General features: G+C 40.7%; 5 protein-coding genes across 6 annotated transcripts in view; 4 read left to right on the top strand and 1 right to left on the bottom strand.

Annotated features, from left to right (window-relative positions):
* The window catches only part of LOC114503584 (fibrinogen alpha chain), a 7,237-nt gene extending 4,168 nt beyond the window's left edge, over positions 1-3,069 (top strand). The window contains exons 4-6 of the mRNA XM_036031923.1: positions 915-1,060; positions 1,643-2,045; positions 2,163-3,069. Coding sequence (XP_035887816.1) covers positions 915-1,060; positions 1,643-2,045; positions 2,163-2,845 — 1,232 coding nt within the window. The 3' untranslated portion in view covers positions 2,846-3,069. The remainder of the gene's footprint in view (positions 1-914; positions 1,061-1,642; positions 2,046-2,162) is intronic.
* A 489-nt stretch (positions 3,070-3,558) lies between these two features.
* Positions 3,559-4,446, top strand: LOC118501942 (fibrinogen alpha chain-like). Its single transcript, XM_036031925.1, has one exon. It carries the CDS (start codon positions 3,679-3,681, stop codon positions 4,243-4,245), a length of 567 nt encoding a protein of 188 aa, XP_035887818.1. The 5' UTR covers positions 3,559-3,678; the 3' UTR covers positions 4,246-4,446.
* An 8,229-nt stretch (positions 4,447-12,675) lies between these two features.
* On the bottom strand, positions 12,676-20,471 carry FGB (fibrinogen beta chain). The gene is made up of 10 exons (XM_036031924.1): positions 20,328-20,471; positions 20,075-20,098; positions 19,382-19,384; positions 17,617-17,805; positions 16,935-17,118; positions 15,776-16,003; positions 15,138-15,251; positions 14,421-14,546; positions 13,933-14,218; positions 12,676-13,340 (listed from the first exon to the last, which is right to left on the bottom strand). Exons 1-10 carry the CDS (start codon positions 20,394-20,396, stop codon positions 13,109-13,111), a joined length of 1,455 nt encoding a protein of 484 aa, XP_035887817.1. The 5' UTR covers positions 20,397-20,471; the 3' UTR covers positions 12,676-13,108.
* A 7,472-nt stretch (positions 20,472-27,943) lies between these two features.
* On the top strand, positions 27,944-44,589 carry PLRG1 (pleiotropic regulator 1). 2 transcript variants are annotated; one of them, XM_028520206.2, is made up of 16 exons: positions 27,944-28,074; positions 29,442-29,548; positions 29,803-29,878; positions 30,560-30,702; positions 31,624-31,677; positions 32,769-32,862; positions 33,072-33,138; positions 34,732-34,833; positions 36,637-36,729; positions 38,425-38,574; positions 38,664-38,765; positions 39,321-39,423; positions 40,500-40,608; positions 41,661-41,800; positions 42,297-42,490; positions 43,044-44,589. In XM_028520206.2, exons 4-16 carry the CDS (start codon positions 30,573-30,575, stop codon positions 43,101-43,103), a joined length of 1,398 nt encoding a protein of 465 aa, XP_028376007.1. In that variant the 5' UTR covers positions 27,944-28,074; positions 29,442-29,548; positions 29,803-29,878; positions 30,560-30,572; the 3' UTR covers positions 43,104-44,589. The 2 variants fall into 2 exon arrangements, with proteins under 2 accessions (XP_028376007.1, XP_028376006.1); XM_028520205.2 differs by lacking the exon at positions 29,803-29,878.
* Positions 44,590-74,933: 30,344 nt separating this feature from the next.
* Positions 74,934-261,343, top strand: DCHS2 (dachsous cadherin-related 2). The gene is made up of 20 exons (XM_028521730.2): positions 74,934-77,398; positions 162,775-162,966; positions 173,980-174,211; positions 187,146-187,382; positions 188,519-189,535; positions 191,597-191,784; positions 193,122-193,221; positions 198,621-198,778; positions 199,882-200,725; positions 202,952-203,191; positions 211,990-212,124; positions 212,334-212,543; positions 216,171-217,028; positions 231,108-231,221; positions 240,151-240,362; positions 242,364-242,515; positions 250,415-250,545; positions 252,638-252,924; positions 253,835-253,967; positions 256,218-261,343. The coding sequence occupies exons 1-20, from the start codon at positions 75,401-75,403 to the stop codon at positions 258,839-258,841; spliced, it is 10,062 nt and encodes a 3,353-aa protein (XP_028377531.1). The 5' UTR covers positions 74,934-75,400; the 3' UTR covers positions 258,842-261,343.
* Positions 261,344-288,358: the final 27,015 nt, after the last annotated feature.

Below are 288,358 nucleotides of genomic sequence, written 5' to 3'. Positions count from 1 at the left end.
AGTTTAGAGCCACTAATGGCTAGTATGCTAAGGATTCTAATGAATGAAGTAGAGAACGTGACTATGCAAGAACATGGGCAATCATAAGCAGAGAAATGGAAATCCTAAGAAAGAACTAAAATTAAATGTCCAAGGTTAAAAATAATAAAACAGAAGTGAAGAATGCCTGTGACAGGCTCATTACTGGACTGGACATGGCTGAGGAAAGAATCTCTGAGTAAGATGATATACTAATAGAATCCTCAAGAACTTATGCATTCATCCTTCTACTAGTACAAACCCATAGGATGTACAACAGCAAGAGTGAACTGTAAGGTAAACTATGAATTCTGGGTGATTATGATGATCAATGAAGGCTCATCCTTGGTTTAAAAAAAGTGCCATTCCGATGAGTGATGATAACAAGAGAGACTATGTATGTTAGAGGCCGTGGGTATGTGGGAAATCTCTGTACCTTCTCAATTTTCTTGGAAACTTAAAACTGTTCTGAAAATGAATTGATAAACACACATACACACAAAGAAAAAACACAGAAAATTATGAAAACAAAAACCAGGCACATGTTTGAATCCCCTGAGTAAGGATATGATGAAATAATTGGAATGTGATAAAAACCAATTTTTTATCTCTTAATTACACCTTTAAAATTCCAAAGAGATTTTTTTTCTTCTGCAATTATTTGGATTACTAATTGCTAGCAGGACACCTCAACTGGCATCCATGATGACAACAGGGCTTAACAGTGTCCAAAAATCAAACGCCTAAGAGACTCGCAACTCACAAAGTTAATATCCAGAGAACAAACTATTATGAAAATAAAACAGGGAATATTTTTAAGTAGATTTCCTTCTTTTATTGGTTATTACAAGCAGATCATGCAGCAGCTACTTTAATATCCGTATTTTCTATTTCAGACAATGATAACACATTCAACCAAGTGTCACAGGACCTGAGAAGCAGGCTTGAAGTTCTGAAGCGCAAAGTCACAGAACAAGTACAGCATATCCAGCTTCTGCAGAAAAATGTCAAGGCTCAGTTGATAGATATGAAACGACTGGAGGTAAGGATGTGGCTCTATCACTGAATTTCCTTATTTTTGAATAGCAGGGAAGAGCAAGACAAGGGTCATTGGCTGGACTGCCTACTACATGTAGAGCAAAGTGTTATATATCTCTTATCTACCTACAAAGTGGGTATTATTCCCCCACTCTACAGATGTAGAAAAAAGCTCAGTGATACTAAATAAAATTCCCCAGGGCACACAAAGAGTAAATTTCAAAATTAAATATTTAGTCCCTGCTTGTCTTATTCAAATTCCTGATACTGCCAAGCCTCTGAGCCCTCAGCCTCACTGAAGATCACTTCATTAGTGTTGCCTTTCAGAGGGAACAGCAATTTGCTCTTGATCTGTTCTAAGATGAATCCAAATAGTTCCTATTGCTTCTCCTGGCCAGCCTTACAATACCCAGCATCTCTTCCACTGAGGATACTACATAAATGGAAAATAAAATTTTGGTTGGTAGATTTCCAAGTCAAAGAAATGAAAACAGTTTCCAAGAAATAAATTAAGTACTAAGAACTCAATAGATATCTTATATTTGCTTATATCTACCTTTTTTCTTCTCTCTCCTCCTCTGTCTAGGTGGACATTGATATTAAGATCCGATCTTGCCAAGGGTCCTGCAGTAGGTCTGTAACGCGTGGGATAGATCTACAGGACTATGAAGAGCAGCAGAAACAACTTGAACAGATCTTTGCCAAAGACTTACTTCCCTCTAAATATAGGCAGCACTTACCAGTGTTAAAGATGAGCCCGGCTTTAGATTTCTTTCCCAGAGAGTTCAAGAGTCAGCTTCAGACAGCCCCTCCAGAGTGGAGGACACTCTCAGAAATGCAGCAGATGAAAATGGTGTTACAGAGGTCTGGAACAGACGGCAATCCCCGAGGAGACTCTGCATCTTATGGAACAGGACTAGCCCCTGAAAGCACCAGGAATCCTGAACCTGCTAGTACAGGAAATAGGAAACCTGGCAGTTCCAGACCTAGTGGTGCTGGCACTTGGGAATCTGGCAGTTCCAGACCTGGTGGTACTGGCACTTGGGAATCTGGCAGTTCCAGACCTGGTGGTACTGGCACTTGGGAATCTGGCAGTTCCAGACCTGGTGGTACTGGCAGTTGGGACCATGCAAGTCTTGGGACTGGAAGTTTTAGGCCAGATAGCTCAGGGCATGGGAACACCAGGCCTACGAACGCAGACTGGGGCACATTTGAAGAGGATTTGGGAAGTATAAGCACAGGGTCAAGGAAAGAGCACTACCACACAGGTAAACTGGTCACTTCTGACGGAGGAAAAGAACTTCTGATTAGTAATGAGAAGGCCAACACTGGTGGCCCAACCCCCGGTCGTCGTTTTTCATGCTCCAAAACCGTCACTAAGACTGTTATAGGTGCTGATGGACACAAAAAAGTGACCGAAGAAGTGGTAAACTCTGAAGATGGTTCTGACTGTGGGGATGCAATCGATTTAGGCTCATACAGTCTTTCTGGCACGGGTGGCCTAGATGACTTCCGTAAGAGGTTCTCTGAGCACGCTGATTTCTTTGACATGGGCTCAACTGAAAAATTACTCTCGTTACCTGCACACGGAGAATCGGAGACTAAGACCCACGCTATGGGCTCAGCATCCGACTTTATAGCCGACTTAGGGGAATCCAGGTCTCACCATGTCAAAAAAACTTCTCTTGACGTCAGAGGAACTCGTACTACCACGAGAGGCCGTAGTAAAACTCGCCCAGCCAGAGGTATCCGCACTTCTCCTTTGGGGAAGCCTTCCCTGACCCTGTAGACTAAGTTACTTATTTTTACAATGTGCTCCCATAGCACTTTGCACTTCTTTCCTAGCCTTCTCTCATGCTTTATTAAAATTACACCTTTTATTTGTTTGTTTTTCATGCTGGACTATAAGTTCCACAGGGGCAGGGACTTTGTCTATCACGTTCACCTCTGTATCCCCACATACCTAATAGTGAAGAGGGTCACCACTCAATAAATGCTTGTTAAATGAATGAATCCCACTGAAACTCGATTTTGAGTTTGTTGAACCAATTTTTTTACTATTCAAAATGTGCGTTGTTGGAATCATATATGTAGAGTGGCTCTCACTTGAAATGTAGATCAAGTTAAAAACAAGTTATATTAGTGCTAAATGATGCTTAGTTATATTTTCTGGTTACTTGCTATTAATCAGTACATGCAAGTAAAATTCCAAATCCATTGAAGAAATCTCCTTTGCGATGTGTAGGTATAAATGCCACTCATTGGCTTGTGATTCATTCCAGTGTAAGTGTATTTTTTCTCCATAGAGGGAAGGAAGGAAGAAAGGAGGAAAGGAAGGAAGGAAAGAGGGAAGGAAAAAAGGGAAGGGTAGGTAGGAAAAGGAAGCCAATATCTTGCCTTCGTTTTAGTCTGGGCCATTCCTATCGTTGTAAAGGTAAATGAGAGTAACTTCTTCCAACCAGCTTAATTTTTTTTTTAGACTGTGATGATGTCCTCCAAACACATCCTTCAGGTGCCCAAAGTGGCCTTTTCAATATCAAGCTACCAGGATCCAGTAAGATTTTTTCAGTTTATTGCGATCAAGAGACCGGTTTGGGAGGATGGCTTTTGATCCAGCAAAGAATGGATGGATCACTGAATTTTAACCGGACGTGGCAAGACTACAAGAGAGGTTTCGGCAGCCTGAATGACAAGGGAGAAGGAGAATTCTGGCTAGGCAATGAATACCTCCACTTACTAACCCTGGAAGGCTCTGTCCTTCGGGTTGAATTAGAGGACTGGTCTGGGGACTGGGCATTTGCAGAGTATCACTTGAGGGTAGGCTCTGAGGCAGAAGGCTACGTTCTGCAGGTCTCCTCCTATGAGGGCACAGCGGGCGACGCTCTGATTGAGGGTTCTATAGAGGAAGGCACCGAGTATACTTCTCACGCTGGCATGCAGTTCAGCACCTTTGACAGGGATGCAGACCAGTGGGAAGAGAACTGTGCAGAAGTCTACGGCGGAGGCTGGTGGTACAACAACTGCCAGGCGGCCAATCTCAATGGCATCTATTACCCTGGGGGCTTCTATGACCCCAGGAACAACAGTCCTTATGAGATTGAGAATGGGGTGGTCTGGCTGCCCTTCAGAGGAGCCGATTACTCCCTCAGGGCTGTCCGCATGAAAATCAGGCCCCTGGTGGCCCAGTAAGCTGACAGAGTGGAAATGAGAGAACTCCGTTTTGTTTAGTGAAGTGGAGAAAAAATAAGGAAGATAAAGGAGTCAAGATTCTCTACAACCTAAAAATTCCCGGGTGCTATTTTATTATTTTTTTGTACTGTAGCTAAATGTAACCGAGACATATTAGTGCTTAAAAAAAATAAAGTTATATGATTTTTTAAACCTTTAAAATAACTCTGTGAGTTTTAAAATTTCTATAAGGATACAGCAAGGGGCATTCAGTACATCAGAAAGAGGAAGTCAGATGAAAGCTCCTCTCTGCCACCCTTAAGGGTGTTGTTTGCAGTACTCTTCCCATACCATTCAAAGTCATAGGGACATGGTCAAGTATAAAAGTCACTTTGGCCCGTGTGCCTCAGTTGGCTCGACTGTCGTTCTGTAACCAAAAGGTTGTGGGTTTAATTCCTGGCCAGGGCACATAGCTAGGTTGTGGGTCTAATCCCTCTGCTGGGTGTGTATGCGATCCCCAATGTTTCTCTCTCTCCCCTTCCTCTCTCTCTAAAACAGTGGAAAAAAATGTCCTCTAGTAAGGATTAAGGGAAAGGTTATCTCATATTTCATTGGAATGACTTAAAACCAATCAATGTTTTAAATTGCAAAGCACTAAATTTAACAATGGGTGGCTTTTGTACAAGAATTCCCAAAGTCACTTTATCTCTTCTGCTGGCAAGCAAATCCAGGAAGGCAGGGCATGCACTCCATCAGAACAGAAATAGAATCTATTCATAATGAAGACCACAATGCACGCTAAATATTTTTTCCAGAGTCTAACCAATTTCTTTCCAAAAAAATACTTGGAAAAATGCACTTAAATTTTTTAAAATATTTGTAAGTATTCCAAAACCAGATAGCATTTACTCATTGGTAAATAATTTTCATAGCATTTATTTTACTTTATTTTCCCACCAGTCATAACATATAGTCTGTGATACATTAGGTGTTAGTAAAGTAAAACTTTTGTTTGAAAGCACCTCCATACAACTCATAAATTCAACATATTTTGATCTAAGTTGCATCTCTGATCTTGGTGGCCTCAGCTCCTGCTCCCAATTCTTAATTCATATTTTATCCTAGTGAATACTACTTGTCATGCATTCTTAAAAATGTATTAAAATATCCCAAGCACATTGGGATCCCAGTGCATTGCACTCAACTGCGTAGTTTCTATCCCAATATAACTGCATTCACTCTCCTTGTAAGGGAAGGAAAGAGACGGAGGGAGAAACGGCGTGATGGATCAGGGAGGGAGGCAGGCAGGAAAACAAAGAAGGAAGGAAGGGGCTAGGGCTAGGGACCAGAGCCTGGGGAGCAGAAAAGTGAGCATAAAAACTCACAAGTGAGTCACATGTGAAGTCTCAGTATCCTTGCTTTTCCTTATGTGCAAATAAAAATCCTTGCTACAAATAAGTGATACATCTCCAAATCATTGGATACTTGCATAAGAACTTCTTCTGAATTAAAAAAAAGCTTCATTTATTTTAGGCAATGAAGTTCCATATTATCTCTCTGCCCACCGTGTAGTCACTCACACATATACCTCCTCAGAATTTTATTTGTAGGAAGAATTTTATTTTCTACAATATCACACTATTAGGGACAGAATCAGGTCCCCAAAATGAAAGTGACTCTGAGTGTGAAGGGTCATTTATTTCTCACTTACTTTGAAGGCTTAGAGTTCATTAGCAAAGAGTAAGCAACTTCTTTAAATTTAATAAACAACACCCAATATTAGTACAATCATGAAATTAGACATACAGTTTAATTGTGACAAAAGACACCAAATATCTCTTTCCCACTTTACCTTACCTTTAACCTGTTGCTCTATTTCCTTTGTTCCTGAAATTAAATATTAAGTCAACTTCTCTGATGATCATTTACATGGAAACCCACTTTAAGGTGGTTTTCACTCTCTTGAAATTGTTCTCCTTAAAGTCAACAATAACTTTGTAGTTCTAGAGTTAATTTCCTACATTCAAGACTCTTCTTACTTGGCCTTTTTAAAACATCTGCTACTAGTGTCCCTATCCTTCTCTTCAATCTGTATTTTTCTCATTTCTGGTATATCATTCCTAACCATGTCACTTTCCTTAGTCTTTTTAACTGGCCACTTCTTTCTTAGACCACTCCTTAAATGGAGCCATTTCTCACTACAATAATATCAGTACTCATTTTTGTCAGTGAGCATTAGGTTTGACTCATGTGGCTTAAGGAAAATGGACCCTTATTTTCTGTCCACAGAAATGCCTACAGGAACATGTCCCCGTAGTGTCTTCAGGAAACCATCATCCTGATAAATGGCTTCCATCCTCAGGTTTACCTCATGGTTTAAACACTATGTCCTCTGGAAATCTGGAAGAATGAGGAAAGAGAGAAGTAAAAACAAGTGCCTTCTCTCTTTGAAGGAAATTTCGTGGATGTTCTGTATGGCACTTCTTCTAGCATCTCATTAGCCACAGCTTGGTCACACAGACATACCTAGCCACAGGAGAGGCTGAGACACCTAACTGTTAGCTTAGATACAGGCTATCCCACTCAAAATTAGGATTCTGTTACTAAGGAGGAGACAGAGAACAGATGTTGGGTAAGCAATTAGCAGCTTGGCCAGACTATCTTTCCTCTCCTTATGTGTACATTTTCTCCTTGGTTAATTTGACAATCACCATAGTTTCAATTAATCCATAGGTTGATGATAGCTGAATCGAAAACTTCAGTCCTGACATCAGATCCATTATTTCCACTAATACTGAACACTTCCGGTTAGACGTGTAATTTCTCATTAATTTAAGATTAAACCAATAACCTTTCATCAAAGCCTATTGCATCTTCTCTATTTTTTCTCCTAGTCAGAAGCATCATTAACCTTGCAGTTTTGTAATTTGGAAAATTTGGGCTCCTTCTCAGCTTCTCTATTAAAATTCCTGTAACCAATCTCTTCCCAAACCATCTTTTACTCTAGAGTTGGTCATTCTAACAGCATTTGTGTATTCTTATGCAATCCTGTGTTATTTTTTTTTTCTGATTTAGGCTGTTCAATAGTCTCTTAACCTCTTGCTTTACCACTCTTCTTTTGTTCATCCTCCACAGTTACCTTTTCAAAAATAAGCCAAATCATGGCTTCATCTTGTTTAAGACATTATCTTAAGGTCGAGTTAAAGCAGAATGGAAGAGCAAACAAAACAGACACGTAGCTACAGAGAACAAACTGATGGTTGTCAGAAGGGAGGGGGTTGGGTGTCGAGTCAGAAAAAGTAAAGGGGAATAAGATGTACACACTTTCAGGATTCTTTGGTTATTTTCCCAGAAGTGGAATTTCTGGGTCAAAAAGGAATCTTATTTTTAATTTTTTGAGGAAACCCCATACTGTTTTCCATAGTGTTTGCAACAACTGGCCTTCCGACCAGGAGTGCACTAGGATTCCTTTTCTTCACATCCTCTCCAGCATTTGTCGTTTGTTGATTTATTGATGGTAGCCATTCTGACAGGTGTAAGGTCATATCTTATTGTGGTTTTAGTTTGCATTTCTCTGATAATTAGTGATGTTGAGCATTTTTTTTCATATGTCTATGGGCCATCTGGATGTCCTCTTTGGAGAAGTGTCTATTCAATTCCTTTGCCCTTTTTAAGCCATTTTTTAATTGGATTGTTTATTTGTATTTTACATTTACTTAAACATGAGACTATTATATATAGCATTTAATTTTAATTATTTTTCCCCACTGGTATTACTGATCTAATTATACTCTATCATGGTTTCCTTTTATAACCAACAAAATACATTTCCACTTTAGTTAGCTGATATGAGGGGCATGGCTGGTGAATTAGAACAACACAAGTTCACTAATGTCTAATCATGTCTAGAAAAGCCTGAAAGAAAATGACACCATATTAATATAGGTACACGCAGGTTACAAAAATCATAAACTAAACATTAGTTATACTTGAATGAAGTAATGCAACATTTACGGTATACTGAAACAACTTGAGAAGAAGCAACACCTGGATTTTGGTAGCCATGAATATTATACAGGTTGCTTGTAGATAATGCAATTTACACAGAAACCATTTTGGAAATATCATATTTTATTTATTGATTGATGCATTTATTGATTAACCCACATCTTATTTTTAATTGAATCCCAAGTGGTTATGGGGAATAATAATTAATGGGGGAAGGAAGGCAAGGGCTTTAAACATCATAGATGGTAAGGAATTTGCATAGTAATTCAAATGAAGTCTTATACAAGAGCTAGACAGTATGTCTTCCATTTCCACATTGTAAAAGCAATACTTTGAAACCACAGAGACAAGAACATTTAAGTTTGAACTGATTAAACAGTAGTCAGCTATTAAACAGTGGTCTCCCTGTTCATCAGCTCAGGGGTGAAGGTGGCTACATGTGGATTGCAACAGAGCACTCTAGAAAATATTTGCTAAATCCACCTTGGACTCTATCTACAATAGGTCAGTGACCTCAAGGTCTCATGCCTACATAAGCCATTGCAAAACTGCATTGAAAGTATATCCTTTGGAGAGATAAAGCAGATGTTGCAAACAGCTGGTGAATCTAGGTGAAGGACATCAAGGTATTCATTAAACCATTCTTGTCATTTCTCTGTAAGACTGAAACTGCTGAAAATACAAAGTTGTTGGAAAACCATACTTTAGTCCATATACAAAACAAAAAACATGTCACCTATTGGTCACATCTTGGTTGCCAAAAGGAGAGAAAGAGCACAGTGGCTAATACTGGTACCAGTTGAGACTTGTCGCATAAGCATATGATTCTCCCAGTCTAATCACTTAGGAAATAAAATACTTGAATACACAGAAGGCAATATCATGTTTCTGATTGCTACCTTACATACAAAAAAGGAACAGTTAAGAATTTATATAAAAGATGATTATGCTAATAGAAAGCTGAGGAAAGAATATAAAAGATAATTCTCAAAAGACAAATGATCATTAAACATTTTAAAATCTCTAACTTGCACTAGTAATTAAAGATATGAAAATTAAGTTACCAATATTTTAATTATAAAATTCAGAATTAGTGAGGGAGAAAAAATAAAAAATACCTGTAGTTCTGCATATACCAAGTGTTGTGAATTGATACAATTTTTGATACAACTCTGGAGAGTTATTTAGGTATATATAAAATATATATATTACATATATATTATATATATATATATATATATATATTTGGCCTTTAGAATGCTAAAACCTGTTATTTTCTTTAGAAATTCTGCTTCTAGGAATTTATTCTAGAAGGAAATAGATAGTACTGTATATTATACTACATACAGACTATATATATGCAAAAATTTAGACATATGCTAATTTCAGTATTATCTTGTTAGAAAAAGTTCAGAAAAATCTAAATGTCAAATAACAGAAACTTGCTTAAACAAATAGAGAATATTCAGATGACGGAATGTCATGTGGCCATTAAAAAGCATATTATAGAAAATGATATTCTAAGAAATATCAGATAACATGGAAAAATTTCCATGACACAATGGGATGAATTTAGGTAATAAAATATGTACAGAAAAACAAGAAAAACATAAACCAAAATATTAGCTGCTTCCATATTAGTGCTGAAATTACGTGGTTCTACATTTTTCTCTATTTCTCACAATGTCTACACATAATAGGTACCACTAGCATTATCTAAAACAACACTTAATGTTGATAAAATACACAGCAATCCTTCCATTCGACAGGTTGAGCCACAGCTGCCCAGCAACACAGTGCGGCGTGGTGCAGAGTGGAGCTCCAGGGGAAGCTCGAGGGGAGGCCCTCGGATCACTAGCCTCAGGGAAGGGAGGGGCGGAGTTCAAGAATGGCAGTCTCTGGTCTCTGTATCAATGGTAGGCAGCATCTATACTTCAAAAAATCTGGAAGTCCCACCTAGAGAATCATCAGAGGCTGCGGGCCACCAGAGCTGAAATAGTGGTCCCAGCGTTTGGAGACCATGCTGATAAACCCCAGTCAAATCCTGAACATAGGCAGTGGCCACTTTGCAGTCATAGTGATTTCAAAAATGATCACTTGCTCTAAATACTGCCTCATGGTCAGCATTTGAGTGAAAGACAGGAGTCTCTGGTAAATACCAATGTCACCAGGATCAGTTGTTCCAAAATCCAGCCAGTGACCAGAGTCCCTTGAGGACATTTATTTAAAAATACAGACTCTTAGGTTCTTTGCATGCAGACAGTCTGAGGAAATAAACCTGGTTGACACGAGGAAAACTGTATTTTAAATAAGCTCTGCAGGTGTGGATGATCAGTGCTTGTGATGTTTGGTGCTAAGGCTGAAACAGAAACGCCAGCTGAGGGCAGCTGCTGGTGTTGCACCATCCACACTTCCGCCCCAGGTGGGGAAGTCTGTGCTCCGCTGAAAAGGTGATCCTTTCGTCGCACTGGTTAGCTGCTTTCCTTGGTCCCTAAATGCAGAGGGACTAGAAGGTTACTTCCTGAGTGCCTATATCCTTTATAGTTACTTTCAGTCTTAGTCGTATAATAAAATACATTATACTTCTCATGCCATAGTCTGGGATTAGGAATTTTCAATTCATCTTTTTAATATCTTCATAAAAGTCAAGAGTTTATATTTTTAGCTACTGTTTTATACATTCTAACTAGAGGATACTCCCCTTTTTATTATATCCACAACTATGACCCTTGAAAGGGCAAAATCAGATATCTAGCATTTCTTATCAAGTGACACAGTAAGAAAGCCTACTTCTTTCCAGAGACCTAGGTATTACGCATCACCCTCGAGAGGTCTCTATATTTCTTCTACTTGTCCATTAATTAAGAACTGACCATCAGATTAATGACTACAGTGGTTTTTAATCTGTGGCTTTACTTTCAGCTCTAGGAATCCTTTAGAAAGTCTGTAGACCCTCGGTGAGTGCTCAGGGGGCTAACAAAGGTCGGAGAGGCACTGTCCTGGGGTGAGGCCCCTGCCACCTGCCACCCACAATTCCGTGCACTGTGGGTCCTGTCAGCCTTTCCACAAAAGTTCTACTTCCAAGGATTTCACATTTTGAGTTTCTGTCTGTGTCTTTATCGGAAAATGTGTTCTATATATTTAAAGACAAGGTACCTAAGATCTTGATAATCATTGGATTAATCACCCAATATTTACGAACCAATGAAAATCAGCCTTTCTGATGGGCTGATGACTCCGGAATCACAGATGCGTAAAAGCTCACTACTAGTGAAGGAGGAAGGTAGATAGAGCAAATAAATAAGACAAGCTTGAGAACAAAGAACAACTTGCCAGATGGATTTGGAGGAAAGACAGTTACCAATGGGAGCGTCACAGAAAAAGGACCTGACCCTTCCTAGAATGGTGAAAAATTCACTGTGACAAGAAAGCAGGTGTGGGGTGGGGGTGGGGCTGAGGGCAGTGCTTGGACCATTTTCACTCCCAGCTAAGGAATTTTGACTTAAGATTTAGATAACAGGGAAATAACATTGAGCAGAAAAGTAACTTGATCAGAATTTTCTATTACTATATTAGGACACTACACCCAGTAACAGAGTAAAAGATAAATGTAGTTAGGGGTATAAGAAAACCAGCTAAAAGTTGAAGTTGCATTTGATGGGGAATTATGAGAGTGATAGCATTTCCATGATAAAAATTAGCAACCTTTGTCACACAGCGGTGTCCAACCTGTGGCCCAGGATGACTGTGAATGCAGCCCAACACAAAATCGTAGATTTACTTGACACATTATGAGATTTTTTTTGAGATTATGTGTTGCAATGTATTTAATGTGTGGTCCAAGGCAACTCTTTTTCTTCTAATGTGGCCCAGAGACTCCAAAAGGTTGGACACCCCTGAAGGTTAAGAGGATGAACCTCAGGACCATAAGTTTCCAAGAAAACCAATGGCAGTGATGCTAAGTTACAGAAAGGGGATCTGGGGTCATCGAGTTGCCCAGGGCAGTTGGAGCGAAGTGATGGGAGAATACAAAGTAAAAAAATGTTGAGTTGATAAATTCATTTCTTGGGGAGACATGGAGAAAACAAAAAGCTCACATCTACCTCAGTTCTGGTGTGTCTATGTGAAAACCAAAAACCGGATTGAAGCCAGTCAGCCTAGTTTCCATGGGAGTCGGCAACTGCTGCTTCCTACTGCACTATTTCCACTCCCCCAATACCAGATGGTGAAGACTGGATCCTGATAGTGCTCTTGGGAACTCTGATCCCAAAGTCTGGCCAAGGACCAGGGCAGTGGTTCTCCACGGTGCAGAGTGAGATTTTGAATCTTCAAATGCTCAGTGCCAGTTTATGAGCTACTGGAGGCTGTGAGTACCTCTCTGTTCTTAAAAGCTCCATGCCTAACTCATTGGTCACCAGAAGAAAAGAAGAAAACATGACTTTGTTGGAACAGAGACTAGTTTAATTGATAAGTCTTTTTGGAAGTCTTCTGTGACAGCCCTTACATAAATAAATAGAGTTTTCAAAGTGGACAGTCATACATAAGCTTTTAGTTTGCCTCATCATTTTTCTACAACAAGGACAGAAAATTCCTCTTCCTAGCTTGAAACTTCTCACAATCAAGTGGAACTGAAATTCCACACTGACTGTCCACAATGACCCTCTGGGCTACTGCTTGGTGAACAACATGAACAAGGAGCACAAAGGAAAATGGTGTGCTAACTTTAATGTTACTTATCCTAAATAGGGTTTCCAAAAAGTCACACTCACAGCCTTTTGACAGTTTTAGAGGGATATAATATATGAAAGAAAATTCCAATGACATAATATAAAAAATGTTGTTACACATGGAAGAATAAAAATCTATGTTTTGGGGGCTATTGCTGTGGGAAGTAGGGCCTGATCTTCATAGACATCTTCTTCATAGAATACCAGGACCCCTTCCAGTTCATCCAGACCACTCCGTCATCTGTGCCGTGTTTGGCCATGTCCCAGCTGTACTGTCCACCCCAGTAGTATCTGCCATTTGGATTGGCTGCGTGACATCTATTATACCACCATCCACCGCCATCTTCCTTAGAGCACTGTTTCCTGGGGTCTGCGTTTACCCTGAAAGGAAATATGTTTGGGGTTATTACAACTGCAGTGCTGTCCAGTTAATTCAATGCAAAGAGGATGTTATGTGTTGTACCCCTTCCCTCTGGTTCTGTAAATAAAGTCACCCCAATATACCAAAGACCTTCTCTGCCCTTGAGCAAAGAAAGGAGAGAACTGGGCCTATGTGGCAAATTCATTTATATTTGTTACTTTATATTGAAATGATAGCTTTCCTATCCCTTAGTATTAGAGTACTCTGAAAAACAAAATGAAGCTTTCAAATATGTATATTTCAATATAGAGATACGGAAATTTTTCTGAACACTCACTACTCAGAAGGTAAGGGTGTTCTGATAATTAAAGTTCTGTCTTTTAGAGTTGCATGCCTTTGAATAAGTTACTTAATCTCTCTAAACTTCATCTGTCAAGTGAGAACATAAGGGCAACCTTATCAGAATGATGCAGAAAGAGCTTACGTCAATGGCTGACACGCAGTGACTGCCCAGGAAAGGAGAGTTATTAACCCCAGCAGCCACCATGAGTGATCCCCAGGAACAGCATCAGTGGGGGCTTTGGCAGCAGGAGGGCAGAACACAACACATACCAGCCGTCATTGTCTCTGTCGTAGGTGCTGAAGAACATGCCGTTGTGAATGGTCATGGTTCGGTTTTCTCCCACGAGCTGAGAAGCTCCTTCCATGAGGGCATTGCCAGCCGTGCCCTTGTACTTGTTCACCGAGAGCTGGTACTTGTCCGCCTCGTTCTGCATGGTGAATCCTCCGTAGCGCGCTTTCACCTTGCCCCCTTGCCAGTCCTCCATTTCGATCAGAAGTTCGGTGGGGCCCATCTTGGTAAGCTGACTAATTTTATCATTCCCAAGCCAATACTCACCTAAAAAAATAAATAAATAAAATCTCACCAAAAATAAAAACTTTAGAAACTAAAAAATGCCTTTCTTCTATTCTCTTTCACATTCTTTTCATAAATTCTTCCGAACCTCCTAAACTCCTAAAACACACTCCCAGCACTATGTGTTTCTTCAATGGAAAGAAACCCACTTTTGATCATTTCATTTTGCACTCTCCGTGGTTACCTGGGAGGCCACAGTACTTTTTCCCATCTTCATTGGTTGCGATATTGCCAAAGCCTTGTTTATATGGGTCCCATTTCCTGCCAAAGTCAACGCTGCCATCTTGACGGTTCTGAACTACAGTCCATCCTTGGGGGCAAAGAAAGAAAAAAGCAACAGCACGTATTAAACAATAACAAGTAATGTCACTTTGAAGGAGATGTCTGAATGCTTTGTCTATTTAACTTCTATTTATGCCCCTCTATGCTTAGTGCTCCACTATAAACACAACAAGGAAATAAATATGAGAAGAAAACTCTTAAAATCTTTAAAAACTGTAAGTGCTTTATCTCACCCTGAATTGTGAACCAGAAATATTTTATAACTTTTAAAATATCAGATTGAGCCCTGGCTGGTGTAGCTCAGAGGATTGAGTGTGGGCTGTGAACCAAAGGATCACTGGTTCGATTCCCAGTCAGGGCACGTGCCTGAGTTGTGGGCCAGGTCCCCAGTGGGGGCCACGTGAGAGGCAACCACATACTGATGTTTCTCTCCCTCTCTTTCTCTCTTCCTTCCCCTCTCTCTAAAAATAAATAAATAAAATCTTAAAAAAATAAAATATCAGATCGATTTCCAAATCGAGTAGCCCATTGTTAGTTATGTTAAAGCTAAGACTTATTTTCTAATACTTTGTGGTATCGAAATAATCACAGAATAACAGGCCGACGACTATCAGCTTACCTCCACCTTCCGTGTTCATGTCACAGTACACTCTGTACGGTTTGACAGACCCGTGAGGCTGAACGAGATACAGTTCAGACGTTTCCCCTCCGTTCCTGACAATTTCCTCACACTCTGCAGCCATAAGGAAACATATCACATTCAGGAGCTACAACTGTTTACTTGGTCTTTAGCCATCCATTTTATAAGATTACATAGGTTCCCAAGGAATGTTTTGTTTCAGACATCTGAGGACACAGCAGAGAAATGGAATCTTTTTCCAAAAGAATCCAAGTCAGTTTTGACTCATGTCTGCTAAGGGAATGAAAACCCCCTCCCCTGGGCTATCTGCCAGGTATAAACGGCTAGAACATGTGGGATGAAGAAACTTCTGCGTCTCCTCACTCCTCTGCCATGTGTTCGGGCAAGGACGCACAGCGCCACGAGGGGCTACGCCGCCGTTACACTGCATCCTGCTCACCCAAAGCAGGCAAACACACTAGGCTCCATCAGAACACAGCACGCTGGGAATGTGCTGCAATGTCATTAGGATCCGTGGGAGAGAATCCCCTGGACTTTTTTGTTGTTGTTGTTACCTTAGTTTTAGAGAGCGTGCGCTCCTCTGAAAGTCTCCAAAAATATGTTTATTAACTAGTTACCTTTGCCAGACACCACAGGAATATTGCAGCTGACAGTGCAGGGGGTGCGGCAGTAGTCCATCTGGACGGACACGTCGGATTCCAGTTTCTGGATTTTGCTTCGCAGGTTTTCCAGGATTGAACGGAGCACACGAAGGCTAGTCGGGATGTTACTAGTCAGGGTCTCCTCTATATATAATCGGTAGTTTTCCAGGTCTGAGGTGTACTCATTTACGACATTTTCATTTTCTGGAAAAATGAAATTATGTAGAAATAGTTAGCATTTTTCTCCTGATAAAAAAAATTAAAAGTAATCAACCACACAATTGCGATTCGGATTTTCTGAGAATGAACAAAAGGGCGCTGAGCCACCATCAGGCAGTCATGCTATGAAGTTGACCTTGACCCCATGGCATATGTACATTAACATATATTCTAGCTACTGTCCCAGTAATTTATCTGAGGAGCGAAAAATGGTGCTTACAGATAAATACGATAGGTTGTTTATATCTTTGATGAGGCAAAAAAGAAAGTATTTAGACCTTCCATCTTAGAAGTTCAACATCTTATGGAGTGGATGCACTAGATTTATTTATTCGTCTCACATAAGTATAGCAGAGCCTTCAGATTTACAGAAGAGATGTCATGATTCCTTTGAAAAACATCCAAATTTGGGCATCCTGATCACTGAGATGTCAACGCCAGACTCACTCACCAGCTGATTTCTAACCGGCAAGCCCATCATACCCAATTCAGATCTTAAGATTCAAACGTTAGGCATCATTATTTGCAATACAATTGAGTATATCCTGGACCACCCTCTTATATTCAAAACCTCAAGTGTTAAATATATAAATGCTAACTTTTTTACTCTGTGAATATTGTCTTTTGAGTGACAGGTTTCTTAGAGACTGAAAATGAGGACTCGGAAAAATTTTCCATAGGAAACGATCCTTGCTGACGCCACACTGGGAATGCGTTGCATAGTGTGCTTCTCTGACAAGCTGCTGGTGAAGGCGGTGGCGTGAGGACTCCAGGCTGACCCGGCCCAACTGGAAGCCTACGGATGCCGTTTAACCTGATCCAGAAATGTTATTCTTCTCGAAATCGTGAGTTCCCACGGCAGTCTAACAGTCCCTACTGTCCAACAGAATCAAATAGAAAACATAAGCATATCTACCTCTTACTTGCTTCTGCCAGTTTTTCCACATGTCTCTCAGCACATTCATATACTGAAAGGTGGTGTGGGAGGTCTGGGAAATGGACTCTATATTATTATTTAACTCATTCACGCTGTTTCTGATCGGTCTTTCTTGTTTTACCAACGTTTCTTGCAACTCACATCCTGTAGGACACAACACTCCCTGCAGACAACGAAAATATCGGGTGTCAGATGAAGAATTTGGATGGTGTGTATTTGTGAAAATTGCACGTAGTGAAAATTCCGTGATCGATAGCCAATACAAAAACTTGTCATTTGCTTTTCTCTCCTTGAGCCCAGAAATTCTAGAGCCATCACTGTATTCTTATGAAGCTTAAAAATAGGTCTTACTATAAAATAAGTGTAAATATAAATGTAGTAAATAAACATTTCTCACCCAAACAAATGAAATGGGCAAAATACAAAGGTAAAAGACAACACGCATGTGTCTTTAATTGTACTCTTGGGCCCAGACCAGAGAAAACTACAAAGAAATCTTCAACCAAAGACCCAACATATTTATGTTTTGTAAGTATTTCCAAAATAAACAAAATAAAAACAGCAGCGACGTGGGTCAGTGCCACAGGAGGAAGCCGTGATGAAGGCAAAGGCTTTCTCTGCATGGGCCACCCACCGCGCCAGCAACCCTCAGTGCACCCACCAGGTCTGGGTCAGCGTGAAGGCAGCCCCCAGCATCGGGGGCTTTTCTCTCCACTTTCTTTTTGCTGGCAGCTACTTTGGCCGGTCGAGCTCGATAGCCGCCTCCGCTGATGGGGGGTGGGGCAGGTCTCAGGATGGGAGCCTCTTCCCTCTTCTTGTCGAGTGGTCGGTGACCACGGGCATCCTGACCCTGGGCGTCCGAATGGATCTTCAGAGAACCAGGCAGAAACAAAATGTATTGTGTTATAGAAGACTTGAGATGTAACTATTCCAACGTCCTCATTTTATAATTTACATTATCACACGACTGATGATTTGCTTAGGGCCCATCAACTAACTGCCCAGTTGTTTGTAAATCAATAGGTTGCTCAGGTCTTTTTAGTTACAGCAGAAAGGAAAATTGTGCAAAAAGCTATTGTATCTCATGTAGTTTTTAAATTCTCAAGCCACTTGGATTACTAGATTTCTATCGTCATTGTTCATTATTTCCCCATGTTTAGTTTTTATGAATTGGTGATTAATTTGGATAACTCCTACATAATTATATCCTAAAGTAGTACAAATTAATTCATAATAGGACAACCCTTGACTCCAACATGTCTGAAAAGAAATAAGGCACTCTGGAGCTACACTGCCTGGCTTGGCTCTATCACGTACTAGCTTATAAAACCTTGGGCAAGTTGTTTTATCTGTACCCATTTCCTTATCTGTAAAATAAGGATACTAATAGTATCAGCCACTTAGGATGATTGTAAGATTTAAATAACTTATTGCACACGATATCCTCAGAAGAGTACCTGGCACATAGTAAGTGTTCGTTATTATTTTCACTGCAATTGCACATAACAGGCACAATAGTTTAAGTGACCTTTTCCACTGCTAATCTGCAATTTTTGCTCCTATTTTCTATCAGCAAAACTACTTGATAAACATTTCTAATGAAATTTCCTATGTGATTTCTTTATCAAACATCATGATTTTCATATTTAAAATAATCTTGAAGGTATGTCTACTGCAATTAAAATTATTTGCTAACATAAAAGGTATTACATTAAAAGATGATGAAGTGGAAAATATGCAACATAATGTAAAAGGGTTGACTTGGATTAACTGCATTATCATATGGTTTTTGTCAATAATTATACCTTTTCAGGCTTAATAACAAATTAAGGAAGGACTAGATTTGAAGCAGAGACTAAGCTTTCTAGTTATTTTGTGAGACTGAAAGTCATTCAATTACTGTCTTTTACTTGTTAAGTTATAATATTTAACATTTAGTTGGAGGGTGCTAGGCTTTAAACCCAGGCAGGCTGGTTCCTGATTCCCCTGCTTAACTGCTGGATTTAAACTATAGTATCTGTTACGTGTGATGGCAGTAAAAATAATTATGTGTGAAGATGTGAGGGAAATATACATATTTTATTTCGAAGATGTGGTTTCTCTGTCACAGCTGGTCTGTTCTAACAGGAATTTTATAAATGTAATTCACCTGGATATTACAAGTCAATTCATAAAAAAAGGAACAATGCTTTCTTTTTATTTCAGAGCATAGAAGTAGCATTGATAATCTAGCTTTACAAGAGACAAAGAAATAAAAAGTATTTTAAAAATTATATAGGCATTTAGGTTTATGAAGGCCACTTATTAAAATAACTAAAACTAGAAAATCCATTTTGAAGCCTAAGCTAGAAAACTGTCTCTGTAGGGATTAGTTTGTGGGCAAGAACATTAAAGTGCTCAGCCACGCACTTCACAAACGTTTACACACTCTCGACAACTTTCTTACCCCATGCAATTGACCAGACAAGGATATTTTTGTATGTATAGTTTTATAATTAGATCACTTCGAGTCCCTTCAAATTCAACAAATGATTAAAAATGAAGGACATCATTTAAAATTATTGTGTACTTTATTTTAGTGTCACAATGCCATGTTATATACAAGATATTTGATCATGATTCATTTGATATTAAAATTAAAATGCTTTAAATTTTCATTTCCCTAAATGCATTTCTGTACTTTTGATATCTCCAAACCCATAGGAATAAATCAGCAAAGATAGTACCTGAGGAAAAACTGTTCTACATATGAATGGATTAAACTGGGCTATATGTTTTATAATCATTACTAATAATGGTAAATACAACCTACGTTTTAAATTTTCTAATTTGAAAAAACAACATTGCATTTTCTATCACTGCACTTGATCTATTCTGGTTTTAGACTGAGTTTATAATTTTCATTCATAAATAGCCAATAATTTCAGCAACTATATATGATCCTCCTTCCCCCGGCACAACCTATCTACCACAGCATTTTTCTTGTAAAATACGGCTCTTTTGTTGTTCTATAGTCTGCCAAATTTTCAGGTTTTTGTTCCCACAATTTAATAGTGTTGCTAGAATCACACAAAGTTCATAGTAGTCAGGATAACACCAAATAAGAATAAACATCTTACCTTAGGTGTAAGGTCATCTTCATCCTGGGAAAAGGAAAGTGATAAACCAGAAAACAAAAATTTGTTACTTTGTTTTATATAAGAAATACTATGTAAGATTGTTTAAATAAAATAGGTTCCTGAGATTGACAATTCCATTTCATAATTAAAATCAAGATGAAAATTTCATCAAAATAAATATTCTACATAATTACAATTGTTATATTTACATGAATAGTATTAGTAATAATATAGTAATAATTTTTTAAGTCACCTCATTTTCATAGTCTGAAGTGGACTGAACTACAAAAACACACAATAGCAGCAGGAATAGATGTTTCATGATTTAAAGTTTTTGGAAGTTCCAAGAAACTGTCCTTTGCTGGTGAACTTAACTGAGAGCACTTCAATCTTATATATACCTGAATCCCCGGTTAGGCATGACTTTAAATGGTTAGCTTCCTTGGTTAATGTTTAATTTTTTGGTTCACTTCTTGGCTGAACCATTTTATCACTTAGGCAACATCTTCCCAGCAAGACTTATTTACCTGTCGTTCGACTGTTCTCTGTTGGCCGCGTTAGAAACGCCAAAGTTCTTCGATTGAGTTCACTGGACAACGTGATGGGAAATTAGGACATTCCTAAAAGAGATGTGCACTCCATTTCCTGTAAATCAATGTGCATGCTATCTAAACTTACAAAGAATGGGTGAGGAAAAAATACTTTTAACCCAAGCACAAAAATATTGGACTATCTCACAAGGCACCCACTAACTCTGTGAGCTCACTAAAGGTATAGCATAAACGCTTATGTTTTGTAATTCAGTTTTAAAATAAGCCATTAAAATTAGGCATAATGCTATATCACTATGTATTTATTAATTGGCATTAATCAGAACCACAAAACTACAGTTTACCCATTGTGCAATGATGGACAAACATCAAAAAGAATTGTCTCTTCTTTTTTACTCTGACCACATGTTGTTCTTTCTTAATATAAGCTAAAATTTTCAACTAATTTTAAGTAGTATCAAAATAATTAGTAGATCACAGATTCCTGGATCAAAATCATTATTATAGTGATTGGATACATATTTCACATTTTATTCTTAAACCACATATATTTTCTATTTTATATTAGATTGTATTGTTTAGAAAAACAATGTTATCTTTTTTAAAAAAATAATTTTATTGTTGTTCTATTACAGTTGTCTGCATTTTCTCCCCACCACTCGTCCCAACCCCAGCCAAACCCACCTCCCTCCCTTGCTTCCACCCTCCCCCTTGGTTTTGTCCATGTGTCCATTATTGTAGTTCCTGAAAGCCCTTCTCCCCACTGTCCCCTCCCCCGCCCTGGCTATTGTTAAATTGTTCTTAATTTGAATGACTCTGGTTATATTTTGTTTGCTTTCTTCTTTTGCATTATGCTAACTGAAATAACCCAGGTGGTGAGGGACAAATACCACATGATCTCACCTTTAACTGGAACATAATCAACACAATCAATAATAAAAAACAATGTTATCTTAACACTAGTGAGGCCTTCACACATCGATTTTAAATAGATGCTCAGAAACTGACTGTGGCCCCCGTCTCTTTTCATCATTTCCTAGAAGCCACCAAACCCGTCTCACCTTCTCACTTGTGAGCTGCGATCGCCATGAGCAACTCCTCTGGGAATCACTAGGTAACCAAAATCAACACCATGGATCCCTGCGGCCATGCTGCTTCGCAGTATTTTCTGGGTATTTTTGTGTAGAACATGAAACATTCTCAGTAAATTTTTAAAGGGTTTTATTAAAAAGAGATCAGGTTTGGGTCAGGAGAGTATGTTTAAACAATGCTCTGAAGTGGGCTCTTGATGACGGTATGAGACCCACTAAATGTCTTTTTGTCTCGGTAACATAGGTGGCCTTCCCAAACTCTTTTCACTCAGGTTTATAGAAGCAAAGCATTATATTTAAATTAAGTAAAACAACTGATTGGATTTTTCTGTATTTGTGTACCATTCATTAGGAAGTAAATTGTGTACTTTAAGATTAGTGTAGTTTTCAGTTTTCTTAGAATATACAATCGGACTGAAAAAATAAATGTGTGCATTAATTAAAATAAGATGCAAGAAGACTTCCCTTCAAAATGTAACTGAGAAAGAGTTTATTTTGATAATCTAAGCGGGCTTTTATTTTAATGATGTCAGATTCTGATTTAAATCAGCAGTGCTGATTTAAGAAAGATTGACTATTATATATCAATTTTACCTCAATAAAAACAAATAAAATAAAAAGACTGTAAAGAAGACTAAAACGTGTGTTTTTCCTTTGAGGTGATATTACCATACTATTACTTCATCCTCAAGCACTGACATTTCATCAACTAGCAAGAGCCATTATTTAACTTATAGAAGTTTAATTTTTAAAGTTCCTCAAGCATATTACACAATCTTGCACAACATTAAAGTGGAAACTCCTTTACATTCCCACTTTGCCATTCTGGCCATCATCAGTAGGAAGGTGGAAGAAAACTGTTAGGATGTACGTTCTGTAAGAGCAGAGCCTTAACATTCATCCTGCAGGTAGGTTCTTGACAGCCTCCTCTGTGGCAGGTAGTGTGCTAGGGGCTGGAGATACGTTGGTGAGCAAGACAGGCGTGGTAGGCATTCAATAAAAACCCGTGGAGTGAATGAGTGCACTAGCCTTCTTTGAAACATACCCCAGAGGCCAAACTCTGGTAATCATTTATCTGATTTAATTCTTGAAACCACTGTCATGCAGATGATGAAACAGAGGCTAGGAGAAGATGAGTCAACTACCCAAGGCAAACAAGTAGTAAGTACTTGTACCAGGACTTGACCCAGGTCTCTCTGATCTCACAGTCCATGCCCTGTGTCCCTTACACCACATTGCCCAACAAAACACAAACATCATAAAGAATTCACTGGTACCTTTTTGCTTTGCTTGTTGTAGTTGTTTTGGCTAGCCCATTGTCCTGAGGTGACAGTGTCTCACATTGGCACACTCAGTCCTAGCCTTTATTTTCACCTACAGTTTTACTTTCTTATAAGGGCATGGGTGTGAATATTCATGTCAGTGTGAGCAGCATGCCTGATGCAGTGATAATGAGTTTCTTTAACTCTAGTCCTAGTTAGATATGTTTTTCTGTAGTTATAGACAGCTTCACGAACACACCAAACTGCCTAATATTATAAAGTACACTGCCATGTTTTCAAAGAGAAAGAATATATTTGCAGACATTTTGCTTACTAAATTACTTAAGTCCTTTGAAAATGTTGATGCCATTGGTGGAGGAGGAAGGGAGTGCTGTGTTCAGTTATGATTTCAGGTCAATAGAGCAGTGTTCTTCATATTCCCTGCTCCCATTACATAAGTCAAGGGCAGTAAATCAGTGACAGTAAATCATGTGTCCTGTCCAGCAGCTGTCTGGCGTAAGGGGCAGCTTTGCCAGCACTGCTGGTCGATGTGCTTGCTGTGATACTTTTACAGTTCATGTCAGGCCCAGTTGGTAAAGCACAAGGCAATTTGTGTTCATCATACAAAGCACCTACTTTGTGGCAAGATAGTGTGCTAGGGGCTAAGGATACTTTGGTAACCAGGAAAGACAGCACCCTGTACTCCTGAAGTTTTGTGTCTAGATGGTGAAGGGCACCAGAGTTTTGTCACCCTCCATCTGCCTCTTGGGATGATTTTAAGCTGATTATTAAGAAACAAAAGACTTAGAAAAGGCATTTGACCCTTCCCCTTTTCTGCCCAAAATATTCAAATGGAAAGACCTGCTGCAAGAAGAAAACCCTTAGCTTAATTTGAATGAGGTGTGGTAGATAAGAAGACACTAAGCAGGGACCCGGTTGCTAGGTCACCCTTGTCCCATTGAAGCTAAAATTTGCCTGCCATGTGTGTTCTCCACTCCTTCCTCAGTTACCTGTAGATCTTCCATCTTTATTTTTGAAATCTTAAGAGCCCTTTTCTTCCTTTGTCCAAAATGATACATACACCCAATTTTGCCTCACTGTCTGGGAATTTTCACCCTTATGTATTACAACTGATTTCCATACAGTATCTGTCTCTGTTAATTTATAAGCCTAGCTAAGAGAATTTAGAAGGCAGGAGGAAAAATATTATCTTTTTTTTTTAGCTCTTCCAAGAGGAAGGCAGAAAACGAAAAGTACTTATAAGGTGTATTGCGCCTAAGACAGGGAAAGGTGAGGCTTTGGAAACAATAACTTAAGGCCCTAACCTCCTGCGGAGGGAAAAGGTCCTTAAAAGGCAAAAGCTTTTAGACTGGAAACTTATTTGTTTGAATGACAGTATGGTTTATATCATACATCTGACACATGGAAGGCGTTTGATAGATATCTATTGAACAAGATTTGAACATATAAATGAGTGACTGATTTAATGAATAAAATAAAATACTGTACTCTTTAAATAGGCATAGCTTTTGAGAAACTTTGCTAAATCATCGTTAGTCTTTGTGGGTACTTTTCTCCTGATACTTTACTAAATTGTTGTTAGTCTCTGTGTGTGTTTTTCTTGTTTTATCCTGAGCTGCAGTTTGAGAACCACTATCCACAGGGAAGTTAATACTGAAGAGCTGGAGGCCCTCTTGGACCAGCACTTCGATGGGCAAGCCTGAGACCAGGGAGGCAGTGACCACTGTGATTGGTTAGCCATCCGCAATGGGAAAGCAGGGAAGACGTGGATGTACTAGCTGGCGCTATTTCTTGTGGAGAGACTCCCTCTATTGACTTGGAGGATGCCACTCTGTTTTTCTTAAAGGGACTGATTGAAAGCAGAGCATGGCAACATGGAAAAAATAGGACCTTTTCTTCTTCAACCCAAAGCTGATCCCAAAAACTAGAGAAAAGGCAGAGGTACTAGCCTGTTTCTGTTACACTGGGACTCGAGACCACAAGGGGTGTAATAAACACCTGTGGAGTGCTGCCCCCTTTGCTTGGAATGACCCCTAAAATGCAGGTGTGGGGCTACAGTGGTCCTGTTAGTACTGTGGTACTCTGACCCTAGAGCCACAGGTCACTGGGTTAGGGGTAGACTGCTTACCCAAGTCATATTCATGGCAGTTTTCTAGAAAGTCTACCAGCTCTAGCAGCAGAAATAACCCAAACTTCTAAACTTGATCATTTTATTCTTCTGTCAAATTGATGAGACATCTAGTTGTTTTTCTGATAGTACCCACGCCCCATTATGTTTTGGTTAGTTAGATTGAGATTGTTTCTAAGGTTTGCTAAACTGATCCAAGGGGAAAATTAAGATAAATTTTTTAGGAATCAGACTGACTATTTTTTAAAGGCATAAATTGCACATGAGAAAGAGAAGCTGTATTTTCAAGCAATACAATAAATGATGAAGTTTTTATACTTAAGTACATAGTACCAGCAGTAAAATTCTATAGAAAATGGAAAATTTTATTTTATTTTGGAGTGTTTATAATTTAAAAAATTTTTCACTATTTAATAGCTACTTCTTAAATTATAAATATTTTTCTGTGAAATGTGCCCAAGATTAGATTAATGACATAATAGACATATTTATAATTTTGAGTCTATCCAAGAATAAGGTATACATTTTCACTAATTCAAATCTTTTAAAATGTTCCTTAGGTTTTTTTAATCTAAGTCTTGCACATTTTTTCACTTACTGCTGTTATAAGATGGTTTTCCCCATATACTTTAACTGTATATATGAAAACTATTGCTTTTTTAATATTATTTTTGTACTCAGATACCTTGGCGAATTCTCTTATTGTTTCCAACAGTTTCTCCAGTTGACTTCTTATTTTTTAGGTACAAAATCATACCATTTGCAAATAAAAATACCTTTGTTCCATTATTTCTTATTTTATACCACTTATTTCTTCTCTCATGAGTGGAACTTTCAGAAAAAATGTGTGGATAATAATGGTCATAGTAAAAATTCTAGTTTTCTGGCTTACTAAATGAGGATGTTTTTAATATTAATCTATAAACTGATTTTTGGTAGTATGTTTTTAAAAGAAAACTTAAAATTGCTTAAATTATAATAGTAAAATATTCAAACAATCAAAATGCCTTAATCTTCTTCATTATGATGTCAAGAAGTTTTCTGCCCACTAAACCCATTTTTGCAAATTATACACTTTTCAAATAAGTTAGTATCCTATAACTTAATATCAGAATTAAGTTTTATTTATACTAAAATTTGGCACTAACTTATCTAAATATAATGAAAAATAATGTGTTTTTTTTAATTTACTGTGATTAGAGAGGCTGACTGTCGTCAGGGAAGCAATTCTCTGCCGTACAGAAAAGGGTTAAGACTAAATTGATGGTTGTTTAAAAAGTAGCATCTTTTTAGGGTGAGCACAGAGCACACACCTACAGATACACACAGTTTTATATTTGAAAGAGAATAAAGAGGTCCCTATGTATTGGTGAGTTTTTAAAAAGTAGCTTAACTAATCAGGGGAGAGGACTTGTGTTAAATTTGTGCTATTGGTTTCACACAGATTGAACAATATTGACATTAATAAATTACTCCCGCTGTCTGATTTAGGGAAAATCCTCCTATTCTTATGAAGAGCAGCAGTGACCCCTGCTGCTCAATTAAGACAGCTCTGGGTGTCAGCCAGGACAGGGATTCTTTACCTTTTCTGGGTCCTGGATCCTTTTGTGAATCCAAAGAAACCTACAGATCCCACCAACAGAACAAAATTTAGGTCTCTCTACACACAAAATTTGCATACCACATACCAAATTTTGCCGTGTATAACGCACACTTTGCCCACATTTTTGAGGGAAAACTGAGGGTCCACATTATATATGGGTAGTGGCTGAAATAACTTGGGTCTGTCATTGTGTTTTGTAATTATGTCATTACATAAAATTTCTTGTACTGTAATATGTTAAGAAATAAATGCTAAATTTCCTTCATAATACACAAAGATATCTAAATATAAATAAATAAATAAATAAATAAATAAATAATTGAATTTAAAAATTAAAACGAAAGATTTTTTCCTGAAAGTTTGGGCCAAAAACGTGGGTGTGCATTGTACATGCCAAAATACAGCAGGTAATTCATGGATTCTTGAAGTAGGTAACAGAGCCACTGAGCCTTGTCTAAAATGTTAAAGTATGTAACTCTGTAAATTCAAGAGAGCTTTTAAAAACTAAGAGCATAATTTAGTCCAAAATACCAAAATTATTACAATGCTTTTGTGAGTCTGGGGTTATAAATTTTTTTTTTCAGGAAGATTAACTAACAAACTAACAAATCCAAATAGACAATTATATTTCCATAGATAAATTAGACTCTTCCTTATATTTCTATAGTTTACTGCCAGTTAAAACGATGTCCCATTGTATGTTTATTATTGTCTTTGTAATTATATTATGATACCTAGTACAGTATATATTTTATAATTATGGCATTTCCTTGCAAGTTCTACCATCAATGACCATTGTCAGAGAAAAACAGTTTTAAGCGAAACTCACGCTCGAATTCAGAGTGATTGTATTTTCAAGTATGGCCTTAATGTGTTTAATTAACTAAAATTAATGAATTCCTAAGTGAGATTATCGATTTACATTGCTGTACTTTTGATAGTTTTTCCCCCCCTCTCAAATTATATGCCGTACGCTCTGAGGAAAAGATCAATAGAACTGATTATGGCTAAGGAAAAAGCAGAGTAATAAAGTTCGTTTACTTAAGTTTGTAAACGCCCAAGCCCATCAAATCTTCTTTTTTACATAGAAACACACGTTTTCCAAAAGCCATCATTTCTCCAACCCGAGACTCCGCCCCAGAGGCGGCCAGAAAGAGAAAGGCCCGCCCCTCGACCCCAGGAGGCCCGCGGGCGCCCAGCGTCCCTTGCGCGGAGTTGCGTCACATCCGGGGTCAGGGCGCCAGATTCCGGAAGAGGCTGCACAGTTGTGGCGGCTGTTTCTGCGTTGATGTTTAGTTTCTTTGCTGCCGGAGGGGCGGAATACACAGCAGCATCATGGTGGAGGTAAAGTGACACTTGGGTGCCGAGGAGTATTTGCTTTGGGGCTGTTTTGCTTTGGCCGCTGTCGTGGGGGACCGAGGGTGTTGGGAGTCTGGGGAGAGTAGCGGCTGGGAGGGGAGGCTCTTTGGCCGAGGTGGACAGTCTCTCAGGCTTTTCAAAAAGGGGGAGAGACTGGGTGAGAGCACGAGTTGCCGGTGGCGTCAGGGCGGGAAGCCTGAGGTAATGCTCCCAGCCTTTATTTGACCCTTGGGCACTTGAGGTGGGCTCTGTCCTGGGAGGCGGGGCTTCTGTCATTGTCCGACCACTGGTATTTGGCGCCTGCGGGGTAGTGTCAGTGAGTCTGTGTCCTAAGAGATTGGCGGTCTTCTCGGGTGTTCACTTTGTCTCTTACTCCAGCTGTTCCCCAGAAAAAATCTGCCATTCTTGGATTTTTGCATCTTTTCCTAGTTTGAAAAACCATTCTATTGGCAAGCCTTGTTTCTCTTTTCTGAGAACTGTTTCTTGACTTCTGTCCATACCCACTGCCATTATCTTAGTAAGAGCAACATCATCTTTCATCTGGACGGGTGAATTAGCTCTCAACTGGTCTGGCTTCCATTTTCGTTACAACTCTCCCTCCCCAAAGTAGTGTGTTTAAAAACGTTAGTTGGTCCTTTTTCCTTTTTGTTTTTTACTTGCTTAAAACCCTTTACTGGTCGGTCCTATGTTATTAGAGCAAAAATACAGACTATTGCAATGGTTTGGAAAAACCCTTATCTGACCTGGACCTTGTCTGTCTTGCATCTCAACTCACCCTGTTACCGAATATGTACAATTATTCTTCAGCTTCTGGCATTATTTCCATTACTGACCATCTTTGTACATGGCTTTTTTTTCCTCTGCCTGGATTTTTACCTGTTTTCTGTGCAAGGCTCATTCCCTTTCTGTGTAAAGACCTCAGAAAGATCTTTCATAACTATCTTAAGTTCTTGATCCATTCTGTGTCTCAGTCCTTTGTTTATTTTTCATAGTACTTATAAAACTGAGGAGTTCTTTTGCTTCTTTTTGTTTGTCTCTTTCCTCTTCGCACAGGGACCATGACTGTCATTTCATCACTGTTATTAGCTTCTAGCACAATACATACCAGACACATAGTAATAGCTCAGTAAATTTTTATTAAATAAATGACTAATCTTAAGCATCACCCAGTTGGTCTACTTGGTGCTCTAGCCAAAGAGGAGCTTTCTCCATTTCTCTGAGCTTGACTGCTGTAGCTTGCTACACATAGCGGTGGTGAGTGGTACAAAGATTTTTACATTTGTCTTGACTTTAACTTAGGTTTGATGTTCACGGTTTGTAGTTAGATATGTAATTACACTCTCTCTTTCTAGGAGGTACAGAAGCATTCTGTGCATACACTTGTGTTCAGGTCATTGAAGAGGACCCATGACATGTTCGTAGCTGACAATGGAAAACCTGTGCCTTTGGATGAAGAGAGGTAATTGTTGGAATATTTAAACTTTCAGTAGTTGGGGAAGAGAGCTGGGAGAAGGGAGCCTTTAAGGTTTAGTGAGTAACACTACCACATAGGCTATCTATTCAAGAATGAGTGGTGTTAGGGCATAGTTGAAGCTGATTTAACTTTTTTTGGCCTTATCTATTACATTAACTTATTAATTGAATTTTACAAATGCCCAGTAATTAGGAGAGGGTGTAATATTTTATAATCAATCACTTTGTATGTGCTTTCAGCTTCCCTCCCGCTGCTCTCAGAGCCTTGCTGAGCTGAAACTGTACCTGGCCAGTACTTCTGCTCCCATCTTTTCTCGTTAGTATGATGAAGATTTTTGAGTGGTGGCATATTTTTGGTTCTACATCTCCAGCTCCAGTCTGGGGTTGCATAATGAGCATTGTTCCTCTTTTGTCCTTTACCATTCTTTTAAAATCTGCTTAATTCCTCAACCAAGCATTTATATTTAATATGTAAATCGAACTAGTCATAAAAATAAAATAATAGGTACTTTTTTAAAAAAGATATTGTACTAATTATTTTGATTAATTCTAACTAACCTTTTTTGCTATACCCAGTAAAGGTTATTAGAAAGCTTTTACTACATTTTTATATTTAGATATTTGAAGGATAATGTATTGATACTGAGGGTTTTTTTTAAAGATATATTAGTTTCTATGAATTTAAAAATTAGTTCAACCCTTGATAACTCATCATGAAAGGTATTATTTACATTTATTGGTTAACAAACTAAAATATTAGACTTAATGAATGCTGCGTGCTGAATTGTGAATAAAAGTGTGGAAATGAACTTGGAAATTTTGAGGTTTTAAAATGCAGTTTAACTTTAAAATATTTATAGAATTTTTTTCTACATGATTAGGAAAACCTAATCTATTGAAGTACTTGTTTCTTGTCTATCTGTGAATGTATTTACATTGGTGAATATATTTAAAGTACTCAACAATACATTCTTATGTTTATAACTTTTTAAAATAGTCACAAACGAAAAATGGCAATTAAGCTAAGGAATGAATATGGTCCTGTGTTGCATATGCCCACTTCGAAAGAAAATTTAAAGGAGAAGGGTCCTCAAAATGCATCGGATTCATATGGTCATAAACAATATCCTGCGAATCAAGGTGAGTATGGCGTTGTCAGAAATGTCAGGACTTGCATGTGAATTTTAAAAGTAGAGAAATGAAATGTGTTGTTAGTGCCCTATGTGGAAAGGCTAATTAGAGCCAAACCCTCTTTAACACCTGTACTAGTGTTGTGGTAGAAGTCCTGATTTCCTCATTGGAGCAGTGAGTGAGATTATAGGTTGGTGGTTTTTTCTGATAGGAAGTTTAAAAATGATAGTATAATGAGGGCAGAAATTCTTAGGAAATGGAGAAGGTCATGGTGGAGACTAAAGGAAAAATTCCTAATTTGTGGGGAGACTGTATATCTTTTTCAGAAAGATGGCTTTAAGTACTGAAATTGTAGTGAATAGGAATAATCCAAAATTCCACAAGGACACCATTTGCTTAGAAGAAAAACCAGGGTGGTTTATTACTTTATAGGATGATCTCTTCGTATTACTGCATTACAGCAAATGCACAGGCTTTCTTGACATCAGGTCAGCTAATGCTTAAGGAAATCACTGTACATATGATCTTTAGTGGTCCAAACAAAAATGATCAACCCCTTATTTCTGAGGCTTAGGTTTAGTTGTGAAACTTTTACAAATCTGGCTGATAATTTAATATTTAATTCATTAATATTTAATTCATTAAAAGAGATGCTATTGCCCTGGCTGGTGTGGCTCAGGTGGTTAGAGCGGATTTGATTCTTCGAAGGGGGCACATGCCTAAGTTGCAGGTATAAGTCCCAGATGAGGCTGCAAATAAAAGGCAACCAATCAGTGTTTCTCTCCCTCTCTCCCTCCCTCCCCATCTCTCCAAAATTGATAAGCATGTTCCTGGATGAGGATTAAAAAAAAAATTAAAAAGAGATGATACTAGTACATAAAATCAGTTTTGCCATTGACGAATTTCTCTCTCTCCTTTTTTTTTTTGAAGGACAAGAAGTTGAGTATTTGGTGACCGGTACGCATCCCTATCCGCCAGGACCTGGTAAGTGACTGCGTATTGATAATGTCTCACTATTACACGTGTTTTCATGAGTGACCTAATGATGTGATTCTCATCAACTATAAAATACCAGATAAGCGCCGTAGCTAGGCATCCAGGCATAGCTTTTTAGATGATAATTAACTAATACTTAGTTTCACAAGCATTAATTTGGCAAGCATTCTTAAGCATCTATATTTTTTAGGCACTGTGCCAGAAATTCAAAGACAATAATACTGCTCCAGTCCAAGGCAAGCTTATTATTTAGAGGTTTAGGCAGACATGTAAAGCTTATAAAAGTGACACTAGAAGTGTTAGTATAGAAGCAGATATGATAGAAATGTTTCATGGGTGTGTGTATGGAGGAATTGGCACACAAATGGAGTGGCCGGATTCGTAATAGAGGATAAAAGCTTAGTATACCTAGGGTCTAGTAATTTTATTTTATTTTTTAATCCTCGCCCAAGGGTATGTTTATTGATTTTAGAGAGAGAGGAAGGGAGAGAGAAACAGACAGACATTGATGTGAAAAAGAAACATCAATGGGTTGCTTCCTGTTTGCACCCCAACTAGGGATTGAACCCGCAATCTAGGTGTGTGCCCTGACTGGGGCTTGAATCCCCAACCTTTTGGTGTGTGAGACAATGCTCCAACCAACTGAGCCACTCGGCCAGGTGGTTCTAGTAATTTCAGAGGACAGGATTTCCCATATTGAAAGTACAGGAGAATTAGTGCTTCTTGTTGTACAATATACATTTATTCTTCGAAGCATTCTGATAATATTTAGGGAACTACTTAATTTTTATCTAATGGTAACATCCCAAGATTATATAAATTTAACTTTATTGTCTTGGGCTTTGCTAATACCAAGCTGCTTTTGGTTAAATCAAATTTGAGTTATATATTGTTGAGCATTACTTGTGGTAAAAAAAGAAAGTAGCAAAAGTCACACAAAATGTAATCAGTTATTGAAATATCACCACTTGGAGATAATCACCATTATGTTTCTGGTATGTGTTCCTCCAGGGTTTTATTTTAAATGCAAATGAAAACAAAGGTAGCTACTAAAAGGATTTTTTTTTTTAACTTAACAGGAGTTGCTTTAACTGCAGATACTAAGATCCAAAGAATGCCAAGTGAGTCAGCCGCACAGTCCTTAGCTGTGGCTCTGCCTTCTTCTCAGGCCAGGTATGAAATATTGCGCTTCTAATTACAAAAATTCTGAAAGCATAGTTTACTGTTCATATTTTTGTTACCATTTTTAAATTTGTTTCTTTGTAGTTATGTATTACATGACACTTTATCATTGCTTGCAAAAATGTAACATACAAAGTTTATTCTGCAGAACATGTGACTGAGGGTGTTAATTACTTAGAATATGGTGTTTTTTGCCTCAGGGTTGATGCAAATCGTAGTGCACCTGCTGGAGGTCCCGACCGTTCACAGCCTGCAGGGATGACTTTGGTAAGTTTCTCCGTGTCAGATCACATGCAGGTTTCCACCTTTTGTAGCATATTTCCTTATTTCCCTTTATTCTAAGATTCTTACTTTAAATATTAAAAAGAACTTTTGGGGGGAATTGTTCAAGTAAATTGCAGCCTGAGCTAATTGTTAATATTTTATAGCCCTAAAATTTAAGTTGCTAGTGAATTGACATATTTTTGAGAATTTAAATTGTGTTAATTCTATGTCTACTTACATGTTGTTATATTTATCTTGATGAAGATGATGTGATGTTGCTTTTTATTATCCACTGTTAACTATATAAGGAATGTTATTCTGAAACTTGTGTTAGTATGTTTTAGACATGAAAGCCTTTTTTAAACTAAGTTGATTTATACTGTTGAAGTTGAGTGCTACTAGTATTGTAATTTCATGAGCTATACAACCAGTGATGTATTAGAGCATTTGTAAGTTTATCTGTAAGTAAATGGCAATTGCTGTTATTATTGGTGGAAGTAGCCAGAGAAGAATAACTGAAAATATGCTGTCCCTGGAAATCAGTGCAGGCTGTCCTTCGTCGGTTGCTTTGGCTTTATGAAGTGAGTGCAAGGGTAGTCCTCCCATCACTCTCCTTCAGTCTCTCTCCGCAGGTCTCCCTGCTCAGGCTTTCTCCTCCTCAGGAGGAAGAAATGTTAGCTACTTGGGGGTAGGAGCCTCATGAGCTCAAGTATTTGGGTAGCTGGACGGATGCTAACAGAAGATTGTATGTTAGCTAGAATGCCTTTTAAAATAGTATTGAAATATTTGGGGGGAAGATAAATAGAAAAATCTATCAGTCTCTTCACTGCAACATTAAATCAGTGATGTTAAAATATGACAATGAAGGACAACGGCATTAGTCCATCTATAGTCACTTAAATAATAATAAGAGCTTACATAGAGCATTTACTACTCTTAATCTTCATAGTAACTATCAGGTAGACACTGTTATTTCTTATTATTTCCATTTTAAAAATGAGGCACATGGTTACATGATTTTTACGCGAGGCCAAACAACTTAATTGGCAGAGCTGGATCTTGAACTTACGCACAGTGATATATGCTCTTAATTTTATGCTCTTTCTTTTTTAAAGAGGGGAAGGGAGGGAGAAAGAGAGGGAAAGAAACATCAGTGTGTGGGAGAAACATTGACTGGTTGCTTCTTATGTCAGCCAGGGACCTGACCTACAACCTAGGCATGTGCCTTGACCGGGAATCAAACTGGCGACCTTTCAGTTTAGTGGGACAACACCCAGCACACTGAGCCACACCAGTCAAGGCAATTTTATGCTCTTAACTTTAACACTCTGCCTCTCAGATTTTTAAATTGATTTTTAAAATTAACATAATGAAAATATAGTTTTGATTAGAAATGTTAAACTCATTTTCTAGTTACACAGACATTTTTAGTTCCCCTTCCTCTTTATAGAGGGGAAGAACAGCTTCTATAAATTCCATATTTGAATTTCCATTATAGAAAAAACATTCATAAATCCCCTCTTCATTTTCTTTTTTGATAACATGAAAACTTAAGTGTGATACCTTTAATAATAATGTAGTTTGTTCCATATCTAGGCTGTTATGGAGGGTGGCAATGCCAAGAACTCTGCACTGATGGCTAAAAAGGCCCCTACGATGCCGAAACCCCAGTGGCACCCACCATGGAAACTCTACAGGGTGAGTGAATTTGTTTATTATTCCACTGTATGTGCCATGATCACCGCTTTCCAGTTGATAAGAGCTGAGTGATAGATTGAGGGACTATGAGAACTGGTAGAGTGATCTGAGGTGGGATGGGGAAATGCACTTAAGCACGATATTTAAAGGTATCTTGGGAAGGATACTTGTATTTTGCATAAAATATTAAGCAAGTGTTGGCAAGGATGTGGAGAAAAGGGAACCCTAGAGCACTGTTGGTGCATCCACTGTGGAAAATAGTATGGAATTTCTTCAAAAAATTAAAAATGGAACTGCCTTTTGACCCAGCAGTCCCACTTATGGGAATATATCCTAAGAATCCCAAAACACCAATTTAAAAAAACATATGCACCCTTAGGTGCATAGCAGCATTATTTATAATAGCCAAAATCTGGAAGCAGGCCAGGTGTCCATCAGCAGATGAGTGGATTAAAAAAACTGGTACATTTACATAATGGAATACTATGTGACCATAAAAAAGAAACTCTTACCTTTTGTGACAGCATGGATGGACTTGGAGATTGTTACTCTAAGTGAAATAAGCCAGTCAGAGAAAGACAAATACCATATGATCTCCCTTAGATGTGGAGTCTATTGAACAGAGTAAACTGACGAACACAATAGAGACAGAGGCATGGCTACATGGGACAGACTGACAGCTGTCAGAGGGGAGGGGGGTAAGACTGAATGAAAGAAGGTGAAGGGATGCATCACCCATCGACACAGATGACAGTGTGGTGACGCCAGAGGGAAGGGGGTGAATGGGCTGAGTGGAGGAGGGCAAAGGGGGTAACAGTGTCAACAATAAAAAAGTAAATAAAAAACAAAAAAAACCCACCACAACAAAAATATTGATAGAAGGCTACTAATTGTGGAGAGCAGACAAAATAAATTTAGCAACATGCTTGAGGTATTTAATAGGGAGGTTAAGGGAAAAACAATATATCAGGACATTTCTTTGGCTCTAATGATTACCTTTTCAATTGTAGTGAATTAAAACGACTTAAAATATACTAGATCTTGCCTGACTGGCGTAGCTCAGTGGATTGAGTGCGGGCTGCAAACCAAAGTGTCGAAGATTCGATTCCCAGTCAGGGCACATGCCTAGGTTGCAGGCCACAGCCCCCAGCAACCGCACATTGATGTTTCTCTCTCTCTCTCTCTTTCTCCCTCCCTTCCCTCTCTAAAAATAATAAATGAAGTCTTTAAAAATATATACTAGATCTTAAATAAATATGTAGTAGGAAAAGTACAACTACATATAATTTACTATATTAATGTTTAAATTTTAGATTATCATACAGTAAATAGGTTTTCTTTGGTATCCAGATCTAACCAACGTTAATATCTATGTAGATCGGGTAACCACTACCACAGTCAGGATGTGGGAATTCCGTTTTGTACAGCCGCACCCCCCCAACCTGGCAGCCATTTGCTTTCCATCACTACACTTGGGCTTTTTCAGCTGTGTCATATGAGTGGAACCTTCTTTCACTCGCCTGATGCTTTTGAGATTCATCCAAGTTGTTGCAAGTATTGGTACACTCCTCCCTATTTCAGAGTAGTATTCCATTGTGTAGACGCCACAGTTGGTGTATTCATTCACAGAGTGAAGGTAATATAATACTTATTCTAAAATCTAATTGTCAAATAATCTTATAATCTTGTCATTTGAAGATATTGGAGGGGCAATTTAGATTTGAATATTAACTTACAAGTAATTAGTTGAAATTGAACAACCTTTAACTTTTGTGTCCATTCTACATTTCTTTTTTAATACAGGTGATCAGTGGGCATCTTGGCTGGGTTCGATGCATTGCTGTGGAGCCTGGAAACCAGTGGTTTGTTACTGGATCTGCCGACAGAACTATAAAGGTAATAAGGAAGGGAATGCTTTGTGTTTGCCGTGTGTATTTAGTCTGTTTTATTTCTTCTGGTGAGGACTGCTCTTACAGTTCCTCTGATTTGTTAGACCCGAATATGGAGTAAAGCTTATTGTCTATGCCAGTTAATAGTCCCATCTGTTTGAAAAGTGGTGTCTCAGCAACGGTTTTTTCCAAATAGAAAATGCTGACAACCTACCACAGATTCCTTGATACTTAATATTTTTCTTCCCTAGTTATAAAATTAAAGCATGCTCATCTATAAAAAATGTGGAAAGTGCAGAGAAGTAGAACATAGGGCCATATGTAATCCTACCACTGTCAGATATTTGAATGAATTTCTTTTTAGTGTTTATTTCTGTGCCTGTGTATCAGTGCATTTTCTTCTGAGTCTTTCCTGTTTATAAAAATGTGTATCTTTTAAAAGTGGTTTTTGCACTTAACGTTAATTATGTCAAAGGGCCATCTCTGTGAAAAATCAGTCATCTTTTTAAGTGGTTCCATGGTATTATAACATTTGCATATTTTATAATCTATTCCTGTTATTGGGCATCTTAGTTTCCTGACTTTCACCATCATAAGTAATGCTGTAATTAATCTTTGTGCCTAAAGCTTTTTCTGGTTTTAAATTATTTTATTGCTGATTCCCAGAAATGGAATTAATGGGTCAAACATTTTTGAAGTTGGCACCCAAATAACAAATTATTTTCTAAAAATGGTGAATTGGTACTTAAAGTATATGAGGAAATTCATTTCAGCCTATTGATTGTGTTTCTCTAAAAAAGTTTTTTGAAAATACTAGTTAGTTTAAGTTTGCAATATAATCATTCGCTATTTGCATATATTGTGACATGATCACCACAAAGTCGAGAGTTAACATCTGTCACATTACATAGTTACAAAACCTTTTTTCTTGTAATGAGAACTTTTAAGATCTACCCTCAGCAACTTTCAAATATGCAATACAGTGTTATTCACTAGAGTCACAACGTGTACTTTGCATCCCTGTAACTTAACTAAATTATAGCTGGAAGTTTGTACCTTTTGACTCCCTTCACCCCCTCCCCCGCAGCTTCCGGCGACCACCAGTCTGTTCTCTGTGAATTTGGCTTTCTTTTTTCTTTTTCTTCTTCTTCTTTTTTTTTTTTAGGTTCCACATACAAGTGAGATCATATGCCATCTGCCTTTTTCTGTCTGACTGACTTTGTTTAGCATAATATCCTCAAGGACCATTCATGTTGTTATAAATGGCAAGATTTCATTCTTTTTTATGACTGAATATTCCCTTGTAGATTCTATCTATTTATAGTTAAAATATACATTCTATCTATTTATCAGTCAATGGGCACTTAGGTTGTTTCCATAGGGGTTTTTTAAATGGTTGCCATCTATGGCTAATTCACTATGGTATTCATACTTTTATTATCAGTGATATCCTATGTATATTGATAATGTTAATCTTTTGTCATCTGTTACAAATATTTCCCTAGTTTAAGCATGCCTTTTAATTCTGTTTTTTCCTTGCTTTTATTTTTGGTGGTATTGAGGGGAGCATTGTTTTGGAAACTTAAACAATTTTTATGTTTATAGCTTTCACATTTTAGAGACTTCATTTTAACATCAGGTTTCTAAACTTTTGTTTGGGGATAATCAATAAGAAGAAAAGTGAAATATTCTTTCATTGCAGATCTGGGATTTGGCCAGTGGCAAATTAAAACTGTCATTAACTGGTCACATTAGTACAGTTCGTGGTGTGATAGTCAGCTCACGGAGCCCGTACCTGTTCTCCTGTGGAGAAGACAAACAAGTCAAGTGCTGGGATCTTGAATATAATAAGGTAAGCTTGGATGTAGGGATGTGAAATGTTATGAGCTACTGTTTTTCTTTCTAATTACAGAAATTTTAACTTTCCGGCTGTGTTTGTAGGTTATAAGGCACTATCACGGACACCTGAGTGCAGTGTATGGTCTGGATTTGCATCCAACGATTGATGTGCTGGTAACCTGTAGTCGAGATTCAACTGCACGGGTAAGTGGAATGGAGCCTTGTGTGTGTTTGTGAATATATTGCATTTCACAGTAGGCATGTTTGGTATTGGAGTCATACGTTGTTTGATAGAGAAGTATAGATAGTTACTTTGACCCCGGTCCTGGTCCCTCTGTTTCTTGACTTGTACATTTTTATACCTTGATCATCCGTTCTGTGGCCTCACCACACTTATTATTGGGAGTGCCCTGTCCCTGAACTGCTCCACTCTCATGTGTTCTTCCATGACCACAAGTGTCGTGCACCAGTGCTTTCCTTCAGTAGTCCCACTGTACCCATCCTGAGACTTTCAGTCCCCTGATCTTTTCTTTTAGCTCCTCTCCCACCCCCCGCCCCGTCAGCTGTCTCCTCCCTTCAGCCCCCAGACAGCTTCGAGATTACTCTCTTATTTAAGTGCCTTATTCCTTATATTCAGGCCTGGCTGTGTAGTAAATTCCCGGCCTTGAATTTGTTGAGGTACCTGCCTGAGATAGGAATACTTGTTCTCATTGATAGTATGGCTATTGATGTTTAGTGTGTGTGTGCACCTTTTTACAGATCTGGGATGTGCGAACTAAAGCTAGTGTGCACACGTTGTCTGGACACACGAATGCGGTTGCTACAGTGAGGTGTCAGGCTGCAGAACCTCAGATTATTACTGGTACGATTGATGCTTTTCAAGTTGACCATATATTCATATCAACGCATTATGATTGTGCATTTGAAATTTATTGTAGTAATACTTCATTTTTATGCATACTTTTTCATATCATAGAATGTAAATATCATGTAAAGTATGACTAGAAAATGGTGATGTTAGATAAATTAAGTATTATTTCATAGTATCAGATTTATTTGTCTAGAAAATTTTTTTAAGAATATTTATTTTAGAGAGGGGGGAAAGGAAGAGGAAAGAGAAGGAGAGAAACATCGATGTGGGAGAGATACATCAATCAATTGCTTCTTGTATACTCCAACCTGGGGACTTGGCGTGCAACCCAGGCATGTGCCCTGACTGGGAATTGAACTGGTGAACTTTTGGTTTGCAGGCCGACACTCAATCCACTGAGCCACACCAGCCAAAGCTGGTCTAGAAAATTAAAGTTAGAAGACAGGATACCCTGAGACCAATAACCTTTAGAACAAGTTTAAGTCATGTTTTATATAAAATAACATTAATAACAGTGGATCTTTACTCTAAAACTAGAAAATGATTCTGTGATATATTTTATTAACTAAAATATCATTTGAGGTTTTTTCTCCCCTTCCACAAGGGGATGACATCATGTATTTGTTTTATTTGTTACTGGCATCTGTTCAGACTGTTCAGTTGACAGTACATTAAGCATATATTACATTTTTTTAAGAAATAAATTTAAAACCTGCGGCTCAGTTGATTGGAGCGTAGTGCCATACCGAAAGGTGCAAGTTCAATTCCCAGTCGAGGCACATATGAGAAGGCAGCCGATTGGTGTTTCTTTCTCACATCAATGTTCCCCCACACTCCTCTTTCTTACTCCCTTCCTCTCTGTCTAAAGGCAATGACAAAGCTTCTCGGGCAAGGATTAAAAATTTTTTTTAAAACCAACCTAAAATTTTGGAAGGTCAGAGCAATTAGCCAAGAGTTGATAGGACTTTCATTTGGTATATATGTGTTTGGGAGAACGCATCATAGTTTATTACAGTTTTGCATTCTTTCCCTGATGTATGTTTTGGGTATATGTATTTTCGTTATAGGAAGCCACGACACTACAATACGATTATGGGATTTGGTGGCTGGCAAAACAAGAGTTACGTTAACAAATCACAAAAAATCAGTCAGGGCTGTGGTGTTACATCCAAAACAGTAAGTGTGTTTTCCTGATTAGTCTCTCTTCCTCCATCAGTTTTTGGTATAGGACAGAAATACCAACATTAGTACTACTTTGGTAGTCATTTAGACCCTCATTTCCAGGCCTGTTCTGCTTATGAACATGCATTTCTTTTATTTTCCTTACATATTTTACTTTGTGCCCTATAGATGAGGAAAGTTTTCTGCAGGGTAATTAATGGTAATGTCAAATGAAACCATGAATAAATCATATTTAAAAGCTGCATGTCAAAATAGAAGCTAAGGGTAGCTAAATTTAATGTTTGGACGTAAGTATTGTTTTTTGTCACTGAGATATACATAGAACAGTGTAATTCTTAAGGAGGAAGTTAATATACCTAGTGGGGGGAAGTAGGAGCTGAGAACATTACGTCCAAGGTATCCAAAGAACTGGTGCATAGTATCCCAAGCTACTTCTTGTTGTATCACATCACCCTGACCTTCTATGTTCATATTCATGTCTTTTCCTCCTTCCCCGCCCTCTCACCCTGAGTCCCTCTTCCGCTTTTCTCTCTTTCTGTCTTCCTCTGTCCCTTTCTCTCTCTTCCTCTTGCCCTTGTTTCTTTCCTTTTCTCCCATTCTTTCAGTTGCCCTCCCTCTTCTCTTTCTCGTCTTCTCTTTTTTCTCTCTTCATTCTCTCATTTGTTCTCTCTTTCTTTTCTCTTTCATTCTCTTTCTCATTTGTTCTCTTTTCTTTCTCATTCTCCCCCACCCCCACCCAATAGTTGCACAGACGCTTACCCTTTATGTGAATTTATTGCTGTAGCTCAGTATAGAGCATTGGGGAAATGAGAAAACAAAACATTAAGCTAGGCCTTAAAATACATTGAAAATAATTTGAAAATCTGATTTAACCTGGGACAAATATCTTGATGTTTTTATCTCTTGCTGTGACAGTAATGTTTGGCTGAAACTACATGGATCACTGAGTACACGTGGTAAATAAATACAGCCATGATAAGCTTCTTTAAATCTACCATTTATATTTAACTTGGCTTATTTTGTTACTGTTTTTAATCTTATTTCAGCTACACATTTGCCTCTGGTTCTCCAGATAACATAAAACAGTGGAAATTCCCTGATGGAAGTTTCATTCAAAATCTTTCTGGTCACAATGCTATTATTAACACATTGACAGTAAATTCTGATGGAGTGCTTGTATCTGGAGGTAAAATAAAATTTCTGATAAATGTGTTTTTTAGTCTGTCATTTTTACTTTTAGTGAATGAGAGAACATTTGTGAAATTCCTGAGCCATCACACCTAAGTACTATAGCAGAACTTACCTAAGTAATGTGTATTTGAATGTTCTTATGTGTGTTCATGCTTATTCATAATACATGTAGCATATTTCATATTCAGTCTTCTTCGAGTTCCCACATGATATGTCTAAGTTTGGGATTTATGCTGGGATTCGCCTGAAGTTTGGTTGTGCGTTCTGGAATTGGATAGCATTTTGTGGTGCTTTTTGAGATCTATAATAAGTTCTGAATTAAGCACAGATGAAAGTGGACAAACCAATATTAAGAGAAATTTGTGCCTGTGTCTTACATATCTTTATAACTGTAGTTATTGCCATAGTGCTCAGCTAATGGTTGGTGCTTATTGCTTGTCAAGCTGAATTATTGAAGGGGTACCAAGTGTAACTGCATTTTTCTTTTTAAGCTGACAATGGTACAATGCATCTTTGGGACTGGAGAACTGGCTACAATTTCCAGAGAGTTCATGCAGCTGTGCAGCCTGGCTCTTTGGATAGTGAATCAGGAATATTTGCTTGTGCTTTTGATCAGTCGGAAAGTCGTTTACTAACGGCAGAAGCTGATAAAACCATTAAAGTGTACAGAGAGGATGATACAGCGGTAAGTTCTCTATTTCACATATATATTAAAGTAAGTCAGCTGTACAAATTTTGCAAGTGTTTTCTTATTTTAAAGTTATTTAAATTATCAGAAGGGAAAATAATGTTAGTAGTATTAGAGTATTTATCTTGAGTAGTGTCTTGCTCGTAGCTTTCTGTATTGGTTTCATTGATGACAACAAATCCATAGATTGTTTTAATTCCAACTTTCCCTATTACAGTTACTGGGGAAACGTTGCACTGAAAACAAATAGATTGCTATGCAAATAAATTCTAGAGCCATCAGCTTTGGTGTTACTAGAATATCTACTTAGCAACTTTATTTGAGGTAAAAAACCATGAAGTGAATATAGAGTGAACTTGTTCATCCTTTATTAGATCCAGATAATGCCAAAAGTTTGTCAACCATTTCTAAAATTATTAAGTAACTTATAAGTAAGTTATAGTGCCAAGTAATAGAATTTAGAACAGATACCTTATTTTTGTTAGAAAGGAAGTTATTAAATATGAAGTAAACTAATACTTTGTTTTCTTATTTACTTTTTGATTTTTAGACAGAAGAAACTCATCCAGTCAGCTGGAAGCCAGAAATTATCAAGAGGAAGAGATTTTAATGTGGCATCCTCTTCAAGATGTTTTTTTCTTTTTTTGTTTTTGTTTTTGTTTAGCCTGGTGTTGATGAGGATATCTAGTCATTCTGTGCTCTGGCTAGGATTATAAAGCAGAAACTCACATGCTTGAATCATTGCTGCTTAATATTTTACAATAAAATGTGTTGTCTCCCCCTCCCCATGTTTTTATTTCTAAAGTAAATAAATAATTTGACATCCTAGGAAGATGCAGATATCAAGCACATGCAGGTTTGTTGAGTATAACTATGCTAAAGATAGAGTATTTTGTCGATTTTATTAAAAGGTACTTTTTTTCCTTTTAACTTACCAAATTGCCTGTCATAATAGGACTTGTTCTGAGGGGAGCAGTTTGGTTTCCTTTTTAAATTCTTTAAAACTAGTATCTGTGACTGATAATTTTGTATTAAAGGATTTGAAGTCTTAGTTTAACTGACATATGTTGATTCCACAGACAGTTTTTGAGTGCATGTTCTGCGAAGTGCCACGCTAGATCACTGTTCAGGATACAGATAAATAAGATGTGTCCTTCCTCCAAGACTTCTGGTTTATTGTAGAATGCTGTGATAGAGGTGCAAGGGAAAAGCTGGGGTAGCACAGAGGAAAAGACCTTTTTTTTCGGGGAGGATTGTGGAAGACTTCATAGAGTCGGTGGTATTGAGCAGAACCTTGAGAGGGCAGAGAAGGAAACGGGTGCTCTAAGAGGAAACAAAGTAAAGGAAACCAGGTGTGTGAAAGTGTGCTGTGTGCTGGGGGGCGAGTATCGCATGCGGCCGTGGGGTGTGCACATCTGGTTGGTGGTGGGAGAAGCTCAGGTGCCGAGTTTGGACTGGCCGTAGGGTGCCAAGATAGGCATCGGAACCTGGAGAACTAACTGGAGGCACCAACAGAGCTATTTGAAGCTGGAGCAAGGGCTGTGTAGTCTTTCTTTTGTGAAGACTATAGAAAAGTGTTAAGTTTCTAATACCTATGCCTCTTGTTGGTAAACGTGAGTTTTATAAATCCTGCCCTTAGGATCCTGACTCCCCATCAGTCAAGATTTGTCAAATGTCACTATCTGTAGCTAGAAAATACAGTTGTAAGAATAATTGGCCTAACAGTTTTTTAAAATGAAAAATTATAATTTTGGATAAGCATTTCCAAATTAACACATTTGATCTTGCATGCTGTAGGTGGGAGTGTAATTGTTATAACTTTTAGGTGGATAGTTTTCTGCAATATATTGAAAATGCTTGACCTCTTTGGCTAACTGTTAGAAATGAAATTAGTAGGAAACTTCCTAATAGGAGTAATCTGCCAAGTGTACACAAGCAAGTTTATTGCACCTCTGTTCTTCAATAGTTACAGCTCGCCCAGCCATCCTATTGATAAGGGACTGGTTTAATAGATTATGGTACCTTTGTGGAATTTATTTCGATCAATTAAGAGTGAAGAATGTCTTTGGACTAATAAGGTGTCCAAACTTTTATGTTAAAAAAAAAAAGTGCAAGCACTGGTAAAACAACTTGTTAATGCTCTAAAAGGTAATGGGGAAGTAGCACCACATTGTTGTCAGTGACTTTGTGAGGGAGTGGGATTATGGGAGAACTTTCATGACTGGCTATATATTTTCTATGTTTTAATTTTCTATAAGCATGTATTGTAAACTTAAATAAATTAAAAAAAAAAACACTACACTTGCATCCCTGACAGATTCTAATATGAATTCTAGCCAAAGAAAAAATCAAAGACAGTCCCCGTTATTCTGCCTAGTAAGGCTTCAACTCTTGTGTTAGGCACAAGTACCAAGTTCTAAATAGCATTTCAACAGTCCATTTCCCTGCTTCATGATTTCCTGTGTCGTGGTGGTGTTCTTGAACCTTCTTGCAAACATCTACCATATGTAGTCATGAATCCTGTGAAAATTTAAGTGGGATTTCATGTGTGTGCCCTTCTCTTTGGCAGAACCCTAACACAAACCCAAGCGTCTTCCTCCATCTCCTTCAGTACACTCGAGTCGTAAGCTGTGAGCAGGACAAACAGCTGCACTGCTGGACTTCAGACTTATGACCGCATACCTCAAGGGGACCGTCAGTAGTGACCACTTAACGTATTTCCACAGTTAATGCCCTTTGCTGCCTCTTAGGAAGGACAAGCTCCCCACCCAGGAACAAGTTCTGCAGAACACAGACAGTTGTGGCCTTAGACTAATCTACTCCAGGACTTGCTCCCATGATTCACCCCTTTCTCTTCATAAATTCCTTCCCTCTTCACCAAACGATTCTCAACAAATTTATGTATTTAAGTAAATATGCCTGACTTTAAAAAGACAATTGATGCTTGTCTTAAAAAACAAAAACCCTAACACCCCCTTCTAAGTATGTACCCAGTTTGTTTCCTTTTATCATCAAACTCCTAGAAAGTATTCAAAACCTTGTCTCAACTTCCTCACTTCCCATTCTTTCAACTGACTTGGACCCAAAAATAATGAAAAATCTGTTAAACATTGTTCTTAGAAACGTTGACACTATTGCAGATGTCCCCATTTTGTCCCTCCTTCCCTCCTCCCCCTCACCCCTGCTCCCCTCTGGCTGTCGCCACATCGTTGTGTGTGTCCAGAAAGTGAAAGCATTAGTCAATGCACTTCAAATTTTTCCAGAACCTAGATAAGAAGGAAAGCTTTCACATGTTTTAAAATGTGATATGTGATACGCAAAGATACCCAAGATATCCAGGTGAAGATAACGAAGATACTCAAATCCAATGAAGCATAAATATGATTTCACATTGCTTATCAATGTCAGGGCGAATGTTTATGAAGTCTACTATTAAGGATCAAGGAGCACATACCCAAGTGAAGTCATCCTCAGAGTGCAAAGAAGGTTTATTACTAGGAAATATTATCATTTACCATATCAGTTTGTGTAAGTAGAAAAATTATGAGCAGAATGCAACTGGAAGCCAACCGGCGGGGGGGAAAAAAAAGCCTGGAAAAGGGTCGTGTTTTGACCTTCAGCCACACAGCATCCATTACGAAGTGGAAGACAGGATATGAGTCGGGGCCGACTGTCGTAAACACCCAGCAATCTCTTATGTGAGAGTAGTGTAGATGTAGAACTCCAGCTTGAGATACAACTACAGGGATGTTTTCTTGGTTAATTTTATGCATACTTTTGGTTGCCTGTTTTGGCACTCAAACGTTTTGAGTGTTTTTGGGGGGCTGGGCAAGAAAATATCCATGATAACCGGAAGGTGAGGTGTCGTAAAAGAAGTGCCACACTAGGTCCCCTAGGAATAGCCCTAGAAATGCCGAAGAAGAGGAGTTCGTTCAGACCTGGGTCCCTGAAGAAGCTTCAAGAATCAGAGGCATTAGAATGGCACTTACATAACGAAGGAGGAGGAAAGGGGAAAGCATTCCCAGATGGACAAAGAGATCAAAACCAGACGTGTGAAAGGGTGAAGTGTGTTCTGAGCATAGCCAAGGTTTGGTGCCCCTGAGTAGAAAATAAGGTGTGTGGGTTTGGGATGCGGAAGGAGTCCAGTCACGTGGGAACAGCAGCTTGTTGGAGGAGAACTTGAATGTTGAGCTAAGAATTTGGTTTCTTTTCTGCCAAATAATGAATAGGCAAGGGGAAATCATTTAAGGACACTTGGAACCATGGAACAAGATCAAGACCAGGTGTATTTGAGGCCAGATTAATGACAGTAGAGAGCAGTGGGTCTCCACCTGGTGGGACCCATGGCCCTACCAACCAGCAGACACTCACGGGGGCCTGCCCTGGGGAATCTTTATAACGCCTACTGCGAAGCATTGCTTTGTTCTGCTCACATCAGCCAAGCCCAGTTTTGTTCGAATATCTTTTTCTAGTATTCCAAAGAAAGTAATTTTTAATACAAAATGTATATGTCTAAAAATGGTTTGTCAAATTATATTAATGCTACACTCATAAGCTATTGAGGTAAATGTAAATTGCTAAAGTTATTTTGTGAACAATTTGACAATGCACGTTATATTTTATTCACCATTGCATTTTCAGCACCTAGAACAGTGTCTGACACTTAGTAGGTACTCAGTATGTTCTGTTAGATCACTGAAGTCAGATATTCTAAGTAACTGGGAAATTGGAAGAATTGTTTTCCAGTAATCTGATTTGATTTTTTACTTTTGTAATGAAAGTAAATTATTGAATGAATTATTAAACAATGAAAGATTGAAAGTAATTTTAATGAAGGTATTTTATACTTTTATGAATTTCAAATGTAATTAACAGTTAATACTTAGCAAACATAGATTTAGAAGATACTTTGATGGCATGAAGCTGAATTTAAAATATGTGAGTTGAATCTCACAGTATTTGCACTCAGAAAAAGTAGCAACTGGAACTGGAATAGAAATCACCCCTAGAAAAGCAATATCTGATCGATATCTCTGCCGTCATGTTCAGAAATATGTTTATTGATTTTACAGAAAGAGGAAGGGAGAGGGGGAGAGAGAGAAAGACTGGTTGCCTCCCATTTGCACCTCGATCAAGATTGCACCTGTAACCTAGGGATGTGCCCTGACTGGGAATCGAACCTGCAGTCTTTTGGTGTTTGGGATGATGCTCCAACCAACTGAGCCATGCTGGCCATGGCACTGACATCATTTTAAAATAATGCTTGTGAATTTCTTTAAAACATTCAGACAATTTCATTTTCCCACGGTCAGCAACATCCTGATGATCCATCTCGTCACACCGCCTTTTGTCCTGATCAAATGGCTGCACCTCCAAAGGAGGCGAGGGCAGTCGTTCAGAGCACAGCCCACCCTGGTGTGACTCTCATCCTACCACTGATTGACAGGTGCAGCGCACCTGCTGGCAAGTTACTAAACTAATCTCAGTTTCCTAACTGGCTAAAGTGGGGTAATAACAGTACCAACCCCCTGGTGTTGTTGCGCTTCTTTAAAAGCCAAGTGTTCATAATGGGACTTGGCAAATAGTGAACACTCTATAAGTATTAACTGTTATTTCCCTGGATACTTTGACTTTCATCATTCTTAGTTGCTGCTGTTTTTAAGTCTTTTATAATTGCCTAAAGAGCGTTACAGCTTCTTCACTCTCACTTCTAGCTGGAGTTGGTAAATTAGAGTTCTACACTCTAGGGCATTGGTCTCTGCCAAGGAGATTGGAAAAGCTGCTCTTTTTTTCTTCACCTGCAAAGCAAGCCGTCCCTGGACAGCACCACCTACAGTCTCAGAAGGAGCAGCCATGCCGTTTGCAGACTTCCCTTGGAGACGCGTTTCATTATCTTCCACACCACACACTTTTCTTCTTATACCGTGTGTGTGCGCATGTATATAAGATATGTGATATATAAAATACACCTGAGATATTTGACTTTAATTGTTGCTTAATTGTTTAACTTAGAAAATATTAGTGGAAACTTATTTACTTGGTTATTTATAATGAAACAGGTGAATTTTCCCCACCATCTAACCTTCTACTAGGTATCTACCTATGCATTCAATTCTACACAAACTCCCTTTCAAAGACCAACGAGACTGTGAGTCAATATCCAATAGCCAGTCTCATCTCCTTTCTTAGTAAGAGAAGCCTTATTGTGGGGGGTAGGGAGGTGGGTAATGCATCCATCTAAAGTTTAGCTACATATCTCAGACTGTATTGTGGGAAAGTCCTGGCTAGTTGTGTGAGACCTCCAGGAAGGTTGGTTAAAAGTTATTGACGCCGCTGGGAGATATGAATTTGCATCCTTTCTTCTGTCAAAAACCAAAGGCAGTGGTTGGAAGTTCAGCCCCCATCTTGGGACAAGGGGTGACCTCGAGGATGGCAGCCAGAGCGAGGACAATGGAGCAGCAGCACAGAAGCCTGGGGTCCCTTTGGCCACAGCGCTGTTATCCCAGCCCTGCACTGCTCTCCTCTGGACTTCCACCGTACGATGAAGAAAGAAACTCGTATCTTCCTTAAGCTACTGTTACTTTAGGTTTTCGACTATAGGTAGCTATGTGGAATCTCAGCGGACAGAGAGGACCTGTTTTTCAGTGTCCTCAGAAGTGGGTCCTGCTTTGGGCCAGTGCCCATGGGGACTCACCCAAGCCTCACGGCAGGGAGAGGACAAGGGTGAGGGGATGGCTATTTTGTTGAGTGGCCAGTGGTCGCAGTGCAGGCAACAGTGAGAGGAGGTGGTAGCGTCTCAGCCAGGGGTGAGATGATGGGCTCACAGGACAGTCCCGCAGGTGTGGGCTGGCCTCCTGGTGCTGCCAAGGGCTAGAGTATTGGGTCGACTCTCTCCTTTGGAAAGGTGATTGACTCTCCATCCTATTTCTCTCAGTACTTCTCCTTTAAATCTTAAAATCATAGTTTGGGAATTAAAAATAATAATACTATCACAGCTTCTTTCTCCTTGAATTCCTTGCTCTAACAATCTTCACTCTCCTTTGGACAATACGATCGCCTCTGACTGTTGGGTAGAAAAATCAGGAAGTAGGGAGAAGAAAGCACAAGATTAGTATTATGATATCTCACTACAAGTACTTCCCATCAGAATGTTTTCTAACATGTGGTAATATGAAAAAATTTTTACTCAAACAAATCATAATCTGTGTAGTTTCTGTTTATCTTGAAAAACACCAACAAAAGAAAAATATCCATGAAACCTCCTAAGAAGTATCATCTTGTATTGAACATGCCTATTTTAAGAGAAAATTCTTGAAAGGAGAACCTATGAATACAGTAGCTCTTATCAAAAAGTTAGTGTGACCTTATCAACATTTAGTAGATTGTTTTATAAATGACAACCAGCTGTTTGAGTATATAGCCTATCCTGTCTACCAGCTTTTTGGAAACTATTTATAATCACACTGCTTTCAATACCCTTGGTGACATTTGAAGTGAGTGAAAGTTTTGTTTTCAATAAGGAGTTAACTGCAGAATTTTCTATTTCGTTCTTACAGGGTGTGCAGCTGGAGGAGTATTCTGGTCACCCCTTTATCCTGGGAATGTTGCAAGAGAAAGAACTGAAAAAAATGGAGAGTTTCCCTGAGATGGCGGGGAGGCCACAGCCGCTGCAGGTGATGGGGGTGGAGTGAGAAATCTCAAGTACTGGTGTGACTGGGAGTGTTGGTGAGGGAAAGGGAACAAGATTCCACGGAGGGTCTGGGACCCAGTAAATGTGCAGAGTTCACCTTCACTGGGGTCAGAGTGCCCCCTCTCTGTTCCCCACTGGTGTTTGACGGATTTGGTATTCAACTGTTATCAACAAGAGTTCAAGACGCCAGTAGAGACAGCTGGAGGAGGGTACCCCCGATGTAATGAAAGTAGCTCTGTTTTCTTGATTCCTGGTTTCTAGCTGTTGTCTTCTCTGAAGAAGACATTAGAACTTTGCATGATTCATTCGCTTGTTCCTTCATTCAGCAAAATTTATTGACATGCCATCCTTCCCTCCTTCCAGCACAGATGTGATTCTTCTCTGTTTTTATTTCTTTTAGTATTTTATTACTCCAGTCCTGATGACAGCTGGAGTGGAACCCCAGGTGTCCGGATTCTCCTCCTACGATGAGTGGCAAGCCCCCTGCAGGGGCCATGTCCGCAGTCTAGTCAGGGTTTGCCCCTGGACAGTGTTCGCTCCACCAGCTCCTCCTACAGTGTCCTCCCTCCCTTCACCTGCCCTTCCGGCAGAGCCCCGGCTGGTGAGTGGAGGCCTGACTTCCTGGCTTGTTTGCTTTGTTTTACATAAGGAGACAAATTCTATGAACTACAACTTTCTTCTGATTAGGTCATGCGAACCATTAAAAAATGTGATCTCTGGTAACTCTGGAAATAAACATACATGTTACTTTTCTAAGGTGTAGAAAAACGTATGTAGGTAAAAATACCCAAACCAAAGGCTGACACCAGCTTTACTTTTTAAAATTCCCCAGCCCAACTTTAGAACAGGCAGAAATTTCAGGATCCTTTATAATAATAGGCAGGAATTTCAGAAATATTCTTCTCATGAGGCGAAGTGAAAAAAATTTTTAAAAATCTCTAACACCCTCGTGAGACTTCTTTTCTTTAGAGGTTTGCCTCTTTCCATGCACTTTGCTGCAGGCTTTTCTGCGCACTGTGCCCTGGACTCCAGGAGACGTGTCCTAGTTTCCCTCTCCAAAGCTGGTACGTCTTTTTTCCCCAGCCCGCGCCTTCTCATGGAACCGGATATAAGCATTGCTGTAGAAGTGCTTGTAGTTTTTGTGCTACTTAATTAACAGACATTCAAAGAGTGAAATATGCAAAGCATCTGTGCTACTTTCAGGTCCAGAAATAAATGGCCTTTTGCAATGGCACCTGGCAAATAACATGCCACTATGAATGTGGACTCCCTTCCTTGCTTCTTCCAGGAACAGGCCTTTCACTACCTCGAAGGAATTTTGCATTGTCCATTTGCCTTGGAGTTGTATTTCTTCTTCTCAGATTCTGAGAATCTGAACCTCCTTGACAAGTCTACTTTTAAAATCAATCATACAAGAGAGTATAATTATTTTTTAAAACCTTGATAATCATTGTTGCTTTCTTAAAGATTATTCATTCACTTGTTTTGTCACATAGATAAAACCCAAGAGAACACCCATCGTGATTTTCAAAGCCATTTTGAAATAATGGAAACCCTGCCCAACCCTTTAAAGAAAAGAGCTCACTTTAATGGATTTTGAAGGGTATCCTAGCAACCACTCCATAGTGAAATTTATCAATTTCTCTGAGAGAATTTTGCACTAAAGCCATGAAAGGGACACTTCAATTTTAGCTCCTTAGAACCATTTTTTTCCTACATTGTTCCAAGAATTGGACAGTCTTAGATATCTTCACCCTTGATATTTATTTTAATGACCATTAAAAACATATTTGGTGTTATCCTGCTCAGGCTCCTTTAATGGCACTGGATTCTACCAGATCATTGATAGACCGATAGATAAAGGTAATATTTTTAAATTGCATAGTCTAAAATAATGCAAAAATAGAATACATGTTTGTGTTTTGTTGGCTTTACTTCTGTACATGCGAAAATACGAGGCAAAACCTTCTTGATTCCAAGGAAACGGTGACCGAAGCTGAGTCCTGGGAAGCACATTCACACTAACCTCATTTTTTCTGGACACTACAAATGGGAGAGGATTTATTTCACCGTGTTTTCAGATAGCAGTTTTTTTCACATCGATGATTTTTTTAAAAAAAGAATTCTGAATGCAAATTAAAATAGGAATTTCTCCCAGGTGTGCAGACAAGTCAAGCATAAAAGAACAGGATGGCGCACACCTTCTGCAAACAGGATTCAGAATTGAAGAGGCTATTAAAATTAAAGAGCATTAACAATGCCGCTCTGGATAACCAGGAAATGCTGCCTGTATAGAAAAATTGTATGTGTGAGCAAGACTTATTCTCATCTTTTTGCTATCTTGAAAAGCAATATGAAATTGTAATATGCATTAGCCTATGTGGATTTAGAATCCATGCATTGTTTAGAAGGCAGTCATTTGGTGTTGCCCAGGTATCCATGCGGATCTGTTTTGAGGACATAGATGTATATGGGCAGAGACTTACTTTAATTAGCCTTATAATAATTTAGTTATAGGGAGAGAATTTCCATGATCTAGGAGGCTTACTCATAATGTTTCCTTAATGTGTTCTATTTCCTTAATGTGTTCTAGCATGTAGAAGTCAATATATACAATTATAGCCTTCTTCTGACAAAATGCCCATTAATAGATTTAGAATTTATAGCAAATACTTTTTCTTTTAAAATATTTTGGTATTTCATAAAGATTTGTTGATCTCACCATACTAAGTATTCTTTATGAAATTTATTTAAGTATAGTCTGAATTATTCAAAATTTTATTCTTTGAGTTATTTTTGGAGCTATATTAACATAAATATAGCTTTTTATATCTTTAAAAAAATTTTCAGCCATTTTTAACTTGATAGTTTTAAAGATGACTATTTCTTAAACTTTGGATCTTTAGCTCATTGAATGCTGCTTTATTTGTTTTCCTTTACCTGTGTGGTCTTCTGGAGGGAGCTGGGTTATTCTTGTTTCTGGGTATGTCGTTGACAATGGCAACAAGAAAGCCTGCGCACAGGGTGACAGTAGTGGGAAGCGCCCACATCTTGGAGGTGGAAGATGTGGAAACCCCTCCACTTCCCGGTAGGTCCTCCTTCTTCGTCTTCTTTCATCCTCCCCCCGCCCCGTGCTCTCCAAGTAATCTTAGCCAGGGGGATTTAAGATTCCCATGGACTAAGAAAGCTTTTCCAATCAAAACTGTCTCTCTGTTCAAACAGCACACTTGAATCCCTGTTGCCTTAGGCCACCTACAGTTTACAACTCACGGAACAGCAATTATTACTGAACAGCGAAAGCATGCTGAGTTTGTGCCACGTGTTCACTGCAGACTGGCCGTTTGGAACTTGGGGAGCACTTTGCCCCAGACAGCGCCATCTTTGTCTCTGGTTTTCTGGGCTGGTCTGTGAAAGCCCAGAGGTTCTGGACCAGCTTAACCACTGCTTAAGTCTTCCCCTCCTTCCTTTCTTGTATTAAAAACAAACAATCAAACAAACAAAAATAAAAACAGTCCTGGTACACTGGATAGCTTTCTGTTTACATTTACAACAATCTCAAGGAATTATATTCTTATACAGGTTAGTTTTAAGCCACTCTATCCAGATGTAATTGAGATAAAGGGAGACATAGACAGAGAAGGCAAAAACTGGGCAGAAACGAAACTGCAGCCTCAGAAGCCTCCTGGCGGGGCAAACAGGAGGCCAGTTCTGGGGAAAATGCCAGCCTGAGGGACTGAGGCAGACCCTTGGTGGGCACAAACTTTTGCTGAGTGAAAATTTCAGAAGTATGTTGACCATGTTGATGGGAGAATGGATGCAGAGAACCAGGCCCTTGGGGATGCATTTTATTTTTTTTTAATTTAGGAGCATCTCCCTTAAATGGCCTACGTGGGAGGCCGCCAAAAGATTCCAAAGAACATGGGATATTGAATGGAATTAATTAGTAATTAATATTACTAATGGCTTTCCTCTCAGTCTTGATGTCCTCAAACCCGTTTTTCCTTCACGTCTTAAATTTCTCAATTTCCAACTCCACTGCCAAGGGGATTGCAGGCAACCAGCCACTGAACTGGAGATCGAACACTGAAAGCCATGAAAAACAGCATAGTGATGTTGCAATGCCCTGAATTCAAAGTCAAGAGCACTAAATACATTAGAAACGAAACGTGATGTTTTGAAAGCCGGTGCTTAAGGGAAGGCAGGTCTAATTAGAGGAGGATGGAGAGAGTCCAGTGCGACTTGTGCCTGCCGTCAAGGGCTTTCAAAGCTGGAGGCAAAGGCTCCTTTTGAACCCGTTTCTTTTCAGTGTCTCTGTGAGTCTGGACCCTTGCCCCTTTCCCCTGCCTGGGTGTTGTAAATGGAACAAAAATATAACAAGAAATGGAACAAAAGAAAGATTCCTGAGATAAACTGGCAGAAAGTGGGAGAAAGAAGAAAAAGGAAGGAATCAAAGGTTATTGAGGGGAAAGATTTCTCGAAGCAGAAATGAGAGGAAGGGGAGAGACAGAGGGGAGGGGAGAATGTGAGCAGGGGGGAAAGACAGTGAAGAGGACAGAGAAAGAGCACAGTGGGGAGGAGGGAGGCGAGGGGAGAGAGAAGGAGGGGAGGTGGAGAGACAGAGAATGCGGAGAGGGGGAGAAGGAAACCGAGGGCGCCGTCTTATGGTAGCAATCTCTTGTCAGGTGGCGAGTGCAGAGGCACATTGGATCTCACAGTTCTTTAAGCTGGGGCAGGAGTGGGGCTGGGGACCTGGACGTGCTTTAATGCTGGCCGCACATTAGATTCACCCAGGCCTCACTGTTTAAAAGCTCACCTGGTAGTTCCCATGCGCGGCCAGCATTGAGAACCTCCGGGTAGGTGTGAAGACATTGGAGCAGCATGCAGCTGACTGTGTGGTGTTTGTGGGATGCTGTTTGTAAGCTGGTTGTCACCCTTAGGATTGTGTCTGCACCTAAATACTTGTTCTGTACTAGTTCCTCTGAGGAAGAGGCCCCCGGAGTGCTCCCCAGGGCTAACACTTTCTAAGGAGCTGGACTCTTCAGAAACCATAGAAAAAACATGGCATTCAACATAATGCTCCAACAGCTTCGTTCAACCACGTCGTCTTTACATTATAAAATCTTTGTAAGACAAATGTTCTTATTCCTTCTTTGGTGACCTCTTCTGCTGCTCACAGATACAAAAAGGGAAGGGAGCTCCTTAGCTTTTGACTGTCGATTCACATTGCCAAATTTCTCAAACAATACAGAGTTCTGTAATTGGTCAACACAAAAATTACTGCAACTGGATTTTTGAAGTGGGGGGGTAGAAATTTGAAAGAAAAGATCCTTATTAGCTAAGTTATCATCATTATTATTTGATAGCTATTTTGATTAAGCACCTATTATGTGTCAGACATGGTATTAGGTGAATTATATAGGGAATCTCTTGTCATTCACAGAATCTCTTTTCAAGGTTCAAATGTTGTTGACAGTGATTACAAAAGTCAGCTTGGACATTTAAGAGTTTTTTCCACATCCCCTTGAGAAATCACTGTGGTGTGATGGAATCTCTGTGTGAAGTTGGAAACCTGGGAAAACTCATTCATTCAAGTTGTGGTTTCTTCCTTTCTTAAGTGATATAGTCAGACTGATTTTTTTATAAATTTATGAAAATCTTGGTAAGATGATATAGTGGCTATAACTATGAATTGCTGAGTGAATTACTAACGTTTGGTGGGGGGTGATGCTTTACAATTTCCACTATAAATGTTATTATTTTTAATCTCTACTCACAGCTCCCTTGTGAGGTAAGAAGGATAAATATCACCTCACTATCCCTGGGAACAAGTCTGGGAATGTTATTCTTTCTTAAGAAATATTACAGCAGGAGCAGTCGGTTTTTGTTTTCTTTCTTGCAGTGCGAGGCGGTGGGAAAAGTAAAGGAAAGATTCTGTGATGGCTAAAACAAATACACAAAGAAATGCGAAAGCTTGACTTTTTCACCATGCTTTGCAAACATCTTACAAATTTTCATTTTACTAAAGAAGAACATCATGTGAATTGTTCCCCTCTAAAATACTCTACTTGAAAAGGCAATTCAGTCTCCTAGCAACCACCACGTCTCCAAATGAGAAAAATGTCTGGAGGAAGGGAGAGAAACTACAATTACACATAATGAATAGAGCAGAATTCTCGTGGGCCTGGAAGAGAATCATAAAGGGCCTCTTAGCCCATTTCCATTCTCCCAGTGTCAGCTTTTGGGGTCCTCAGAGGCTCCAAACAGGGTCACCAGCAAGGTCAAATGTAGTGGCCCGCCTCACGCCTGTGTCCCGGCCGGGGCTTCTTCCTCTCCTACCCTCTTGCTGAAGAAGCAGCATTTCTATAAGCAAAGTCTGGAAATCCCCTGGGGCAGCACAGTGCAATATAATACCCACTGGACTCATTTGGCTATTTAATTTTAAATTGGAATTAATTTAAGTCAGTTCCTCATTCACACAAGTCCCATTTCAAGTGCTGGACAGCTGCATGTGGTGATGGCTGCCACACTGGACGGTGCAGACCTGGACCGCTTCCACCGCTCCGTGCTGCTCCATTGCGATGCTCTGTGGTGTCTGCAGAATGGATTCGCATGGAGACCTTCCAGTCAGGAGACATCCAGCTGGATGAGGAGCCTTGCTGTTGCCTCCCTGAGTTCTACCTCCAACTTTTGATTTGTCTCACCATATTTCCACATTACATATTCACTTTTCCTACTGTCCTCTTCAATAGGAAAATTGATTTTTGTAACTGGTATGATGTGTTACGATGTGACTAAGGGTTACCGTGGGGAAAACTGAGAGGACAGGGACCTTTTTGCAATGAAGTGATTGATGTTTTCTACAAGTTTAAATCTAGTCAAGTTGATAGCAGCGACAGGAAAATGCAGGTCACAATTCACACAATTCTCCATCAAGATGACTCAGTGGGGAAGAGTCTGAGAGCCTCAGATGTGGTTATTTTTGGTTCCTGCTTTTGGATCCTGCTATTTGGCCAGCCTGGGAGGTGGTGCGGGCCCGCAGGCTTGAGAACAGACCAGGACTTCCGGACAGATTGGGGTTTTCTCCTGGATTCCCTCACCTTCTCATACACCTACCTGATCAACTCCTTTGGTGTCCCGTCAATGAAACAACCTGGTGTCTTGGAAGAGAAGATGAAGCAGAAGGAGAGTGCGGTGGTCCTGCACTCAGAGCCCGTCGGCAGCAGCGACACACCAGGTTCTGGAGATGCGGACTGTCAGCGAAGCACCCGGCATGGACCGCCAGCAGCACGGATTCCCCAGCTGGAGCCTTAACTCCCACGTGGCATTAGGGAGGCCCAGCAGATCCTCTGCATGTCTGTCCAAAACGGACACTGCCCTTCTGGACCTCATGTTGGTGTGTGGATGGAGGGGCTTCCCCGAGTGCTGTGCTGGGTGATTTGCATAGGTCCCAAGTCAAAGGAAGTTCTCATGATAAAGCTTTTCATTTTAATTCCATGGCTTTCCTCATTAGGCTAATTTATAAATATGTGTCCTATGTCACCAAAAAACAGTTCTGGGTTGATATTTTTCTTTTCTATAGGATTGAAAATTCTTCAAAACATCATTTCACAGACAGATCTCCAGAAGTCTTTTTTTTTTTTTAATTTGAGAAAGTATATGTCATGCTTAGAGGTGGTATAGTGGAAGCAAAAGCAAGAATTCTCTGAAACTCTGAACTAGTACGCATGAGGTGAGGAGCGCTAATGAAAAGACAGATGCAAGGGCTTTGTGAGCTGCTGTATGCGTGAGACACCGGGCAGGACGTGATTGAACAGCAAAGCCAGCAGAGAGAGAATTTTCTGACACGCTCAGCAAATAAGACAGCACCCATATTTCTGCTCATGGGGAATTGATTTTGAATTACAATCCAAGCAAGGATTGATCCATAGCACTAGTGGAGGCTTAAAACCCTCCTTTCTTCGTGGCTGCAACACGCAGAAGGGAGACCATGGCAGAGGAAAAGCCAGGTGCATCAACCTAAGTGAGGGACTAAAAGCTGTAGGTTCCTGGTCCTGTTTCCTTAATACCGAGAGCTGGCAGCCCGCAATGCAGAGCGGAGCAGCAAAGGAGCAAAGGAGCACAGGCCACCTTCCTGGAAACCGATTAACAAATAACAATAAAAGAAGAATTGTAAATAGTCTCAGTTTGGTAACATTTTTAAGCAAGTCAACCTAGTCCTCAAGTCCAGATTTCTGCCTAGTTCTGGGAGAGAAATCTTCCCACTCAGTCACTTCTGGTGTGAAATAGTCGGGTCAGGATTTAAACTGACTCCAGTAGAATTTTCCTACCCCCGCCCCCACCCTGCTTCACACACACAGATAGGCAACGTACGCACACTCCCCCCGCCGCGTGTTGGGTGTTGGAGGCCTGGGGCATAGCCGCTTTTCTCCCCCGCGGCTCCTGCTGCCGCAGGGTCCTCTGGGAAGCTGCCTGCCGGAGCTGCAGGCGGGAACTGGGGCACGGGCTCGCGGTGCTTTTGGAGGCCTAAGCGGGCTTGGGGGTTCAATGCCGCCTCTTTCTGGGATGAGAGTGATGAGGAGGAGGAACGGGGTGGGTGGGGCAGAGACAGGACGCTGCACTGGTGGTTTCTAAATACCCCTTCTTTCTCATCTCCCCGACCTTCTCCCTCCAGTCCAGGGAGGGCTGCCCTCTCCTCTGTGCGCAGAGGGAAACTGTGTGTCACTGAGCTCTTCCTCTTAACGTCGTTCGCCGTGTGAATCCCGGGCCCCAAGCCCTCCCCTCTCTGGGCTTCTGGAAACACAAATCCTTGTCTCTCTCAACAAAGCCGGAGTCTTGCAAAATGAATGGTGTGCTTTCCAGTTTGTTATTTCTATAATAGATTGACAAAAATTAATGTAGCACTTTAATTAAGGTTAAATGATTAATTCTTGTTCTTACCCGTTCTCCTCCCGGCAACAATGCATGGCATTGATTCTCGGGTGAAAAGCTCTGGGCGGCTGGGAGCTATGAGGAATCGATGGGAGTGAAGGAAGCACATCAGCTGGCAGCTGCCCCATTATCCGGACGGAACATCACTGACCCCCCACGCCCAGGCCACCTTCACCGCTGTGGCTGTGTGGCCTGCCGCTTGTCTGTTTCCTCTCATAGTTTATTTTGGCTTTCAGCAATACCAGGCAAAAATATTTGTCTTTTGCCCACGGCTCAGCGGTCCTGAAAATCTCACTTTCGTAGGGCCCAAACTGGGGGTGTTTCATTAATAATGGAACATCCCAGAATTCCTGGGCCGGCCAGCCAGCAGTGAGGGGTGTGTACAAGCAAAGCAAACTCAGCTCAACAGAACAGATGCGTCAGGAACAGAGGCAGAGGCAGAGGCAGAGACAGAGGGAGCGGGAAAGAAGGACCTGGGCTCCTTCTGGCGTCTGCCCCCAGCCCAGCCACCGTCCTCCCTGTGGCCGATGCTGGCCCCTTGGCCTTCAACATTTTTTTTTTAAATCTTTTTAATGGTCAAGGTTCTTAAAGAAGAGTAAGAAGGAAAATTGAGTTTCAGAGATAATGTTAAATTGGTTCAAGCACTTCAATTAGTGGAGTTATTAATAGCATCAGCGCTATGATTTCATTTTGCAAACACTTCTTTTTGGCTGGTGGCTGAGTGTGAAGTTAGTTCGGTGTCACAGACCCTGCCTCCTCCTTCAGCAACCCAAGCACCAAAAAGCCTTTCCTTGGATTGATGATTTTTAAATTCACATCTTCGGCTAGCCTTGCCTTACCTTTTCCATTTCCCTACTTTATCATAATCGTGGTGGAGGGGGAGGGAGGCAGGCTGAAAAAGAGACGGAAAGACGGCAGCTGAGCCAAGGAGCCAGGCCAGGGTTCGCCGTCGGCTCCGCCGGCCGATCGTTGCCGTGATGAATCCACTCTGACTTCCTTTTCGGTATTGACGCACCGGTATTTATAGGGCACGAACTGGTAATTAGTTATTGACTGTGAAAAACAAATTATTTGTAAAGCGTTTATTCTAGGATGGCCCCTGATACAAATGAGCTTCAGGGTGACCGATGACTTTGCAGGACAGTCCGGTTCATTCCTATGTACAAAAAAGCCCCCTGGAGCCCCCACGCCGCTTATGAGAAATCCAGTTCTGAAGTCGCTTGAAACAATGATTCGGAGAACAGACTTAAAAAAAAAAAAAAAAAAAACAGACACTAGTCCAGGTGGTGAAATGTTAACTGAGAAATAATCAGAGAAAGGAAGAAGAAGGGAAAAACCCCTGGCCCCCCCCATCCAAAGCAGCATGAAGAAGAATTTGGGAATTTCTTCGAGTTCAGTGTGCTCCCTGCCCACTCTCGCCCTCTCGCTGTTCGGGCAGCTCCTCTGAGCCGAGCTCTGGTGTTGCTGGGCAAGTCACTCCCCCCCGACACCTGGGTTCACTTATTTCTAATAGTTGTTGAAGCCATGTCAGGGATTTTATTACACTATTCTTTCTACTTTTGTATAGGTTGTAAATGTCCCATCATAATAAGTAAAAAAAGAAGAAAATAGGTTGCAACCAAATCAGAGAAGTTTTTCTAGGTCTAATATTTTTTTTTTATTCTGCTATTTGGAGCAATAAAGTCTCAGCCAGTTTTACTCTGAACATTTAGCTTATATCACTGGTTTTTGAGTTTTATACAACTGCCATTTTCTTATTACCAAAGTAATGTGAGATGATTACAGTAATGTAGTTAATTACTGCCCTTCACGACACCCTTCCCCGAGGGCCCACTGCTCCTCCAGTAATGAGGGGTCTCCTCACCCTTTTCTTTCTTTGCTCACAGGAACATTAATATACACATATCAACTTGCTTGGTTTTGTTTTACATATTTACAAATTTTGGGCTATTTATTTTTCACTTAATTAAGGTGGGGTTAAAAAATAATGAAATGAGCTAGATTCATGTCTATTTACTAGGGGTTGTGCTTGATGTATTTGGTAATTGAGTGATAAATAAGCAGCCCAAATTTTGTAAATAAAAAAAGGAAAAACACCGGTGTTGATATATGTATATCGCTGTTCATACGACCATCGCAAAAGGAGTGGGGAGATACCCTGATTACTCATCCTTGGGTAGTTAGGATTATACAGTTCATCAGTGTTTCAGGATGGACGTGAAATTTCAAAATGCAGTGTCTGATTCAAAAATGTTAGAGGAACATTCGCCACCACTTGTGAAGTTGTCACCGGATCTGCTGCCCATCTATTCGCTTATTCTTTCAATAAGCAGTGCTTTAGGACTTTTCAAACTTATACTGCAAACGAAGTCAGTACATTGCTGCCTTTGTAGACTAACAGCCGTGGTCTGGAACTCACATTAATTTTTTAAAACCAGAGACTTTGAGAAGTTCTCCAGTAAAAGACCTGACCCTGCAACCATCTCTCATATAAATCTCTTCACTATAAATCTCTTCATCTCTTCACTATCCTTGTTTTCTGGTTAAGGGGAACCAACAAAACTCACAAAATAAAGTCACTAAAAGTAGAGGCATAATTTAAAGTTTCCAGTGATAATAAAGTGCCGTTCATGTTAAGGCCTGGGAAAGAGGAATGGTGAAAGGAATGTTCAGTCCTTAGCTCTTCTTGTTTATAGAAAATTTTGTGGGAGGTTCAGTTTGTTTCCCACCTTCTTCTGTGATCACAAGATGGCAGTGTTTCTGAGCTTTGCTGATGTAGCAGTTTGACTTAAAATGGAATCGGGAAGAATTGCTGTAGGGAAGTCAGAACAAATGATGTGGAAGAACCTTAGTGTGTGAAACAAAACCAACCAGCAAAGAAAAAGCAACTGACTGTCCATAAGTTTGCACTTCCAGAGGGGTGAGTGTGTGCCTAGGTCTTGAATACATTTGAATGTTTACAGTTTAGTGACGTTTTCTAGAACTCCTAACAGACGAGAGCTGGTTGGGAGGGCAGGAAGGTGGTGAGGCTGAGAAGTACTGAAGGGCAGTGCCTGTAGGACTAAGGAGGGTTGGTTCGGGTCCTCACTGAAGAGCCGCCGAAAGGTTTAAACAAGGTGAGGGATAGGGGGGCAGATTGCACTCTGGAGAGATAACTATGGCAATATTTGGTAGGATGACAGTGGAGGGGAGGGAATATGCTTAGGTACTTAAGGCAGGCTAGCTAGTCAAGAAGTGGTTCCGAAGGTTTAAACAAGACCTAATCGTCTAGATTAAAGCAATGTCAAACATAGAGAAGAATCTTGAACTGTATTTAAAAGTGTAGTCAAAGTGTAGTCAAAGTGTAGAACTCAGTGATTGTCTGGAGTTTTGAGAGAGAAGTCCTACTTTAGGTGACAGAGTAGATGATTACATTGTTATAATTGAATGAATTATACCAGTGAGAAAGAAAACAAGTTTAGGGGGAAAGTGATATATTTGGAGAAGACTGGGCAACAGCTGAGAATTAGAAGTTAGTACTGGAGGGGAAAGTGTGTGTAATCTTGAAGTCACAGTTTGGGGTTCCTCAGGGTCTAGAAGACTGAAGCCATAGAAGTGGGCATGTACTACCAGTCTTGGGGAACAGGTTATCCCCCGAATAATAATCACCTTGGTAATAAAAATATTCTCTCTGGTAGCTAATGTTTTCTAAATCTTACGTAAGTCTTGAATGCATGCGTTTTACAATGGCTTTCATATAAACTGTGTCTAAGTAAGAAACTTCTTACTTGCAGCATTCTGGAAACATGTAATGCAAGTGAAAGAGATGTGTTTGCCACACAAGGGCGGCTATAAGGCAAGTAGTCTGGTCCCACCTCCCATTCCAACAATCACTTTTATGCTCCCCACACCGCCCTAAAGTTTTAAACCATCCCTGGACATAAAAACGAGAAGAGAAGCAAGCCTGGGAACTGGTTGTTAACCTGGCTGCTTATGTAGCAAAACTACCTGTGGCTCTTCAGAAGACCACGCGTGCTTTAGTCCTGTCTAAGGCAACTTTCATTCAGCAGGTCCGGGAAAAGAAAACCAGGAGAGAAGAGTGTTGCGTAAGCCACAGGGAACACGTTTAAAGAGGAGGGACTGGTCAGCCCTGTCTGGTGCAGCAGAGGCCACATAAGATATGCGCTAGTAGTCCCTTGACCGTGGCTGCGGGAAGCCCACCTAAGCCCTCCCAGGGGCCCTGCTGTTGGCACATGGGTGGGGAGGAATGCGGGGGACATCATTTGCAAAAGAGAATGGGGGGAGAGTTCTTATAACGTTTGCTAGTTTAAGGGTTTGTTGAACAGCTGTGAGGACCCAGCTGAGGTTGGAAGCTGTGGATTCCAAGTAGTGTTACCCTGCATTGATTCATAAGTTCAATACTGTGCTGGCTCTGGGGATAGAGAAATAAACATGATACGCAAGCGTCTTGCATTTCAAAGGAAAGGCAGACAATAAACAGGCAATGAAATAAAGGTGTTACTTTCAGAAAGGGTTCAGCGCTACAAAGGAAAACAGACAAACCGCAATGATGTGATACAGAGTGAGAAGAAGGTTACCTGTAGCGGCAGTTAGCTGGTAAGGAAGACCAGATAAAGGAGGAAGGTGCTTGGATTAATCCAAAAACACGTGGGGGAAGGGGAGACTATAGATCGGGCTGGAGCCTCGGAAGGATCAAAGGCCCAGGATGTTAAGGTTGCTGCTGAGCGATGGTTGACGCAATGAACTCTCTTAGCTGTATTGGATCTGGGTGACAGCGAAGGTTTCCCCTGAGTTCCCCAAGGTTTTTGGCACCCCTTATGGTAGCATTATTTATCCTGGAACGCAATTAATTTTTGTGATCTGCTTCCCCCAGACTCTGAGTTCTTCTGAGGAAGGGATTTTGCCCTACCAGTTTCTTCCTAGAATTCCTAATGTGTAACCGAATTAACAGGTCTGAAAGGGTTTTTTTCTGGAACACCAGCAGGAAAAACTTGGCTCTCACGTCCCCTTGTGGTAGTTCAATATACCCCAGTAATCTGCTTAGGTCGGGAGACTGGATTCCCCCCAAATCAGGCAACTTGTTTGTCTATACAACAGAAAAGCAATGTTGGATAAATCTTCAAAAGTAACCAAACAGAGGTCATTGACTTAAACTGCTTTCCTTATGTGGGTTTAAAGACTGCTGGAATAAACCAAAAAGCAATCAGGAAAGGACTTCATAGTTTTAGAGGCCCTCGCCAACAAGTGAGGAAAAACAATTTTTCTTCACATGTGAAGAAAAACAGGTTAAGATAATTCACCATGCAGTACTTTATTTATCCAACAGTACAGAAGACAATTGCATATTTCCCACACTGAGACGTTGTTCTTACTGCTTTGTGCTTCTGTCTGCGAGCTCCGCCAACAACGGAGGGCTTACATTTGTTTAGATGCCGTCCCTTGGGAACAGCTTTGGAGTTTGATAGCTGGGCCTTCTGGAATTAATAGATATTTCAGATTTTAAAAATCCTAGCATTAATTTTATTTATTTACTTTTAGACAGTGGGAAAGGGAGGGAGAAAAAAAAGGGAGAAAATATCAATGTACGGTTGCCTCTCACACGCCCCCTACTGGGAACCTGGCCCACAACCCAGGCATGTGCCATGACTGGGAATCAAATAAGCAAGCTTTTGGTTCTTAGGCCAGAGCTCAATACACTGAGCCATACCAACCAGGGCCTATCATTCATTTTAAATATCTTTAGATTTCAAAAGTTACTCATCATACATTAATTAAAAATAGCTATCTCTAAAGAAAAAACTATAAAATTTAACTACTTTTTGTATTGGTCTTTAATTGCTATGTCTTTAACTCCTATCAATTAAATAGTCCAAGGGTTGAGTATAACACTTTCTCAAATTGAATAGATAGGGTCCTCTAATATCTTATGAGTCCAAATCATGGCTTTAGACAGTTGTAGAGCTTCAGCCTGAATTGGAGATGAAAGCTCCCCTATGGCCATGTGTCCTGAATGTTCCAGAGGCTCATAATTCCTTTCAGCATCACAAATCAACACCCTATTTTCCTTCAGGGCTGGTCAATCTATAGATATTAGACTTTCCCTTCAAAACCCTTATTTGGCATTCCGATGCATTTTTCCTTATAAGCCACATTTTAAGCGGGGCACTTATTGAACCAGATGAAGTTCTAGTTCTGGAAAAGGTTGGCAGGTGAAACTTTTCTGTGTTCAACGCTGACATTTTCCTTAGAGTAACTATTTGACAGAGGCGACGATTTCTTGGTGTCTTCTTAGCTGTCTTCTAACACCCAACATTTACCCAGCATCCTTTGTTTTGTCTTCCTATCCCTTTACGTAAAAGAGATCCTGTCCTTTCTCCCGTAATAAACAAACAAGAAATTTCCCGATAGAATTCGATGGGACTTAAAACCAAAGCTAGCCCCCCATCCAGTGTGCCCACGTTTCGGAACCTCGCGCTGTGACCTTGCCTCCGTTCTCAGTGAAGCCGCGTGGGCTCTGTTTCTCCATGTATGGTAAATCTTCAATTTTCTTAAAAGTAGCTGGGGACGCTCATTTACATTCTGGTTTATTGACTTGCTATATTGAGGGCAAGAGGAAAGCCGTTTTGATATATGGCAATTTAAAATAATCACTCCTCTCAAAACAGAAGGGAAGTTAGCTGACATGGAGGATCAGCCTGGGCTGGCAATGTGTCCCCACATGTCAGTGCTGCTCTCCGCTGCACCACCTGCTGGAGTCCCCTTCAGGGACGCAGACGGGCGAGGTCACCGCAGCAAGCTATAGATCTTGGGCAAGTTAACAGGTCCGGTTTTGCTTGGTAATGAGGAGAGTGTCTCTGAAAAATGGGAAATTGGAATCTGTCACCTCTCTGCAAACGGATGAATGATGGCTATTGTTTTACATCTCGGTGGGGATAGCACAGTTTATTAACTATTCCTCAGCCCCGGGAGTTGGGTGTCATTCTTATTTTACAGGCAAGAATCTGAGAAGTGTGTTGTGAAACATGGTTGTGGAAAACAGAGTGTAGGAGGGCAGATTCCTCTGAGGCTAGGGTGCCAGCATCGCCTGTCTTGGGCACTTAGCCACAGGGAGGGAAGGTGATTCTTGAGGTGGTGCTGGCTAAGATGGTAAATCGAAATGCTCTGGGGGAGACAGAGTGACTCACGATGCTGTGCCCCCCAGACTGACTCTGGTTCCCCAAATTCCTGACATCACAGTTCACGAACACCAAGGTCAATGTGCCCTCACCCAAAAAAGTGACAATACTTTCAATAATTCCTTATTTTGATTAGGAAGTACTCATTGAAGAACAATAAATGTCAGAATTATCTTAGAACACACATTTATTTATTAAACAAATTTTGCTGAAGGGAAGGTTTCCAGTTGTCACTCCTTGCTTCATTATATCAAAAAGAAACTTTGGATAAATAATATTCCTCTTGACAAAAAAACATACAAAATCATAAACTTGGAAAAGACCTTAAAGGTAGTCAGTTCAAAACTATTATGCCATTTAAAATTACTAGATAATAATGAAAAAACTTATTAATTGAGTTTTAATTGAGAAAAAATATGTAGTGATAAAAAGTGCTAATAAAGTTGTGTTTTTAAATTGCCAATATGACCACTTAGTGAGTCCTGGCCAGCATTTAAAAAATAACAATGAAAAATAATAATAAAAATTAGGAAATTAGGGTACATCTCACTGTGAGGGTGAGTCAGGTACCATAAAACTGTGGTTCCAATTTGCTGTATGTGTATATGTGGCTTGCAATGTAAAATGTATTTCTTAGAGTGGGTCAGAAAAGCTTGCAAACCACTGCCTTTAGCACTCAGCACGAGCAGAGGAAAACCAACAGTTCTCCATGTGCATTAGCAGGCTTCCTGTCTCTTGGGCCAGTGACCCCGCCATTGAGTAGGTTTCACGGGCCTTTATACATAACACCCAGGTTGTTTCCAGAGTCAGAATTTATGTCTCTCCGTGATACAAGCCTAGCCCCATTTTCTGGCTGTTGGGCCAAGCGCTTGGCTTTAAAAGTAAACTTCGTGCTCTAAGCCCCTTCTACACGGCTCTGTTGTCTTCCTCGGATGAATTGTGGCTGCCTCTCACTCACACCCGCAGGGCATGTCTACTTAAGATTTTAACACTTGTGTTCTCTATGCACAGTATTCTTTAATCTTTTAAACGATGTTTTTTGGCAGGCATTTTCCTGAACCATTTCGTATAAAGATGAAACTTTTGGAGAATGTGTTTAAATCAAAAACAAAAACCTGTCCTGACGTTGTAAGAATCACATTCTCTGCAATCAATCTGCCCAAATTACCAGCAGGAGCTAATCCCTTGAGAGGAAGTTGGCTGGAAGCAAAACCGGAGGGAAGATAGCTTCCCCCTTCTTTGTCATGAGAATTGAGATGCTTGAGAGATCGTAGGCACTGGGAATATTGCTGTTTGGAGGATGAAGGAAAGGGGGCAAACTAGCCTCAGAACTGTGAAAGGGTGTATTAGTTTCTTATTGCTGCTGTAACAAATTCACAAAAAATCAAGGTGCTGTCACGGTTTTGCTTCTTCTGGGTGCCGGGGGGAATCTGTTTCCTTGGCTTTTCCAGCTTGTAGAGACTGCGCACAAATTCTGTCTCTCATGGTCCCTTCACACTGTCCTCAGCTTCCACGGTCCCAGCTCTTTCTCTGGCTCTGACCCATCTGCCTTCTTCTCTCATTACAAGGACTTTTGTGATGGCACTGGGCCCACCTAGACAATCTCCCAACCTCAGGATCCTTAACTTAACCAAGTCAGCAAAGTCCTTTTTGTCCTGTATGGGTTCTAGGGTTCAGGATGCGGGCATCTTTGGAGGACCATTATTTTATCTGCTGCGGTGGGCTAAGAGGATGCATGTCTAGGAGCACAGGAACATGAGGTCCCCAGTAAGTCTTCAGATGACTTTGATTTGTGACTATGGCTTTGCTGCTGGGGCCATGCTTGCAGAGGAGGGATGGGAGTCATCCCCGTGGCCCCGACAGTGTTCCAGGACCAGCAGCTGTGTGGCCTCTCTGCGGCCTTGCATGGCTCTGCCTCGTTCCTCGTGGGCCACGCTGCACACTTGCTCAGAAATGAACAATCACTTCTCTGATTGCTGGTGCTGGCTTCCCAGCATTTAACATTCATCTGTGTCTCCTGAAGAGCTTTATCATTTGGGTCTTTAAAGCATCTCTTCTATATTACGGCTGTTATTTTAAGCTTACGCCTTCTGCCTGGACTGGAGACCAGGGCTTAAAAATAAAAAGGAAAGGACAGTGAGTAAAGCCCACAGGTGAAGCAGGTGGGCTGGGGATCAAAACATATGGTAAGACAGGTTGATGGCCTTCAAAGGAGATCTTGAAGATAAAGCACACAGCAAAAACTCAGAGGCTGGGCTTATACGTAAAGCCGCAGAAACAAAAGCCCATGAAAGCCGAGGAAAGAAACATTTGCAGACACAGGAAGCCGGGTTTAAAGAGCAGCCCCCGTCTCTGCAGTGATGGTCCTGCCAGCAGAGACGCTGGGGCCCAGTGCGATGGCGGAAACACCGTGTGCGGCGGTCGTAGTGCGTGTCGTTGCCCACGGGATCAGGCCCGCTCTCCAGCAAGACCATGGTTTATTAATTGAACGCACCTTGCCAGGCCAAGGGCTTCTGGAATTTCATCCTCTGTTTCATTCTCTCTTTTTGCACTATACAAACCGTTATGGGAAATAAGGAATTGGTAGTTGACAAAGGAAAGTTGAGGAGCACCTGAATTCAGGACACGGTCTCGGTCCCGGCCTCCCCAGGGAGGGCAAGCTGGTTTTCCAGGGGAAGTCACTGGGTGAAATGGGCTCCCCCAAGGCTTTGGGTTTCTCGAGCCCTCGGACTCCAAGTCTGCGATTTCTCAAAGCACAGGTTTTCCCCTCAGGATTAGCTCAGTCTGGGATCTAAAAACAGCTTTAAAACTATTAAGCTCTGATGTTCTCCTTATACATTACAATAGCTATGGGAAACCTTTGCATGCCTTCACATAAGTAAATTCATTCATTATTTAACTTGTATAAACATCTGCCTGATTCTCAGGGCCAATACTGGTATTTGTATCACAAATTGCTGAAAAACATATTTGGAAAATGCGAACAATGTAAAATAAGTTTATGTCAAAAAAATGGAAATAGGTGGACAATGTAAGTTGCAATGATAGAGATAATGTTTTTTTTTCCCTCGATTCACGTGTGTTCAGAAAGATCTGGAACGTTCCTGTTACGATCCCATTACTGTGTCGTTGATCAGACTAAAGAAAAACAAGGTTGACGTTCAATCTTGCATTTCTCTGCACACGTACGCACCGCTGAATCTGAAGAGCCAGGCAAAACACCCAGATCCTGTGTGATCCAGGAAACTTCATCAAGGAGCAGCGCTGCCAGAACCACACATGTTCCATGAGGAAAACAACCGAGACACCGACACGGCCAGCAGGCAGTGGCATCAGCTCTCCTCCCAAACGTCTGTGTGTTCAAGGAGTTTCTCGCAGATAGTATCTGTAGCCGGCACGTCCCCCTCTGCATGTGCTAATCGTGAACGGTGCTGGAATCCAGCAGGATCCACTTATTTCCAAAATAACTGTGTCTTGGTCAAATAGGATTCATGTGTGCCTGTCGCAGTGCGGAGACACACTGGGCCGGATGTGGTTCTTCCCCCCGACTGCCTTGATTCAATGGGATCCAGGCATTTTCCAACTGAACAGCTGTGGCTTGGGGAGAATCCAGGTGTTTTTCTCACTGAATATTTGTGGGATTGGCAGGGTTCTGGGTATTTCCTTTGCTTTCTCTTGCCTGGAATTATTATAACATACATTATATGTATGTATTTCAGTGAACTTTGCTTTGTCCCAGGAAACAGATCAGCTTCCTTTACTTCACACAAAGAGCAATTACACCTAGAAAAATATGGACAGGATTAAATGCTACTTATATGTTTCCTCGCTAGCTATGCGCTTCATGCTGTGATATACAAATACATATGTGAATATTCTGAAAACCCCTCTGAGTGAAAGTAAATACCTTTGCACACTGAACAGCTATGTCCTCAGATGAGGTTGCTTTATTGGAATTGGGGGCATAACACCTGTTCTGACATCCACTTGTTAAGAACCTGTTGGACTTGGCTTTCATTTCTGACTGAAGAAGTCAGTCAGCCCCCCTAGGTTTGGCAATGCATAGGCCCTGTTAGAAAACGGTGTGTGGTTTTGGTTTCCATTTCTTAAACAACGTATAGGGAAATTGGAAGGAGTTCAGAGAAGAGAAACAAAATGATTAAAGGGTTGGGGAAATAAGGAGTGGGATTATTTCATCTAAAGAAGGGCTTTCGGGGAGGGGGCGGAGGATAGGGGAACAAGATGTGTGTGTGTGTGTGTGTGTGTGTGTGTGTGCTCGCGCACGCGCGTGTGCGCATGCACTGAAGACAGAGAAGCCAAGTCTTAAAGGCTGTGTGTTTGAGCAGGTTTGATTGGCCTTTGTAGGCCATCTGGCGTCTGGTGGAGGCAGTGGGGAGAAGGTGGTCTGCCTTACCACTTATTGGGAAGGAGAATAGTGATTTAGGAGAAAGAAGGGGATTTGGGGGAAATTGGGGAGGAATTGCTTTCGCAGTGCTTCTGTGTCAGACCTACTTACTGGGTCATCTTCAAATACCGGGGGAACTTCAGTGTGTGCTAACTCTTACATTCTAGCTTTTACTAGATTTGAAAAATATGTTTTGATATAGTATATCTAAATCCACTTAATGATAAGCTATTATACTTGTCTCCAACCATATGATGAAATGTTGGTATGAAGTTTTTCTTTATCTTCCCAAGAATCAGAGGAAATAATTACAGTTGACTTTTAAACACATGGGGTTTAGGGGCTCCGATTCCCACGCAGCTGAAAATCCTTGTATGACTTTCGATTCCCCCCAAACCGAGCTACAGTCGTCCCTCGGTATCCGTGGGGGGTTAGCTCCAGTGGCTATTGCCCTGGGCCGTCCCGCCATTTACACAAACATGCTGTTCAGAAATCTTCTTTCTATTGTTCTTCCAGACTTGTTCAAAAACTGTTACTATGTCACTGCATTGATTTCAATGAGAATTCAGAAGCCAATCAGCTTTAAGCAGAAAATCACAGAGGCAATAAGTGACCAGTGAAGAGCTCAAAAGGCCATGGACACTGGACAAAACTGTCTGGGTTGAGATTCCAGTTCCCCCCCTTACACCTATGTGACTTTGGTCAACTTACTTGCAATGTCCCTGAACCTCAGTTTCTTTATCTGTAAGATGGGGGTAATAGTTATAATTACTTTCCTAAAAGGGTGATCTGAGATGCTTTGGTCACTGCTTTGAACACTTAGTATTAGCTATTTAGACTACTTAAATTAACCATTGCAGAGCCAAGGACTCTCTCCAGTCTGAGAGAACATGCTTTTGACAATGGACTTCCCGTACTACCTAAACCACGTTACACCAAGTGAAGATCTGCTCTGGGCCTTTTGCCCATGGTAGTGTCTGTTCCCAGTACTGGGAATTTTGCTTTTGCCCTCTCCATACATTCAGGGGGCCTAAGAAGTCAGAGCTTGACATTACTGAGAATCCCAAAACATGTCACCCCTCAAAATATTTCCTCACACAATATTTCATCACACAAACAGAAGGCAAGAGAAGCTAATGTTTAGGGAATGCCTTCTGTGCACTAGTTCACATACACTGTCTCATTTAAGGCTCATAACACCCCTGTAAATTAGATAATATAATCCTCAATTTGGAGAGGTGAAACCTGAGGCTTCGCAAGGTTGAAATAACTTGCCAAAAATTATAGAACAAAACCAGGGTTGCCCACTGCAAAGCCCAAATTCTTGCCAGTTACGCTACATATCTCACTGCACATCTCCCAAGAGGATCAGACCCTCACCGATTTTTGCAGGCTGGTAGCTCTTATGCTCTCTAAAATTATTTTTTTCATGCTTGAGAGATGCTCTTATTTCTTTTATTCAACTAAACTGAAACCTCTATTCCAGCATGCTGCTCAGGACAGCATGCTAGAGGGGAATTGAGAAATGGGCAGGAGACCTTGAATTCCACATGTTCAAAATATAAAGCCCAGAAACTAATGGAAAAGTAGATGCTTGAAGTTCCTGATTTCCCCTTTGTTTTTAAAGTAAGCTACTGTTTACAAAGATGGTGTCAGTGAAAGATGCAGAAACATTAGCTGCTTTTCCTTTTAGACTCCAGTAAATATTTGACAGCAATACAGTTTTCAAAATAAGTTGAAGAAGTTCAAAAATAAGCTCACGAAGCCCCAGAGAGTGATTTAAACGAGTAAATTGTGAAGACGCGATTCATCACAGTAAAGGATCTCACGGCCAATTAATTCTGAGTTATGGCTCCAAACCACTTCTTTAACAGACTTATCCTTCATCTGCCCGTCAGTTCAACCAGCCAGCCACCCAGTCATCCACTACGTAGTTAGGGCTGGCGAGTAGAGATCCATTACGTACTATGTGCTGTTCTAGGTGCTGGGATAAAACAGCGCTTAAAGTGTATAAAGAAGGTCAAGATCACAAAATCTAATAAACAAATGAATAAAACAAGCTGATTTAAGGGACTAATAGGTTCTGTGAATAAAATATATGACAGGGCTCAGGGTGCAGAAGCTACAGAGCTCAGGTGGTCAAGGAAGACCACGAAGCATTTGATATGAAACCTAAAAGAGAAAGAGCGAAATAATCGCAAAGCAGAGGAAAGAACTAACTCCCAGGCACAGAAAGGTTCCAACAGTTCAAACCCAGGCTGTCTTAGTCCATTCAAGCTGCTGTAATAGAGGACCATAGACTGGGTGTCTTACAAACAAAAATTTACTTCTCGAGGCTCTGGAGGATGGAAGCCTGAGATGGCAGAGCCAGCAAGCTCCATCCAGCCTTGGTGTGAGCTTCTTCCTGGTTGCGGACTGCCTGCGATTTCTGTGTGGCAAGAGCAGGGAGCAAGGGCTCTTTCGTGGCTCTCATAAGGGCACTCATCCCAGGGCCTCACCTAATCCTAGTCACCTCCCAAAGTCTCTGCCTCATCACACCCTCACACTGAGGGGTAAGATTTCACCATAGGAGTTCTGGAGGAGACACGGACATTCAGGCCACAACCACTACCAAGGCCAGAGAGAAGGCAGGACACCTGGATGCAGAGTGGTAGGAGGAGGTGAAGTCAGAAAGCTAAGTAGGGCCGTGTAGGGAGGGTCTTGTACTATTAAGAGGAGTCTGAATTACAATCCAAGTATAATGGAAATATGTCGGCAAGTTTAAAACCATCAATCTGAATGTTTGGTTGAGAATTATTTATACAGGGGCAAGGACGGAGGCAGGGGAACCAGTCAGGGTGGCCTTGAAGAGGTTAAGAGGAAAGAAGAATAAATACATAACAAATCTCCTTCATGGTAAGGAGTCTTCCCTGGTGAAAGGAAGCTGAATGTATTTTAATGTTTCCATTTACACGCGACATATCTGGTATAAAATGTTTTATCTCTATGTGGGGGGAGATGATGGTGTGCGGGGAGATTACCAGGTGCAAACACTCCACTGTGCACTAAAGGGCATCTCGCTGCTGCTTCAGGAGCCACCATGCAGGGCCTCCAGCCCGCCCTAGAGGAGAGAGCTACAGGATCTGGAAAATGAACTCTTCCCTCCCATCTGAATGCAAAATTGCAGAAACCATTTGCTACCATATGGCCACCCATTCTCCAGAGGTCACAGAGTCCTTCCTCAAGCATTCTTTATTAGAGCCCATTTATCAATTTCTACCAACTATTATGGACAATTGACAGGAAACTTGCAACTATGGCAATTTATTGGCACTTTTCTTGGGCTCAGCCACAAGCTACCTCCAAAGCGTTCTGGTTCTCGACACTGCCTCTGCCCGCCAACTTCCTTGCCCAAAGGCGATGGTGGAGCGCTGGGGGGTGATGGGGCCTCAGCCACCCTGTCTTTCAGCCCATAAATCAGCATCTTAAAACATCCTGGAGTGTCGTGATGGCGCTGAATGTATAAAAAGTGTTCGCAGGCTGAATTCATTGTCTTCGTTCCTGTTGGCAGAGGGGAGTGACAAGACAGACGCTCACGTGTCGCTGAGTAGTAACGCGGCATAGCAAAGCGTAGTTTACACCGTGCGTGTCACAGATTTCTCGGGGTTTCTCGACGGTTTTCTTCAAGTTCTCCCTCCCCCACTTTGCAGTTATCCTGGCCCCAGCTGTGCATCGGCTTTTGACTTCATCTGCCCTTCCGCTGGGGATGAGTGTCCCTTGCCAAATGGAGCACACAAAGTTTGGCTCCCCGAAGTGATTCTAACCCCACCCTCTGTGCTCAGCCTGAGCCAAGCGTCTGGTCGGCGTAAGGGACAGTCGAAGGAATGGAGGGGCGGGGGGCGCGCAGAGATTGCCTGCGTCACTTTGCCCTCAAAGCCAGGGTGGATGCCCCGCTGCGCAGCCCCCGCCGGCCTGCGCAGCCCCCAGCTGCCTGGCACCCCAGATCTCCGGTTCCTTTCTCTTCTGCTTCCCTCTCCTCCGACCCTGGCCCAGGCGAGAACGCGCCCTGCTGCAGAGCTGCGACTCACAGGTTGGGATTCACCCTCGCGTGCACCGCGTCACACGGCTGGGAGGAGACCGGAGGGGAGGCGCCGCAAGCAAGCTGAGTCGGTCCTCTGCTCCCCAAGAGGCTGCGGGGAGCAGCCACCCCCGGCAGCAGACAGCACGGCCGACCCAGCCGCCTCCCCCTTCCTTCTTGCCTCCCTCTCTTGCTCCGCCTGCTGCGCTCAGTTTCGGCCTCCCCGCCCTTACTCCACCCCCTTCCCCTGCAAGACCCCCATCCTCTCCTTGTGCTTGAGCGCTTTAAATAATTTCATCCTTTTTGGCAAAAGAAATAATGCACCTGACTTTACCAGGGGGAAACGACCAACTGAGCAGGACAAGGAACGGGAGAGGAAAAAAAGATGAGACCCGTTTAAAGAAATCCTGGGGCTGAAGAGGTGGCCGCAGCGGCAGAGGCGTCCAGAGCGTCCCCCTCTGCGCGAGCTGCAGTCGGAGGACCTTGTCACCAGTTGCAGATGTAACCTCGGGAACTCCTGGGTCTGTGGGTTTGTTTGCCAAACAAAGTCTTTTCGTCTTTGGCTCAGACGCCGGAGAGGCTCCTGGATTTTCTGTCATCCCGCCACAAGCTGGCAGTTACCCGGGAGCCTTCCCGAGGACCTGGAGAAGCAATGAGCCCTTCCGCTCTGAGGATGGGCGAAGGGCGTCAGCAGCAAGAGGCTCCCGCGGAGAAGCGAGGGTCACCCCGCAGGCGGCCCAGCGGCGGCGGCGACGCCAGGGCGCAGCGCTTCCTGCTCTGGTTCTTCATGCAGGCGTGCATGTGGGCGGCCTCGGGCTCATCTGCCCAGGTGTTCAACCTCAGCCTTTCCGTGGACGAGGGACTTCCTCCGGACACTCTAGTCGGCGACATTCGCGCCGGGTTGCCGGCTGCGCAGCAACAGGAGGGGGGCGGCTTCTTTCTATCTGAGGATTCAGAGGACTCCCCGCTGCTGGACGACTTCCACGTGCACCCGGACACCGGCATCATCCGTACGGCGAGGCGTCTGGACCGCGAGCGGCGGGATCACTACAGCTTCGTGGCCGCCACCCTGCTGGGCGATGTGGTGCAGGTGGAGATCCGCGTCAACGATGTCAACGACCACTCGCCCCGCTTCCCCCGAGACTCCCTGCAACTTGATGTCTCCGAGCTTAGCCCCCCAGGTACGGCTTTTCGCCTGCCAGGTGCTCACGACCCCGACGCGGGGCTGTTCAGCACACAGGGCTACACCCTGGTGCAACCGTCCGACACTTCCGAGGACCCCGCAGGACCCTTCTTCCAGTTGCGCTATGGGACCCCCGGGTCGCCGCAGTCCTCGTCACCCCTGGAGCCCCTAGACCTGGTGCTGCTGCGGCGCTTGGACCGAGAGGAGGCGGCAGCACACGAGCTGCAGATAGAGGCATGGGACGGTGGCCGCCCGCGGCGCACGGGCCACTTGCGTGTGGACCTGCTCGTGCTGGATGAGAACGACAACCCGCCGGTCTTTGAGCAGGACGAGTACCGCGCCACCGTGCGCGAGGATGCTCAGCCAGGTGCGGAGGTCTGCCGCGTGCGTGCCACGGACCGTGACCTGGGGCCCAATGGCCAGGTTCGCTACAGCATCCGTGCCCGGCAGGCGCCCGGGGCGGGTGGTGGTGGCGGGCCTTTGGGGGATGCGGCCTACTTCGAGGTGGAGGAGCTGAGCGGCGTAGTGCGCCTGCAAAAGCCGCTGGATCGTGAGGATCAGGCCTGGCACCAGCTGGTAGTCGAGGCCCGCGACGGAGGTGCCGAGCCCGAGGTCGCCACTGTACGAGTGTCCATAGCTGTGCTAGACGTGAATGACAACCGGCCCTCCATCCACCTGCTCTTCCTCACCGAGGGGGGCGCAGCGCAAGTCTCGGAGGGTGCCCGACCTGGCGACTACGTGGCTCGAGTCTCGGTGTCCGACGCAGATAGTGGCCCAGAGAAGGAAGAAGCTGGGGAACTTGATATGAGCCTCGGGGACAGGACCCTCTCTCTGACCTTGGAGGGCTCGGAAGGAGCCTTCGCGCTGCGGCCTGGCGGCTCCGCGGGGGTATTCTTCCTTTGCGTCGAGGGGCCCCTAGACAGGGAGAGCCGCGACCTGTATGATTTGCGACTGGTGGCCACAGACGCCGGGTCTCCACCGCTGAGCACGGAGGAGACGGTGCTGCTCCGCATCGCCGACCTCAACGACCAGCCACCTCTCTTCAGCCAGGAGCACTATGAGGCCTCAGTATCCGAGGCGGCGGGCCCTGGCACCGCGGTCGTGTGGGTCAGCGCCTCCGACGCGGACGAAGCTGGCACCAGCCACGCCAGCCTGCGCTACAAGCTGGTCCACCTTCCTGCTCGCTGCAGCCAAGAGGCTCTGCGGCCCACAGTGGAGTGTGAACCATCCTTCACTATTGATCCCCAAAGCGGCCTGATCAGCACCACCCGGAGTCTGGACCGAGAAGTCCAGGACGCTGTCGAGCTGAGAGTGGTGGCTCAAGACCTCGGGGAGCCCCCGCTGTCCGCCACCTGCCTGGTGAGCATTACTGTGGAGGACGTGAATGACAATGAGCCCATCTTCTGGAGGCAGGTGTACAACGCCACCCTTGTGGAGCATGCCCCCGTCGGACACTGCTTTCTGCAGGTGAGTGAACCCGGGCCTGTGGGTCAAAGGAGGTTCCACAATGGGATGAAGCAGTAGTGAGTTTGTGCAGGGAGGAGGATTGTGATGTGGTGGTTGTATCTCAGCTTGATAGCAGGGAACATGGGCTCTAGTTCCCCGGTACAGTGAGAAGAATGGGCATCCTCTGGCCACCTAGACTTTCTGCCAGGGGCTCGGACTGAATGATCTCTAGGTTCCTTTCTACTTCACAGTGCTACTTGGATCTGGCTTTTGCTTATGGAGTCCTGGCTTCCTGCATGTCTGGTGTGTGCACCCTGGCTGGGAGGAGCCACCCATTCGCAGACAGCAGGGGAACAGCGATGTCTCATGTTTTAGGGCATCATTTTGGGGCATCCTAGGGAAATAAGGTGGCCCTCACAAATTAGTTTTTCACACAAGCAAGTATATGCCTTTAAACACTGAAACTGGTGTGAGTCATCATTTCCAGAGACTTCTTACACATCGTCCTACCTTTACTAGAAGGCTGCAGTGGCTCATGGAGGACATCAAGTGATTTTTATCTGTTGTGGGCCAAGCTCCTCCGGTGGTGCCCTTCAGGGCCAGGAAGAGTGGCGGGGCGCAGTCATCCCGCTTTTGGGTGTGCTACCTGTCAGAGTTCCGATCCCTCCTTCCCTCTCCGGATGTTGTGAGGCGCACCTGTCTGGCACCATTGCTTATGGAGTCCAGTGTCCAAGTTCTTGTCTGATGTGAAATAACAAACTAGGTTTCCAAGGCTGATCTGTTTACTCCAAGAAAACTTGAGTAAATAAATAGAGCCCGGGAAGCTAACTAGTGAATGAAGCTCTAAAGCTTTCATTTGCTCTCAGGCTGGGTTGTGGTAAGACCTCAGTGGCTTATTTCCTGGGGCTTGGTTGGGGGCCGGGTGGGTGGGCAGTTAGCCTTTGTAAGTTATGTCTCAAATCGTAACCTTCGGGGAAGTGAGATGCTACTATATTGTAAATATGAGCTTCGTGACTGCTTCTACTTAAAAAAATCTTTTGGATCTATGGTCAATAATATAATAATTTCCATCCTCTTTTTTTCTGGCACAATTGGCAACTCTTTCAGTTGCTAGATTATTAAAAGAAGGCTTGGAAATCAGTGAATGCCTGCTGATGAAACGGGCAAATCCACAATTGTCAGTGAGTAATACAATGGAAGATTGTTCAGCACTCAAGCAGAGGCTGATGCGGTGCAGGTGGGCTGGTCCTCCTCCATCCAAGGCAGGGCCAGGCCTGGGAGCGACTTAGATCGGGTCCACCAACATCCTGCTGCTCGGGGCTCAGCCACACGGCCTCAGGTGTACTGCAAAGGAAGCTGAGAGATGGAGACACAGGGCACCAGGGCACACTGGTGGTTTCCGCCCTGTGTTTCTAAAAATAAAGTCATAACAGGTGAGAGGTTGGACTAGATTTCTCCCATCTGGAAGACCTTAAGGATCTTGATATAAAACAGTGCGACTTGGCTCCATTTGAAGGAAAACGAGCATGGTGGGTTAATTGTCATTCCTTTGATTGCCACCTGCCTTGAGAGCCGTTTCTAGCATTGTGAGATGACTCCGCCAGGAGGTGTGCGTTTACCCCATGGCTGTGACTCTGTGTGTGGCGTATCCATTGTGGTGAGCTGAACTTGGCTCGAGCGTAGGACTGCATCTCTAACTGCAAAAAAAACCCATTTTGGGTTGCCAAGTATTGCTGTAGATAGTATTAAATTGTGCTGATTAGGATTTCTAGAAATGCCAGTGATCTAGCCCCTCAAGACTGCCGAGAAACCCTCTTGTTCACTGGGCTCTCCGGCGGCCTCTCCGCCGCAGCGATGGGAACTTTCTGTGTTCTGTAAGCCCTCGAGCTGACCGTGCTCCCTAAGCCTCAGTGGGTTGTCTTCCATATGCTTTCTTTGCATTCTTCCTTTAAAAAGTTCATTATACTAGTTTATAATATAATCTTTAATTATATTAAGTATATTAGTATCTTGTGCACAATATAGTGATTCAATGCTTTTATAACCTTACAGTGTGATCACCCTACTAATTCTAGTGACCATCCATCACTGTGCAAACGCATCACAATATTATTGACAGTAAGCCAGTTTTTTACCTTTTCCACCCATCCCCCACCCCCCTCCTCTGGCCGCCATCCCTCTGATGTCTGTTTCTACGAGTCTGTTTTTGTTTTGTTCTGTTTGTTTATTTACTTTGTTTAGATTTCACATATAAGTGAAGCCATATGGCATTTGTCTTTTTCTGTCTGACATTTCACTTAGCATAATACCCTCTAGGTCCATCCATGTTGTCTCAAATGGCAAGATTTCATTTTTATTGCTGCATGATACTCCTTTATTTATGTATCCACATCTTCTTTATCCGTTCATCTATCAACAGGCATTTAGGTTGCTTTCATATCTTGGCTATTGCAGATAATGCTATAATTAACATAGGCTTTCTGTCATTTTACTCAATTTTTTATACCACTTTGTAAAAACGAACCTCCCCAGCTAGGCTTCAGATCTCATGGCCTATCCTTTCTTCCATCATATCAGTTCTAACTGTGCCTGATTTCTGTTGCATTCTGCCAATTTTCTCCCTATAGACCTCTGATCTGCCAAATTCTACTTTGTCAGAATCAAAACAATCTGAGAAATAATGGGGAAAAAATTCTTTTCTAGATTCTCTGTAAGTGAATACCATGTTATCAAATAAAACACACCCTTGAACCTTCTAGGTGTCTTGGTAGTTTCTCCACATCACTTATCTGCTCTTTTTACCACTCACACCACAGTATGGCCCCTGCTCCTGACCCCTAGGGCTGGCTGAACCTTTTTATATTTTCCCACCCAGACAGGAGCTTTGCAAATACTTCAAAGGTGGGGCATGTGAAAGGGATTTAATAGAGTATAGGAACCAGTCCCAGCCCGAGCCAGGTGACCTCTTGCCCCAAAGGGTTTTCACAACCTTTTGGGCACTAGCTTGGGTTTCTTAATTCCTTGCTCCCCACTGCCACTCCCCCCTTACTATGTGGAGAACCCCTGCTTAACAACTCGCCCCTCAGGAGCACCTCTCGGTATCTCTTGGTACTTTCATGGCCAAGGCAGAGGGGACTTTCTACTCTGCAGACAGACACCAAGGGGTGCCCCCTCCTAACCTAGTGTCTGGCTTGAAAGATTCTCATTTTCCTCACATTACTACTGTCAAAAAGACTAACTTCAACCCCAAAGCAAGACCTCATTCTCCACCCGCAATAAGTCCAATGTTGTAAACTGCACTTACAGACTTTATCTTGTAACCAGATCTTAAAACAACATGCCATCATAAGATTCTTCTTTTATATCCCTCAAATATCAGCACTGTATTCACGTACTAATTCACTTCTTGCATCAAACAGCATCCATGGATTAAACAACCTCCAGTGGACAAACACTCATTGAGTGCCTGTTGCATGCCAGGACCTGGGCTTGGTGCTGGACATGCAGCAGTGGGGACGATGGGCAAGGCCCCTGTGCTGACAGAGTCCTGCTGTCCTGACAGAGTCTTTCCGTCCTTCCTGCACTCAGTCCTCAGGAATGAATGACACGTGCCCTGTCTCCCCCTGAAGATCACTTCTCAGCCCCCTGTCCGACCTTCCCCCATCACTAAATTCTGCCGTTCAAAAGGCAGTCATGTTCAGTTCAAGTCCAATGGGCTTTTCTTACTCATAACCTCCCTCATTCCCCCTAAAGCTTGTTGGGCCGTGGCCCTCTCACTCCTCTTTCTTAGAGCACCTTCCTCACCGCCTTTGTCACCCACAATCCCCTTTGGGCCCTGGCCCGCCAGTTCCCCCTCTCCCTCTGTGCCACCCACTCGGTGTGCGATGGGCATCTCCAAGGGTTCTGTCTTCCTCTCACTTCTCTTCTTTCTGTGTTTTCTTCTTATATATTCCCACAACTTCAACTTTTTTTATTTTCTCCCTCCCAGGGTCAACCTTCCTTATAAACCCCAGATTAAATATGTATCTACTTGGTCTGTATCTCTCCTTGGATGTTTTCTTGACACCTCAAATCTAACGTTTCCCAAATTGAACTCATTTCCTTTCTAATAATATTTTCTCCTTCTTTTATTTTCCACCTTCATTAACCAGCTCCTTTTGGAAACTTTCCTACCTTTGCGAATGTGTCCTTTCTACAGATGTGTTTATGTGTTTGGTGGTTGTCTGTGTGATGTATTTGCTGTTTGTTAGCGTGGTTGTGTTTGCATTGTTGAGAATTACAAAGGCAAAGATCCAGGTCATGTCTCACTCATGTCAGCTGGATAACAAGCAGGTCTTGAGATTCCAAACCGGGACTGTGGGAGAGAGCACCTGGCTGTGCCTGTTTGTTTATTCTTCGGTCTGACTTTGAGGAGCCTCCTAGGAGGGGGCGGGGTCTGGACAATGGACCTGAAAAACAGTTGCTACCAACTGGGAAAATGTGAGAAATTAGACGGCTTGATTCCCACCATGCTGCATAGACTGAAAAGGACTAAACTGTTCTCTTGTTTCTGATTCATTCTGTCTTTGAGGTTATTTCCCTTTTATTAATCTCCTAGCCTTTAGTAAAGTCTTTCTAAGTGTGTTTGTTAGCTTTTTCTCAACTGTGCTGTGGAGCTAAAAACTGGAGAACTGAACTGGTGGTGGTATGATTTATGGGAGGAGTTGTTAATTAGCTTCAGTCCAAGTGACCAGGGCTAGTAGCCCCTCGCCTGAAGTCTGAGTGGTGACGATGATTCAGGATCCTAGGTGCGGTGGTTTTTCAGAAGAGTGGGAGGTCCCTGCCAACTTCGGAAGTAAGAGACTTTATTAAAGAAGAAGATGTTTCCTAAAATCTTAGTGTCATCTTTGCTTCCTCCTCAAATTTGGCCACAGTAGTGGCCAAGCCCTACAGTATTTCTTGCGTCTGTCACTTCGTGTTTACCCAGAGGCATCACCCTAGTCTGTCCACCACCACTGTTGCCTCTTGTTCAAACTGGAGAGATTGCAGGCACATCTCAAATGCTACCTCTTCGCCGTGAATGCTTTCTTGACTACTCTGGCTATTTCTCAGTGTTCTCTATGGCACTACAGTTATTTCCGTACATTAGTAACACAGAAGATTTTTAGTGCCTTGCAGGGTTGCAGTGTGATGGTATTTGAGTCCCTTGTAATTGCTGTGTCCTCGGTCTCATGTACCAGAAGGTCAAAAACGTTGTTGAATTACATTGAAGAGCTACGTAGCAAAACCCAAAACCTGCTGGTAGCAGTTACAACTGGTCAAGGTTTTTCTTTACTTTTTCAGTTTTCACATTATATATATCACATATAATATATATTATTTTATTGTAAAGTTTATTTACTCGATGTATTTTATCATTGGTCCTTTGGAAATTTATTGCATTGATTTTCCCATCTCTATCAACTTACTACTAACATCCTTTTATTGTTAAGCTTACATACATACTAACAGACTTCCACAGTGTGCACCGCCTTGGACAGTCACGTCAGCGTATTGCCTGTGAATGGTTGTCTTGTTCTGACCGCCTTAAGCGGACTGGGTCTATCTGCGCACGCGCACTGAGCGCACGTCGATTTCCGCCGCAGTCGTTTGTGCTGGTCTCCAGGATGTGTCAAGATACCTGCCAACTGTCGTTTTCCCCAATTATCTGACTCTTCCTGGCTTTGGACCTTAGTTCCAGCATGTGCTGTGTGTGCCTGTGGTTCTGCTTTGATAGCTGTTAGGTACTCGGGGTCCACAGTAGACTCCTCTCTCAGACTTCATTGTGGTATCTCTCCTCTCCCTTTCCCTCGTGCAGCTACTACCCAAGAGCAGTCCTCTGGATGTGCTTCCTTTCCCCTTGCACTTGGGAAAGGTGATCAGATACTATATGTAATAAGGAGGATATAACCTAGAATCTGTGGGATGTATCTCTAGGTACAGTCAATATATAACTTACTAGTAATTGTCTAGCTCCTGGTTTTATAACTAAAGATGACTCCTTAGAATCTTCTACTGAGACAGCTTGGAAAAAGGACAGCACTGGAGTCAGAAAACCTTGATTCCAATTCTGACTCCACCACTTACTGCCTATATTAACTTTCCTGGCCACAGTTTGTTTCTTTATCCATGAAATGTTGTGTATTAGTCAGGGCCCTCCAGAGAAATAGTAAATAAAATATATCTTTATATATGTATGTATGTATATGAGTATATACATATATATATTATGGTGAAGAATTGACTAGAATGATTTTATATTGTAATACATATTATATATTATATATAAATTACATTATATATAAAATATAAAATTTATTAAAATAAATTATATTATACAAATGTATTATAGTATCATATACAATATTTTACAATAAATTTATTTTATAGTATAATATAATAAATTTATTGTATAGCATGGTATAATAGATAATAGAATATAAAATGTTGTGTGGTATTATATACAATATTTTATAATAAATTTATTTTATAGTATAATATAATATATAGTATGATATGATATAGTATAATATGATGTATAAATTTTATACAATGTTATAAAAATTTATTATGGATTCTAAATTTATTATGTTATAGTTATAGAATAAATTATAACAAATATATTATAATATATCTTAATACATATATTTATTACCTATGTATATATTATATATAGACTATATACAATTTATTAGGAAGAATTGATTCATGTGATTAGGGGGACAGAAATATCTCAATCTGCTCTCTGGACACTGACACAAGAAGGCCAAGGGCGTACGTCGTTCAGTCCGAGTCCGGAGGCCTGAGAACCAGGAGTCGGAGGGCTGGAGAAGTCGGATGTCCCAGCCATGCCAGTGAATTCATCCTTCCTTCTCCTTTTTGTTTTGCTCAGGCCTTCAGTGGATTGGATGAGGCCCTCCTACGTTGGCAGGGATGGGAGGTGCGGGGGGACACGCTTTATTTATCCTGCCAATTCAAATGTTAATCTCAGCCAAAGACACCTCGCAGATGTACCTAGAAATAAAGTTTATCCAGATAGCTGGCATCCTGTGACCCCATCATATTGACATATAAAATTAACCATCTCATGTTGTAATTGTTTTACCAACACATTATTGTGAGGATTTGGGGTAATCTCTCCTATGTGGTAGAAAGTAGCCAGCATAGTAACAGTGAAGGGACCTTGGAGATGGGAAAGACTTTTCAGGGCATCAGGATGGAGGTCTCCATAGATACGGACTTTGTAGGGGGTCCTGTGTTGTGATATATTTTTATTTACAATTTGTCATGGATGAATGCCACCACACATCTTTTCCTTTTTTCCATACAAATGTGTACATTTCTAGGCATGGTCACCTTGAAAAGTAAATTACTCACGATGGATTTCTGAAAGTTGTGATCGGTAACATTTCCTTTCTGAAGATTGAAATCTGACATTAAATTAATTTTGTTAACACCTACACAATGAACTTCTACTAATGAGCCCCTTGCCTTCTAAATTGTAAATCGAAAGTGAGCAACTACAGAAGTAATTTGTACTTTCATAGCCCATGAGGGAAATTATGCTTGATCATTTTTACAAATACCAGGTTAATTGCTTAAAATCTTAATTAAAATCTTCATTTAAAAGGAATATGTGCTTTGTGGTGCAGGTAGATCAGGTGAATATCTTAACAAATCCAAATTTTAATTAAAACTCCATTTAGGATTACAGAGTCCAAGGGGGGATAATATGCGTTGAAATAGTTACGGTGTTTCTGGTTCCTATGGCGAAGTAATGGAGGAGTTTGAAGATGTGGGAGGAGACGGCCCATGAAGCACTTACAGGGTGTGACCGAAGAGTTTGGGCTAAATGTACAGATGATGCATTATAGAACCGTGCACTGGAAACTTGTATAATCTCATTAACCAGTGTCACCCTGATTGATTTAATAAAATAAAAAAACAAGAGTCTGGCCTTTGTTATGGAAACAAGTAAGAGACATGGGAGGTTTTTGAATAGGGGTTGACTATGTCAAATGAGGTTTTAGGAGCATTTGTCTTGAATCGGTCGAGAGAAGAAAGTAGGGAAACCCTGTAAGAGAGTCCTGATAATATTCTCATAATGATCTACATTCAACTGTGAAAACCCAAACTGAGGGAGTGGTAGTGAAGTGTAATAAAAGGGATGGCCTTGCTCTAGCTCCTTCTCCGTCCACCCGGGACTCCAGCACACACCAAGTTAACCCTTGCTCTTCCATACCTGTGCGCACATTACCGACACTGGATTAATTTAGCTACGCATCCCCCTCCTCATCACTTGGACTGTGGAGCTTTTCTGTAGTAATTCTAAGGATGCTAGCTTCTACTGGAAGCGTAGGGTATCTGGGCACTCAGTACTGCTGGGCGAGTTTGTTGTCTTCACCTTAGCACCCCTCCATAGCTTCACTTTCTTCAAGCATTGCATCTCGATCCCTTTACTCTTTATAGCCGACCTCCTGCTCAGCAGAGATTAGGTGAAAACTTGTTGTGTTTTTGCCTCCCATCATCAGACGTTTTCTGTATCTGTACCATCCAGTCTCCCCGAGGACTAGGTGATTCTCCTCTGACCACATACATCAAAGTCATCCATTCATGCTTTACATTATACTTCTCCCATCTTCTCTGACATTGCTTCTCAGTTATCCCCATCCTCCTCTGCCTTCCACCCTCCCTCTAAACTGCTTCTCCCATTGTTGACAGTCATCACAAGTCAAGTCTACGAGCATCTCGCCCTGTTTGCTGTGCTTCGTTCCTCAGTGCCTGTAAGATTGAGTTTGCTGCTCGTTGGCCTCTCTCTCTCCAGACCTGGCCACATACTAAGGGCCCTTTCCCACCCAGAGAAGGAAGGGTGCTGGAACTCTGCTGTTGCCTTGTTCAGTGTCTCGTATCTCTTGCTGATGGATTCAGGACCTCTTGAGCTAAAACTGTCTTCCTCAGCATCTATTAGTGTCAGGAAGTTGTGAAGAAAATGTGGCTGCTAAAGTATAAAAATGACATGTGGGATTTATTATTGCTCATTTCTTAATATTACATCCTATAGTTGATGGAAGCCATTAACTGTGTCTTTCATATGAGAACGGGTTGAATCAGGTGAGATGGGACATTCTGTTGAACAGACAAAAATACTTCAGGCTTGATTATTGTTTAAATAATCTTGCAGCTTTTACCTTTTTACTCCATGGCTTTTGGGCATCCTGACCCTGTCCTATGTGTACAAGAGGACACTGTGTCTTTCTTTCTCAGCAATTCTGTTTTGAATTTTCTTTTATGAAGCCCATGCCGCTCACTTCATTTCAGGCTTTACCATTTTCCCATAAAAATGCAGATCTCAGATTGCCCATTGATGAAGTGTGGGGAAGCTCTTCAGGAGAGAGGATGGAAGGGGTTTACTGGTCCTCATTATTTCCAGCTGTCCTTGTTTTGGACAGAGGAAGAGCGATCTACCAGTTAAAAGCTTGTACTATGGAGCCAGGCAGAACCAGGTTTGAATTTCAGTGCTGTCACTTAGTAACTTGACCTTGAACAAGTTTCCAAACCTTTGCAGGCCTCAATTTTCTCATCTGTAAAGTAGGGATGATAACAGGATCTCCCTCAAAGGGGGTTTGTGGAGATAAATGAGATGCGCATCCAGAGTACAGAGCAGTACCGGACACAAGGCAAACCCCCAGGCAAGTTTATCATTGCATAGAGCTTCAACTGAGTTTCATTAACCTGAGGAGCTACGTGAGGATGAAAGGAGTGTCAGCCCCCTGTTCTAAACATCTCCATGTCTGGTCATGTTAAATGGGTAGAAAATGATCCTGAACCTCAAATGACACTCTAGGAAAGCACACTGTCATAATTACTATGGGGACTTCAGTCCCAAATTTAGTCTGTTTCTTACCACGGCCTGCCATAGGATCCGTATGACCTTAGAGGATACCTTGACCTTCTTGGTTGAAAGTAAAGATTAGAGTAGCCTGTTCTCTGACATTTTTAAACAGTTCATCTGTGGACATACTTGCCTGCCCCAGGGCCTCCATTATCCTGGATGCTTCTCCCGCCTTCCAAGGTCAAGGGGATTTCCTAAGAAAGGGGCACTGCAGGGTTTGTCTTACTGTGCTTGTCACCTAACATATAAGTTATCCCAGTGAAGGAGAAAAGCATTGACTATTTAGGATATGTCAGACTTGCATCTTTTTTTGGATGAATTATCCTGAGAACTTCTTTTTCTCATTCAATAGGTAGAAGTGAGGCGAATGGAAGAAAGAGATGCTTTGCATTTTTTTTTAATTAAAGAGGAGCATTATTATTCATGGCACCCTTTAACAAATATTTATTGATACACACCACTTTGAACATGGACTTAATTGTAAAATTAAGTCATGGTGTGGTTTTGAATAATTTATTACAGAAATTTTACTAACAGAAGAAAAGGACATCAATTAAAGTTTATTTGGATAACTCCTTTCACAAAACTGATCATTCCTTAGAAGTTCTTTTGCATATGCGAAAGGAAACATATACTTAAAATATTATTTTAATATTAATGCAAAACTTTCTTAGTTGTATTTTTGTATGTTGTACATGGGCTTGGTACCCTGAGACCCCTCATGTAATCAAGTTATTTGTTTAAGGTCACTTTACAGAAATTAGAATCCATGTTTTCTATTTTAAAAGATGTCAGTAATTGATGATTGTTTTTGATGATATTGTTAGTTTACTTTATACTAAATCCTCAGACCAGAAAGCAGCATTACTTAAAGCTTTGGAGGGTGGGGATGTAATGTGGCCAAAAGCAAGAAAAACTTGTAGCATAGCTGTTCACAAGGAGAGCAAAAAGCAAAGAACAAAACAGAACTCAAGGCAATTTCTCATCATTTTGGTAACTGACTGTTAATCCAAAAATTTGTTCAGTGCAGGAGATAATCCCTTACCTTTTAAAGCTCTTTTGTTCCAGTCATTTGGAAAACTCTTTGTTCTTCATTTAAACTGTATGTGTAGAAATAGCCATTGTTATGGGTAAGTTTTCAAGAGATCAGATATTATTTCTAGCCCTACCATAAATAGACTTAAATACTACCTGATTTTTAACAGTTGTCTAATTAGAAGCTTCTCGTGTTGTACACTCTTCTTGATTGCTACATTTGGAAACATAGAGGAAGTTTTTGTTTACATAGGGATTGACTTGTCTAGTTCTTAAGAATTTCTATTATAAAAGGACCAAGTCATGAATCTAAGCTTATGCACTGTTTACTTTGCTTTGAAGTATAGATTATTTAAAGTACCAAACTGTTAAAAATAATACAAAGGCTGTTCTGTTATATTATGCATAAACAAGAACATGATATTTCAGTGCTGGCAGATGCTTTATTTCCTGGACTCATCTTGCAAGAATTTTAATGTGGTTTTTCCTGGTGCAGAATCTAATTGTCATGCTTATGTCTATTCCACTGCCATTGCCTCTATCAGCATCCAGCATGAAGAAGAGAGGTGACAGGAAGGGCAATTTAGAAATTAATGTTTGACATTTATAAATTAGTTAATGTACTCTAGGTAATTTGCTTATTTGAAGTAAAAATATAGATTCTTTGTATATGGTAGCACACTTCTAACACCACAAAATGCATTTAATAAGTTCATCTTGAATTTTGAATCTTAGTGTATTTTAAAAGAAAGATAATTTTGGGGGGACATGATATTTACTTTTGACATACCAAGCAGAGTACAATTGTGCTCTTATTTAAATTTATAATATCTTAAGAAATATTTGCTATAATTTCTCTAAATGCAATTTAACATATGAAATATAGTTACCACTTTTATCTATCATATGAAGATAACTTTTTTAATGAGAAAGTTAAGCTTGTTTTATGTATTAAGAGGGCTTTTTCTAGAAACTGCTTTTTCTTTATTTTTAAAGACTTTTTTTGCCTTTTTTTTCTGTGTTCCTGAGATTATGAATACACATGTTAGACCTTTTGGTCTGAGGTCTTAAGGCTCTGAGAATTTCTCTTTCTTACAATTTTCTCTCTGTTCTTCAAGTCAGACGGTTCCTATTACTTTACTTTCAAGTTCACTGTCTTGTTTCTCATCTTCATTCTGCTGTTAAGCACAATCAATACATTTTTTAAAATTCTGATATGGTAGTTTTTATTTGTACAATTTCTATTTTATTCTGTTTCAGAGTTTCCATTTTTCTGCTGATTTTCCCTCTCTTTTCATTCATTACAGGAATGTTTTCCTTTACTTCCCATAGCTATCACAGCCACTTTAAAGTCATGTGAACTGCAACATCTGGATCACCCTGGGGTTGGTCTCTTTCTTTTTTTCTCTTGAAAGTAGATCACGTTTTCCTAGTTATTCACATGTTGAATAATTTTGCATTGTATTTTGGACATTGTGTGCATTATATTGTGGAGACTCTGGATTCTGTTATGTTCTTTTGAATAGTGCAGATATTTTTGTTCCAGCAGGTAATTAACTTGGTTGGACTCAAGCTGCAAACTCTGATTCTTGGGTACCAGTGCAGATTTCAGTTTCCTTCTGCTTTTCCTCACCTGGGCTTTTGTAAATGCTCCACACATGTGTAGTTCAGGGTTAGTCTGAGATTTGAGGACAGTTTATACTTAGACAGAATGCACGGCTTGCACAGATGGTTTGCTCCTATCTGTATTTCCTTCCCATTTCTAATGCCTGTGGTCGCCCCACACACTCAGGCTTCAGGTTCTTCAGTTCAGAGGGACTGTGTGTTTCCACTGGTGCTTTAGCTCTCTGAATAACACCTCAACTGACATCTGTTTCCTTTGGTAACAGACTTACAAAAAAAAACAAAGAATAAACTTAAAAAATGGGAAACCCACTCCACAGCAGTGCATTCCAGTTTTTTGTCCCCTTGTGAACATCTGACTGTTTTTATTCAGTCCCCAGAGCCTTTGCTTTTTCTGTTTTATTCAGAGCCTGTGGTTGTTACACTCAGGAATGTAGGTTATCACAGGAGTGTAATTGGCCATACCAGAAGCAAAACTGCTTTTTTCTTAAATCCAAGTTTCTATTAATTTCAGTGAGATTCAGATGATTAAGAGTTAATAATAAGAACACTTTGAAAATAAAGCTTGTAGAATTTTACTCTATTTATAATATATTAGATTAGAATTGAATGGCAGCTAATGTGTACAGTCACAAAGGTCTATTAAGTCATTGTTTCATGGATTAATGTTATTAGTAGTAAATGCTGAGAGTTTAAAATCACTTAAGTATATTTTAGCTTCATCCAGATTCAACAAATAATTGCATGTATTTATAATTCTGGAATCTTAATTGAACAGAAGATAATCCTTCATGAAAAAGTAGGAATAAAAATCAACTTCATGAACCAGCTCATATTTCCAACCACATTTGTGTTTGGCTGAGACATACAGGAAAAATAATACATTGTGACCTATTTGAGGAAAATCAGGCCTCAGCAAGCCCTGTCCAAATTCCAAAAAAAAAAGCTTGTTAAAAATCATTAAGATTAAGCTTTAATATAACAAAAAAGTGTTGTCTAAGTAGAAATTCATTTGGCTATTTTCCTTTTGTAAATCAAGTCTCTAGAGCCAAAATGTCTTATGATTATGTTTTACTAAGTGCATTGTTCTCGTATAATATATAAGCTGGAACCTGACACTTCTTTGGTAATTACTTTTTTCAGAAATATCTGTAACATAGATCTGATTATATTATTCATGCTTAAAGCTTTCAGTGACTTTGAATTAGTTGTAAAGTCAAGTTCAAAGTCCTTGCCCGATCCATTCTGTGTGCCCTTCTATTCTTGTTCCGAGGAAGTCTCCCAACCTCCTTCACATTTCATGAAGGCACCATGCTCGTTCTAACCTCTGCCCTTTGTTCTGTGCTACGGACCTGATGTTTGTATTCCCTCAGATGCTTCTGTTGAAGCTCTAGCCCCTAATGTGATGACGCTGGGAAGAGGGGCCTTTGGGAAGCAACGTGGTTTAGATGGGGTCACAAGGGTGGGGTCCATGGATGGGATTAGCATCCTTATGAGAAGAAGATGATGCCAGAACTTGCTCCCTCTACCTAGTGAGGAAACAGTGGAAAACCGGCCATCTGCAAGCCAGGAGGAGGGCTGTCGGTAGAGCCTGCCCATGCCGGCTCCCTCACCCTGGACTTCCAGCCTCCAACGCTGGAAGAAATAGAGTTCTATATTTTAAGCCAGCCAGTTCATGGTACTTTGTTATGGCAGCTTTATTATGATTATGACACTAATTTTTGGCTTTGCATGAAATGTGCTGTTCTCGTCCTCTCTGCCGTGGGTCCCCCTTCTTCCAGTGTCTCTAACTTATTCCTTGAAAATATCGTGTCTTTGGGAAGCCCCCTTTGACCATCTAAGCTCCTCACACCACCCCTGGTAATGATGTCCTCTCTTATCAACACCCATAGATTACACGCATCATGCAAGAAACCTCCTTTGTAGCACACCTGACACAGGTGTCCTGTGTAGGATCTTTCCCTGCCCACTGTCCACTCCAGGAGATGACGGCAGAGCCTTATCTGTCTTGCTTACTGCCACATGCTTAGTAAAATGCCTGGGCCCTAATAACAGTGAGATGTGTTCCATGACAAAATGGTGTGACCTGCATGGAGCCCGCGTAAATGAGCGCGGACCGTGTCAGGAGTTGGGTGCAACCTACAGCGTTCTGCCGGCTTCATGAAAAGCCATACTGTCATTGAAACATCGACCATAAGCCTTATATAATACAGTAAGACAGTTACTATCCCTTTTATTTTGTCATTTAGCACCAATTCTCATTTCATGTAAACAAACATGATTTTTGTTAGTGCCTCTTTATGTTGTTAGAATATAAAGCTATGAATTCTCCCTATTAGCAGAAACACAACTACTATTCCTTTTGTTTCTTCAGTGTCTCAAGGTAACAACTGCTGTTTCACCCTTTAACCTGTCTTTAAAAGGCATACATCTCTCTCATTGTTACCCAGAAAAAACGGGCAGCTGATTTGAGGGTATAGCAATATTTAAACTTTTTAATTTATTCTGACTGTTCTCTACCTTGAAAAACAAACTAACCAGTTCAAACCTTTCTTTAAAAAAAGAGCAGTGGATATATTTTCTTTCTTTTTTTTTTTGAAGGAATGCCAATATTGTAAATCATTTTTTTCAATCCTTTTGAACAAAATACAGGCTGGCTTATGAATAGCTGTGTGCTCGGTGAGAGGCAGGGGTGGGAAGAGCACAGACGGATTGCACCCTGTGGGGCTCTGGATGGGATAAAGCTGTGTCTTTGGACCTTGTTTTATTCATCTAGAAAGTGGGTTGATAGTATGTACTTTGAAGGGTTATTTTGAGAATCAAAGATAATATACTTCAAACACTAGCACAGAGTAAGACTTAAAAGTCATAACTATTTCTTACAAGTGGAGAGATGGAAGCTCAACCAGATATTGGTCTTAGGACTGAACCTTACTGGGCTGGGTGAGGTGTCTGCGTGAAGCAGTGCAGGCTGTATGTGCTACATAAAAGCAAATAGCAGGTAAGTCCTCTGTTTGCAGGGTTAATTGTCCGTGTTTTGTTTACGTACTATAATCCACTCCCCTTGTCCTAACAAATAATGAGATAGGGTGAGTCATGCCTGATACAGCCTAATCCTGAGGAAAACTGACTTATGACATGGCTGCATGAAGTGCAAAAAAAAGTGTTGCTACTTTATTCCTTTAAGATTTCAGTTTATAAACCGTACGAGTCTAGTGTTTCTATTGCTCTCCAAGGGTTAATTTCTAGCTTCGATGGGCAGAACTCTATACAGCATCAGGCATTGATACAGAACGGCGATTTTAAACCTTTTTCATCTCGTGGCACACATAGACTAATTACTTAAGTTCTGTGGCACACCAAAAAATATATTATGTTTCTTGTCTGACAAAAACATAGGTATAATTTTGATTTATTCACACCAGACAGCTATTGTGTTGGCTGTTGTCATTGTTTTATTTGACAGTCTAAGAGACAAGCCATCAGTGCCCCTGACTAAATAGTCAGGTGCTGCGTGTTTTAAAAATTCTTGGGGCACACTGGTTGAAAATTGCTGATGTGTAAGATCCAGAACTACTATAAAATATCAAGGCTTCTTTTTAAATTGCAGTTTTTCTCCTTTTTGATTTTTGTATGCTAAATTTAGAATAAATATATGAATTTACAGAAGGAGTTAAGTACATTTATTTCTTTGATATTTATAAAGAATACAAAAATAATTTTATTCCTTTACTGAAAAGTAGCTAACCTGGAAATGATGATAATGTAGTAGTGATCTTAAAAAGTATTAATATTTTAACTTTATTACAATTGGAATGTCAGAAATAATGTAAACTATAACTTATTGCATTTGGAGTCATTCTTCTGATTTGTAACTTAGGGAAAGCCAAAGAATATGATATTAATATAAAAATGAATTCATTCCCTTATGAATGTTGTTGCTACAGAAGAAAACATGCTCATAATAACAGCTCCTAGTAAACATTTACTGAGTACTTCCTATGTGCCAGGCACTGTTCTAAGACATTTGGGTGAATTGACTTGTTTCATTCTCACAACTGTGCACGGAAGATGCTCCTCGAATCTATACTTTGTGGGTGAGAAAACGCAGGGGGAGAGCAGTTAACCATCTTGTGCAAAGTTCCCCAGCTAGTAAGTGGCGGAGTGTCTTGGGTCAAGTTCCCTGGAAACAGGTGCTGAGGTGGAGACTTGCACAGAGGCGGTTTCCTGGAGCGTGCTCTTGGGAATGACGCCTGGAAGCGGGTGAGGACAGTGGAATTGAGCAGAAGAAAGAGGTGAATCGTGCAGGTGCAGCACTGTCCTCAGCCTGTCCTCTAGGGAGCTCAGAGCTGGAGGAGTCTTTAGATCCATCTTGAGCTGAATCTTGGGGCTCCCCAGAGGAAGAGGCATAACCTTTGGTGAAGCAGCTGCCTTTGGCTGAGGGCACTTCCCAGGAGAGATGCCAGCAGCTGGAGGGAAGCATGCCTGGGGCCTGAGGCCTGCTGGGGACTCTGGCTTGCAGCATCTGCGACAGCCCACCTGTGACTGGGACCTTACTTAGAAAGCAGGGCTTTGCAGACATAATTAAGTTAAAGCTCTCACAATGAGGTCATCCTGGATGGGAGGACCCTTCCTGCAACAACCGGTGTGGAATAGAAAATAAAGGGAGGTTTGAGACACAGAGCGGAAGGAAGGCCATGAGGAGACAGAGGCAGGGACTGAAGTCCTGCTGCCACCAACCCAGAAATGTCCAGGAGCCACCAGGAGTTCTAGGCAAGGAAGAGTGATCCTAAGAGCCACCAGAGGGGCATGGTCCTGCCGATCCCTTGATTTCTGGCTTCTAGCACAGTGCCAGGACTGTGGGAGAACAAGGCTCTGCTGGTCGAAGCCCCCAGTTGGAGGTGCTTTGTTGTGGCGGCCCTAGAGCCGAATCCAATGCCTCTTGTTTCTCTGGACCCGCTTGCTTCCTCACTAAGTTTATTCTGTCTGGGGACTGCACCCCGCCCCTCACCCCAGGCTTCTGTTAGTTTCTTTTCCTGGGGGTACTTACAAAGGGATGATCAGTAGGAGGAACCATAGCCCTGCCCCTGCAGCTGGTTTAGGGACTGCAACTGACCCCCCCCCCGCCCCCCCCCCCCCCCCCCCCCGCACCGTCTTCCTCTCCTACTGCCCATCCCAGAACCCCCTCCCTCCCAGCCAGCACCTCTCCTGCTCAAGGTGGTGTGACTCTGACCTTTGTTCTGAGGAGTCTTGAGCTTCTGATTACCACAACCCTTCCCCCCCCCCCATATCCACTGCATTTGTCCATTTTCTTCTATCAAAATTGGGCAAGACAGTACCCAGAAATGTTTCAGTGTATCGCCTGGGTGTCAAGTGCATTCGCCATGATCTCATTGTGTAAAATCGGCTCAGCCTCGCCTTCATGGTCAGGGTTAAGGACTCTTGTCGGGTGGTAACTTGGCACAAGGAGGCTGAAGTGACAGGACATCAGCCGAAGCTTACTTGAATGAGATTCTTGCTGTGTCCCATGGGGAAGTGCGTGGCCACCCTGGGAACGAGGATCTCTAGACACACAGGGCCCAGAGTTGGGATGCCGGTGGTCAATTATTTTTTAGCTAGGAGGCGGACTGGTCATTAGGACCAGCTACATTGAAGGACTGCTTTGAAGTAACTGTAGACTTGTAATTTCTGGAGAGGATAGAGCCCAACTGGTCTGCTTCCCTCACTTTATAAGCTCAGGGAGGTGCCCCAGGATGGCACCATGAAGGAGCAGGTGAGCAGAGACAAGAATACACCTTTTCCAGCCAGGAGAGTCATGCTGCTTCCCATTACTTCATGTGGATTAATCGTACTTAATTATTAAAATAAGTGAGTTGATATTTGAAATAGACATCTGTTGAACGATTTTAAAATTTGGTTTCTAACTGAAAAGTTATTAATATAATGAAGCAGCCTAGTGGTGGGAGGTCTAACTCTGTGGAGTGTGTGCGCATGCGTGTGCATGTATTGGGCAGGACTGGGTCGCTGCTGACCCATGTGTATCTCATATCAGTTGTGAGATCCAAGGCCATTGTGCAATGAATTCATGCTTCCATCAATTGAGCTGCTCATTAAAAAATAAACATTATAAAATGCATTCAGTTTTGGACATTTCAGTGAGAATAAACATTTTCTCTTGCAGTAGGTCTTAATTAAAATTTTCTTCTAAGTGCTGTGTATGCCAAAATGTTAGGGGGGAAGTGGGCACTTCCTAACATGTTGATAAAAAGAGCAGTATTGCTGAAAAACATACCCAGAACCTTAGAATGCGTGTGTGCTTATCAGTGTTACCTGCTTGGTTGGGACTGTGGTGGATCGACATGCTGACAATAGTCCCATTTGTCTTTAAGCACATGACCGAGCTTATTTTTGGATGCTTTTATTATTGCAAAACTTAGAAAAACTCACTGGCACCAAGATTACTCTCATGCTGTCCCGTAATCACAAATGTTAGACTTGGAAGAGATCTCAGTACAGAGAGTTACAATCATTGTCAGGGGGATAAAACATTGAAGAGAAAGGGCCTTTTAAAACCACGGATTATTTGCATATGTGTGACACTGCTGACTGGCAGCCCGAGAGCTGCTTTGTGGTTTCATGTCCTGCAGTGTTGCTGTCACATTAATTAATAACTCCATGCAATCCAAACCACCTTCTTTGCCCAAAGCTGTGCTTTAAATAGCAAGTTGCCTTTGCTAGAGACTCACAGGACAGAAGACAGAGAAGAGTTGCAGGGGAATCCTTAATGGCATCACTGTTAATGACACGACTCCATGCTTCACTCTGAAAGCTCCAGCCACGTTCAAATCACTCACTGAAATATGTGCCGCCTCCAAAATCTGGACCATGAGCCTTTCTGTTCTCTGCTTCTGCCTGTATTTCTTCCTGCACTGCTTGTGAAGATTTGGCATAGATTTGCATTAATAAGCACTACTCTTCCAGGAAAAGTCCGATCTCAGAATCCAAAGCATTCTCTCAAGTTTAGAGAATGGAAAAGACACAGAACAAATGCTAGGCACGCGAGCACACTGAGGCTTCGGTTCTGACGACAGAGATGCTTGCTCCCTGAGACAGTCGCCCTGTTAGGCTGGTGTGGATGTGTCTCAAGAAGGGTCAAGGAACCTTAACGGTGACCCAGGATTTACTAACTGAAAAGTAAAAGCCATCTGTGATTGAGGACGGCCAGGAAGGTCCTAAGATAAATCATTTCAAACACAATTAGAAGCATGATGACTTTTCTTTGTACCACTAACCTTGAAAATAAAGGGAAAGCGTCGCTGGATCGCAAGTGGGAAGGCTTTCACACCAGCTACCCTCGTGCTGTCATGTAAAAAGAGCATTATCCAGAACACATTTTTTTTAAAACCATAATTTATTTCAGACCTATGCTGCAATAAACTAAACATACAAGCCTTAACAGATGCAAATAATAGGAAGTAATCTTTGTACAAATAATTTAACAGATTGGGTAGACTGTGGAGTCATTCTGATACAGAACTGGGCTGTCAAAGACCCCGCGGAGCCGGGACATTTTTAACATGGAGCTTTAAGAAAATCATTGTGGCCTTTACCCCCTTGGCAATGGTTATAACATCCAGCCAGCTGATAAACAAACAAACAAACAAACAAATAAACAAACAAACGCTGTTCAATCCGGGGCCGGTTGATAGATATTTGTAGTTTCCTTCCCATCAGCCACCGCGAAGGGGCTGAAAGAAAGTTTTAATGGCAGATTTTGTCTAGAACGTGGGTGCTAAGAGTCACTATCCAGTGGGACTTTTCCAGGGTTATTCCTCTTGATTGCTAGGTGTGCTTCTCCAAATCCAAGGTCTTTATGAAACTCCGTCTCTGCTGGACTGACCAGCAGCTAACGGTGTCCAAGTCTTACAATGGAAAAGTGTGGTGATAAAAATCTCCTTTTCAAATCCTTAGTTTTGCTTTATTAATTTTTCTGAGGGATTGGGAATGCTTTGAAAACATAAATTCATTGTAAGTTTCACATGTCCAGGGAGCAGTGAAACTTCTAGTACTTTTCCAGTATGAGTTTTCTTGAGATACGTAGCTTATGAAATGTGTGACTCTGTCTATACACACTGGCATCAAAACTCTGGGCCCTAAGTAACATCAGTGGAAATAATGGATAAGCCATCGGTGTCTAAAATCTTACGTGAGGTGACATCAGTTATCTGACAGATCTAACTTAAAATTAGCCACAGCAGTTTGGTTCTTGTTGAATATTTAAATACTTCCTTCTCTTTCTTCACCCTTCCCTCCCTTCGTTCTTCCTTTTCTTTCTTCTTTCATCTTCTTTCTCAATCGCTCATTCATTGTCATTCGTTCATCTAGTATTGATTGGCCACCACTCTCTTCCAACCCTGGTCTGAGCCCTGTTCTAGGTACTAGAGATACAAGATAGAGAACTACTTTCAGGGATTGTTTTCTTGTGGGAGAAGACAGACAGAAAATAAAAATAATAGAAAATAAAGTAGCAGACTTTAGTAAATGCTATAAAGAATATAATATAAAACGTATTACTCTCACTGAAACGTTAAAGAGTGGCCGCGGGTAAGGTGGTGCCGCTTTAGCGAGAATGGAGAGAAGGCTTCTGAGGAGGGTGAGATTCTAGCTGTGACCTGCATGATGAGGAGGAGGCAGTCGTTTTGACACTCCCTGGGGGACGGCACCGAAGGCAGAAAGGAACAGTAAGTGCAGAGGCATGGAGACAGGCAGGACTTGTTATTGGTCGATGGACAGAGGGATGACCAATGTGGTCAGAGCTTCCTGATCAAGGGGAAGAGTGGGAGGGCAGATAGGCAGGGGCCAGGTCAGGCAGGGTGTCGCAGACCATGGTAAGAAGTTTGGATTTACACTTACTAAGTGGAAGGCCGTTGGAGAGCTTTAAGCCGAGGCCCACTTTGAAAGGCCCTGAGCATGCGTTTAAAAGACGTTGCTGAGATCACCATTCGCTGGATCCACAGAATGTCCAATTCATGAGTATACAGTAAAGAGGCCTTTTGCAGATTGCAATATTCAAGAAACTATTTTAAAAAGTTAAGCCTATCCCTGATTCTTGTAACAATACAATTTCCCCATTGAATATGATTTGAGAGAAGTTCAAAACTAATTTGCAGTTTTTCTTCAGCAATTATACACTACTGTGTAGTATACATTTTTCTTTTTAAAATCTTATTTAAATAGGTAATGTATTTATAATGTCCCAAAGTAAACAGAAATATTCATACTGAGAAAGTTTTCTCCCACTTCTGTCTCTGCCCAAGTCACCATTCACCGTGCCCCCTACACGTTCCCTCTTACATTTGTTTCTTGAGTCTTCCTACTGTCTGTTTATGTAAGTATAAATGTGTATTGTTATTTCCCTTCCCTGCCTCCTTCACCAAAAGGGGTGTGTGTTTGTGTATGTGTGTATTTTTTTTCGTCGGGCTTTCTCTACCTAAATAAATCTAAAGATTTTTCCCTTTCCACACACGGAGGATTTTCTCACTCTCTTCTAGCATAGGAAGGGTTTTCACTGAATAGAAGAATGAAAATACTACATGCTACTTCATGGATGACTTCACTCATCGAGGGACTCAAGTTGTTTCTTATCTTTTGGTATTGTAAACGCTGCTGCAGTGAATAACCCTTTTCATATGTCATTCATATTCATGAGTTATAACTGTGAGGTTAACTCCTGGAGGTGGGGCTGCTAAATCAAAGTGGACCTTCCACGATACGTAATGTTGGTCGGTGTTTGTGTTTGCCGAGTTGTGCTTTCTGCACCTCCATTAACAGAATGTGGTAAGTTATAATGCTCTTATGGTTGGCTTCACTGCTTCCTTACTATTTACCCATACTTTTTCTTAATCCTGGATCTCTAATTTATTTATCTACTTCTATCCTTCTGCTTTGTATATATTTTTGGGCAATCATGTGTAGGCTACTCTCAATTATTGATTGGAGCAGGTATTGAATGAATACATAAAATAATTTTACATGGTTTAATTATTAGGGCACTTAGTGCTCTGTGTTATGAATATTCTTTTAATTTCTACCCCTTCCACCACTGGACTCTGGGTGGTTCATAATACCCCAGGACATATTTTATAGCCCTTAGGAGACCAATGACTGGTAGATGGTAGGCAATGACTATTTGGTATATTATTGAATAGTTTAAAGTATAACAGTATTATGCCCTGGCTGGTGTGGCTCAGTAAATTGAGCATCAGGCTGTGAACCAAAGGGTCACTGGTTTGATTCCCAGTCAGGGCATATGCCTTGGTTTAGGGCCAGGTCCCCAGTGGAAGTTGTGTGAGAGGCAACCACACATTGATGTTTCTCTCCCTCTCTTTCTCCCACCCTTCCCCTTTGTCTAAAAATTTTAAAAATATATTAAAAAAATAAAGTATGACAGTATTACTACTAAGCCAAATAGAGCTAAGTAATACTTGATATTCAGAGAAGGAGTCAGTCAATAATTTAATGAATAAGTTATGGCAACTTATTATATCAATAGCAATAAAGAAGTATTATGAAATGGACTAATCTTGTTTTATTCAACTGGATGCAATTATAAACATATATTAAACTGATAAACCATCAATACATAATTTTAGAGAAAATGAAATTTTATACTGTATAGTAGATGAGAATTTTAATGAAAACATTCGTAAGGAAAAGTGTCCAGTGAATAAATTGGAAACTTAACATAGAGAATTGGCTAGGCAAAAGCATGATTCTGGGGGAGATTAGTCTGCATTAGGGAGCTTTCAGTAACATAAATGCTCTAAGAAAGTTCTGGAAAACTTTTAAAATAAAATGCTTACACTTTTCTATGAGTAATAATATATGATTGTACCTTATTCATTCAGTAATATTGCTATACATTCTGGTCTGATTCTTTTATGGTTTGTATCTAGGTGAGCTGAAGAAACATTCTAAAACATTTAAAATGTGATGACTGCTCATGAAACATGTATGTGCAGTGAAACTCTGTCATTGGGTAGGAATGTGCTGCTCACATTGAATAATTCTTTGTCTCTGAAGCAGCGGATCAGACACTACTAGGATAGCAGGCCGATGAGGTTTTGCTTTCGGGGTAATGATGGCCAGCCATTAAAACAAACTCTAGCCAATCACACTAAGTTAAGTGTGGACCTGCCAGATATTACACATCAGAGTGACTAAACATGCATGCATCTTTAAATTGTTTGCATGCTTATTCATGATCTTGGCATGAGCCTATGACAGAGCGAGTTCATCACACTTCAGGGACTCCGGTCTTGAATATCACTCAGTAAGCACTCATAAAGCACGGAAAAATATAACCTTGCTTTAAACAAATCTGATGTACAAAAATCCACTTATGTTACAAAAAGAGGATTTGCTTTATAAACAATTTCTTTTTTTTTTTTTAAGATTTATTTATTTATTTTTAGAGAGGGAAAGGAGGGAGAGATACAGAGAGAAACATCAATGTGTAGCTGCTGGGGCTCATGGCCTGCAACCCAGGCATGTACCCTGACTGGGAATGGAACCTGTGACACTTATAAACGATTTCTTTAAAAATTATCTTTAAATATTATTTTCATCATACATTTAAATTATGTAATTCAAACTATAAATATTTTCATTAAATTTTTTCTAGAAACTTGTAAGTAGTTTAAGTATTATTCTTGAAAATAATTATACCTGTTTATGGTAAATTTACAAATATTTTTAAAATGGTTGATATTTCTGCAAACTTCTTATAAGTGTTTATAAAGCTGGCTAATACTTCTGTAACATTTCCATTATTTTAGCAAATGTAAAAGATTAACTTCTCTGTTCAAATGACTACAATGGCTACAGGCTACGCGTATTTAGAATTAAAACCATTTAAAATAAAGTCTTAATCAAAGTAAAATATTGAGGAGGTATGCCTTATTTTGCTAATAACTACTATTACATAGTATCATTTCATGTCTGGCAATACTCCCTTACTTGTTTGTGCAAGACTCAAGTTAAATATATAACATAATGGTATTAACTCTATCCAGAGTATCAAACAACCAAGACATATATGGTATACTAAAAGTATAAGTTACTTTGTATTCTAATGTACTTTATAAACATATGAGTAGATTTTGTATTCATAAACAAATTTCAATCCTTGTTTTAAAAGAAGTGTATACCAGATTAGTTGTAATGATCTTTGTATGTCATTGAAAATATCTCTTGCTGTGGATTTTTATCAAAGCTTTTTAAACCAGCAATTTTGTGTTAACCTTCATAGCTCTTACACTAAATTCTTAGAAATGCATCTTTTTGTATCAGATCTGATACAGTTTTTGTGTATAATCTTTGACACCTGTGAGTATAGGAAAGAGAGGTAGTTAAACTCCCAACAAAGTCAAGAACTTTGTTGACCAAGTATTATTTATATTACTAGTAAAGGAAGTTGTAATAAAAAGGTGTTATAGTAAAATCCAGTTAAACCTTAAATGCCCTTTGTATAAAAAGTGTAACATACACTACCTGCATTTCTTGAGCTAAAAACGTAAAATCTTGAACCAATTGCTTAAACTGAAGCTCTAGCATTAATTTTCTTCTTTGGTGACTAAACATTTGGTATATAAACAGTCTGGTTTCTTTAGTTGACAAAGAATACTTCAGTTTCTCGAGCTATAATCCTGACCTAGCTAACATTTTTCACTTTGATGAAACACACAGCTTTAGACTAGGTCCTACGTGTCTCGCTGGGTATGCCCAGAATGCAAGGTCCTGACTGCTCCTCACCTGGGCTGCTTCTGAGGCTTGTGTTTGCCATGAATAGACTTGGGGGATGAGATTGTATCTTCATTCAGGACTAAGATCAGGTTTGGTGACTGCTTGCTCTAAAACAATGGGCTTTTTAAAAAATACTTTTATTTATTTATTTTTAGAGAGGGAAGGGAGGGAGATAGAGAGAGAGAGAGAGAAACATCAATGTGCGGTTGCTGGGGGTTATGGCCTGCAACCCAGGCATGTATTCTGGCTGGGAATCGAACCTGGGACACTTTGGTTCCCAGCCCACGCTCAATCCACTGAGCTACGCCAGCCAGGGCAACAATGGGCTTTTTAAGGTCAGGGTTCCTCTCCTGTAAAGCAACCTATTATGTGTGCAGGCATTATCTGGCCTTCCACCTCTCCCTTCCTAACTGGGCTTGACGAGCTGACACGAATATGCTGACATTATGATTACTGCTTTTGCAATGAGTAATGGCCTTTCATCTCTGGTCCAGGAGTCTTGTGTTTTGTCTTTTCTCAGCCTCTGGCCTGGATGATTTAACAGTGCCTTGTGGTTTCTCTCAGTTTAGGGATCACAGTTTTACACTGTGTGTTGTCTGATGTCTGAAGAAAAGAGCTGTTTCCTATAGTTTGTCCAGTTTTCTAGTTGTTTATGACAAAATTAAAAGGCCAGTCTTGGTTATACCAAGCCTGGAAGTAGATGTCTAGGGATCACTTTTTTTCCCTTTTTTCCTTCTTCCTTCTTTCCTTCCTTCTCTCCCTCTCTCCTTCCCTCCCTCCCTCCCTCATTCCTATTCTATTCTATTCTATTCTATTCTATTCTATTCTTTCTTTTCCCTCCCTCCCCCCTTCCCTCCTTCCCTCTTTCTTTTCTTTTTCTTTTCTTTTCTTTTCTTCTTTTCTTTTCTTTTCTTTTCTTTTCTTTCTTTTCTTTTCTTTTCTTTTCTTTCCTTTTCTTTTCTTCCTTCCTTCCTTTCCTTCCTTCCCTTCTTTTCTTTTTCTTTCTTTCTTTCTTTTCTTTCTTTCTTCTTTCTTTCTTTCTTTCTTTCTTTCTTTCTTTCTTTCTTTCCTTCCCTTTCTCTTTTCCTTCCTTCTCTTTCCTTCCTTCCTTCCTTTCTTCCTTCTTCCTTCTTCCTTCCTTCTTCTTCCTTCCTTCCTCAGTTTACAGTTAGTTACCTATTAAAATTTGTCATCTTTTCTTTTTGTTCTTTATAAGCAAAATAAATATACTGGTTCTAAGCCTTGACAACTCAACTCCATTATCTGGAGCTTTGGGAATATGTTGTCCATTGTTTCCACTGCATTTTTCTTTTTTGTCTTTTATCTTTGTATTTCTGGTTATCTTTGATTACAGCTAGATATTGTATTTGCAGAACTCTTCTGCAAATACAATAGTTTGAAGAACTATTTGTAAAAAATAATTTGAGGCCTGGGACAATGAGGTGGCCAGGCTCTGAGATGGTCCCCATTGACCCCTTCCTTGCATGGTCTCCTTTGTTGAGCTTGGGTTGGACTTAGCAACTTGTTTCTGACTGATAGGAAATGGCAGAAGTAAAGTATGTTACCTTGGAGGTTAGGTTTTAAAAGGCTATGGCTCCCATGTAGGTCTTCCTGTTTTGCTCTTGGATCCTCTGCTCCGGGAGAAGACACATTATGAGCAGCCTTAGGGTGAGAGAAGCCTGCATGGTGAGGAACTGAAACCTGCCAACAGCCACGTAAGTGAACTTGAACGTGGCTTCTCTCATCCAGACCCAGTCTCAGCTTAGATGACTACGAGATGCTTAGATGAGCACCATCTGGCCCCGTGAATGAAGCTTTTTGGAAATCCTGAGCTCAACCCACTAAGCTGCTCCTAGATCCCTGACCCATAAAAACTGTGAGATGAAAAATATTTATTATTTGTAGTCATTAAGTTTGGAATAATTTTTTAATGCAGCATTTGCTAACCTAATTCAGATCACGATCTCTTTTAACAGTTAGGATTTCTATTTACTTCTTCCAGTCGCCTGGGGGTGCTGGCACTCGAGGATGCCTGGGGAGACTCGTAGCCCAGAATCTCTCCTTTCAGGCTCAGGAACTGAGATGATTCAGGCTGAGCCACTGCTCCTTTGCGGACCTGTCTGTGGTCCACCCTGACTCCTCAGGCACAGCCATTAGAGACCCCAGCCCACAGTGAGGGAGTTCAGCGGGGCTCTCCCATCTCTTTCTAGGCCTGGGTACCACCGGCCTCTGTGACCGCAGCCACAGGAAGCTGTTGCAAATTCTGCTCAGCCTCCCAGCCTCCCTGCCTTCCCCTCTGGGATTGGGGTGTATTAACCTGCTCCAAACTTGGGTGTATTAACCTGCACTCCTTTCCCTACCATCCTCCCAGTAAATCTTTACTGTATTGTGAGCTTGCTGAGAACTTCGATTGGTTATTTCTTCAACTATTTTGTCCAATCTTTTTAGTTGTCCGTGAAGAGGCCTGGACTGTGTTACTCAGTCTGCTATTACTGGAAGTAGAAGTGAGACTCCACCTTTGCTTCTCTATCGGAGAAGTCACATACTTCTTCGGGCACAAAGCATATTCAGCAGCAGGTTTGTAGTGATCCCTGACTGAGTGCGGTAGGAATCCAGTGTGTGCCCTCCACCTAGCACTCTGAGGTGGCGGCCGGTCTGATGTGGCCTGCTTGCACATCTTCCCCGGTGACGCTGCTGGTTTTCCAGTCTGTGTGGATGAGTGCCAACACCGGTGCCAACTTTCTGAGTTTTACTCTGGCAGACAGGGGTTGCATTTTGATGTCACGTGGATAATGGGGGTGGTTATATGACATATTTTCTAACATATTCCATCTCTGAATGTTCGTTATGATCTGCAAAGTTCATCCTGATGGGTTAATTTTTGCATGTGACTTCTGGTAAAGTAGTGAATAAGCTCGCATGGGTTAAGTACAACTACAAATCACAGAAAATACATGTGTTTTTGAAAATTCTATGAGGAGGGAAATAATAGTTGGGAATCTTAAGACCTGATGTTGTGGGGAAAGCCTATATAATTTTAAAAAGTAGATATGTATATGTTGACTTAGAAAAACACACCTATATATATAGATAGATAGATAGATAGATAGATGCGTGTGTGTGTGTGTGTTAATTTTATATTAACAGTAAAGAGTTATATGTAATTATTTCCCTTTATCACCTATTTTGTTATCTCCCTTTCCCATTGTCTCTACTAGATACTGGGTTTATACATTTATTTAAGTTATGGATGGTATGCATACTAAGTTTTAGAGTTTTCCCCTTTATCCAAATATTTAAATGCTTTCTGGCTATTTATGTTGGAGTTGCTAAATCTCCCTAAGTCACATTTCAGACTTCAGCAGTTGTCACTTGGTATAGACAAAATCCAGAGCCAGAAATTTTGGAAGGAATTTAAATTCTATCACTTAATAGTTTTAAGACCTGGTATAAAAAAACCTTAACCAACCATTTTCCTCTCGCCTGTCTCCTCCATCCATCCATGCTCACAGAATCAGTATTAACAGCTCTTTTCCAGACACTTAGTTTTCCATCTGAGAACACGAATAATGGTAACATCTTTCTCACCTAACGTACAGGTTTGTGATGAGGAACAGAAAATAATATGCATGACAGCTCTTGTAAGCTGTGCAAACTTAAAGTGTGATTCTTTGAAGTCCTTTCTCCATCGTAAAGTTTTAAGCAGAGACCGCTGCATGAGATATCCCATTTTCCATGTAGTATCTACGAAGCCAAACATTTAAGAAAAATACATTGAGTACATCAATTGTAACTTGAGAAAAAGAACGATAAAAGATACTCTATGGTGAGAAGATGGAAATTCTGGATAACAAAACAGGTTGGTTGTGCGTAAGAGGCGGGAATGCGGGCATCTCATTTTGGGGGGCGGGGTGGGGAAAGTTCCTACCAGGTGGCTTCTGTCCCTCTCCTACCTCTGAATTTCAAGAGCATGACCTGCCTCTTGTGTCGTGGGCTTTTGATGAGTTTAACATCACGTACAAGGCATTGGATACCAGCTCCCGACCCCAGGGAGAACTTTCTGGGAAGCCGTGGAAACCGAACAAGTACAGGAAAGCCTTCCTCTGGAACACTTCCCTCTTCGCCTAGCCCGTGCACTACCCGTGAAGAGTTTCCAGGGTCTTGGTCTCCCTGTCTCTAAACGATAAATACAATTCCTGAAGGTTCTATCTGACACAGCCAGATGGTAACGAGCTTAAGAGCACAAGGGGGACAAAAAGGGCAACATTGTAGCTCTTCTTACCACACGCAAATTTAAACCAGGATATTTGTAATATAGTTCATTAAAAATAGTTTATAATCTTCTCTTTAATTACCTGTAAGTAATCTTCCTTGAGTCGTGATGCACCGTTACAGCACGTCTCCGTCTTTTCTACTTCATTTATTCTTTCTCTCTCTCATTCTCTCTCCCTTGGAAAATGTGCCTAGGAGGATAGAGAAATAAATGCAGTTCTCAAAAAGTGGGTAAATATACATTTCCTGTTGAAATATACAAGCTACTGATATATCCTGAGGTGTAAAGTAGAATGATTTGTTTTCATGGTTCTAGAACTATGTTTTTTTCTTACAACTATCCCCATCAGCTTTATTTAACTAGGGTCTGGGTAGCTATCTATTGGGTATATAGTATAAAAACTGATATGGAAAGAGGACAGAAAATATTTTATAGAAGAAAGGATAAATATGCTTTTAATGAAAAACTCTAGATTCCTAGAGGATAGGCCTAGAATTCTACTTGAATTTTGCCTTGGTCGGCTTGGTCTGCTGGAACGAAACACAGTGAGTGGCTTGTTGGTGGCTTCCACAGCAGACGTTTCTTTGTCGTAGCTCTGGAGTTGGAGGTCCACCCTCAGGGGGCCGGCGGGGGCAGGTTCTGGCCTACAGATGGCTGTCACCTTGCCACGGCCTCGGCCTCGTGGGTGGAGAGAGAGACACCGCATTTCCCCATCTCTTTGTATAAGGCCATGATGCCATAATGAGGGCCCTGCTTTAACGCTGTAATCTAACCTAATCACCTTCCAAACATCTCACCTCTGAACACCATCCCACTGGGACTGAGGAATCTGGAGGGACACAACTGTTCAGTCCACAGCAAATTTTAGTGATGACACTCCTCCCCTGGGTCTGGGTCTGGGACTGGTGAGGCTCCCACCTGTGCCCCTCTCTGTGCTCAGCAGAGCTGGTGGGAATGGTTTCCTGAGGGTCCCATGTCTGTCTGAGCCTCACGCTTTCCGCATGATTCTTCTGCTCTCTGACTTGCTCCTCCTTTTTTGCCTTTGAACTAATTTTCATTTTCCTTGGTCTGAAAGCTCCATTAGGAAACACTGCCATATATTAATTCAATTATACCTTTTAGTTGAAAGCTGAGGCTAAAAATAGGCTTTGTAAATATTATATGGATATTTAAGGCTAGTTTTATTATGCTTATTTTAATCAAGTAATGTATAAGTCAGCAACATTTTCTCATTATATCCCTTTTTTGTTACTGGCATGAAGTTACATGCTGGCAATAAAGTAATACCTAATATTTATTGAGTTCTATTCTGCGCTAGGCAATGCTGTGCACTTTATATGGAATATCTGATTTAATCGTCACAACGACCGTGAGGCAGGTCCTGGTTCTAAGCTGTTCTATAGATGTGGAAACTGAGGCTTATTGCCTTAGATTAGTGTGCCGAAGGTCAAACACACTGCAAATGATAGAGTCACATTACCTGTGCTGGGCACATCACTGAGGTTGACAACTCTCTCAGGTGACAAATGCCCCTCAGGAAGGAGTTTTGCTTCACACACCCACGGAAAGGAGTGGCTATAATACCCATCTATGCGGTGATTCTATGTCATTCACAATTCAGTTTGTCTTTCATTCATCTGGCATACGATGTAGTACTACACACACACACACACACACACACAGAGCACTGAGTAAATAACTCAACAAGATGTATGTCTAAGAATAGTGGTAAGGTTTGAGGTAATGAAAATAATACTTAACATTTACACAGCAGTAGGTTTTTTTTTCCCCTGAAAGCATTTCTAATTAAACCTTTGGAGACATTTGTAAATTAAATCCGTATGATTAATGCCAGATAAGATGGGAAAACTGAAGCTGAGATTTATAGACAGCATACATTTATTCTGACAGTGAAAATGCACCAGTGCCCCTTGAGCAACCTTGGTACCGCCCAGTATTCGTGGCAGTATTGCTTCACCTTCTATGCAGAGACGAGCCCCAGGCAACCACGAGTTCAACAGGTGTAAAACCAGCGGCCTGGCAGGGTGAATGATGGAAAGAACCTACTAAGCACCAAGTTAGTAACTGTTGGGTTGATTGTGTTGATTTCAGTTCTGAAGGTTTTACTATTACATCTTGTTTGGGTTTTGTAAGTTGGAAACAATGAGTGTGTGTTTGTGTGCATGTGTGTGTCTGTGTGTCTTCCCTAAGACCACAGAGAAGACGCAGCCATTGCTACAGACACCTCTGGAGGCAGAGAAGGGGTGGAAGACCTTGGGGTTTCCTCTTTGCTGGCCCTCAAGTCTCCTGTAATTATGCAAATCTAATGAAAGCAGCTGGCCAGGGAACCTGTGAGGTAACATGCAGGGTGGTCCTCTGAGACCCAGAGTGGAGCTGGGGACGGGGAAGTAAAGGATGAGAGTGCCCACACGCAAGTGCCAGGGACCACACATGTGGGGCAGAGGTCTGCGTGCTCTCTGCCTTTGTCCTCCCTTCTGTGACGAGGGAGGAGAATAAACTCCTGTGCTGGCTGGAGGAATTTCCTACGGTTCTTTCAACTCCTCTTTGTTACCATTCTTACAACACTTAAAATTTTTCTTAGTAATGGTGAGACCTTTGAAAGCAGGAGTCTTATCACTTCGGTGTCTGCTTCAGTTCTAACCTTCCCTTTCAGGATTTTTCAAGGAGGGTTTCCAAGTGGACTCTACCCTCAGGGGTATTCCATTCATGATGAGAAAATGCATTAGAGGAAACATAACCCCCCTGACGAATCCAACTGTGAAATCGTGTCCCATTGGTGGGAGCCACTGCTCCTGTTCTGGCCTCTCTCCACACGTGATGTACGGGAATTCCTCACGGTTCTTCACAACTCCAGCCCCCATTAGGCGACTGTGAAAATGCTGTCTTCTTAGAAATCTCTCATTACATATTTATGTGTGTGTGTGTGTGTGTGTGTATAATATATATATAAAATGAAAAATCTCTCATCATATATATTTGCAATCTAGGAAGCAGTTATTTTTGTTATTGAGTCTCTACTTGCCTTTTTTGGGGGGAAAAGATTTTAGTAACTGAAAGTATTGTAATAATATATTTTTGTTTTGAGGGGGTTGGATTTGCTTTGCACGTATCTGTGGAGTGTGTGTGTGCATCTGGGAAACTGCAGCCTTAAACCTGAGAGGGGGATGTAGTGTTTGGACTGGTTCCATAACCAGTCCAATGAACTTGAGAATCAGTGAGCATTGTAACCGATCAACTCTTTAAGTCAGAGGATGAAGTCTGTTTTATCTTCTCTACACTTTTCAGTATATATATATATATATATATATATATATATATATGTGTGTGTGTGTGTGTATATATAATGCATATTCATACATTATTTGTAGATAATTTGGTTGCAACATGGAGGATCATTTAACAACTATCTAAATATACATTTTATATTTTAATATGGTATATGCAGGAGATGACATTTTATGTCATAACTGAGCTCATCAACTTTTAGAACTTCATGAGCCCAGACCTGAGTAGCCAATAATCACCTTTTGAACTTAAAAAACAAACAAACAAATAAACAAAAACAAAGAGAATTTCAAAAGGGGGAACACTGTGAAGCACTTCAATTATAAACCATACAGACCAGCTCTTCCCTGTGAAATGACGGCAGGGAGGGGGAGGACCACGGCAGCTGTTTTCCCGTTCGTCCTCTGGCAGCGTGAAGCTCCTACGTCCTAAGTTTGTGAACCCGGTAACTTGATTCTATAATGAAAATTTCATTCCTTTGGAAATTTGAGTCTGATTTCCTATTCAAAGAGTTAGCAGATTTTCTTTAAAATTTTAGCAAAGTATTGTTTTTGTTTGGGCAAATGAAACTTGTTCTACATTGAAATACTTCATTTTTAAATAATCACTGTTATTCTAATTCTCTACAGTTACCCGGCCCTTTTGTGTTGAGTATGTTTTCTTCTCCTAACACATTTCAGTTAGCAAGGGGGTGAATGAAGCTGTAGTTTTTAGAAAATAATTCATATGAAGAAACACTTATTTCTGTATCTGACTGAGGACTGATGTGGGGTAAAAATACTTAACCAAAAAAAGTTCGACATAAGAACACAAAGCATACCAATGTAATTGCAATAATGGAATTATGCTGGCGTTATTCTATTTTTGCATCTGGTATCAATAGACTGATTTTCCAGATCAGTCGTTCTCAGCATTCCCTGGGTCAGCAGCATGCACATCACTGAACTTGTCAGAAATGTGAATTCTTGGGCCCCATCCCAGATCCACTGAAACAGAAGCTTTCAGAAGGAGGCAGGAGGAAAGCACTCTGTGTTGTAACAAACCTTCCAGGTGATTCTGTAGACCCCTGAATAATGACCATAATTCGGTATCCCTTTCCAAGAACCAAGATTACTCTATTATGAGCCAGGTACAACAAGTGGCACAGGTAGTGTAAAGAAGAAATCATTCATGCTACTGCTACTGGTTATTTGATTTGTAAGGTTCCTTTCTCGTGGGGAAAAGGTGGTGTGACTGTTTTTGGTTTCGGGCAGTGGTGGTTCTCAGGGCCGTGATCTGTACACCCTTCGTAAGTTTGGCCACCTCAGCACTGTGGCCCTGCCGATGGACTGGAGAGAAAGCGGGTGTGGGGGATTCTTCAGGTGGAGTGGCACGTGATTTCCTCTGTGTGGGGTTAGTAACATAAAAGAAGATAATAGATATGAAAACCATTTGCAGAGTGTAAAGCACTATACAAATGTAATTTATGCATTTGTTCGGTCCACGAACATTAAGTGCTGGAGGCAACGGGGAGTCAGCAGTGAAGGAAACACACTCCCAGCCTCACGGGACTCACTCCGGGGACTTGCGGTTGTATTTAACTGTGTCTATGTTACACACACAGCTAACAATGAGTACTTACAAGTAAACAGAAGGTGATTCGTAGAAAAAAAAATTACAGTTCAACACAGGCCCCGGGAGCAATGACAACTGACCTGCTGTTTGCTCAGTGGAATGGTAGTTTCCAACCTGTTTAACCGCAAAGTAAGAAAGCAGACCTCTGCAAACCCCAGATAGATGTCAAGAGGCCCATTTACTCACCCAAGACAGACTTCGTGCCTCTGTGTGTCCATCTTCTCTGTTGGACCGCGGATTCCCGGAGGATGGGGACCGTGCCTCAGGGAACTCTGGACATCAGAACCTACCAGATTATTGGCGATAAATACAAGGGGCTTTATGAATGCTCATTCCATTAACGAGTTTAACATGGCTGTCTGGTTTCTAGCCCCACAGCCCTTTAGAAATGGGAAATGAAAAGACAGGTTCCTGGTGGAGACATGAGAGCAGGGAGGAGGGACTCTTGACAATTTTACAGCAAAAGCAAAACAGAAAATCCATTTCTGAAAAAGCATAGAAGTGCAGCAACCTGGAGAGCAGACTAATCACTTTATAACACAGAAAATTAATCTCTAAATGTAAAGAAAAGACCACCATGCATCTGAGTGTGTAGGAGTTACGGAAGCAGTCGCCTAAAATGAAAAGCATCCACTCTCCGGGACACGTGGCTGCCCGGAGTGCCTGGCTAACCAGAGCCCCAGAGCTCTAAGGTTGTTTTTTCAGTTAGAACGTTGGTTGACTGACTGCAGTTCTCAAAAACGACTTCAAGTAATGACACTTAGTGTATTGGTGCATCTAGTATTATAATTTTCATTCATTTTAATTCGATCACATTGTCTTCCAGGAGAAAATATGATACCTTTATGGTTCAGCTAGAGAAAATGTACTCTTAGTTTTCAGAAATATACCTATGAATGTTTTCCCATTTATGTTACTTTTAACCTTTCGAATCCTATAGTGTGGTGATCTTTTGTGGCTAAGAAGTACTTTCTTTAGCATCCGTTAATGTCTCTTTGACACACTGTGCTTAGAGGAAGGAAAGACTGTCTGGCGTAAGACAAGGCTGCAGGAGAGTTCTCGTCCGGGATCTAGTCCCGGTCTGCCGCATAGTAAATGTGGGTCTCATCTGAGGCACTAAAATCTCGTCAGCAGCTGTTTCCTTATCTGCAGAGGGGAGCCAACACAAACGTACTGCACACAACTGTTTTGACAATTAAATGAAATAATGTGTGTGAAAAGCATTTAAAAAACAAGGACCCCTTATAGCATTGGTGGGAACCTATATCATAAAATATATGTTCAAAGACAGGATCCAAGCAATTACCAAAAATTTAATTTTTCCATTCCCATCTCTTCCTTCCGATGATATCTCCCATGACAATTTACGAAGTCAGATGATTCTTTGTTTATGTAAAATGGCCCGCATCCAGTTGTTCTCATGAATGGGCCTGGACCTTTCTCAAGTAGGTTTGCGACTGAGCTTGAATGGTTGGTAAATTAATTATAAATGTTAAGGAGGAAATCAGATGTTATTAAATGAGCATCAGTAACAGAAAGGAGGTCTTGACCTGGTGAGTTAACAGTGGGGGTTTTCAAGGCTCGTGGAAGCGTGTGTACCACATTGGGCTTCTGACATACTTATAGACAGATGGGATGTTTTTCTAAAGATCTCTCTTATTTGAAATTTTTGTCTTCACGCAGTTCTTTAGCAGCTGCCTCACATTAATGTCTTCGGAGAAAAAGCCTGCAGTAACGCATTTTGACAAGGAATAGTTAGAAAGCTGTGGTTCAGCATAAAAGAGGAAGTCAGTTATATGTCACTTATGAAATCCGTGGGGCTTTGCCTTTAATCCCTTTAGATCCAGGTCACAGGTTTAGGTTGGCAGGGCAATTTAACTGCAGTTAAGATGATTTTCTTCCTGAAAAGCAACTGTATTGTGAACTGCTATTACTCGTTCATACCCTGGAGGACACCAGTTGTCCTCGCATTTGTGAAAAAGAAAAATATTCAGAAGAGAATGGGATACCTAGACCTGGAGACTGGTGGAGGGAAAAAACCTGGGGCCTGAAAGAGGCTTTTAGGGAGGCGAGGCCTACAGGGAACTCAGCGGTGAGTGATGGGGACAGAGTCCGGGCACACCCAGAGAGGAGCAAGGAGGTGGAGAGGGAAATTTGAGGCTGAAAATGCAGGGGAGGGTGTCACAGACAAGTTTACCTGCGTGGTGGTTGGCCCGGTTGTGATGTCCAGGGTGCTATAGAAACAAAATAAATACATGTTTTTCTGATGATAACATGAATCACATGTAAAATGATGACCCAGTTCATCCATAGGATGTTATTTTTAAGCCTTGATTTGTAGTTCATGGGGAGATCGCTGACTTACCTCTCTGGTTAAAATCATTTCCTTTGGATGACTTGAGCATGTCGGGCTGAGTACGTTAATAGCAGGAAAGTGTCTGTGTGTTTGTGTATCCATGCTATTTAAACCATGGGAATGGATAGAATTATTATACCATATGAAAACAATTACAGCTTCTATTAATATTTTGTGCTCATCATTTATATTTGTCAAATAATTTAACTAGTAGTTTTGGTGTGGGAAAGCTAAGAACTATGTTAGTATTTGTCACATGACTACTTTTAAAAATAAGCAGCTGCTCAGCATTAATGAAATGCAATGAGCTACGTATGTACAATAACAATATTCCCTTCTCTTAAAACCTTATAAAAACCAGTCCAAAGTAGTCGTATTGGTTATCATGTCAGTTCAGGTGCTAGAGCAAGCAGACTCAAGGCTCAGTGACAGAATTAGACATGCAAGAGGGTCATTGGGAGAGAAAGCTGTAAAGGACACAGGGCGATGGAGTGGGAGGAGACACAGACTGTGCTGGAGTGCGACGGAAGGAGTGGGGATTGGGTAGTTCTGAAAAAGGCTCAGCCAGACCAATGGGGTGTCTCCGAACAAAGACTGCCCATCAGAAGAGTCCCACATTGGGCAGGACTGGTCGGCCTTCATACCCCATCACGCTCAGTCATTGGCTGGGAGCAGCTAGGGGAGAGTGTGGCCTTGGCAGCCAGAGCCAGGCTGTGGCAGCCAGAGGCTGTTGGCCGATGACTCTCCTGCCAGCAGCTTCTCTCTTGAAGGGAGATCTGAGCAGTCCAGGCCCATGGCTACCACACTTACGCAATACACAAACTAACTTATTGTCAAGCTTTAAAATTGACAATAAAAATATTCACCCATGTGAATATTGTTACTGGTAATTGGAGATTGTTAGAAACACACTGGAATCATCCAAAACCACAGAATAACCAACATGAAATTGTATATTCTCTATAAACCTAAGGGCTCATCTTATTTTATTTGAAGATTTACAACCATTATTTTATTTTAATATTTATTTACATCTATATTTAGGATCTAGAGAGCAAGTCTAGCTTTCTTTACAAGTAGTGCTAATTGCTTTCTCTAATTTTGAATACAGTGCATGTTCATTTTAGACAAACTGGAAATATGAGAAAACCTTTTAAAAAGGATGTGAAAATCATGCCTTTTTATTTTTTCCAGTTACAGTTTATCTTGAATATTATTCTGTATCAGTTTCAGATGTATAGCAAGCATAGTGGTTAGACAATCATGTACTTAAAAACCACTCAATTCCTTGATTTTGGTCAAGATGGAGGTGTAGCTTTGCCTCCTTCTGCAACCACAAATAGAGTCACAACTAACCTTAAAACAAAAGACACCCAGAACTGCCAGAAAATCGAACTGTATGGAAGTCCAACAACCAAGGATTTAAAAAAACCATATTCACCCAGATGGGTAGGAGGGGTGTGGATGGGGAGCCAGGACAGAAAGGATCCTGTGTGGTGTGGAGCTGTGGCAGTGCTGGTGGGGCAGGTGGTCCCACATTCACATGTGGTGGATAAAAATCAGGAGGGATACTTTAGGAGTGAGGGACCCCAGCCCCAGACCAGACCATGCAGCCCAGGGGCCTAGCACTGGAAAGAGAAAGACTCATAACTTGTGGCTGGAGAAACCAGTGAGGGTTGGGTGATGCAAGAAGTTGCTGGTTGCTCAGGAGAGTCTGTTTAAAGGGCCTGCATGGTCTTAAAACATGCACAAACCCACCCACTCTGGGATTCAACAATAGGGCAGTAGCTGAAAGGGCTCCAGTTGCATACAGGGAGTGGGTGAAGTGACCAGAAAGAGGACCAGTGTTGGACGAACCTTCAGGAGCTAGGCAGCAGCACTGTCTCCCCTCCGACACACTCCCCCCCTCACAGCACCACAAAGTGGTGAAGGGGGTTGCCCTCACCTGGTGAATACCTAAGGCTCCATCCCGCACAACTTAACAGGTGTGCTAAGACAGGGAGTCAAGGCAGCTCTACCTAACACACAGAAACAAACATAGGGAGGCTGTCAAATTGAGGAGACAAAGAATTATGGCCCAAATGAAAGAACAGAACAAAATCCCAGAAAAAGAATTAAATGAAACAGAAGTAAGTACCCTATCAGAGTCAGAGCTGAAAACACTGGTAATCAAGATGCTCAGAGAACTCACTGAATATGACAACATAAGAAAGCAATGAAGCTTACACTAAGTGAAATAAAGAAAAATCCACAGAGAACCAACAGTGAAAGGAAGGAAGCTGGGATTCAAATCAATGATTTGGAACATAAGGAAGAAATAAACATTCAACCAGAACTGAATGAAGAAACAAGAATTCAAAACAACAAGAAGAGTATAAGAAGACTATGGGTCATCTCCAAAACTGCCAACATCTGAATCATAGGGACACCAGAAGGAGAAGGGGAAGAGCAAGAAATTAAAAACTCATTTGAAAAAATAATGAAAGAAAACTTCCCAAATTTGATGAAGGAAATAGACATAAAGTCCAGGAAGCACAGAGAATCCCAAACAACTTGGACCCAAAGGAGGACCACACCAAAACACACCATAATTGAAATGCCAAAGGTTAAAGATAAAGAGAGAATCTTAAAAGCAGCAAGAGAAAAAACAGAGAGTTACCTATGAAGGAGTTCCCATAAGACTATCAGCTGATTTCTCACAAGAAACTTTGCATGCAAGAAAGGCCTAGCAAGAAGTATTCAAAACAATGAAAAGCAAGGACCTACAACCAAGATTACTCTATCCAGTAAAGTTATCATTTAGAATGGGAGGGCAGATAAAGTGCTTCCCAGACAAGGTAAAGCTAAATGAATTATTTACCAAGCCATTATCACATGAAATGTTAAAGGGACTTATATAAGAAAAAGAGGAAGATCAAAACTATGAACATTAAAATGACAGCAAACACAGCTATCAACAACTGAATCTAAAACACAAAAACAAACTAAGCAAACAACTAGAACAGGAACAGAATCATAGATATGGAGATCATTTGGAGAGTTATCAGCTGGGAAAAGGAAACAGAAAAATGGCGGAAAAGGTACAGGGATTAAGAAGCATAATTTGTAGGTGCAAAATAGACAGGGGGAGGTTAAGAATAGTATAGGAAATGGAGAAGCCAAAGAACTTATATGCATGGCCCATTAACATGAACCAAGAGAGAGATTGCTGGAGGGATGGGAATTACCGGGAAGAGGGGAGATAAGGGGGAAAAATTGAGACAACTGTAATAGGATAATCAATACTTAAAAAAAAACACTCAATTCCAACACTGAAAATGAATATACAGTTAGCTTTTGTGGTGTTTCCTTTGTGATTTAAAAAAAATGTGCATGTGTAGCAGAGATTGTTAGTAGGGTCTGCAAATAGCCACTGGATTGGTGGGATGGGCTGTCTCCTGTGAGAAAACTGCAGCTCCCCCCGAGAAGCCCCTCAGCTGTGAGCTGGGCAGTGAGCTGACACATCTGCCAGTGCCTACACTGGGGGCGAGCTCATGCTAAGAGAAGAAAGGCCCAACCAAGATGCACTGTCCCATTACGAAAATCCCAGCCTACCTCTAATTACTCCCTGGGTAACTGCCATATATTTATAGGTGTCTGTTAGTCCTGAAGCCATGGAACTCATGTCTGGGACCCACAAAAACCTGTTTCAAAAATGCTATGGCTCAAAGAGTGTGGCTTTGGGATTACACCACATATACTTCATAAGGGCAGGCTCCCTTGTGTCGCCATAGATCACCTTGAAGCTGGCACTTGGGCTGATAGCATTGGTAGAGCAGTCACAGTGCCCAGTGATACAGGATGGCACTTGGAGAAGTCCAGCAGGCTGGGGGGTTGTTCAGCACATGCCCAGACGATCACCGGAAATGCTTAGCTGGAGCAGGAGTATTTGGAAAATCTCAGGCAGCTGGTGGTGCCCAGAGGTAATGCAGGGGTGAGAGCTCCTGTATGGGCCGCAGCCATTGAAGGTGGGCTGTGACTACCACTAGTCTAACCCCATGTGTCTCACAAAGCCTGAGAGATGTATGTATGAAGAAATATACTCTGTTTGTGTACATGTGTACATGTGTATGCATGTAAGAGAGTGAAGGAGAGAGGAGAGAAAGGGAGAGATTGTGTAGTTAATGGAGATCCTATACAATTTTATTCTGTTTTTTATTTTATATTAGATTGAATGGATGCTTGCCCAAATCATTAAATTTTCCTCAAAAACATGATTTTTACAAGGGATGCAGGATATTTAATGATATATGTTTGCTCTCATGTTTTTAATTTTCTTATTGATGCATATTTTGGTTTTTATGAGGTTTTTTCAATGTCAAAGTGTGATGAACATGTTTGCAGTTATATAATGTATCATATTTTTGGTGATTTCTTTAAGATAAATCCCTACAACGAGATTGTCATGTCAAAGGATGTTCTCATTTTAAGATCCTTAATACATACCACGTAATTGCTCCCAAAAAGTTTTGTGAAGTTTACTCCCCCATTTGCAATGTATAAGATCGTCCACCTCATTAAATCCACTTCATCCTAGCATCTACTTAAAACAGTCTTTCTAATTCAACATGTAAAAATATGAGATTGTTTCAACTTTTTGCCAGTTAGGTTGAAACTTTTCCCTGTGTTTTCTACTTAGTCTTCTGTGAGCTCTACCTCCTTTTCTTGTAGAATGTCAACATTGTTCATATTCATGGGGAAAAAATTCTTTTTATATTATGACCTTTTGTATTTGTTCCATTTTTCCTCTTCTTGCCTTTTTACTTTATTTGCAATGTTTTCTTAATGTATGGAAGTTTAAAGCTTTTTTTTGTAGCCAAATCTTTCTCTCTTTTCCTTTGTGACTTTTGGATCTTCTATCCCTAGATTTAAAAGAAAATCAGTTAAGTACTTGGAATAAAATCAAGTTGGAGTCTCAAATTAAACCACATGCCAAAATTAATTCCAGCTGGCATATGAAATTAAATATAAAAGGAGCCATAAAATTCTGTTTGCCATAAACAGGGACTGGCTGGCCCCTCTCACTGTCTGCTTCATTGCTGTTAATGTGATCCTTGCAGCTCACAGAGGGAGAGCAATTTGAAGTGTGCAGGTCCTTCTTTGACTAGGTTCGAATGGCCAGTCTGAGGGATCTGCCAGCCAGAAGAGCAAGTTCTGTTTTCAGTGAGTAACCGATGCATGTGAAATCCCTGCACTCTAAAACACCAGTCACCAAAGGAAAGACAGAACCATAGCAAAAAAGTTCTAAGAAGAACGGAGGGAGTATACAGGACTGCAGTGGGCAATTGTAATAAGGAGAGGTAGCTTGTGTAGCTGATGACATGTGCGTCAAAGGGGCTGTGGGTTCAACGCAGAGAGAGGAGAAGTTGCCTGAGGGCAGCAAAGAGGATACATACCTCACTGCCAGCCCACTGGCACCAGGAGTGTGGGAGGAAAATGACTGTCACTCAAGAGGATATCGAGATTACTCATGTCCTAGAAGGGGTGTCCAACCTTTTGGCATCTCTGGACCACACTGGAAGAAGAGTTGTCTTGGGCCACCCATTAAATACACTGTGACACATAATCACACAACAAAAATCTCATAATGGTTTAAGTAAATTTACGATTTTGTGTTGGGCTGCATTCATAGCCATCCTGGGCTGCAGGTGGCCCGTGGGCTGCAGGTGGCCCGTGGGCCACAGGTTGGACACCCCTGTCTATTGGGTGGGGACTGTCCTCAGTTACACCGAGAAGGTCAAGGGAAAATTCAGAAAAGAGGGTGAGAGCACAAGGGGGCTTTCCTGGTGGCAGACCTGGATTATCCAAGGTACGGCGAAGGGTTTGCCGGGTCCAGGAAGGGCGTGTTCATTGAGTCAGTGAGGGGATGTATGGAGCCATGTGGGGTAAGGGCTCTAGTGGTCAGAGCTCTGCCTTCTATGGAGACCGAGGCCAACAGGATGGAGGCATGACGATGAGATCCATCCTGAAGGGCGCTTAGGGAAGACTGATGATGAGGTAATTCTAGCCTCCTACTCGGGACCCAAAAACCACAAGGGCTATTGTCCATGCATGGGTATTTATGTTTATTAAGGAATAAAGAGCTTTCTTTTATAAAGTAAACAATGTTTTATAAATAATCTCTGAGACTTTGAAATGGAAAACAAAACATGACTGCCTAATAATGACATAATCCTTTAAATACAAACAAATTAAAAATTTAAAACAAACTAAGAAGTGCTAACTCTCATAAGTGCTGTGTAATAGTTTTTCTTAATTTGGAGAAAACATATCCTACTACAGAGGCTTTTACAAGTGAAAAGAGGAAAAAACCTTTCTGACAAACTTTATCCTTGTCATACTATGTGCTGATGGCCATCAGAGCAGACACAGAGAGCTCAACTGTTTCTCAGTGCACTTTTATTTCATGACACCGATTTTGCACTTTGCATGGTTTTAAAAACAGACTTTACATGTTTTCAGTAAGCCGGGAGAGACACAATCATTCATGGTATTTAATTAATTCATGCACCATTATCATCTCTGCCTCCGAAACTGCTGATCCAGAGTCTTATTTATTTATTTTTAGCTCTTCGAGCATCAACAGGTTGCTCCAGTTGCTGCATAAATCTTCTGAACACGCCATGTTATCATACTGAAGAAATCTTGGCGAAAGTTTTAAAATATGATCAAACCAATTTCCACTTAGCTTTTAAGTCAATGAGGTTTTCCATTCTCTTTTAGCGCATGATTCCAACAAAGACTTCGCATCCTTTCTTTTAAACACCTCCTAATATCAAAGGACTTCAGTGCTGCAGTGCCTCTCTATTTTTGTCTTTGCCAGCAAAAGTTTGTGTCATTTTTCTAAAATGCTGGCGAAGTTCAAAGAGACTTCATAGTAACTCTCCACTTACTGGTGATATATATGTATGTGATTTTTGCACGTTATAACTCCAGGCAGCCCACGCCTTTCTTCCTAATGACACATGTGGGGGAATAAACATGTGAAAGACATTATTTGGTGAAACAGAGAAAGTCTGAATTATGTGGCAAGAACAAGGTTCAATTGTGATTTTTTGTTAAAAAATGCCTCCTTTATATCTTCTTTTTTCTGTTTTTTTTTGTTTGTTTTTCTTTGTTTAATTTATTGGGGTGACACTGGTCAATAGCATTATGTAGGTTTCAGGGGTACGATTCTATGATACATGATCTGTGCCTTGCATTGTGTGCCCGCCACCGGAAGTCCGACCCTTTTCTGTCACCATGTAGTTGGCTTCCTTTACCTCCTACCCCCTCTCCCCATTTCCTCTGGTAACCACTCTACCATGGCCTGTGTCTGGGTCTTTGTATTTTCTTTATACTGAGTTCTTTGGTCTTAAAACTTCTTAGCCTGCAGAGATAAGAAGGGGAAGACTTAACTATTTCTGGGAAACTAACAAAATGATTTATGATTTTTATGTCTCATTAAAATAGAATACAAATATGTTCAGTAATTTGTAGAATTTCATCTAGTCTGTGAATCTTTATTTTCCCCAAGGGGCAACAGTTGCATTTTGGAGGAGTGAAAAAAAGTAACGACAGTGACTTTTGGCTTTTGAAAGTGTCAGGGTACATAATTAGATATGCAGTGTATATGTGATATTTAAATTTCACTGGCAAGTGAGAAAAATGTCTAAAAAGGCTCTTCAGAGGGGCAATACTTCTAAAAAATATTGAGAAACACAGATTTAGTCTTTGAAGATAGAAATTCGGCACCAAAATAAAATGTGAGGTAATATAGATCAATTTTGAAAATAATTCCAATTGCATACTCTCCAAGTACAATTTTATTTCTTTGAAAACCATGGATTTTATACTGAGTTTTCTGTGCATCAGCCTCTTTGTAACTCACGCTGCCTCGTTATACACCAAGCATCCAAGGCAGGACATTGGCTGGCTCAGCGTTGCTCTCCTGGTCCTTTCCTCCAGGAGCTGACTGTCTTTTGCGGGAAATGAGATAAGGAAAGTACAACTCCTGGCACGGAACACTCGGCAAGTGCAAGTGTAAATGGCTGTGCAATCACAAAGGAATAAATGGTTTGCCAGGTGTTTAGGAAGGGATTCAATAAAAGGATGACTTTAGACCAAGGAGTTTACAGACTTGGATGGTAAAGCAATTACATCTTTAGTTTCAATTAACTCCATCTGAAAAAATGTACTGTTTCCTTTAATTATGATGTGACAAACCACAGGGGAATTACCAATACCTGGACTTTGTCACCAATAGAAATCATAGGTATTTCCATGGGACATTATAGTTGTTGCAGATGTCTTAAAATATTGTTTACGGTTATAACTTTGAAATTATAGTAGCTACCTGACTCACTTCTAGACCTTTTTATTTAACATGTTAACACAACACATACTTTGTAAATCTCACATTTAACGTGAAAATTCAAAACCAGCATTTGACAAGGGGCACCACAAAGTTAAGAGGAAAGTGGCAGCGTGGGGTGCCTGTATAACAGATCAGAGAGAGGTATTCATGGTAAAAACACATCTCTTACAGCAGAGCCGTGGGGTTATGGAGACAGGCCATGGCCAGTTGAAGAGGGGCTGTGAAAGACAGGCTGTAGAAGAAGATACTGATGTGGCCAATGCAAATGTGAGAGTGCCTCTCAGGTCCTCAGGGAAATATGAACCCAAAACAGTCATTTAACAACATTTCGGCAAGTTGCCAAAACTAAAGGTGACGATGTTAATGATAGTGTGGGGAAATAAACTGTTTCCTAGTGCTGGTACAAAGTGGTAAGTCCTTTTTTCGGGACAATATGATAGTATCTTTCAATTTTTAAAACATTCTTATAATTGAAATCCCATCTTCAGAAATTTCTTCTATGAAAATGCTGGCATATATATATATATATATATATATATTCTCATATATATGAATGTTTGGCTAAGTAGTGTCTTCATTACGAAAAACCAGAGGCAACTTCAATTAGTCCATCTATGGGAAATTTATCGAATACATTGTCAAATTCTTATCATGGTGTCACACGCAGCTACAGATACTGATAGATACAGCTGTGTCTGCTGACAAGGAAGCTCTTCTAAGACATACTGTGGGAAGCCATTGGAGAAATATGTGTGTGATCTTGCTTATGTAAAACATAACAAAGCCAAAACACATCCCAATCCAGAGAGTTTGGAGCACTATCTTGAAGGATATGGGTCAATTCTTCATAGACACACCTGCTGGTGGGGGGAGGGGGTTTGGTTGGATGAATGACCAGTTTGTTTCTATTTCTCTATAACGTTTGGAGTTTTTATCTATGTACTACTGTATAATTAAGTAAAAAAAAGGAAAAGAATTCTGGGAAATGACTGCATTTGCAGTGAAAGCAAAAGTATAAACTACTAGGAATGAACCAACCAGGAAATGTGCAGGACTTGTGGAAAGAGAACTCTTAAATTTTACTGAGGTATATAAAAGAAAGCCCAAACAAATGGAGAGATGTACAATGTTCTTGAATTGGATGATTCAATGTAAATTTATAGATTTTAGTGCAAATCTAGTCAAGGCCCATGGGAAATTAAACTTGACGAAATGATCCTCAAGTTCTTCTGCAAGAATAAAACACAGGCAAGAAGAGCTACGAGAATCTGTAAAAGAGAATAATGAGCGTGTGCCTGTGCAGCCAGACAGTAAAGTGTTCTAAAATTAAAATAATGGAAATAGTGAGCCCCTGGCACATGATGAGATGAAATGATCCATTTAACAGAATGAAAAGCCAAAAATTAGTCAGCTATCCACTCCAACCTCTTGGACTGACTGGCATATGTCTACTGGAGATTCAACGTCTCTGTCATTCCTACCTCTTCAGTATACTCCACATTCCTACCTCTTCAGTATACTCCATTAACCTTGACTCCTTTGCACTTTCCATGGCACGTGGCACCAATCTGGTGTTTGGAACCTTGTTAGTTAGACACGGCGGGCAGGGGGTGGCCGTTGGATGGAGTTCACCTGGCAAGGTGATTTTTAGCGGCAAATGTACTTGTTACCTTTGGAGGAGGATCCAAAGGTGTGTGCCTGGGGGGTAGTGTATAGAGGAACTGAGGAGGGTCATTTTTTTAAGTAAAATTTATATCTCTAAGAAAAGAGGGATCATGGGAATAGTGTGTTTCTAAGTAGGAGACGGAAGAATACTTTCTAAAGGTTTTCCCACATATAGTGACACAAATATTGTAGAGAAGAGTTGAGAGAGGTGTCTGCTCTAAGTCACTGAGGAAAAACAAACTAAACCAGTTTCAAAAAATGTGCTATTCAAATCAAAGAGGCTATCGCACAAATGGGTTGTGTAGATTCTGAAATTTTACTCCTCAAAAAACACGTATAAATGGTAGAAGGAAAACTATGGTATTGTTGTTGTCTGAGTGCAAACAAAAGACTGTGTCTTAGCTCAGGCCACTGCAACAGAACACCGTGGACGGGAAGCTTATGAACAACTGGGATTTTTTTTTAATTTTATTTATTTATTTTTAGAGAGGGAAGGGAGAGGAGGGGAGAGAGAGAGAGAGAGAGAGAGAGAGACATCAATGTGCGGTTGCTGGGGGTTATGGCCTGCAACCCAGGCATGTACCCTGGCTGGGAATCAAACCTGGGACACTTTGGTTCCCAGCCCGCGCTCAATCCACTGAGCTACGCCAGCCAGGGCGAACAACTGGGATTTACTCCGCACAGTTCTGGAGGCTGCGGGCTGAGATCCAAGTGCCAGCATGGTCGAGTTCTGGTGAGAGTCCTCTTCTGGTTTGGAATAACTGTCAATTTTCCCTTGCACCCTCCCGTGGTTTAAAAGAGGAAAGAGAGAGAGAGAGGGAGAGAGAGGGAGGGACAGAGAGAGAGAGAGAGAGAGAGGGAGAGGGAGAGGGAGAGGGAGAGATTGAACACTCTGGAGTCTCTTTTATGAAGACACTAATCTCTGAGGGTCTCACCCTCATGACCTATTCACCTCCCAAAAGTCTCAGCTCCAAAAACCATTACATTAGGGGTTAAGATTTCGATATATAATTTGTTTCAATATATAAATTTTGGGAGGGATACACACATTGATTCCATAACAGATTAATAGGCAAATATCTTTGTGTTACTGAGTTAATTGACCTGGCACAACTGCTCTAGGGGGTTCCCAGGGATTCACTTATGTAGAAGTTTGCCACTGTCTCCGCCCCCAAAAAGCCTGGATTAGGCTTGTTCTGGTTTAGGTTTTCAATAGATTGCTGCTGCCCTGTCATACCATTGAATTTATCTTTCCTAGCTTTTTTCATGGTTAGGGAGGTCAGGGGCAAGATCTAGATGGCCAAATGTCAGATGTTTATCTAAAGCAGTGGTTCTCACCCTATTGCATAGATTCTGATTAAATAGTTCAAGGGTGGGGCCTGAGAGATGGTGCATGTTTGGTAAGCTCCCCGGTGCACTCTCTGAGGCTGGTCCAGAGACCACTCTTTGAGCAGGGCTTAACCCGAAAAAGAGCCAAGGAGGCCTGATTTGATTTTGGAATCTAGACCAGCACTGTCCAACAGAAATTCTCTGTGAGCCACGAGTGTGAGCCAGACATGTAAGTCAGTGTTTGTCCAGTGGTCACATCAAAAGAAGGAGAAGGAGCAGGAGAAACTCATTTTAACAGTATATTTTATTTAAACCAATATATTAAAATCTTATCCTTTCAACATATAATCAGTATAAAGTTATTGAGATATTCTGCCTGCTTTGTTTTAGGTTAATTTTTTGAAATAAGGGAGGAGGGAGGAAAGGAGAGAGAGAGGAAGAACGTCAACGGCTCTGTAGAGGCGTCCCTTCTGAACCTGGGAGCCCGATGAGGATGGAGCTGGGGAGCAGGTGTCCTGATTTCCCTCTCTTCCCTCCCTCCAACCTTCCTTTTTGCCTCCTACTGGCTGAGCTCACTGTCAGTCTAGACAGCAAGGGAGCCTCAGGGGGTGATTCACACAAGATCAGCCCTAAAAGGCACAGGGTGGACAAGGGTAGAGACAGGATCAGGGGTCTGGTGGATTGATTAAGGTGTTTTTCTCCTTTTTCTTATATTGTTTTCTCTGTTAATCCAGAACACTTTAATATATTTATTTATTTTACATTATTATTTTTATTGTATTTTTCCATGAGCATGTATCCCTCCATACCCTCCTCCAACTCCACCTACAATCATAATCCTGAACACTTTATTCTAAACACTTTATTCTCCATGTCGGTTCTTTTTGTCATCAGCCTGCCCATTTTAACATGTGTATTTAACTTAAAGTGTAAATTATACCTTTACCCTCCTACTGAACAATGTAAGAATTGAACTCCTGTTTTCTCTCCCAGCTTAGATGCTATTATGGTTTATGTGAAATAGTTCATGCAACACCATTTTTCTGATGAGGAAAAGGAGGCTCTGGAGGCGTGGCCTTCCCTAGCCCAGGCAGAACTCCGCTGAGGGTCGTTAGTGGTATCATACGCTTGACTCTGAGGATGTGAATGTAAAATATGATCCACGTTATAACATCCAGCTGAAGATATGAAAGCCCTGGGCTGACTCTGAATATTGCCCTTTAGACAAAACTAAAAGTATTGGTTTTGTTATGATTTGCCATATGATCTCTTAGAATTTCACACATGTTGCATACATTGCGCTTTATTCAAAACATTTGCTATAGTCAAGGCATTATACTGATGGCTGTATTAGCTTCTGACAGGGTGTCTGTCACAGGCAGTTTATAGCTTGATTAATTCCTTTCGTTGCAAACACAATCGATGGCAGGAGAGATATTAAAATAGGAAACCAAAAATACAGATCCAAGCTTAGAAAGAACCCCTTCCTCCCTGTAGAACAGAAATGAAAACTAGTGGCCGGAGCCCCAGCCCTGCGCTTGGTGGGCACTGGTCCTGGGACGGTCTGGAAGCAGGAAGCGAGGCTGGGGGTTCAGCGTCTGCAGGCCATCTGGGGACTCAGACACCACCAGGTGACCCAAACCTGAGCCAGACCTGGAGGCTAGGAGTAGGATATCCCAGGGTCCCCATGGGACAGAGGCCCTGAGATGCCATTATGAGTCTGAGGAGAGATCCAGCCTATCAATGCTACTATCTGCATACAAAAAAATTTTAAAATCAAATTATTAAAGGATTTTTTATTGCAGAGATTAACATAAAAACTTAGAAACATTCTGACATACCAGTAGGAAGCAATGAGCAAATGTGAGAGAAGGTAACTAACCTTTACACAAAATACATCATCTAGCAAAAGAAGTCTAGGACGTTTTCTGAAAGAAGCACAAGCTGGTACTGAGGGACGCCAGCTGAAGAAGCACTGCTTACGATGTAATCGAAACGTAACTTTAGTTGTGTCTCTTATCTCCCCTTTACAATATATACAGACAAGGAGACCTTCTCAGCGCTGGGATTGCAACCTGAGCTGTTTCTGTCTTTTCTGGTTCCTCTCAGGTAGTCAGTCCTACGTTCTCTTTAGGCTACACACGTAGTCTTCTTCTGTAAACAGATTCCCCCAGTTCCCTGTCATAGCCCAAAATCAGAATCTAATTTAGTGTTAAATCTCTTCCAGCTGAGGTCTGTTTGTTCTTTTTCTTTCATTAAGAAAGAAAAAAATGTTAATGTCCCCCTCAACTGACCTGTGGATTCAAAGCCACCCAATTAAAAACCCCAGTGGGTTTTTGGGTGGAATTTGACAAGCTGATTCTACAGTGTCTGTGAACAGGGAGAGGGCCAAGAATCACCGAGGCACTTCTGAAGAAGGAGGTCGGGACACTTGAGCTACCAGGAGAGAAGGCTTGTAATTAAAGCATAGTAACTGAGACAGTGCACCGCTGGCGTTGGAATGGACAGATCAACCAGTGGAAGAGCAGAGAGTCCAGACACAGACTCGTGCATATAGACACTTGGTTTATTTCAGAAAGCGGCACCCCAGAGCCACAGGGGAAGATGGTCTTTTCCCATCAATGGTGCTGGGACAATTGGAAATTTATAGAAAAAAGAAAAGAAAAGAAATTGAATCCCCCAAACACAGTTGGAATAGATGATGCTTAAATTGAATCCCAAAAGTTGTTTTGGATAATGTGAGGGTGTAGAAAGTTTTGTAGACTACTCATGCCACCTCACACGACTCAGCTTAGATTGGAAAAGGTACAACAGTTCAGACTTCAGCATTGTAAACAGGTCCAAGAATTCTGTAGTGTTCTCCACTCCACATGAGAGACTTTTGGGGGGCCATAGTTAACTCCTCAGCCTGGATGATTAGTGAGGATCCTATGAGGTCATATCTTAATTTCATTTTGCCTGGCATTTCCATGCACCTGAACAGAACCCCTTGCAGACACTGAAACAGACTTTTCTGGGGAGCACTTTTGGATTTCTGATGGATGCTCTTCAGGCTTGAAACAATTGTCCTTTGCTCATTTGCTTTTCTAACCTATCATGAGTTCTTAGTGGACCTTGAAACCTTTGCATGGGCTTAGCACGTGGCCTAATATTTCAGTGGCCTACATGTGGCCAGTTCAAGCAAGAACATTTCATAAATTGACAACAATAGCAGGGCTTAGACCTACATTCGTACCCTCCTTCCCTACACATGGAATATTGCACATGTATGCCTCTTGCCTCTTCACTTAGATCTCACAGTGCTGAAGACAGTGATCACGATTTGTTCAAGGGGCACCTCACTGTAATGTCATCTCATTATCATAATCACAGCTGACATTTATGCCTATTCTGTGCCATGCTCTCTCAAAGACTTTATACTACCAAAACCACTGACAAGACACCGCCATGAGATCAGTTATCATCACAATCCCTATTTGTAGATGGGAAAATTGAGGGTGTGGAGTGATTTGCTAAAGATCACACAGCTAGTGGGAGGCAGACCTCGGGACAAAACCAGGGCACCCTGTTCTGGAGTCTTGGCTGCTCTCTGCTGTATAATGATTTTTATTTTATACTGAAATCGATTACAGAAAAGAAATGTTGAGGTTCTATGGTAACAGAAACAGACCCTGGCTAACTTACACAGGATAAATAATTCTTGGAAGGATATTGGGTAGTTTAAAAAATTGAACCAGCATCTGGGAAACTAGGAAGGAGTGTGGGCAAAAAGCGGAGAAGCTGGGTCGTGTTGTAGGAGGAGTCTGAGAAATCTGCTGCTGCTCGTGCCCCTGCTAAGGTGGAGATATTTGGGGTTTTTTAAAAGATCTTATTTATTTATTTTTAGAGAGAGAGGAAGGGAGGGAGAAAAGGAGGGAGAAAGAGAGGGAGAGAAATATCAATTGGTTGCCTCTCACGCACCCTCAACTGAGGACCTGGCCCGCAACCCAGGCATGTGCCCTGACTGGGAATTGAACTGGTGACCTTCTGGTTCACAGGCCAGCACTCAATCCACTGAGCCACACCAGCCAGAGCTAAGGTTGAATACCCAACTGTTCTGTTGTCATTGCCTCCCTTGCTCGACAATTTAAGTTATCTTGTAGAAACTCCCATTTGGCCAAGCCTCAGACACCTGTGCATGCTTCCTCTGCCAAGGGTGAGGACAGAGTACGTGGCCTCCTTTGGCTTTTGTAGTGAGAGTAGGACCTGCTTCCCATCAAAACTGCTCACTGAGGTCTTCCCCACAAGGTTAATGGGGGAGGGGGTTGATGTTGAGCAGCCGAACAATGACAATCAGTCATTGCGGCTCTCCCATTTACTGTCATGTGTTCACCCCGCAGCAGCAATTCTGCCCCCTAGGTGCTTGCCTCCCAGGCCGGGCAACACGCCCACAGACTGGCGGGCTGTCTGCATAAGCCAGACTTCGAACATTAAGCAACAACCCTTTACTGTTGCAAATGTTGCCTGATGGTGCTCTCACTTTTGAAGGTTTTCCTGAACGTTTAGAGCCATTGTAATCAAAAGTCCTACTAGAGCCTTGAACTTAATTATATTCTTTTTTTTTCTTTTCAAGCTTATTCCTTCTTACAGATTCTCCAAATTTGTAAATAGCACTGTCTTTTACCCAATTCTCTCTTTTCCATTCCCTTTGACTCCAACATCCACGTATTTATTCCAACATCCACATATGGCTTTAAATGTCTAGAATTGCCCCTCTCTTTTTATTTGCACCTTTGTTATTTTTTGCATGACTTGATACCTAACTCAATTTCACACGTCCAGTCTTCCCTCTTCCAATCTGCCTTTGTCGCTACCAAGTTAATGTGCTCGGGAGCACAGCTCCATCCACGTTGGCCTCTTGCTCCATGGCATTCAGTGACCGTGGCAGCTGAGGGTGAGTTCGGAGCACCGCGTGCTGTGGCCTCAGACCACATGCCCAGCCCAGTTCCCCACTCCCCACCTTCATGTACACTTCCTTCCAGCCAAGCTGTGAGTAAGTACTCTTTGTTGGCTGCTTGCAAAATGCACAGCAATTAGTGAGCTTCGATTACAGATTTGATCACAGAAACCCTATGTGAAAAGATTTTATTCTTTCCATTTTACAGATGAAGAGGAAGAGAGTTCAGACTGTGGGGCTCTCCCAAGGTTGCTGTGATAGTGAGTGGTCGAACTGAGTTGCAAGTCCACTCTTTCTAGCCCAGGGGTCTCTGATCTTTCCACCACACTCCATCACCTCTTTGCATTGGCTTTTTCAATTCTCTCTGTCTAGAATTCCCTTTCCCGTCTTTCTATATCATTATAATTTCCCCATTTTAAAAGAAAATTCCAATGCCACCTTCTCAGTGAAACATTCTAACTATAGTTCTGAGTAACGCCACCTCCTCTGATTTCCTACGGCATTTTATCTCTTTTCTAGAGCAACACTGTGCACTACGGTTCCTCACATACGGGACGTACGCAAAGCCATGTGTGATGTTTCCTGCTCGCTCCCTTACATGATCAAGTGTTAGCACTGATGAATGAAATGCTTCCTGATCTAAACAAGGCCAAATGTGAAAACTGATTTTAAAGGAGCAGTGTTAGTAACATGAGACAGCACGGTTCTTCGGAAAAGACAATAATGCTGGGAAACACAGGAGGCAGCAGGAAGAGAGGAGGGCCGGCTGTGAGAAGGGTTGACTCCACACCAGAAGCTGTGGGCATGAGTCTATGGGAGCCGCGCTGGGCTGGCGAGGACACGACACTGTGGATGTCGCTCATTGGCAGGGTCACCAACAGTCGGAGTCCACGCAACAGACACCACACGTTAATATCACTGACACTAAGGATAACTTTTTTCCATTAGCCATACTTTTCACTATCTGCCACTAAGAAATAATTAAAATCGAAGTGGGATGTAACAGTGTGTATTTACATGAGATGTGATATAATAGAGCCTTCTGTCTCCTGTGTGTCATTTGAGGGGGTAGGTGACAATAGGAGAGCCAAGTAGGGGCTGAAGTTCAGGGCTGAGGTCCCAGGAAGAGCCTGGTATCTAATTCCGGTCTACACACCTATACATTAACCCGTAGGAAAAACAGAGACCAAGAGGTCAACCGAGGAAGGAAACTGAAAAACAGGACCAGAGATCCCCCTGCCTGGCCCTCAGGGCGTCCCAATCCTAGAGAGCAGGCAGGTGACAGTAACAGAATGTTTCAGTAGTAAAGGAGTGTGTGATCCTGAAGTCTTCCTTATTTTTTGCCCGGGGTCGGAGTGGCCCCCAGAGATCGGGTGGGCCCAGCGGAGAAGCAATTAGATATACTTGGCCGGGACGTGAGGGGCCTGTGGGGTTCGGACCAAGAAGCCGATGACAGTATTACTTTTTAAAAGCCCTGTTTAAAGATTGGTCATGGTTCATTTAAGCACTGTGGCTTTGGGAGTTAGCTCACAGCTCTGTGTTCTGCCTCAGTTAAGTGGAGCCCGCTGAACCAGAAACGCACTTTCTGTTATGTGACGTGGGGCTCTGCTGGGATGGAGATGCCGTTCCCGCCAAGTGTTAAAATGCTAACTTCTCCAAATGGACCAACGACCAGGTCCGTTTCAGAGCCCCACTTCTAACACTTTAGGGAACCTGCTAATTGGTTATTTGGCTTCCACATAGAGCATTGATTCTGTATTCCCAGTAGATGTTTTGCAGCAACGTTTGGAAAAACAAGCGATCATGGTCGATTACATTCTCCCATCTGGCAGAAGTGTGGCTTTAACTCAGTTTAGGGACTCTGAACACAGAAGAATCCTCCAAACACCACTTGAGGGACTGGAGAGAGCCAGGGCTGCTATTTCCAAGCGTTTGTACGATGCAGATGTAGCACAAAGCCTCTCTTCCTCTGATGGTGTCAGAGTTTTTGTGAAGTAGTTTTTCCTGTTCTTCAGCTGCGCCTTTGGGATGACTTTGAAGGTAAATCTCTTTACGGAAGGGACAGACCCCACCGGGCCCTGTTGCACAGCCATGGTGAATAATTGCTGTCACCTGTTACGTGGCCTTGATCCCTCAGCCTGGAGATCCTGTTTATCTGCCACTGTCAAGGTGTGCTTATCAGGAATCTGCTTCCTGCACCGCGCTCTTCTCTCTCGCTGGGAAAAGATGTTAATTAAAAAAGAAATAGAGCTGCCAAAAGTGAGTTATTGAGTTCCATGGTTATCTTTGGACTTTGGACCAATATATCTCAGCATGATCGTGGGGAGGGGGGCCGGGGGGGATCCTCCAGCCAGCGTCCTCCTGCGACTGTTCATCACCTGGTAGAGGAGTTGGCAGTGTTTGCAGATAACGGAGTCCTGAATCTTAAATAGGACGGGGCTTGAATGAAGATTCCTTCCCATTTTCAGTCAGACGTCTGAGGTAAAGGGTTAGATACACAGGCCTCACAAAATGACTGAGGGCCGAGAATGGTTCAGACAAGTTGCAGTTTTTAAAAATCCCGAGTGTCAGTGTTCATATATTTCTTCAGTGCGAATTTGCGCTGTTTACCCTGAAATCCAAAACATTCTAGTTTGATTTAGTAATTCAATTTAGTGTCTGCATGATTCATTTTCTCAAAAGAAAATTCATTTGGGTTGTTTAGATCTGCAGCTGGCTTTCATCTGCATGTTCCTGCTCTTGCATGGTTTTTTGTTCCTGCCCCACTGTAAATTCCCGTTTTTCTCTAGCCTATATTTTCTCAAGCTCCTTGTAATCAAGGCAAGTGAAGCTTTTTATTTGCTTTTTTCAGATACTAGACACATTTGCTTGGTATGGTAAGCAGTTCTTTCCTGGGTTCATTTTTACTATTGTTTACATTCAGCTCAGTGGCTGACTTCTACTGCTGCCCTGAATTAATAGCTGTTTAGCATCCAATTTAACTCTTTCTTCCTCTTGACGTTTTTGTTTCTCGAAGCTCCTTGCGCTTACCTGCTGTTTGAGCCACACCTGCTGTTATCTGTAAGGGACTCCTTTTATATTTGGATGCCATTTACACATTTACTAAGTAATACATTCAACAGGCCTTGGTTAAGCTCCCATTATGTGCATCAGAAGTACAATAATTTATCAAAAATGAGCTGAATGGATGTTTTAAATGCCAGCAAGCTTGAGGAAAATAAGGGAGGATGCTCTAAGCGCCCGCTGCCGGAAGTGTGGGCCCCGGAGCAGCCACACTGGCCTCCCCTGGGAACTTGTGGAGCATGCAGAGTCTCAGGGCCCACGCAACCTCACTGAACCAGAGTCTGGACTTTATTAAGGTCTCAGGTGGTTTGTTTGCATTTCAAAGTTTAAGAGAAATGTGCATGGGTGTATAATAAAATTTATTTACTTATTTATCTATCTATTTATTTACTTATTCATTTATAGTTCATATACAGTATTATAGTGATTAGTCATTTTTTCAGTTACAGTTGACATTTAATATTGTTTTATATTAGTTGCAGGTGCACAGTGTAGTGGTTAGACATTTATGTGATTTATGGTGCCAGTACCCACCTGGCACCATACACTATTATTACAATATTACTGATTGTATTCCCGATGCTGTACGTTAGATCCCCACGACTACTTTGTTCCTGCCAATTTGTGCTTTTAAATTCTTTCACCTTTTTTACCCAGCCCCCCACCCTCCCTCCCACCTGGCAACCCTCGTTTTGTTCTCTGTATCTATGAGTACGTTTCTGTTTTATTTGTTCATTTATTTTGTTCTTGAGATTCCACACATAAGTGAAATCATATGGCTTTTGTCTTTATCTGACTTATTCCACTCAGCATAATACCCTCTAGGTCCATCCCTGCTGTGTGCCAATGTTAAGACCTCATTCTTTTTTATGGCCAAGTAATACCCCATTGCATGTACAGGTGGAGGAAAAGAAGGTTTACAGTTAGCTGTTTGTATGGAAAATGATGCAATAATTAATCGATAATAATACAAGAGTAAACTGTTTCTCACTCACAACTGTAGACCGCCTTTTGTCGCTCTGAATGTGCCACATCTTCTTGACCCATTCGGTGATTTGACATTTTTATACTTTACCATGTGGCCACCCCACTGATGCTGGTAGTCCCCTCTTACCGTGCCAAACTTATCACAATATTTGGTCTCTGTTCTTTGAGTCTTTTTTTTGCCGTTGTTGTTCATTTGAGGTTTTTTAAATAATAACATTTTAAGTATGCATTAATAGGTTTTAATTATTTGATCATTGTGGCAAAAACGTGTCCATGTAGGATACTGCATGAGTTTCGTTGGTGACGCAGAGAAGCTCGGCGGGATTCCAAGCCTCCCGAGTCAGAGTGACATAGTGCAGAGGCTCTGAGCCAGGCTCGCTTTTTTCAGTTTGTTCACAGTGCACCAGGGAGTACGCAGTGTAAACTGGAAAGCATGACTGAGTCCTCCCGTCCCTCTGACAAGCCACACACTGGGGAGTGTCCCAAGAGTTCAAAGTATGGTCCTCGTGTGGTTTTTTAGCCATGTGAGTCCCATTTGTATGGCTTCTAACAGAGGCTCGCCCTCCCATGAGTGCGCTCGTGAAAATATTATAATAAAAACGCTGCAATAAAATTCGCATCCGCGATCCATGCAGCTGGGGGTGGCTGTAGTGGGGAGCGGAGAAGTGACAGAGACAGATGGAGCCAGGGTCTGACAGGGGAGGAGCGATTCATGTCAGTGTGACCTTGGAGCACAAACACATCTGGGAAGTAAAGCAAGTGAAGCCGACTGGAGATGTAAACCTCTGCCAAGACTGTGTAAGAAAGGTGCAGTGAGGGATCGGAGCGGAGGCCTCCTTCCTCTTCCCCGCTTCCAACTTGGAGAATGGAGAAAAAAAACCCAACAACAGAGAAACCCTATTGCTGTACATGGGGAAATTGGCCGAATGTATAGACATGCATTAAGTCTGGTCTTGCCCAGTTCCCCTTTGGGGGAAGGAGAGTGGGTGGAGCTGCCGTGTGATCTGAGAGCACGTGAACCTGCAGAGCATTCAGTCCGCTTCTGGAGTCTGCAGAAGTCGGAGAAGTCCTCTCTAGAGACAGGAACAGGGGGACTTGCGAGGATCAGACAGGGAAACAGGAGGACTGGGAGAGTGTGAAGACTTAGAAACGGAGGGAAGACCCTTTCCTCACTGGCTGGGGAATAGCACCAGAGGCCTTAAGGGAAGCAAAGATACTGGGCAAATGCAGCCCCTCTGGTCCCATCAGCTTCTAATGCCCAGGTGCAGGGTCGACTGTGAGGTCAGTGCTATCCCTCTAGCTTCTTCTGGGCCTCTTATCCCAGCAGAAACAGACACCTGGGCAGTGCACAGCGGCACCTCCGCTTCCTGGAGGTCACAGCGCCCTCACACTTCTGCTGTGGTCCCTTTGCCTGGGCTGTTCTCTGGGTCCCCGCTGCTCCTGCTGTCTGTAGTCTCTTCTCCTCCTGGGCCCTGTAGGTGCTCCCAAACCCCACGAGTGATGCTGGCCATGTTCCTTAGCACCCTCTTCCTACTCATTCTCCTGTGTTCATCTCGTTTCTGCAGCATCGGCCTGCAAACATCCTTGAGTGAATATAAACCTATTAATAAACATTTCTGGGGACTTATCTTCAATATGTTTCTAGACCGTATGCAGGAATATATATGTAAATGTAAAATATAGGAAATATTATAAACATGTAAAACAAAATATGTACTAAAGTATATATAAGAAAATATTAGAATATAAAAAATGGAAGAGGTGGAAGCATTATTAAAATAAATGTTTTCTTCCCACAACTCTGTCTATTCCCTCGGCCAAACCTGGAGGTGCACCTGTGCCGTTTGGAGACCCCTGCTGGCCAGGAGCTGCACCCTGGCTTCCCTCACCTCCTGACTGGCTCCACCTTACTGACATCCAGGACCTCATTACCCAGGGTCAAACTTGCTTGGGAATCTTTAGCTGAAAGGACTGACTTTCTGGCTTCCCCTCAGTACCAGAGGTCGGAGATAAATAAATACCTCAATAACCTCACACTGCTTCTGCTTGCTTCTCTGATCAAGGAGGCATTCTGTCAAATTCCTGCTCATTTCAGAGCAGATCTGGGAGTAGGTATGCCTCTCAGTGACAGCGTGGTGACACCCCCAGGGGTAGTAAGTCCTTGTGAACTAGGAGAGCCTGGGTCTCTGAGATACTTGAGGATATTGAAAATGAGGAGGAAGTCAGGAAGTTCTATTGCAAATGAGTCATGAGCTTTCGTCAAATGTACATGCAATTAAATTTCTGTATAGGCCAAAACAAATTATGAAATGTTTCACCAGAGTTTGAGAGCAAAGGTTAGATATGACACTTAAGTCATGGAAAAATACCACTCAAATTAGTACCAAATTCCTGAAAATATTGTTTATCTTTATGCTTAGTTTCCTCATCTGTTGATTTGCAAATAATAACCTCATTAGATCCTACAGGCTTCTCACTCGGATAATTCAGTGATAATGTATTTAGCCAAAGGAAATAGCTGTTTGTTCCGCAGTTAAACAGCTGTGAAAGCTTTTTGGAGGACATATCATAGGGGACAAGCCTTTTGCCACACCCACGTGAGCTCATTTTGGAACCGTGGACCCAGCTGCAGCCGGTGCACAGCTGTCGCGCATTCCCCGGCGGCGTGACGGCCATGGCACATCCAGGTCTCTCTGAACTCTATGCGTTTGCCCACGTCCCCTCGGTCATCCCCACCTTCCACAGCATCTCCCTTAGGAACGGGCTGGGCAGGCCCTCCCTTCCGGCCTTCCCTTCACTGCTCTCTCTTGAATACTTCAATTCATTTTTAGGTGTTTGTATAAGAAGAGGCCTACCCCCGCCCCCAGTTTGGTAGGATTAATGTCTTAATACTTTAAAAGCATAACTGTGGGCAGGAAATGGGGAGGCTGTAGTTGGATGGCAGTCCAATCACAGTTGGGGATACATTTGTGTTTTGAGTCAGGACATAAATGTGCAGTGATGTCACAGGTGCTCCTTGAATTATGGCTTGATTCTTCCACAGGTATCGTGTTTCCACGGGCAGGAAGAAAGGTTGTTTGGAGATGTCGTTTGCCTTCATTCTATATTATATTCTCTGGGAGTTTCCTGTTTTGCTTTCCTTAATATTAGAAGCTCAACTTCAGGAAAATACTATACAGAATTGTGCATTTTGTCTTTTGACTGGGCTGAGAAAAATCTTATATTCAGGCCCTGAGTTAGTACTTTGTTCTTCGCCTTGAAAAAATGAATGAATAATCAACTCAGTGCTTTGGAACCGTCTTTTAAACATACAGATGTATTGCTCTGAATTGGAATATATCCATATCTCTATCTGCATATGTGTTTCTCAAATACTTATTGACTGCCTCCTCTCTCTCTAGCATGTTCTAGAAGCTGAGGGTAATAGTGTTGAACAAAACAAAATGCCTTTCATATGGAGCTTGTTGTTATTTGGGAGGGGGTAGGACACAAAACAGTAAATAAACGAATAAGATTATTTCAAATATTAAGGCAAAGAGAAAAATAAAGCAGATGTGTTCATCATGGTCCCAGCATGAAACAGAGGGAGTACTTAAATTATGATAATTTGATGTAGGAGACTGTTCTGCGTGGCATGGGCCCAGCTCCCACTAAGAGATGCACAGGACCCACACCCACGGATAGGTTCTCCCATGGGGAATCAGGCCTGCAATGTACCTAGGCCGCTATGAGTCTTGCTTTTTGCTAAAACTCCCTCACCCTGAATTGAGGACATTTATTGCAAAGTAACTTCCTAAAATCCATGCTAAACCTTCCAAGGATGAGTGTAAACAGTTCAACCACTTTTGCCTTTTCATTTGCTAATATCCCTCTTCTGTGATGTGATTAGCAGCCTTGGCGCCTTTGTTTTCTGTAAAAGGTAACCACCTAAAGCGAACCTGTGCATAGTAAATAAGGACCATCATGTAATATGCTGAGAAACTCAATAAAGGCCGGTCACAGCAAGGGCCAAGGCTTTTGCCCCCCTTCAGAGAAAAGCCATGCTGTCCCTTTTCCTCTGCCAGACTCGGTAGTCCGTGTGAATGTCTCATTTCATCCATAATGACGTGGACACTGTGGTCTTGTGTCTGCATCAATTTGAGAGTAGTTAATGCAAGTTCTATTTACAAGGATATGGGCAGGGACAAGGTAAGGAGACCTTATAAATTAGTGCAGTACCTTGAAGCTGATAGCAGAGCACACCCTGAAATGGAGGACCCAGTTACCCCAAAGACAGAGAGGCTCCGTGAAGAGGGCAGCTGTCCAGGGGCCCTGACCTGCAGTGGGGTCTCAGCCAGCTCTTGTGCCCCTGCAGGAAGGAACTAGGGAAAGAGGTTGCCAGCCTCATAGGCTCCCTGTAGGCCTGACCCCATCAAGAGTGACATGGAGAAGGAGCCACATGATGTAACTCGTACATGTCAGTTTTCTAGGGCAGAGAGCCAGTGGGAGAGAGGTGGACTCTGTCAATCTAGAGGCCTGGAGTGGTGTGTGGGGGGGGGGGGGGGGGGGGGGGGGAAGGGGGATATCCAGAGGGAAATGGAACATAGTATGTGGGGTATACAATGGGTGGTGGTCTAAAATGTCATATTGCTTCTGCCACAAGTGTGCCTGCGGTTTATTCAAGGTGTTCAAAAATAAGTTTATGAAAAAACAACTAGAAAAATAAAACTGGTTATAGGTGATAAAACTGTTATATACCGTAATGCTTATATTTGAGAACAGGAAGTGATTGTTTCTGCTTTGGAAGATGAGGGATCATTTCACGGAGCCAGTGCAAATGGAACTGAGCTTAAGGAATGGATAGATTGTTACTAGTTGGGAAAGAAGAAGGAAATATTCCAGGACTATAAAATACCATTGGCCAAAATGCACATGTGGGACACATTTTAGGAACAATTTGACTAAAGTGGGTGAATGATTCTACAATCCTTTTAGACTCATAGACTTGCAATGAATATAAACTTCCCCCCTTCTAAACTCCCACTCAGTGCAGAAATCACATCTGTAGGAACTGGCTAGCTTCCTTTCTTCTTCCCTCTCTGTTGCTCTCCCCCTCCTCCTTACCTCTGTGCCTTTCAACAAGCATTTACTGAGCATCCACAATGCACACGGTTGCAATAAGCAAGCAATGAGATTTCTCCCTAATCAGTTAGGGAGTTGGGTTTCCATCCCATAATCCAGAGGGTCTCTCAGGGATTGAACAAGATGGTGACATTGAGAGCTAACACCAAAGACTTTGTATGCCCGACACTGCTTATTCAAGAAGACTTGGTCTGTGTTAGGAAGAATGCATTAGAGACTTAGGAGAAAGGGTTACTGAAATGATCTTCTGTATTTTGCCCTCCAAAGGTGCATTTGACTTTTAAAAGATGTGCTCATTTGCTGAAATAGTAAATTGATTGGATAACCTACTGCATATTAAGTGTGCCCAAGACTTTAATTTTGCAGAAATTATGAGAGGAAGATTTTCTTAGCGGGAGACCTGTAGAGATTGAGTTTGGGTCCAAAGTGATTTCCTTCTGCTCCATGGGAACATCTTCTCATTCTCCTTTCTGGGATTCCCGACCTCAGCTCAGCAGTCACCCAGGCAGGTTAAGGCTTCTACTGGATGGCAGGAAATTGAAAGCAGCAGCCAGACTGAGGGGCGGGGGTGCCTTGGGAGGCTCAGCTCCAGGAGAGGCTGACGTCTCAGGGGGTGGAGTGTTGGTTCCACTCCAGAGTAGCTGGGAAATCTGACTTTGCACTGTGCCCTAAGAGATATGGTTCCTTAGAGGCTTGCAGTGGTTTCTCTTCATTTCCTATGTTGACAAGACGGGATTCATTTGGAAAAGAGAGCTTCGTGGTGATTCACAGTTAGCTAGTGTGTGTGTGTGTGTGTGTGTGTGTGCGCGCGCGCGCACGAGCACGCGTGCTCATGCACTTTAAGCTCTTTAGGAACTGTATTTCCCTTATAACTTTCAAGCATTTTCTTTTGAACTTCAGGCTCATTTAAATAAATAAATTAGTATAAAAATAATGATGGCCAACATTAGCAAAGGGCAGTATATTTTATTTTCCCTGCACAATGTATATGAATTATAGATTGGTCACCTATGAAAGTTTTTCCTCAAGAACTATTAACCTTCTTGGGTGCTAGTCATAATTAAATTCATTCATTAAATGTAGCTCAGACACCATCATAATATTTAAATTGAAGTAATCACTGGGCAGCAAATGAGATGCTATTAATGTGATTTGAAAATGCTGTAGCTGAATGTATTTCACACAGGAGAGAAGAGTTTTAAATTTGCATTTCTACCATGCATAACTTGAATCTAGGTTTTGGAAAAGTTAATGTTAAGGTGATACTAGGGTTAACTGTCTCATTTTTTAAGTTGTTTTCCAAGGTTAATTCCATATCAAATGCATACAGAATTGAAAGATACTCTTGAGCAGAGTTCTAGGGACTGCCCATGACACAGGTGGTCTGAAGGTGAGGGATGGGCTGCATTTGGGGGTTGGGAGCGGCAGGCAGGGTTCAGGTTCAGAAACTCTAGCCTTTGGAAGGAGGTGGGGGAAAGAAGGGGTCAGGAAGAGGAGAAAAGGCAGGATGTAATAATGGGAATGCATGGAGACAGTCTTTTGCCCTGTCCACCCGAAAAGGCTTCCCCTGGGGACTGCTGCTGTGGAGTGTGGGCACCTCCATGTCTCTAGGGACTGCTCTGCAAGCAATGCAACAGTGGCCTTCCAGATTCCGGAGAGAGGAAGTGCTGTACAGAAGACCACGGGTGGGGGTGGGGGTGGAAAAGAGACTCAAGTGTATGCAGAAGATCTCACGGACACAGTGGGGATGTCAGAGTGTGTGTTCTCAGCCTCTGATGGAAAGTTACCAGGACCATTTTTTGTGACTAACTGCATGATATGCTCGAAAGCATGTGGAAGAGCAGAGCATCCCTGACTTTCAAGTTCCTAAGTTCTTGTCAACAAGGAGAGAAAGGTTTTCTAAGTATATTCCATCTGGAATGCCTTCGCTGTGCTGGCGTCATCTGGAGTGGAGTTACCGCCACGCACCTGCACAGCCTCTGAGTTTTTCTCCTGGAGAAGGAGATTGGGACTGACATAAAAAAAAAAGGAAACCATAGTAGCCTTTTTGCCGCACACTAACAGAGACCAGACATAAGACTGTTGTTGAACCAGAAATTAAGATAGATATGATTCAGCCTCTTAAAGTTGAATCTGTAATAAGTGAGCAAGTTCCCATGATGGGGAGGGAGAAAAAAGAACCCTTAATTCCAAGCAAAAGACCCTGTGGGCCCAGAATTTGGGCATTTGAGTGTGTACCCTGTCTTCTCCCACATTGTCCTAAAGGGGGGTTTTCTGCGACCATTTATTCTCCAGCTCACGGCAGACCCCAATAAGTGTGGGACAGCCTCAGACTGTCAAGGACTTGGGGAGTGTGGGCACCTCCATGCTTCTGGAAGGGTTTGATAGCCAGCTGTGTTCGTGAGGGAGCGGATTTGGGGAGCTGGCATCATTCTTCCCTAGTGAGAAATGCAGACCCCAGAGGAGGGGAAGATTGGAACCTGATGCTGACTGCTTCCTTTCCAAGAGAGACACTTAGATCCTAGCTCCAAAATTTGTTAGAAGAAACTTTGGTGAACGCAGTCATGTGCAGCCGGGAAATTGGTAATGTCGCCAACACAATAGCAGAAGAAGAAAGGAGGACGGGATCTGTGCTGCAAGTCAGAAGAGATTCGCTCGCCACGAGCAAATATAACTCATGATCCCTCTGAGAGAAGAGTATGTAATAGATTTGTCAGGAGTCCAGAAAGTTTCCTTGCAGTGAGATGTAATGAGATAAAGACGTTTAATCAATAACATTCCTGTATGGTGTTGGCTCTCGCAAGAAAAACATTAAGGGCGATCATTTGCACTTCCGGCCACAACAGAATAGTCCCCTCACCATAAACAACTCTAAAACCAGACAGAATAGATGAAACAACTGTTCTCAGGTGTTAGCCAGCAGGCAGAGTAGGACTGAGATTCTTAAGCAAAGAGAAACACGTGAGATGAACCCCTTATTGGCCCTGTCTCAGGGCATGTCTGCCATTGTGGAGAAACGAGGAGGAGCCAGAGACAAGCAGCCGTCTTGCTGAACTAAGAGGTAATGGTTGGGTCTTGGGGGCTGCTAAGTCTTTGTGGGTAGCATGCTGGAGGAGATAGACTTGCTCAGAGGGGACCCACAAATCTGCGTGGGCGCTTACACCAGGTCTGTGGCCCTGGCCTGGGCTGCACACATGCCGGCCAAGGCTGTGCGGTGTAGCAGGGAGCACTAGCTGTGGGGATGAGAGGTGATGACCCAGAGGACTGAGTTTCTCCAGCGCTAAGAGATACTGGAGGTTTATCACAGAGGTGGGGAGACCTTGCTGAACAGTTTGGACATTCTTTTGACATCACAGAAATTTCACACCCCGGGAGTAAGAACCATGCCTTCAAGTAAGGGCCACACCCTAAGCACAAAAAACACCACCTCTTGAAAGGAAAACAGCATAATTCAGGCCCTTTACAACGTGTCACACACCATACCCAGTGCTCAGTAAAAATTTTTTCCAAACATGTAAAGAGGCAGGAAAATGTGAGTCAGAGAAAAGTAGACCTCAAGATGAACCAGAGGTTAGGTTTCGTAGACAGGGATTTTAAAATAGCCATTATAAATATGTTCAAGGACTTAAAAGAAGGGAGGTTTGAATGAGGGAACATATGGGGGATGTCAGTAAAAAAATAGAAACTATAAAAAATGATCTAAATGGAAAATCTAGAAATGAAAAGGACGCTATCTGAAATAAAAAGTGCAATTTGAGGAATGGAAAGAAAAATGATTTTTTTAAAAAAAAATGAACAGAGCCTTAGTGATGTGTTGGACAGTAGACAGGGCGTTCTTATGGAAAATAATACAGTAATTAATAAATAATACAAGAATGAACTCTGTATTCACATCCTCACAACTGTAAACTTACTTTTGCCCTACCCTGACATGTACTACACACATAACCAGAGTCCCTGGGAAGAAGGGAATGAATGGGGCGATACAAAACATGTGTATTTGAAAAATAGGTCTAACGGTCCTCAGATTTGGAGAAAAACATCAATTTACATATCTAAGAACATCAGCTAATCCCAAGCAGGGTAAATAAAAGGTGAAATATACTTAGATACAGCATCATTTAACTGCCAAAAACTAAAGATAAGGAGAATGCCATGAAAGAAGCCAGAGAGGGGAAGGGAAGAAGAGTTAAAAGATAAACTCTATCAATAATAAACATAAGAAAGTTGGTGCGGCTTTGTCTTCTCAGGTGAAGTAAACAAAAACTATTACCACAGATCAAGAGGGATGTTTCATAATGACGGAAGGACAATTAATCCTGAAGGCATAATCATTCTAAATGTGAATGTATCTAATAACAGAGTTGCAAAATCTGACAGAACTAAAGGGAGAAATAGTAAAATATGCAAGTTGGAGATTTTAATAGCCCTTCTGAGTAATTGATGGGTTAAGCAGATTCAAAAGTATGTAGATTTAAACAACTCTCTTCCCCACTTGGCATTTATAGAACCCTATATCCAGCAATTGCAAAGCACACATTGTTCTCTAGTATACACGGAATGTTCAGTATCAGAGGTCATATGCTGGCCCATAGAAAAGTGTTTGCACATTTAAGAACTTGGAACCATAGAGACCATGTTCTCTGGCAACAGTGAAATTGAGTTGGAAGTCATATCAATAGAATTTCTAGGAAAAAACCACAAATATTTGAACATTAAGTGATACTCTAAATAATCTATATGTACATGAAGAAATTGAAAAGGAAATTAGAAAATATTTTGAACTGAATGATAATAAAAATATAGCATTAAGATTTGTAGGATGCAGTTAAAGCAGTTATAGAGGGAAATGTATTGCTTTACATATTTCTATCATAAAAGAACAAAGTTCAAGATAGAGCAAATCAGTAAATAAAAGGAGGGAATTATAAAGAGAAAAACAAAATTCCATAAAGTAGAACATAAATATTAGATAAAATTACCATGTGAAAGTTTCTTTGAAAATATTAACAAAATTGATTGGCCCCTGATGAGAATAATCAAGAAAAAAATTAAAAAATAAATTATCAATAGTAAGAAAGAAAATGAGGATATTACTACAGATTCTATATATGCTAAAAAGATTATTATACAAAACTTTATGTCAATAAGTTTGATAGCTTATATGACAGGAAAAATAACCAAATTTATAAAACTGACACTAAAAGAAGCAAAAGTCTCAGTAGCTCTAGATCCACTCAAGAAATAGAATTTGCAATAACTACCCACCCCTCTCCCTCAAAATGAAAAAGCTCCAGGCTCAGAAGGCGTTATGGGTGAATTTCATCAGGCATACCAGAAATTAATGTCAATCATACATAAACTAAATAGAGGGTGTGGGAATGTGTTACAACTCATGTTATAAGGGCTGGAATAACCCTGACTTAAAACCTGATCAAGATATAAGTAAACAAAGTTATTGTGAGTATATTTAATAAATATAGATTTAAAAATCCTCAACAAAACAGTAGAAAATCAAATCTAATAATATATGAGAGGTTAATAAAGCCAAATAGGGTGTCTTCCAGGAGCACAGGGTTGCTCAGATTTAAAAATCAATGTAAATTAGCCACATTGACAGAATAGAAGGAAAACTTTATATAATCACCTCAATACATTCAGAAAACATATTTGACAAAATTCAACACTTTTTCAAGATTTTAAAAAAATCAAGCCTGTTGTCAACAAACTGGTTACAGGACTTGATAAAGGGCATCTGCAAAAAAGTTATAACTACATGCTTGACAAGAGATGTGATTTTTTTCTCTTAAGATGAGGAAAAAGCAAGAATGCTTATTTTCATCACTTTAATTTATTTATTTACTTAAGAGATTTTATCTTTATTTATTTTTAGAGAGAGGAGAAGGGAGGGAGAAAGATAGGGAGAGCAACATCAATGTGTGGTTGCCTCTCGTGTGCCCCCTACTGGAGACCAGGCCTGCACTCAATCCACTGATCCACATCAGCCAGGACTTATCACTTTTATTTAGTATTGTACATGATTGTCTTTAACAGAACAGTAAGGCAAGTAAAAAAAAAAACAACAAAAGATTGAAAAGGATGAAGTAAAACAGCCTTTATTCATAGGTTACATGATTGTTAAACCCTAATAAATGTATAATAATTAATTAATAATCAGATTAGCAAGATCATTGGATACAAAATCTATATACAGAAAGCAAGTATTTTCCTGTTTTTGCAATAAAAATAGTCAATGAAATTTTAAAAATTCAACTTTTAAATATTATCAAAATTAATATACCTAGAAATAAATTTAATAAAAATACATAGGTCCTTTAAAAACTACAAAACTTTGCAGAGAGAAAATAAAGATCTAAATATGTAGACCTATAATGTTCATAGACTAGTACAGTTAACACTTTTAAGATGTCCTTTCTTCTCAGATTGAACTACAGTTTTATCAGAGCCCCAATCAAGATTCCAACAGACGTGTTTGACAAGTTGCAAATTGATTCTAAAGTTTGCATAGAAGTATAAGGGGTCTAGAATAGCCAAACATTTTTAGAAGACAAAATTGAAAGACTTGCTCTAACTGATTCAAGACCTTATATAAAGCCATATTAATCAAGAAAGTGTACTATTGCCATAAAGACGGACAAATCAGTGGGACAGAATTAGAATTTAGAAAGCTATCCTTATAATTGGTTTTCAACAAAGTTATCAGGGCAGTTCAATGGTGAAAAAAAGTCCTTTCAACAAATCACTGTGGAATAATTGGATATCTGTAAGGTGAAAACTTGGCCACAATCTCACAGCATACACAAAAAATTAGTTTGAAGTTGCTCATAGCCTGAAATGTAAAAGTGAATACTTTCAAACGTCTAGAAGGAAACACAGGAGAGTATCTTTGCACTCTTGAGGTAGGAAAAGATTTCGGAGAGACAACCCAAAAAAGCCCAAACCATAAAACAATAACAAAAAATTCTGATAAAATTGAACTTCATAAAAATCAAAAAGTTCTGTTCATTAGAAAATACCATTAAGAAAATGAAAAGGTAAGATGCATATTGGGAGAGTACATTTGCTATCTTGTAATAATCACTAATAAAATATCAAACAAGTCTATAAAAGACAGGCAGAATACTTGAGTAGGTGCTTGACAGAAAAAAGAGAGATGTAGAAATGTCCAATAAATTTACAAAAAGTGTGTGTGGGCTCAATACAGGACTCGCCCAGCACCTGAGACAAGGGCTAACAGCCGGGGGCCCCTGGCCAGAAGGAATGTGTATTGTTCTGGGAATGGATTGTAACTCCCTCCTTATCTCTTTCTGGGAGCCGGTTCTCGTCCTGTGACTGCTTCTTGACCTTTTCCTTCTGCACGTACACACTGATGTAATGTAGCTCCTGGCCACACGTAGGTTTGTGCAACCTGGACCCGAGCTGCCTTTGTCTGGGGCCCCTTATAACAACCTCAGACTGGAGGAGGTGCGGTCTCTCTCGTACTGACCCACATGGGCCAGTCCTCCAGGTGGTTTTTTTCTGAATATCATGACCACTTAAGCTCCTCCCTGGTTTGGGGCCGCTGTGCTACAGTGTGCAACATGTCAACGTAAGAAAGGTCCAAACCTGTAAGAATTTTTATGAGTTTATTTGAGCCAAACTGCTGACAGTTGCTGGGAAGCAAAATCTCAATGGATTGAGAAAATACTCTGGAAAATGGCAGTTTTACAACCTACTATATACATCAGAATCAACGGGGAAGACGTAGGGGGGTTACAGGAAATACACTGGTGATAGGTTAGGGAGGTGGGAGAAAGCAAAGCAGGGAAATCTCTGGAATTGGATAAAAAGTGACAAGAATAGACACATACCAGTACTACTTTTACACAGTGGGTATAGGATAGTTAACAGTTAATAATTAACGTCATAATAATAACAATAAAGAGATTTGTGGTCTCTGCTCTTGTGCTGTGGTTGCTCTTTGAGAGGTGGAGGGGGGAAGGAAATTACTTTGACATTCCAAAGGTATGTTATTGTAGATGCAAAAAAAGACAACAGGCTCAGTTAAGGGGATGATTGATTGACCTTTGTTAGGAAAAAATACCAGCCTGGGACATGACTCCCCGCCACGAACTGCTTTTAGTTAGAAAGTTTTCATCTCAGACCATCCTGTCTGGTTACTTTAGGTCTCTGAGTTTGTAAGGCTGCCACGCAGGTCACCCCTGAGCTTGTCAGGTTTAGTATATGGCCCCTTTTCATCTACACACGTCATTAATCATTAAGGAAATGAAAATTAAAGTCATAATATTATACTACTTTACATACACTAGAATGGATAAAATTAAAGAGTCTGATAACATGAATCTGGATTAGGAGGCGGGGTGGCCGGAACTGCTACATATTGCTGGTAAAATACTTTGGGGGAGTGTCTGGTAGTTTTTTATGAAGTTAAATATACTATCACCTCATAACACTGCAATTCCATGGCTAGATTTTCACCCCAAGAAAAATGTCAACATATGTCTACAAAAAAACACATACCAAAATGTTTATAGCAGCTTCATCACAATAGCTTTGAAATAGAAATACCACAAATGTTCATGGTGAATGGAAAAATAAATTGTGCCATATAGATTTAATGTAATACTACCCAGCAGTGTAAATGAATGATCTACTGAAACATGAAACACTACGGGTAAATTTCAAAAAACCTAATGTTGAGTGAAAGAAACCAGACACAGAAAAGCACATATATGATTTTATTTATGTGAAGATAATAAGCTAGCAAAATTAACCCATGGCAACACAAATTAAAATGGTGGTCGCTTATAGGGGTGGAGAGTGATTGAGTAGGGGAACAAGGGAACTTTCTGTGGCAACTAAAGTGCTCTATATTTTGATTTATGTGTTGATTACATGGGTATATAGGTATCTATATCTCTTTATATCTGCATCATTTATCTATATCTATCTCAAACCTCATCTAACTATACCTTAAGATCAATGCATATCACTGAATAAAAATTTTACTATAATAGGGAAATGAAGGAAAAAAGTTCAGAGTAAGAGACTGGACTCTTTTATTTCATTTTCTGGAGCTACACATGGTCGGAAGCTGGAGAGTCAGGTGCGTGGAGGGGTGGGCAGAGGATGATAGGTGGGCGTAGGGTAAAGGAAGAGGTGAACATGAGCCCAGCAGAGAGTTAGAGAGAAGGAGGGATCTCATAGCCGTCGTGACTATGAAACCTGGGGGGAAGGGAAGAATGTCTAAGAAGGATGTTTAGGGAGTTCTGTTTGCTTGGAACAGTGTGAAGACCCTTGTCTTCACTTCAAGAAACCCTGAAGTACTTCGATATTCTTCTTGGTTTTCAGAGTAGATCATGCTGCTTCTGAAAGTGTCACCGTCCTGAGACGAGGCACAGAAGGATTCAGCTTCTTAAGGGCTTCAGATAGCACGTGCAAGGGTGATTACTCTCAATACTCTGACAGGTTGGTTGGGGGCGCTGATACTGAGGGGTGTAATGTAAATTTGTAAATTGCTGATTTCCTGGGTGAAAAGGGGTTGTAGAGGAAGTCTGCAGGGTCCTTATATAATCAATCAGTAGGGATGGTCTTGAGAGCCTAGTTCCTTTAAAGAGAAACCTGGCAAGTGTTTTACAAATGAAAAACCCCAGTGATTTCTTTATAGGTCACCAGTACAGTGTGAACCACCTTGTGGATTTATGTTCTCCTGAAACTTGTTCATAGCAGTTTGGAATTGCCTCTTTATTTCTTTGTTCCCAAGGGGACCCCTGGGTTTCCCTGACTGGTGTGAAACAGCCTGGAGCTAGGAAACCTCAGCAGAACATTCTGGGCACAGCTGCAACTGACTTTGTTTACTGCTCAGCCCGCTAAAGACCAACTACTTATGGATTCAGCTTTGGTGTAGGAATCCCTTGGCCACCAACTCCCCCTGCTGGCCTGGAATTTGCATCTTACTACTCATTTGGTGTGATTTTTAAAAAAATTCCCCATTTGGTGTGATTTTTGAAAAATCTCCTGGGAATATGAAGATAGCAACCACAAACAAAGAGAAATGTTTACTTATGACTAAGCTCCATAAACCTTAGTTATTACTGCACCCAGTCCCCATCATCCTGCCCACCTTTCTGTCTTTACCCATCACACCGCCGGCCCTTCTGCTGTCACACCGAGACCCTAGTTCTCAACTTCACATCCCAAGGTATCACTTACAGCAGTGAGGCACGTCTCGAATAATGTGTTTTTTCCTACATGCTGAGCATTTGAAATATTCCCATAAAATATTTCTAACTGCGAACAGATTTGTGCTCACTAGTTTTTCATATTTTGGGTGGCAGGTACTGTTAAAATCTTGCATGGCATCTGATTGGAAGGGAGGATTAAGAGCACAGGGGGAAGGGTGAGTAGGTAAACACTGAATTATTCTGAACAGTTGTGGGAGTCATACCACGTTTTAAAATCGACCCAGAGTGAAAAATGGAAGGTTGCTTTCAGGCATGACAGTCTAGCATTTATAGCTTGATTTCTGTTTCCAGTTCTCCCAGAAGACAGATATCGTGAAATCTTTCATGAAATTCCAAATCTGCTCTTAAGATGATGTTTTTTGGAGGCATGGAAAAAGCCCACAAACACTGAGGGCTTGTGGCGGTAAAGGGGAAAAAAGTCTGTTTGCTATTCTCTTTGGGCCCAGTGAGAAGGAGGCGGGAGCGGGGAGCGGAGTCCTGACCAAGAATCTGATCATGTTTGAAGGAAAAACTGTCCTGAAGGCTGTCAGTGCGGTGCTCCCAGACCTAGGGACCTGCCATGAACGGCCTCTATTGAGCAGACTACCTCAATGAGCATTCGAATAGGCAAATCTAGTCTCCGGCTTTAGTTTTGAGTAGGAATGGAGAATTAACTTCTTATAGTAAATTAATATGACTTCGGTGATTGGGGCTGACGGTCATTTGGGGAGAAAGGGACCTACTTGGGAGCTTCCTGGGATGAAAAGGACTAAGAGTGACACTCTCATGGGGATAGCCTTATAAGGATTGGCATTGAATAACATTTAGGTTCCAAAAACCACTGAAGCACTTTGGGAGTTATTCCATATCGTAAGCACATTATCTGAGACGTGCTCCATGGCTGAGCCCTGAGAGGCGTGCTGGCCCATGGTGGCTGAGAACTGCTGACCTCAGGGTGACAACGGGGGCTGCAGGTGTGATGGATGCAGACGGGGTATGGGCAGGAAATGAGAAGTGGGAATACTAGTAACCAAGTTTCACTGAGCGTCTACTCTGTGTGAGGCTTGGGGCACATTCTGTGCATTATTTCATTGACTCTTCACCCTGGGAAGTGGCTAATAAACCCATTTGATACAATTAGTAAATGGTTCACCCAGATTTAAATTTCTATTTAGTGCTTTATTCTTATAGGGCATAGTGAAAATTTATCATATATAATTCTTTATTTGAGTAAAATTAAAATCAAACCAACAGCTATTGATTGGTCATAGTACAAGGCCTTGTAGGGACATAGATTTTACGCTATTCCGCCTTAAAATAGAAGGTGATTCTGCCATTTGGGACATGGATGAATCCAGAGGATGTTATGGTAAGTGAAACACTCCAGACACAGAAAGAAAATTACTGCACGATCCCACTTATATGTGGAATTTTAAAAAGTCAGACACATAGAAGCAGAGAGTAGAATGGTGGTTACTAAGGGCAAGGAGGCGGGGTCGGGGGGAGGAATGGGGAAATGCTGGTCAAAGGGTGCAAGGTGTCAGGTGTGTAGGGTGAGTCCATTCTAGAGACTGACTGTACGGCATAGTGGCATTAGTCAGCAATAATGTACTGTGTACTGGAACTTGCTCAGAGAGTGGATATCAGGTTCTCACTCACGCATGCACACACACACTTGCAAAGCTAACTGAAATCACTAGGTTAATTACCTGGACTCTGCTAATCATCTCACTACACATATGTGTGCCAAAACATGTTGCACATCATATATATTACATATCTGTATACACACACACACATATAGTTGTTACTTAAAATTTAAATTTAAAAAGAAGATAGAAGGTAAATGTATCAGATGTGACTCCTCACCCTCTGTGGAGCAAAAACGAAGAACAAAGCGCATCTACTTCTACACTCATTTTTATCTTCTTTTCCAGCCTCAGTCCTTGGTCCACTCATCAACCCTGTGTTTTATACCTTCGAGCTCTCCTCTCACCAGCTGTATCCCTTCTACCTAGTTTTCCTCTGTCCGGCTGAGAGATAAGAAGCTATTTTGAGATGGTGTGCCGGGTTTCCATTATTCATTTTTTTTTGAGGATGCAGGCGAAGGGATAATTACTTCTCAGCCCTTCCCTCGTCTCATCTTAAGAAGCTGTTGCGGCGCAAACAGTATACAGAATGTGTTGGAAAAGGTGAAATATGGGTCTCAGGAGATGCTATTTTTAAAAGAAAACCTCCAGTAAAAAGTGAATGTTTTGTCTCTCTTTGAGAAAGTTAACTATGGAATGAGTAAAACTGGGACCCTAGGGCTTAAAGAGTAAAAGAGTGCCCACTAAGGAGGGACCGTTGTCTGGAAAACCCAGAGGACACAGTGTCATGTTATTAAAGGTGTGTTGTAGTTTTGTGAAAAAGCAAGTCTTATTTGATATGAAGCTGAAAAAGCGGAAGTGAACTGTTTTTATTTCATATGATGCAATATTTTATTTAAAGCAGAGCTCATATTTTAACTTCAGCCATTTTCAAGAATACAAATGGGCTCCTTCTTGAATATAGAATAGATTTCCTAGACATAGACAGCCCTAATTTCAAACATTTGGCTTAATTTATGAAAGAAGTTGAGAACAGAAATAGACACAATAACCAGTCATTAAGTCGTAGCCCGGATTATATGTGTGGTGAAATAAGATTGGACAAATATATAAGATACGTTTGCCTAATAAATGTTCACTCATATAGCCATTTATGTCCTTTTGCTATTCCAACTTTTATGGACCCTCTAGTGTCATTAAATAAAGCAGATATTTGACTGCACATCCTCCTTTATAGTGCAATGTCCTTGCCTACTCTTAGCGTACACCGCCTGCCTCTGTGCCCCCTCAACCCCACCCAATGTGGGTTAGACGGTCACGGCTCTGATTTTTGGCTAAGGCTGTTAATTTCACCAAGGAGACCTTCCTCTTCTCTTAGAGTGCTCACTTCCTACCAATTCATTGAAATCCTTTTTAAACAAGTAAGGTTTAAGACACACAACTCGAATAGGGAGTGATCAGTATCATAAGAATGAAAGAGGTCCTATGGGAATTCAGTGGAAAGGAAGATTACTTCAGCTGAGTGCATTAAGGGAAAGTTTCCTGGAAGAGGCAGCAACTGCACTGGGCCTTTATATTAAAGAATGAACGAGTTATGAGTAGGATTTGGTCATATTGCTGTAGAATGGGGAAGGAATGCCATGCAGAAAGAACATCATGAGACAAATCCTGGAACAAGGAGTGTGTGTAACAGTTGATTGTATTTTTTGATGGGAACACATACATGCATTACAAGTGAAATAGGAGAAAATAGGTTATACAGTTGGCTTAGGGACACCATGGAAACTGTGGTGGCGAAGTGTTGGCATTGGAGACGCTACAGATCCCTTCCCTTCCTGAGTTCAGAGCCAATTAAAAGACCTCAGGAATCAACAGATTGGGACATTATTAGCAGTAATGCTAATTAGAGACTCTTCTTTCAGACTGGTGGCCAAGTGAGCTTGCTAATTAGACAGAATTACCAAACAGACATGGGAAGCTAATTCAATGCAGAAACACCGTTTCTTCTTTAAATAATCACTTACCATCCTCATACTGTCTTTGTCTCACCTCCTATGCATTGAAATGTGAGGCCAGTATTTTCTCTTCAAACAAAAGCTTTCAAGCCCAGACGTTGACTCGGAACATTGTGGGGTGAGTTGAACAGCCGTCCAAATGGGACTTGAGTCAATCTGTAGATATTCTAACTTGCAAGGCATGCTTTACCTTTAGTTCATTTTAGCAGCATGTTTCAAGTGATCTTTTGGCCTCTTCTTGCCTAAAAATACCTACTAAGTTTGCATTCCTTGGCCAACTATCAGTCATACAGCTGTTGTGTTTATAATATCCATTTCTGTACAATGATATTTAGTAAGTGTGTTTTGTGCTCTACTTAATTAAAAGACTAACAGAGCTACTAACAAAACTATAAAAAATCCAAAAAGATGAAAGTAAAATTCAGGTAAATGGGGAAGAGGAACATGAAGTAGCACAGTAAGACAGAGGCAGGAAGAATTTAGTCCATAGAGTAGAATCTGCAAGATCATGTACATGCATGAGAGCTGGTACCAGTTCTCAGGGTGACAAGGTTCCTGAAGCTGCCCAGTTAAAACATTCCTGGTGCCCAGGAGAAGCACTGGCTTTCCTGGAACTAAAGCCTGGGGGAATTTTTTTCCTGTAAGTCTTTGTAAAAGGGAACACTGAAATGTATTAAAATTTCCTTTAAGCAGGAGTGTCTAACCTTTTGGTGTCTCTGGGCCACACTGGAGGAAGAGTTGTCTTGGGCCACACAATAAATACACCAACACTAACAAAAACAAATTCATAACGTTTTAAGTAAATTTATGATTTCTCATTCATAACCATCCTGGGCCACATGTGGCCTGCAGGTCACGGGTTGGACACCCCTGCAAAGAGTATGCTTACGACAAATACACAGTTCTTTGAAAGTGTTTGTACAGGGGGCAGGGGGCCAGAGCAGTACAGCCCGTGCTTCCATTAGACCTGCGTGCACCATCTTCTCTTTTCCCCCAGGAAAGCAAAGCTGCTGAATGGAGTCTCAGTTTCCAAACCTTAACGTTTGCCAACTGTGATTACGATGCCTTGCAGGTGTGAAAGCAGCATTAATATGTTTCCGAAGGTCAGAGTCCACATTGGAACTCATAGCCTCAAGTTATATTGTGGCTGCAACCTCACTTGGCCTTCCTACTATTTGTTTTCTTGTTAGAATTTTTCAAACCTGCTGGCCGCCCTGGACTTCAGAGCGCACATGGTTGTGTTTGTATCTGAAAGCGTGCCCTTCCTGGGAGGACCTCCTGGCATAGATTCAGGGTAGCTTTTTGTCTTACAAAAACATGTACAGGAGAAGTACAACTACAAGATAAAAGTGTCATGATTCTAATTTACGATACTCTTTCCCAAAAGAGAATGTGATGCTTAAAATGAATCCTTTAAAAAAATTCAACAACCAACTCCCCTTTTTGGACTCTGTAGACCTTTCAAGGTGTCCTTTGTGGGTGGAGTGGGGAGAAAGTGGCCCTTAAAATCACATAACATAGAAGATATATGTGTGTGAGTGTGTACATGTACATATACATATATATGAATGTGTGTATAGGTACAGAGAGAGCCTGATATGTATGTACACACACCCCCATATCAGGCTCAATAGAAAGCACTGTTGACAAAAACATATTTAAAAAGCGAAGTTTGCCATGAGCACATCCCAAGAGAGAACACCTGTTAGGAGTTGGGGGTATATTTTTCAGATTTTTATTTTCTTTGGAAATATGAACATTTATGTAACTCTGCACAATAGTCTTCTCTCTTGGGTTAGGCAACTGGCCGAGAGGAAATGAGCCTTACCTCTGAGCGGGCCCAGTGGTACACCTGGCCCTTCGCCTGCATCTCCTGTTGTTGGTGTGGAAGGGCCACAGGGGCACAGGTGCCGGCTGGGAAACTCGTATCTGGTTTTCTTCTGCTGCTAGCGAACACACAGGTGGAGCCACAAAACATGTCAAGACACCTTTTTTAAAATTTATTATTTTTATTTTCCAGTTACAGTTTACATGCAATATTATTCTGTATTAGTTTCAGGTGCACATATTTCAAGTACTCCTCTGGTCTCACACATGGTTATTACAACATTATTGAATATATCTCTATATAGATGTGACTATTCTGTAACTACCATTGTAAAGTCACCTTTGTGTTTGAGATTTCTGCATGCCACATGACACATATGGTGTCAAGAGGGTGTCTGGGGCTCCCAGCCTTGCTGCCCATTTGCCCTGTTGTCTGGTCTGGGCTTTTGTTCCCGTTTGCAAGTGACCCTTCTCTTCCAGAGGCATTTGCCTTAGTCTGTTGGTCTTTTTAACTTGTCCTCTTCTTCTTCAGCACCTTATCTTCTCTTGCAAACCCAGCCCCAGAAATTCTCTGATCCGTCCTTTTTGCTTCGGGAGCAGGGATGATTCTAGTCCTGAGGTGGAGGTGGAGGCAGAAGGCTTCCATCTGATCCGGACAGCTGTGGGAGGCCCGCGGCCGGTTTGGACATCTGTCCCGATGGGGGCCGACACTGACCCTGGTTTATGCTGGCGGAGCCCCTGTGCCTCCAGGGTCGCTAGAAAAGCCTTGCTCTTCCCTTCATCTGTGAGACTGTAGACCAGGCAGAAATAGGACCATTGCAGCATATAGAGTTTTTTATATTCAAAAGCAGGATCTTACTGGACCCATACGTTTTTACAACTTTTGTCTTTAACAGTGTATTCTGTTTATTTTTCTGTGTGTGCACATGTGGATTTGCTGTATTCTTTTCAACAAATGCATACGGATCCGTTGTATAGTTTTAAATGAACAGACTCCATTTTGGTGGATCTTTTGTATTGTTCCCAAATTCTTACGGGAAAATGAGAATGTCTTCAACGTTCACTGGAGGAGAAAAGCATTTTCGTCTTTCCCAATCTAAATGGTAAAAATAATATAAACAATAATGAAAAAGATTGAATCAGAGCTCATCTAATTATTTTTGAAGTTAAGTATTTTTATATGTTTAATGGATTGTATTTACCTCACTTGGTCTCTCAGCATCATTTATGACTTCCACTTTAAAGCTAAAGGACAGAGTCTATAACTATTTTGCTGGGTGTTGTTTTTTTTTCTCACAGTTAGGAAAATGAGTTGGAAGGGTAACTCCTAGGTTTTTTACTTGAGTCACAAGATGGATGGAGATGCCATGTGATTGGTAAAGGGTGAGAGAGAAGAAACTTGGGGCAGTGGGTGGGAAGAAATTGAAATTTGTATGTGGATGTGTTGCACGTAAGGTGCCCATGAACTGTGTCTAGTGGGCAAGTTACGGAAGTCTTTCCCATGTGAGTGTGGGGCACAGGAAAAGGGTTCACGCTGGAGAAACGAAACGGGGCTTGTGCTAATACAGGAGAAACTTAAAATTATGAGACTGGATGAGATCACCAAAGCGGGGAATCCAGAGAGAGAAAAGGAGATGTTTACTCAGCAGTTTGAAAGGACTGATGTCTGTGCATATCAGGTATATTTGAAAAATAAATCTCCTTGTGAAACCCTTGAGGTAGGGAGAAATAATAGGAATAGGATGTGAGCTTTTATACTCCCTGTTTGTTCTGCCAAACCTTACATAAGGTTCTCACTGGCCAAAGAATTTACGTCTGAACTTCAGAAAAATAAAACCTTAGAGGAAATATTTAGCAAAGATCCTCTTGTGAATTTGTTTGTCATTTAGGGATTTATGGTATTAGACATTGTGAATATCTCCGGTAATCATAAAGCATTTGTAATACAAACTCATTTCTGGGCACACAAAATGTTTCTGATCATGTAATTCTTTGTGTTTCTAGATACCTGTAAGAATACTATGAAGACATTCAGTTGAAGATCGATTTGTTTTTTAAATATGAGTTTTCTTTCATGTTATAGTTTGGTGGTAGAGTAGTATAAAGGATTTGAAAATGATGGTTGTCTTGAACAAATACAGGCGTTCACACTGCCATACTGCCTGTGAAAGTGTCACAATGCAGAGGTGAATAGTACCTGTAAGATAGCAAGAAGAACCAGAACAAAGAGAATTTTATTCTTGTTACCAATGCTGTTAATAATAAACAATTGAAAAGAGACTTTGGGGGGAGTAAAGAAAATACGGACCCCAAACAAGTGCAGCAAGAGCGCAAGGCTTATAGGATATGCTAAGCAGACAAGGATGAGGATGTTCTGAGCTATGGAAGGAATGTGCTGATGGTTAAGGTAAAGGCAGGTCAAATTTATTAGAGTTGTCCCTCGTGGGCAATGTCCACTACAGGCGGTGTGTGTGGTTTGAAAAGAGGAGTGGTCCAAAGACTGAGCCCCAGGGTGCTAGAGTGTTCAGAGGCTGGGGAGAAAACACAGCCAGTCAAGGAAACTTAGTTATCGTGGGAGAAGGAGAGGTAGAGAGTGGGGTGTGATGAGGAAGTGTTCCATTGAGAAGGAGATGATTAACTGTGTTAGGAGTGGCTGGACAGTATGGAAGATAAGGACCTGGTCTTGACTGTCAGACTTGGTAAGACACAGGTCGTTGGTGAAGTTGCCCAAACTGTGTTTGGAGAGTGGCATACTTGCATATGGGGACCGTCCACTGTGAGCCCGACGCTGAATCCAACTGTCACTGGGACATTTTTATCCTGTTTTAACTGCAAAAATCAGCGATTGGCCGAGCACTTCAAATGTAACAAGTTATTTTGTCATTTCTTTTTCTTTTTTTCTGCTTTCTGTTCGAGGTTCTATGTGTGGGTTTGTTGTGTCAATAACTTCATTTCTTCGGGCAAATTGTTATATACTCATGGATATAGCACATAATTTTGGAAATTATAATAAGAAAAACGTTAAAGTGAGTTACTTAATGTTAAACTTCATCTAAAGTACAGCTACTTTTCTCTAGGATATTTTTGGTGTTTTGCTCATTTTTTTAAAAAAATCGGGCTCTCGGGCTTTTCCGTAAATGTCACTGAGTTAAATGATATGATTGACAATATATCATCCTCTGACTTTGGGGTGACTTTGGGATTTGAAGCGCTGATGTGATTGGCTGGGCAAGTGACTGCCAGCAGAGCTGCCCAATTGTGGAAGAGAAGACTTTCCTAAATGGGGTTGGGGGGAGCTATTCTGATGAGGGAAATGCAAATTGATTCCCTCCACTGCGGAACATGCAAATGTGCTTTCTAGAGCCAGTGTCCTCCGTTTATCTCCTGTCCCCCTGACACGTGCACATGGAGGAATCCTTACCCAGGGGTAAAAGGAATATCTTTCCTTTAACACTTAAGAAAGTGGTGAACATTCTCTATATTTCAAGAAGCTAATAATGGAATCAGGGAGGTATTTATATCCTATTAACATTTTGCATTTTTACAGTGTCTCCATTCAATTTGTGAAATATCGGGCTAAGGGAGAGCAGTTCTGATTCAGAATCATTTTAAAGTAAAATCATCAAGCTCATCTCCATCTATAAAAGGTAAATGGAGAGCGAGAAGCACACAGGGATGCCACTGATAGCGCTGGAATATGCCTCGGAGCAGATTCAAGGATAAAACCCTCCAGAGATCTCTAGATCCTAACTTAGCCCCATAAAGTTGTGATAATAGACGCTGGTCAGACGCTTCTCTGATTCTCTGATGTAAGCAGCTGTCTCAGGAGAAAGGGCACACCAAGCCTATTATTGATTAGTCAGAATTTCCTCTTGAAGGTTTGGGAAGCCATTTCCACTTTCAATAGAATTTATTTAAATTGCCAACATTTTATGTGTTGGTCAATGGGTATTGAGAATTATAGACCTCATAAAGAGGCAAAATTAATTATAGGCATTCAATACCAAATATTAGTTGGTAGAATATGTTGTTCTGGAATATTGGGTCAATATTTTTAGGGGGTTGATTACAAACAGAGAGGAATACATTCTTACTTTATGATTCTGAAACTCAGAATCTGAATTGCTAACCTAAATTGAGATCAGTAGCCTTGTCTCACTTTTTATTCCCTATATTTTGCTTTACCAAAAGTCCAGATGAGAATAAAGTGTAAATAAGGAAACTTGTTCTATGTAAGCTAAATAACTTGTTAATGCGTGCTGTTAAAGGCTAAGAATGAGTTTTAGGATTCAAAGTTCATTGTACTTATCTTCCAATCAAGCCAAAGTTACTGAGAATACCATATGGTTTTAGAAGATATATTTGGTGTCTTTGGGAACTTGAGGCTACTAAATCATTAACAGCTGCCAGAATGGAATAGACCAAATGTACTTGGAATTTAGTCCTTTGTAGTGGGGAAGTTTGTGGGTTTCCTGGTTCAGCCCATCTGATGAGAAGAATAACTCACAAACATGTTAGCTAGTTGCACAGGATGAAATTTTGCCAGAGAACATGATAGATGAGAGTGAAGATAAATTTAAAAGACTGTGTCATTAGTTGAAAAAATTTAAAGACAAAGAGGAAAGTAATATTGCCAATTGTTAAAGAGTTTCATCAGGTGCAGGGTTCTCAACCTCGGAACTATTTACACTTGGGCCAGAGAATTGTTCGTTGTGGGGTTTGCCCTGTGCCTTGTAAGATGTTTGACAACATCTCTGGCTCAACCCACTGGATGCCATCAGCCCCCTCTCTCCAGCTGTGACAATCAAAAATGTCTCCAGATATCACCAAATGTCCTCACAGAGCAAAATTGCCCCTGTTGAGAACCACCGGGCTAGATTATACAATATCCCCAAAAGTCACATCCAGTAATTTGCTCAAGGTGGAATGGGATGAAGGCTCCTGCCTGTTGAGAACTTTGGTGGTTGAACATGTTACTGGGATGGGGTTTCGTTTGGGAAACATAATAATTAGGGTATAGTTCCTGAATGTATATTGTGTAGATGATGAGTAGATCAATTTTTTAATAGCCAGAGTTAAATTGACTATAGTAGAAATACTATTAATGTAGGTGATTGATTGTTTTCTATTGTGCCTCCCTCCAAAAAACCTGTAGGGCTGCCCAAGTAGGATCACATTGGGAAGCCTTGTGTGGGTATGACTTTCCACTTGCTTAAATTTCACCACATAGTAGAGGCTACTCAGAAACCTACATAATCGTACATGCCTGTCTTCAGATGAAGACACAGAGGCACTTGTGACAAAGACTGTATTCACCAAACATCTTTGCAATCCTTCACTTTCCCAATCTCTCTCGCAGTTAGGTTGGAGCCATGTAACTAGTTGTGTGCAGTGAATAGATTCTGAACTTAACTTCCGGGGTGACGAAGTTCAGCACAAGAAGGCCTCCTCCGCTCTCTCTTCCACTGTCGTAGTGACATTGGGGCCTCAGCAGTACGCGTCCTATGAATCAAAGAAACAGCCGCTCCTTTTCTTTCCTCTTCTCTGTTCTTTTTTAATAGGATATCTATGGTGGGGGGGGGGGTGTTGGGCTCTGAATTATCTGCTTAATTCTCTTTTATTTCCAATTGTTATCATTGTATCTATTTTTCTACTTTTGGGAAACCAGTTGGAACCTGACCACATGGAATAGAAGGTTCAGCTAAGACTCAAGAGCACCGGTTTTACTGCCAGTTGACTTTCTTTGTGCTAATGCTGTTCTGGGGAGAAAGCCATGTGCATGTTAAGTAAACAGTTACTTGGCATGGTGTTGCACGCAATCTAACAAGATCTGCACTAGAGGAAGTTTAGGAGATTTGGGAGGTTTGGGTTTTTTTTCAATAAATGAGGGGCAAACTGACAAGGGGTAGGACTTGGGAGGTAGGATAATATGATCCTTAATAGTATGTCCTCTGCTGTCCAACTGCCTGGATCTGAATGCCATTTGTAACACTTATTAGCTACGTGATCTTCAGCAAGCTACTTAGGCCCTCTGAGCCTTACTTTTCTTATCCGTAAAGCGGAGGTCATTACAAGTTATAAGTATGTAATATATATTAACAATTAGGATAGTACCTGTTCCATAACATGTAGTTGTCCCTTTCTTTCTTTTCTTTCTTTCTTTCTTTCTTTCTTTCTTTCTTTCTTTCTTTCTTTCTTTCTTTCTTTCTTTCTTTCTTTCTTTCTCTTTCTTTCTTTCTTTCTTTCCTTCTTTCTTTCTCTTTCTCTTCCTTTCTTCTTTTCTTCCTTTCTCTTCTCTTCTCTTCTCTTCTCTTTCTCTCTCATTTATCTTCCCTTAAAGTGTTTATTTTATTGTAAGTACTATTTAGATATTTGCTGTTAATTGAATTGCAAATCAAATGCATTATACTGAGTTCTTGAGCTCAAAAACATTTTAAGTTCCCTATAGCCTATTGTATTTCTCACTAAATACTCCTATAGTTAGTATAAATAAGTTTAAATGCCTTTCATAATTCCAGTTCCTTCTCTTTTCCACCAGGCACATGCCCACTGCTAACATAAAAGGTATTTATGGGCAAAGAGAAACACGCCCTTTCCTCTGGTCAGTGAGTTATTGCTCCACATCAGTGTGTGTGTTTCGGTGAGCAGAGTGTGGGCTGGGTCTCATCCCTGTGCACCCCCTGGTCCGAGAGGCCTCTGTGTAGGACTCCGTCTGCAGGCTCTCTGGGGCCCTGGTGGGGGCTTCACCCCTGCAAGGAACCCGGCTTGGGAATTCAAGTCTCATACTCCAGGGTGAATTCTGTCAGTTGGATTTGATTACTAGCAATTGTGCTACCCATGACCCTTGGTTTATCTGCCCTTCCCTTACTGTTCTGAAAGGGTGGGAGTGGTTTTGAACCCATCACTTAAAGGGCTTCAGTATGAAAGGGAATCACAGATATGTTGTCAAGTTGTTAGCTTGTGGATGTTTTTAAACCCTTGAGATTAGATGGAATCACTCAGATATAGTGAGAGGAATAAGAAGCAAAAGCACGAAGGGCTGAGCCCCAAAGAACTCACACTTTCAGAGGTCCTGTGAAAGATTAGGGATGGGTAGAGGAGACTAAATGAGAAGGAGAACTCACAAAGTGAGGGGAAGTTGTCACAGAAGGTAAGGGGAGGGAGAGATAAAACCAAAGCCTACACTCTGTGAAAAGCTGTGGGGGTTGGTTACTTGGTTGTGCAAATCATGACGGTAATTCATAACCAGCTGGAGAGGGTTGCTAGCATTCCTCTTTCCTCACGGATCAACCCCCTGTCTCGTAGGTGAAGGCCTCCGATGCGGATGCAGGACTCTACGGCTTGGTTGAGTATTCTCTTTATGATGGGTTCCAGAGCTATGAAGCACCTCGAGCCTTCCAGATTGATCCCCATGATGGGCGAATCTGTGTTTCCCAAGACACCGACAGGGAAAGGGATCCAGCCACCTATGATCTCTTGGTGAAAGCTAGAGACGGGGTAAGTCTTATGTATGAAATTTTGAACAGACTCGAAAGTGAACCACTGTGTGTACATTAGAGAGTACCAGTGATTGTCAGTGGCCAGTGTTGTTTCATAAATCACTACCTCTATTTTTTTTTTTGCTGGAGAATGTTGAGGCAAATACCAGCCATCATGTTATCTCATCCATAAATACTTCAATAATATCTCCAACAGATAATGATTTTAAAAAAACATAACTATAACAAATTAACCTTAATTAATATCTAATATCCATTCCATTTAAAAATTTCTGGATTGTCTCAAAGTGTCTTTTAATAGCCTGCTTGTTTGAATCAAGATTCAAATAAGTTCACAAGTTGATTTCATCACTTATCTTCCTTAAGTTTCCATCTGTGGTAGCCAGCCCCTGTCCCCCTTACCTTTTCTCACAAGATACTTACTTTTGGAAGAAATCAAGTAATTTGTACTATAAATGTTCTACATTCTGAATGTGGCTGATTACATCCTTGGGATTCATTTAGTATGTTTTTTTTAAAATCGTATTTCCTATAAACTGGCATTTAGAGCCAGAGATCTGATTAGTTTGGGGTGCATTTAGGTGATGCTGTGTGCTTCTTATTGCATCAGCAGACACATACCATTATCTCATTATAGGTAATGATATGGTGATTTTGAATTCTATTATTCCTTTTGCATTTATTACATGGAATGTTCAACTAAGAAGAATATTCTCTCATTAACTACTTGATTACCCTGCTACATGATTCATACAGGAAAGGCAAGTTATACTTGATTATTTCTCCTTATTTTATCAGTTTTTGGAATAATGAGTTGGTGCATTTGCCCTTCCCAAAGAGTGCTGATGATGTCTTCCTTCATCCCTTCATTTCCTCCATCCCTTCATTTCCTTCAGCAACACATGAAACAGATTGAATATGGTTAAATTCTTGGATTTTAACATATTCGGTCTGTTTCGTATGTTGCCCAACATCTCCTTTCTGAAGTACCTAATGACCCATCTTAGGTCACTGAAGGCCCCTTTCAATTGGCTCTGATGTCTTTCTTTTTTCCAACTTTTAAATTGACATTTAAAAAACACGCAGAAGAGTGGACAAATGACAAATACAGCTTCTTGGATTTTTGCATCACGAACACATCCGTGAGAGCAGATGAAGAGACGTCACTAGCAGCCTGGAAGTGCCTCTCCGGGCTTCCCGCTGTAACTCTGCCTTCCACCCTCCTACCCTTTAAGAATAAGCACTATTGACTCTGAGCACCACACATTGTCTGCCTATTTTTAAACTTTCAGTGCATGGATTCGCATAGTATGGGTTTTTATTGCTGCTTTTGTCCAACATCATTTGCATGAATCATTTGTGCTGCTGTGTGTATCAATACTTCACTCATCCTCCTTGGTTTAGAGTATTTTTTCCTGTGAACTCACAGTAATATTTATTCTGTGACTGAACGTATCCATTTTTATTGCACGTAGTGCTTCTGTTAACTATCTCATATGTTGCAATTTGGTGAACAAATGTAAACATTTATAGTGAGTGTATATTTAGGAGTGGAATTGCTAGTTTACAAGAAAACCAAACAACTTTTCAAAATGGTTGCACCAATTTATACCCCCACCAGGGAATTACGAGAATTTCATGTGCTTCACATCGTCCCCCAACATTTGGTATTTAATGTCTTTTTAATTACAGCAGCTCTGGTCCTTGTGTAGTGGTACAGCACATTGGGGGTTTACTTTGCATTCCCTTGAAGACAAATGCATTGAGTGCATTTTCATATGCTCATTTGGCTGTTTGTTTAACTTGTTTTGTGAAGTGTCTGTTCAATACTTTATACATTTTGTATTGTACTGCTGGCTTCTTTTCTTATTGATTTGTATGAACTCTTTGTGTTTTTGGTGTTCAAGTTCTCTCTTGTATATCTTTCTTACTTATGTCTTCTCCCATTCTGTGGCTTGCCTTTTCATTCCCTTATTAGTGTCTCTTGAGCAACAGAAGTCCTTAATTCTAATAAAGCTCAGTTTATCCATTTGTTTCCCTTTGTAACTAGTACTTTTTCCCTTTACAACTGTCCTTTTCTTTTTTAATTTTTATTTTGTTATTGTTGTTCAAGTGGCTGTCTCCATTTCCGCCGCACCACTTCCTACAACTGTCCTTTCAAGAAGTATGTGCTTACCTTAGGGACAGGAAGGTATTCTTTTATGTTTTCTTCCAAAAACTTTGTTTTACCGTTTACACTTACTTTTTCAACCTAGCGAGAGGCAAGCTTATTTTTTCCGCATGTGGGTATTCAGTTGACGCAGCACCATTTGCTGAAATGATCATTCTTTCCTCGCCACACGGAAGTATCACTTTTATCATGAATCCTGTGACTGTATATGTGTGTGTCTATTTTTAGACACCTTATTTTTGACGATGTGTCAACTTTGTACTATCTCCATCCCCTTTTAATGTTTTAGCTTTATCGTAGGGCATAATACACGTATTCTTTTAGCTTTGTTCTTCATTTTCAAGGTTGCCTTGGCTACTCCTGACCATTCACATTTCCCAGGACATTTTCGAAACAGCGTGTCTAGTTTCCATTCCACTATAGCAGAGATACACACTGTTTTGCACTTTTGATTTTCAGTTAAGTCTCTTTTGGAGACTTTCTTCATTCCTTTTTGATCTGCTTACTGACTGCTCCTTCGTGTAGATGGGCACTGCTAACGCCTTTCTGGTTAATTTTCTCTTTTGAAATTAATGGGAGAATCTACCTACTCATGACATGAGTTGATGGGAGAAAAATGAGTCTAAATATAGTTACTATAAGTAAACCTGTAGAAACTCACATGAAAATGTTCAGTAAAATTACTATGATCTATTACTGTACTCAGTAGAATTACTATGAGCTATTTGATTAGATTTTACCAACCCCTGACTATGTGAGTCCAGGAATACTTGTTTCTGTGTAAGAACATGTGGGAAGCAACAATAGGAATAAGCAGAGGAACTTAAATTCATTCAAGTCTGTGCGATTATTTAAAGCTCAATATATGCACACAAAAATATTTATCCAAGGCTTCAGAAATGTATTCTTAGTAGATTTTGAGGCAATTATAAAAGATCGCCTCAGAATTGCATAACCAGTTTAAATCCAATACTGCAGTAGTCAAACATCTGTTTCTAATTAGTTGGTTTCAGATGATTTTGTAAAAGTATATATAGAAATTATCTTAACAGAAATAAGATTGTTTGATGCCAGAAAAAAATTTTGCTGCCAAAAAGTAGTGCATTAATTAGGAGCATTTTCAGTGGAATAAAGGATACCAATCCAGATATTTAATTTAAACCTCCTTGCTTACTTCTTTCTGTCTCCATATTGAACCTACTCTCCACACTTACCCTACGGAAATTCCTTCCTTTCCTCTCAGCTTACCAGTGTCTATGGCAACATTCAAGTGCATCCTTAACCATGTCACCCTTCCACAGAGCTTTCCCAGCTTGAACAAAGGGGATGAATTTTTTCCCCCAGCCCAAAGCTATTTTCTTTTCAAGATAGCTAAGAAAGTGTTTACAGGCTGTGTAGCGCCTTTGGTAGTTTCTAGAAATCAAAGAAGAAACGATCTTCAGGGTGATGATTGCTGTGGTCTGAAAGTTTGTGATCCTCCAAATGCAGAAGTTGATGGTATTAGGAGGCGGGGCCTTTGGAAAGTCCTGAGGGTGGAGCCCTCACGCATGGTGTCGGTGCTCTAATGAGAGGGGCCCGGAGAGCCCCTTAGCTCTGCCATCCTCTGTGAGCACAGCCAGAACCTGGCAGTCTCTGGGCCTTCACCAGAACCTGGCCATGCTGGCACCTCAATCTTGGACTTCTAACCTCCAGAACTGTGAGAAATAAATTTCCATTGTGTATAAATCTCCCAGTCTTCGGGCATTTAGTTACAGCAGCCTGAACGGACAATGATGTATGTGAATCAGAATATTCTTTTGTAGAAACCTCTTGTTTCACAGGAGGAAAATGCTCTAACAAAGCATAGCATATTCTAGATTATTAGACCAAAGACACCCTTCCTGCAGGTACTTCATATTCAAGGTTTCATCCTCTTGTTTGGGTGATTCATCTGAGCCCAGCCCAGGGACAGATGGCAGCTCGTCTGCACCCTGCCTGGTTTAATGTAGGTCTCATTATTTAGGTGTGGGTGAGGAGATAATTGCCATTGTAGGGACAGTTTGTTGTGCTCACAGATGCCAAGAGGAAGGCGTGCCACATCCAAGGGAGGGCGTGTGCATGCACATGAGAAGCACTGGGATTGGGAGGCAGAGGGAGAGAGGAGAAACTTCAGGCAAGGGTCTTTACTGTGGTTTCCCAGGGAAGGAAGGGGAGGTGCAGAATAAACAGGCTATGATTGGCCAGTTTGGATAGGTTCAGTGGACTCTTAGGGCAGGGGGGATGCCTCTAGTTGTCTGGTCCCTGGCTGTGGAGTGATTAGGGCAGATGCATGGTGGCCTGGAGTGCAAAATGCCAATAAAGGAGGTGGTCGGGGGTGTGGGCTTTGGATTGGTCGGTTTATTTTTGAGGAGCATGCTCACTGGATCCTGGTCAGTCCCTCCGGGAGCAAGAAGGTCCTGGATGTCAGAGTGTGAGAATGCAGCGAATGACTGCACGGAGAATCTGCTGCACCGGTGCAGAGTCCCCTTGAAGAGGAGGGCAGAGGGTTCGCTGGCTCTCCTGGTCTCCTTAAGGCCACGCAAAGGAAGATCCCTATAGCTACCTGTCTCACTCCAATTTATTGGAAATAGCACCCAATGAAACTGAGGGAATTCACCATTCGATTTAACGGTTGTCCCAGGGTAGCGCCTTAAATCATCAAAGGAAGTTTTTGGCATGGCGGGTAACTTTCAGCATTTTATTCTTATTTGGGTCAAGCCCCGTGTGGTTCCACAAAAGCTTCACTCAATTCTCAGTCCGGGGCAGACAGTCCTCAGACTCTTCCTCAGATGCCACCAACGAGCACTCTTCCCCTTCACCCTCCTCCACACCTGCCCCTCTGCTGTCCTCATCTCTCACGTTCATCTCCTCCTCTCACACCCCGTAGCTCGTCTCCACCCTTTTCCAAGTTTATCTCCTCCAGATGCTCTTGAGTGTGTGGATCCACCTCCAGCGCGGTCTTCCGTTCTTCTGTCCAGTCTTTGGGGCAAACTGCTTCGATCATTCCTCCATCCATGTGGACCATGCTTCATGGTCAGTGCAGGCTTGGGGTGAGACCTCGGCTCTATCGGAGGGCACTGGCTTGTCAGAATCGTCTTCCTCCTTCCAGTGCCTGGGGCAGAGGGCACTTGTTTAACAGTGATCACCATCACACCCTCTGTGGCCGCTACTTGGACCACCCCCAGGGCTCCCAGGTGCCGGCTTCCCCACATCCCAGTTTGTTATCTCCTCCAGGCTCCACTTCCTTTGGCTTCACCTGCGTTTCCTCTGCTCTGACCCAGGGCCCCTCAGCTGTCCCACAGACCAGCAGCTCTTTGTGGTGTCATAGAATACAGGCCATTAACGGAGCTGTCTTCCAGGCTTTCTCCCTCTTCCCCACCGCAGACACCCCTGGGGGGCAGTGTCTGGTGATTCAGGGCCGTCGCCACGGTGATGCCTGATGTCAGAGGGAGGTCTCTGAGTCCATGCCCATTTGCCTTTTCTTCCTTCCCCAGACTTCAGTCAGAACATATCTGAATGCAGAGTGTGTTCATCCACCTTTGTGGATTGTTTCCAGTAGCCTCCATAGGTGGTTAATTCCCCTGGGAGTGGTGGACATTTGGCAGCCCAATCTGGGTGCAAGCCCAGTTGCTCATAAGGACAGCTTGCTCCATATGAATGTGTCCAGGTTACAGGCATACATGTCATTGTAATGATATGATCCCTCATAAGTTCATGAAAACTACCAAAAGAATTAGCTGTCTTGCAGGCTACTATCCAATGCCCACTTTGACCTACAGACCCCTGTGTCGATTTGACTTCTGCCCAGGTTTCTGTTGCCAAATGCAGAGCCCCTTAAAGATCCATGTAGTAAAGAGGATCAATTCATCTTTCTCGGGATAAGCAGACAATGGCACATTCAACACGGATAAAGGTGGGAACACAGTGTTTCTGTGGCCTGCATCTTTTTAGCATCTAGTGTCTGGAAATGGGCTATCAGGATTTCAAAGTCTTCTTCTTCTGTGGTGTTTGGACACCTTCTTCTCCATTTGGGAGGCCACCTTCTCCTTCTTGCCCATCATGTCAGTCTGCAGAAGCACAAGAAGACCCAAGAAGAGAGCTGTGCATGCAGTCCTCCTGAAAATGAGTTCTCCTAGAGGCATGCCTGGCCATGCATTTTTAAAGACAATATTTAGAAGAGTCTTCCCCCTTCCCCTAAATGACAGGCTTTCAACAGCTTCCTTGCTTTCACATTGTTTGGACCTAAAACTGCCTCCCATGTTTGCCTCAGGATAGATGAGAGCAAGCAGCAGGAGACTCTGTGTGTGTGTATTGTCCACTGTGCGGTGTTTATTCTGCTGCCTGCATAGTATTTATATATTTCTTCCGTGATGAACTGTGCATGTCTACAAGGTGCAGTCCACACCCGTCGTAACTGCTCTGTGCCATACCTACCAGCAGCACACGTCCCTGATCGAAAAGGTTGGCAAAGATGAAGACAATGACATTGACAAGGACTGGGTAGGCTGTCCCTGAAATGGTCATCTAGACTGGATCAGAGGAATAAGTGAACTCAGACAAGGGATTTTAGGTTCAAGATGTTGGATTCTAGGCCATAATGCATTTATTTAAAACAATAAACTGCACTTTGACAAAAGACCTTTAACTTTACAGAATGACCATGACAGTTTGTGATTTTCCCTTTCTCCTTTCTCTTCCTAACACATGTCTCAAAAGTGCCTTGGAAGAAAATTACCATGAGCCCATTTGCTGGTGGTCACTAAGATATTTATTTGTCTATAGAATAATTTTTTTCTTATAAGATGCCTACATGTTCTGGGCTTTTTTTTTTCTACTTAATCTTGGGATGACTGTCAATATTTTTAAAAATTCTATCACTTCTATTTCACTGGTATCACTTCTGAAATAACCTATTTTTGCTGCTACTGTTGCTGCTATTTATCTCATCCGTGGAAGCCATGAGGGTGCTATACAATTATGTAATGGAAACAAACAATTGGATTACATCGGAAATCAAATGGGTTTTCATGATAAAGCTCTATAATTTAATTACTCTGTTTATATATAAATTCCTCTTTCCTTTTTGCGTTTATTTTCATCATGTGAATGTCTCTTTTTTCTGGTGTGCATGTTTATTCACATTCTATTTCTATTTTTTGTGATGTCTTGAATTCTGCAGCTGAAACCCGTGTCTGAGATAAGGGTATTTTGTCTCTATCTTACCACTCCAGGCCCTGGGCAGGGCCGTGTCACACTAGCAGCACAGGAAGGAAATTGATTTTGCCCTTCGCCATCATATGTATTCATGACGGAAGTCGGCTATGGAGCTTGTGCTGCCGGGTTTGTGTGTAAAGCAGAAAGCTCTCTAGAAGCGAACTTCCTGAGTAAAAGGGCACACTCGTTTTTTACCTTTTTACTGCAGCTTTATTGAGGTATGATTAATAAGGTGTACAACCTGATGCCTTTGAGATTTTGTTATCTATCTGTAAACTGGACTGAATTCTGACTTTTTTTAGTTTCTTCAGTATTTGGCTATGACTCATCAAACCAGCATTTCCAGTTTTCTGCCCATACTTCTGAGTTGGAGTCACTGAGAGCATAGAGTGTCATTGAACCTCGTTGGAAGGGACCATAGCTAGTTAGTCCTCCTTGCCACTCACTTGCAGCCACCCCTCAGGGTCCACATTAAAAAGGGCTCCTCCACACGCGGGAACTGCACAATAGCTGGGGCTCTAAAATCCTACTGCTTTTGAGGACCTAACTCAAGAATGCCCTCAGCATTGAGGTTCCCACCATTCACTGCTCATAGCTCAGGTCAGCTTCTGAATAATACAGATCTACATCCTTTATCTGCAGTCCTGAAACCCCAAAGAGCTCACTCTGGGAAGTTTTAAAAACTCATTTGTTGAGAAACCTGACTTGAACTGACTGAGGATATCCATGGTTTTTATTTTATTTTATCATTTTATCTTATCTTATCTTATCTTATCTTATTTTCTCTTTCTTTTTATTGTTGACACTATCACAGATGTCCCCATTTTCCTCTCCTTTGCCTGCCTCCCCCTCCCCTATGGCCATCACCACACTATTGTCATGATTTTTTTTAATTGCTGCAGAGTAATAAGTGCCTGATTATGGGTTGCCACTTTAGACCTTAGCAGGCATATGCACAATATTACCTTTATAAAATCTGAATAATTCAGAATTCCAAGACAGATCTATCTGGCCCCAAGTATTTAGAATAAGGAGTCTATAAAATCTCATAATTGATGGCGATTAACCACTATAAACGCTTTCATACGTATTAAGCCTCTTCTTCCAGCAACGGGCCTGCAAGGTGAGCAAGTAGCCCTGCTTTACAGAAGAGGCCACTCTGACTCAGGGAGTCCCTGGCTTTCTTGAGGCTGCGGCCCCAGATGCAGGCAGGGTGGACAGCAGACCCAGACCGTTTGGCTTTTGGACTGTGGGCCACAAACCCGGTCGTACAGCCTTGGTCGGTCTCCTCCATTGCGAGTCCTTGTAAACAGGGACTCCATCTTCCTGTATCCCTAAGGCTGAGTCTGTGGTTGACATTGCCCCTCGTACAGTCTGTAAACAAGCCTTTCGTGAAAAGTAGAATTGATGCCATAGCAATCCTTAAAGAAATCTCATCTAAAAGAAGTCACCAGGGTCTTCGGGGACACACCTGCAGATCTGCTGTTTACAGTCTCTTTTATCCTGGGAAAATCCTTAACTCCTCTCTGCTTTGGTTTTCTTATCTGTTAAATGGGGGAAACCATAAGAGTCTGAAAAAGGGAGATTATAACACTCAAAGGAGAAACTATATGTACAGTACACTTAAAACATTCACAAGGGGTTACTATGACACAAAATTTATCCCATTTGATAAATTCAGCAGCTAAAAGTTGCAATCTTAGGAAAGAAGACTAAAATCTACAGTACTGCAGGAAGATTCGTTGTTCTGTGACCATACACTTCTCACTTTGCCCGTCTAACAGGCTGCCTGGTTTTGGTAGCATTGCCTGATTTAGCATCTTCATGGAGAGCCTAGGAATTAACATCTTGGTTCTCAGAGATCTTAAGTGGAGATTTCCTCATCTTTTCCCATCTTCCCCACTTTCTCATTACTTCTATTACCTGTTATCTCAGCCCCTCAGACCTGAGGGACGTCTGGAACTTGAGCAGAAAGGGAAAAGGAAAGGGAACCAGAAGGTAACAGGAAGGCGCAGCAGGAAGGAAGACCGTTTGGGGAAACAGCGGGGTCTCTGTTTGACGGTATTAGGCAGTATTGTCTGTGTGCTTACAGTCAGCCTGCAGTCCCTGTTTCTCCTCCCGGCCTGGGGACCTCTGGACCTTCGGGTTTGCTGACGATGCAGAGCCAATCTGCATTTTACACGCACAGGCTACACGGAACTTCCATTGTTTTTATTTCTCCTGTTTTACTTCATCGCCGGCATGGCCCCGGCACTGTATTCAGCGAAGAACAAGGAAAATCATACTTCCTAAAGATGTATTTCTTACTTTATGTTAGTCCCCAAAGTCTGGAGTATATGGGGGCCACTTCCAGACTCGTCCTTAACGGCATCCCGCACGACACTCCTTCTCGCCCTCGCGTGAGCTTCCTCCCGATCTGCACGGCAGTGGGCCTCCCGCTCCTGTCGAAACTGCCTCCCCACTGTCTTTCTCTTTCCTCCTCAGCGCCTCCCTGCCACAGCAGAAAAAAGAAGAAAAAAATTTAAGGGAGAGAGAGAGAGCAAGGGAAAGGGGGAGGATAAGTGAGTGAGAAAGCCCAGGCTGTGACTTACCAAGGATTTTTGTCAAAGATGAAAGCATCACAGTGTACCAGATACAAATGGAAAATGGGGCTTTAAAGTAGGAACATATGTTTTTACTCCGGAAAAGTAAAAATTACAGAGGATTATTTTCTTCTGTTGTATGCTCTCTGTTTCTCCTTGTTTTGAGATGGAGGCAACAGAAAATAAACAGTATCAGATCCGCTTCTCGCTATTTTATGCAGTGTATTGCTTTTCTAAAACTTGAACGACTCAGAGTTCCGAACTAAATCTGGCCCCAGGTATTTAGGATCACTACCTTCAGTGCTACCACTGATGGTCCCGAACGGCCCCTGACTGGTTTCCCTCCTGCCAGCCTTGCTGGCCTTCAGCCTGTTTTGAATATTGCAGTCAGAGTAACAGTGAAAACTGAAGTCAAACCAAGCAGCTTCTCTTTTAAAAACTCTTCAATGGGCCAGAGCCTTGGTCCTTTCAGAGGCTCTCGGAGACCTCCACAGTCTGTCCCTGCCTTTCAGTTCCTGGAGCAGGCCTGGGAAGGAACACTGCGGCACTTCTGCCTCAGGGCCTTTGCACTTGCTCTTTTCTTCCGTTATGCTTTTCCAGTCCAGATCATTGAAGTCTAGCTCCCCCTACCGGTCAGTCTTTAATTCAAATGGCACCTTCTTAGGGAGGCTTTCACCAACGACCATTTCTCAAATTGTATCCTCCACCAATATTTCCTTACCTCTTCTCCTTACCAGTTAAAAATTGCTCTGGAGATAAAGGCGAATTTTTGTTCTCTTTGGATATCTAGAACACTTTCTTTGAATACCTTTGGCCTTTAGTCAGAAATTATTGCCTCATAGATGCTTAAGTGTAATAGCATTCATATTTAAGAATAAGTGCTGAAGTATAGATACCATGATAGTACACATAAGCTCATCTTCAAGTTTTATGTGTTTCAAAAGTCTTTTTTAGGATCTTTGTCAGTTATTCCATATCCCAGTGTTCAGGAGAGATGCACTTATAATCCCTTCTCGTTCCTCAACAGGGTGGACTAAGTGCCCAAGCTTTTGTTCGTGTGGACCTGGAGGACGTGAATGACAACGAACCAGTGTTTAACCCATCCACCTACGTGCTGAGCATTAGTAGCCAGACCCAGCCAGGAACTGAGATCGTCAATGTGCTCGCCACTGACAGGGATTCTGGGATGTATGGAACAGTGGCGTATGAGCTCATCCCCAGTGACCTGTCATCCCTTTTTACCATCGACTCTACCACAGGTACGTGACCTTGGAACAGCCCTCCTCCAAAATCAACATCTTCTGTGAAACAGCCGGAAAATTACCGAGTGATTTCTTTTTTATTAGCAGGAGATCACGAGACTCATATCACCTTCCACAAGGCCGAGAGGTGTACTGAGAGGAGCCGGGGCTATAGTTAGATTAGACCTGGGCCGGAGTCCCCGCTGGCCCCCCCGGTCTAAAGATTTTCGTTGGCCTCAGTCTCCTTACCTGAAAAAAAAAAAAGTAGTGACAAATACCCCTATGTTGCAAAGTTTTCATGAGGATTAAAGGCAGAAAATTAGGAGAAACAACTGGTCAATAGTGGTTTTTTCCTCTGTGTGCCATCTAAGAATGATTTGCATCATTTCAGTGTACAAATCATACTAGTGCAAAGAGCCCCAGACAGACACCCCTTTCTAATACAAGGTCTGGCATTCCCTTAATCTTTCTGGGTCTTAAGTTTCCTTGTTTTTCTTTTCTTTTTTATTTTTTTTTATTTTAATCATTGTTTAAGTACAGTTTTCTCCCCCCTACTCCCATTCCAGCCCACCCACCCAACCCTCCCCCCTTCCCCCCCATTATCCCCCACCCCTAGTTTTTGTCCATGTGTCCTCCAAATTTGTTCCTGGAAACCCTACCCATTCCCCCCTGAAATTCCCTCTTCTCTCCCCTCTGGTCACTGTCAGACTATCCCCTATTTCAGTGTCTTTGGTTATATTTTGCTGGTTTTTTTCCTTTGTTGTTTAGATTCCTGTTAAAGGTGATATCATGTGGTATTTGTCTTTCACTGCCTGGCTTGTTTCGCTTAGCCGAATGCTTTCCAGCTCCATCCATGCTGTTGCAAAGGGTAGGAGCTCCTTCTTTCTTTCTGCTGCATAGAATTCCATTGTGTAAATGTACCATAGTTTTTTGATCCATTCATTTACTGATGGGCATCTAGGTTGCCTCCAGCACCTAGCTATTGTAAATTGTGCTGCTATGAACATTGGGGTGCAGATGTTCTTTTGTATTGGTGTTTCAGGGTTCTTAGGATATAGTCCCAGCAGTGGAATTGCCGGGTCAAAAGGCAGATCCATTTTTAGTTTTCTGAGGAAGTTCCAAACTGCTTTCCATAGTGGTTGTACCAGTCTGCAGTCCCACCAACAGTGCATTAGGGACCCCCTTTCTCCACATCCTCTCCAACACTTGTTGTTTGTTGCTTTGTTTATGATGGCCATTCTGTCTGGTGTGAAGTGGTATCTCATTGTGGTTTTAATCTGCATCTCTCTGATGGCTAGCAATATTGAGCATCATTTCATGTGTCTTTGGATTTTCTGTATGTCCTCCTTGGAGAAGTGTCTGTTCAAGTCCTTTGCCCATTTTTTAATTGGGTTACTTGTCTTCTTAGAGTGGAGTCATGTAAGTTCTTTATATATTTTGGAGATTAAACCCTTGTCTGAGGTATCATTGGCAAATATGTTTTCCCATACAGTTGGTTCTCTTTTTATTTTGATACTGTTTTCTTTAGCTGTGCAAAAGCTTTTAATTTTGATGAGGTCCCATTTGTTTATTCTTTCCTTTATGTCCCTTGCTCTAGGAGACAAGTCAGTAAAAAAGTTTCTGCGTGAAATATCTGAGATTTTCCTACCTACCTTCTCTTCTAGGACTTTAATGGTGTCACGCTTTATATTTAAGTCTTTTATCCACCTTGAATCTATTTTTGTATAAGGTGTAAATTGGTGCTCAAGTTTCATTTTTTTGCACATAGCTGTCCAGTTCTCCCAACACCATTTGTTGAAGAGGCTATTTTTATTCCATTTTATGTTGCTGCTTCCTTTGTCAAATATTAATTGACCATAGAGGCTTGGGTTTATTTCTGGCCTCTCTGTTCTGTTCCATTGGTCCATGTGCCTGTTTTTATGCCAGTACCAGGCTGTTTTGATTACAGTGGCCTTGTAGTATAGTTTAGTGTCAGGTATCGTGATCCCTCCTACTTTACTCTTCTTTCTCAAAATTGCAGCAGCTATTCGGGGTCGTTTATGGTTCCATATAAATTGTTGAAGTGTTTGTTCTATGTCTGTGAAATATGCCATTGGTACTTTAATAGGTATTGCATTGGATGTGTAATCCTTGTTTTTTCTTAAAGTAATACCTAAAGCTCCTTTTCGTTTTCTAATACAGTAATTGTGTTCCTGCCAAAAAAGACCAGTGAGCAAACTGAGTGTTGGGGTTTTTTTTAAGAAATGATCAGTATTTAAGTTGTTACTCTCCCCTGCCTATCAGATTCTTATTAACAAAATAATATTTGAAATAATTATTACTAGAAAACATAAAATTTCCAGTATATTACATTATAATACTTTTGAGATATTAGAGCTATTCTGGTCCAAAAATCAGGCTGCCAAAAAAAAAGATTTTTTTCTCTTTTACATTTCTTCTTCTTTTAACAATTTCATTTTATTTTGTAGTTAAGAACACTTAGCAAGAGATCCACCCTCTTCACATGTGTGTACATGGACAGTCCTTTGCTGTGGACTGCAGGGACAGAGGTGACAGCAGGTCCCTAGACCTCACGCACGTTGCCAAACTGAAACTTGGTTCCCACTGCCGAGCACCTTCCTGTTTCTCCTTCCCCATCTCCTCCTGGCAGCCACCCTTCCACTAGCTCATGCTACGAGTTTGACTATTTTAGATACTCCATATAAGTGGGAAAACATAGGATTTGTCCTTTTGTTACTAGCCCATATCACTTCACATAATGTCCTCCAGGTTCATCCATCTTGTCACATACAATGGTATTTCTTTCTTTTAGAAGGCTAAGTTATATTCTGTTATGTATATATGCCATGTTTTCTTTATTCATCCATTGGCAGACATTTAGGTTTTTTCTGCATCTTGGCTAATGTTGTGAATGGTGCCTCAGGGAATGTGGGGGTGCAGATAACTCTTTGAGATTGTGTTTCTTGGTAGAGCGCCTGATCTCAGCACCAGCAGAATGTGTTTCTGTCGTGATGAGGGTGGCATCAGGTGCCACGGTAGGCATGCTCTGTGCGTTGTCTTATTGGATCATTAAAACACCCTTGGCAACAACCGTATTCATTAGCAACAAATAGCAATTTCCACATAATGCCTAATCTCCCTAGTTAGCAGCCCCCAGAGGTGGACAGTCACTGCTCCTTGCCTGGGAAGTGCACTCCATCTGGAGTGTGTGACTGCTTGGGACTAGTTGTTTACAATGGCAGTCTTTATGAGGCAGATCTTTCCTTGCTCAAAACAATCCACTGGCATGGTCCCTTTAACATTTAAAAGATCAGAAGAATATACTTTTTTGGGAAATTGGTCTGCTTATCTTGGCTTTTTCAAAATTCCTCTAAACTGAGGACCTTAACTGCTTGTCAAAGCGCCAGGCCCTCTAGGGCAATAGCATTGCCAAACTTATATAGGTCAGCCAGTAATCATGGCACAGAATCAAAAAGCACTTAGCAGATTGTTTTTAGAAGACATCAACACACTCATCACCTAGTTTCTCCCGAAGATCTGGAAGAGTGAGCTGCACGGTGCCCTGTTTCTAGAAGATACCGCTGTTGTCAGGCTGGCTTCAGTCAGCCGCGGGCTCCCACTCCTGGCACCGGGCATAAGACAAATGCCATCGTTAATCATGGAGAACACTTTACATGAGTCATTATCTAGGGAGGTATCATGCTATTTGTTTTTTTAAAACAAAGACCAATTTTGTAATGGAAGTAGCTTTAGGTGATTGTTGGCTGGTGCCTATATTATTTCATATCGGTGCATTTAGGTTGTAGACATTTCTCAGTCTAACAGTACTTAGAATTTAGTTGCACTTAATCACAACTCATGAGAAATTCATAAGGCCTGGTAATGCTATGCTTTAACCTTTAAATTGAATGGCATTATGACTAACTGTAGGAAAAAGATTGCCTAGTGAACAGGGAGTCTCCAATTTGAACAGTTGTGTTCAAGTTCATCTGTTGGCTGACTGCCACTCCACGCACATTTCCTCCACTGCACATAACAGGCTTTCAGGCCATGCCGTAGAGGTGATCTAACTGTTGGTGTTCTCAAAGAACAGAACAAGGAGCAGTTGGGAATATGGTTTTCCTCTTCTGGACCCACATGTGCTTTTGTTGTAGTCTACAGAAAGCTGGGCTTTCTTGCTTAGCCTGTAAGGCCTATCTCTACAGAAGCTGCCAATGGGAATAGTCTCAAGGAATTGCGTATATATGTAGATATGTATATGTATGTGTATATGTAGGTATATCTATCTATTTGTGGAATAAAAGAACAACTCACATGTTTTAAATTGAAAAATGATTTAAATCCTTATTACATTCTTGTAAGAAATTGCAAGACAGTGTCATTGATGATATGGAGCAAAACTTCACTTAAAACCCTCTTTCCCTGTCACACTATGCTAGGTGGCTCTGTGGCCTACCCTATTTTTCCTTAAAACTATTCCAGACTCTTTCATCTTCTTTCTAGAGTGTCTGTGCTGGCTGCCACTTTTCTAGATATATGTGCTAAATAAATACTCATATACATAATGTATACATTTACATATAGTTTTATAATTGTGTAGATTATAGTTTTTTAAAAAAGATTTTATTTATTTATTTTTAGAGAGGGAAGGGAGGGAGAAAGAGAGAGAGAGAGAAACATCAATGTGCAGTTGCTGGGGGCCATGGCCTGCAACCCAGGCATGTGCCCTGATTGGGAATCGAACCTGCGGTGCTTTAGTTCACAGCCCACTCTCAATCCACTGAGCTATACCAGCCAGGGCAATTATACTTTTTATATAATTGATTATATAGTTGAATGGTTTTATAGTTATAGATAATTGTGTTGTATGAGAAGAATATTGAGAATTGATGAGCAAATTTCTACGTTGTCACGTCTTCCCAAGTTACTCTAAAATTCTCTCTTCGAGGCATTCATTCATTGGCTTATGGGTCCCTTTGCCCTTTCATTTTGATGCTTCCCATATCAGACGTGCTCCCCTGTCAGCTTACGGAGTATGTGTTACAGGCTCATGTTTTCCTGAAGACAAGAGATTTTTCCATTGACCTATTTGTGCCACAACCAAGACTCCTGTGTTAAAAATAGAGCCTTTGACTTACTGTGTTCATCTGGTAAGAACAGTGTTTTGGAGAAAACTGGAAGGGGGTGTGGCAACATCATGGTTGTTTTCTCTTGTGGGTTTATCTTCCTGGTCTGTTTTTGGTTTTCTAAGTGTGTTGTTAGTTCAAAGGACATTTTTGTAAAATGTGTTGAGGCACCAGGAGAGAGATATTGAGTTGAGTTTTCATTTCTCTTATTCTCAGTTCGTTGGGTCCCTTTGATGTGGGCACAAGGCGGACCACAGTGTTTTGAGCTTTAAAAGGAGGAAGCACAAGGGCATATTTATTAATAGCTCTTTTTCATGTATTTTTAATCCCATTTGATGAAATATATGTAGAGTTTTTTCTACATTGTTTGAAGTATCCCTTTAGTAGCATGAAAAGAACAGTTTTTTAGCTTTTGTGTTTGTGCTGTTTATTTAGTAATCTTACACTGAAACAAACATAACTTCTAATTCAGATTATTTTAAGGTGACAGAGATTGCAAGCATTTGTGTTGGTCGTTTATTGTTGTTTAGCCATTTTTTCCCACAAAATTAACTGTTAGTTAAATTCTTGTGGTTTACCTCTTTTTATAGAAACAAGTTGATATAAAGAAAAGTCCATAAAAGTTCTAAAAAAGAAAGTAACTTGTCTACTCAAGTCAGAAAATGGAAGCAAGTTCATCCTTTTAATCCATATTTATTCAATGACTATTTATCTATGAACCATGCACTGTTATAGATGTTGGGAGTGCATCTGTGAATAAAACGAAAATTCCTGCTCTCATATATATATCTTACAATAAAAGCTTATGCTGCCTCGCTTCTTGTATGATCTATGTTTAGTTGTGATGTACACAAAATCCAAATTCAGCACTACAAAAGAACAGATAATTGAAAGAGTAACTGAGTGAATTAAACTGCCAGACAAGGGCTGCTATGTCTCCATGATTAGCTGTAATCTTTTGTTTGTGTGGGTGTGTGGATTTTCATATGGACTCTAAGTAACGTAGCACAGACTCTGTTTTTCTTTCTTCCAAGGGCAGATTCTTTTCTAATGTTAGTTTCATGCTCAGATTTCGTACCACGTAATGATTCTCATAATTCTTCATGATTGTCACTTTTCTACATATAGAACATTCTGATATGTAGTTAAGAAATTAATACCACATCTTATTTCTTAAAGGATGTGAGCCTGCTCACGCCAAAAAAGTCTTTCTTTCATTTGCAAGACAGAGACTAAAATTAATCACAAGCACCTAATCAGCGTACGTCACTTTTATAGGAAACAAAAGCACGTCAGAGAGTTTTCTCACGTGTTTTTCCAATATAAGATCACAGGCTCTTGGAGATGAAAGGGACCTTAAAATTCAGCTCCCTCATACAGTAGAGGAAGAAATTGAGCCAGAAAGGAGTGTGGTGTCTTGCCTAAAGGTGCACAGTTGGTACGCAGCAGACCTGAACTGGAACCTGGTGTCCTAGACCTGCGATCTGTCCTTGTGTTGCTCCATCTCAGATAATAATACTTTTAAACATCTTTTCCATTTATTGTCTATTTGAGCCTCACACAGCTTATGGGATGAGCAAGGTGGATGTTTTTATGCCCATCTGCAAATGAAGAGAATGAAAGCCCTTTGAGTCAGTGATTTGCTCAAGGACGTAGTTGGAAACCCGACATTTGAATTTACTTCACGAACTTCCATTTCAAGGATCTTTCTATTAGTATGACATTAAAAAAACTAAAGATAAAGCTAAGATAAATATAGGTTCCATTGATTTCAACTTAATAACATAAAAAGGTCTCTCATTGTGACTTCCTACATAAGCCTATGGCAATTCTAAATTACCTGTTGATGTATTTATTCTTTGGCATTGAGTAAATACAACTGAGTGAAAACTTCCAAAACAGGTTAATTGTTCTGTGGTAAATTTTATTTTCATTGAATTCATTGTGGTGCTATTGATTAATAAAATTATATTGGCTTCAGGTGTACAATTCTATAATGCATCATCTGTATGTTGTATTGTGTGTTGTTCACCACCCCAAGTCACGTCTCCTTCCATCACCATTTATCCCCTCTTTACCCTCTTCCACTTCCTCCCACCTTCCTTTCCCTCTGCTAATCACAATACTGTTGTCTGTGTCTATGAGGTTTTTTTGTTTTTGTTTTTGTTTTTGTTTTTTTTGCTTAATCCCTTCACCTTTCTCACACAGCCCCCCAAACTCCACCCCTCTGGCAGCTGTCAGTCTGTTCTCAATGTCCATGAGTCTGTTTTTATTCTATTTCTTAGTTTATTTTGTTCATTAGATTCCACACATAAGAAATCATATGGTAGTTGTCTTTCTCTGACTGGCTTATTTCACTTACTATAAATGCTCTCCAGGTCCATCCATGCTGTCCAGAAAGGTAAGATTTAATCTGCTGATGGACACTTGGGCTGCTTCCAAATCTCGGCTGTTGTAAACAACTCTGCAATGAACAGAGGAGTGCATATATTTTTTTGAATTAGTGTTTTTTTGGATATGTTCCCAGAAGTGGGATTACTGGGTCATAAGGCAGTTCCATTTTTAATTTTTTGAGATATGTCCATACTGCTTTCTACAGCGGCTGCACCAGTCTGCATTCCCACCAACAGTGCACGAGGGTGCCCCTTTCTGCACATCCTTGCCAGCACTTGTTGTTTGTTGATTTATTGATGATAGCCATTCTCACAGGTGTGAGGTGGTATCTCGTTGTGGTTTTAATTTGCATTTCTCTGATGATTAGTGATGTTGAGCTTTCTTTCATATGTCTATTGGTAATCTGTATGTCCTCTTCGAAGAAGTGTCTATTCAGGTCTTTTGCCCATTTTTTAATTGGATTGTTTGTTTTTTTAGTGTGAAGTTTTGTAAGTTCTTCATAAATTATGTATAATTGTTTTAGATGTCAATATTAGATAGAATTTTGAATCCATTCTATTTTTATCAGCTTCTACAACTTAGTTACCCATATTTGTGTGCAAAATAAAGAATATAATGTCATCTATTTGATAAGTTTATATATTCTCACAAACTGACTATAGGATACATATCATAAATGTCAATTACTGGTAAGAAAGTAGTATTGATATCCCATAATTTTTAGTCTTTCTTTGTTTTTGAGAAAATCACACTTATAGACTACATGTTTAGTGAAGGTCGTGATTTTGTGCTTGTTTTTGTTCTTAACTATCCCACAGCTTATAATTTTAGTAATGACCTACAGATTTTTTCCCAACTAGGAATTACTACCTTGGTTAAGAGTATCCCATCTTTTGCAGGAGATCTGATCCAGAAAGTAAGTATTGCTTAGTTGGCAGAACATGATTTTACATACACTAAATCTAATGAAGAGAAGACCTTTTTAAGTTGTTTCATTAGTCTATCAGTGAAAATAAATTTTATTCCAACAGTGTCCTCTTTTAAATAAAAAGTGACAAGATAAAGATAACAAATATTATTGCATATTATAATTGGTATGTATAAATCTAAGCACCCAGTAATTAAACCTAAAATAATCAGTGCTCTGTAAAAGAATCTGTGTTTATTTTAAAGTTAAAGTTGGTTCCCTGAATGTGTGGTTCATGATAATTTTCAGGAGTTATGAAAAAATGAGAGCCAATTAATCTCTGTACTTAAAAATATTAAAATATAGCATCATAAACTTTAAGCTGATGAAATATATAGGCAGAGAGCTATTTATTTTATTTACCTATTTCATTATTTATTATATATTATGAATATTTGCATGTAATATTATGTATTATAGAGCTACATTTTCTGGCTCCTCAACTTTAATAGGCAGCTCAATTTATTTAAGAATGTTGAATTCAAGTAAATTAGTTTTGTAGTTATTTTTATATTCAAACATCAAAAAAGTGAATGTTTTGAAATGTCCAATATATAGAAGAATGAACTTAATTTTAATACTTTCCTCGTCTAAGTGGTGAGTGTTCAAAGAAATTCACTAGTTTCTTCCTGGTCTTTAGTAGAAATTGTTTTGCTATACAAAATTGACTTTGAAGTCCAACTAAGGTAGTCATTGGCATCAAGGAGGACCAGTAAAATTTATACATGTAAGCATTAAACGGACCTTTTTCAAATGTAAAAAGACAGATTTGGTCACTTTGCTCCCCTGCCTAAAATCTTTAATGACTTCCTATGGCTCTTTGGCTGAAGACCAAGTCCTCCTTATGGTCAACCAGGCCTTTCATGATCTGCCTGCTTTCCTGTGTGGCTTTGGGAAATAATTCTTCTCTTCAGTCTCTATACTCCTTCCTCACACCAACTGCTTCTTCTCTTCTTTCTCCCCCTCCTCCTCCCCCTATGCTTCCTTCTGCAGGCACCTTGAGTATTTTTTCTTTTGCCAAGATTATTTGATTGTTCCCTCTCCTCTCCTCTTCCCAGACTCACGTCTTCACCCAGTTAATGGCCTAAGTCATCCTTCATGTCTTGCTTTATGAAGGATTGCCAAAGGAGGTACTAGAAAACTAGTTTTATTCCTCTTTTGAACTTTAACCCACCTGTCAAAGGTATAAGAGATTGACACATTAGAGATGAAAGGGTTGATACTTGATAGAGACGTGCCGTGGGTTTGTGGGTTTCCCCTAGGGTGGTGGATCTATACCTGACAATTAGTACTTAGAGAATTTAGGATGTATTCTCTGCAGTCGGGAGCAAGCAGGCTCAAGTCCGTCTCTCGCCTGAGAAATCTAAAGGGGGAATGACTGCCTGGAACAAAGGAGAACCTTCCGGGGTGGAGACACGCAGTGCTCCAGGAGTTGGTAAAGGCAAAGGGTACTTCACGGTTTCTCCTGGACCTGGCTCATTTGGGATGGAGATAGCTGGTGTGGAGTTGTTTCAGACCCTGCCCAGAAAGGGCCAGAGGCAGAAGCTCTGAGCACGGCCAGCTCTTCAGGAGACAAGGAACCAGCGAATGAGCAGTCTGAAGACAGACGTGTTCACCTCTTTTGCGGCAGCTTCGGATCAGAGGTCTGAAGCAAGCTGGAGGGGAAAGAGAGAAGCCAGCCTTTTCCGACCCACAGCATGTGCCCCACCTGGACTTAAAGTTTAGCATCCTGATCATCGTGTAGACTTTTATATTCAAATTATTAAATCGAGACTGTTATGTGACTTAAAGTAACAGAATTTTAGCTGGTTGATAGTGATCATGGAAGGTGTAAGAGCTGCTTGAATTCAGACTTAGGGGCAGGGGATTTGCCATACAAAATAGATTTCAATAGGAGAAAAAAATAAAGTTGCTCTGTGATTGCACCCCCTGAGCTGTGCTCTGTTGTCATACTTGCCGTGTTTATGACAGCCGGACAGTATCACGTCTGAGGTGGAGAGATGGGCTACAGGATGAAGAGGAGCTACAGTAAGTGGGGTGGCTTATGAAGGAATTTAAAAACATGACAGAGAACTTTAACTTTGATTACTACAGGAAATGAGAAGGACATCAAGCTTTTGAGCACTAGCACATTGTGGTGAAAGTGACATTTAAGGAAAATTACCCTGGCAGCAGTGGGCTAGGTGGATTTTAGGACTAGGAAATTTGAATGAAACATACACATTGATTAACAGGAAATACATATTGATTACATAAGTGTGTAATGTGTTGTACATATTTATGAGAGCTGGATATTAGTCTCTAAGGGTCAAGTGAAGAGGTTTATACTAAGGAGATAGTAATAAAAACATAGAGGAAGGAAGTAATTAAGGGTATTTTAAAAGGGAAATATAAGAATGGTGACTGATTTACTAATGAAAGATGATGAGTCACACATAATTTTAAAATTTTAACTAAGATGATTGATGATCTAGCTGAAGTCAAATTGATAGATGCCACCTAGAAAGAGGCATGGAACTCTAATTCAGGTGGGAAGACATAGAGAGAAGCTAGGATAAAGTACCTATCAAAGAACATATGAATATTCTGAAGGAGAGTATATAGCAGTGGTTTTTAAATTTTAGAGTAAATAAAAATTCTTGGTGGAGCCTATGAAAAATACAACTCATGGATCCTTTTCCACATCTATAAATCAGTATCTCTGTGTAAGAGCCTGGAAATTTTGATTTTGCAAGTATGCCTGGTGACTTAATGCAGGTGGTCAAGAAACAGCCTTTGAGACCCTCCAGCAAACAGAACAAAGAGAAATGCCTAGAATAGAGAAATGCTTAGAAGTTTGAAGAGTAGGAAGGACCATTGTAGGAATCCAGGGAATTTTTAAGAAAGGAAAAAGAAAACCGTGATAGAACCGAAGGAAAGAATACAAAATTGAGAGGACACCATGACTGTAGGAGGGAGAGAGCATGAGGTTGGAGACGATGCCCCATCTTTCATTTGTGTCTGTCCGTATCTTTTCTTTGTCAGGCGTGTTTCTCATAAACATGTGTTTGGATTTATCTTGAAATCCACTCTGATAAATTTTGTCTTTTAACTAGAGCATTTTTTCCATTTATATTTTTTGAAGTCTTTCCCAGTCAAAATCTGCTATTAGTAGTCAGTCTCATGCATGTTAACATATTTCCTCAGATGCTGTGTATGTGTGTGTGCGTGTGTTACTGCGGACTTGGATCTGTATCTGAGAGAGTTCTTTGAACCCTGGGGATGAAGGTAGATTCCTCTGGAAAGTATTTGTGGCTTTTGTTGCCCAAGTAGCTTATCAGTCTACATCACGTTAAATTAAATTCTTGGTTTAGCAATTGATGAACAGGTTTCTTGTTCATATGATATTGACTATACCATCACTACAGAAGAATTTGGGGTAGATCAGCAGTTGTGTATATATTTTTGTGTGTGTATATATATATTTATCACATGTGTTGATATATATGCATGTATATATGTATACAAATGTATATGTATATGTGTGTATAAAATGTATTAATGCAGACACCCTAGGGTGAAGACCTTACTTTTAAGACTGCTTTGAAATGAGACATAGAGGAATGAAATAATGAACCTTGTCTTTTCAAAACCTAGTGAAAAACTGAGATTGAAAGAATTTACCTTGTATGATCAATCACTATTGTAAAAAGCATGGAAAAAATTTTTTAACAAGACACTTCTGTTGCAGAAGTAAGACTCTTGACCCTTCCCAGGTCAATTTATTCTCTGAATGACTAGTATGTATGTGAGGCTCCGAGCTAAGCACTCTTCATAATAGCTAACACTGGTGTAGTGCTATGGAGTTGACACTTAACGGAGTGTGTTATCTCAGCCCCATCTGTGACAGCCATTTCTTACCAGTGGATTTTGTTGACATGACATTCTGGGCGGGCGATATGCTCATCAGGCCTAACAAAGGCATCACAATTTATGTTTTTCTGTTGAATTGATATACTTCTGAAATGTCCAATGTTTAAGCTCGAGGAAGGCATCGTTTAACTTGACAGATTGTGGACCATCAGTTTGCAAATATGGTTAAATCTTTGTTTAGAAAGTGGATGTATTAGTCATGGTTCTCCAGAGAAATGAACCCAATAGCAGCTATCTATATCTATCTATATCCATATCCATTTCCATATCCATATCCATATCTATATCATCTATATCTGTGTCTATGTCTGTGTCGATGTCTGTATCTATGTCTGTATGTACATCTATTTCATCTACCTAGAAACACCCTCACACACACACACACACACACACACACAAAATAATGCTTGAACAAATATCTGGGCACTCCATAGCCCAGTCAAGTCAACACAAAATTAACCATCACAGTAGAATCAACAGATCAGATGCTCTATTGCTCATCGGTATTTATTGCATGTTATCTGGTTTTTAATTCTTTCTTTCCCTTCCCCAGGAATTATTTACTTATCATCCACCCTTAGTCATTTGGAATCCTCTACACTCCTGCTGATGGTCCGTGCTCGAGATGGTGGCGGGCTCCCATCTGCCATTAATGCTGATGTCACCATACACATTCTCCAGACGGCTCTGGCACCGGCTGAATTTGAAAGACCTAAGTACACCTTCTCAGTCTATGAAGATGTGTCTGAAGACAGTCCTGTTGGAACAGTGAAAGCAAAAGAGTCCTTGAGTAAGTACTCACTCTTTATGCTGCATCGAAATGCCCTGTTGGAACATCTTCTGTATGTCCTTGGGCTGTATAGTCTTGTATTGAATCTCTCCTTCTCTCCACGCAAGAAGAGTGAAGGGTGACTACACAGTCTGTGGCTTGCTCTTTGTCCTTCAATGTTATTTCTACCCTATAATTTTTTTCTAGTCACAAAAATAATAGGTACTTTTAAAAGAAAATTTAAAACAAAAAAAACCTCATAATGTGGAAAGTATACATCTCCTGCAGCCCACTCCCCAACACACACACACGCGCACACACACTTTTAAAATTTTTTTATGAAACTATATCCTAATATCTTTTTTCTACTGTATAGTTGGTACTGTTTTTTTTCTACTGTATAACTTTGCAGGTAACTGTACACCATTTTGTCTCATTTTAAAAGTTTGAATGACATTTCAGCTTAGATATAAAATATGTTTTCTCTGGGGGAGAGGAGTATAAGGGGATGAAATGGTAATGGAAAAAATGTAGTAAAGGTTATATATTTAAAATTTTTTAAAACATTTCTCTTTTTCTATCCATTGGAATGATTTACAGTACTTTGCTAGTCCAGGTAATACCAAAGCAATGTCCTTGTGTGACTTGTGGAGGTCTCTCTGCAGGAGAGATTCCTAGAAGGGAATTACTTGCTCTGCCCTGCTCCCAGCCCCCTCCTGGCCCTCCCTCTGTCCCTTCCCTGAGCTCTTGTGGAGGGGAGTTGCCATTCATAGGTAGATATCATAGAGAAGCAGCAACACAAACTGAACTTGGATCCCTCAAATATATTAAAAAGACATCCAAATAATTTCCTATCTTTTCTTTTTACCTCATGCAAGAGGAATGAAGAGAGAGAGAGAGTGAAACCTGTGCCTTGCTTTTTGTCCACTGGACATTGCCTTTATCCATTACAGCATGTTAAACCACGTGTCCACTTCCCACAGGCTTTGGAGAGCTGAGCAAGATGTAAGATGTTGCATTGTGTTCTCTGTAGATGTAGCACACATTAATATTCTATTTTCAGATGTTAGTGTTCCTAGCGGGTGCATTCTTTTGACATACAGTGCTTGCTTAAGTTTTTTCTTCTTCCTTTTTTTTTCTTCTCTTTTTTTATTCAGATTCCTCAGAGCCAGTGTTTTACCGAATCTCCTCTGGCGATGAGCACGGCAAGTTCTCCGTTCACCCGTGGCTGGGCACCATTCGAACCCAGAAGCCTCTGGATCACGAGACGCAGCCCGTGTTTGTGCTCACCGTCCAGGCGCAGCTCGGCAGCCCGCCAGCCTGCAGCAGCACAGAGGTCAACATAACTGTAATCGACGTCAACGACAACCACCCAGTGTTTCCTAAGGCCTCCGACGAGGTAAAAGTACCGCGGCTCGCGCTGCCTGGCACAGCCTTGTACCGTGCACGTGCGGAAGACAAGGACAGCGGTTGGAACGGATTCATCCGCTACTCGCTTGCCAGCCAGAACCCCAGCATCTATTCCATTGACCCCGGGCTGGGGGTGGTGTACCTCAATGGCAGTCTGGACGGCGACGTGCCCCAGAAGCACACGCTAACTGTCATGGCCCAGGACCTTGGCGTTCCTCCCCGAGCTTCCCTGCTCATGCTGACAGTCATTGTGGAGGAACAAGAATCGAGCCCATCCTTGATTTTTGGAAATTTGGTCTATCAAGCAGAAGTGAGTGAGTGTCTTGCGCTGACGACGCAAATACTGCAAATACAAGCCTACCCACTTGGCCCGCAACGCGAAACCCCCCAGCTTCTGTACTCGCTGGAGCCCAGCGCAGACTCCGCTGTGTTTGCCGTTCACCCTTACACAGGCTGGATTTCTTTGCGGCGACAGCTCGACTATGAATCCACCCACGCATATCATTTTAGAGTGTTCGCCCGGATCCCAGGGGACAGATTGTCACACAATGTGAGCACTTCAGTAATTGTTCACGTTCTGGATGAGAATGACAATTCCCCTACCTTCTTGCATGATGTGTTGTTTTTGAAAGTGGAGGAGAGCCCCCTTCCCCAGGGGGTCATAGGCAAAATTACAGCAATTGACAGAGACTCGGGAAAGAATGGACAGCTGTCATATTTCCTGTTGTCCGATGGAAAATTCTTCAGGATGAATCCTCATACAGGTAGCATTTCCTAGCTTCCCTTATTCCTTTCAAACTGGAATTGGCTAAACCCAAATCTAGTTATAACATCAGTACAAACATACAGTTAGAATCACGGTTTTAGTACACACCATACTGATTACAGTTCTGTGATTTTAAAGTGAAGTGAAAATGAATAGGATTTTATCCACAGTGATTTGTACTTCTCTTGCGTCTCACCCACATATTGCTAGTATATGGCTCTTATTCTAAATGAGAGACATAGTCAGAACTGGATTGAATAAATCCTTTTGTAAAGTCTATTTTTTTCACCAACCTTTTTCATTTCTAAATTTTAAAAAGTCAGATAATATTTTGTAAAATATGAGTGTCATTGATGTAAAAGTGGGTCCAAGATTTCAAAGCCACTTTATTAGCATACTTTCCCCACTCTCATTATGATAAGGGAGCCAAGGACAGGTGCTTACAGTGAGTTCTTTCAAGTCTTTCATACTTAATTATGGAATGAAATATAAAAATGTTGTTAGAAATATTATAAAGTTAAATGTAAAAGTGCTCAAAAATTGTATAGATTTACAAGGACTTGATTTAATCCCTGAAACCACTTACAAATGAAATCCGTTCATGGTACAACTGTAAAGCTGGGGACACTGACTCTGGCAACTCAAGTAACATGCCCAAGGCCACGGAGCTGGAAGGAGATGACAGGCGGTCACCACTTGGTGCAGCTCCTGGAGACACCATGTACATCGTGGTCTGCGTAAGCGACACCCCCCCCCCCCCCGAGCCCAGTAGTGGATGGAATTTGAATTCAGTTCTAATTAACTTTATTCCAGAGACCCCTGCTGCTGTGTGAATTGGGGGAAAAGGCGCCCTTTCCTTCTACCTCCAGCAGGTGGAGCTTTTCCCCAGGGCACGCGGCTCACGGAGAAGACCAGGGAGCTGGATTCCAGCTCCCATTCACTCCTAATCTGATTCCCCTCCGCAGGACACACACTGCACAGTTACGCGGGATGGCCCCGCTCGCTCTTCACTTTCCTAGGCCGGTTTTGCAAGTCTTCTATTTTACCCAGTAATCTGTTTTTCTGAAAATATGGAAACTACATCTGTTTCCCCTATGATCATCTCTCTCCTACAATAAGTGCAGGGCCCAGTGTTCCTGCTTTTGTTGCAGGGCTTTAAGCAGGTAACCTCGCCTCAGAGCGCGGCTCCCTGACCATGAATAAAGGAGCTAGTTCCTGACGTGCTCAGACCAGACAGAGCACTTGGCCCCTCATGGCTCTTGACAGTAGGTAGAGGCAGTTACAGTTGTGTGTCTGAGTCTCCAACGCTGAAGTGTGAGGAGCTTTGCCTAGAAGTGAGTCCTGAGCAAGAATATGTAAAATACGGCTTGTAAAGCATCCAGAGTTATTTGGGAAGTCACTATCCATCGCTACACATATATTTTGTGAGATAATGATGAATAGCTGTATATATAAAATAAAAATCATAGCCAGAGGAATGTATTTGATTCTCAGGAAGATATTTACTAACATTTTAAAGAGATGATAACAGGAGCCGTGTGGGTAATGATTGACAGCCTACAGAATGCTTCTAAATGTACGAATGCATTTGCTGCTGATAGAAAGTAGGCTTGGAGAGGTCCTTCCGCATCTGAGATGGAGAAATTGGGACCTGGACTCAGAGGCTGTGATGTGTGAGCTGCAGAGCTTCTTTCTGGTATTCCGTGTGGCACTATGGAGGGGGAGAAGCTGTGGTTTAAAATCTTGTGAGTTATTACTGAATTATCAGAGTATTTTATCATCTGCTTCTATGAATTCAGTTTTCATTCAAATGGTCGATGGTAGTAGCTAAGCTGAAATAGGAAGAATGACAAATTTAAAGTGTCATTTTTAGGAGGAACTTCAGAAAATTCTCTCAACAGTAGAGTGAAACTGCAAATGTGCATGGTGATGGAAGTTGTTCTTTCACGCCAAGGTTGGCAGTGTTTGATTTTCCTTCTCACAAATGATGTTGAATGTGGTGCTCAGTGCCAGAATGCTAGTACACAGTATCAGCCTCTTTTTTCTCTGCGTTCCTCAGGTGAGCTGATCAGCTGGGTGGCGCTGGACCACGAACAGCAGGTGCACCATCAGCTGACCATCCTGGTGACCGACCACGGCTCCCCACCTCGAAACGCCAGCATGGTGGTTTATGTCTCGGTCACTGACATCAATGATAACAGGCCGTACTTCCCACAGTGCTTCCCCGGGAAGGAATTACACATCAAGGTTTGTAGGGTGCAATAGCCTTGCAATGAACTTGTAGTATTCTTAGTTATTTGTGTTGAGCACCATCTTGTGGTAAAAAGCATGAATTTATCAAATTACTCATTGTGTGGCAGTGCATTCATTTCTAGAAGACCAAGACATTGTGCATGTGTCCAAGAAAATCCTATGTTTTAAAAAATAAAATGGTGATATGTGCCATTTGTGATCTAACATCCAGCTGTTTTATGATTAATGGAGGTCTGCCCTTTGTATGCAGACACCATGGGTCCCCGTTATTAGTCATGCTCAGACAAGGGCTGTGTCTCCAGTAGCGGGCACGCATCTCTCTGTGCAGAGCTCCTCACGAGCAGTCGGTGTGCATCGCTAAGACGGGCAGTGAGAGGTAGCGGAACAATCTGTGGCTCTAATGTGGAGAGACATATATCCAGAGATTATAAAAGCTGATCTTTTTGAGGACACATGCAGAAACTTCTCATTATATTTATATTATCTCATCTTTTTCATTGCCATGGTATTGTATGTTTTATAATATACATAGTGAATTAGCATGTTAGTTCATGGACATAATTAATAAGTACATATATCTTGGAAGTGGTCATACTTTTTAAAAATGAATGGGTTATATGAATAAAAAACTTGGAAGCTATAGCTCCCAAATGACCGAATTGGACATTCAAATTGTGCTCAGATATGCGTAGGGTGCTGAGGAAGTTAATAACTTTAAACTCATCTTCCAAAGTCGTATTTAAAGAAAATTTTACCAAAGCAAAATATGATATTATCATTATGACTGTAATCATGTCATTAAAATATCTCATGACTTAATTAGGCAGTAGGATTTTTAAACATGGAGTTCAACTCCACATATAAATTTCAATATTCTAGGAAAGTTTCTGTTAATTAGTTATCTTTCCTGAACGAGGGATATTTCCTGAAATAAAGATGTTTGTTTACCTTTTGCATAGTTTAGACCTTAACAACAACCTTTTAAAAAATACCCTGAGAGGGTGGTGAATGAAAAGATGCTAGAATTCTTAAAATACATTCAAAATCTAAGATTGTTTAGTTAATTTGATTTCCTTTTTCACCCCTCAGAATTAGTTCAGCTGCTGTAGATAATTTGTACAAATTGTGTAAAAGATTTAAATTGTAATGTGGATTATTTTCATGGATTTCTATCCATATAATTTTTACATGGTAGACATTTGAATTACACGTAGACCTAAAATCATTTTTTTTCAAATGCTTAGTTGTAGTGTCTTCTTTCATTTAAGTTCATTGCTTTTTCTTTTAAAGTTTTTGTCGAGTGATTTCTAAGCTGTTTGTTTTATTGACAGGTTCTGGAAGGTCAGCCAGTAAATATGTTGGTGACAACTGTGTTTGCAAAGGATCTGGATGAAGGAAACAATGCAGAAGTTATGTATTCAGTATCTTCAGGTAAATGTCACTACCCATAAAGAGTTAGGAGCCTTTAGAATTTTCTCTTTTGTTTATTAACTGTCTCTCTCCTTCTGGGAACATAGTTAACATTGAAAATAGCACCAAATTACAAACAAAGTACATTTATTGTTGTCTAGAATCACCTTTATATATATTTTTTAAAGATTTTATTTATTTATTTTTAAAGAGGGAAGGGAGGGAGATAGAGAGAGAGAAAGAAACATCAATGTGCGGTTGCTGGGGGCCATGGCCTGCAACCCAGGCATGTACCCTGGCTGGGAATCGAACCTGCAACACTTTGGTTCGCAGCCCACGCTCAATCCACTGAGCTATGCCAGCCAGGGTGAATCACCTTTATATTTAAAAAAACAATTTAAAGTTTAGCAAAAAACAACCCACTGACCATCCACCTTAAATGAATAATTTTTAATCATCTGAAGTGTGAATCAACATATATTGAAAGGAAAGTAGTAGTTAGTGGATAGAAAGTGGTATTAGTATAAAGAAATGTGATTATGAATACCAAGCATCTATGAATCTCTATGAAGACTAACTATCTTCAGGTTAGAGTAAATCACACTAGAAAATGTCACACATGTACATAATGTGCATATATGGGGGAACTTCATAGAGGCAGGCATGCTTTTGTGTTTTTATTTCAGAACCTACAGACCTCAGATGTGTTCCCGTGATTAACTTTAGTTGATGTTGTGTTTTTACATGATTTTAAAAGACATTCAGTGCTTTGTCATGTTTGACAAAAACATAGGAAAGCAAGAGGCAACATTGCCCTTACCTGTAGATAAATGGTCTATGTGAAAATCCAAAGGAGGCTATGGGAATTAACAAGATGCAAAATTTCTGGGAACAGTGTCACTGTACAAAAGTCTCTAGCATTTAAAAAACTAAGCAGGTTTTCAAAGATGTCATTCACCACGAAGTTGAAGCTTCAGGTCCCTTCACTTGCATGGGCTCTTCAAGGGTGGGCTGGGAACCAGTGAGTAATTTATACTTGTAATATTGTTCCATTTTCCTTAAGGAGGGACCCTCAAATTATATATGTTTCAAAATTTTTGAAATCAGGATCATCCTGATTAGAGCACAGGCAGGAAAACTCCAATAAAAGATGTTTGAGACCTTTGTGTAGAAAATTGCAAACTATTAACAGAGATGTGAAAGAAGAATGAAATAAAAGGCCTGTCGTGTTCCGGATGGGGCGGGTTCAGTCCCCACAGGAAGACACGGTGGGCGGGCCAGAGAGAAGGAGCCTGCTGCGGAGCCGCACGGAGGGCTCCTCTTACTCCGGGTTACTCCGGGTTGGCTTCTCCGCTTCGGAGATGCCTTGTCCTTTTTCATTTCTCCTCCCATTAGTCAGCACTCAGCTTTCTCTCCCCACCGCCTTAGCCTATTCTAACCTGGTCCTGGAGGGAAGAAAAACAGGCTTGGCTAGCACGCATTCAAGGGTCAGTCAGTCTATGAGATCTGTGTCACTTTTTTGTTCCTGTTTTAATTTGAGTTGGGAAGAGAACATATTTTTGGCATACTTGTCAAACTTAATGGTGTGGAGAGATACACACAAACACACACACATGCAGATTAATAAATGAGGGTATAATCCTGATATCATAGCATTGTTTATAAATTAAAAACACGCTGTGTATTATTCACGGATATGTGGACTAGAAATACAAACCCTTGCTTTAGAAAAGAGGCCATGTACAGAAAGGAGGAGGGGAGTGAGGTGTAGAAGTGTACACAGGTCCTCTTCTGTACTTAAACGTGGTCATTTCTTTAAACATTTTTAAAGAAATATTGGGAATGTATCCATCTGGAAGGTGTTTACATGGATGTTTATCATATATTTCTGAAGTTTGCAATATTAATTTTTTAAAAACTTAGCTTCTAAAATGATACTTGGGGCATAGACATATAGAAATATGGCCTAGCAATATAAAAATCATGGTATTCCTACTTCTGTTTTTAGTTGCTCCAATTCCAACATTGAGGCAACTACAAAATATAAATAAGATTTAAAAATCAATATAATAGGAATGAAGATATGTATCACATTCAGTGAAAGTATTCTACGGTATTCCTGTGAGAAGAAAGCAAAGAGAACAAGCATAGAAATCACAGTAATGCAGGGATGCCTTACTTTACTGCAGTTCACTTCATTGCTCTTTGCAGATACTGCATCCGTTTTATGAATACAAGGTTTGTGGCAGCGCTGTGGTGGGCAGTTCTGTCAGCACAGTTTTTGGAAACACTTGCTCACTTCCTGTCTCTATGTCACATTTTGGTAATTCTCACAGTATTTTAAAGTTTTTCACTATTGTTATATGTGTTATGGTGTTTTTGTCAAACATGACAAAGCACTGAATGTCTTTTAAATCATGTAAAAACACAACATCAACTAAAGTTAATCACGGGAACACATCTGAGGTCTGTAGGTTCTGAAATAAAAACACAAAAGCATGCCTGCCTCTATCAAGTTCCCACATACACACACATTATGTACATGTGTGACATTTTCTAGTGTGATTTACTCTAACCTGAAGATAGTTAGTCTTCATAGAGATTCATAGATGCTTGGTATTCATAATCATATTTCTTTATACTAATACCACTTTCTATCTACTAACTACTGCTTTCCTTTCAATAAATGTTGATTCACACTTCAGATGATTAAAAATTATTCATTTAAGGTGGATGGTCAGTGGGTTGTTTTTGCTAAATTTTTAAATTGTTTTTTTTACATATAAAGGTGATTCTAGATAATAATAAATGTATTTTGTTTGTAATTTGGTGTTACTTGTTATATTTGTTCTGTGATCTTTGACGTTGCTATTGTAATTGTTTGGGGATGCCACAAACCACACCCAGGTAAGCTAGTGAACTTAACTGATAAATGTTTTGTGTTCTGGCTGCTCCATGGACCCGCTGTCCTTGTTTCTTTCCATCTCCTTAAGCCCTCTTGTTCCCTGAGACACAAAAAAATACTGAAATCTCCAATTCATAGCCCTGCAGTGTCCCCTAAGTGTCCAAGTGAAACAAGAGTTCGGGTCTCTTATATTAAATCAAGAGCTAGAAATGCTTAAGCTTAGTGAGGAAGGCATGTTAAAAGCTGAGATAGGCTGAAAGCTCGGCCTCTTATTCCAAAGAGTTAGCCAAGTTGTGAATTCAAAGCAAAAGTTCTTGAAGAAAATTAAAAGTGCTACTCCAGTGAACACACAAATGATAAGAAAGTGAAGCAGCCTTATTGCTGATATGGGGAAAGTTCAGTGGTCTGGATGGAAGATCAAACCAGCCATAACATTCCCTTCTGCCAAAGTTTAACCCACAGCAAGGCCCTAACTCTTTTCAATTCTGAGAAGGGTGAGGAAGCTGCAGAAGGAAAGTTTGTGGCTAGCAGAGGTCGGTTCATGAGGTTTAAGGAAGGAAGCTGTTTCCCTAACATAAATGTTTAAGGTGAAGCAGCAAGCACTGGTATAGAAGCTACAGCAACTTGTTCAGAAGATCTTAAGATAATAATGAGGATGGCTACACAAAACAACAGATTTTTCAATGTTGGCAAAACAGCCTTCAATTGGAATAAAATGCCATCTAGCACTTTCGACCTAGAGAGGAGAAGTCAACGTCTAACTTCAAAGCTTCAAAGGACAGGCTGACTCTCTAATTAGGGGCTAATGCAGCTGGTGACTTTAAGCTAAAGCCAATGCTTATTTACCATTTTGAAAATCCTGGGGTCTTTAAGAACTATGCTAAATCTACTCTGCTTGTGCTCTAAATGCAGAACAACAAAGCCTGGATGGCAGCACATCTGTTCACAACATGATGGTTTACTGAATATTTTAAGCCCACTGTTGAGACCTATTGCTCAGGAAGAAAGATTCTTTTCAAAATATGACTGACTGCTCATTGACAATGCACTTGATCACCCAAGATCTCTGATGGAGATTTACAATGAGATTAATTGTTGTATTTATGCTCCCTAATACGATATCCATCCTGTAGCCCGTTGACCAAAAAGTAATTTTAACTTTTAAGTCATTATTTAAGAAATACATTTCATAAGGCAGTAGCTTCCATAGACAGTGGTTCTTGTGGTGGATCTGGGAAAATAAATTAAAAACCTTCTGGAAAGAATTCATCATTCTAGATGTTATTAAGAACATTTATGATTCATGGGAAATGGTCAAAATATCAACATTAACAAGATTTTGGAGTTGATTACAATTCTCGTGAATGACTTTGAGGGGTTCAAAACTTCAATGGAGGAAGTACCTGGAGATGTGGTGGAAATACCAAGAAACTAATATTAGAAGTGGAACCTGAAGATGTAACTGAATTACTGCAATCTCATGGCAAAGCTTGAATAAATGAGGAATTGCTGCTTATGAAGGAGCAAAGAAAGTGATTTCTTGAGATGGAATCTATACCTGGTGAAGGTGCTTTGAAGATTGTTGAAAGGACAACAAAGGATTTAGAATATGACATAAGCCTAGTTGATGAAGCAACAACAGGGTTTGAAAGGACTGACTCCAGTTATGAAAGACATTTTCCTGGGGCTAAAATGCTATCAAACAGCATTGCATGCAACAGAGAAATTGTTCATCAAGGGAGTCAGTCGATGCAGTGAACTTGATTGTTGCCTGATTTTAAGAAATTGCCAGAGACACCCCAGCCTTCAGCAACCACCATGCTGATTGGTCGGCAGCCATCAACGTCAGGCAAGACCCTCCACCAGAACAAATATTACAACTTGCTGAATTAGGGGTGTCCCACCTGTGGCCCATGGGCCAAATGTGGCTCAGGATGGCTGTGAATGCGGCCCAACACAAAATCCTAAATTTGCTTAAAACATTATGAGATTTTTTTGTGATTACTTGTCACAATGTATTTAATGTGTGGCCCAAGACAACTCTTCTTTTTCCAGCGTGGCCCAGAGACACCAAAATGTTGGACACCCTGGTAGATGGTTAGCATTTTTTAGCAATAAATTATTATTTAATTAACATACATACATTTTTAGACTACAGTAGAGTATAAACATAATTTTTAAATACACTGGGAAAGGATAGCAAAGGGAAATATATGAATGGGAAATTAAGATTGGCCGTGAGTTGACAATTATTGAAGCAATGTGATAGTCACATGAAAGTTCATTATATCACTTTGTCTACTTTTTTATAAGTTTTAAAATTCCATACTAAATTTTAAAAACATCTGTTCTGTTTCTTGTGTACATTTTTAGTATTACTTTTTATGTTTATTCTCTCATAGAGTTTAACACAAATACATCTTCCAAATAATCACAGGTGTATTTGGATTAATTAATTGTTTTCTTCATTGTCAATTAACATTAATTTCTTAATCTTGTGTGTGTGTGTGTATAGAAGATAGGTCTGATCACTTCAAGATTGACGCCAACAGTGGTGAAATCAGAACGACCGCAATACTTCTATACGATTATAGACCTTCCTACAGGATGACTGTCATTGCCAGGGACCAGGGCGTGCCTCCTCTTCAAGGACAAGCAGTTATTAATATTCAGGTAATGTTCTGTCATCAACATAAAGGGTGGAAGGGTGTTCTAAGGTGCCATTTGATTTCTATACATCTGTATAGAGTGAAGATACACTAAATATACGAATACTGTTTTTAGAGAGCATTGCACACATGTGTGCCTTTTTATTGTCACTAGAGAAATGATTAAGCTCAAATGAATTTTTATTTGAACTGTGCACAGGTCTTGAGAGGATATTTACCTTCATGACTGTATAAGCATTGGTTGCTTTGTTTTAATAAACAAAATAAATGTCTTTTCTTTTACTTTTTTCTAGTTGCAAAGAGCTGGTAAATTTGCCAGGGAAACTTTTACATAAACAAATGGTCAATAATAAATCACATAGTTCTTTTGTAATATTTTTAAACTTAGGAAAGTCACTTGGGATCCATATCCTAAGGCGTCACTTTAATCAGAATGAGCCAACAAGTTGTGGGAAGACTTCGTAGTAGGAAAAAATTACACCAGCAAGTCAAAAATAAGATGACTGTGCATAGCCATTTCTTTGTTTGTGCACATGAAAATCAGTAATATTAATATTGGCATGTATAAAAATCAAGACTATATAGCCCCAAGAGTTCTGTTTCCAAATTATATTCTTTATTGATTGAGGATGTGTGTTAGGAGAAAATTCTATATCATAATTCTTCAAGTCCCTAGTTGCAAATAAACAAAGACACACAATTCATAAATGAACACAGATGTTGTCATTATGGATGTATTGGTCTCTAGGATTTAGAGTAATTGAGAGAACTAGCTATTCCACATTCTTACCGAAGAATCACAAGACTGCTGTTCAGCTTCACTATATTATATAGTATGGCTTCACCAACATAGGCTGTATATCATGTCACACATTAGAACAAACAGGAAGTAGAAAATTTTGTACTTTCTTATCTCCTGGATATTAAGCCATTTTCAATCACCACAGGCACACTGGAATTATATAATAAAAATAAATTTTATCACCAGTTACGTATGTATTTCACACAAATAGAAGGAACTATTTTCCAAAATAACATCATCACATGTGCTGATTCAACTGTTAAAAAATACCTCAGGTTAACAACTCCTTTTAATTCTTATTTCAGGTGATACCGCTATCCAAAGGGAGAGCCACCACTTCTCAGAATATTCGACATTTAGTTATACCAGAAAACTTGAAGCCTGCAAAAATAATGAGCTTGGTAAAGTCACCTGATCACTTCCAACAACATCACAATGGAAAATTACATTTTAGTATCACTGCAGAGGACAAGGATGGTCACTTTGAAATCAACAGCTTGACGGGGGACTTGTTCCTTTCTAAAGAACTCGATTATGAGATGACATCTCATTATCTTTTCAGGGTGGTTACTAAAGACCATAGCAAAACCCCTCCCCTGTACAGCACAGTCTTCCTTAGTATTGACGTGGAGGACCAGAATGACCATTCCCCATCTTTCCAGGATGAGTTCATTGTGATCAGCGTAGAGGAGAATGTCCCCATAGGAACTCTGGTGCACGTCTTCAATGCCAAAGATGGAGATGGCAGTTTTCTGAACAGTAGAATCCAGTACTTCATCGAATCCCACCACCCCGGAATCAATCCATTTCTCATCCACCCCTCCTTTGGCACGTTAGTCACTGCATCCCCGCTTGACAGAGAGAGAGTTCCGACTGTAGTCCTGACAATAACTGCATCCGACCAGGCCGTGAATGTGACAGACCGGCGACTGAGATCGCTGGTGGCAAAGGTGGTGATTTTGGACGTAAATGATCACAGCCCCACTTTTATGTCTTTCCCCATCACTCATGTCAAAGAGGATGCCACAGTGGGCTCCTTGGTGCACCACATAACAGCCCAAGATCCCGATGAAGGAAGGAATGGAAGAGTGACGTACAGCATTCTCTCAGGAAATGAAAACATGGCCTTTATGCTCGATAAGTCATCAGGTATTCGTCACTGTCCATTAAAGCTTCTGATCACTTGCTTATATCTATCCTTTTCATGTCCCTCTGTTAAAATGACAGTTCCAAATGAGCAAGCTTTAAAGAAATGTGACTTGATTTTGCCTTTAACTTATATATTGATAGGCACAGAAGTTGTATTCAGAGAACCAACTGTAATTGGCCTGTTTGTTAATAGTGCTTATGCTTTATAGCTAGCTCACATTTCATGGGATGAATCTACATAGATTCATCTTCTTTGCCCCCATTGTGATTCCTTACAGGGTAGGAGAAGGTGCCAAAAAGGTAGAATATGACTAGTCAACAGCATTATTCAATGGCTTTAGCGTGGAAAAATATCTTTAAGATAATAAATTTACAAACATATGTTTGTAAATAATTGGAAATTATGTATTTTTATTTTTTTAATTTAATTGAGTTAATTAATTTTTTTAGAGAGAGTGGAAGGGAAGAAGAAAGAGAGGGAGAGAAACATCAATGTGTGGTTGCCTCTCATGCGCCCTGTACTGGGGACCTGGCCTGCAACCCAGGCATTTGCCCTGACTGGGAATTGAACCAGCCACCCTTTGCTTCTCAGGCCAGCACTCAATCCATTGAGCTATACCAGCCAGGGCTAGAAATAATCTATTTTTAAATGCCAGTGTTGATTTGGGCATAAGATCCTTCTCCTATCAACTGTACCACTTTATTTTTTGCAGAAGCATTTATTCCTTGTCAAGGACTGTACAGCAATGTCACTCACTGTTACTGCACTTGCCTTGCTATTACCATGTTGCCAGATACCATCCACTAAAAGTTTTGGTGTAGTTTGATGGAAGACTATAGTTATAAAGTGTTATTCTTGTGAAATTGGAAATGAACAGCCCTCAATCTTATTTTAAGGAGATATTGAAGAGATGGACTACCATCTCAATCTCTAAAAAAAACTAAAATTATTTCTGCATGAGCCTCAGGAAAAAAAATCTCAGATGTATGCCAGTTGGCCCAACTATTAGCAAGACCATGATTTGGAATGGGACTGAATGTGTAGGATTTGGAAGTCATGATTATAGTCTGGCTATACACTGCTGAACATTTTTATCAAAATATTTATTGAATCCCGTACATATGGTTCCGTTCTAAGGCATGCGTGAATCCCACCTAAAAACCCAGCTGACAGAGAGATAGTCCAGACCTAGTTACTGATTGCTGTTAGAGCTGGGCTCTCCAAGGACCCGTTTCAACAGTCCTTAAAATGTTTTCCATGACAGCTAAGGCAGGTCTATTTCAGATTGTTAAAGAGGATGGATAAAATTAGAACTGCGCCTCAATATTATAGGTATCCCAGATCTTGAACAATTGCAGTGGCTGTTTCAGCTGAGGTCTTTTTCAAAGACATAAAATGATGATTGCTGAATGCATTACTGTGTTTCTCTCACAAGGCTCATATTTCCTATAAAGAAGACATAGCGAATTTTTCCATGGCTTTTGGCTGTGAAGTATGAAATAATACATAATTACTGGAAAGCTGTTTTACAAAATCTGAAGCAGTAAACTTCTTTAATTATTTGATGAAAAGTTCTTCCAGGATGGGCGTGTGTTGGATACGGGAACAGCAATCGTAAGAGAAAACATGTGACAGCTGGAATCACGGACAGTGACAGTGTGCGAGACTTTACAACACTTTGCTTAAATGAGTTACATGCTTCTATGGCAATAGGATGGAGACACGCTTCGTTCATGAAATGTGTCTGGGTTATAAAGTCTTTGCTGATCTTTTATTAATAAAGAAGACAGTTACCAGAATAAGTATGGAGAGAGGATAACAAAAACTAAATTTTTTAAAGACTAAATATCTTAAAGAATGTAGCCATACTCACCTTTTTGCAACTTGGTCACTTTACACACAAATTGCCCTTGACCTGAAGACAGTTTTTTAAATGAAGGTAGAGGTTGGGTAGAGAAATCATTTTGATGTAATCTTCACAGTGAATAATGGTATACGATAGACCACTTCTGAATTTTCATGCATCCTTGTAGTTTATAGTTTAAATTAGGATGACTTTTCTGATGAGAAAATGTCATTTTATTTTAGATAATATATCAATTTAAAGTTAGTTTCATAAGATTTCTTATTTAACAAAGAAAGATTCTGAATTTTTAGATGTAGGTAGAGGTTGGCTATTCTAAAGAATATTTATTATATATTACCTTTCTCCACCTTCAAAACAGGCTTACTAACTACAAGTTGCTCTCTGGACTATGAAATTAAAACTGAGCACATTCTGACCCTTCTGGCGCTGGACGATGGGGTCCCAGCGCTGTCTTCGTCCCAGACTCTGACAATTACTGTTCTTGATGTAAACGATGAGGCGCCCACGTTCAAGCAGCCCCTATACCAAGCTTCAGTTAAAGAAAACCAAAGTCCCGGGGAGTTTGTCACAAGGGTTGAAGCTATGGACAGAGATTCAGGTAATTGAAAATATGGAAACTATGTAATTAATGCTAAAAACAAAAATTGATATAATTTAAACTAGTTATGCCCCAGAAAAATGAAACACTTGTGAGTCACCTCAAACTTCTCATACCTCTTTAAATGGCATTCATATAAAATTTATTCACGTGCAAAGATACTGCATGCTCTTATATAGCATTTTCTCATATGGTCTTTGTCATTATTTATAGTATAGTTATGTACACCTAATTAGCATATAATTTATTGATTTAGCATAGAATTTATTAGCATAGAATTAGCATAGAATTAGGATGGGATTTATTGATTTGATTGTGATAATAAGAAGTACAGACTAGGTATCACCTTTTTTTCAGACTCTACTAGATACATTGAGTGCAGGAAGGCAAATGGTTAGTTCCTCTCTGTATAGTATAACATAACGGAAGAGACAGGATGCTGATGCTAGACTTCCTGAGTTTGAATTCTAGAGTTGCCATTTACTTGAGCTTATTGGGTTAAAACCATGAAAAAGTAACTTGACCAAGTTACTGATCCTCTCTGTTCTTCTGTTTGCTTATCTCTAAAACAGGGATAATAATAATACCTGATTTATAGTTTCAAGTACCTGGCACAATAAATGGCCAATAGATGTGTTAACTTCTGTTTTTATTAGTATTACTATCATTAATGCCAACTGCTGTGTTGAGACAAATGACTTTGAAGTAAATGGTTACCCTGCCTAGAAATCTGTAAATTCCTAGAATTTCTTAGAATGACTTAGAATTACTTTTCAATGTCACTGACCTTTATAGCATTTAAGTTTCAGTAACTTTAATAATATCCTGTTTTTATTTTAAACAAAATAATTATACGAATTACAGTGAAGTATTTTCCATTAACATCATATGCCAAATTTTCCCACCTGAATTAATATGAGTAGTTTAATAAGCCAGAAACTCACGCTGGTGCATAGCAAGTGGCCTTATATAATCAGTGTAATATTTTGTTCCTTTTTTATAAAAATAGTAATAGATGTTTCTATGGAGAAATACTATTAGTAATAGCATGTTCCTCCTGTTTCAAAGGGGTAAAAATATATATTTCCTTGAGCTTTTAATGTAAATTGTATACCATTCAGATGCATTGCCATTTGGGGAAACATCACCTTTTAATGAAATACATGCATTCAGATGTGATGTTACAAAAACTTTCAAGGGCTAACCTAATCTCTCTTTTGACCAGAGCGGGGCAGTGTGATCAAACAGTTTTTCTTATTTTGCTCAGAGACACAGGACTTGAGTGTGCTAAAACTGCTTGTCTGCTTGTCCCAACCATCCCTGCAGAATTTATTTAGCACGTTTCTCACAGTACGGTTTTTAGGGTGATAGAAACAAGGGAGGGTATACATAAGCCGTGTGTTTCACCGTGATTCTGGCTCCGCAAAGTCCTGTTAGTGTGTGCTGTCATAGAAGTCGAACAACGCAGGGCTCGGGGCACCATGGAAACCACTTCCCAGAGTGCACAGACAGACGTGCGCCGATCCTGTCGAGGGTGTGCGATTAGCAATCAGTCAAGTGTGTACAATGCTTCCTCCCCTTGACCTTACTTTTGCTTCTTAATTTTATTGTTTTGCAATCGACTCTACTGAAAGGATTACTTTTGCTTTAAGTGTTTGAAGAGGGAGGAAAGAGTTTCTCTCAAATTGACATATACCAACTAAAGATGATTACCACAAAAATTCTTTCTGATTTTTACTGTCAAGTTACCGAGTGTTAGTGTTATTTTCTTTGAGAACCAGTAGTCTGCAACCTGTTACTTGAATTGAATGTTCATTATTCCAGAGATTACGGTTTGCTGGACGGAGAATTTGGATGTAAATTATTGTTTTTCTGGCTTTGCACGTATGCATGCTTTAAATACACATGTAACATATTCCTGAGTGCCAGGTGTCTTCACATGTTTTGGAGACGGTTTCAGTTTACTGGAAATCTTAGTGTTTTTAATGAGGCCAGAACTGTTAAGCGAGTAGTTATGTAAATGCATGTGAATTTGTGTGTATGCATGTGATTTTGAACATATTTCCCATTGGTCTTTTTTTTGGGGGGGGTGGCTTATTGGGTTAAAACCATGAAAAACGATTATGCATGAGAATTAGATGACGTAGTCAATATTTTAACATACCGGCATCACATAGGAATTTATGAATGGTTTACTTTGTAGTGCATATTTAAAAAAAATAATATATAGCATTACTTAAGACCAGAAAGCTTAACATATGTTTTCTAACATTCTACCATGTAGTTTTTAAAAACGTAAGCCTAAAGTGTTGGCCTTCAAAACCCATGGGAATCTGAGCACCGAATGTTTATGATGTATGACTCACACTAGTTCTAACAGGAGTTTTTTCTTATATTAAAATGGGAAAACAACTACCAGGTTTTAACTAAGACATTAAAACTGCTACAGCATTTGGTGCCACCAACAAGAGCCCCATTGTTCGTGAGCAAGGGTCTTCCCCAGGCGCCCCGCTCTGCCGCGGAGGGGACAGGGCGCCCCGCCAGGGAAGACAACTCACTGCGGGCTGATAGGTGTCCTTAAGAGTGGCAAAACGAATGTAAAATAATTGAACAGCAGTTTGCCATACAGAAGTGTCGAATTGTATAGTGAGATCCTTTTATCTCTTCCATAAGAATGTGTCCTCCACCTGGGTTTATCTTGAATAAACTCCACATCGGTCTCTTGGAAAATGCCTCACGCTGGATGAGCAACCGCATCCAACGCCCTGCACTTGGGACAAGGGAGAAACCTTTCACCGTGAGAGCACTTCACCTCCTTCATGGGGCCAAAGGCACCATTCGCTGTCAAATGCATCTAGTTTTAGAAATGTTAAAATGTGAGAAAAAAAGCTTTAGAATTAATGAAATAGTAAACAGAAAAAAAAAAGAGTAAGGACCACTCATGACCTCACTCACCCAGAGAGAATCACTGTTGAAATTGATATGCAGTCTTATTTCATTTAATCCACGGTACTGTAATTATATGCTTGTTCACTTGTCTGCCTGTCCATTAGGCTGTGGACTTCTCATGGATCCAGGGCATAGTTTATTCACTTCCATCCCAGGCCCCTTATATACCACTCAGGATCTATGACTTAGGAGCTCAGCAAATATTTTTAACTGTGTGACCTGAGATCTTCAAGCATTTGTGAAATGTGCAGCTTCAAGTTGCCTTCACGCTTCAGAATTTGTTCATTTGTTTACCCCTTCGTTCAGTCCGCCAGGCACAATACTGGTGTTGCTTCAGAAATGTCTGGGTTGCAGGGCATCGTACAGTTGAGGGATCGCATGAAAAATGATCTTCCTAAAAAGCTTATCTGAAAAGAGCACTCTCTTGGCCAGAACTCTTTATTAATTCCCTATGGTTTCTACGGGAAAGTTCTATTGTCTTTTAGCTTTACAACCAGGCGTTTTTATGAAGTGACTCCAGTTTTCCTCCGCCCTCATCTCCTATCACTCTCCCACCCTTTACTCCAGGACAGGGTTCTACAAACTCTCCTCCGTGAAGGGGGAGAGAGTAAATGTTTTAGGCTTTGCAGGCCACACCATCTTGTTGTGGCAGCAAAACAGCAATAGATAGTACATACAGAAATGGGTGTGGCTCTGTTTCAATAAAAATTTACAAAAGCAGGGGTGGGCTGGAGTTGGCCAGCAGGCTGTAGTTTTTGTTGACTGCTGGTCTAATGCATGTATCTATTTAACACATCTAAGTTACTTGCTACTTTCTGCTCATCAGATCCAATTATGATGCTGTCAAAGTAGTGGATCGATGCGATGCTCTACTGGATGCCAAGATGATCAGTATCTTTGCCAGTAGATGACAGCGGATAGCGGAAGGGTTTACCCTACTGAAGTACTTACTCGGTTGTTCATGCTGGGTGAAAGCAAATCACTTCTGTAGTTCTTACAAATTTTTGTAGAGTGTTGGTTTTAAAAAGGTACCCCCCATCATCTACAGTCTACAAAGAGACAACTACTAGAGGGATTTTAAAGGATGCTTGTGTCCCTCTAGGCAATGTGTTTCTAAGGGTCCTTATGAAGGAAGAACCTCCTGAACTCAGGATATGTAATAGGGGGCATGGCAGACACAGTAAATCCATCATAATATTCACATTTACTTAAGCTTTCAATTCTTTATGGTATAGAACAAGGGGAGATAAACATCAATGATAGGCCAGTGTCAAATCCAGCCAGTCGAAGAAACTATCAAGAGGCATAGCCATACAAGCTAACACATTAAATTCATAACCTCTGGTAAGCACACCATATTGATAAATCCAGCCTAAATCAAAGCTCTGTTTTATTTTCCTGGATTTCACATCCTTAGAAGTGACTTCCACACATATTCCCCAGGTTTACTCCAATATAAGTTAGAGAACTTGATGTTCGTTTGAAACAATAAGGTGTCTCCGACTGAGTCAGATTCGTACATGACCGCCTGCAATACGTTGAGATCTGACTGTAGTTATGGCTCTTCTGGTCAATAAGCCTCCCCTTGCAAGAAGTTAACTCTTGTGCCTGCCACTCAACTTGGGTGTGATCTCAGGAAGATTGATTTTAGGGCTCCCAGAGAATATTCCTGGTGCTCTGACTATGGCTGAGCTGTGAGTTTAAAGCCTCAGCTTATCATTTTCTCTCTGAAAGTTCCTTGTACATTCAGAAACAGCTATCTCACATCACATTCTTTCTTACTGTCATATGGCCTGAGTCAGCACTGTTTGGTTCTCTAAGGAATTTGAGTCCTTTAATAGTCACTTAACACAATCCAACATGGGTGATAATTTAATTGATTGTGATATCATTGCAGCAAGTGATGAATTACTAGTATTCCATTTCCCATGGCCAAGGAACTCAGCAGTGCATTCAAGGCCTAAGACATAATCAAACCAATCTCAGAGTTCCTGTCACTTGGGGCCCACTGCTGGTGCCATGTACTGTATCAGTCAGGTGCAGTCGGGAAAACCGATGTTCCTACACAGGTGTTGGCAGGCTGGGTAAGCAAAAGGGGAATCTTGAGGTAACCCAGGTAAAACACTGGAAAACAAGGAGAAGAGGCTGAGATGGTCAGAACCTTGGAAGAAAATGAGAGCGAGAGCCTTGCAGAGCATGGCCCTGGGAGTACCAAAGACACTGGCAGCTGTGAGGGGTTGCTGCAGCCATGTGAAAGGGCATCACAGCAAATGGGAGAAGGAAGCCCTGTCTCCTCTCCTTCTGATTCTCAGTTTCCCTACAAGGACCCTTGGGTGCCAGCATTCTTTATTCCCCCTTACCCATTAGATCCTATTCATTGTTAGGGTCTCGGCTTATACAAAAGGCATCTTGTACTTATGTGGTCATCCTTATCAGGTGGAATTGTAACTGCCTGCTTACTTACCTGTATGCGGTGCTGTGCTGTAAGCACTGTGAGGGCAGAGAAGTTGTCTTCTTGCTGTCAGTTATATTCTTAGCACCTGGCCTTGTACCTTGGCACTTGCCATCACCTTCTCTGCATTTATTGAGTGAAATAACTAATGAACAAATTATGTACCTGTGATAAGTCTTCCCTGATCCACTTTCTCAGTGATTTAATATATTCTGCCACATTGTCTATAACTCACTGATTTAATTGTCTCCCCCACTGGAGGGTAACTCTGAGGGTCAAGATAATTACTTATTATTCAGTGGGAACTTTCCAGTGCCCGGCACTCAGGAGCTGTGCATTATATAAAGGAATACATGAATGCCTGCATGTGTGCATGCATGAATTAAACTTCCAAATAACTGGAGCTCAATGCAAACACATGGTGTCATCTGTGTATGAGTAGAAACTGAAGCCATTGGGTTGGGAGGGAGGTAGAATGAATTCCTTTTATCTCCTTTCCTCTCTTTTTCTCCCCCTCCCTCCCTTCCTCTCTCCCTTTGTTCCTTCCTTTCTGTCTTTCTTAACATCATTCAACAATATCTGAAGTTAAGAACTAAAATTGACAAGTAGATTTTGTAACCAGAAGGTCATTGGTGACTTTAGAAAGAGTAGCTAGGTATGGCAGTGGTTTCAAGGTAGCTGCGGAGAATGGACAGTGTTTTTAAAAGGCACTTACTTGGCTGTAAAGAGAAGGAAAAAAAATCTTGAGTCTTATAGCTAAAGAAGAATATAATTTTAGGGAACAACTTAATGAGAAGGATTAGAACTGACAGGAAAATTCCCAAGAAGGTATTTGAAGAATCACTTGACCATGAAGACAGAACGCAGGACACAGAGCTGAGCACAGATGCAGGAAGTTGAGGGGATTCTTCTCCCAGCGCCTCCATTTTATCTGGGAAATGGGCGGGGAGGGGTCTGTGAGAGTGAGCCAGGAGGTGTTTGAGACACAAATGGGAGAGAGGTGACCAGGCAGATTTGGAAAGGTGGCCAGGTGACAAGGACTTTCAGTGGCTTCAGTCTATGCTGTTGTGAAATTTCCTCCAGCTCTAGTTATCTGCTGGGTATTCAAGGAGGGCAGAGAGATGGCTGGAGTGATCCTGGGTCGGAGATTTGCTGGTCCCTTTTTGCAAAAAGCCACAGGATCTGTAGAAATCTGCAAGGTGGCTAGAGTGAGAATTCATGGGATGGGCCTGGATAGGAAAACAAACGAATTGTGGAGGAAGGTTATCCCAGACTGGGAGAAATGAAGGCGTCATAAGGCATCTTGAGGTCAAGAGCGGATGTACGTGTGTGCGCCCGTGTCTGTGCGCATGCCCGTCCTTCAGTGGGTGTGGTCGTAAGTATACCGCACAGTAGGCTCAGGTCCAGCTTTCCAAATTGCTTAGTAAGGTAATGGAATTCGACTAAATAATCTCTATTTTATTTTGTTCTCTTAGTTTTCAGTTTTGGTGATGTTCTCTTTGTCCTGATGGATTATAGGGGTGTGGAGGAAGAAGCAAGGAACTGAGTTCCAAAAAAGCCACAGTAAAATACTTTAAATTTATCTCACAGTATTTAAATTGTGGCGGGTGTGAAGCTTGGAGTGTGAAAATGTATGCATGCAAACTGTTGTTATAAAGAAAGACCTTATTTATCTTTAATAACACACCAGGAGGGTTGGCAGTGAGTGATTATTTTACAGATAAAAGCTATATCAAATAATAGGAACAATAAAATCAGAAAGTTTTTAAAAAGTCAGGGAAATTCTGGTTATAGTGGCAAAACACATCAGAGAACAACGGAAACAAGGGAAGAAGGGGAAATATAAAGAATTGAGCTTATGTTGAAACATTTAAAGATATTTTCTAGGTTTGACCAGTGGGGGGAAGTAAAAATATATAATATTTAATATATAATATTGTGTGTAACATATAATAAGTGAGAAATTTATTTTAAAACTAAAAGGTCCAGAAATTAAAAGGTGCTGTTCTCCACATCAGCTCCATGTGGGCAGAGGCACACCTGTTTGAGCTCCTTGGTAGATCAGCTCGTCACCTGATTTTGCTCACCAAATATTCAAGGAACAAGTAAAGTAGATGTAAGATGGTACTCTTCCCATTTTCATAATGTAGGAAGAGATGGACAGGAGCAACAACCTGGAATTTTCAGGAATTCTGTCCTGGCTAGAGGAGAGATGATGTGGTCATTAGGAGATGAAAGCAATCACCATGCTTTTAAAGGATCATTAATGTAATATTATGACCAGTGCTTAGTGATAGAATGAAATATTTTGGTAAGCTCTGGCCATATCATATCAAAAATGATGATCCTATCTTATTAAACTTTTAAAAATGTCATTCAAATGCCTGCAGATTATCTCAAATATCTTTTGTCTTTCAAGGGACATAGTAAGGAGACGTGTGTTTAGTTTTATATAAAATGGCATGATATTCCACTTCTTCCAGCTCTCGTTCCTATATTATATCCACTGGATCATAGTGAAATTTGCTTTTTAAGACTGGCAAGATGGAGATGTGTTCATTGAATTTTTTTGTTGCTGTTGAGGTCAAAGAACATTTCATCTTTTACTAAAGTGTAAAGTCATATATTCTAAGTATTACATCTGTGCCGAGATTCTTGTCAGTTAAGAAAAGAACATAGAAAAGTGATTGAGAGGAACTTGTGTAAAGTGTAACTAAGCTACAAGGACACGGGATAAACCTGTTCCAGTTAGTGGGATGAAAGGTCTTCAAACCCCATGGGGAAATGGCCTGATTCTGTTCTCAGGGGAGAAATGAAACCACAAAAAAAAATATGAGAACTATTTGCAAAGTATGTAATAATGCAGCACTTCTGACTCCAGAAGGAGAGTGAATATTAAGTAGAAAACAAAACAAAAAACATGCAGAGAAGCCACTCCCAGAGCTCACCGTCTGCACTGGGAAAAGAGCAGAGCAGCAAAACTGAGCACAAGCTTGGAAATAGGAGGTCGATTCACAGAAACTGTCCTTTGCCCTGTAGCTTACAGTTATGTCATGAAGCCGCAACCAGGGTGTTGGAAAGAGTAATTAGGAATATGTTGGAGAGTTGCACACTCATAAGAAAATTTTTATGGGAGGGAAAAAATCTTAAGCATTCACTGTGGGGAAGTCTCATAAGACCTTTGAAAAGCAAGCATTTTGGCTCATGAGGCCTTTATTTGGCAAGAGCAGCCAAGAGAGTTGTTTTGTTTTGTTTTTTAACTTTAATTTGAAGGTTGTTTAAGCATCTTGCCTTTTTCATCTATCGCCTACTATGTTCATAGGGAAAGTAACAGGAGGACAGAAGAATGGATTCTAGAGGGATAATTGCTAAAATTTTTCTTTACATTTTCCTTAAGGAATCAATTCCAAGCTTCAGTTTGAAATCATGCCGGGTGCATCATTTGGGTTGTTTGAGATAAATCCTGACACCGGCGAGGTGGTGACAACCACCACACTTGACAGAGAACTTCAGGAAGTCTTCACCCTCCGAGGTAAGGGATCCCTGGGGTCAGCTGAACAGACAAACAAACAAGCACTGGCAGCGGGAAGTTTTACGGATCAGTAGGGCGTCTTTGAATAAAACATCATTGACCCAGTGCCACCCGGTTAGTCTGGCCTGGCGTCATTCGGTTAGGGCAGTGTATTTATTTCAGGTATGAATTAACAGCCCCAACCTGTGCCATTTTCCATCCCGTGTCAGTGCTTGTACGAGACGGGGGCGTCCCTTCCCTGTCTGGCACCACAACCGTTGTCTGTACTGTGGAAGATGAAAACGATCACGCCCCAAAGATCATTGTCCCCACCCACGACATTGAGGTTCTGGAAAACCAAGAGCCAGGGGTTGTCTACACTGTTTTGGCCTTTGACATGGATACTGGCAATAACGGAGCCGTCAAGTATCATATAATCGGTAAGTATTTTCTTTATTAAAATCCCCCCCATGACACTGACCGAGTTGACACACTGTATGGTGATTATTCTGTATTTGGAATCTATCGCAGTGTCAGCAAAACATACACCCAGTTAGAACCGATTGGTACCCTGGGTTTCCTCTCTGCCTCTTTCCTACAGCCATACAGAACTATTGCTCTCAACAACTTGTGTCAATTTTCCTATAGGACAATGCATTTTATTGCCCTAAATTATTTACCATTAGTGGATGTACAGGTGGAACCAATAGCCTTTTTTTATTTCTCTTATAATCATTTATTTTTATTATTTTGAGCAATTCAGACTTTTTTCAGGTCTTTGTAGATGGACCTAGAACACATGAGTGGGCAAACGATTCCAAGGTCTGAATAGCAGTGGGACACTTCAGACCTACCAGCCTCCCCCAAAGGTCAAGGTCTTTAGGAACTTCTTCCCCAAAGGATAGTTTTGTGACACAGCTCCCGTTGAATCGGAGGCACGAGCATTTCTGACAGAATAACTTCCACATCAGTGCGGTCAGCTTGAGCAAGCCACATCTTACTCATCTTAAAAAAAGAGAGATTGAAGAATCTGATTTTTAGCACACGTCAGAGAGTGCACAGAATGAAGGGAGCTAAGGAGAGAGCAGTGCTTCAGGACAGCTTCTGATGAAGAGGAGCTGCTTTAAGGTCTTGTGAATGAAGTTTTAGGACTGGCTTCCGGAAGCTATCACTTTCTGCATGTCATAAATGCTATAATCGAGCTCTGTTCTTTGTGCCACCCATTTTACAGTTTTATTGCCTTTTCCCCTGATTATAAAATGATATATCATTGCTGTAGAATATATACATACATATACATATAATTTATAAAAAACAAAATAACCAAAAATCTTATGCCTTGCAGAGAGAACTCACTTGGTATTTTGAAAAACACTTTTCTGTGAACCTCAGTGAACTACAGACACCATTTTTATACATATCAGAAAATTTATGTGCGCTAGTTTGTTGCCTCATTTTTTAAATTAATATATGGTGTAAATCTTTCATGTCAGTGAGTATGTATGTCTAATGCTGTCTCTTATGCATATGCATAAAATCATCTATTTCACTCATCCCTTTTGGTGGTCATTTAGATATTGAACAGTCTTACTATTGTAAAAACTCTGTGTTGAACAATACTTATAGTATTTCCTTATGATAAAGGCATGTCACACTGCCATCCCAAAGAATAATACTCCCTCCAAGTAACTTATATCAATAAGTCCAATTCTTATTTCTTCCTTCCTATTCCAGTAGAATGATATTTTCCTCTTCTGTAAACTCCACTTGTTTTCTAAAACTTCTCAAATTATCTGTGGTTTATATTTTTAAAATTTCCAATCTGTTGTGACTGATACTTTTTATAAAATACAATAAGTATGAGTCACTGGGGAAAAGAATCAACGGCATGCAAAATGCAAACCCCAGTTTTTAAGAACTGTTATTGTATTATGTAGACATAAAGTCATTCTCTTGAGTTGCTATAAAATTTTCTAAACGCTCACTCCGCATTTCTGCATTCACCTTGTCAAGGGCCAATCACAAACAATGTCCAGACTGCACCTCTCTTCTTCCATGGCATCAGGGACGCTCCCCATCTGTGCTCATGCCCCTCCCTTAGGAAAGGCCAACGTTTCCCCTCCTACTGGCTTTTCCCATCACTGTTTACCAGCCCTTCCCATCTTGGAAAACATCCCCCCTCAGAAGCATCCCTTCAGTCACTATCTCTTTCCTTCACATTCAAGCTTCTTAAAATCATCTGCACTCTAGATTCTTAAGGACGTGCATCCAGAAACCCCTTGGAAAGCATCATGTAACCCTGAGAGCACTCAGGCCTCACGAGAACTGGTCTAAATACTCCAGTCTTTCCCCTGAGCTCATCATGAATTCTTCCTGTCTTACTCCTTTTTTCTCCTTCATATTTTTTAAAATGTGGCCACTTCCTCTCTGCACCTATGATTTCAGAGCCCCCTGTATTCTAATCAGGCTTTGATGCTGCTGCCCAGGACTCTTTCTAAAACAGAAATGTGATTCATGACACTTGCCTGTCTGCAATCCCTCGGGGACTCCCCGTGGATTTTAAGATAAAGTATGAACTGTTCAGCAGTGTAAACAGGACACTTCATATTTGACTCTCTGCTTACCTCCCAAATCCACTGCAAACCCTCCTCCTACCCCCAACAGTCAAACACCCAGGGGGCCCTGTGTTCACTAAAACATTCACAGCCATTAACTTCGCCTATTCCAGGGGCCTCACACATGCCCTTCCCTCTTCCTCTTGCTCTTCCTTCTCTCTGAAACGTGTGGCCTTTCTCTCCCTCTATGACTCAGTTTTGATGTCACTCTTTCTAACAAGCACATCCTGCCCAGCCTAACACAGGACTGTGTGCCCTTCTGCTGGGCGTCCCTGTGCCCTGGATTTTCACACTGCACCTAAATGTCCAGGCACTGACCCCATTTCCTCCTCACTCTCAGCTCTTGGAGCCTGGGATCATGCCCTGCTCTCCTCATATTCCAGCATCCAGAACATACTTGGTATATGGCAAGTGTTCCTTAAATGTTTGCTGAGTGAATGCATGTTGATCACCCACAGATGCCCCAGCAATGTAGTTTGTCTGGTCATCCCTTTGTTTGGTACAAGTTAACCATGCCTTATGAAGAAATACAAGTGCAAATTCCTTCTCCTCAGCCCCCAGCACTACCTGTGACTGTAGTGTTCTCTGAATGCCAGTCTACTTCATACCCATGAGCCTCTGGCAGACTCCAGTATATTTCCACACCATCGGGAACAGTGCGCCTCATCAAAGCATAGGGCCAGCAAGTTATTGAACCACATTCCTCCTAACTACTGTTCAGGGTGACTTTCAAATGTCTTTGAAAACTTTTTGTCCTATGTTCAGTTTTAACTTTTATTCCACTTAGTACCATGGATAATAATACAAGAACGATGCTTTTGAAGGATGCAGAGACAAAACACTCTCCTTGCTTATGTTATGGAAGAAATAGACAACTGTTCCACTATCTCTAACAGAAGTGTTTCATGATTCACACACAAAGTGTGTGGAAATGTAGAAGAGAGCTTATTACTGTCACATAAGTGCCATGTAATCTGTAGTGAGTCATTTTTGGGAAAATTACTGCTATCAATCTGTTAATTCATGATTGATATATAAAAATAGACATTTCATCCTATTTCTTATCCCTGCCTACTATTGTTTTATTTTATATAAAATGTATTTTAATCCTCTCAAAAGGAAAACATATGAATATAAATGTTGTAGATGCACATGCCTGAAAATCATACTTCTACAAATCAGTCAAAGCAGATGTTCTAATTATCGGTTGAATTAAGATAGATACTGAATTATATTATTTTGTTCATCCCTGACAATAGAAGCTTCATGAGGATAGGGGCTTTATCATTCATGTGCACCATTATAGCCTCAGTATTTACAAAAGCACTGGGATGAAGTAATCAGGAAATAAATATTTGTTGAATGGATCAATGAATATATATGTATATATTGCTGGCTAAGGGCAGCTACTTTTTTAATTCAAGTGAATTTTGAGTTTGTTTTCTTTGATAGATGGAAATACCGATGAGTACTTTGCTATTAATGAAACGTCAGGAGAACTCTCAACCACTCGCGCTTTGGACCGGGAGCAAGTCAACAGTTTTGCCCTTGTCATCCTGTGCTCTGACCTGGGGGACCCCCCAAGGAGCTCCATCGTGCAGCTGCAACTTAGGGTCTTGGATGACAATGACCACAGCCCTTCCTTTCCCACACTTCATTACCAGTGCTCCGTGAGAGAAGACGCTGAGGTGGGCACGGTGGTTCTTGTGCTCACCGCTGTGGACAAGGATGAAGGCCTGAATGGGCGAACTGTGTACTCTCTGGCAGATGAGGCTTCTGGTGCCTTCACCATTGATCCGGTGGCAGGCACTCTGAGAACGGGCCATACGCTCGACCGAGAAGCCAGATCTGAGTATACATTCAAGGCAGTGGCCAGAGACTGTGGCGTCCAGGGCTCCAGAAGTACCGCAGTAATTATAAAAGTGTATGTCACTGATGTTAATGACAATGATCCAGTTTGGGAACAGAACCCCTTTGACGTTGTTCTTTCCCCTCAGTCACCCATAAACCAGACGACTGCCATTCTGAGAGCCAGTGACCCAGACTTGGGGCCCAATGGAACTGTCACTTTTAGTTTTGCAGAGACCCAGTCCATGTTTTCTATTAACAAATACACAGGAGAGATTCAACTTCAGCAAAACCCGTCTTCAGGGTATTTTCCGATCTGGCTGCAGCTGAAAGTTATGGACCAAGGGGTCCCCGCTCGGACAGCCACTGGTCTCTTGGTCATTCACATGGAAGGAGCAGAGGTAAAGGTGTCCTTCAGCCACCACCTGTACAAAGGGATTGTGACCGAAAATTGTGCGGCAGGTGAGTGTCCCTTTGAGGGTTTTTTTTTTTTTTGTATTTTGCAGTTACTTTGGCAAAATGCTTAAAAGTAAAAATTGATTATACAATAAGAATGTTATTGTAAATTCATTTATAATTTTTTTAACGTAGCCAATTCTTGGTATCCTAATTTTCATCCAAAGTATATCAGAAAAATATACCCAAATACAGTAAAACACACAAGTGACAATTAGTGTTCATAACACTAATTGTTTTTCAATAATTTCCACACAACTTATGGGAAACATTAAAAAAACCTACTAAACAGATTAATTTAAAATATCCTTCTACACACACACACAAAATGCTATGTAGATAGTTGTGAATTTAAAAAAATCAATTTAGGTAATTAGGTTCAACTAGAGAACAGAGAATTGAATCGTCTGATTCTTCTGGCCCACCGGAGGGCACACAACGGGACTCGAGGGTTTGGGGGAGGGGCCTGGTTTCAAGGTCTGATGCGTGTTGTGCGCTTGCTCCTGCCACGTTTTGGGTTTTGTTTGTCATTTTATCATGATCCAGTTTCACGTGGTACCTCCATAAACCACTGTTTAGAAGGCAGCCTGCATTTTTCTGAAATTAATTTTTTCATTTTATAGTGAAAATATATTTCGCACATTATATACTGCTTCCTATATGAAAAAAGAACATTCAATTTAAGGTTGACTATTCAGTTAGGGTTGTTCTCAATTGCAGATCATTCTACACTCTTTTGAATTAAGCATTAGTTACTCAGAAGTCCTATTATGGATTCCAAACATAATTAAGAGTAAATTGTAGTTATCTTCATTAGGTGAAATATTAGTGCCTTCAAAAATAAGTCAGAAATTTCCAATCTATATATATTCTTATGTGTAATGGGACTTCCACATAAGAGTTAAATGTTAAGAAATATGAGATTCTTCTTAGAGCTATATTTCTATTCCTCTTAAGAGACATAAATACCAACCTCATAGCAAAGCCTGATGGAAAGTAAAGTTAACATGTTCTCAATAATATAGCACAAAATATATTAATCAGTCTTGAAATTAATCTGATAAAATCACTCAATAAAGCCCAGCCTTCATCTGCAATGCAGATAATACACATTTCTCCCTAAACGTCTTTGACACTTGGTCTTTCAGTCTCTATTTGAATAGTTCAGCAATTGAGAATTTAGGACAGTGGTTCTTGAACTTGAGTATAAAACCAGTGATCTATGACTCTCCTCTCCTGCTGCAGATTCTACTTCCTAGTTCTTGCAGGTTCTGCTGAAGTCTGAGGTCCAGACCCCATTGTTTTTAACAAGCTCTGCAGGTGATTTGTTGCACGTCGAAGTTAGAAAGCCCCTTTATTTGGGAAGTTATTTATGTATTGAACCCAGATCTGCCTCTTTGTGTCTATCCATAAATCCTCGTTCTGCCCTCTGGAGCACTCCCCCTGCTATACACAATCACTCTTCAGATGTTTTATCTTTTTCTTCAACACATTTTTTAGAGAATTAAGTGCCAGGTACTTTTTCATTGGGATATATCAGTGAACTAAAATATAATGCTGCTTATTCTTGTGAGACTTACATTCTAGCAGGTATAGAGAGCCAATATCAATCAACATAATAAATAACTGAAGTATAGTATACATTGGATGGTGGTAAGAGCCATTGAACAAAGGAAAAGCAGAGCAAGGTTAGAAGAAGAAGGGAGTGCTGGAGGGGCGACAAGTTGCGGATAAGATCGGACGTCATTGACCAAGTGACATTTGGGCAAAGACTCAGAGAGAGGAGGTAGCCATTCCTGTATTTGGGGCAGAGCGTTTCAGAAAAGAAGAAAAGTAGTGGGATTCTACTTGGTTTGTTCAGAGCACAGCAAAAAGGACTGAGTGACTGAAGCAGAGTGAGCAAGGGGGAGAACAGGGGAAACAGTGGGATGAGAGGTCCTCTAAGAGGACGGGAGGACTTCGGATTTTACTTGCAATAATTTTCTCTTCTCTAGTTCGTTCACATGTCCTTCACCTAACAGGGTTCCCAGCCACTGCTAGTGAGCGTTCACACCCAGTATAAATCTTGAAAGCAATAGACATTAAATATGTTATTCCTCAAAAGAATCGGTGCGGAAGCCATCATTGTGTTACTACAGTTTTTTACATCAGTGAATGAAATTTCTAACAACACCTAAGGCATTTCCTAATTGTTAAGGAATCCTTTCTCAATTCTCCCAGGACCAATTTGCAAAATTAAACCTGAATAAAAGGCAATGTATAAGGCACCCCAAAGAAATGGTTTCAATATGAAGTTAAGTTACAGATTAGTAAGCATGATAATATTTCTGGTCAAATTCAAAAATGATTTAATAATAATACCAACAAAAACTGCTGTGGAAGGGGAATTTGTCCTTTTGCAGTGTGCCCTCATTTGTGTCACAGGCTCACTCTGGTGCTGGCAGGAAATGACCCTGATTTTAGCCTGTTTCCCATCATTCCGGCAGCATCTCATCAAATCTGTACACCTTCCATCTACTGCCAAACGTCACAGTTGGGATTAATCAGCATGGGTAAGAGTAACATGAGATGAAAAGTTCGGGTAGAGGATGGTGAAGACCAAATTACGTTCCTATCTCTGGAGCTCGGCCTCCAGCTATGATTCCACCAGAAAAGCTAATGAATAAGTGGGTGGGAAGCCTTCACCCTGCCATCCTCATCATTGTGATTTCTTTGACCTCGGACCAGAGTTGTCCTTCTTAGATCTCTTATATTTGGAATTATTGGATAAGTTTGTTTTCAATGGAACTCGACACTCTCTTCATTAAATCTTATACATAAAGAAAGCTAGAAATACTTCTGTCAGTAATACAAGCATATGGTATCCATAAATATCCAGGTAGTATACATTTTGGGACATCTAAAGCAGTAGGTTGGGACCTCACTTTGAAGACTAACTATGACATGTGTGAAGGACAGGAAGTCCAAGTTGAGAGGTCAACCAAAAGCATCAGCATAGAGCAGGGAGAAAAAAGGAGAAGGAAAGGATGTCAGTCAAGAAGGCTGTTGAATCTGATGGTACAACTAACTACACCTAGATCCTAGGGCCCTGTGAAAAGCAATGACGAGGTGCATAAATATTGATTGACATTTTCAAGCTGGCCAAAGCTTTGTCTGGAAATGAATTCATTAAAGACCACCAGCTCATATCCTAGGCACCAGAAGGTGATGTGTGTGTGTGTGTGTGTGTGTGTGTATGAATTCCAATGGATTTAAAGGAATGTGAATCCATTGATTAGTGTTAGAATGACCTTGATATAAATTATTTAATATGATTTGATAGCTTCCAGAATGATTTCCCTCCCAAATATGCCTGCAATTCTAATTTTATCTTCCAACGAAAAATGTATGCCTATTAGAAGCTTAAAATTTCTGTGGGTTACTCAAAATCCCATCAGTAGGCACCAACTTGACATCCTCAGTGAATTATTTTTTGTATTAGCCTGAATTTTTACCATCCTAAACTGGTTTTAACACTTAGATGTTATTTTAAGAAAGTAAAAAGTTAAAACTAATTATGCCAATTTATTTATATTTAATATTTTTTTCTTAGAAAGCCCAGAAGTTTGAGTTTTTATTAACTTTTCATTCACCTATTAACAACATTAAACTTAAAACATCAATTGCTTAAAACAATATATAGTTCAGTAAAGAGTTTCCATTTTGAAAGCAACCTTTTGATAAGTAAAATCCCTTTGAGAGCCAGTCACGAAGTGTTCACTTAGTCATAGAAACAGTCCTTTTGGGGGCACTGGCTGGGCATAAGAGAGGCTGCCCGTACAACAGTGTGAGGGGACAAGCTGAAGTCCGAGTGGCTCCCCGCTCTTTCCTCTTCCCACTGCTGCTTTTCAGCCCAGGGGAGAGGGAATCTAACTGCTCTGAATCTTCCCAAAGTGAACAATAAACCCCTGGGTTGTCCACAATGTTGCAATCCACTAAAACAGTTGAAATGAGCCTTCTGGAAGTCAGCTTTTATTCTGTTTTACGGCCAGTGTTTTGGTTGTCCTGAGGATGGTGAGTCAGCAACCGTAGTCCCCCGTGCAGACACTTCACAACTTCGTGCATTTCTTTGAATTACCATGAGGAGAAAATTGTAATAATGAATTGTATCAAAGTTAATACCCGGATTAAAAGTTAATACTCAGACGTTAAGACTAAAGAGTTATAAAAGACTTGAAACAGAATTAAAACATGGTGACCCCTGGAGGCATTCTAACAAGTAAAGTATGTTTAATATTATATCATAAATAAATCAGGTCTTGATATTTTGGAGGAAATCTTCTGACTCTTTGGCAGTTGGTTCAGTAATGTCTGGCTCCTACGTCTGGAAAGGCTGGCCCAGGTATACGGAATATGGGAACTGTGACCCAGGGGTGTCCAACCCGTGGCCTGTGGGCCGCATGCGGCTCGGGATGGCTGTGAATGCGGCCGGGCACAAAATCGTAAATTTACTTAAAACATTCTGAGATTTTTTTTAATGTTTTTTTAAAGATTTTATTTATTTATTTTTAGGGAGGGAAGGGAGGGAGAGAGAGAGAGAGAGAGAGAGAGAGAGGGTGGGAGAGAGAGAGAGAGAGAAACATCAATGTGTGGTTGCTGGGGGTTATGGCCTGCAACCCATGCATGTACCCTGGCTGGGAATCGAACCTGGGACACTTTGGTTCCCAGCCCGCGCTCACTCCACTGAGCTACGCCAGTCAGGGCCCATTCTGAGATTTTTATGTGATTACATGTTGTAATGTATTTAATGTGTGGCCCAAGACAAGTCGTCTTCTTCCAGTGTGGCCCGGAGGTGCCAAAAGGTTGGACACCCCTGTGTAAGTGTGACAACAGTTAGGACAGCCACTCCTGCCCCTGATGGAGATGATGAAGACTCCCCAGAAACGCTGTAAGGGTTAAATGAGGTCATCCCAGGGTGGTAGTCAGTGCTTTTCTTACTGTTTCATTATTGTCCTTCTGTCCTAAATCTTTAATTAAATGCTATTAAGTTATCCAGGTACAAATCCTCACTGGAGCAACCCATTGTTACTAGACAGCTATATAGCAACAATGAACTACTTGCAGGTTTGAAAACCCTGCGATTTCATTTTGTTCCATTTTGCCTCCAGTCCAGATAAGAGTTATACTTTCCAAGGTGCCAGAGCTCCCATAACCATGGAAGTGGTGTCTCTGTGTCACCCACGACTTTGGAACAGAATTTTTATGGTAATGAATGAAGGAAGGAAACATTATCTGTTATTCCTACTTCATTATTTAAAGCTGGTCTCATATTTGGAATGAAATTCATTGGAATGAGTTTCATCCAACTAGCCATTTACAAGGACACCGAATTTCCCAAGGTTGCCTTACCTGTGACTAAGATAGCTCTGGAGGAGATAGAAGGAGAACAGTGGGCTTTAGGCAAGGTCAAGTTCTCTCAGGAGACAAGCACCTCACAAGGCAGTTTTTATCTTTGTGAATTAACCCCAGTCCCACATCCGGACTTCAGCTTTATTGGCTCAAGACCTCATTGTATTAACAAAACAGGGAGTTCTTTCCCCAGGCCTGGGACTTACTGCCAGTATGAAAGAGACATATAGAAGTCAGAACTCAAGTGCTTTTATTCCTATGAAGAAAAATGACAGCAGCCATGTCAGTATGACCAGCTCTCTCCTCTTTAAGAAAAAAGATTCAAGAATCCAAACTGTAGTCAGAAAGTTGCTTGCTAATTCTGATAGTTCCAGCAGGCTGTGATTCGTGTATTAAACATCATCGGCCTGTGTTACTCAGAAAGGGCTCACACCGTGCTCCCTAGTGAGATTTTGTGATTCCCCCACAGCCATCTCAACTTGCGTGGTTCATCAATTTCCTTCTTATTCATACATTTTTCTTCTGTAAGTGTCTTAACACCTTAGCCAAGGCTTCTGCCCTGGGAGTGATTGTTTCTTTATGGTGATTCTGCATGACTCTTTTCTGAGCCATTATGTTTTCTTCATGGTATAATAAGATTAATATATTTAAGGACTTCATTTTTCCAGAGAAGTTCAGGTTCACAACAAAGTTGAGAGAAAGATACAGGGATTTCCTATATATCCCCCATTATCAACACCCTGCACAAGAATGGTGCATTTGTTACAACTGATGAGCTTACACTGACACGTCACCATCACCCAAAGTCCATAGTTCACATTAGGTTTCACCCTTGGTCTTGGACAAATGTATCATGACAGGGATCCATCACTGTGGTATCACACAGAGTGCTTTCACTACTCTGAAAATCCTCCATGCTCTGCCTGTTCATCCTTCTACCACCTCTGCTCCAGACCCTGGAAACCGCTGATCTTTTTGTGCTGTCTCCATAGTTGTGCCTTTTCCAGCATGTCAGATAGTGGAATTCGTACTGTATGCAATTTTTTCTGATGGGCTTCTTCCACTTCATAATATGCATTTAAGGTTCCTCTGTGTCTTTTCACGGCTTGATAGCACTGAATAATGTTTCACTGTCTGGATATAGCACAGTTTATTTATCCATTCCTCTCCTGAAGGACATCTTGGCTACTCCTAAGTTTGGGCAATTATGAATAGAGCTACTATAAAAAATCACTACTATGAAACATATCCACATACAGGTTTTTGTGTAGACATAAGTTTTCAACTCCTTTGGGTAGATTCCAAAGAGAGTGATTGCTGGCTTTTATGGTAGGAGTACGTTTAGTTTTCTGAAGGAACTGCCAAACTGTCTTCCAAAGTGGCTGTGCCACTTTGCATTCCTGCCACAGTGAAGGACAGCTCTTCCTGCTCCACACCCTTGTCAGAACTTGTGTTGTCAGTGTCCTGGATGTTGGCCATTCCAGTAAGTGTGTGTTTAATAGTATTTCATTGTTACTTTAATTTACATTTCCCTGATGACATATGACATGGAGGATCTTTTCACATGCCTATTTGCCTTCTGTATATCTTCTTTGATGAGGTGTCCTTTTAGGTCTTTGCCCGTTTTTAAATTAGTGTGTTTTCTTGTTGAATTTTAAGAGTTCTTTTTATATTTTAGATAATAGTCCTTTATCTTTCCAACTATTCTCTGACAGTCTGGGGCTTGTCTTCTCATCCTCTTGACATTGTCTTTCTCAGAGCAAAAGTTTTAAAGTTTAATGAAATAGAGCTTATCAATTGTTTTTGTCATGGATTGTGCCTTTCACATCATAGCTAAAAAAATCGTCACCAAACCCAAGGTTATCTAGGTTTTCCCCTATGTTATCTTATAGGAGTGTTGTAGTGTTTTGTTTTGCATTTAGACCTATGATCCATTTTGAGTTAATTTTTGTGAAGGGTGTAAAGTCAGCATCTAGATTCATTCTATTTTTTTTTTGGTTGTGAATACTCAGATTTTCCAGCACCATTTGTTGAAAAGACTCTCTTTGCCTCATTGTATTGCCTTTGCTCTTTTGTCAAAGACCAGTCTACTCTTTGTGTGCGTCTGTTGCTGGGCTCTCTTTGGTTCCACCGATCTATTTGTCTGTTCTTTCACCAACTGCACTGTCTTGATGACTGTAGCTGTACAGTAAGTCTTAAAGTTGTATAATGTCAGCCTTCCAACTGTGTTCTCCTCCTTGTGGTTTGTATTTTTTATCTATATTTCCACCCTGTTCCCTATTATCTCTAGATAAGGCCTTCCATCTGTTCTGCAAAGGCATCTGCTTGTTTTGTAAAGCATCAGGATAATTACATCAAAAAGGTAAAGAAGAAATGTTGTGCCTTTGGCAAACCAAACAGGTGTTCCTACTACAAACGAAGATTGTTCATAAGGAAGTCTGCCACATGGAAAGAAAGGAAAACCCATCTCTTCTAGTTGCTGGGGAGTGTGGGTAGGACAAGGGAGAAAAGGGGTAGGAAACAAGTAGTCAGCAGGCGCATACCATCCCCTCCCCTTCCTGGAGCTGTAGTCCTGGAGGCAGCCACTGAGATAGACCGAGGGAAAAGCTAACAGCAGAGGATGCCTTACAACTCGGGGAGGACAAGGCTTCTTACGCTATTAGAGGACAAATGACAGCAGAGTAAAATGAGTAAATATTTAGGTAAAGAGAAGGCACAAGTGAGTGCCCGCCCCATCCCTGTTTGGCTCTCACAAGGCCTAGAAGATGTCCCTTGGTCCCAGCATTCCCATTGTGGACACAGATGAACACAGAGGACAGGCCGGCCAGCCTGCTTGGGGGACCACTGTTGCAATGGATGAGAGGAGCCTATTCCAACTCTGTGCAGTGGACAGCCTGAATGCAGGGTTGGATGACCCTGCAGGGGATCTGCAGTCTCAAGAGTAGCAGAGGTGGGGCCGGGTGAGCAGGGCAGAGTTCTGAGCCTGAACACGTTGACATGACTGAGCAGACTCCTTTCCCAGAGATGAATCTAAGAGCCAGTAGACAGCCCACAAAGGTCCCCTCTCATCACTGCAAGTCCCCACCCACCACCCACCCATGTCATCTTACAGAGGAGCAGCACAAGAGGAAGAGAATCTCGAAGACTAAACATGTTCCCAAAAAACACTAAATCATCTAAAAGTGCTGTTTAAGAGGAAGAGACTGGCATGACCTTAAATAGTATGTTTAAGATGGTCGGTTTTTTGACTATTGTTTTTCAGGGTGGAGTTCATAAGAAATATTAGATCAATCATGAAAATTTTTTTTAAGATTCTGTGCACATCTTAAATTGTTTTGTGCAAAACTGTACCTCCGCTTCCTTCATTTTTAACTCTTAAAGATACTCATATCTCTGTTCTTGAGATGTCCCTATCCTTTTCTATCCTTCCCTATCATACTTTCTATTAATGTTGACTGTATACTCAATACTGCACACTCAGTATTCAATTTTTGAAAGATGTAGGAAACAAGTGGTCTGTCTTGTAAAAGACCTCGAACATCTATTTCATCTCTTCTCTAACAAGACAGTTACGATGAATTAAATAAGCACTTACTAATCTCTAAGGCATTTGCCAACACGATCATCAATGGTTATAAATGTAAGAGGGGAGATGAACATGCAGCCAGAAAGAGCTGGGAGAAGCTCCCTGCTGTGGATGGCAGAGGAAGAAAGAGCTCGCTCCTACTAGGTGTTCACCAAACGTTTGTTGAACTCATTTCACCATTTAACCATTATACTGTGACAACAACAAAAGCGATATGCCCAAACGAGAATACAACCAGGCACAGAAACGGTGGGGCAGGTACTGAGTTCCAGCAGGGCAAACACCTCACACAGAGGTGCGAGTTTACCATCCTGCACAGCAAGCCCTCTGGAACAGGTGGACAGAAGTGCTCATGAGCTTTCCAGTGGCAAGATGGAACAGAGAGACCCTGATGGCCTTTACATTAGCAAAAAGGGGACCAAACAAATTTTATTTTGTAGGAGATTGCTTTGGAGACCTTGTGAAAGGGGAGCAAGATGAGTGCGGAGGGGCCCGTGGTAATGCCCGTGATAAGTGACCAGGGCCCAGATAAAGCCCTGGCAGTGGGCCAAGACAGGTGGGGTCAGTTGTCATTAATGTGGTGTCTCTATCAGGGATGAGTTCTAAGACTTTTTTCTATTCACCCGTCTTGCCGATGTCACTCCCAACTTTTCTTCTTAAATGATTGAACTAAGTTTAGCACTTCAGTGGCTGGACATTTAAGAGATAACAGATCATTTAAAATCATCCAGATGTTTGAAAATCTGTTTCTCTCAAGTCAATCATCAATTTTTTAAAAATGCTTGCATTGCTTAGAAATACCAAAAATAAAACTCTAGCATTATTTACTCATGGACAACTCATAATAAAATGTTTTCATAATATTTTACCTAAATATTTCTATGTCTATGATTTCTTTATCACAGAATATTAATATTTAGAGAATTCTGCTTTTTAAAATAGATTCTTTTTTAAATAAGGTTTTATTTATTTTTTAGAGAGGGAAGGGAGGGAGGTGGAGAGAGAGAGAGAAACATCAATGTGCAGTTGCTGGGGGTCATGGCCTGCAACCCAGGCATGTACCCTGACTGGGAATTGAACCTGCGACCCTTTAATTCGCAGCCTGTGCTCAATCCACTGAGCTACGCCCACCAGGGCTGAGAATTCTGCTTTTAAAAAATCATTTTATTGTTGTCCAATTATAATTGTCTGCGTTAACCCCCCACTACTTTCCCCAACCCCAGCCATCCCTACCTCCCTCCCCTGATCCCACCTCCCATTGGTTTTGTCCATGTGTCCTTTATAGTGGTTCCTGAAAACCCTTCCCCCTTTCCTCCCCTCTGGTTACTGTCAGATTGTTCTTAATTTCAGTGTCTCTGGTTATACTTCTGCTTTTAAGTGAATAGTTTACTGCTGCTATAGGTGGTGTTAGTTTTTAAAGTATGTTTTTGTGAAGAAGGAAAAAACCCCAAGGACATTACATATATCATACTTTTTGATGCAATGTTAGACATGAAGTGAAATTCTTAAAAACCTGAAAGTATAAAAAATAAATTCTTCTTTATGTTTTACTTACATTATAGGAATTGCAGGTACAGTGTTGGTGTTATATTTTACCACTTCTACCTTGGTGTGAATTGAGAAGTAATTGTAAGTTTCCTCTTGGTGCCCAAAGACAAACTTTTATTTAAAGTGTGCATAGTAAGCCAAGACCTAGATGGATTCAAGGCCCTTTACTTCCTTCCTGTTGGTCAACCTGCCTCAAATTTAAACTTTATCAGATGAGGAAAGTATATAAATATTTGTAGCTCTTTGCTGACTTTGGCATCTATTTTGAAGTATTTTCATTGAATGAAACTGGTTTTGCACTACAATTTCATTGATATTATGAACATTTTATGTGTCATAAAACTAGGCTGGTTCCTTTTACGGAAGTGGCTATATACGGTTCTTATTTGCAGTTCTGTTCCTCTACATGTGAGTGATCTCCACGCTTTCTGTCATAACTGGGCTTGTAATAAGAATCCTAACCCCCGAAAAAAGGCCATCAGCAAGATTGTACATCTTGCCTGCATAGCTACTTTTCTTCTTTCTGCCATTCTTTTTTTATTTTATTTTAATTGTTGTTCAAGTACAGTTTTCTGTCCTTTACTCCCATCCCAGCTTACCCACCCATCCCTCCCCACCTCCCTCCCATTTCCACAACCCCAATTTTTGTCCATGTGTCCTTTATACTTGTTCCTGTATACCCTTCCCCTTTTCCCCTGAAATTCCCCAGAAATTCCCCTGAAATTCCCTCCCCTCTCCCCTCTGGTCACTGTCAGCCTTTTCTTAAGAATATGTGACAAGCCACTTGAAATACAATTCCCTGCGTTTAAAACACGAATTGCGTCAGGAAGCACCACACTGGGCTGAGCACTGATGATAAAACACGGCGCCCTGCTGTGAAGGCACGTTCCCACCCAAAACGTAAGACGTTTTGGTATTCACAATACGTCTTCTGAAATGTAAGAAAATAAGGCTCAGATGATAATGAACGTGTGTGGTAACTGGATTCCGCCACGATTGGTTCAAAGACTGTCACTAAATGATTTCGTAACTGCCTTCAAAAGAGCAACGCTTTGGAAACCCAATAAACGATGTATAAGCTCTGTCACAGTTTATGTTGAGCATGATGTTTTTAAAGAGAATAGGAAATCACGTTTTGGCGTTCCATTCCTTCCCCACAGCAAATTCAGTTTACGCCGTTTGCACCGAACTTCAGTTCTGCATATCATCCCACATCCTTGTTTCCTTTAGTATCCATAGCACTCACTGCATGTTTCTTTGGGCATTAAGTATTGAAAAGGCTCCTGGGGAAAATATTGTCCATCCTAGCTTATCCTTCCTCTCCTCTTTTTAATGAAACACTTTGAGTATCTAGGAAAAAAAAGACAGACCCATTTGGCTTAGTTTAGGGATCGCTGTTACCACGACCCCCAGCAGGAGGGGTTTCGAGCCTGTTCCCCGGGGCCTGCCCAGTAAGACTCGGTGAGGATGCCCAGCAGCGGTCTCCCACAGGTGCTGTTTTTTAACCACTGCAGTTCCCATGACCAGATGCCATATCATAGCATTGAGTGATTTAAAAAGATGCTGCTGCTTTAGAAGGGACCTGTAGGCCGAGAAGCATCTTTCTAATCTCTCAGCCTAGGATACTTTAGTAACCACCTGCCCCCCTTGCATCTTCTCTTTCCTCTCTAATACCTCCATTTCCCCACACTTACTAAACATTTACTGTGTACAAAGGAACAAACTTTTGATACACAGAACAGCATGCTTGATTCCCAAAGTAGGCTGAACAAAAGGAGACAGCCACTGTTTATTTGCAAAGCTCACCTAGAGTTACAGAGTGCAGATCAGGAATGACCTGGGGCCCAAGTGGAGAAAACTGACTCTAAAAGAGCACGAGGGGACTTTTGGAGTGGAGGGCATTTTCTAACCTGGATCTTGATGTGGCGACCGAGGTATGCAGAGTTGTCAAATCTCATAGAACGGTTTACTTAAAATGTGTGTACGTTGTATATAAAGCTTAATTTAATAAAGATTATTAAACTAAAAAATATTTTTAAAAGCAGGACAGGTAGTCATAGGAGGGAGAGAAAGGGGCAACCAGGGCAGGAAGCAAAGCGAAGGCGAGCAGCGGAGGGCAGAGGTCATTACAAATGAAGACACGGAAACGCTGACTTGGGGCCCAGATGGATTCTCGGGGACCCTTCCTGGGAAGCGCCAGTTCTGATCACACCAGCCACCGTCAGTACTTGCTGTTGCTTTTTCCATGCTGGTAGCCAATCTGTTCCCTAGAACCTGAAATGATTTTCTTCTTTCCTTATAATTCCAACGCCTAAGTCAATTTTTTTCCCTTCAAGTCCTCTCAACTACTCCTGCAGTAGTACTGTGGCAGTCCTTGAATGAACTGATATAATGCAATTAATAACCCAATTACCCCCTACTTGAGTTGCTTTTACCTGCAACCATACTGGACACTGGTTGAGGGAAGATTTCTAATATTTGTACTTCTATTACCCCCTTTCACACATTCCACTTACTGCTCAAGGAAGTGTGTCAAAATATGTCTTTACTCTCTCCGGTTCTTTTCATCTCTTCTCCCGCAATCATAGTTTATTGTCTCTCACTTGGACTATTGTAGTATAAGCTTAATTGGTCTCTCTGCTCTATTCTTATGCCACTTTGTTCTCTACATAGCATTCAGAATGATATCTTTTAAAAGTAAATGCTGCCCTGGCTGGTGTGGCTTAGTGGATTGAGCACTGGTCTGCAAAATGAAAGGCCACTGGTTCAGTTCCCAGTCATGGCACTTGCCTGGGTTGTGGGCCAGGCTCCCAGTAGGGGGCGTGTGGGAGGCAACTGATCAATGTGTCTCTCACACACTGATGTTTCTCTCCCTCTCCTTCTCCCTCCTTTCCCCTCTTTCTAAAAGTAAATTAAAACATCTTTAAAAAAGAAAAAGTAAATCCTATTCTTTTACTCCATTCCTTGCTCCCATGACCTCCCACTGCACTTAGAATAGAATGCGATCCTGCCTAACGAGAGGCTACCTTTACCTTCCACCTCTTCCATTCCTCCTATTCACTGTTTCACCAAACCACGCCCTTTCCCAGCCCAGGGTTTTAGTAGTTGCTGTTCTCCTAGAATCCTTTTCTTCCCGTTCTTTTGTCGGCTTCTTATGCTTCAGGGGTCAACTGGAAGGTCATTCCTCTAAGATCTCTCCAAAGGAATGTCTGCCTCCTGGCAACTGAAGTGTTTTCTGTCATATAACCTGGTTTATTTCTTTCCAAGGAATTCAGCAAATACTCAATAAATCAACCTTGATTGTGTATTTATTTAATGGCTATTGTCTGTGTTCCCCCATCAGTTGCTAACAACCACAGGGATAGAATCTTTTATATCTTGTTTGTCGCTGTCTCCCCAGAAACCAGCATGAAATCAGCTTATTGAAGGGACTCAGTAAGTAATCACTGAATGAAAGACCACGTGAAAATGTAGGCGGCACATATTAAGTACCCGGTGTTTGCTCTTGTTTCCCCTTGAAATTTTCTTTTTCTAAAACATTTTTTTCTACCCCATTTTTACAGGCACTTCTATCGTGACTGTAAAAGCTTTTGCTCCCAACTCCATTCGAGACAGCATTAAATATTCAATTTTTAGTGGAAATGAAGATGGTGTTTTTGCCCTGTGCCCCAACTCGGGTAAGTCTTCCCTACCCAATGACAATTTTACGTCCTGCTTCATTAATGTTATTACTAAGAAATACTTCTCCAGAGGAAGCTCAAAATGTGAAAGGTACAAATTGTTATAGGTAAATAGTTTAAAAGGTAAATGAGAAATTTTTTATGGTAGCAGATGGGAAATTGTGGGAAATCAAGAATGATTTGTTTACATGTTCTCTCTAAGAATTCTATTCTTCACATGTCCAAATTAGATAGCTCCTATTCTACTTTTCTAATTTTTGAGATAAATTGGTTCCTACTTAAAATTCACCCATTTACTTGGGAGAACTGGAGCTATAGCACGGAGATCGTTAATATTGACGCTGAATTGAAAATAAGCACGCATGTCTAGTCTTTTCATCAGATCCCTCCAGTTCGCCACTGAATGTCAACAATGCAATGAGAAAGGACAGCTGGAAAGGTTTCTATGCAGTGGTAAAGAAATTACTTCCACATACAGCATGTATTAAATTTAGTTTTAACAAGACCATTATTGTGTTTTAAATGAATACCAATTGATTATTTGAAACATATTTTTTTGACTAACAACTATGTAGTAGATACGGATCTACAGCTTCATTGTCAACCCTCAGGAAGAATGTTTTTAATAACTCCTATATTACCATAGAACTGCCTTATTTAATCTGTACTGCATGCACATGGGAAGAATTGAGAAGGGGTAATTTCTTAAGCAAATGCCTCCTCGTCCAGAGTAGCGCTATGACTTTTTAATCCACCCAGTCTTGGGTCAGGAGCTTTCTGAAGTGGCCTGCTAGGAGTCTGCATCTCTTCATCTCATCATTTGGTTAAAGGGTAGTACAGGAAATCTGTTGGCAAGAGGGCCATTACAAGCATCACCAACCTTAAGTATCCAGCAAGCAGTCCAGGTGCCTGAGGGCTCTGGGAAAACAGCTAAGATTAGAACTCTGAGGAGAAGGAGCGCAGAGCTTGCACATTTTCCCAGGCTACCCAAATCTTTCTGCTCTCTCACTCCTGGCACGGCCCACGGTTGGCCTTGTTTTTCTCTAGAGTCTTTCATTAAAATGCAGATAAAATATCCACGGAAAACAAATTTTTTCAATTTAAGTAGTTATTTATTTATGTTGAAATTTATTTCAAAATGTCATTGTGTAATAGCTATAAGATGGTATGTTAAGACGTATAAAACTGTGTAATAGGCAATAGTAAAATAAAAACCTACCTCCTTGTGCCCGTCTTCGGAGATGAGACGTTAGCACTAGGGCCTGGAAGTACCCTGGGCATCCCTCTCACGCCTCCCCCCTGTCTCCCCAGAGGAAATCAGCAATCAGTCATCTGAATCTGGCCTTGATACTTGCCCTTATTTTCTCTTTACAATTTTCCCACTGTGTTTGAATCCCTAAATAATATGTTATTTAGTTTTACCTTGATTTAAACCACAGAATTGAATCACACCTCGTGTGCTGCCCTGTGACTTGATTCTTTTGCTCAACATTTGTACTCTGATTTACGGTGCATAAACCCTGTTGTACACCTTTAAGAGAAGTCGCAAAGAATGACATGTGTCTGCTGCCAAGGTTATAAACTGGAACACAGCCATTGTCATCAGCACTCCCTTTGCGCCTCTGTCTAATGGCACCCTTCCTCTCTGTGGCTTCAGGCTGACCAGCGTCCTGCTTCAGGAGGAATCATTCCCTTGTGGCTTACAGCAAATGCATTCCTACGGATAACTCTTGAATGTTGCTCTTTTCTAAATTTTCTATAAGTGGATTCATATTCTTGTATTCTATAGGATCAGAATTTGTAATTCTAAGTTAGAGGCATTCATGTTACTGTGTAGTTGGCGGTCCTTTCATTTTCACTTCTTTCTGATGTTCTGCTGTAAGTCTGTATCCCAACTTATTTATCCATTCTGCTATTGATGGCCAGTGAGGTTTTCCTGTCTGGGGATATAGTGACAAGTCCTGTTAGGAACACCTGGTGCACAGGTAAGGAGTTCTTTAGGCCCCAGAGTCTACCCTGGGCGTATGCCTCAGAGGATGAATTCTTCAGCTATGTAGACAGTACAAAGTTGCTCTGTGAAGTGGCTTGTCCCACTTTACATCCCATCAGCATTGAGTGACAGCTGTCAAGCTTGTTCATGTCCTACTTTCTGTGCCCAACCTGGTGTGTATGAGATGGTGTCTCACTGTGCTTTTTATTTGCATTTTCCCTGTTACTAATGAATTTGAGCAATGTTTTTATAGTTTATTGACCATTTCTGTTTTCTCCTTTGTGAACTTCATGTCGACATCTTTTGCCTAACTTTCTACTGGGTTGTTTGTGTTCTCTTTCTGAAGTGTATGGATTTTAAATATATTTTGTTAGTATTTTTCCCTTGCTTTTTGATGCAAACATTTTTTACTGTTTGTGATTTATCTTTCACTGTCTTCATGGCATGTTATGATTTTAATGAGTTAGAATTAATCAGTCTCTTTGTAAGTTGTTTAAGAAACTCTTTCCATGAACTCCTAAAAATATTCTCACATTGTCTTTTTAAATTTTATAGCTTTCCTATAATTAGGAAAAGGTTGTCTTCAATAGCTTTATTAAAGCTTATTTATATCTTTAGGATATCTAAATTTGAGTTAGGGATAGTATTTTCTCTTTTCTTTCTTTCATTTTTTTTTCAATGAGATTGCCAATTGTTCCCAACAGCATTAACCTCCTCCTGTGATCTGCAGTTTCACCACTGTCACAGATCAGGTTTCCATGACTCTTTACTGGGCTGTCACTCTTTTTCATTCATTTCTTGTGTATCTACACACTGACCCCACACTCCACTGCATTGGCTTTATAATAAGTCTTCATATCAGGGAAGCTGCCACCTGCCCCCAATATTTACCCCATCTTCATATTTTTCTTCTTGAGCATATTAGCTGTTGTTGACCCTTTGCTGTAATATAAATGACTGATTTCACTTGTGAAATTTAACACACACACCCACTTGGATTTTTTCCCAAGAATAGGAGGTTTATTCATAAATTTGGGGGCGATGTACAGCTGTCTATATCTTCATACATATAGCCCACATAACCATGGCATGCACACTTGATTTCAGGTGAATCTTCACACAAATTAACAAAGAAAATGTCAAAACAAATCAGGTGACTCCAACCGGGAACTGAAGTAACTTCATCATCAGGCCACACTGTCCTCCTTTCAAATCGCAGAAAGCCCTGCACAGCTGTGCACTGTAGATAATCATCATCCACTAAGAATTTCCTTTTTAAAACGTGCTTTTCTTCTTTTTAGTTGTGGTGAGAACATTGGACGTGAGATCTACCCACTCACATTTTTAGGTATGCGATACAGTCTTGTTAACGCCAGGCACAGAGTTGTGCAGCCAGTCTCTAGGACAGACTCATCTCCCGTAACTGAGAGTTCCTGCCCACCAGACAACAACGCCCCATTTCATGCCCCCCGCCCCTGGAGCCACCTTGCTGCTCCCTGTTCCGATGAGCTTGCCTGCTTTAGATGCCCCACGGAAGTGGAGTCATGCAATAGTCATCTTTCCATGGCTGATTTCACTTCACATAATGTCCTCCAGGTTCATTCATGCTGTCCCACATGGCAGGCCTTTCTTCTCTGTTAACACTGAATAATGTGCTATTGCTGGTGTACACCGCATTTTCTTTATCCTTCATTCACCGGCGGACATTTAGGTTGGGATTTTCCTTTAAATTGTATTAATACAAATTTCAGTTTGGGGAAAACTTTTATCTTTACAGCATTATCTTTGAAACCAAGGATAATATAGAAAATCACACCAATATTTTTCTTTAATATATTTTGATAAAGTTTTCATTGTTTTCTGTAGCAGGCTTACATATTTTGTGTTAGATTTAGCCTAAACACTTTATACTTTTTCTTGCTAAAGTAAATGGGAAAATTCTTTTTCTAAAGTGCTGGTGTATATATTTGAAATTGGTTTCATATTTTAATTTTGTGTCTAGCAAACTTATAAACTTATTAATTTAGATATGTTTCTGTATAGTCAACATATATATCATTGTCTGAAAATGACTATTTTCCTCTGTGTCTGTTCGAAGTTATATAGCTATTTCTCTTCTTTTAATGGTTAGCCTTGCTATTGTAATATATATAATTAAAATCTAACACTAATATCTTGCTCCTGAATGATACAAGAAATTTAGAAATCTTTAGCTCCAAATATCTCTTTTTTAATTTAAAGGTTTTGTTGACCACTTTTTTAACTCTTTCAAATTAGGCATTATAATATTTTAAATAGACTTACCTGCTTCTTTGTTGCTCTCTTTGATAACTGTTCTTTCTCATGTCTCAGACTTTTCTCTAGTACCATTTCCTTTCTCCCTGAAATGCATCCTTTAGTGAGGGTCTATTATAGTAATTTTCTTAGATTTTGATCATCTAAAAATGACTTTATATAATCTTTGTTTTTAAAGATATTTTTTTCTGGGCTTAGAATTGCAGGTTCACAGTTAATTTCATCATTTTAAAGATATTATTCTACTGTCTTCTGGTTTCGGATTATTGCATTAATAAGGAAGCTTTTGATCTAAATACAATTTATTTGTATTTTTAGAGCCACAGTTAGACAAACATTGGGCAGTATCACTCTCTCCTGCATCTCCTTTTCATATTTCTCCTCTCTTTTCAGTTTAGGGAACTACTGTATTTTTTACTTCCAGAAGTTCTCTTGTGTTCTTTGTCAACTCTTCTTGGTCTTTCAAAAACATAATCTCTTATTTCTTTTTCATGCTTCTGAGCTTCTTTTTTATATATGTAAGCATATATGATAATGACATATTCTGTGGCCAACAATTTCAGCATCTGAAGCGTTTGAGGATGATTTTGCTCTCTGTGGATTTGCTAACTCTCATTCACAACACCTCTTTTCCCTGTGTCTTTTGTACTTAACTATGAACCGCTCATTGTTCTTGAAACATTTTTGTTTTTTTGTTTTGTTTTGTTTTGTTTGTGAGGATCTTTAAAGCCTGGGTTGAATTTCTTCCCTTTAGACAGGATTTTCTTTCCCTTCTGCAAATCACCTGGATATATCATCAAGCAACGCTTACCTCAAATCTAATTATTGAGGGTTTTAAAAAATACACAGCTACAATAGTTTGGTCACCATACATTCAGGCTTAAGCTAATGAATGATTGGCAGACACTTTCTTTTCTCCCTGCCAGTCAATGCCAAGGTCAAAAAGAGCAAGGTTCTGTGCATCTATTTTTAATTTCCTTTTAAATATTGATCACTCATTTGGTGCATTTGGAGCTTTCGGGTTCATAGCTTCATTTTCATTTTCCTATTAGACCCTCAGCTGTTGTGGGTTCAGTCTTCTCCCCTGTTTCTCCATGCCTTGTGGAGCTATTGGAAATGAGTCTCAATGGAAGAAGCTGTGTCAGAAATCCTTTCAACAAAAATAGGATATTAGTGCTCACTTACCTTCCCAGATTACTCTTTTCATTTATTTTTTGTCCTCTGAGGATTCTCTACTACTGTATCAACTCAATAATGCAATTCAGCACACATACACACACACAAAATTTACTAAGCATTTCAGTTGTTTTGTCATGAAAATAATTTCAATATATACATTATCCTATTGCAGTCATGAAACATTTTAAAAAATCATTAAGTATGACATCAAATTTATATTTTATGCCACTTCTGCCCAATCAATCATTAAACTCCTATCTAAAGATTTTGTGAATATATGTTCTTTAACAAACTGTATACTAGTTCAAGTAGAAAACTAGTATTTTTGGTAAACCAATGGAGTTTAAGTTGTGGTCGCTTTTCTTAGTGGTAAAAAATGGGAGAAAGCCATTTTATCAGTTACTGGTTGAATAAGTTATGATTAGATGGATTTCTGATGGGCACTGTGTTTTCTGTCCATCTGTGCCAGAGTCTGCTCTGTGTTCCATAGACACAAACCAAAAGTTTACTTTTTTATCCAAACATCCTGTCACTTTAGCTTAAAAATATCTACTATTCACTGCCTAAGCCAGCATGAATTTTGGAGTTTGACTAACCCTGTGTATGTCAATAACAGATGGTAGTATTCATTTCATTATTTGGTCGATTGACATAAAACAAAAATGATCAAACTTTCAATGTTTCAAGGATATAGCTTTAGCAGGAGAGAGTTTAAAGGCTTTGGGATAGCATAAATATTTATCACATTCTGCTTTGGCTGTGTATACAGGATGCATGTGCACAGTTTGTAATTGACTGAAAAAACCTGAGCATGCTATCAAACGTTTAGCATTTGAAAACTCTTAACCTCATTTTGATGTGTATTTCATAACTTGGACAAAAGCAATATGTGTACATGCATCAGAAGGAAAAGATTACTACAGTTTCATTCTCAAGTTGTTGTGTAACTGGCACTCCAACATATGAGAATGAACATGAATTCAGGGCTGGGAGGCCCTTCCTTACTCTAAGGAAGACGTGGTCTTCTGCCCATACTATCAGTCAGAGCCCAGGAGTACTTTCATCTCCCCGGTGACAGTGAGCCCTTGATGTCTCTGAGAAAAATGTGTGTGTATCATCCAAGGCAAAATGTGGATCTGGTAGGTGCGCCAGCCACGAATTATCTCACAGACTGGTTATTGTCTTTTCCACTTGCATAACTTTCACAGCATATGCCAATTATTATGCCAAAAATAAAAACCAAGCAAGGAAAGCATTAGAGCTGCAGATCCATTCCAAGTTCAAAATTCCAATTATCAAAGCCTAAACACAAGCCTTTTATTAAAAACCCCACTTTGATCTGCACTGTAATTGGCACACTTTCTACTCAGTGACATTGGCAATTTAGTATTGCATTTCCATTGCATTTCCCTTCACTGGCAGCAAGAGCGCATGACAGCAAGCTGAGCGCCCTGCTCGGCGGAGTCAGAGCTCCAGATGAGAGCTTTGGACCCACCTCAGACTGGGGCTTCTCTGCCGTTTGGGGGTGCAGGCTCTGCCCTTGTTTCATGGAGGTTTCTCGAGACCAGCTTCCTTCATTACCTGCTCACCAACATGCAGCTTCATGATTCTCTAGCTGCCAATAGTTAGACGTATCCTAAATTTTGTCAGGGGTGTTGGTAACATCAGACTGTGGTTTGTAAAAGTAATTTGGTTTTAGTTCTAAACTGGTAATTAAATCTGTTGACAGTAAATGAAAGTGATTTTATGAAACTTTAAATTTGGTAGTATAATGAGTTCTTCATATAGAATATAAATATTCAATTTCTCTTAGTAGCAGAACAGAGGCTATAAAATCCCCCCCAAACTTACTTCGTACCAGAGTGAGAATATCTCCTGGGTGGGTTGGTTGCCCAGGGAGACTGGTTCAGAGAGAGCACTGAGAACTGGGACTTCCAGACCACAGATCCAGAAACAGGCTTCTTCACCAGAACGTAAAATTTCCCAGCAATCTGCGGCTATTAAATTTTCTCTTTCTAAGTACAGACCTTATATAAAGATAGTAAATCTACAACTGCTGATGGAGGGGAAGAGAGAGGTAGGTACAGCACTGGAATCTACACCACGCGACTTCAAAGAAACATTCTAAACATGCACTGTATTACCTTTCGCAGCGACCCAATGAAGTCATTATGAATATCCCCACTTTGCCCAAAAGGAGCCTGGGCTCTGGAGACCCTGAATAACTGACTGCAGGTCACAGAGTTACTGGCGGTGGAGCCAGGTGATCAACCTAAATTAAGTAGCCAGATCTAGGATCTGCGCTTGGTTTCAGGTTTCTCGAACTCCAGATCGATGTTCATTCAGCAGATCCTTACTCGATGGAATCTCTGACAGTGAGAGCCAAGTAATTCATAACGATAAAAAGAATAACAACAATAAATTCAATAAGAAATCAGCTGAAAGGAGGTGGAGAAGATAGAGTAGAAAACAAAAAAAGAAATGATATCATGGGAGGAATTTCCTTAATTTGGGAGAACAACTTGAACATGGCACAACCCCCAAGGGTTACTTCCTCTAGCCTGGCTATGCTGTTCGTACAAGGGCATGGCAAATGTGATTGGGTACCTTATGTGTGCCAGACCCTGAGGTAAGTACTGGGAATAGGATGGTATAAGAGACAGGTAACCTTCCTCACCTTGCAGAACTTCTGAATCATGAGGAGTAACTGGACTGAAGTGATTGAACAAAGCATAGCCGGTGTTTGGGGTCTGTTGAGTCTGTTGAGGGCAGACAGTGATGGTAGGGGGCGGGAGGTCTGGAAAGGTCTCCCAGGAGGCACAGAAGTATGGACTGTTTGTGGCAGATGGGAGAACCTACAGAGCAACTCTGGAATGAGCCTTTGAGAGGACATTTATGAGTGTTATGTCCAAGGCAGAGGGACATGAAGGGACTTCTGAGGTGGGAAAGGCAAAAAATGATGAAATGCATTGTGATAGCTATGGAAAGCAATGGAAGGATTTTACCCAGGACAAGAACAGTGTCATTTTTATTATTTAATTCCGACTGGGAACTGGATTGGTGGGGAGGCCAGGTACGTGGCTGATGCAGGGGACAAGATGGGAAAAGCCAGTGGCTTGGAGGAGGGCCAGAGCAGTGAAGATGGAGAGAGGTGGATTCAAGAGATGCGTGAGAGGGAGATTTCCCAGGCATGGTGGTGGACCAAATAGGGAGAAAGAGGATTTAAGAGACAGCGTCCGGATTTCAGATATTTTATAGCTTTTTTGCCTCCTACATTCTGTGCAAACATCCGCGCGCCCTCACCTCTTTTCTCACGATGCCCCCAGTCAGTAGAGGAGGGAGAGCAGCCAACAGGGGACTTTGAGGGACAGGCGAGCATGTGAACACAAAGGTGATTTGAGACTTTTTCAATAATAACTACGTCAACTTCTTGTCTTTCTTTCTTCCTGGGAATAAAAATAGGAGAACTCACTGTGAAAGAACCCAAGTTTCTGGATTTTGAAGTCAGAAGAGAAGTACGAATCGTTGTGTTAGCTGAAAGCAGTGGGCACAGGGCCTACAGCAAAGTAGCCGTCTTGATACAAGATGTGAATGATAATTTACCGCACTTCGGGCAAAGCGTTTACCAAGTGCCGGTGTCTGAAGGCCAGTTCCACAGCGCTCCCATCATACAGGTAACAGAAGCATGTTTTGTGCATGCATGTATGTGGATTATCATGAATCAATGTCCATCAAAATGTGTCAGGTCTTTTTTCAGGCACATAGATTAAAGTTTAAATCTTTGCAAGGCATGTCCAGTGTTTGGTGGATGAATGAAACATTGGGTTAAAGGAAGTTTGGCATTTCTGAGTTCTCTTGTCTCCCTCTGTTCATTTACATTCAATTTGTGCCCACCTGCCTACTCTGGGGACTTGAACCCTGGCAGGGAATCTAGAAAGGCACAAAAACAACTGGTTTTATAAATGCACACAATTTAGTGGGGAAATCAGAAATGTAAGTATATAATTTAAATGCACATAATTAATGTCACAGTACAACTGTGCATTTAATGTGTTGAGAGAAAGGAGGGGACACAAACTCTTCCTGGTGGAAAGCATAGGGCTTCACACAAGAAGGACATTTGTACCAGGTCTAAAGTGCATTTAGGTGTTCCCAAGAGGAGCTACCACCAGGCGAGCGTGAGCTGAGGCACAGATGCGTGGATGTGCTGTCTGAGCCTGAGACGTGCAGATGTTTCGTGTGTGAAGGGAACGGATGCGCTGTTCTCAGGCCTCGCCTGCAGGTGCTGGGAGAGAATCTGTTCACCAGGCAGCGTGGCTGCAGCTCTCAATCCCACACTCCTTGGTAGTCTCTCCACCTGGATGGCACAGAGTATAAAAATAAGTTTAAAGAATTTAAATTCATCAGTCAGCTCATTCATAAACAAGATCTTGAATTCACTAATGGTTTTGTGATCAAAATGTAATGCAAACTAAATAATATATCTCCATGGAGACCAACGGATAACTTTTGTCCTCAACACTACTTTGATAACTTGTCATATAAATGATCATGGGGTAAATTGGTTAGCATTAAATCAACTTTGTTTTATCTTTTTAAAGATCCTTTTAGAAAGAGACTCTCAATATAACATAAAAAAATCAAGCATGGCTTCCTTTACAGGCAATACTTTAAGCAGTAAATAAAAAAAAGCAAATGACAGGGTATCATTCACTATGTGGAGGTTTCCTCTATCATTTCTTTCCCTTTCTGGTGCTAGACTCACATATGGTACTGCAAATTTCCTATTCAAGCAAACTAGATTTTTTAAACTATGTTTTCCTCTTGCCTAAAATTGTAGCTCAAAACATGTGCGACTCTTACTGAAACTTACTTGGAAATCCTTTGAATGAGTACACAGACTTGTCTCCTACCCACTATCCACTTTATTGTAAAGTGACATGTAAGCTTCAGTAGTGATGCAGACCCAGGCCTGCGGGGTCTGTGTGTTGTGACTGCGACGAACAAATTCACATGGCCTATTGAAGTCCTGTGGAGAAAAGCGGACGGCATGACTGCTCTCTAAGTGAGAGAGAGGGCCCCGACCGCTGCCTGGACAGGCTTTTATTGTTTTCCTGGGTACATTACATAGAGGATGGTCCTCATTTACTATGCACAGGTTCGCTTTAGATGGCTACCTTTTACATAAAACAAAGGAGAGGATGTTGCTAATTACTACAAAGCAAAAGGATATTTGCAAATGCAAAGGAAAAAGTGGTTGAACTGGTTGCACTCTATACTTGGGAGGTTTAGCTCAGATTTTAGGAAATTACTTTAAAGGTATGCAGTAAGCATTTGCTACTTCAATTTGGGGTAAGGGAGATTTAGCAAAAGCAAACCTCATAGCAGCCTAGGGACAATGCAGGCCTGATTCCCCACAGGAGAACCTATCCGTGAGTGTGGGTCCTGTGTGCCAACCTTGCTCCCTGTCAGTTTTCTGAATCAGGGGCTGGACTACATTTCCCGTACCACATGGACAGGTTGCCTATACAGCAGTTTGTTGGTGTTTCTTTGATCATCATTTTTAAAATGTATTTGACAATCTGTGATTCTTTCATAATGCATTTCTTGAAAAACTGACAAAATTCACATTGCAGAATAAATCCTTGTCTCATGCAAGAGTCACTTCCTCACAGGTTTTTGCTACTGACCTGGACAGTGGGTTGAACGGCCTCATCGAGTACTCCATTCTCCCTGGCAACCAAGGACCAGCATTCCAGATTGACGCGCAGAGCGGCATGGTAACAGCAAGTGGGATTCTGGATTACGAGTTGACTGACTCCTACAGGTTTGTCTCAGGCCCAGATCCATTTGATCAGGGACCTGCTTTGTTTCTGACAACATTATTGTTGCTTTGAGTTTGGCTTCCTTTAATATAAACTTAGTTGTAACATGTGTTTTCCCTTTGATCCAATATATGATCACCCTTTGGATACATACTGAGTCTTAGAAAGTATCTGAAGTTTTGGAAAGGAGATTAGACTAGAACTTTAAGGTTCTTTCTAGTTCTAAGATTTCATGAATTTATGATGCCATTAAGAACTAAATGGGAGACTTTAAAAAAATCAGTATTTGTAAAATGTCTATTGAACCACCAAGCACTCTGCAAACATTTGTTCTTATTGTTTTGAAAACAGCGAAGACTGAACGACATTGCTCTTTTTAAGTCTTTATTTTCCTTTTGTGTACAAAATTGTAACCCTGTCACCAGGACCCTCGTTGCAGAGCTGTGTTCTAATAGAAATGATCTCATTGAAAGCACCCATGAAACATTAAACATTTTCTTTTTGGTCTAGAGTCCAAGATATGCCAGCCTTATACAGAACTCCATAAAAGGGAGAATAACAATGTTACAAGTCTCCTAGGTCCTTAAAATGTCAGTGCTACAAAACTCTAGCCATACATACAGAGACATTTATGGCAACTCAGTCTGTAAAAGAAAAAGACGAGGGAGCCTAACATGGCTGTGAATGGAAGTCTGCTTTAAGAATGAGGGCCCAATCTTCTGTGGAATACAAAGAAACTGATTTTCAAAGAGGAAGAGGTATAGCTGTATGTGCTAATGAGGATAGAGCGCTAGGATGTGTGACTACATGGGCGAAATAACAAGGAGCACCCTAGTGTTCATACACCAGAGTATTTGATCAAAAGCACACCCACACAATCAGAAAGACTTCAGGAAGGAAATGGAAGAAACTGTTAACCTTGTTTGACTCTGGAGATGTGGTCGTGTGAGAAGCCTGGGGGTCAAAGAGATGCTTGACTTTCTTATTTCTTATTTTAATGTGCTCCGTGTTGTTGTCCTATTTCTGCATCTTCTTCCAAAAGGCCTTGCACATCCCTTAATCCTCCCAGTCACCTCCCAAGGAGGCCAAGTTGGGCAATTTCTTATTCACTGAGAAGTCAACAGACGCACAGTGGGTTGCTCGGGGTCACAGACCCATTTACTGTTCCTTCATGGACTTGCGGCCAGGCATTCGGAGTTTGAGTCGCACTGTCTCCACTGCATGCGCCACAGAGCTGACCTTCTGTTTGGGTGGTGGGTGGGGGTGGGGGGAGGTCTGCAAAAGACCCAGGTGTCAATAGCCCCCTGGGCTCTGCTACATGTGGGTTTTATGAGGAGAGTGCGGGATACCCCTGTGGGTGAGCAGAGAGCTGATTAAAATGGGTCTGTTGCTGGGAGGATTGGATTCACTAACCTCTGAAAAACTTCCCAACTGTAAAACTTTAAGTGTTTCGTTCTTTTTGTTTAATATACCTCAAAAGTATTTTTAGAAACTTAAGACCTTACCCTGTATTAACTAGTTGGATTTTTTATAACATCTTGTCATCAATCTTTATCACACTTATTGTATCAATGTATTAAAACTGATTGTGTGGTAAAACCAATCCCTGCCCCTTGGTTTCGATAGTAAGTTTGAGCACTAAGCTGTTTTTCTCTCTCCATACGTGACTATAGGTAAATCTCAGCCTAGTCGCCACCTGAGTGATTACACATTCAGAGGTTATTCAGGGTCTGCTGTGGTCCAGGAACTAAGCCTTTCCTGATCATAGAGTTCGGTTACAGTGTCCTTCTTATTCAATGGGCCTAATTAGCATTAAATCTAACTCCTTCCAGTTTTTCCTATGTGCGTCATAGTTTCAGTGTTCCTGACATTTAACTCGGTTCCAGTATTTAAGAGTGTCCATCCCCTGTTCCCCAAGAAGAATTTAACTCAAGGCTGGGAGGACCCAGAGAAGTTGAACTCAACACACACACACACACACACACACACACACACACACAGTCTCCAGCTGGGATCTTCCCCTTCTTCCTGTGGCTTCACTTCCTCTTCATCTTACATTTAATGTAAGGCAGTGGGAACTATAGGATGATTTCCCCCTAGCCTGCTATAGCTTTAGGGAATGCCTTGGAAAAGGAATCATTTAGCTTTTAATTTTTCTTTACTTTTGAACTATTGTTATTTTGTCTGATTAAGGAAAATATTCTTAATTCTAGTCGTCTATTTTACAATATAAAATGAGGGGGGGGAATAATGTTGTCACTTATGGTTGTATTCAATATAAATACATTACATAACAATTAAATAATTTGTAGTCCTTATGTTAAGCCACATGTAAGAAAACTCAGTAGAAAGATGATGACAAATTATAAAACAGACCCTGAGTTCTGTCTGACTGGTATTTCTGAATTTTAAAAACTGTTTACCGAGCTTGGGATATAAAGATACATGATGAAATAGTTCTTGTTTTCAGGGAACTCAAAAATTGAGTGCACTTATAATCCGTGGCAGGAAGTGTATTAATAATCACAGTAATTTATGGAGCACCTGCATTATGTGTTGAATTCCCATAACAGACTTAAGATTTACAGAAGAAGGAAACTGAAGTTCAAAGAGGTCAGGTCTGCCAAAATTACGTGGCCAGTAAATGACAGAATCGAGATTGTTGTCAGTGTGAGTGGTCATAGTAGGGCTTCCCGTTGCATCATGCGAATGCATCTTAGAAGTACACACCTGTATTTTATAAAGCACAAAAATACTTTAGAAATTTAAAATAATAATAATAACATATGTTCCAGCTTGTGGTTGTGAACTAACACAAGGCTAGGAATGAGCGCGCAAAAATGGGACTTGAATCATTTGAAAGCATTTCCACTGCTTGACTAATAACCGACTAGGAGACTGATCATCCCTATTCAGATTGATAATTGGATGGTCCTGGGAGCCTTGTGACACTTCAGGGCCAAGATTTTTATTGTTACCAAAGTAACATGCTTTTTAAAATAAAGCAGCATAGAGTCTATCACCAGACTGAGATGAAAAGCAGCCACCGTGGCATCACCTGGAGTCTGACGTTTTTAAATGATTTTCTCCATTATTATAAATATCAATATGTCTCAATTTATAATTTTAAACATTATCTCTCAACTTCCTGTTATAATAGATATGCGTTTAATATTTTGACCTTTATATGTCCAGTTCTCTCTCTATATTCATTCATTGGTTTTCATCTTATTAATAGTCAGTGTTCACATTATCTGATGCTATAAATGTTTACTTCAGAGCCATGTCTTACCCATATTCCCTTTCTTACCCTCCCCCTGTTCCAAAGTTAATGGTTTATCTTTCCTGTTTGCTCACCCAGGTCGCTACATCCACGGTCTTCATTCCTTGTCAGTGCCCCAGTAGCTCTGTCATGCCCACCCATCTTTCCCCCCACCCCAGATGCCTCTCCTGTCAAATATTCTGTCAAGTCCCTGTTGTTCCCAGAGACCTGTCCTGCTGCTCTCTGCCCTCCCGGTCTAGCGCCGACCGTCTGCATGGGCTGTCACGCCTTCCGCAAAGCTTCACCTTGCTTTGCTGCTCTGCTGAGCTGAGCCCATGCTGCAGACCCCATGCCTCCCTCCCAGTGTTCTCTTCCAGTAGGAAGAAGTGCCAGGAAAAAGTGCCAGGGAAGTAAATTCTCTGAGTTCTTGCAGATCTAAAAATGCCTTTATTCTACTCTCACATGTGATTTATACAATGGGTGGTACGGAAGTTTAATTTTTTTTAAAGAATTTTGAAGGTATTGTTCTGTTACCTTTTAAAACTGAGTGTTCCTGTTGAGGAGCCGAGTGCCATTGTGATTGCATGTTTTGTAAATGATTTGGTTTTTTCCTTCTTTGTGGGGGTTCTCAGGTGGTTTTCTTTATCCCTAATGTTTAGAAATTTTGTGATTATATACTGTGATGTGGGTATTTCCTTGTGCTGAGTACTTGGTGTGCTCTTTTAAGAAAGAGGAATCTTTCTATTTTCTTATATTATTTCATTGATAATCACCTCTTGTGTTTTTGTTGTTGTCATTGTTTTGTTATGTTTTCTTTTCTGTTCTTACTTTGTGCACTTTTTTTTTCTCCTGGGCCATATTCAATCAATTGTTGGACGGCCTGAACCATCTTTTGTCAATAATATTTCATTTCCTACTTTCCATTTCTTGTTTTGTGTGTTGGGTTATTTTTGTTTTATTTTTCAGGGAGAATGCCTTAATTTTAACCTTCTGAACTTTCTTTTTTGCTGTAGTTAAAAAAAAATGTTTTCAGATATTGTTTATATTTTTATTTCCAAAAGTTCTTCCTTGAATTTGAGCTTTTCCGTGGCATCTCGTTCTTGATTTATGCGCGCATCATCTTCTGATATCTCTTCAAGGACATTATTTAGAATTAGAATTGTTTTTACATTTTCTTTTGTACTTGCATGTTCTCTGTTTCTCTGAGGTTCATGTCTTCCTTTTGTCAATTTTGCCCTGGTTTTTCATGCTGGAGGCTTTCTGTAAGCAACTGGGGATCCCTGGGGATCCCTGTTGCTATTGGTTCTAAGAGAGACAGTACCATGGCTGTGGACACCTGAGCGGGCCAGAAGAGCTTGCTGACCAACACACTGCTTTCGGATGGAGCAGAAAGGGAGTGGACCACTCTCCAGGATGACATGCAAATGACAATATAGAGAGAGTTTTTTTCCTTTGAAGCGGCTTCATTTCTCCAGGCATAATCCCTTAATATTACTTACTCTGCGCTTGATCATCAGGAATTCTTTTGCCTGGCAGTGAAGAGCAATAGGCAAGGGGACTTGATTGTTCTGTATTTTGAGTTTAAAATAATCTTCCAGCTATTTTCTAACTCTTTCTCACCTCACTGTTTGCCATGCCTTGAGCTTCTCTTTGGATAAATGGGAGCGAATCTGCTTTTCACTCATCCTGATGTCTCTTCAAATGCATTTTAATCTGTACTTTCCTCTGACCCGCTCATGACTAACTACTTCTTAACCTGCTTGCATTTTTCTGGAATTTGTTAACACTTCTCACCCACTCTACCCACTAATATCTTCTCCCATTTCTTTTTAGCTCTATGGACAAATTTCTTATTTTAAATCCTTTTGCTATCATTATAGTAGAATCTCAGGGAGAAGAGGAGATAGAACTGTGTAGATATAACCAGAAGTCATTGCTCTTCTTTTCATAGGTGTTTCTGATAGTGGCTGATACCTTTGTTTTATTTATTTAGTTAGAATTTTAGAAGGGATACCTCATTGTTGGTAGATATTTAAGATACTGTTGAGAGACAGTTTTGAAAAGTCCTGTACTAACTTCTTTAGTATTTGTTAAAGAAATCAGCAAAGATCCTACCTGGTCTAAGCCCCATTTAAACTTTAACATGGCAAAAGAAGTTTCCCCTGGATAGGGCAGCAGAAAACTGCTCAGGACTGCAATGAGCCTGTTCTAAGTCTGACCCGTCTCATCTACAGTGTCTGCTGATGACATTCATCAGGGTAGCAGTCCTGAGACATGGCGCCAGTGGGCTGCCTACAACCAACAGTTGCACAAAGACTGCCCAGGAGCCGTCATAAGAAACTTAAGGTCTTGCAGAGGTTATGTGTAGAATCTCAGTGGATCTGCCTTTATAATTTGGGGTTTTCTTAATCCATTCAGAAATCTTTACCTTGTCCTTTTATTTTGAAACTGAATCATATATTTTTCTTTATATCAAAAAGACCCACTTTTTTTTAACTTGACATAGGCATTCCATAGAACCCCCGAAGTTGTAATGTTGTGAAAATAAGGGTGGTTATGGCTAGAGTAGAAGAATAAGACATAACTTTGACATCTTGGCCGAGACTTTAGTATGACACTGGGGAAGGGCAGGCAGCAGGGGAAGAGAACATTATGAATGTATTATTTTTAGTAAAGTATTTCCATATGTACCTGACTTATGTTCATACTAACAAAACAAACTTTCCACATGGAATTAGTCCTGGGCTCCAGAAGTGTGAAACTCAAGTTATTGTACTGATGTCCCAACATTGATAGTGTTGAAGGCAGCCTATGTACTTCGTGAATGCTAGATAAAGAGTAACCATATACTATTAAGTGGAATTTAAACCAAGAAAGAGTTGATGCTTATTTTACATCATTTTTAAATTTAAAGTTGGAAAGAAAGAAGACTTATCAGATATGCTAACAATGGAAAAGAAAGAAAAAGTATGTCAACTTCCAAGACTCAGTTTCTTAAATGGTAGCATCAAGAGCTGGCTAAGAGTAATACCACCTCTGAAATAAAGATCATTTCAGACTGACAACTCACTTTATCCCTCAGCTAGCCTCCTGGACCTCCCAGTCTTTAGAGGAAAGTGAAAAATAAGCTGGTGATTATGCATTAAGGGGTGCTATATACATAGGACGAGAGGCAGGTTGAAGGAGGATCAAGTACATAGGGGAGCACGAGCTTTCCAGGCAACCGAGAGCTGGGCTTGAATCCTGGCTCTGTGATATATTACATTTGTAATCCTGAACAAATCTTGAGAAGCCAGTACTCAACATATATTAAAGAAAAATGGATAAGGTAGTCCACCAGCCCTCTAAGAGCTCATAGAAGAGACTGACTAATAAATCATTAAGAACAAAGGCTGATGAATGTTATGGCAGAACAATGTACAGGGTGCTATGGGACAGAGAATAGACATCCAAGTCAAATGAGAGGTCAGGGAAAGCTTACTGAATGTGTGAGCTTTGAGAGACCAGGAGCGTGTAGGGGCTGGGATCCAGGCAGAAGCCAGATCATAGAAAGTCATGTGCACATGTTCAACGCAAGTTCTTAAATAGAGAACTGAGTTGCAACATGGGGGTTGGATAGGAGTAGATAGGACTTGCAGAGAGAGATTGGTGAGTAAACAAGCACTCCGAGTGAGAAAGGTCATAATGAATATACACCATTCCAGGTAAAAATGATGAGGCTACAGAACCAACTTGTTCTGGTTTGGTTAGGACTGTTCTAGCTTTCAAAAATTCTGAAAGTCTTATGTCCCAGGAAACGCTCTAGTCCTCGGTCAAGCAGGATGGTTGATCAGCCTTCCTGAAGCTCTGAAGGCAGAAATGAATGAGATTTTAAGTGATACTCAGGAGGCAAAGTCTGTGAGACTCGTAAATAGTCGGGTGTTGCAAGGGTGGTGACAGAACAGGAGAAGTTGAAAACACTAATAACGTTTCTAACTTGGTTGCTGGGGGAGCTAGTTGTACCACCATCCAAGAGAGATTGATTCACTGCATGTGAATTCTTTCAGATCCTGGACTTTTATGTCTACTTTATAGTCCTAGCCAATCATGTGTTTTTTGTATGTGTATTAAGCATGGCAATTTCTTCTCTCAATTCTATAATTTTTATTGTTTTGCAATTTGGGTCTGAAGAATAGATCAATATAAAGTAATCTTTTAGTGGCTCAATCTTTTGTCGATACAGTAAAATAAAAATATGTAGCAATATACAGGCCATATGTGGCAGAATAGAGATGATCTATTTATCCAAAAAACAGATCATGGAGTTTGTATCTTTTAGTTTGTTCTTAGTAAGAAGGGAATGAATTTGATGGTCAATCTCCTAGAAATGGTGCCTTGTTTTTGACATAAATGCCTCATGACCCCTGGTGGCTCACTGGATTTGCTTCTCTAAACATGTCAAAAATAAGTAAATAAATTTCAGGTTACCATTCTTATGAAATAAATTTTAAATGATACCATTCAGAAAAAAAGCCAGGAGAAGAAATAAATGTAGCTAGTCAGCTCGTTTTAAAATTTTTCAACTGGAAATTTGATGTTTATGTGGTTTTTCTTATTCTTTGGATGATGGATAACATTCTTTGATTCTTTTCCAAACCAGCTTGATTGTGCAGGCCACAGATAAAGGGATGCCCAGGCTTTCTGGTACCAGTGTGGTCAAGATACAGGTGACTGATGTAAATGACAATGCCCCAGCTTTCCTTCCCCTTGAAGCAGTGGAAATTGCAGAAGGTAAGTGTGGCAATTTGGAATAGGGGTTTTGATGAACCTGTGTGGTATTATCTGCCATATTTTCAGCCAGGTGCTGTATTAAATATGAGTACTAATGCTCAACAACATGCAACACAGATAGCGTTCATCTTCATTTTACAGAATAAAGTCTGGATGGTCAAAAGCTAATTAATCAAATGTCAAAGAAGTTCAATGTTAAAGCTGGGATTTGCATTCAGATCAGCAGGAGGGTGGTTCCCCATGCTCACACCACCATTTCACATGGGTTCTGCTTTGTGTTCAGACATTTCATAAGAATGAAACTTACTGTGTGAAGAAGCACATTTGGTTGACTGATAATCATCCTAAAGCTTCTCTGAGAAGAAGCGATCTTAGACTGTGAGCTTTGTCAGTCTTTGCCTTATACTAATGACAAGTAATAAGTGAAGGGAAATGGATATGCATCATACAAGGTCATCCTTTTCCCCTAGTGTAAACTAAACTTCATTATCTACAGACAAAAGTTACCACGTTAGTGGTAAAGGCTGCAAATACCAAATTTTATGTGATATGCTGATTAATCTTAATTGTTTGGGCCTCTGCATTACCAGATGACTCCATGGACCTGAATCCCAAAGTTGCTTGTGCTCAATGGCCCCAGTGGTAAAACCCACCTAACTCTTTATAATTACACGTGCGAATAATATGGTCCCTCACTTGCCTCTCTCCTTTTACTCTTTTTTAAAAATTTATCTATTTATTTATTTATTTTTAGAGAAAGGGGAAGAGAGGGAGAAAAACAGCAATGTGTGGTTGCCTCTTGCATGCCCCCTACTGGAGACCTGGCCTACAACCTGGGCACATGCCCTGACTGGGAATTGAACCAGTGACCCTTCGGTTTGCAGGCTGGCACTCAGTCTGCTGAGCCACACCAGCCAGGGCTCCTTTCCCTCTTAATACCAAACTTATTCCTAACATGTTCTTATCATTATATGTCCCTTTTCTAAACAAATTATAACCATCACCATTCACAGAGGGATGTATTTCAGAAATTTTTATATATAGGGATATCTACACATAGCCTAAATATGCCAAAATATTCTATTAATAAAAAAAGTCTTCAGTTTTGCTTGCTACCAGTTTTGATTGATATATTTTCATGTGCTTTTACTGAAGCACTAAAGTGCATGCATTAACATCAAAATGCAATGGTGCCCAGTACAAATATATCATAAGAACAAACAACATAAACTCAAACATATTGATTGGGGTAAGGCGTGGTTGGCACACATCAAGAATGTTCAAGCTTGAAATGTGAAATTATGAGTCTTATGTACCATGGAATTATTCTCAATACCCTGGCATCTTCTTTCTACCTGTGCCATGCCTATAAGCTTAAAAACAAAGTCCCTTCCATGGCAGTTTAGGCTACAGAAAACATACAGTGTGTGAGGCATTTAGTGTGTCATCTATTTTGTGATTTGGGGGCTAATAACATTAAAAATGTTGTTTTCATAACTGGCACAATGTATAGTTTTTCTATAGCATTGATAACTTTGAGAGTCATATTTTAAGGGAAGGAAGCAATGTGTGTGTCAATCCAAAAGAAATCATTTTGCAAGATAAGCACAAGGCGCCAAGTATTGTATCTATTTCTAACTTCAGTATCCAAGCACATTCATTTCCATCTTCCCTACTTTTCAAAATCGTTTGTTTGTATTAATGTTTTGAGTAATAGCCTTCTCATTACTCATATCCCCTATGAATATATGATTTAGATACAGAAAATATAGAGCACAAATAAGTGGCTCAGAATGTTTCTTGGTCCTGGAATTGCGTTGTAAACATACGATGAAAAATGTAATATAAAAATTGAATATACCCTACCTCCTCAATTCCCTACTCAGTGGTAAACTTTCACTTTTATTGGGCTTATAAATTCTTCAAAGTTTTTGTTTGGTTTATAATGAGCTTTGAGTGAGACGTGATGCCAAGAAACAGCAAATCATGTTGGGCTTCAATTTTTTTTTAAATGTTTGGATTGAACTATTAAAGAAAAGTATTTCAAAGGATGAATTTTAATGGAGACTGACATTGGTCATGATCATTTCAGATTCTTTGCCTGGTGTAGTTGTGACTCGGATATCAGTTCACGATGTGGATCTGAATTCAGCTTTCATCTTCAGTTTCGCGAAAGAGAGTAATCCTGGGACCAAGTTTGCTATTGATCAGAACACTGGAGTAGTGGTGCTGGTGAAAACGCTGGATTTTGAAGAAGCTACTGAGTATGAGCTGCTTATCCAAATTTCTGATTCAGTGCACCACACAGAGGGAGTGCTCGTCGTCCGTGTGTTGGACGTCAACGATAATCCACCAGTATTTTCTCAGGATTCCTACCAGGTAAACAGCTCAAAGAGATGCTGAGACACGGCCCAAGCGAGAAAGCCTGCCATTGTGGGCAGACTAATTTAGACACACGGCGGTCACTGTGTGGAGTGCGTACGTTGATGCTGAGGGTTTTACATCTAATATCATGGAGGATAGGAGTACATGTGACATCGAACATAGCATTCTATGCAGTTTCTTTAGTGTGGATCATATGTCATCATGGGAAACTGTGTCATCGTTCTTCCAGTTTTCAGGGATGGGAGTCCAGTTGTTCATAGCAATTGGAACTTGCTTCTTATTTTCAGAGTCACAGATGAAACAATAAGGTGTCTGGATTATCAGATCTGGGAAAGCATTTCCTTTCCTAGGTATATTTTTAGAATATTTTGGAATATTGATTAATATTTTGAAGAGACAAAGTGTGAACAAGAGTATATAACATGGAAACTTTAGTTTTTATGTTGATAGAAGTAAAAACAATGCTAACATTCAACTAAGTACTTGGAAATGGGCTGTAGGACTCTTGAATGTAACTCATGCAAAGTTTCTGTGTAAACACAAAAGGGAGAGTAACCTAAGGAATGATCTTCTATGAAGGCTTGCTAAATGACAGAATGTAAATAAATAATAATGTATATTGGTGAATGTATTAACTATCTGCTACCACACAGACAATTTAGAGGAAGTTTTTTGTAACAAAAATTGAAGCAATTAATTTTTAAAATTTTTTTTCTGAAATCTTGGACCACTATATAATCTTCTTAATATGTCAGCTCTCTATATGAACATGCCTAATAAAGCCAAGTTCACTGTGTATTTTTCATAAGCAAAATAAACAAAATGGTCTCATGTTTTGTGCCCACCCATCAAAATACTGATAGCCTTTAAGCACAAAGTCCACTTCTCTCTCTCTGTCCTGCAGGTCACCATTCCAGAATCGGTGGCTGCCGGGGGCTCTGTGCTAACAGTAGTGGCCACTGACTTAGAAAGCAACGAGTACATTTCTTACAGAATCCTTTCATCTTCTAAGGAATTCTCAATTGATCCTATGAATGGTGAGTTATTTATGGGGGTTTCAGTGTTTGTAGGTTTGAGTTATAGGATGGAAACCTGAAATAATCCTTTTCAAATGATTGTTTATTATATGCTCCTCAAATACCCCTACCCCTGGTATTATAGATGCCGCCATGTTATTTCTCCTTGTGTCAAACGCTGTGGTACCAAGTCCCAGTGCTGTTTCTCTTCTCTGGCATCTCTGTGGCTGGAAAGCAACAGGAACTGATTAAATGCTGGCAGTGGCTCAGGAGTTCAGAGGCCCCATATAGTGAACAGTCCATCAATCCAAACAAGCACAGTTCAGGTAGTCATCCCAGGCCTCAAACGGAGCAAATAAAGTTGAAAGTTGAGCATATTAATTTAGTTTGGAGGACTTCTTGTTACTGGAGTTTGGAAGCTTCTACTGAAGCCCAGTACGAAAAGTTCAGTAATAGCATCATACATTCAATAAGGACCAAAACAAAAAGAAGAAAATTATTTGGGCATCTTTACTAAGTAAAACACATTGCGGTGTTCTGGTTTATTTGATGCCTTCCAAAGCTCTTTGTGTTTTCATTAGAGCAAGACATTTGTGGCTGTGAAATGCATTCAGGCAAGTGATTTCAGATTAGAACAGTTCAGCACTATGCAGAGAAAGCTGAACAGTGAGTAGACATTAAAGCTAAATCTGATGAAGACAAACAGTTAACAAAGCACTGTTGCTAACAGGGCACACCACAGACAAGAGCGACCTGGACACAGCACAGTGTGTGGTCCCCACCTATGCCCACTGATGCATCACTTCCCAAGCGAGGGCTGATTTTTAAATGACCCTCGGGATGGTGGATATTGACTAGACTTATGTGTCAATTATACCTCCATTTTTAAAAATTTAACCTAAGGACTATTTGAAAGGAGAATTCAGTCACAAATCACCAGCACAGAATCACCCGTGGAATGTACTGGGGAGAAGTAGATGCTGTTGTCACACATATGGATGCATGGCTGCTGTGTGGATGTAAACGTGTGAGCAGTTTGGCCTACCTTCTCCTCCCTCCCTCTCTCCTTCTCTCTCTCTCTCTCTCTCTCTCTCTCTCTCTCATACACACCCCTTACTATGTATTTACTTATTTTTACTTTAATATAGAAATAGATTTAATATCTATAGTTGTCCCCAAAGGATGACAACTGCTTCCCTGGCCACAGCAGATCACAGTGTGGACAGTAGGAGGCGGTCCCTTTGCTGGACATGTGCTGGCGACAGACTGTGCAGTGAGGTATCAGTTAGGTCATCTTTGAAACATTAGCTGGTATCAGCTCGGTGCTGTTCACGGTGGGACTCCACCTGAAATGTGGCATATAAGTGACAGCATCTTGTATTCTTCTTCAGTGACCACACTTAGAAAAACATATTTCTCTTAGAAAAATGTTGTTGAATATAGAGCTGTGAAAATTACATATTTCTATATTTAAAACAATATTAAATATTACTATATTAAATATATTTCATCAGCAAGGGGAAATCCATATGCTGAATTAACCAAGAACTTTAAGAATGACATCTCTATATTAAGCAATAGTCATAACTGTGCATTATCATGTTTACAGCTTTCATTTTGTTATAATTGTGTCAACCAATGTTTCCAGAATAAATGTACAAATGCTGGAATGTCTCTACACATGTGTCTATGGGTAGTAGAATGGGATATATATTTTTCAAATAAGAATACATTTTCTTTAAAAAATAGCAATGGAGCAACTTACTATACAAAAAGAAAATTAAGAGAAATTATAGCAAAATCATCTGCAAGCATCACACATATTTAATAGAGTGAATATCATGAATATTCTGTATGGCTTTTTTAAGCTTTTATTTTTTTAAGATTTTATTTATTTTCAGAGAGAGGGGGAGGGAGGAAGAAAGAGAGGGAGAGAAACATGGATGTGTGGTTGCCTCTTGCACACCCCAAACTGGGGACTTGGCCCCACAACCCAGGCATGTGGCCTGAATGGGAATTGAACCGGAGACCCTTTGGTTCTCAGGCCAACACTCAATCCACTGAACCACATTAGCCAGGGCTTATGTGTGACTCTTAAGAGTTACAAAAGTATACATTTTAATTTTCTATTTGGAGTTAATCTTGGTTGTAACAAGTAATAAATATAACAAATAAGTAAATAATTGGTAAATATTTGATAAATATTTGCTAACTAAATGGATTATGAAAATGTAATTTCACAACTTTGAGATGCTACATCTTGTTTTGCAGGCACGATATTTACTAACAATCCTATATTACTTCTGGATAAACAGTCAACAGTTCAATTTCTTGTTGAAGCCAGTGATGGTGGAATTCCTGGCCTGAGCGCTCTTACCTTAGTGGAGATAGAAATACAAGATGTGAACAATTATGCCCCTGAATTTGCAGTAGAATATTACAATCTTAGCTTGAGTGAAGATGCTCAAATTGGAGGCACGCTCGTCACCTTTTCAACCACTGACCATGACTGGACCCCTGAAAACACACGTGTTGAATATTCCATCATCGGTGGTAATTCACAGAACAATTTCCACATGGAAACTAGTCTCATTCGCTCAGAATATGCTGAGAAGCAAGTTGGTTATCTGGTGCTGCTTCACAGGCTGGACAGAGAAGCAGCTGCCAGTCATAAGCTGGTCATTCTGGCATCTGACCACGGCTGCCCTCCGCTGAGTACCACAGCCATCGTGTCCATAGAAGTGCTTGATGTCAATGACAATCCACCTGAATTCGGCAGTCTGAAATATCATGCCCACGTCAAGGAAAGTACCCCTCTGGGGAGTCACATCACTGTGGTCTCCGCCAGCGACCGTGATGTGGGTTTACATGCAGAAATCGTCTACCACATCATTTCTGGAAACGAGAAAGGACATTTTCGCTTAGAAGAAAGAACTGGCATTCTTTATTTGACTAAACCTTTGGATTATGAAGAAACGATAAAATTCACTTTAACTATCCAAGCTTCAGATGAAGAAAAGAAACATTTTTCTTTTGCAGTTGTGTTTGTTGGTGTCCTAGATGACAATGACCATGAACCTCATTTCATGTTCCCAAGCGTGAACTGTGTTGTTCCTGAAAATCTGCCTGTCTTCTCTACTGTATGTTCTATAAATGCTTTGGATTTTGACACAGGTCCTTATGGAGAATTGACCTATTCTATTTTGTCTCCCTGTTCTCTCACACATGGGGTGTCTCGTGACCACAATCCCTTCCTCATTGACCCTCTAACAGGGGACATTCATGTTAAAGAGACCCTTGACTATGAAAATGACAATAAATATTGCCTCACCGTTCAGGCAAAAGACAGAGGTGATTCAGCAGCCTCTTTAGTGGTTTGGGTGGATATTGAAGGGATAGATGAATTTGAACCCATTTTCACTCAAGATCAATACTTTTTCAACCTCCCAGAAAACAATGTAAGACAGTTGATTGGCAGAGTAGAGGCATCAGATGCAGATGCCGGTATCGATGGCGTCATTCTTTACTCCCTTGAAGCTCCATCTCTCTTCTTTTCCATAAATAAGAGTAATGGAAATATTTATTTGACCAGAGCCCTTCCCCTAATAAGAAGTCATATCAGCAAAGAAGACACCATTGAAATGAAAATAATTGCTCATAGCCCCAAACAGGACTCCAAGTTTGCCTCTTGTACCGTTTTTGTGAATGTGTCTTTTTCTTCAGAAGGAATGCACTTGGCCTTGTCAGCTAGCAGCTTCTCCATCAGCCTCACAGTCTCCTTTTTAGTGTTCCTGTTACTCATCTTCACACTAGTTGTCCTGATTTTAAGACACAAACAAAAAGACACAATCAATAATTACGAAGACAAGAAGGCGTCATCATCCTTAGATATTAGTATAAGACTGAGCAGGGACGCCAGCCTGCTCAAGCCCTTCCAGACAATGAGTGACGGCAGTAAGGAGGCGGTGCCGGTGGACTCCATGCCAGAATGGTTGAGTTTAATAAGTATCATGGAAAAGGACGCTGTACATCTGTACAGGCATTCAAACTCCAGTGGCCACTGTTCTGTGGAAGGAGAGAGTGCAGAAGATAAGGAGATCCAGAGGATAAACGAGCACCCTTACAGAAAGGACTCTGGCTCAGCTCTGAGTGACCGGGAGTCCAGGGTACCGGACTCAGGAATCCCGAGGGACTCAGACCAGCTCTCCTGCTTGTCTGGGGAAACCGACGTGGCGGTCACTGTCGAAACAGCAGAAACCAGACACACACTGGAGGAAGGCGATGGAGGAGAAGGCTGTGGCCCAGCCTACATTCAAAATAATGTGTTACCCCAGACACTGAAGACAAGAGAGGTAAGAGTGGGCATCCTGGCTGAGGTCAGGAAAGAGCCTGTCTTTATTTCGGGTGATCCAGAAACAAGATGTACAGCCCTTTCAACACAGAGAACCTCTGGTCATGATGTCAGAGGCACCTATCACTGGGATTATCTCCTCAGTTGGGAACCCAAGTTCCAACCGCTCGCCTCCGTATTTAATGATATCGCAAAACTAAAGGACGAACATGTACATAAACCTGGAATTCCCAAACAGAAGAAATCATTCGTTTTTCCACCCCCTTTGATAACAGCAGTTGCCCAACCTGGAATCAAAGCAGTTCCACCAAGAATGCCAGCCATCACCCCAGAGCAGGTCCTGCAGAAATACCTGCACTCCCCACTTCTCCATCACCCCAGTTCTCTGCCAGGAGCCATGGCTCCCAGTTTTTCTCCGTCTCTCTCCCTGTTGACGACACAGACCCCTGCCGTGACTCCGCTGTTGTCCTATGGAGAATCGTTAGGAACCCATCTAAGTGATGCATGCCGTGAACTTAAAGCAGAAGATGAAGTTCAAATATAAAACCATTGTGATGTCAAGCACCTGCTCACCACTGGTCATGAATTATTCAACAGAACATTCTTAAGCAAGCTCCTCTCGTCAAGACTGAGTTAATTCTATCTACAAGTGAGTGATATGATTTAGTCAGGGTTTTTAGAACCTCCTCATTTAACTTTCTCAGATGTCAGCCTTAATGAGACGTTACCCCCTCTTTTAACCATTATGGTTTGCTCTCAGGACTCGTTTGTATATGTTAAGTAGTGTATATTCTGTCATACCTGGTTTCCTGTGTGATTAGATTTCCAAAGGACACAGTGACTGCCAACGTGTTTATGTGAAAATAAATGGAAATAAAGTACAGGTGAAGTCCACTCAGTCACATTACCGCTGATTGCACTGCTATATCTAAAACAAACTAGTGAAGACGGAATAAGGAATGAGTGTAGAACAGAAAGTAACAGAGGAGAAATTTGGAAGGCTAATCTTACGTTTTAAAGTAAAGCAATTTTCTGTAGATCTGACATGTTTAGAGATGTGGTTCTTCACTTTCACCATTGGCCATGCTTGTGGGGTTTGGCCATAATTTGAATTTTAATGTAGTGTCTTTTGGAAATTTAATCAGAAATTAAGAATGAAATTTGTTGTAACTCTGTGCCAAAACAAATTATTCTCAATTAAATGAAGCAGAAATGTCTGTTTTTGACAGAGGGCCAGGGGTTGGTAAAAGCAATAAGTGTGTGGTTGGCTGTCACCTAAGACAGGTTTCCTTGATCATCTTTAGAAACAGAATAATGATTTTTCTTCTTTCAATATTCTGTCTTATAACATTGTACGGGTACAGACAGTAAAGTTTGAAGTGATTTGTAGATTTTTTTCATTTTATTTTCTTCTAGATATAGTAACTTTTGGTGAGAAATAATTTATCCACTCAATGTCAGTTCTAAATGTTTGTGTAGATAAAATTGTTATTAGCTAATAATAATTTTATAGAGTAATTTAGCAATATATTTTTAAATGAAGTTTTTTTTATATAAATATTTCTACTATAAAAGCTGAAAATGGATGTCAGAAGTCTTTTTTCCATTTGTTCCTGTTCAGCTTTAACTGATGTTAGATGGAGCAGTTCGGCAACATGGTTAAAATCATTCTGTTTTGTACGGCTACGGTTTCAGAAATATAGTGGTGTCGTGTGGTACTCACATTTCATGCTATATTCTCCTCTCTGGTCAGCCTGGGAATTCATCCAAAATTCTGACCCATCCCAGGAAAGCAGAGCACCTCCTGATGATGATGGCGGGGAGTCATCCATGGTAGGCAATGTGGCCTGTCTTTGAAATAAGAGTTTAAGATCCTCAAGGGCATCTGGTATGGTTTTCTTGGTGGTTAGTGGGGTGGGTGTCCACTATAGAGATATTTCCCTTATTTTTTTTTCAATAGGCCTCATCTGTAAGATTATGTGAGATAACTCGTTTCTCTTTACTGAAAAACATTGCAGGGTGCTGTATTTGGCATCTAATTTTGTAGGTAAATTATTCTAAGGCTTTTTATGCTGATTTGCTCAATTATATATCTCTGCTGACTCTTAAATTGAGAACCAGTGTATAAAGCCACATTGGAACTTATAGGAAACATAAAGGTTTTTGGTCAAGCCTCGGATCCTAGAGAACTGTCACTTAGGCATGAAACAAATATTAAAGGACAATGCGTGTCTCTCCTTTTCTTCATAGCATCTGGGAAAGTCTTCTTGGTTTTCCTAAAAAAATAATTATTTTCTTCCAATATTTATTCTCTTTGACTTCCTTCAAAAGATTACATTGAGCCTACAAAGGAATTTTATACTGATTTTTTCTAATTATATATGGATGCTTGTTTTGCAACAGAATTATTTCTAGGAACCAAGAACATCTTATTGTTTTCAATTAAACAGGTTCTTTATTTACTTATGCCCAAAAAGAGTTGTCCATCTACTCTTCCTTAAGTTATTTGTCTGTGATTTATTATTCCTTCTGGACATGATTCTGCATTTTTAAAAGACATTTAATAAAAACAGAAGACGTGAAGTATTTAGAGCCATTCCTTACCAATAACTAGTGGATTTTTTAATTGATGACTTTATTAATGCTATATCGGATGCCACACCACCACCAAACAAATGCTGCAAGTGGGGTTAAGAGTAAAAAATGTAAACATGCTGGTTAAGTGTTCGCAATAAATCATATGTCAGCCCTTTCAACTGGAGTGGTTTTTTTCCCTAAATAAACAATATAATTTGTATAGTTTTCCTTCACGTCTAATATTAACTTGCCTCATATGTTCTGTGTTACTTTGCTGATCTACACACTGGCTTTAGCGCTCTGGAGGGGGTACAGAACTTGTTAGTGGAAAATCATATTAAGCCCCAAACTCATAAGCTATAAAATAAAAGACAGTTGTCTCTTGTGGAATTTTGGCTGCCTGAAATTCTGGACTTTCTTGTTGGCAGCCTTAAAAATACTGGTGTAAATCAGTACCAAATGGATATCAAAATTCCATGTCCTAGTAGTAATCATTGAATTGGCTTCCAAAACAGATTCCTGGGCAGAGGAGGGGAAAAATGCTGTATCTTCGGGGACTGGATCATTTAACTGTTCTTTGAAAATATTAAAAGGCCCTGTAAACTACTGGCTGCCTGCATGTATCCACCCTTAGTCTATCGTAAAGGTCCAGCTGATGCAGGAGGGGTGTGTTTCCCAGCACCTTTCCCTCCAAGGTCAGTGTCTTCCAGAAGTTACAGTGATGAAAGTTCATTACTAATTTGAAACTTATTACATCCTAACATGTTTTGTTACATTTGTTTTGTTTCACCACTTTACACATTTTTTAACTTAAACTAAAAAAAAAACACTAAGACATAACTAAAAGGATCTAAGATGATCATTTACTTCAAAGCAATGAAGTATATGGAGTGAATATGGTTAGTGGATTTGCACATGATTATTATGGATGAGCTCATTGGGTTTATTTTCACAGTGTGTTTTCATTGAGCCTAAAAGTATAGAGCCATCTGTGTGGTCATAGCTGAGGAGAGTTACTATGGAAAATCATTCTATTCAGGAGCGACACCGATCAGTGAAGTTGTGAGAAGTTGTGCTTATGACCAAAACCACATTCCCGTGTGAGTCACTGAATGGAGGCAGCTTTCACCCTTTGTAGAGTTGGAAGAAGACGAGAGAAGAGAAAATAGAGGGTTAAATCTGAAAAGGAACAGGTTAGGGCAGTCATAGAGAAATGCAAGGAGGGAAAAGGGTAAGGACTTGTGAAAAAAATAATTTTACAATAATAAATGTAAAGATTTTGCTGAGTCATTTTCCCATTATAGGTTCGTCTTGTTGAGAAATCGTTTTTTTAGGAATTTTTTTTCTCCTCCTTCCTTTCTGTTCCTTTCAAGTCTCTTATCTCCATTGCTCCATTGTCTGAAAATTTAGGTTTATCAAGTTGTGAACCTAAAGCTAGGCAACAGTAAACCAAAATACATTTGATCATGGAAACCTGAGTTTCTTTTTTAGTGAATGGTAGAATAAAAAAATTGGAATGATTACCCTGCCTTTTCCCCCCACTCTACATGACTTTGGCATTGAGAGTGACACAATGTTGAGTAGGTGACTTTACACATCTACCAAGTAATGAAAGTTCAGAAGGCAGTTGGAGCAGAATATGGAATTTTAGTACCTTTGTAATCTTGTCTTTTTTCTGGTAGCTAGTCCTTTTTAAAGCTGAGTGCTTGCTCGATACTCATGACTTTATATTAAAATATTACATTTCATATAACTTTTAAACCATAGTATATAATATACATAGTCAATAGTTTAAATATTGTCAATTTAAAGCTATTAAATAGCTTAAATATTGTCAATTTTATTTAAACTCTTGTGTAATAAATTACTTTGATTTCATATAAGTCAAAGAAATGTGTCTATTAGAAACAAAATTATGGCAATGTTAGCAAGATCTAGCAAAAAGTGACTGGAGTATTGAACTATATACCTTCCTCTTATAAACTCAGCACTTGGCTATTTGATGACAACTTAGTACTTCCTACTATTTTGATCTTCATAATGTTCCTCATTTCACTCAATATATTCCTTAACCAAAACTGTGAAGTGAGTAACAGAGAGGGAAATCATACCAAATAAATAGCAGATGCACAAGTGCATCTCTTGAATGAAAAAGCATTATTTTGGTTAGAAAACTAACTACATGGATTTTGTTGTTAGATAGTAAACCCTCAGGGCAAAATCCTGGTCTCAACTTGTATTATGAAATACAGATGTTTCTTAGAATGAATGAGTACATATGTGAACGGGCACAGAGGGTACTATAAAATGAGAGTGTAATACATAGGTCTTGAACCCATTAAGTGTGAATTCTAACATAGTTCTGTGATTTTAGCCAATCACAGGGCAGAGGGGAAGTATAAAGGGCCTATCAAAATACTATAGAACATCTTAGTCAAAGTCAAGGAATTCCTTTTATAATCTGGTTTGTGTTCTCTTTTTCTTTCCTTTCCTCACAATAGACATACATTTCTTGTGAGTTTTAGTCATAATAAAAACAAATTATAGATGACATTCAAAAATACATTGTTTAAGACAGTTATATTACATGGCAAAATGTGCACAGAACAGCTTAAAACATAAATTTTTGTTAAAAAACACTCAGTTTTATTAATGGATTCTTTCTTAAAATAATAAAATGACACCTCACTGAAAAGCCAATATCTTCCCCAATGGAGATACTCTAACCCCTTTGCTGTAAGCCAGGAATGAAAAAATATGTCTAGTATCCCCACCAAAATCTAGTATTGTTCAATTAAACAAGAAAGCAATTAGAAACATAAGAATTTGAAAATACATGGTAAAACTTTTTCTGTTTGTAGTCTATATTACTATATTTCTAGAAAACTCAAAATAATTAATGGAAAACCATTATAAAAATGAAAGAGTTCAGTAAATTTGCAAGATATAAAATTAATATGCAGAAGTAAAGTAAATATACTTCATATAGATGAACAACAAACAGTTATAAGATGAATGAAAGAGAAAAATCTATTTATTTTTATTATTTTATTTTTTCAAGTGGAAGCCACTTTGATTTTGAATTTTTTAAATTGATTTTAGAAAGCAGAAAGGGGAGAGAGAGAAATATCAATTTGTTGTTCTACTTATTTATGTATTCATTTGCTGATTCTTTTTTCATTTTTATTTTATTAATTTTTGAGAGAGAGAATGGGAACCATTGACTCTTTGCTCCACTTATTTGTGCATTCATGGGTTGATTTTTACATGTGTCCTGACTGGGGATAGAACAGGCAACCTTGGCATATCAGGACAGTGCTCTAACCAACTGAGCTACTCAGCCAGCGTGAGAAGACTCTATTTAAAACAGAAATAAAACAAAGTGAAATCCTCCCCAAAATGTGTAACATCTACCTGAGGAAAGTTATAACATCTCCTGAAGGCACAGAGGAAACTTAGATTGTTTTTGAATAAACTCAATACTAGACTCAATGCTAGAATGATATATGTTATTCCTAAGTAAACTTAAAAATTAACGTACTCTTAATATACATACCACTTTTGTTTTCTGTAGTTAAATAACTTCATTTTACAGTTTAGTTTGAAAAATAACCAAAAAAGTATACCTATAATACACTGAAAACATATGAATTCTGTGTGTGTTTATGTGTGTGCAAGTGTGCTCACATGCATTCACCCTACCAGTATAAAAATATGTCATGAGGTTCTTTATAATTAGAATGGGGTGGTTTGGGCACATGACAAGAGACTAATGGAACAGAATAGAAAATCCAGAAATGAATCTAAGTGCATGCAAATGTATCCTGTAATGATGGATCAGCTTGCTGTATACCAACTCTTCTGCTCAGAGTAAGCAAAAACCTGAATAAGAGTGAGGAGAGAAACAGTTTTGTGTATGTATGTGTGCAAGAGACATCAGAGAGCTAACAAGACAGTGCAGACCTGAGAAACCATGGCCCTTGAGAAAACAGAAACTCAGAGATGTATACCTAATATGCTGTGCCACCAACCCCCTTGAAGCTAAGCAGAAAATGTCCACTATAAGTTTAAGAAGCTAAAAAGAGAGATTGCCCATAGTATGTAAATATCATATCAATAATTGTCTAAAAATACAACTAAAATAAAAAACTCAATAAATATGCCAAACATCAGATTAGACACAGATGAAGAGAGGATTAGTAAATTAGAAGATAATTAAAGAAAATTTGTGAACTAAAACAGAGACGTGTTTGGAAAACACTGAAAAAAGAATAAGATGTGTGGAACATGGTTTACGAGTTCCAATATGTGTATAGAATCCCAAAAGGAGAGTGGGGAGAATAGGTAAGAGCAATATTTGGAAAGATGGTAGCTGAGAATCTTTCAAAACTGACATTAAATCACAATTTGAAATATGCTACAAACCACAACATAATTTTTAAAACACAGCTAATCACATTACAGTAAAATTGGTACAAAACAAAATGAAAAATATTTAAAATATTCAAGGAAAAATGACACATTTTCAACACATTTAATGCATATGGAAATATTGGATATGATAAAGGCAGCACATCAAATGAGTGAAGAATTTTTTTTAATAAGTGGGGTTGGGATAACTAAATAACCACCTAGTAAAAAAGATTAAATTGAACATATTAGACCCCAGGATAAATCATACAAATAAGTGCAATTAAATGCTAGACATAGAAATGGAAAAGTCTCCAACGAGAGTCAAAATCCAGAAGCAATGAGAGAAATGAATGGTAAGTTTGACTAAAAAACATTTTGTATGGCATAAATCTCTAATCAATTTCAACATTCAGGAAGATGGTTCTCTGACCCTATGTTCAGCTCTGTGATAAGAGAGGTGGACCTTGTAACTGGTAAACACCTGATGGAGAAAGGCCAGCTGTGGACATGAACAGATGTCTATCACCATAACAACATAAATTAAATACTGTTGTTTGCATTGCATGTGTACCTATAAAACTAATTGGTAAATATACCATATTGGTTAACCAGTTTAAATGCTATGAGTTTACCATGAGTTTACCAGTTTAAATGCTATTTCAAAGAGTGGAGTGTGCTTGTATACTAAGCAAAAGGTTAAAATATTATAATATTAGTAAGTGAATCTTATTTGGTCTTTAAACTTTGATTTTTATATTTCATTTTTAATTACTTTATTTTCTTCTCTGTCATTTCTAGTCTATCATTCATTTTCTCTTCAGCTAATGTAAAGCAAATAATTTGCTTAATGTTTAAAGTAGTTCTCAACAATGACACAAAACTAATTGCACTTTGATTATTTTATAAAGTTTTATTTTCTCTAATTTATTTAAAAGTATGGTTTCTATTTCTTATCTAAAAACTCTGGGAAATCCTGTACCACATGCTAATTACTGAAAGCATATGTGCCTAATTTTATGATATGAACAAATTGAAAGTAATGAAAATAAAAGGCTTCAGATTATTGTCAAATTATATGCTATGTAAAAGGGAAATATGTTAACCTTTGTGAACTTAAATAACAGCCTAATTTTATTGAGTGTTCATTATGTGCCAGATATTGTGCTAAATGTTTTATGTGTACTTTATTTTGTTTAATCTTCATAATGACCCTTTAGAGTAGATGTGGTCCCTTTGTACCAATAAGGAAACCGTGGCTTAAAGAGCTAATAATTGGTGGAGCCTAGAATCCAACTCAGTGGTGTTACTAGAAGCTCTTCTCTTAACTCCATCACTACACCGCCTCACTTGGAAGTTCCTTGAGGATATCTGGTTTCTTTTTTAACCATAAACTTCTATTGGCTCCATTTTAAAAATTCTTTAATATGTGCAGGTCATGTTAAAAAATGACAAAGAGCCATGTGGCAATTGGAAGAGGTGTTTCCTTGTGTTGAGATCTGTGATCACAGGCAATTCATACATTAGGAATTGCTCTACGGATATACAACTAGTATGGTTTTTTCTGATTCTCACCTTTTCTTACACAGGAGAAAACTATTTTAAAAGTAGAACTAATAATATTTATGGCCAAAATGACTCTGAAAGTTGGCACATTGCTTCAGTCTCTACGGCAAGCAAATAGTACCAAAAGATAAAATGCTTTAAGCAGAAATAAAAATAAAAGTGACATAAGTTCAAAAAAACAAGATAATCCGTTCCATTGCAATACCCAGTACAGTTCAACATATTTTATTCTATAAGCTGGTGAATTCCATTTCTAGATCCACTAGGGGGAAATCTCACAAGATATTGTACAAGAGTAAACATAAACCCGATGCCATCTGCGTGGCTGAAGCTTAGGCTTGCTCTACTCCAGGAAGCAGGCACTGCTAGACATGGACAGGCAGGCTATAAAGGTTCTACCGAAGACAACCGTAACTAGGATAACCGCTTCAAGTCAGGGGCTGAGTAGGGCTGCCGAGCTCCCTGCCTCCATAAAAGGATGGACAAAGATAGGTTGCTGACCACCTGGGACTTTGGCTGGTGGTGAGTTGGAGAACTTGAGAACTCAAAGAATAAATACTCAATTTCATTATTATTAAGAATTAATCTAATCTTCCTATGACTCAGTGATTAGCCTATAATGTCCAATAAGGTAATACTACTAAGATACATGAACCTTTGAAAGTAATTATAAGATCTGACTCTGGAATCATTATTCCCTTTGATGTCAGAAATAATAGAAAAAAACTCATATTACTATTTTAAAGTGCACCTGCAGTTGTATATAATTCAATAGGACCAGGAAAAAAAAAAGAAGTAACAAGTACACATTTGGAAAGAAAGAGAAAAAGCAGTCTTTATCTTCAGGCAATACCACTCTCTAAATAGGGATTCTGTGTGTAAATTATTAGAGAATTCAGCAAATTTATGAATACAAGATCAGTATCAAATATTGTTAACATCCATACATGCTACCAATACTCATTAAAAGGTATAATAGAAGACAAGTTCATTCACAACAACAACGAGGACTATAAGATACCTAAGAATAACTCTAACAACATTTTAAAGACCTCCTGCAGAATTTAAAAAATATTATAGCGAGAAGTAAAAGACCTAATTAAATGAAGGTAGATAGTGGAAGGAAATAATAATTTGAACATGGTAATTCTGTATGAATTTGTCTATGAACTCAATGTAATTCAATCAAAAGATCAATATACACTATTGGGTAATTGGACAATGCTATTTAAAAATTCATAACAAGAGAAAAGTCTCAAATAATGGAGGCAACATTAAGAAAAAGAAAGTATGGGGGGAGGAATCTTCTTTTTTAAAATTTTTACCAGTTGTAAACAGATGGAATGATCAGAAGGTGAAGAAAGAAGAAGATAAGAGAAAGGAAGAAAGCAAAGAAAAAGAACGAAGAAAAGAAGAAGAAAAGAAAACAGAAAAGAAAGAAAGAAAAGAAAAAAAAGAAAGGAAAGAAAGAGAGAAAGGAAGGAGAAAGAAAGAAGAGAGAGAAAGAAAGAAAAAGGAATGGAAGAAAGAGAAAGAGAGAGAGAAGAAAGAGAGAGAGAAGAAGAGGCAAGAAAGAAAGAAGGAAAGAAAGAAAGAAGAAGAAAGAAAGAGGCTTACTAAATAAAGAAAATGTGGATAATTTAATTAATGTTGCTGAGTTAATATTATTTATATCTAAAAAAGAAAATGAAATTGGACATCCTCCTCACATACAGTAAATTGGTGTGAAAATTAAAACTTTTTGAGAAGAAAATTAAAGACAAAACACACAAATACAAAAGATTGTTAAATATAATTAAATTAAGAATGAGTATTGAAACAAAGACAACGTATGATTAATAAATTGATCATAAGATTCTGTGATTTAGAAGAAGGCATTTATACTCTAAATCATGATAAAAGGCTAAATATCCATAACATAACATTAGTAAGAAAGTAATAGCTTAATAGAAAAATGAACAAGGATAGTTACAGGAAAGGACATTTGTATGGCCAATAAATATGTGTTCAATAAAGTGTACGCCTATCAGATTGGCAAAATTTATAAAAATCTGACAGTATTAAATGTTAACAGGATTGTAGAGAATCAAGACCTTTTACCCAATGCTTTTGGGAACTTCATAGTTTTCTTACATTGTTAGGTGTTATAACCATCATGGAAAGCTGTTTGACAAGATTTAGTAAAGCTGATGATATTCTTTCTTGACAACCTACTTAATTCCATTTCTAGTTATGTACTCTAGAGACACTCTCCCTTACGCATAGAAGAAGACATGTATAATAATGTTTATTGCAGTACTGTTTCTAAAAGAAAAATTGGAAACAATATAATCATCCTTTAAAGGACTATTGATAAATACTTGTGGTATATCCATAATGCTTTACAGTAGTTAAACTGAATGAGCTGGATCTCTTTGTATCAATATGAGAAAGTGTTAAATATTGTATTGCAGGTTAGCATATACTATATGATACCTCTTACATAAAGTTTAAAAACAAAAACAGTGCTATGTAAATTATCAATATATACATATGTAATATATATGTAACATTAGTTTAAATTCATGCCTACAAAAATAAACGAATTCACAATGGTGCTTACCATTGGGAAGAGAGGGGCATGTGTTTGTAATATTTTGTTCCTTTTAAAAATCTGAAGCAAATTGGGCAACATATTAAACTTTCATAGGGCTGAATGGTTTGGAAATATTTTAAATTAAAAATATATAGTACTGGTTACAAATATCAGTTATCACATAAGAAGATTTTACTTTAAAAACCTGGCTTCCTCTACGTTCCCATTGCTAGTTCTAACTCAGGAAAACTGATTTATATTCTAGAGGATGCTTTCCCCACGCAAACTGTGGCAATGAACCTAAGTGTTCAAGTGCGGTGGAAAATCTGTTAGGCGTTATGCTTTCATCAGCATCTTCTGCCAGTGATTTCTCTGTGCTTTCACTTTACAAAGAATACCAGTAGGGGACTGCAATCGTGTAACTGCACAACGTTACTTAGGGGTGAACCACAGACTCCGAGGACTGCCAAGGTTTCTTAAATACAATTTTCATTTTGAGCAAAGAGTCCCCTGTTTCTGTGATGAATGCGATGTGGCATTTTCTGATTGGCAAGTGACACAAGAAAGCACCGAGGGAATGATCATGTCACAGTTCAATTTCATAATGAAGTGTAGTTTTGTTTGTGACCTTAATTGCATTTGTTGGAAGCCAGCTCCTTGATTTCCCAATCATGTCTGCATTTTTACTTGCCCTATGTAAAGATGAATAAGCGGAGGTATGTCTCCAAAGCAATAAAAATTTGGGAGATTTATTTGGTAGGGATAGCCATAGAATGACTATTCCATTATTTGGCTGCTATTGTTTTTCTTGGGAAGAGTCCAAGTCTTTGTATCATCTGGGCATTTTAACTATAACCAACCATTTGTCCTTTGAGCTAAATGCTGCTAATCTGATACTTCTCCCTAAAACTGCATTGCCTCAGTTAATGCATGGACTTGTTTAAGTGTCCAGCTCCTGGACATAGCTTTATGTATGCACAGATGTTTTTATCGCAGCACAATCTCACATCTTCCTCTGGAATAATACACAGAAGTTGAAAAAATATGAATATGGACCTGACAGTGTGCTCTGTATCCTGAAAACTGTCTTACAAGTGCAATAAAACAGTTTGGCAGGCAGGGAAGGGTCCCCTAATTGTAACTCCATGTTCCTTTCCTTTAAAGGAAAAAGGATGCTTAGTGGCTACTGGCTCTTTAAGCACGATTTCCTTCAAGGAGAGGTGGATGGAAAGAAAGGATATGGTACTCACAAAGGCCAAGCAAGCCTCAGTTTTCTCATGGGGATGAACCATCACAAACCCACAATCAGTGTCTGGCAAGCGGCAGGTTCCCGCTGTACCCGTGATGATTCCAGAAGCATAGCTATGCACTAATGAGAATGTTGGGACGGGCAGTGCAGCCTGCCCATCTGCAAGCCGAGACAACTGGGTTCCACCTGCAAGCAAATGTCTGCAGCACCGCCGAGTGGCTTGTGGAACAAATGATTACCGTGTCTATCACCGGAATGTCTCTATGGGCACGTTTGCCTAAAACCATATATTTATTATTCATAATGTCATTGGTGAACCCATGGGCTGGCAGGGATTCATAGCATGAGGGTGGCTTTGGGAGAAGACAGGGGAAAGCTGACTCTTGGCATTTCTGCTTCAATTAGAGGTGACAGTATTCATGTTTATGACTTCAAACAAACGAGTTCACAAAATAAAATTTTTTGTAGACTTTTCTCCCTAGAGCCCAAATGATCTCAGTCCCAGCATGGATTGAGGTAGTACCTTATATATGATATATGTCTTAACTCTCCAGTTTTTTTTTTGCATTTCAAAGTTATTCCAGTAAACCTAGAGTGCACCAAAAGATGTAGAAATGCTCGAGCCAAAAATCTGAATGTAAATTTTGTGTTCACTCTCACAAGCAGCTCTGCTGACTGACTGTCTCCTCACCCCACTTCACCATCACCTCGCATCAGCCCAAATGGCCTGCCTCCTTAGAACTCTTTGCTGCCCTGGCTGCTGTAGCTCTGTGGACTTGAGCACAGGCCTGCAAACCAAAAGGTTGTCCGTTTGATTCCTAGTCAGGGCACATGCCTGAGTTGCAGGCCAGGTCCCCAGTAGGGGGCACGTGAGAGGCAACCACACATTGATGTTCCTCTCCCTCTCCTTCCCTTCCTCTCTCTAAAAATAAATAAATAAGATCTTTAAAAAGCAAAAAACTCCTTGCTAAGGATTAGCAGATTGTTTTCAGGTGGAAGAAGGGAACATAAATGATAAAGAGCAGAACATTCTGCACCCCCAGAAAAATGGTGTGCCTAGAGAAAAGTTGGTTACTTGCTTATGCTTTAAGTTGCGTGGGCTGGAGGAAGGAAGGAGGAGTCTAAGAGGAAACTATCCAACCCCTGTGGAGCGTGCAGTTATTCCATTTGACAAGCCAGCTTAATTGTGTAAGTTCATGGTCTTCATTAACTCTTTGAGAGCACCCATTCTCTAAAATGATGCCATTTTCCTAAATTGAGACATATAAATGCATCAGGATTCAGAGAAGCTTGGTCCTTCTGCTGTGCGAATACCCCAACTAACAGAACACAGGCAACGCTCCCTTTACATCAAGGGTAAGAACAGAGAAAGTCCCCTGAGTGAAGGCAGGTTACTGTCAATAGTCAGTCTCAGCTTCTTCCAGGACAACTTTGGACAGTTACAGAAGAGACATTATCACTTGTACCCAGCACTGTAACCTAGATTCCTGCTGAGGTTATTTAAATGTTCATTTAGATGTTACTTTCCATTGCTTCAAGGTTTATGTGCTTAAACAACACAATCAAATGTGTCTTGTTTGCCTGCCCCCCCAACTGGCCCATCTTCCCTGGAGCAGCACTCACTCTCGTGGCTTCTCCTCTGCCCATGAGGAGGCCACCCTGCCTTCCTTGGGTATTTTGGTTTTCAACATCTGAATCTGGAGGGACCCAAACATTGAGGCCATAGCAACAATATTGACAATTTCTTCTCATTGGATATAAAAGGTGTTTAAAAAAGATCATAGTGATAATAGTGGTCATTATTTTCTACCACTGCTCATTGCAAAGGAACAATTAGAAATAGGTAATTAAGATTTTTAATTTGTTTTTATATATTTTAATATGTTTTATTGATTATACTGTTACAGTTGTCCCATTTTTTTCTCTCCTTTATTCACCCCTGCCATTCACCCCCACTCCCAACATCAGTCCCCCGCCTTAGTCCATGTCCCTGGGTCGTACATTTAAGTTCTTTGGCTTCTCCATTTCCCATACTATTCTTAACCTCCTCTGTCCATTTTGTAGCTACCATTTACACTGCTTATTCCCTGTACTTTGTCCACCCATTCTCCCCATTCCCCCTCCCTGCTGATATCCCTCCATGTGATCTCTATGTCTGTGATTCTATTCCATTCTAGTTTGCTTAGTTCATTTTTGTTTTTGCTTTTGTTTTGTTTAAATTTGATTGTTGATAGTTGTGAATTTGTTATCATTTACTGTTCACATTTTTTATCTTCTTCTTTTTGTTAGATAAGTCCCTTCAACATTTCATATAATAAGGTTTTGATGATGATGAACTCCTTTAATTGGATCTTATCTGGGAAGCATTTTATCTGCCTTTCCATTCTAAATGATAGCTTCGCTGGATACAGTAATCTTGGATGTAGGTCCTTGCCTTTCACGACTTTGAGTACTTTTTTCCAGCCCCTTCACCTGCAAGGTTTCTTTGAGAAATCAGCTGATAGTCTTATGGAACTCCTTTTCTCTTGCAGCTTTTAAGATTCTCTTCTTATCTTTAATTTGGATAATGTAGTTATGGTGTGCTGTGGTGTGTGCTTCCTTGGGTCCAACTTCTTTGGGACTCTCTGAGCTTCCTAGACTTCCTGGAAATCAATTCTTTTGCCAGATTGGGGAAATTCTCCTTCATTATGTTTTCAAATAGGGTTTCAATTTATTGCTTTTCCTTCTCTCCTTCTGGCACCCCTAAGATTCGGATGTTGGAATGCTTAAAGCTATCCTAGAGGTTCCTAAGCCTCTCCTCATTTTTTGAATTCTTGTTTCTTCATTCTGTTCTGGTTGAGTGTTTCTTTCTTCCCTCTGGTCCTAACCCATAAGTCCTGGTTTCCTTCCTGTCTCTGTTGGTTCCCTATGCATTTCCTTTATTTCACTTTTCATATCCTTCATTTTTCCCTCTATTTTGTGACCATACTCAATCAGTTCTGTGAGCATCCTGATTACCAGTACTTTGAGCTGTGCATATGATAGGTTGGCTATCTCTTCATCACTTGGTTGTATTTTTTCTGGAACTTTGGTCTGTTCTTTCATTTGGGCCAATTTTTTTGTCCTCAGGTACTCCTGTTGTGTAGTACAGGGTGAAGCCTCTGGTATTCACCAGGTCGGGGCAACCCTCCATAATGCGTTCCTGATGCTATATGTGGGGGAGGGGTCCAAGAGGAGAACAATGGCCTTGGTCAGTCCTTGGCCAGCTTTCAGTCACTTCTTCCACCACCCACAATCAAATTGGGCCCTTCTGGTGCTGATTCCCAGGTGGGTGGGTTTGAGTACATTCTAGGATCCTGTGGGTCTCCTCCAACAAACTCTCCTGTGAAGCTAGGAGTTTCTCCTGCTGCTTCAACCCCCACAGGTTTTTATAGTCAAGGTTTGAGGCCTTATTTCATTTCCCCCACACTGGAAGCCAGGGTTCTGTGGTATATCTCACTCCCCAGATGTTCTTCCCAGTTTATCCACAGGCAAATGTGAGACCACCCAGTCCACCAGCTGCCACCTTGTCTGCCCGTGACCTCCAGCCATTGCCTTGCTGTGAGTCCCCTCTGCCCTGGCTGCCCATCTCTGCCCCTCCTACCAGTCTGGATTAATGTTTCTTCTTTAACTCCTTGGTTGTTGGGCTTCCATACAGTTTGATTTTCTTGCAATTCTGGTTATTTTTTGTTTTTAAGTTTGTTGTTGTCCTTCTTTTGGTTGTGCGAGGAGGCACAGTGTATCTACCTCTGCCTCCATCTTGGCCAGAAGTCCTAATTTAAGGTATTTTTAAGGACTCACATATTCTTCATATAGTAGAATATCAGTTAATAACATAAGATTATTATCTATTAAGAACAATAATAACAATGTCTGGAATTATATGGATAAAGAGCAGAATGTTATAAAGAGGTAGACTTTGGACCCAAACTCCCATATGATCTGGGTAACCCTAGCAAGTTATTTACCTTCAATAGTACAGTTAGGAAGATAATTATGCCTTCCTCCTATGGTCGTTATCCATATAAAACACTTAGGACAGTGCCTTGCACATAAGTTGTTCCATCATTGTTAACTGTTACCTTCTTTAAAGGAGCATTTATTTTAAGTAAGACAGCCCAAAATCTATATGAAACTGGTACCATATATGTCTGATACTGTCTCTTAAGGGATTCAGTCACTTTTGAAGCATATGATTTTGTGGGGTCTAAAGAAACTTAGCATTTAATAAATGTCAAGTGGCCCTCAATCAAAAGACTCTCCATAATGAGCCCTGGCTGGCATAGCTCAGTGGATTAAGCGGCGGGCTGCAAACTAAAGTGTTGCAGGTTCAATTCCCCAGTCAGGCCACATACCTGGGCTGCAGGCCACGGCCCCCAGCAACCGCACATTGATGTTTTTCTCTCTCTTCTCCTCTTTCTCCCTCCCTTTCCTCTCTAAAAGTAAATGAATAAAATCTTAAAAAAAAGAGACTCTCCATAATGGATGCCAATTAGTTATTCAAGGGCCTGACAATAGAATTACCCTTGTCTGTTAACACACAAGCATTCCCCTGGCAAATATGTTTACAGAGGAAGCAAGGACACCTTGACTCTCTTTTCATCTAGGAGAGCATTCTTTTATGATTTAATCAGTTTAATCACAGACAATGCAAGTAGAGATGTAAGGAAAGTTTTTAAGGGTTTGCAAATTCCTTAAGGAGTCATTGTTTGAAATATAATCAAAGATAATTTGCAACAGTTTGAACCTCATCAATAATACTGCAAAAAAAAAAAGCATCAATAATCACAATTAGCTTTTCCCTCTAGAAAAGTACACAATTTGGGGGAACAATTTTTAAATGATGTTTTCCACATTTTTCTTTAGGTTTTGATCTCCCAGCTTCTTCTATCTCGACATATTGCTATCAAAGACCTTCCTTTCTCTGGGGGGTAGGGGACAAGAAACTCTATGTGAAGTAAATAAAAACATTGTCATTAGAAACAACTAGAATTTCTAGAAAAAGAAACCTGAACTCATAACATTACATTTTTGTTAGAGAATTTTAAAATATATTTTTTCTTAGTTTCCCCTTCCCCATTAACAAAATGACTTCTTGTGTTCAAGCAGACCTTCAAAAGAAAGAAGTCCATCTAGCCGTCACTCCTGCTGGCCCTCCCCACGCCCCATTCCCTTCCCCTCCAACCGAGGAGATCCCTGGGGGAGCACAGATGGGATGAGAGTTAGAAAGCTGACTGTCCTTGTCCCTTCCTCTACCCTCATGGATTTATGCAAGTCACTCAACTTCCAAAACCTGGTTCCTCACCTTATAGTTGGGGGACTGCAAAGTAGTTATCTCCAAAATCTCTTCCAAGGCTAACATTCTATAACTTTACTATTTTTAGATGTCTTAATTAGCTCTCCAAATCATCTAATACAGAAATCATTTATATTCACCTTTGAAATATGTTTTTGTTCTTATAACTGAATCTGTTTGAAATATTGCCCAGCCTATTCAATTAGAAGCCCCTCTCCTGGGTCTTTCTTTACAAATACTTCCCAGCCTCTGAAAAAAGTGGAGCATAATACTCCCAGGAGAACAGCAGTTTGAGGAGATGATTAAGTGTTAGGGTTAAATGACTTTGGGTAGACTTTATCACATGGAAGAATGTATAAGGATAAGCAGCATTTTAATATTCAATAATTGATTCTTTTGACAATTGATTACTTTTATTAGTCTGTCCAACTTTTTTCAGTACATTATGCCTGGTGCAAGTAGACACAATTGAAACTAAACAGCTGTCTACATTTATGAACCTCTAAAAGTGAGCTTAAGGACGCACTGGAAACCATCAAAGTCCCTGAGACAACATCAGAGAAGTTGACTGACTTGCTTAAGTTCCAGGCACATTAAGGGGAGAGCCTGGGGGGCTAGGAACACTGATGCTCTGTGATCTGTACGCATTTTCATAATTGGTCTCTTGTCTGGCTTTCCCTGGGTTACATCCCTTATCTTGTACCCTGGCTCCCACAACTGTATCAAGTTCTTGTCTGGGGACTCTCCTGAATTCTAGCTGGCTCTTGGGTCTGTCCCTGTCCTCTTCCTGAAAATTGGTGTCATTTCCTGGCAGCTTCAGTAACTGCTTTGTCCTTGCCTTTCAACTTCTTCAGCTATTGTAACCCTGGCTCTGAGGCTACAACTGTCTGGTCCTTGAGATTTATACTTCTCTGTTTAAAGGTCATAAATAACAATCGGTCTAGCCTCACAAATCCATTAGATGCCTGGCACTGCTCTAGAAATGGGGGTACCCTAACAAAATAAGGAATTAGTTCCTACTGGACTGCTAACAGTCTATGGCCTGCATTCCCAGTCTGTGGCTGTAATGAGGTGCAGAGCAGGGGTCCCCCTTGAAAATAACAGAGTGTATCCCCCACAAATCTTGATTGAGGGGAGGGGGGAGTGGATGATACAGCATTTAAGATACTTTGCATAACAATGGCAGGTTAATAGCCCTGATTTTCTGAAGGGAAGAAAGACTGCCATCCAGGGTGAAAGGTGTACATGACCCATATAGTGACTCATGACATAGTCAGGGAGGTGGTTCCCCGCCCTAGATGCCTCTGTGGCACTGAGAACTCTTGCCCTGACTAAGATGGCAGCCAATAGAAGATAAAAGATACTGGGAAACTGCAAAAATGACGGACGCTAACACGTCATAGGAGGGCTGATGCTTGGAGCTGAACTGTGTACTGGAGGTGCTGAGTCGCAGACTTCTGCTTCTATGAAGGATGTACAGAGAAGTCACTCTCCTGGGACTGTGCCTCCTGGACGCCCGCCCCCCCCGTGACTCAGTATAACACGGCATGTGTTTCCCTGAACCACCTACACATGGAGGAGAACAATGCACCCCAGATCCTGAAGGAAAGAGCTGCTGCAAGAGGATGGAGACTCTGAAACCCGTAAGTACATATTCCAGAGAGGATGGAGATCTGTTTGTGTGGCTGACTTAGGAACAGATTAGGATATGGGGAACTTCTGGGCATGCTTTTGGCTTGTAGCCTTTTGGGGAGCAAGAGGGATACTGGTCCTCATGGGAGGGGAAGGTCTGAGCAGGAATGCTCTTGGCCCCTGAAAGGGTGGAACACTGTTAATAAAAACCTGTTTCCTTCAACATTAATTGTTGAGTCATGTGTCAAGGCTGCACCATGGCTGAGCCCTGGTGTGCTCTGTTGCACAGCCTCAGGGCCATCAGACGCTAGTGAAAAGCTACATATACTTGGCATTTTCAACTGTAGGGTCAGATCCGGGGCTTGAAGGGTTTTATTTGCTTGCTTGTTTATGTCTGCATCTGTTTAGCATCTTCCTTGAGAACACAGCACACACACATACTGTCTGCTGACCAGACAGATTTAGCGATAATGACTGAGATTGGAGCTTCTTTTTGCCTTTCTTTGGAGAAAACATAACTGGTAAATGAGAGCTCGTCATTTTCATTTCTTTTTTAATCTGTCACTGTTTAAAGAGAGTTCTCATAACAGTAGACTTGTGTTACACAATTAACATGTTGTAAGTCATTTAATATATTGTCCCCAGATGGGAGATGCACAACAGGATGTGTGACCACAAGTCCTCTTCCAGAGCTTAGCTAACAAGTGGGTAGGAGGTACCAGCACAGTTTGCCAATTCTCTGGATGTATTTTAGTTCATCTGCTTGCAAAATCTTTCTGTATCTTATTTTTTAAAATATTGTCTCAGGAAAAGATTGACAAATAAGCTATAAAGTCATCACTTTTATACATGAACAAAGTGTTGGTAGGTGAGTCAGTATCTCCCAGGAAGGTCCCTGGTGGTGCTGAGCCAGGGACTGGAACTCTAGCGTGGGTGGGAGGGGCGTGTATAGGTGTGTGATATTGTGATTTATAGTAAGAATATATATTTGGGTTTTGTCCCAGTTTCTGGCACAGAGACCCTAAAATTTTTGGAATTTCTTAAGTGATAAGAACAATAAAAGTATCTTTGCTTTGTTAAAGAGGGTGCTTTCGGGCCACACATGAAGATGGGAGCTGGTTGCCAGTGGAAGCCAGCCAGTGATTAGAGGTTGGAACGTCGGTCTCAACCCTGATTTCTGGGGAACAAAGAGGGGCTGGAGGTTGAATCGGTTGCCTATTGGTCCATGATAGACCCAATCATGCCTGTGTAATGAAGCCTTCACAAAGCCCCCAAAGGACAGGGTTTGTAGAGCTTCTGGGTTGGTAAACATGTGGACGGGTGCCAAGAGAGAATGGCGGGCCACCTAGAAGGGGCATGGACGGTCTGCTCACCCTTCCCACATACCTTGCCCACGAATCTCTTCTGTCAAGTTGTCCCTGAGTTGTTTCTTTTAGAGTACACCAGTCTGGTGAGTAAACTATTTCTGTGAGCTTCTCTAGCAAATTAATCAAACCCAAAGAAGGGTTCATGGAACCTCCCTGATGGTCTGGTCTGACCTTGCATAGAGGCACCCAAGCCAGCAAGACAGGACAACGGAACAAACAGACCAGGGTGAGACAGCACCCAAGTAATAGGTCAGGGACAGGATAGTGCAAGGAACTAGAGAGCTATGGGAACAAGTCCCAGGAACTAGAGATGCATGGGACAGAAGCACCCAATAAGAGAAGGAAGGAAGTAGGGCAGTTCAAATTAACCAATTACAAGACTACTTCCCGACAGTGTACTTTTTTTTTTCTTTGAAAACCCTGCAAAGAACCACCCGGATGAGAACTGGCCTGAGCTAGGAGCTGGCCTCAGCCAGGCTGCTTCCCCTCCCTCGCTCCTGAGGGACCCCACTTTCAGTAAACTCCTTGCTTTGCTATCAGCTCACTGTCTGCTCGTGTTCCTCAGCAGCCCCGATCTCACACTCCCATCTGTAGCTGGGTAGTCAGAAGCCCTAGTGATAGCCTGGACTGGTGACTGGGGGCAGGGAGGCCAGAGTCTTGTAGACTGAACCCTTAACCTATGGGACCTAATACTCTCTCTGGAGAGATACCGTCAGAATTTAGTTGAATTCTAAAAACACCTGCTGGTGTCCCTGAGCATTGCTTAGTGGTGTGAAAAGCCCCACCTACATTGGAATTGGCTGTCAGAATCTCAGGGTGTTTTCCAGTTCTGCTTCCTGATCTTTCCTCTTTCTGTCCCATGAGCTTGGTGGTCTGGGTGGTCCTTGGTTTCCTGGTCCCATTATCCAGACACCCAACCAAGAAGGCTCTTGCTCATTTTTGTTACATTCTGCCCACTTCTATGTGCGGTATCCCAAGGGCACTTTTCATTGTTAGACCTTTCCCATTCCCCTGAAAAGGGGGTCACAAAACAGGGTGCTGAGCTAGAAGTCCCCAAGATGGGAAGTCCCCCACTAACCTGGTTTGGGGACAGGGGAAGTGGAGCAGGGCCATTGAGAGTTATGTGGCATATCTAAAGAACTTGGCCAGTGTTTTAGTGATGCTAATAGCTGTGCCAGGAGCCAGGGATGTGGGCATGACTCCAATCTGTGGAGGCAGTCCCCTGCACATCATAGGACCAAGCCTGCCCAGACTAACAATGGCAGCCAAGACAGGCAGAAGGAACCAGAGTACTGGCCCATGTAAACATTTATGGGATGAGTCAGAAATGGGGTTACAGAGGAAGATCCACGTCAGGATTTAAACCCAAGTGTGGGGCAGCCATGCTCTCTTAATCATGTAGCTTGTGAGTGGAGAAGGGGGTCTTGGCCACATGGTTTGAAAGGATACAGAAAGACCCCTACCGGCCCACCATGAGGAGGGCCCACGTGGTTTTGGATTAAGAGCAGGAGCATAGCCAAGCACGGACGACTGAGAGAAGCCGGAATACAGACGGGAATGCTGACCTGTGGACTTCTGGGGGTTTGTTTGTTTGTTTGTTTGTTTGTTTTCATGAAAGACCTTACCTCTGACTAGAATATTTTGAAACTAGCCTGATTCAACAAAAAGGAGGCAGAGCTGTATGTGTTTATGTTTTTTTTTTTTTTTTTCCTAAAGGGAGTGGGATTTAATGGCAGAATTCTGCCATTGTTCTAAATCTAACATAAATAAATAGTTCCTTCTTTTCATAAGACTCTGGCATTGGGAAGTCACAGTTTTTTGGTGGCAGGCAACAGAACCCAGAGCAGTAGAACCCAGTGTGGTTCTGTTTCAGTCAGACCCCAGGGAGAGTGCCCAGAGATGCTCTGAACACTCTCCCTGACATTAATCTCAGGGACAAGAGATGAGGAGGAGTCCATGGAATCTGAACCCCTGTGTGCAGATAAACCCCAGGAGAGTACCTCTATGTCAAGGCCAGATAGAGTCTCACCTTTAGGGAGAAGACCCAACAGTGCCCTGGGGAAGGACAGTGCCCATCTTCCTGGGACGTGTCATTGAAAACAGCCCATGGAGCTTCCTGGGCACTGCTCTTCTGAACTCAACCAGGGCTATTGCCCCTTGGTCCCTGGTGGACACAGAGGAGATGCTGGTGGAGAGAACAAGCATAGAGACCGGTGTGACCCTGACCATGGGGCACAACTTTGAGAAGGGAAAAATAACTTGGATTGTTTGTGTAAAGGATTAATTGATCTTAATAGGGTCCTAAAAAAATTCAGATGATCTCATGGTGGTTTCTTTGCTCATTGCGCATTTGGGTCAAGGACTGAGGAATAAATGATACTGTGTCACAATCTGACAGGGTCTCACCCACCATCCGATGAAGGTGAGTGTCCTTGCTCCCTTGCTTGTATTTTTAAAAATGGAGATGCATACAATTTTTGGGCAATGTAAATAATTTTCTTCACCTTATTATGCCTTTTGTTATTGTAGGGCAAAGGATTCAGAACCAGTAAGGGCAGCGGAAGGGCAGGAAGACCGTCCACAGTCTAGACTGGCATCCTTCAGCTCCTAGTTCCATTGCTGACACCTATATTTGCTTTGCCTGCTCCCCAGGGCTGGGACAGGGACAGAACCCCATGTGGAAGCCAGCTGGGAGGGTTCCTGCCACCCTGTGTAGGAAAATAAACCACAAATCAACAACAGGAGATCTGCACTCAAGGAAAGATTCTTAGAATAATTCCCGGTTCTAATAGGGAACCAAGTGTGTCAAAACCAGATGATTTCATTTGGGCTGATCTCTGAAGGAGGGCTGGAAGAAAAACATGTGATTTGCCCCATTCTGAGGGATTTAGCAAAGCATTTTTATCAACTGTGCACATGTCCACGACTCTTCTTGAAAAGTTTATAAACTCCTTGGACATTTTGACAAGGACAACATCAACAGTGACCAGTAACTTCATCCTTTCAACCCACTGGGCACTGTCGGAAGCAAATTCCAAACATTACTAACTAAGGAATTACTTAAACAATGGGCAGGTCTCCCAAGCAGCTAGTGTCACTTGTTTTGACAAGTCACAAGCATCCAGGATCTGGCTGTCTGTGTGTGAGGCTGGATCTGGCTTTTCTTATCTCCCTCCCAAGCACCTATCACTCCTGGGTGCACAGCCCACCATGTCTGGGAAGTACTTTAAGGGATCATAGCCTATGTCTACCCTTACACTCACACCAACCTTTCCAAGAAATGGTAGCCAAGGAGATTTTAAAGGCACCTCAGTGAAGAGGCCACATAAGCTCAACTTTTAAGGCCGACACCCACAGTGAGAGTTAGCTTTGCAATGACAGAAGTTGCAAGACAGTCACTGTGCGCCAACACTGTGTGGAGCGGTTCCTACAAAGCCTTTGGCAGCGTCAGCATCTCAGAGAGGAAGGGCGGGGTTTCTCGGCAGTGCTTCCTAGGAGTGGAGAATAACAAAAGGGCCGAAGGTGTTCTGGAGTTGAAATGGGTACTCAATGGAAAGAGGACGTGGTAAGAAAGCCCAGAGGAACTGGGAAGAAACCTACCACTTAGTGAGAGTGCTAAGGATAACGTTTCTTACCTAATTGCTGCCTGGTGTGTTGTGAGTAGGCCTCGCATTTATTTCTTTACACTAGTAGCTTGAAAAGAGTGAAGGAGAAATAAAAGACAAACAATCCTACGAGAGTAGCGAGTCTTAGAGAGCTCTCTCTCTCAACTCTAAGCCATTCTTTGAAGAAAACCCAAGACGTAGTGGTGATGGTTGGACAATGTGAAAGTATTGAATGGCACTGAATTGTACACTTAGAAAGGATTAAAATGGCAAATGTTATATATATCTTGCCACAATAAAAAAATCAAAAACATGCAAGTATGTAGAAACAATACCATTGCAAGCAAAGTATGAGACGTTTTAAGACCCAGGTGGGAGAACCAGAGGGCTCTGTTCGGTTAGACTTCGGGAGCTGGACGAGCAGCCCAGAAGGGCTCGCCATCCTGGAGACACGGTAGCTGCACTTTACAATGGAGGTGAATTCACTTTTCTGGTAATATAAACCACTTTCTTTGACTTTTGTTAGGATGGAGATGGAAGGTAGGGCCTAGGTTTCGGGGGCATCACTGGGAAAGACGGGCTGCTAAGATGTTTTGAAAAGAGATCACCTGCTCTTTCCTAAATTTCACAATAAAAATAGATCTGATGCTATATCCTCTGCATAGCAGAAGTTGCTTAGGTAGCCTTCATATTTGATTTTCTATTATTTCTATTCAGTTTGTTAAAAGATTTTATTTATTTAAATTTAGAGAGAGAGTAAAATAGGAGGGAGGAGAGAGAGAGAGAGAGACATTAATGCATGAGAGAAACCTTGATCCATTGCCTCTTGCATGTCCCCAGCTGGGGACCTGACCCACAATCCAGGAATGAACCCTGACCAGAAATTAAACGGGTGACCTTTTGCTTTGCAGGGAAATGCCCAACCCACTGAGCCAAGCCAGTCAGGGCAGTATTCCTGCTCTGTTTAAGGGTGCTTGCTGTCTAGTCAATTGGCTGGTGAGGACCCAAGAAGCTTGATTCTGGAGGCAGGAATACCAGGAGGCTGGACCCAGAAACAGCGAGGAAGCCCATATAGACACTCAGATGAGAGAAATGGGTCCAGAAAGTAGACTGGGAACATCAGGAAATGGAACACAGCTGGGGCAGAAAAGTTATGATGGAATGGGATTCCACAGCCAAGGCCTATTGCCAGCAAGGGGTCAAGGCCATCGATTCAACTGAAGGCAAAGGCAAATCTCAAGGCCTGGAAAAACTGTGAAGGGGATTGAGAGTTTAGGGAAATTAAGACAAAGGAAGTATACATACCAGTTAGTGGTAACAAGGACTACCTCCATATACACAGCAACAACTCTGTGCCAGGCAGAGTACTGAGCAAGTTGCATATATTATATTTAATCCTCAAAGCACTTCTGGGAAGGTATCATTGCTCCTATTTTGCAGACAAGAAAACAAGCCCGGATTAAGGGAAGACACAATTTGCATAGTAAGACCTCTCATAATTTTACTTGAAGGTGAAGCAACCTTATCCTCTCTTTCTCAGTGATTTTCAACAGTGGCAGGGGCCAGGCCACTTCAGCGTTTTGACCTAGACAATCCTTTGCTGCACTGGGTTATCCCACAATTACAGGACATCTGGCATCTTTGGTCACTATATACTACATGCCTATGTATTCCCATCTCTATGACAACCAAAAATCCTCTCCCTCATGTCCAGTTTGCCCCACCCCACTGGAGGAACACTGGATGCTCTCCCTGTGTGTCTAAATGAAAGTGCAACAGATTCTACTTGGCTCACTTGTGTCAGAAAAATAAAGACATGAAAACAGCTACATTTATAGAGGAAAATATGTAAGTAATATTTACTGAGCATGTGTTCTGTTTCAGGTACTATTCTAAATGCACCACACATTTAAGTATTTTACTTTGCTTAACCTATGAAGTAGGGACTATAACTTTCCATTTCACAGATGGTGAAACTGAGGCAGAGTGGTTAAATGATATTACCCAAGGTCACACAGCCAGTAAGTAGCTAAGTCAGTCATTGAGCACATGCAAGTCCAATTTCAGAGCCCAAATATTCTCTTGATTACTTCGCTGACCTACTTTTTCTAATGCTGGATCACACCAGGGGTCCTCACAGGGTTTGTTTGTTTGTTTTTTTAAATTACTGTTTGTGGTGGAGGTGGTTTGTTTGCTTTGTTTTGTTCAACTAACACCATCCCAAAATTAAAAGTTGATGCCCTATCTGCAACCAACCTTCAAAGTATATCCACTTTCCTTTAATAGCTCTTTTTTTCTGTTGTTGAAAAATAACTGCCAAGTTATATTTAAAAATTTAATCTGCTAATGTCGTCACAGTCATAGGATTCTGTTAACTTAATAATAGTCGTAAGACTCACCTTATTGGGACACCCCCTCTCTCAGAGGTCACAGTTTTGCACTGTGGGTTCTCTTCAAACTGGCAGGACTATGGATGCTCTGGCCAGCCTTCGTCCGCCTCATCTGGTGTGGGCTGGGGTCTGCTTCCAGGTGAGATGCTGAGAAAAAACGAGAAACCTCCCCTATTGCATTTCTTCCTCCCAAATAGAAACTGCTATGGAGTTTCTGCCTGTTTCTGTTTGCTCTCCAGTGTCTTCAGGTAGTTGTTGTCTTTTCTCCAGAGCTGTTATGTGAAGGGTATTTGGTCCAATAGGAGCTATTCATCCATTACCACAAACTAGAATCCCGTTGCTCTGGCTTGGGTTCTTTTAATATACAAAGGCAATGCCTCATACTTGTCCAACATCAGTAATTTTTCTGTTCATTTTCACTGAGAAATCAGATCTTTTAGAAGTCTATTTTATCTCAACTACACAAAATGACTTTACATCATGCCCAAATATGAATAGTTTGCTGTGTAGCCTCTCCTCCAAGTCATTTATTAGTTCCTGATGTCTGTACAGAACTCTCTTATGGCCATTTCTATTGAGTTCATTTACCTACGCTGTTTGTTTTCTATCTCTAAACTCCTTCCAAGATAAAATAGCCTTTTTGCTATGCCATGACCAGATTTTTTAAATAACTTACGTGGAACTTTGTCAAAGGCCTTTTAAAATTCTCAGTAGACTATAGCAACTAATTGTTTATGCTCATGCCTTTTTAGCTCATTAAGGAAATCAATAACTTATTAATAACATGTTTTAAAATCTTCCTTTAGAGAACCCACATTGCCTCATGGGTTTTTTTTTTTTAAAGGTTTGATAGACCAATCCTTTATTAGTTATAACCTGACATCAGCTTGTCTGGAATAGAGCTGTAGCGTAATGATGTAAAGTCCTTGGATTCTCCCTGTATTTTTTTCTTTTTCTTTCTTTTTTCTTTCTTCTTCTTCTTCTTTTTTTTAAAACTGAGATTACATTTGTAATCTTCTAGTCCTCTGGCAGGAGAACCCTAACAAGTCAAACTGAACATTTTGGCCACACATCCCTGGTTTCATACCTCAATTGTTTCAAGAGTGCCATCTGATTTTGGTGCTGTAAACTAAATTTATTTTGCTAATAATAACAACTCTTTATTGTACATGCATTGGGTGCCAGACAGTGTTCTAAGTGCATGATCTCATTCTGTCCCCCAATAACCATATAAATTGCCTCTATTCCCACTTAGAGATATAAATCTGTTGGAGCACATTCTAGGTATTGACCACCATTTGAGCTAAAGCTTCTAATTTTTTTCTACTTAGAGGAAATTTTAGAACTGTACATCTTCTTTCTCAGTAAGCCCTCCAAACACAAGTCTTCTTGGACTGTGGTTTAAGCTGATTCTACAAGAATAATACAAGTTTTCCTTGGGGAGGGGGATTTTAAAAAGTAGGAGAAATAGCAAAGATAGGAGGTTGTCACTCAAAAAAGGAGAAATGCTGAAGCTGCCAGCAGAGACTGTCAGCATGTTGTGGATAGTAAATCATATGTTATTACTCTCGGAGCCTCATTCTTTTATTAATGTTGGAATAAAACAGGCATGTTTTATAATGGGCTTTTTTTTCATGTGTTTCTGGCTCAATTTATCTGCCCCATATGTTTTGTCTCTCTCCTGTTCTGGGTTATAGGTTTTCTTATCTGTCACTCAGTTTGGGACACCCCCTTGGGCCTCGTTTTGCTCTTGAGATGGCTTTTCATTATTTTAAACCTTGCTTTTTGTCAGAAGAGTCTTTTCCTCTATCACTGTCTTTAAGAAAATATTTTATTTTTCCATTTTTCTCTTTTCGTCTGCCTAGCCCCTTGTAATGCATTTTCATTCTTTGTGTTTTTAATTACAAGCTTCCTCCCACAGTGCTTTTTCTCTGGTCCCTTCATCATTTTCCTTTATTCTTCACAACTTATTTTTTATTTCTACAATTAACTGGCTTATTGAACTGCCCTAGCATTTATGATAGCTTCTGTAGCAGGGTCCTTTTCCTTTCTTCTTTCTTGAAGCTCCTCAACAGCACTCAATTTGGTAATGCAGCAAGGTGAAACGGAAGAACGTCATGATTTTCCCATTGCTTCTATTCCCTGCTTTTCAAGACCTCATCCTTGAACTTGCTCACTCTGTTTTTAGACTAGACTCCTATTTTCTGCTTAGATAAAAACGTGACAGGTGGCCCCAGCTAGTGTGGCTCAGTTGGTTGGAGTGTCGTCCATAAACTGAAGGGTCATGGGTTTGATTTACGGTCAGGGCACAGGCCCAGGTTGCAGGTTTGGTGCCCGTTTGGGTAACATGCAAGAGACAGCTGCCCCGCATCAAGAAACATCAAGAAATCTCTCTCTTGCATTGATATCTATCTTCTTCTCTCTCACCCTCCCTTCTTCTCTCTCTAAAATCAATAAGCATGTCCTCAGGTGAGGATAAAGAATAAATGTGACAGGTATAGTTAGAAGTTGTATTAAATAGTTCAAGGTGGCCCACATTAGTCACACTTGGAGTGCCTGGAGTAAAAGCACATCAGAACAGAAGGGTGGGAAAGAACTCCCACTGACGAAAGCACAGTGTCCGTGTGTTAAGAGGGGGCAGAAAATGATGCTCTCAATCAATGACGTGAGAGATGAGCTGAAGCCATTTTTGTGTGGGGTTTCCTGAAATTGTAAATCATTGAAAACAAAAGCCATATTGAAAACTATAGTTTAAAAATATTTTTGTAGAGTCTTACTCCCTTCCTTTGGAGGTAGTGTTTTATGCCATTTTGCATTTATTTTATTCTTATTTCCAAAGTGTTTTTCATATCGCCTCAGTTAATTTTGTTCATACTCTGAGGGGAAAAGGCTGCAGGGAAGTTATACCCACTTTACAGATGAGCGCACTGAGGTGTGGGATTGCACCTGCCTGACATGATAGGACTGGTAACAAACGGGGATTTAATCTCTGTCTGTTGAGTCATGTGCTTCCTCAACTTCCATTACCCTGCCACCTTCCCCACCCTACCTCTGCACGTTCAGCTCTTTATTTTCATGTGCTCAAGTGAAGTTGACCCTATATACTCTGTATATTTAAACCTCAGCTAATAATTACTCTAGTCTGGAGTTAGTTACTATCCCTGAGAAGTTCAAAAAAAAGTGGCAGGAAAAAAAAGACAACTTAAAGGAAGAAATGGCAGTGAAGGTTTGGTGCACAATTTAACAGGGAAGACGTTTAAGAGCTGCACATGAGTAGGAGGCTAAGGAACAGAAGGCCAGATATTTATTTTATGTTGCTGCCTTTAGAGCTTCTCCTTCTCTTTCACCCTCCCTTTTACCATGGTGGACTTCACGT

This window comes from Phyllostomus discolor, chromosome 8, assembly GCF_004126475.2.
Source record: "Phyllostomus discolor isolate MPI-MPIP mPhyDis1 chromosome 8, mPhyDis1.pri.v3, whole genome shotgun sequence".
NCBI lineage: Eukaryota > Metazoa > Chordata > Mammalia > Chiroptera > Phyllostomidae > Phyllostomus > Phyllostomus discolor.
This window is presented reverse-complemented; position numbering and strand designations above follow the sequence as displayed.

Excerpts from the sequence above, each read along its gene's own strand:
- FGB (XM_036031924.1), bottom strand. The coding sequence starts at position 20,396 with ATGAAACATCTATTCCTGCTGCTATTGTGTGTTTTTGTAGTTCAGTCC. Across the intron at positions 17,119-17,616 it reads TTCACGCTGACCCAGACCTG|GGAGTGTTGTGTCCTACAGG; the intron begins GTGGGTGCACTG and ends CGTTGTCTGCAG. Across the intron at positions 13,341-13,932 it reads GACAGAGACAATGACGGCTG|GGTAAACGCAGACCCCAGGA; the intron begins GTATGTGTTGTG and ends ATTTCCTTTCAG.
- LOC118501942 (XM_036031925.1), top strand. The coding sequence starts at position 3,679 with ATGGATGGATCACTGAATTTTAACCGGACGTGGCAAGACTACAAGAGA.
- DCHS2 (XM_028521730.2), top strand. The coding sequence starts at position 75,401 with ATGAGCCCTTCCGCTCTGAGGATGGGCGAAGGGCGTCAGCAGCAAGAG. Across the intron at positions 198,779-199,881 it reads AAGCAGTTATTAATATTCAG|GTGATACCGCTATCCAAAGG; the intron begins GTAATGTTCTGT and ends TTCTTATTTCAG. Across the intron at positions 212,544-216,170 it reads CGTCAAGTATCATATAATCG|ATGGAAATACCGATGAGTAC; the intron begins GTAAGTATTTTC and ends TTTCTTTGATAG.
- PLRG1 (XM_028520205.2), top strand. Across the intron at positions 32,863-33,071 it reads CTGCCTTCTTCTCAGGCCAG|GGTTGATGCAAATCGTAGTG; the intron begins GTATGAAATATT and ends TTTTTGCCTCAG. Across the intron at positions 38,575-38,663 it reads GGGATCTTGAATATAATAAG|GTTATAAGGCACTATCACGG; the intron begins GTAAGCTTGGAT and ends CTGTGTTTGTAG.